We start from the raw sequence: 288,358 nt of genomic DNA on the forward strand, positions 1-288,358 counted from the left end.
TTATAACATACAAGAAGGTTTAATTATGTTGCTCGATACAGGATAAATATCTACAAATGAACCTTTCCCATAAACAAAAACATTTTAAAAAACATAACTTGTTTATAATATTCACAAATACATAAAATATCTAGGAATAATTCTAACAAAACTATCTTGGAACCTATAGGAAATCAAATAAAAATGCCTCCTGAAAGAGACAAAATCTTTGAATAATGAATAAAGGAAAGAAAGACTAAATATGAAAATTGTGACACCCCTCAAATGAATGTATATGACTAAAGTAACTTGGTTATAATCCCAACAGGATTTTGAGGGAGCGAACAATTCAGTACTAAAGAATAGCTTCAAAAAATGGGGTAAACATGTGAATATACATAAAACTTAACACCATTAGTCACTGGGAAACACAAACCCAAACCACAATGAGATGCCACTCACTACACATTCAGGAGAATGACTGAAATTAAAATAACTCAACGCCATATGCTCACAAGGTGATGAAACAACAAAAGCTCAGACACATTGGTGGTGAGAATGTACAGTGGTCTAACCACTTCGGAAAAAGGTATGGCATTTTTTTTCATAAAACTAAGCATATACCTACCTCATGAATTTTAGGAGGACACAGTTCAACCCACAACGAATGATATTATTGACTAAAATTGGGTGGAGAAAAGAGGAGAAAGAAAATTCAAGCTAATTCATTGATGTTTACAGTAGGAACCAATAGATACTGTCTGAGGAAAGAGGGTCCTAAGTATTGTATAAAAGTCTAATTATAAAGACAGCCATTAGAGTAAAATTATGACTATGATTTCCAAAATAACAGCCCCCATAGTGAAAGTTTATGTAAATATAATGTTCATATTTACATTTTATTTCGTAACCCTTATGTTAGGCCTTAATTTGGTCCTGGTTTGTTGTTAGACATAGTCAGTGTTCACCCCAGTTTTTTTGCTGAAGTTTCCCTCATCTTTTGGTTAAGTGAATTTTGTTCTCTGGCAGATGCTTCAGTAAGGCCTGATGTGGATAGTATTCTGAGTCCTTAAATTTGCAGAAATTTTTACCTGTAGCTTTGATGCTTGAAGGACAGCTTAAATAAATTTAAAATATTTGCAAATAGCCCCGGCAATCTCGAGAAAGAACAAAGTCGGAAGGATCACAATACCTGATATCAAGTTATACTACAAAGCCACTGTAATCAAAACAGCCTGATACTGGCACAAGAACAGACATAGAGATCAGTGGAACGGAACAGAGAACCCAGAAATTGACCCACGCCATTAGGGTCAATGAATATTTGATCAAGGAGGCAAGAACAAACAAGGGAGTAAAGATAGTCTTTCAATCAATGGTGTAGGGAAAATTGGACAGATACATGCCAAAAAAATGAAACTAGACCATGAACTTACACCATACACAAAAGTAAATTCAAAATGGATAAAAAACTTAAATGTAAGAAGTGAAACCATAAAAATCCTAGAGGAAAACATAGACAGCAAAATCTCAGACATCTCTCATAGCAATATGTTTGCTGATACATCTCCTAGGGCAAGAGAAACTAAGGAGAAAATAAACAAATGGGACTGCATCGAAATAAAAAGCTTCTGCACAGCAAAGGAAACCATCAACAAAACGAAAAGGGAGCCCCCTGTGTGGGAGAACGTATTTGCCAAGGAGGTATCACTTCACACCTGTCAGAATGGCTCCAACAAATTGTCTGTTTCTTCTATTTCTTTCCTAAATTTTACTAGTTACTATTTCACATCCTCCTGTTGACTGGCCATCACCTTCCCTTTGTTGGCCATGTGTCCCCTGAGTTCTTGTATTTATTTTTTTATTGTCTTCCTTCCTGACTGCAATTACATCATCAATTTATCCCCCTTTATGCATGTTGGAATGTGTGTTGCAGTTTCCCTCTGCTTCGGAGCAATATTTTTCTAGGAGTGTTCTTAGTCTTCAGGGAAGTTTTGTATCTATTTTTAGTTCCTTTTTTGCCCTTTTATCTTCCTTGAGTAGCATTCTTTGGCTGTTGTAGCTGCACCATTACTCTGCGAATCATATTTGAATGAGTTGGATTTTCCTCAAGTAGAAGGAGAATTTTTGTGAGGCAAACTGACCACATGTGCCAGGGAGCACAGTCTCAAATGCTCCAGGAGGAGCTTTTGAAGGGAAAGAAGGAGTAGGTTTCCCAGTTTCTCACCTCAAGAGCTCCCTCTTCTATTGCTATAATAAATGCCACTTCCAGTTCCAAACCTCACCTAAATTTTAGATCTTAACTTGGTTCACAAAGGCCCCTATCATCAATTTCAAACTTCTATGATATCTTCACCACCTCTTGTGAGGAAGTCACCTTCACAAAGAGATCTGCCACTAATTTTCACTTTCTAACTCCTCTCTCTTTTTGAAGTGCTTTTTCTTGAACCTGCCACCTCCCTGTGACTTCTCACCCAAACACATTCTAAACCTGTTTCCCAACCGTCCCTTAGCACTTGCCCTCTTTGATCTCAGCAGTTCTTACTGATAAGGGGGGCCCCATCGGTTTGCAAGTGATTACTGACTGTTGATTTCTAATACCTGGCACTCTAGGACTCTTCTGCATATCCTGTTCTTCTCAGAATCACCTGCAGCACTTTCCTGGCTTCCTGGACTACAAAGGCTGACTTCAGATGCCCGACACACTTATCATCCAGGTACACGAAGAAAGAGAGTGAAGGAAAGAGAACCCAATGCTAATGATATCATAAAGCACACACACTAAAATGTTTTCTTCCTAAATTGAGCAATATCTCTTTAGGGCAAAAGCCATATCCTTTGTCGGCTAAAGAGGATTCAAGAATAGGACTGGGCTGGTAGAATGCTCTCCAGGAACCATAAGGTCCATAAATGCAAAAAGGCAAGGCTTCATAAAGGGCCACAAAGACAAAGTAAATTGGAGGAAGTCAGTTGATTTCATGACTACAGAAAAGAAAGATATTGCATTAGAAAAAATTAAAATCACTTAGCCTGGATTGCTACCTTAGTCCCTTTTCCTCCATGGGAAACACTTGTGAATAAATTATCCAAAAATCCCCAACTCAAACAATGAGAAATACAAAAAAGAAGAGTGAAGGGAGAGAACTGCCCCAGCATTTGTATAGATGCCCTTAGAGAAAAAGGAGGGGAAATAAAGCACAATTATTAACATATGAAAAATACTTTGGTATGGAACAGTTGCAAACTGTAAACATTTTAATTTTAGCTATTCTAGTGAGAGTATAGTGCATCCTAGTTTTGATTTGCATTTTCCTGAGGTTATCAAAAGCAAATGTTTAAAATGGTTAGAAAAGCCCTGGCCAGGTGACTCAGTTGGTTGGTGTGTTGTCCTATATACCAAAAGTTGTGGGTTTGATTACTGGTCAAGGCACAGACCTTAGGTTAAGGTTTCTATCCCCAGTTAGGGCACATACAGGAGGCTACCAATCAATGTCTTTCTTTCTCTCTCTCTCTCCCTCCCCCTCTCCCTCTCTATCAATAAAAACATATTCTTGCTGAGGATTTAAAAAATAAAACTGTTAGAAAAGAATATAAGAGAATAACTTTATTCTCTGCCTTGGACCTCTGGGGGCAGACCTGAGCCTCATTAAGAGGACTGTCACAAATGCAATCTATTAAAACAGCAACACAGAGACATTAAGACCCTTCAGTATCCTGCCTCTTAGCATTAGAGATGTGACTACTGAGTTACCGCATGGAGGTTTGCTGGTGCTCACAGATATTATTGTTACCATGATCATTGCATTTACCTTAATTGTGAAAGATGCAACAGCAATTATGCCTTCACAAATAATTTCTGTCTCTGTTTAATTCCTAGCAATGAGGAATTAGCAGCAGAAAATACATTTCTTAAAAACACTGCAGAGAAATAGCTTCTTAAACATCAGAAAACAAAATTGCTAGATTTTTGTACCACTTCAGTCATACTAAATCAGCTCCATTAAACAAGTATTTATTGAATACCTTCTGTTTTTCATGGACTTAGATGCTAGGAATACAAAATTGAATGGGCCTTGCCATCAAGACATGCACAGTCTGGTAGAAAACATGAATATATGTAAATAATTAGAATTCAGTTTAGTAAATGCACCAATAAGAGCCCATATGAGGCAGAGAACAACACAGAGAAAGAATGACCATTTGTGCCAGGGTAGGGGGCACCTGGCATAAAAAAACTTCTGATCTGGACTTGGATAAATGACTCAGGAAGGAAGGAGGAATAGAGCATTTTAGGCTTAGCCAATGGTATAGGGTCAGATCATGAAGTGCCTTCTATGGCAAGTTAACATGCTCGGGTTTTGTTCTTCAGGGGATGGGAAAACGAGGAGTTTAGACAGAGATATGACTTGATCAGATTTGCAGTTTAGAACAATGTCCCTAGTAGCACAGCAGCTGATGGTGGTGTTCTTATTCTGACACTGCTATTTGTGTATATCATGTGATAAAACAAATAGGTAATTATGTTGGTGTTTTGAGAACTGGGATTTCCTGTGTGGGATAAAGGAGATATAAATGAAGGTTAAGTAAAAACCTTACAGATATTTAATTGTGAATATCAGAATAAGCTCATGATGTATTTATCTTCATTTTAAAAAAACCCACACAAAACAAACAAACAAACAAAAGCCCTAGCTATTCATTGAAAAGACCTGGAAACAAGTAGTAACGAGCACTCCCACACCCTCATTTTGGTCTCTAATTACCATTTGTGACTAAAAGGAACAAGGGCTCCTTTGAGAAATGGCTGCTTGTGGTTCAGAGTCAGGAAATATATTAAATAATCCTGAAACATGATCATATTAGAAAGCAAGGCTATCAAAAATAACTCAGAACCCACTTGAAGAGACTTCTTTTGGGTAAGGATAGCCACCTTAATGAGAAAAATAACAGCAATGGATTGAAATATACCAAATATGCTTGAATTTATGAGTAAAATATTAAATAATAGCAATAAACACTTATTAATGATAAACAGTTATTAAATAATGTTAATAACTATAATCAATAACTTTATAAAACAGTGGTCACCTTTGGAGGATGACCAGTAGTAGGGGGCTAACTCATAACTTTGAAAACTGATGAAGAAAAGAATCTAGGATTTAACCTGTCTTTCTTATATGAACTACTTTAGAATAATTAAATAGTTAATAACTTAATTTCTACAAAATAATAGCATGAAATTTACCATTTTGCTAATTAAAAAAAAAAAGTAGGCAATGATCATTAGTGACTACTATTAACAGAAAAAACCCCACACCAATCAGGCATGACAACCCACCATGACCTGCCCAGTAGGAATTTATGATCAGACCCCCCTGGGAGGTTACTTTTAGTCAGATATATTTCAGAGCCCCCTTTTCTGTCTACAGTGCTCTGTGCATACAGACCTTCGTAAAGAACAACCTGAGACCCAGCTGCAGCTGACTCACACTAACAGTTCATGTGGTCTCTCACTTAAAAGTAAACTGTCGGCTCCTGGAGAGAGCCAAGTAAGAGATTCAGAAAAATGACATTTAAGATTTAAGATTCCTGCCTGGCCGGGCATGGCTCAGCGGTTGAGCATCAACCTAGGATCCAGGAGATTGTGGCTCGATTCCCGGTCAGGGCACGTGCCCAGGTTGCAGGCTTGAGCCCCAGTCGGGTGTGCAGGAGGCAGCCGATCAATGACTCTCTCATCATTGATGTTTCTATCTCTCTCTCCCTCTCCCTTCCTCTCTCTGAAATCAATAAAGATACATTAAAAAATAAAAAATGATTTAAGATTCCTTGTGCAAGCGTTGTCTTGGAAAATGAGCAGCCAGAAATTTCCCTAAGGAAAGAAAGGAGGGAACTGTAATAAAGACAGGCAAGTACCCACAGCAGAAAGCAGAACTGGTTGGGACAGTTTGGGGATGTCCCCTGTGCTTCAGTGACAGGGAGGAGATATCCAAACCGTGTGCCCCACCAGGTTTTTCTAGATTGCCACCTTTTAGTCTTCTCTACTCAGACAGAGAGACAGACAACCCCTCATTGAGGTAATAAGTTAGACTGCCTATTTTCCAATATTTGCTTTTTCTTTTAAAGCAAATGAAGATCTATGACATAGTAAGCTGGGAGCCAAATAAGAGCCAAATAAGAATCCAAAAATAAATTTTATTTCCTTTTAGTGGAGTAACCAGTGCAAGTATTTACATAAGGATCAGAGCTATCATTTACTTAGAACTGACATTTATTAGTACAGGGTTCACTGCTATTTCTTGAGTATGTTTTTGTCTTCACAAAGGGTAGATAAGCTGAAGTCTCTCTTCTGTATGCACTCCATAAAATCTTATGGTGTTTTGTGGTCTGTCAGAAAGATTAAATTGATAATAGGTGACAAAGGTTAATGTCACAGAACAGTAAAAAGATAAAAATGATGCATGCAATAGAATCAAAGGATTTACATATAGAAAGAATATTGGCCACAATGGGAAGATCTGAAAGCCAAAATAAATTATGATTCCTTCTGTTCCAGAAATGAGGAAATGGAAAACTACAATGACGCAATCCAGGCAGGTCTACTAATGACCTGTGTACCCTTCAGGAATGAAAGTTTGGGTCACCCCGCCAGGTAAAGAACCATGACCAGCTGAGGTGCTTGCTGAAGGCAAAGGAGATACAGAATGGGTGTGGGAAAAGGTAGTTATACATGCCAGCTACGACTGCATGATCAGTCAGAAATAAACACTATAATGGTCACGAGTATTCCTCATTATTAAGCAGTATTAATAAAGAGTGTTTCCTCCTTATTGTTTTATTATGAATACATTTGTGTACATATATCTGTGTGTATACACACACACACATATGTATCTTCATTTTATTTTTTCTCTTATTCCCTAATGCAACGTAAGATGTTTTGACTTTAGGTCATAGCCAATTTTTGTTGATATGCATGAATAGTAGTTTTCATAATAGTATTTAAGTTACAAGATATGGAGGAAAATAATAAACATCAGTCAAGTACCTCCTCTTCTCGAGAAAGGGTTAGTGCACTTTTGGTTGTACACAGGATCGTTGCATCATGTTAGGTGGAATTATGATGATTTTATTGCTTTTACTTTGAGTTAGGTATCATTTAAGGAGATGGGTGTGCATGCCAACTTGATAAGGGGTGGATTTATGATGGTTAATTTTATTTTCAACTTGGCTGAGTCAAGCAACTCCCAGATACTTAGCTAATGTTTTTTTCTGTGTGTGTCTGTGAAGGTGTTTCTGATTAGATTAGCTTTAGAATTGGTGGACTCAGTAAAGCAAATCGCCCTTCTGCAGTGACACACATGGTAGATGATCGTCTCATGAACAAAACACTCAACTGGGGCACCTACTATGTACTTTGAAAATTTCAAGATAAGAATAAGATATTGTTTTAGCCTTCACTGCCACAATTTACTCTGAAGTTTTAATTTAAACTCCTTGGTGCCTAATGCAAAAATCACATTAATTTCCCTCTCCCTTTTTTTTCTTTCTTCTTTTTTAAAAAAACTAATTCTTATTTAAATATATAGAATGGATACAAGATGGTGGCGGATTGAGTGGAAGCTACATTGACACTCTCCCAGGACCAAACTGGAATTACAACTAAAATATAGAAAAACCATCCTGAATAATCAACTGCAACTGAAGACTAGCTGGGGAGCCACCCTCATAACCAAGAAGGTAAAGTGGACCGCATAGAGACTGGTAGGAAGTGTGGAGGTGCAAGAGGGCTGGCCAGGCTCCCACAGAGAGCAGCTGAAGGTCCGGAGGGATATCTCAGCTGTTGTGGGGTTCCCACTGAGGATTCTGGGGTCTAAACCCCAAGCTGGGCTTCCCAGCCCAGAGCACCAGGACTGAGATAGGTGCTCACATAACATCTGGCTGTGAAAAGCATCTAAGTTTCTGTCTGCCAGGGAGAGAGGGGTGGAAATACAGGCACCCTCTTAAAGGGCCAATGCACAGTTTCATGTGCAGCCATTCACCTTGGGCTCTGACGGAGGGAAAGCAGAGTGGACTAGAGCAGTGTGAGGAGAATCCAGGGGTGCTGGCTGGGGAATAGATATCAGAGGACACCCATCTGGGCCCTGGTGCTGTCATTCCCCCATATGGCAGAGGACATCTGAGGCACACATTTACCTTCCAAGCAGCTTTTGCCTGGATAAGAAGCAATTGCACTACCCTGCTGGAAAACCTATGGCCCCACCCTGTGGAGTTTCTACAATCTGAGGCTCATTAAGAAACTAAATAACGATCAGCCTCTGGGTGCTTTGAGTCTTTGCCTGATTTGCTTCTGGACCCAGGGCTTGGAAAAGCAGACCTTGGTGCACATCTTGATCCTGTCCAGATACACCCAGCCCCAGAAGAAGAAATCAGAAACTGTGGAGTATGGAAAACTTCAAGCAGGGTATTCAAGGCCAGTCACAAACAGCATCTGACATTGGCCTGCACCAGAAACCATCCAAAGACTGTGAGTTCTAGCAGATTCACCTAATACATAGAAACAAATCCAAACAAGGAGCCAAAATGGGGAGACAAAAAAAAAAAAAAGCCCCAAATGAAAGAACGAAAGAATTCTCCAGAAGAAGAGCTCAATGAAATGGTGATAAGCAATCTGTCAGATATAGAGTTCAGAATACTAATCATAAGGATACTCAATAGCATGAAAAAAGATATAGATACTATGGAGGAAATTAAGAATGACATAGTAGAAATAAAATTAAAAAAACATTTGAAGGAATGAACAGCAGATTAGGAGAAGCTGAGAACAGGATCAGCAAATTAGAAGACAGGGTAGAAAAAAATCAATCAGTGAACCAAAAAGAAAAAAACCATTAAAAAACAGGAGGACAGTTTAAGGGAGCTGTGGGACAATATGAAACATAACAATATTCACATTATAAGAGGGCCAGAAGAGGTCAAAAGGGTTAGAGAACCTGTTTGAAGAAATAATGGCAGAAAACTTACTTCCCTAACCTGGTCAAGGAAAAAGTCACACAAGTTCAGGAGGCACAGAGAGTCCCAAGCAAGAAGAACCCAAAGAGACCCAAGCTCAGACATATCATAATTAAAATGTCAAAAATTGAAGACAAAGAATATATATTTTTAAAATATATCTTTATTGATTTCAGAGAGAGGAAAGGAGAGGGAGAGAGAGAGATAGAAACATCAATGATGAGAGAGTCATTGATTGAGCCCACAACCCAGACATGTGCCCTGACTGGGAATCGAACCCCAATCACCTGGATCCTAGGTCGACGCTCAACCGCTGAGCCACACCTGACTGGGCGAAAGAGAGAATCTTAAAGGCAGCAAGAGAAAAGCAAGCTGTCACCTACAAAGGCGCTCCCATAAAGCTGTCAGCTGATCTTTCATCAGAAACTCTACAAGCCAGAAGGGAATGTCATGAAGTATTCAAGGTAATGCAAAACAAGGCTCTGAAACCAAGAATACTCTATTCAGGAAGGCTATCATTCAAAATAGATGGTGAAATAAAGAGCTTTCCAGAAAAAAAAAAAGGCTAAAGGAATTTATCACCACCAAACCAGCATTGCAAGAAATGTTAAAGGGACTGTTGTAATAAGAAATTGAAATAGAGAGAACAGGAAACATAGGCATAAAGGAATAAAATGGCAATAGATAAGTACCTATCAATAACAACCTTAAATATAAATGGATTAAATGTCACAATCAAAAGACATAGGGTGGCTGAACAGATAAGAAAACAAGACCCAAATATATGCTGTCTACAAGAGACCCACCTCAGAACAGAAGACTCACACAGGCTGGGGGAAAAAACAACTTCTGGAGGATTTTAAGGAGAGATCGACAGCACTATAATAGGGGATTTAACACCCCACTGACTTTACTGGATAGGTCTTCCAGACAAAAAATCAACAAGGAAACAGTGACTCTAAATGACACACTAGATCAGATGGATTTCATTGACATTTACAGAACATTCCACTCCAAAGCTGCAGAATAGGCATTCTCCTCAAGTGCACATGGGACATTCTCAAAGATAGACCACATGTTAGGACACAAAACAAGTCTCTACAAGTTCAAGAAGACTGAAATCATATGAAGCATCTTGTCGGACATGTACACCATGGAATACTATGCAGCTATAACAACAAAAGATCCCTTACATGGTGGGACCTGGAGGGTATTATGCTAAGGGAAATAAGCCACTCAAAAACAAGTGTCACATGATCCTACACATACGTGGAATCTAATGAACAAAATAAACCAATGAACAAAATAGATCCAGAGACAAAGAAGCATGGAACAGACTGACAAATCTCAGAGGGAAGGCAGGGGTAGGTGGGTGGGGAAAGATTAACATATGAATTTATATGCATATATGCATAACCCATGGACACAGACAATAGTGGGGTGAAGGCCTAGGGGGACGGATCAATGGGGGAAAAGGGGGACATCTGTAATACTTACAGCAATAAAAATAAATTTAAAAATATAAAAAATAAATACAAATAAATATATAGAATGAAGGTAACAGCCAAATAGCAAACATTGATGGGCATTTGTAGCAATGTTCAATATGATTTAGGAAATGGGTTGCTTATATTTTTAGTCTTCAGCATTGTGTTAGTTGCTTGGAGATGCTATAAACATCCTCATAACAACAAAGAGAAAGGGAACTGTATGTACGACACACAGAGGGAAAACCAGCAAGATATGTGTGACCTCCAAGATGTCAGTGGCATTAAAATTGATGCACTATTTCAAGCAACCTATAATAAGAACTCAAAATGAGCATAGCTTTTGTTTTAGTAATCCCACAATTGGGAATTTATCTTAATGAATCCAAGCTGCATGTACAAATCTTTGTAATACAGTGGAGTTTGTAAGAGCAGAGCCCTGGAAACAATCCAATTGTGCAATAGCTACGCAGTGGCTGATTGAGCAATGAAAGTGATGTGAAGGAGTCTGTGCAACCATTAGCAACACAAATACACAACTGGAGAATAGTAATTTCAAAACCATCTTAATACAAACAACCATAAAGTGATTATGACTATGTAAAGTCAATGCATGCATGTACTATATAACTAAAGAAGCTATGCAGAGATACAAATCACTTCAATATGAAAGTATACTTTTATTTTTCAGTTTAGTGAATTATAATTTACATAAGACATTTGTTTAAAGTATACAATTCAACGGTTTAAAGTACATTTATAGAGTGCTTATTTTTTATAATTACTAAAACTTTTCTTTTTTGTTAAGATGAGGCAAGAGATCAGTAGATCTAATTGCCTGGAACAAAGAAAGAGGAGTCACATTTTAATTTATTTAAGAACTATTGAAAAAATGTTGCTACTACACCCATGCAATGAACATAATTTCTGCCTAACATCCAAATAGATGTCTGAGGAGTCCAGTAAGACTTTTTGAAAATTCAAATCCATTGCTGGCAGTAAATTACCTCCTCATTTCCCAGCTCATATAAGGTTTGCATTCTCTACAAGTTCCCAGAAAGTTTAAATCTACCATTTCTCATGCAATTCCAGGACCATGGTCTATTAGTGCATTATGTTTGGTAAGAAGAAGAAGGGAATAGCATTGGCTTTGCTCTTACGAATAAATGAGGAAGCCCTAGTTGGTACGGCTCAGTGGCTAGCGCGTCGGCCCACATCTGCCTGTGAACTGAAGGGTACCGGGTTCGATTCTGGCCAAGGGCACGTACCTCAGTTACAGGCTTAATCTCTCTCACATCGATGTTTCCTTCTCTCTCTCCCCTCCTCCTTTCCACTCTCTCTGAAAAGCAATGGAAGAAATATCCTCAGGTGAGGGTTAAAAAAAAGAATAATTGAGGAATAACAGTAAACACAAAGCCTTTGGGTTTAGACTTGGATTTGAATCCCATCTCTGATATCTATTAATTATCCTCAGGCTTAGTTGCCCCTAGTTACCTCACTTGCAATGTGGGGCTAATAGCACCTACTTTTGGGGCAAAAACCGATACAAGGAATATAAACACTTAGCACAATAGCTGAAATGTTGGTGCGGTTCACTCCCTGGTGTAATTATTGTAATTACTGATCCTATTATATTAGCATTGACTCAAATATACAGTAGCCTTATTTCTCAGACCACATCAACCCTGAGAAAACCAACTAAGGTTATGAGTGACTCCTAAGGAATTATTTCAGTCCCCTCTCCATCCCCCCGCCCCATTTTCTAGGACCATTCTTGCACTATCACCAGGCCATGTGCCATTCAGGACAGAGGGGGGTCCCACCACCTCCTCCTCCTTTGTGTGCATGTGCACATCCAGGGAGCAATTCTGCATCCACGGCAGCTCCACCACTCGTCTTCCTCCAGTGCTGATGATCTGCCCCGCCAAGGTACCATCCCCATCCCAAGCATATGGCTCTGCTTTGCCCCAGCCATAGCTTTTGGAAGGATGATCTTGTTCCTTGGGAAAATACCAGCCACACCAGCCTGTGACTATAAGATAAACTACTGCCTTAGCAGGAGTGCCACCAACGTATTTGCTGGAAATTTTTATGCCAATACCCATACATACCTGCTTAAACTGTGTTCCAAACATTTGTGAGGTATTTCCAAGGTGCTGCCCAAAGTATTGTGGTTATAAATGCCTCAGGTTCTTCCAACAGCATTCCTGTAACTGTGTGTGTGCATGTGTGTGTGTTTCTTAGATGTGAAGTCTAAGAAACATTTTCTCTCTTCTTAAGAGGGTTGGCAAAGTTTGGGATATCGAGAGCCCGAGCTTCACTTTTTCCAAGAAAAAAGTTAAAGGCTTTTGTCAGAATGGCTATCATCAATAAGTCAACCAAGAGCAAGTGCTGGCGAGGATGTGGAGAAAAGGGAACCCTTGTGCACTGTTGGTGAGAATGCAGACTGGTGCAGCCACTGTGGAAGACAGTATGACATTACCTCAAAAAATTAAAAATGGGACTCCCTTATGACCCAGTGATTCCACTTCTGGGGATATATCCAAAGAACTCTGAAACACTAATTTGAAAGATTATATGCATCTCTAAGTTCATTGCAGCATTATTTACAATCGCCAAGATCTGGAAGTGCCCATCAATAGAAGAGTGGATGAAAAAGCTGTGGTACATTTACACAATGGAATATTACTTGGCCATAAAAAAGAATAAAATTTTACCATTTGCAACGGCATGGATGGACCTATTATTATGCTAAATGAAATAAGCCAGTCAGAGAAAGAAAAATGTCATAATGTTTTCACTTACATGTGGAATCTGAAGAACAAAATAAACAAACAAAATAGAAACAGACTCAGATACAGAGAACAGACTTATGGTTGCCAGAGGGCAAGAGGATAAGAGGACTGGATGAAAAGGGTGAAGTGATTGAGAAGTACAAGTTGGTAGTTACAAAACAGTCAAGGGAGTGTAAAGTACAGCATAGGAAATATAGTCAATAATATTGTAATAACTATGTATGGTACCAGGTGGGTACTAGAAATATCAAGGGGAACACTTTGTAAAGTATGTGATTGTCTAACCACTATGCTGTACACCTAAAACTAATACAAAATAATATTGAAACTGTAATTGAAAATAAAAATTTTAAAAGTATATAAAGCTAAAAAAAAAAGTCAAATTCTTTGCTTTCTAAAACTCTAGAATGGTGTCTAGGAGTTGAGCTGTCAGAAAAGGTCAAAGCTGAAAGAGACTGGAGTGGCCTGGACTCAAGGGAGGGGAGCGGTGGGAAAGAGTCCACAGTGGAGGGGCTGTCCAGTTCTCAAACAGGGGATACCTGCATGGTCGTGTAGCAGTGAGGTTCCTGACTATGAAGTTTGGTGTGGAAAATACTGCTCAGCTTGGACAATGAACATTTTGACAGTGACAATGACAGTCAAGTTCAGAGGTCCATCTCAAATTTCCAATAAGCCCCAGGATTTCTTACAGAATCCTGATATAAAAAAGGGGTTGTACCCACCCACTCCATGAATACAGTTAAATTTTCTACCAGATAAAAATTGGATTTTCTTCCAACCCTGACAGATGTGTGTAGGGAGAACAGATTGATTTGATGTAGAATAATTAAAATGAAAAAAGTTACACTTTACTTTGAGGGAATTGGGTTGGCTACTTTCCTATTTTAGCTGCATTCAACTTGTTGGGCTCCAACGTGTATTCCCAGGCTCATTACTGAGAAGTTCTGTTAACTTCTCTGTTACCTTGAGAAGTTGCATTCTCAACGGATTATCTGAAAATCAAAGACAGGTTTATATAAAATGAATTATCTTTTTTGTGTTTACATGACTAGATTCAACATCTAGATTATTCAAATGAGATGTTGTCTGACGAGGAAATTTGTGAACTCTGAAGCAAACTACAAGAGATGATATAAATTGTGAATGAAAAAGGGGCCACACACTAACCCTGACAAGCTCAGGGAGGCCTGCATGGTGGCCTTATAAACTCAGAGACAAAAAGTAACCACAGAAGATGGTTTGAAATTGAAAATTCCTAACTAAAGGCAGTAATGGCAGGTAGTCATGCCCTAGGCCAATATCTTGCTTGACAAAGGTCAATTTTTACCTTAAGTGAGCCTGTTGTCGTTTTTTCATCTAAGATGACATACCTTTGGAAGGTCAAGATAATTTTCTTCTTCTGAACCCCTCAGGGCACAATCACTGAGCCAGAGACACAGAACCCCTCATTGTTATTGTTATCATATTAATTGTTATTCGTTAACTATCCCATACCCACAGATGTAAAAGAAGCATGTGTCTATTGGTTTCACTTTTTATCCAATCCCAGAGGTTTCCCACCCTTTGCTTTCTTCCACCTCCCTAATCTATCACCCATGGATTTCACGCAACCCACTTAGACCTTCCCCTTTGATTCTGGTGTATAAAATAAGCTGCAAAAATGTCATTCTCTAGACCATTTTAGATCTTGCTCCCCAGCATATATTGTTAGTTTGGCTCAAAGAAACTGGTAAAAATACCCTATAGGTTTGGATGTTTCTTACATCAACAAAATATAGGGCAGAAAACAAAAGCTTTGGAGTCAGAAAAACAAGCTGTGAGACCTTGGGCAAGTTGCTTACTTCCCCTCAGGGTTGGTATTTTCATTTTTAAAACAGAGATACTGAATATATTTTCCATCAGGTTATGGTGAAGAAGAAAATGAATACATACTTATAGGGACAAGGTCTTCAATACATGCTCATTTCTTCCTCTATCATAACCACAGTTAGCTTCTTTTAATTTCCCTGATTTCACTTTCACTTTAAAAGATATTTTCAGTGAGTGTAGAAATCTAGTATAGGTTTTGTTTTTGTTTTTTCTAGCTCTGACATTAGATGACATTTTGATGTTTGTGGCTTACTAACAAAATCTAAGTCTTATTGTGGCTCTTTTGATGATCCCTGTAATTTAAGTGTCAAACAATTAGGTTTTTTTATTGTAATGTGAGTGCCTGACATTAAGGTTTTGATGGCTGAGGCATCTACTTCAAAGACATCCGTTTGGAACAAACACATTGGCAGCTACACAACTAGTTAAAGAGCCAGGCCACCCCACCCATAAAGTTCTCCTTTTAGGAAGCCCTGTTTGACCTCGATCACTGACCTTTTGAGTGACCCTGCTTTTCCTATCCCACACTTTAATTTCAGCTCCTATGTTTAAATTCCCCAATATAGAGTGAACCCAGAAAACCCTAGGCACCCCACCTTTGACCCTAATAAAGGCAGAACCCCAGGTCCATGCTTTCTCTCTCTCCCTCTCTCTACCGGTGATTTTGCTGTGTGGCCATGGACATGCTCTGTACCCTCCAAAACCTGTGGGTAATAAACCTTGTCTTTTCCAAGTTCTCTGGTGGTTGCTGCTGATGTGTGTCTTACAATAATAAGAACCACAAAGGTTGGTTTGGCCACAACACTGGCTCCAGACAGGACAATGTCTGTGTACTCCTGGCCCAGATGAGTGCCCCAGGCATTCTAGCAACAGCATCACTATTGATAGGCTGAGACAGGCCCCAAACAATCATACATCTTTTCCCTCTAGCTTGTATTAATATTTTCTTTTTGTCTTTGTTTTTCTAAACAATTTTACTATAATACACCTGTATGTTGTGCTCTCTATATTTCTTTTGCATGGAGTTTATGGCTTTCTGAATTCGTGGCTTGATATTTTGTAAAATTCTATCATTTTGATCTTCAAATTTTGTCTCTGTTTTATCTTTCTCTCTTTTTTGTAGAATTTCAGTTACATATATATTATTTTTACCATTTCCCATATATCTCTTATACATCTTTTTTTTTTAAATTTGTTTCTATTAACTATTCATTTTAGTTATATTTTTTCAGTTCTAGAATTTCCATTTGAAGAATTTTCCAATTTTATGCTATTTCCCTTTTTTTCATGTGATTCCTGAACATATTAATATCTCATTAAAGTCTGTGTATAATAATTTCAGTATTTGCATCTCCAGTGAGGGTATTTCTAAAATCTGTTTTCATTCTTGTTTTTCAGTCTCATCTGTGGGCTCATGAAAAGTGGTCTCATCTTCGGGTATGCCTACTAATTTTTGATTGGCAGCTATACAAAATATACGATATATTGTAGAGATCTTTTAACACTCTAGACAATGTTATCTTCCAGAGAGAATTCATTTTTGTTTGGCAATTACATAAGAGGAATATTAATTTTAATCTAATCAAGGGTTTAGTTGACTTGATGCCAGAGTTCCAAGTTAAAACTGGAGTATTTGCCTGGACCTCTCCTTCTTGGTAGGCCTGAAATCCAGTGTTTGCCCACCAGCACTGTAAGACTGCTGGAAACTACTTAGCTTCTCAGCCTCTTGACTTCTACTTAAAAATAGACAAGTGCCCAAAGGAAGAAAATAGAGCCAAATTGGACTCACTTCTCTAACCTCACATTCTGTCTCCTCCCCCCCCCCATTTATTTATTTATTTTTAATTTATCTTTATTGTTGAGAGTATTACAGGTGTCCCATTTTTCCCCCCAATTGACCCCCTCCACTTTGCTCCCACCCCCTCCCTAGGCCTTCACCCTGTTATTAACTGTGTCCATGGGTTATGCATATATGCATATAACTTCTTTGGTTAATCTCTTCCCACCCTCCACCCCCCTTCCCTCTTTCCTCTGAAATATCATCGTCTATTGCATGTGTCAATGTCTCTGGATCTATGTAGTTCATCAGATTCTTTTGTTCATTAGCTTCTTCTTAAAGAAGACCCTTCAACTTTTCCTGTAGTGCTGGTCTGGTGGTGATGAACTCCTTTAGCTTTTTCTTATCTGTGAAGCTCTTTATCTGACCTTCAATTCTAAATGATAGCTTTGCTGGGTAGGGCAATCTTGGTTGCAGTTCCATGTTTTTCATCACTTTGAATATTTCTTGCCACTCCCTTCTGGCCTGCAGTTTCTGTTGAGAAATCAGCTGACAATCATATGGGTGCTCCCTTGTAGGTAACTAATTGCTTTTCTCTTGCTGCTTTTAAGATTCTCTCTTTGTCTTTAACCTTTGGCATTTTAATTATGATGTGTCTTGCTGTGGGTCTCTTTGGGTTCCTCTTGTTTGGGACCCTCTGTGCTTCCTGGACTTTTAAGTCTATTTCTTTCCCCAGGTAGGGGAAGTTTTCTGTTATTATTTTTCAAATAGGTTTTCAATTTCTTGGTCTCTTTCTTCCCCTTCTGGCACCCCAATAATATGAATGTTGGGCCTCTTGAAGTTGTCCCAGAGGCTCCTTATACGATTTTCATATTTCTGGATTCTTTTTTCTTTTTGCTCTTCTGGTTGGGTGTTTTTTGTTTCCTCATGTTCCAAATTGCTGATTTGATTCTCAGCGTCCTCTACTCTACTGTTGATTCCATGTAAATTATTTTTCATTTCAGTTCCTGTAGCCTTCATTTCAAATTGGTACTTTATTATGTTATCGATTTTCTCAGTTATTTCCCTAACAGTCTGCTTAAACATCCTTATAAACAAAATTCTGAACTCTGCATCTATTAGATTGCTTGGATCTATTTCATTTAGTTCCTCTTCTAGAGATTTCTTCTGTTCTTTTCTTTGTGACATGTTTCTTTGCCTCCACATTTTGGCTGCTTCCAGGTGTTTGTTTCTATGTATTAGGTAGAGCTGCTATGTCTCCTGGAATTTGTAGAGTGGCTTTGTGTAGTAGGTGACCTGTAGGGTCCAGTGGCTCAGCCTCCCCAGTCACCTGAGCTGGGCCTTCTAGGTGCTCCCCTGTGTGGGCTGTGTGCACTGTCCTGTTATAGTTGAGCCTTGGTTGTTGTTGGCATCACTGGGAGGAACTGACCCCCAGACCAATCAGCTGTGAGGACCAGCTGCAACTACAGCCAAAGAGCTGCTGTGCTGGAGACACCCCTATGGAGCAGGATTTACTTCAGTGGAGCTTTGGTGTTCACCAAGTGCGCCCCTTGAGTGTCAATTGTGGATGTGGTAGGGTTGTAATCCAGCATGGTCAAGTCTGACCACCAGGTGCACTGTCTCTGGGGCCTCCCTGGAGGTGCAAAGTCAGCCTGTGCCAGTGCCTTGCCCAGGGCCACCCAGCATGAGCTACACAGCAAACTGCAGTTGGCTGCTACTTGTGCTGGGCTTGGAGGTGTCCAGGAGAGGCCAAGCTATGAGCCAGTGCAGGCTGCCACTAGTGCCAGGGTGGGGACACTTAGCAAGCCGTATGGGGCCCGCTGCTGCTTGTTTGAGAGATTTTAGGAAAGTCCCAAGCATGAAGCTCAAGAGGCCACTTGCACAGATAAGCCCTTGGAAATGGCCTGGATGAGCTGCAGGTGGGGAGGGGCGGGGCCTCCGGGAATCACGGGGCGGGGCCCACGGTGTGAGTCAGGTGCTGGCGATTCAAATATGGCGCCTGCCTGCCGGCTGTGTGCAGGGAGGACTCGCCACAGGAGCCGTGGCCTCCGCCAGCCCTTCTGCCCGGGAGGAAGCCGCCCCTCCACCTCTCGCCCGGATCTCAGGCAGGTTAGTTCCTCCCCGAGTGTCCCGGGTCCTTTCAGGCTGCTGCCCGGCGCTGGGCTCAGAGGGAGCGTCCGAGTGAGTCCGTGCCGGGCCCTTTAGAGGAGCTGCTGGGGCTCCCGCAGCCTCCGCGACCCTCAGGGACAGTCCCCGCTGGTTTCACAGCCCAAAGTTGTGGGGACGTCTCTGCCCAGCCCTGGATCCCTGGGCTGGGGGCCTGCTGGGGGCTGGGACCCCTCGCTCCTCCAGGAAACCCCCACCGCCGAGATTTTGTCCCGGGTTTACCCCGCGGCACCGGGTGTGGGCCAGCGGCTCCGATTCAGCCCCAATCTGTCTGCGTCTCTGCCCCTCCTCCCGGTCTTGGTGCTGCTTCAGCTCCCTGGTTGGGGGGCTTCTGTGCAGCCGGATCTCAGGAGGCTCTGAGGGATGGTGGTTCTGTATTTTAGTTGTCATTTTGATGTGGTTGTGGGAGGCGGCGGGTGCACCTGTTACCTGCCCTCCTTCTTGTTTCTCTGGGCTCGCATTCTGTCTTAGCCTAAGTTTCTCACAAAAGAAATAGTGAGGTAAAGGTTAAATGCTAATTATTTACTGGAGGTATAACCTGAGATAGTAAAAGTGAAGAAAAAGGGCAGGGCATAAAAGGAAAAGCAAATATAAGCTAGTGTGTTACTGCAGATGACCACAGCTTCATGAGGAGACACCGCTCACTGTATAGAAACACCCTGTCTTGAAATCGTCTATTGGAAGGAGAAAGGGAGAGGAATGTATGCAATGGCTCCTCCTGACTTGAATTTTATTGTCAAAATTTACTGTATAAGACATTAACTTCTATGCATTTGCAGATTTTTCACCTGGCCCAGTCAGACCCAGTAGGTTAACACCCCACACCCTGCAGCATGTTGCTTCATCCAACTCCAGAACCAATAGAAATCAGATTCTTGATGGTTACAGTCCAGCCTGGTGCCATAGCTGCAGTGGCTCATGTTATATCAGACACAATTCAGTCCATGGTGGAAACTAGCACTTACCTTGGGGAAGGCTCAGGCAGCCTGCTAAGCTTATTGATGAAATGGTGATGAGCTCATGTCCAAGATAAGTTTGAGGATCTGAGAGACAGGACATAGAAGATTTGAGGAGGTTCTTAAATTTATCCAGTGTACCTTCTCCCAGGAATCTTGACCTCTCAAAGCCCTTGGTGGCTTTATAGATCCCTAACTTTTTCAAACTGATGATTTTACGTATTGTCTAGCATTTCTAATTCTCAAGGGAAAGTTTGATCTACAACAAACTACTCCACAGTACTGGAAAAGATGAAAAACACTTCTATCTTTTAAAAATTGTATTACAGTAATATAAAAAGTTAACTCCTGCCCAGCTGGGTGTGGCTTAGCCGTTGAGAATCAACCTAGGATCCAGTTCGATTCCTGGTCAAGGCACATACCCAGGTTGTGAGCTCCATCCCCAGTAGGGGACATGCAGGAGGCAGCCGATCAATGACAACTCTCTCATAATTGATGTTTCTCTCTCTCTCTCTCTCTCTCTCTCCCTCTCCTTTCCTCTCTCTGAAATCAATAAAGATATATTTTTTAAAAAAAAGTTAACTTCTTGTACCACTGACACCCAAACATAGCTAAAAACCAGCTGACTTCAGCTTCACAGTAAAATTGGAGGGACAGTAGGTGCCAGGTTCTCAGCTATAGATACAAGTCACCCCTTAGATTGACTCTTCAAATAAGTTCAGTCAATATTTTCAGTCTAGTTGCCCTTGATTTCCTCAGAGTTATCATTGACTATATTACTCATCTAATGGAAATTCCCATTTCAACTAAAGCACTCATCCTGGGTGGGGCCATATAAGAAGGGCAAACAATTTACTAATTACATCATTCCCAAGACAAAGGGTTTGTTACACATCTACTATGTGTTTAATGCTATGGAAACTCAACTCAGACCAATCATTATCTCTCCTTCCATTTCCCAGTTACAATTCTACAACTGGTTTAACCTACAGTCTGTGATTCAACTCTTTGCAACATACACCAAAAATTTCCGAATCTTCCCACCTGTTGTTTCAAAGCATGACTTACCTATATGAACCCTGAAGTTTTTAGACTCTTCCAAGTTAGGCCAAATATATTAGTACTTATAGAAGTTTACCATAGTATCTGCTGTATATATATATATATATATTATTTTTTTTTTTAATTTTTAAATTTTATTTTTGTTTAAAATATTACAGGTATCCCTTTTTCTCCCCAATGACCCATTCCACCCCATCCCATCCCCCTTCCCAGTCCCTCTCCCCATCATTGTCCCTGTCCTTGGGCTGTGCATATATGCATATAAATTCTTTAGTTACTCTCTCCCCCTCCACCCACCTGCCCTCCTCCATCCCTCTGACATTCATCAGTCTGATCTATGCTTCCATGTCATTGAATCTATTCTGTTCATCAGTTTATTAAGTTATTTAGATTCCACGTATAAGCAAGACCATGTGATGTATATTTTTATGTAATATGAAACAGGAATTATTAGGAACTCTCAATAAGGTCTTCTCTTCCACTTGCTATCCTCAGAGCACTTGATATGCCTTTCTTCATAGAAAGATCACCCTTTGGAGAATGTTAATAGATGCATACTTAATGATACAGTTCATGGAGATCCAGAGATATTTCACTCGTTTCCTCCAAAATAGCAGCAAGTTCACCACAGAGATTTTAGGATAATGACCTTTGTCTATTTTCTGCCAAGCTGTCATTAGTCATCACCACAGGTCACTCTGATCACTATCACCATAATTTAAAAAGAAGACAGTAGGCAATAATGACCTTTCCAAAGGGAAGAGGACCTTTCTACAGTAAAGGAATGCACATGGCTGTGGTTCCCTGCCAGAACCCCATCTCAACATCTAAAACTACTGTTTTAGCACAAAATTGTGTATGAACTAAAATAAATGTATGTGTCATAAGATGTCAGTTATATGATATGTATATGTATAAAACATGTATGTATGTGTGAGGATGTATACTAAAATGTTAACTGATTATATCAGAATCTTAGAATTATGAGTGCATGCTAATTTCTAGGCACTTATTTGTATTTTCATAATTTTATTTAATGGGCATGTAAAATTTTTTCAAGAAACTCACCAAAAAACAAAAAAAAATTTAAAAGCTATTTTGTCAGATGTTGTGCTCTTCTAGGTTCTGAAGTGAGTTAATAAGCATGAAAGGTATAGAACAGGATCTGGGACATAGCCTGCATTCAGAAAAAAAGTTAGCTTTTATGTTTACTGCATAGATTAAATTCATCTTTTTCATGAATTGCAAATTTAAAATATCTGTATTTAAGGCATGAGTCCTAAAGAATATGTGGATCTACAAAGGCACCAAATGATCTACTAAGGATGCCTGCCTCCTTTTTAAAGTATTTTTTTTTTTTTTAATCTTGACCCAAGGATATGTTTTATTGAGGTTTTTAGGGAGAGGGAGAGAGAGAGAGAGATAAATGTGAGAGACATGGATTGGTTGCCTCCCATTTCCCATTACAGGCCCCAACTGGGAATCGAACCTGCAGCCTTTCAGTGTCCGGGACGATGCTCCAACCAGCTGAGCCACACCAGCCAGGGCACCTACTCCCTTTTTAAATGAAGTATAATAGAAACTGGAAGAAAAAAAAAATCCATGCTAACTATTAGGCAGAAGAATATGAAGGACCTGAAAACTCTGTTCAGCTGTGACTGCTGCCCCTGGTTGGCTAAGGTTATAATCTGGGCAGAAAATGAAAAAATACCTGGGGAGGAAAAGGAAGAGCAAAGGAAGAGCAGAAGAGGGACGTGGGGGCCAAACTGCAAGGAGAGAAAAAGCTGAAGGGGCTACAAAGGTTAATTGGAGGAACGAGGACAGAGGAAGGTAGAATGAAAGTGGCGATTGGAAGGGCGGCATCTACAAGGACCGGTCGATGTTCCTTGCATGCGCCTAGCTTTCCGCCAAGGGTCTCACAATAATGGGCTCATTTAACTTTTAGAACAACCTTCTGGAATTGACATTTTACTGTCCCTCTTTAACAGGCGAGGAAACTGGAGATCTCAGGGCTGAGGAGATTTTCCTGTCTATTGAGACATCCTGGGAGCCCGGTTCTCCTCGAGCCTCAAGTTGGCCTGATTTGTCATCTTGGGGGTGTGATGTCAGGTCTCCCCAGATTATAAAAGAAATGAAGAGAGTATCTGCCCCTTGTCTGGTGTCCTCCCTGACATTACTCATTACTCATTATTTTCTGTCATCCCCGGGAAGCAAGCAGGCTAACTAAGGCTCAGAATAACAATATGAAGAGAGATGCCAGGGCCCAACATTAATACTATGTCCATATTTTCCAAACTAAAACTTAAAGTATTCATTTCAAGATGTTACATTGCAGGTTCATCATATATAAAATTTTACTAAAGTATAAAAATAAAATCACAAAACACTTTTTTGAAAAGCATAGAATTAAATAAAATTTGTGTGGCCCCAGAATCTTAATATTGTCACCATTAATACCTGACATCTGTGTCACCCCTCATTTAATAAGAAAAATTTCCCCCAAAAAAAGCTCATCAGGAAAAGTGACTGCTGTGAGGTTTTATTCTTTCCTCAATATTTGGTGAAAACATTTCTGGGTTGGCAATCAGAGGGTCTGGGTTACAGCCCCTGCTCTGCCAGCTATCCAACCTGAGCCCCAGCCCCTAACTTCTCCGGGTCTTAGTTTTCAGATCTTTAAAAATGAGGGTTTGGGCAAGATATTTGCAAAGATCTTAGGCTTGTATAGCTTATGAAAGACAAGGCAGGGAGCTCTTGTGACCAAAATTAGATCATAAGGAACTTTAAAAATTAGGTTTCTAATACTGTGCTAGAAAAAAATTTCACGTGTTAATTAATCATGATTGTTGAGTTTACTTGGTGCCATAAATGACAGGAGACATATTAATGATAGGTGATTACACTGAGCAAAAGAAAACAAAACAGCCACCCATAAATGCCAAGTTAGTGAATGCTATTCATCTTTATCATGCAGTAACACTTTTGTGTAAGATATGCCATAGCCAACAGTTCGTTGAAAACTGAGATAATCAAGAGATAGGTGCATGCATTTTACTGATTCCCACGGAAACACTCACTGTGGTGACACAAAGTCCAAGTATTTTCAGGAGGGTCAGGGGTGGGGTATAGAGGGAAGACAGGAAAAGAATTATTCAGTAGCTCTTGAAAACCACCCTTCAATTAAGGTCAAATCACACCAATAATTTATTATGTTAAGATTCGATAGCTTGCCCTGGCCGGTGTGGCTTAGTGGGCTGAAGCATCTTCACGTACACAGAAATGTTGTCGGTTCAATCCCCGGTCAGAGCGCCTACGGAGGCAATCGATGGATGTTTCTCTCTCACATCAAAGTTTCTCTCTCACCCTTTCCCTCTCTCTAAAAAAATCAATAAAAAACATCCTTGGGTGAGGATTAAAAAAAAATTTCAATAGCTTACTATTTAAGATACTTTTTCCCAATTTAAAGATACAAAAATCTTCAAAAGTGGAAAATGTAATTAAAATTTAAAATAGCTTTATTTTTCATATCAGTTAGTGTGCATTCAGCTTCAAGTAACAGAATACACTAATAAAGGTGGCTTAAAAGAACATGTGTTTAGTACCTTACATTTAAGAAGTCTGGAGGAAATGTTTCCAGCTTTGTTAGAGCAGTTCAACAATTGCACCAGGTGCTGGGAGTATATTGGCTCCATATCTTCACATTTGCAGATGGCTCCCCCTGTTCCGGGCACCGCATGTAAATATGACAATATTTGGGTCCCCAAAATGGATGTTTCTGCCATGGGGCACTTTTGTTAGAGAGAAAACCCTTCTCCAGGCTTATTTTCCTCTGGCTGGAAATGAATCTCCTATCGGTGCCCAGCTGCCAGGTGTCTTCCAAAGCAGCACCTGCCATGTCCGGCCTGTGTCATAGGAGCCAAGCCAAGGAAGAGGCGGTAAGGGCTACGCAGCCAACACACTCCCTTCTGCATGTTGGTCTATGTTCTTCCAAACGTTTCTTTCTTATAAAGGTTTTTTTGGTCTGCTTTGTTTAAATCACGCTGCATAGCCACTTTTGTAACCTGGATTTATATTTAATATTTTACCATGAGCATATATTCCACAGTAATAGCCTTTGGAAATTTTAAATGGTGCCATAATATTCCATGTAAAAAACAAAACACGTCATAATTTACTTAACTTGTAATAAGCAGCATCCCTTTCATTTTTGGACTACCTACTGAGGTAGCCAGAGGCATTACACTGTTACCTCTGAACCTTAGAACAATGCTGCAAGGTAGCTATTATCATTCTGACTTTACAAATGAGGAAACTGAAACTCAGAGAGGTTAAAACTTACCCAATATTCCTGCTGGTTAATTGCAGGACAGGATATTCGAGCCAGGCCCATCTGATTCCCAAACCTATAAACATAATGATAATTATGCAACATTGTTGGGGGGGAAAGAAATCCAAATCCAAATGAATGGGCCAATTTATACATGTAAATAAGCTAAGTTTATTATTGAGCAAAACCAACCAAAACAAATCAAAAACCTAAATTCATGCTGGTAGCTAGCAAATGACTGCAAAGCTATAATGGACATTCAGCTCTATTTATACGGAGTTGAAGCTACAATTCATCATCTTCCTTTTTAGTAAACCTTCAGCAGATACTCAATTTGCATCAGGAGTGACACTGAGCTTACTCTGATATCCTGTTTTCCATGATTCTTGATCATAATTCTTGGTGTGGGTTGTTCCATTATTCTGGGACTTTGTTCTTAATTCTTTATCAGTACTTCCTACAGCTGCCTCCGACCGTTTATCTAGCACATATGATTAGTCACAGTCTTCAATATTCCTCAGTAAGGTTAAAGTAAGTTCAGTTTCTCCTAACACCAACAATAAAAAGCTCCCGATTTAACTCTCACATAGCAAAATAAATTCCATTAACCAATAGATACTTCTGTGAAACATATATATACATATATATATGTATATATATATTACTTTCTACAATAGGCTGGTCCATATCCTCACACAAGTGACAATCATTTTGCTCTGAAGACATTAGGAAGGCCATACGCTACTTATAGGTGTCAGCAGTTAAATGTTACACATAAATAAAAAAGGAAAAATAAGAGTGAGAAGTGCAACCACAGAACCAGCTCAAAATAGTTCTACCCTGTTTAAGGAGATATAGTGTTGCTCTTCGGAGACAACAGGCCAAAACCGCAAGTCATGCAGCAGAAGCCTGCTCAGCGGAGAGAACTCTGCTCTGCAGCTGCAACTGGAACTAAAGTTTTGAGCCCCCCCAACCCCCCCAGAACCAAAGGATGAGCGGGCCAGAACCAGAATTCAGAACCAGAACTCAGACACCTTTCAGAAGCAAAGGGTGCCCTGTCCAAGAAGACGCTGTGCTGACACCCCTTACCGTAAATGACGGAGCTCCAAACAAAACTCGCCTCACCAGCGCTTCTGCATCCCTGTTCCCCATATACCCTTCAAAACCCGCCCCACCTGGCCGCTGTGGCGCAGTTGGCGGGAGCACCATCGGCCCATGCACGAAACTGTGGCTGGTTCAATTACTGGTCAGGGCACATACCCAGGTTTTGGGTTCAATCCCCGGTTGGGGTGCACGCAGGAGGCAACCATCGATGTTTCTCCCTCTCTCACACATAGATGATTCTCTCATTTGGCCTTTTGAGCATTAGCTTCCCACTCTCCTGGGTGGGGCCACTCATAATAAAATAGCCAATCTTTCTCCATTGCAATTCTTGGTGCCTGGTGTTTTGGCTCTGCTAACGTCGGGTGGATGAACCCTTTCTTTTCTGTAAACAGGAGGAAAGCAGGGAAAGAAGAAAGAAATGTATATATAGGGCACAGGAGGAGAAAAGTGGGCAGAGCTGTAATTATTGTCAATTCTGCTGTGATGGAATACATTCTAGAGCAGACCAGAAAAAAAAGCACAGGGCAAATGTTTCTGGCCAGCCAATTGGACTAGCAGAGGCTGAGCAGAACCCAACTGCTGTCACCGATTGTATCACCACCGTTCACCTTCTCTGAGGACACATCCCCCTCCTCATCTCCTCCAAGGGTCTTGGGCTCTTGATTACAACAAACTCCCTGTCCAGTTTCAGGCACTTCGGGCCTACTCTAACTTATTTTCCTACCCACCTTTCAGAGCTTTCCCAAATACCACCTCCTTTCCATGCCTAGGGCCCAGCTCTTGCTTCCCCTCCCCCATGCCATTCTTGCCAGTGCTGTGGGTGGCTCCAGGAGAAAGGTGACATAATCAGGTTTCCTCTGGACTCCACTCAACAAAGCCAAATAGGAAATGACGCTGGCAGCTTTCCTTGTGAGGCCAGGCACTTATTGAAAAGTACTGACAATCTGGCAGATGGAAGTCAGTCCCTTAGAGAGCTAGGGACACCCACGCAGCCTCCCAGCCACCCTGCTTTGCCCTCTGGCCTAGTTATCAGGGCTGCTCTAGCATCAGTGAACCAGAAAGTCCTCCTCAGTCTGTTTGGCCAGACCAAGGTAATTGGTTAGATTCAGCTCTGTGCTGGTTCTTTGGCCCATTCTGATACAGGCCCCTGGGAGGGAGAAGGGAATTCTAATGAATTTATGGACCTTGCAAGATGATTTCCTGGCAAAATGTTGAAAGTATTGGTTGGTTTTATTTAATTGCTTAGGAAGAAAGAAAAGGCTAAAGAAAGAATTTAGAGAGAATATACAGACAAAAAAACCCAACAGCTTTTTACCCGTAATCCTGTAGCCAGTAAAAATCCTCCAAGTGAAAGAAGCCTGAAGCCAAAGTTTATACCAAGGTGTGGCTATTAAAATTTTATTAAGGCATTTGAAAGAAATAAGATGATGTCTAGTAGACTCTCTCAACTAAAAAAATGGGAGGGGGGTCTAAGAATTTTAAGAGTGTTGTCCCACAACAGCTTGACAGACCCACAAAACTCTCTCTTGAAAGAATTGTGGGTGTGGCTTTTCTTAAGCCAGTTAAACTCAAGTCAGACATAAGAAAACCACAGAGTTTTAGGATAGTTGTGAAATCACCACATACGTGGATTGCAGAGACTGGGATTGCTCATTGCTCAAATTACAAAATTGCCTCTGGAACCCTCACTTTTTACCTGTAGGAAGCACTTAGAGAAAGCTCTTTAGCGCTAAATATGGGTCTTTCCTCATGGAAAGGAGCAACCTCAGAAGATAGAGCCGAGAGCTCAGAAGGTAGAGCTAAGAGCCTTGAAGCAGGGAGATGAAACTAGACCCCAGCCAAGAAATAGTTCCTGCCCCCAGATGAGGAGACCTGGCAACAGATATCCAAATGATATCAGAGTTGCTACAGGCCAGTGGCTGCTATGTGTTCCACATTCTTCCCCTTTCTGGCGGTGTCTACTGTACTGATCCTGACCCTGCCTCATCATTGTATATTATGGGTATGTTGGGGGAAGATAATTAGTGTTTTTTTAGTTCATGGGTCTCTAGAACAAGAAAGAAGAGCCCATCTGAGGAGACTCAACTGGTGTGATTTAGATCACAAGATCCCACAATAGCCTGATGTCATAATTAGATGAGATTTGGGGAGTCTTACATGTGGAAGGAATGGTAATTATTTTGTCAAAGGATAGGCTGTACTAGGTTGCAAAAATGACCATAATGCTTTGTAGCTTCTTCCGTAAAGAGATGTCTATTTCTCAACCCCTGAATTTAGACTAGTCTTGTGACTTATTTCACTAGTAGTATGCAGCAGAAGTGATGTACCAATTCTAGGCCTAGACCGCTTTTGCTTTCTGTGATCACGTCAACCATCCCCATGTGAACATACACGGGCTATCTGCTGCATGATGAAAGATTTGTGGCCCAGTCAGACTTGTCACTCCAGCCAACACAGAAGATCAGCATAACTGATTTTTTTAGCTGCTCAGAGGTGCATGAGTGAGCTAAATGAGCCAGTTGAGAAAAGCACCCCATTGATCCCAGTCCAAATTGTTGACCTAAGAATTGTGAAATCAACAAATAGTTATTTTAAGCACAAAACTGGAGCCAGGAAAGATTGTCACATAGCCGTAGGTAAGTGATACAGACACCCAAATGTCACAGAACCGCTTATTGATATTCCATCCTTTCTCCTCTGGTCTTTGATTCTCTCTCTGCCATAAATCCATACAGTGGTGGGTCTGTTTGGGGCTCTGTAGTCTGTCCAGTAGGCTATTTGTCTGTCTGCACCAGTTCAACACTATGTTATTCAATGTAGCTTGATAACTGATGGGGCAAGTGTCTCTGACGCACCTTTTTCTTCTTCTGGAGAGCCTTGGCTATTCTTGACCTTTTGTTCAACTCTGTAAATTTTGAATGAGTTTATCAAGTACAATAGAAAAAAACCACTCTGTTGGAATTTTTTATTGAATTTTTATTAAATCTATAGATACATTTAGAAGAACTGACATATTTTGGATATTGACTCTTGCTATTCATAAACATTTCTCCATTACTTAACTGTTGTTTCATAATGTCTAATAACTTTTCATAATTTCCTACATAAATATTTTGTATATCTTTAAAAATTTTATTCATAAGTATTTTATATTTTTAATATAAATAACATTTTTAATTTTCTCAACTATCAAAGTACAGCTGACTCTTAAGTACTTCATATTTTTATTGTTAATACAAATTAAAATTTTTAATTTTCTCAACTGACAACTGACTATCAAAGTACAAATGATAAAAGAATCTGTTCGTATTTGAACTTTTCTATTTGACAATAACCTAGAGAAAATCTCTCTCCCCCTCATGCTTGACGATGGATGAGTACAAAGCAACAGCTGCAAATACAAGAAGAAACAGAGACAAGGAAGAGGGGAAAAAAGCCAAAAATGCCCCCATCTTCCATTGTAAGTTTACAAGTAGGAAGCAGACTAAGTGAGGGAAAAGGCCCAGCTGCTCGGATAAGAGCTCGTAGTTTCGATATTACACCTGCAGGAAATGGAGGTAGATTATTATTAGACCAGGCCAAGCTTTTTTCTGGCATAACAGAACACTTACTATCGTAAATGTCCCAATCAATAAAAACAATTCAAGCTTTATGAAAAAAAAAAAGATATAATTTAATGTTTCTTTGAGACCATAAGGAAACTAAGGTATCCATAAAAGCCAACATCAAAATAAAGTGGGAATTCTAAGAGCTAACTAAGAACCAAAGCCAGCATTTGCCTGAGAGTATCTCCAGACCCCTAGTGGCTTTTGTAACCACAACCCAAGTTCGACTGCCTACCACCACTAAAACCAAATTCGCACGAGACAGATGATGGTGAAAAAGGAAAGAGATTTTATTCAAGTGCCGGTCACCTGAGGAGATGGGGGACTCCTGTCACAAAGCCCATGTCAACATCTCAGTGCAGGCAGAGGTTTTTATAAGGAGGGAGAGACAAAGCAGGACAAAGAAATCAAGGGGAAGGTGCTAAAAAGCTCTCTACGTGCAGACCAGCACAGTCCATTCCAATAAAGACCTCAAAATTGGTCAAGTGATGGTCTAGTGCGTGTCATCCTGGTCTTTGTCATGCTGGTTCTACATTTGAAGGTCAGCAAATCTACCAGAACTGGGATGATTGATGGTCGGAGTCTGTATCTGCTGAAGTTAGTTCCTAGGATTCTTATACAAACATGTTGTTTATCTACAAGCCACATATTAGTCAGAGTCAGCATTTACAGAAACAATGTCAAAAGAATGATGGGGTGGATTACAATTTTCCACTGTTACACTTTGAGTTTCTGTTTTCGTTACTCTGCAGGAAATGGTGCCACTAGACTCCCAGCCTACTAGACCCTGAACTTTATCTGTCACCAGAATTAGGCAGTCCTTATCAAAGGGCTATTCCCAGAAGGTTTCAGTATAGGATTGTAGAGGAAAATTATGACTGTGTCGATGGTAGGATAATTTTTTATAATACATGTTAACATAAAAGACATACTCAAACCTGCTCAGGAGTTCAACGTTCAACAAACAGACACTTACTTATTGAATTGTATTTAATCAAATGAAAAGCATTATCTGCCTCTGGGAAAGGCAGGGCAGAGTTCCTTAACAACGGCACTTATGAAAAGGAATGAGCTGAGTCACTATGAACCTGGAACATGAAAATGACTTCAGCAGTCTACAGTGTTCAGAACTCCCATAAATAGATATAGATGCCCTTGTTTGCAGTCAGTTCCTTCCTTGTCTTTCACATGCTTTGATCCTTTGCCTCAAGTGAAAGAAGTGAGTTTTATAAGTGAAGTAAATGATTCCAAGTCTATGGTGTTCAAAATATGAGTCACGAGGGAACGTTTTACATGTAGGAAATGCAACAAGCCGTTTAAGTTCACAGAGTAAGAGTCCAGAACTCCTTCTGTCTCTTTTTCTAAAGTGCATACACAAGAAGTGTTTTTATCTTCTTTTAATTCCATTGGCGTTTACTATTATATTAGTGACCTCATAGTTTAATATTTTCCTTTCAGAACTAATGTCCTGTATGTAGGGAAACAGAAACACTTAGGCTTTCTCGCCAGCTTCTCCCAGCAGAAGGCCGCAGTTACATAAACATGATATAGCATAGTCATAACGGATGCGCTGTTAACTAATGTCTGACCCATGTTGGCTGACAGCCACTATTGTCCTGGCTCCTGTAGGACCGGCCCGGGACTTTCAGAGGTGTGGGTTTTGTTCCCCCTGGGTGCGGTTTGTCCCCCAGCTGGCTGCCACAGGGGGAAGAAGAGTGCGGGTTTGCGGATTGTCCCCCAGGGGTCCTGTTTGTCCCCCAGGGTGCAGGTTTGTCCCCCAGGGTGTAGTGTGTCCCCCGTGTGTATGCCCGCTGGCCGCCACCGGGAAGACGGTTTGTTTCTCTGTACGGCAGCCTGGCCGTCAGCTGAATACAGTAACTGTCCATCTTCCTTCGCTCCACGCTTTTCTGCAGACTGCCCCCGGATCTAGAGCGGACCTCCCTGGCCCTGAGTGGCCACCACGGTTGGCGTCGTCCTTGGCACTAGACTATGTTTTAGGACACTTTTGCTAAAGAAAAGGTTTTGTGGTGGGTACTGTAGTGACTTTGAAACATTTGAAGGAAAAGCAAGAGTTGGCCAAATGGTAACTAGGCTTAAAAGGACCCAGTGCTGGGGAGAAAGGAGCTAAAGATAAGCGTGTAACCCAAAGGAGGTAACATTGGCTTTATGCAGGGCTATGCCCCAGCACATTGTATTCGCCTTTAATGCCCTAATCCTTGACCTCTGACTCTTGCTAAACTCTCAGAATGAATACCGAGCGCTGGCAGCCTTATTTCCCCCCACAGCAGCTCTGAGCAGAGCCCTATCTGGATATAGCTTCTTTTTTCCATCCTTCCATCCCATCAAAACTCAGGGGTTACAATTTTCTCACTCTCCTCCCCTCATTGCTCACTGTTCTTATTAGGAAGGAGCTCATAAATTAATAATATGTGGTATTACATGTAAATGATCTGGGATTTTCTTCCCACACCAAAGTGAAGGGTGACTCAGGCAGCTTGGTTTCTCTTCCTGCAACATGCAGACACCCACCAGGCAGTGGCCTCTCTGTTAACTGCCTAATCAGTTCTCAGAATTTACATTGAAAAGTGGAAATAAAGATAGACTCTGAGATGTGGAAGGAGAAAAGAAAGAGGCTATTTTCAAAATAAAGAGATAAGAGAATTTTGGAAATTTAGGGAAAATAAGGAGCTGAAGTAGTGTGGGTCTAAGATAATTGGGGAAGTGGGAAAAAAGATAAAGGAGTTGTTGGGGTGGTTAAAGAATCAACTTTAATAAGTTTTTTTAAAGCCCTCAAATGAGAACTTAATTCCATTTTTATTACTAATAGATATTTGGTCTGGGCTTCTCTGAGTAAGACTTTATACACAGACTGGACCATATGGGCCAGGGGTTAAAGGGTGACCCACTAAGTTGAGGTGTCCAGCTCATCCTGGCTTGACCAAGGCTTCCCCAATTTTAGCACTAAAATTTCCACATCCTGGGAACTTTTTCAGTCTGTCAAAGGGGATGGTTGGTTACCCTAAGTCACTGGTGACTAATAATGGCTTCACGTGTTAACGTTTTCCGAGAGAATAGTGCGCTCATCTCGCCTGAGTCATTGCTGAGGGTAAAGCGGGAAGCACAATGGCCCTCGCTCAGAAAATGAAGGAAAAGAGGAAGAGTAGGAGGAAGGACAAAATGGTGTGTGTGTGTGAGGGAGGAGGCCTGACCTTAAAGCAGTAATTCTCAACCAGGTATGATTCTATTTGGCAGTGTCCGAAGATAGTTTTGTTTGCCACAGTTGACATCTACCGGCGTCTAGTGAGAGTAGAGGGCAAAGATGCTGCTAAATGTCCTACAAGGTACAGGACAGTCCTCCGCAGCAAAGAATTATCCAGCCCAAATGTCAGTAGCAGGGAGACTGAGAAGCCCTGACCTGAAGGAATGCGTCGTTAATAACGGACGGACACGCGTCAGGAAAGTGTACCAAAGGGGAGCTGGGGATGCAGCCTTCGCACCTGATCTTAAATCACACCATATAGAGAGTGACAATGAAAAACTAATTTTTTTCCCCCACATTGGGAAAATTGGACAGTCACATGCAAAAGAATGAACCTGGGCCACTATCTCACATCATACACAAAAATTAACTCAAAATGGATTAAGAATTTGAATGGAAGACCTGAAGCCATGAACCTTCTAGAAGAAAGCATAGGTGGTAAACTCCTTGACACACATCTTGGCTATGATTTTTTTAATCTGACGCCAAAAGTAAAAGCAACAAAAGCAAAAATAAGCAAGTGAGATTATATCAAACTAAAAAGCTTCTGCCCAGCAAAGAAAACCATCAACAAAATAAAAAGGCAACCTACTGAGTGGGAGAAAATATTTGCAAATCATATATCTGATAAGGGAATAATATCAGAAAAATATAAAGAACTCATACAACTCAACAGCAGAAAACACACACAAACAATCCAATTAGAAAATAGTCAGAAGATCTGAATAGACATTGTTTTCAAAGAAGACACACAGATGGCCAAAATATAACATGAACAGGTACTCAACATGACTAATCATTTAGAAAATGCAAATTAAAACCACAATGAGATATCACCTCACATCTGTTAGAACGACTATTATAAAAAAGACAAGAAATACCAATGTTGCAAAGATGTGGAGAAAAGAGAACCTTGTGCACTGTTGGTGAAAATATAAATTGGTGCATCCACTGTGGAAAACACTATGGAGGTTCTTCAAGGAATTAAAAAGAGAGCTAATACATAACCCAGTAATTCCACTTCTGGGTATTTATCCAAAGAAAATGAAAACACAAATTCAAAAAGATATATGCACCTTCATGTTCATTGCAGCATCATATACAATAGGCAAGATATGGAAATGAACTAAGTGTCCATAGATGGATGAATGGATAAAGAAATTGTGACATAAATATTATTCAACCATAAAAAAATAATGAAATCTTGCCATTTGCAACAACATGGAGGGTGTTACATTAAGTGAAATAAGTTAAACAGAGAAAAACAAATACAAATAATCAATCTTAATGTCAAATGTAAACAAAACAAAACCCAAGCTCAAAGATATCAACAGATTGGTGGTTGTAAGAAGTGGGGGATGGGAGGGTGAGAGAAATGGGTGAACTGTTTTGTTGTTGTTTGAATAAATTGAATAAAATTAAAAACAAAAATCATTGCCCGTATGCATAGGAATCACAGACATTTTTTCTCTGAAAAGTCTGGGAGGCGGCAGGTATTCAGGGATTGCTAGATTTCTCTCCAAAAACAATTTCAGTGACCTCAGAGTTCTGGCAATACTTTTCTACTTCCTGATTTTTAAAACCAGGATGTTTATAGGTGCTTGTTGCAAATGGATCTTAGTTACCATTTACACAGTGTTCCTAAGACTTAAAAAAAATCATAAAATGTCTAAAAATAGAGAGGGGGGGTAGGGAGGGAGGGAGGGAGGGAGGGAGGGAGGAAGGAAGGAAGGAAGGAAGGAAGGAAGGAAGGAAGGAAGGAAGGAAGGAAGGAAGGAAGGAAGGAAGGAAGCTTTGGGAAGTTAGAGGCTTGTCTTGATGGTCTGTAGTCTAATCGTAGACACAGGCAAGGATATGTACATCACTAAAGGGAAGTCTTCAAGGTCAAACACCTTTATGCTACTTAAATTATGTAAAGCAACGACTGGAATTCCCACACACTGACCAGCCATGAAAAATAGCTTGAAAAGTTTCCAAGACATTGAGTTTATTTCAGAAACCATTTGAAGATATTTAAATTTTAGAACTTCAGCAAAAAGCAAACAACTTTCCCAAAGTCACTTTCAAAAAGTGGACTTCTTTAAAGAATATAAAAATTTTCCAATTAGCCACTCTCATTGAAGTTAAAACTAATGTATTATTTATGATTTTAAAATTTACTGTATTAGAAAAACAGAGAAACATTTTAAATATTTACATTTATTTAGTAACATATTTAAAACATCAAAAATAAGTCCACTATAGGTTATCATAATATAGTTATGATTATATATATAGTTAAATAATTATTGTGGGGAGGAAAAAACTTTCCTCTGTCTTCCTCTGTTCTTTTGGCTTGTTTAATAATTAAACCTACATGACAAACTAACAAGAGAAAATAACCAAATTTGATTACATATGTACTCATGGGAACCCCACATGCATGAGAGTTGTAAACCCCACATATATGAGAGGTTCAGAGACAGAAAGGAAAAATTAGGTATATATAATATTCTGTGCTAAAGATGACCTAAGGCACCTTGGGGATCCCGGGGGTCATTACAAGATGATAGAAGAGCAGATATTCAGTAATTATTATCTCTGATTTTTATTGTGAGCAATAAAAATTTCTAATTTCTATAGGTAGTTAGGAGGGGAGTGGTGTCCCTGCGCTGACTCTCCCTCATCCTCACGGGCCATGCCGGTGGGTTCACCAGTTTCTTCAATGACACCCCCTCTTGTTTCTGTCCTCTCCTCTCTCAGCCCCCTCCCCGCCGGCCTTGTCCACCTGGTGAATAATGCTCACCTGAGTGCACCCTCACCCCAGAAACACCCCCTTCTCGCTTCAATATTGGGAACCTAATTTGTAACTCCCGGACCTGTAGAAGGAAGGTAGAGCTTAAAATAAATCTCGCCCATAAGGAACCGCCTGTTACACCCCCAGGCTCTGTGCCGCGGCCCCGGCCCCTAGGCCACAGGCCCGCACAGGGCGCCACCGTTCAACACAGCACACGGCCAAATGGAGCAGGAGAGAAGCCCTGCAGGGAAGAGACCCCGGGAACACCAGGGGTACGGGGCACCGGCCGTGGAACACACAATACGGTTTTCCAGCAAACTTTTTAGAAGTAGGAGTATGCTCTAAAATAATAATAAAATAGAGTAAATACATAAACCACTAACATAGTACAGTCATTTATATCATGATCAAGTATTGTGCACTGTCCATCGCTGTATGTGCTATACATTTTTTTATAAGACTGGTAGCGCAGATTTGTTTCTATCATCAGCACAAGTGTGTCCTGCTGACTTTACGAAAGCGGCTACCACTCGCTAGGTGACCGGGATTTTTCAGCTCCAGTGTAACCTTACGGGCCCATCCCTCCTTGCTTGACGTTATGAGATAGATGGCTACAGTTAAGGGGGGGGGGGTGTTGATACCACAGCCTCCCTCCCTCCTCAGGGTTTGTCAGACCAGTGGGAAGGGGGTAAGCTTGTCCACTGCTGGCAGCAGTTTTTGGGCCGCGTGTACTATTGCAGGGGTTTGAGTCGACCCGTTATTTCCCAGTCCTGACCTCCCGCTGCCAAACTAACTTCTCTGTGCTAACCTAAAAATAAAAGGGCCTTTCAAAGTGTCAGGCAAACAAGGATTTATTCTAGATCGAAGAATAACTATTCAGAAATCAGTAATTCAGGCAGAAGCCCAAATAATGTTCTGACTGGGAGACAAAGGCAATGGGCATTTACGGGAAAGGGAACAAGGACATCATTAGAAGGAAGACAGTTCGATGGCTGCAGATAACATAACACAATGATGTTAGTTCTAAACAACGGTTTAAAATTTAAGTCCAGTAGTCATAATAACTGACTTTTTTATTATCTTTGCCAACAGTTCTTGAGAAATAAGGTTGCTTAGGCCCCGTGCAAAGGTTACTTTACCTTGCTTTTAGCATTCCAATATTTGAGAGATAAGACGCGTCAGGCAGTTCCACCGGCACAGCAGCTCCAGCTCCACTTTAAAGTGGCTCCATTTCTATTACACCTGGATTCTCTCTTTTTGTAATTATTAAGTTTTAAAAAATATTTTTCAGTTATACTTGATATTCAGTATTATTTGGTGTTCCCTTCTTTAAACAAGATGACTTTCTATTTAGCCAAGGACTAGCCCGGGTCTCAGGGAGGGAATGACATTAAACAATTGGCGTGTGAACCGAGGAAGTACAAAAACAGAAAAGAAAAACAATGAAGAGGCTCAGCAGCTGCTTCCTACGAACCTGTGACAGCTTCGCAGCTGTTCACTGCTCTCCCTCCCCGGGGTGACTGGCGTCCGCCCAGCCCCGCCTGCAGCCTTTCCAGTCTCCCTCTCTTATCCCAACAGCTGCGACCTCGCCACTGTCGTTTCCCCGTCAGGTGAGACTCTGAGATAAGTTAGGTGAGCTCTGCGACATGGCTCAGTTCTTTACTCAGTTATGTCCAAGCTGCACTTTTCTTACAATAGCCGTAATAGATGACGCTTTACAAATACTATCTCATTTAACCCTCATAGTTACTCATTGAGGAAGACTTTGTTACCCTCATTCGACAGAGGAGGAAAGTGAGATTTAAGCCATGTGTCCAAGTCATCTTTCTGACTCCAAAGCCTCTTCTCTAAACCAGAGTATTCCAAAATTTCTTCCCCTCAGGACAGTGCTTGTTCAGCATAGATCTCCAGGCAGCCCACTCAGACATCCTGACTGAGTGTGGAGGGGAGCCCAGCAATCTGTTTCTCACACACGTCTCTGATGAAGGTAGGATTGAAATCTTCACAGCGCTACTCTACATTTTTATAGAGCGGGCTTGACACAGCCCTTGCACAACTCTCGGTTCTGACTAATTACCCCTTCCTCTGGGTTCCCAGAACACTGCTCTCAGTCTGGGGCAGCAGGAACCCCATTGTGCTACAATTAGCTGGGGTTTCCCCCCCCCCCCCATCTCCCTGACCAGCTGGGGAGCTACTTGATGTACAGGCTCCTGTTTCGTTAAGATTTCCTCTTCTTGGTGTTACTGAGCAAGGGCCTGCTTGCCCTATGCTCACAGAAGCTGAAACTCTGACACTGGCTTTTGAGATAAAGAAAGAGCCTTTATTATTTGTGGGTCACCAGTGTGAAGACAGGAGATGCTGCTCAAATGTCTCCCCCATCCAAAGTTTGGGGTGAGTTTAAGGGGTCAGAGGGAACAGGCTGGTATGTGAAAGTGCTGGCAGGGCAGGTTTTGATCGGAGAGCTTTGGAGTTTGGACATCTATGGTAAGAGGTGATAAGGCACTTCAGCACCGGATCTTCCTGGTCAATGGACTCTTTGCTTCTGAAGGGTTCCAGTGTTCAAGTTCCAGTCACGTCCTGGTCCTTTGGTTCCATGGGGGGGGGGGGGGGGCGCAAGGCTTTGGTTCCAGGTGCAGCTGGAGGTCAAAACACCCGCCTCTGCTCCTGTTTTGGCTGCATGGCTTGCAGCTGTGGTCTGATACATCTGAAAAGCAACACAGTATGTTGTAGAAACAGGACAGGGCCATTTGGAGCTGGTTCTGCAGTTAAACTGGATTGCTCCTTTCATTCATCGTTTCATAGCTTACTATTTTGGGCCTTAGTTTAAAAGGTCCCTCCTCTGAGAATCCTTTTCTGATGACCTAGTTCAGAAGCCCACCGCTCATTGCCATGCCACCCTATTGCATCATCCAGCATGAAGCACAGAGCTTCACACAGTAGGTGCTCAGCTACGGTCATTAGGTGCTGCATGCTCTGTTTGCAGTCCTCTTACTGTGCCCCTCAGTGCCAACAGTTACTGAACTCTATGTGCCAGTCAGTGTTCTCCTTTAATCTTCACAGGAACCCTGTGGATTCTGCCTTGAAAAAAAAAGAACCCTATGGAGCAGTTATAATTTTATCTCAATTTCATAGGTGACAAAATTGAGGCACAGAGAGATGAAGCAGTTTGCTAAGGTCACACAGGGAATAAATGATAAGGGAATAAATGATTCAAGACCAGATGACTAGATTCCGGAGTCCGGGCTCATAAGAATGACACTCCCCAGAGTTCTTATCTGTACACACACACACACCCTCCCGCGCCCAGTTCTCCTTGCCTGTTGCCTGGCACACGGTGAACACTTCACAAGTATTTAAGTGAACAAGTGACTGATTGGTAGTCATTCTTTTCTATACAACACTATCAATCAATCTCCTGCTGAAAATGTGATGTTCGGTATTGAAAAACACGACTCCAGGTGTTTTATTGTCCAGAACAAAATAAATGGCATATGTAGTAAGCCAAATAATGCCTCCCCCCAAAAAAGATGTCCACATCTGCACCCTAATCCCCAGAAACTGTGAATATGTTACTTTATGTGGCAAAAGAAACTTCGCAGATATGATGAAGTTAAGGATTTTGAGATGGGGAAATTATCCTGGGTTATCCAGGTTGGTTCAGACAATGTAATCACAAGGTCCTTATAAGAGGGAGCCCAGAGGGTCAGAGACAGGAAAAGACAAATAATGAGGGAAGCAGGTGTCACAGCCAGAGAGAGAGATCTGAAGATGCTGTGCTGCCGGCCTTCAGGGCGGAGGAAGCACCATGAGCCCAGGAACGCGGGCGGCCTCTGCGCTGGGAAAGGCGCGGGAACTAACTCTCCCCTGGGGCCTCCGGAGGAACGCAGTCTTGCGTAGATCTTCATTTTAGACTCCTGACCTCCAGAACTGTAAGGAAAATAATTTGTCTTGTTTTAAGCCAATAAATTATAATTTGCTGTAACAAAGTACAGCAGCAAGAGGAAAATAATACAGCATAGATACCTTTCTTGATGTGGTTATTATGTTTCTGTTAATAACAGAGTCTATCAGTGTAGTTCTCTTGATATTAGGAACATTGAGTTTTCAGACTACAGGTAGATTAATCTAAAAATGTTGATTTTTCTCTATTTTCATTTTGTTTTTCTTCTTTAAACCTCTTAGTTGACATCTCAGTAAACCTCCTGGTGCCCAGTCCTTTGGGTCGTTCCCACCATCAGATTGCCTGTTTGTTCTCATGGATGCTACCTTCCAAGAAGCTTGTTTCCCAACAGACCCATTCACAAGAAATAACAAATTTCCCTACATCCTTGGGACTACTTTCTCATCACATAATCTAACATTATACTACTTGTTTTTTTAAAACCTAAATTTCTAAAATCTCTATGGGGGAGAAAAAGAAGAGTTATTTCAAATCAAATCATAAAGTATCTCAACTCCCAAGTATTTTGAATCCTGATGATCAGTGTTAGGAGACTTCTGATTTCAAGCTAATATACATCTTTGTACTTAAATATGAATTATTTATTATTTTATTTAGTTTTGACTACTTACTTAAAACTTTGCATTTCTTAAATAACCTATGCCTTATTCCTCCTGTGAAACAGAGAAGAGACATTATCTGTCTCACAGCCCTTTCATAATAATTTTAACTTTAGAAATCAGTACATTTAGTCCCCTAAATCATGCTTCTTAAAGTGTGGTCCCTGGCCCAGCAGCATCAGCAATTTCTGGAAGCCTGTTAGAAATAAAAATTCTCAGGCCACACCTTACTCCGACAGAATGAGAAACCCTGGGGTAGGGCCAATAATCTCTATTAGGGCTTGGGGCTATGTTGGGTGTTAGACCCCTAAAGACTTATTTGGAAAAAATTCAAAATCAATGGCTCCCAATCCTTGGGTAGAAATTTCCTTATGGCAAATTCTGAGTACATGTATGTTTTATTTTAGTAAACCAGAATGTGGACCAGAATCCATTTTATTATGTCTGAAGTGTTGATGTAAGAAACATCGAAACCTGTAGAGAATCTTTATGAGTTTACTTGAGCCAAACTGTTGACATATACTGGGGAACAAGATCCCCAGTGCTCCAAGAATAACAGTTTTGCAGCTTCTTTTATGCATTTGAGATTAAGCAGGGAATATAAGGAAGATTACACGAGGGTGGAAGAAAGCAAGGTGGGGCTTGGATTACAAGGTTGTGTGCTTTCTTAAGGGTGGTTATACCTTTTGAGGGGTATTAGTTCTGGCATTTCAAAGGTGTATTAACCTAGATGCACAAGAACAATGGACAGGGACCTTTCACTAAAGAAGTTACAGGCCTGGAGCATGACTACCCACCCTGCCCTGCCCTCAGATAGGAATTTATGATTTATTACACCACCCCCTTTTACATCCAGAGAACCAATTCACATTCTTATGTACTATAATGTTTGAAATAATGATTGATCATATTAAGTACTTACATAATAAAATATTAAGAAATGCTGGTAACGGTATGGTTCCAAGAACAATATGGTGATGGTTTTATATTATAATCTGTCATTGCAAATTTGCCATGCATTTTTCCTCTGTAAATATATTTCTATTAACATAAGTGACATCTGTCTCCAACCTTTCATATTCATGGTCAATTTCATGAAATGATCCCAGCCCTTGGTTTTCTAATTGGATATGTAGAGAATTAAATCTACAGCAATTGTTTCTTGTTTTAGTTTGTTTGGGGAGATAGAGTAGATTACAACAGAATACTGAAAAGAGTGTTTCCCGGCCAAAACAAGCTTGTTAAATTTGTTTGAACATTAAGTAATGTTAAACACCTTTTTTATTACAGTTTTTATCTGATTCTTTAATATGCTAATATATACTGTATATGGCTTGGGGGTAGGGGTGGAAGAGTAGATCCCAATATTATTTGCCTAGGAATCTTTTGTTCTTGGAATGCAGATTAGCATCTCTCAAGGTACAATTTGGGAAAGGCTACTAAATTCCAAAAGCAGGTCTTTAGTCCATTATGAAATAACATTTATAAAGAGAGGAAATGGGCAAGCCCACAGGGCAATTGCAACAGACTCTGTTTTTACTAGTTAGGCTACTTCTAAATGAATTTTTTTTTTCCCCATCTGTTTTTATTGACTTTTGAGAGAGAGGTGAGAAAGAGAGAAACTTCTATGTGAGAGAGAAACATTGATCGTTTGCCTCCTGTACCAGCCCTGTCCGAGGACTGATCTCGCAACCTAGGTATGTGCCCTAGGGAATCCAGCTGGGAATTGAACCTGCAACCTGTTGGTGTATGGGACAGTGCTCCAACCGACTGAGCCACATGGCCAGAGCCTAAATGGATTTCTTAAGGACTGCAAAAAAAGCATAATTTGTGTTAGAAAAAAAAGAAAAAAAAAGAAATGCCAATGTAATAGAAAATTTGAAGCTTAGTTTAAAAATTGCTTTAAAAAATTAAAGACGTAAATGAATCGTTATTTTATCAAGATTCATAAACTTTTGAATTAAGTGTTATCTGTTCTCTGCAGTTAAATTTTTTTCTGTGTGTGTCAGAGTCACTGAGGGGTTTCTATCAAAAGCACTGGTCCTACTCCCTCTGCCAAATGAATGTAGGTGTCAGGGCCTTGGACTCACCCAGGCCTAAGTCTGAATGTGACTTTCTTCTCTTTTTAAATTTCCATATTATCTTGATAATATTTAATTCTCAGGTTTGTTACTATTAAATGTGATAATAATTGCAAAGCCCTTCCTCAATGCTCGGCAAACTTGACTTTCTTTCTGCTCTACCTGACCACTCACGTCTGCTCAGGGTTTTTATTCAGTTGGGGCTGCCACCCTCTGCCTGGTGTTGTGAGATGGCTGTAAATAAAAATTTGTCTTAAACTTCTTTGTGTTCTCCCATGTACCCCTGCTGTACATATTTAACACTCCCCCGTCTCAAGAAGGCACCGAGCTGTGGTGCTCTGCTGGCTCATGACTTTTCCGTTACGGGGTAAAGCACACGGGACCAGCTCTCCAGCAGATGACCCAAGTTACGCTGAGTTAGTTTTCAAAGCCTGGACTGACGGAGGCAGAGAAGGGGGAGTCTGCTGCTGTCCTTGTGTTGGTGGGGGGTGGGGTGCAGGGAAGCAGGGTGTTCTAGAAAGAAAGGGAAAGAAGCCTAAGCGGAGTTTGGGAGAGTTGCCCCAGAATGGGAAGTGAAAGAATGAGCCGGGGGTCCCAGGATATTATCACACAGAGAAGCAGTTCCAGGTCACGTCTAATGGGGTGGCTCGGGGAATCTGGGCCTGGGGTAGGCGGAATGAACTCTGTGTTCATGAGAGGGAAGCACGGGTGAAACGGAGATGAAGGGCTCAGCAGATGACTCCCGAGGACTCTTTTACGGTACTGTGAATTATTAGAAGCTAAGCTCCAGGAGAGCAAGGATGTTTGCCTGGTGTCCCACCGTCACACTGTTCCTAGCACCTGGAGCGGTGGCTGGCACATAGCAAGCACTTAGTACACTTGTACTTAAATTTCCATGTTATCTTGTTCCATAATAAAATATTAAGAAAGTGGGGCCGGCAGGCAGCAAGCACTTAGTACACTTGTACTTAATGAGTGAAAGCGGAGGGTGTTAATGACACAAAGGATGGAGGTTCTGGTGAGATGGGGAAAAGGAGAAAGTCAGGGATGATTCTGAGGTTTCCACGTGGGAAAAGACATCGTCAGAAATAAAAACAAGCAAGTGAAGAGAAAAGGCTGAGTACGGTGGAAGACGAAACATTGGGTTTGGGGTGTGTTGACTCTGCTTTTTGTAAAGTCCTGTGCATACCGTGGGTGCTGATACGTGAGGGCTGCACCGACCAGCAGCAGTTGGAGGCACAGGCCTGAGAACTGAGACTTCAACAATCCGGCTTGTCAAAGACACTCCCTCTACCTAAATGCGGAAGATGTCTCGAAACCACTTCACTTCTGTCCCCAGGGGAGATCCCAGGGAGGACACAGCCTTGCATCCTCGGGAGGGCAGGAGGGGCTGTGGGAACAGGGCCAGGCTGGTTACCTGTGGAGCACCCTCCCTGGGCAACATCAAGGGGAAACTGGACACGTCCCTCCGGGGGAAGCATCCCCCTTTTCCCAGGGAGGCATCCACGCCCCGGGCAGTTATTTCTGACACTTAGGATCTAGGGCTGGGTCAGGAAAGGTCTGTTGCTAGAGGCTTTCACTAAAATTCATCAGATGAGGGGTTTTTGTAGGACAACAGGTGAAAAACGGGCAAAAGCTGTGAAGTAGCAATTCTGTCATATGGACGCTTCTGTTTGTTTTTTTAAACCCTAGGCTTGTCTAGTTAGTGTTTCAGAAATTCCCAATTATGCTGATTGCCAACCTATGTGGTAAGTGAAACTCAAGCCGGAGCTATTAAAACGCCGTGCTGACTGGCTGTTTCAAGCCAGAACTCGCCCGTGCAGCCGGCTACTTTTCCCTTGTGACCGGTCAGCAAGGTGTTTAAAATTACTTAAACGAATGTAAGCGCAGACCCAAATGATCTCTTGATAGGTCAGCAATGTTCGGACATGGAAACACGTGTATACCCGCGACCGGTCAGCAAGGCGTTTAAGATGGCCATGTCGACGCTTAAAATGTGCCGAGCCAGGTGGCAGGTCAGTCTCCCCTCAGAAGGGGACATGACACCTGTCTCTTCTCTTGCCTGTTGTAGCGTCACTACGCCTGAATTTAGGAATTGCTCGGGAGCTGTCAGAGTGGTTGTGATTCTGCTTTCAGGTGAAGGTTACAACACTGCTGAGTGATTCATAAACACACCAACAAATGGCATTACCCCATTTTATTTCCTGGGCACGGCGCCTGGAGATGTTCCCCGGTTTTCCACGCAGGGCGAGCCAGCATGCCGAAATGCTTCTGTCAGCAACGGCACCTTGTGTGAAAAATAAACATGCTGCCACTGAGAGGGAGGGACTGAGAATTCAGAAAGTAGCCAGAAGTAGAGGACTCCCAAGTCCCTCTGTGGAAGTGGTGAGTGAATGCCTGAGAGATGTCAGAGACGGAGCGCGTGTGTGTGTGTGTGCGTGTGTGTCGGGGGGGAGGCTGAATTGTAAGGGGTGTGCACATTTTCTGAAGCAACGTATAAGTGAATTATATGGATCATCTGGGAGTGGAGTAAATTTTAGGGACAACTTCCAAGTATTTAGTATTTTAGTTTTATTGTTTTCCAGCCTGTGGATGGGAATTTTGTCTGGAAGATTAGATTCTCAGTGGTGGGGTTCAGCTTTAAAGGGCCCAAAAAGTCAGTGGTATTTAGCTTTTAAATCTATAGCCAATAAAACTCTTATCAGTTACACAAAATTTTGTGGATCCCAAGTCTAGGGACTTATTTGACTTGGTTCAGTTAATGTATCAAGTGATAGCCACAGAGGCATAGAGTTAAATTCTGCCTACTCCCCCCTCTCCAAGCGAAACAAAAATTATATTTGCTTCTTTTTAGTCCCTTAGGCAGGGATTCAGAAGGTCCTCAATTTTATGGAATAATACTAAAATGATGATCCAGGCAAAAGTTATCAGTATTTACCACCTTTGAAGCACTGCAGATAGCTGCTTGGATGGTCAGTATATAGTAATGTGGTTAATACACTTGTAATAATTAACAGTTATGTGCAGGATTTGGAAAAACTTCTGCCAATATGGCATCTGACTATAAAAAAATAAAAGCTTACTAAAATATATCGTAAAGACAAAAATTGTAGTAAAACAGATTACTAGTTTAAAGCACAGGGAAACAACGATCAGTTTCAAGCCTTCATTTTATTTCTACTTCAGCTGTTCATAAGTGGTTCCCGTGTCTGTAGCTCTTTATGACTGAGGCTGGTTCCCTTCCATTTACTGTGTCCTGCGGTGTAATAAACTGTTTGGTGAGGAGTAGAAATGAAATGGAAGTACTGGATTTGCATGCTCTTGGGGAGCCTCTGAACACGTTTTCTCTGTGATGACCCTGATGCCACCATAGTTCCTGCTTCTGCTGGAACCTTAAAAATGGCATCTATCCCCCAAAGTGATTTCAGGTGTAGGAGAGAGAGCAGAAACAGTGAGGAGAAATGATGACGGGGGTCCTGAAGGAAGGCTTCAGTAGTCTCCATTCCACACGTCCCTGGAGAAAACATTCTAGTTTGGGGGACGTGAAATGGGAGCGATGGGAGCTGGAACTTACTGCAATTCCACCTCAGTCAACGGCTTGATATGCACGCACAAAAGTCACACTCTAGCGATAATAGTCATTAATTTTCTCACATGCTTCATCTCTTGAATAGAAAGACACTGTGTCTTGGTGTGAAAACGGGGCTTTGGAGTTTAATCTGGGTTCTAATCCCAGCGCTGACACATAATAGTTCTGGGCCCTTGGACAAATTATGGAATTTCTCTGAGTCTTTAATTCCTCACCTTGAAAATGGGGATAATGCTATTTCTCATAGGGGTGCTGTGTGTAATAAACAATGTAATCTATATAAAATCAATTAGCATCGGGAGGAGTATAATAAATATGAGCTCACATTTAAGTGTATCCGGTGGCCTCCACATTGCCTTTCTTTCCCCCCCTACTCCCTGGGCTCCTCTCTGTTTACCTTCAGATACAACAGCACACGCAGGGAGAGGTTCCTAGGTATGCACGGGGGAGCGGGTCCTGGTGCACTCTCCAGAACCAATTTTGTATCCCTGTCTCTCTTGGCTTGACAAACCACCCTCTTATAAACATCCCTTGGTGATGTGAGAATTCCCTGCAAGTTTGGCAGCGGATGAGTTCCTTTAATTCTGAGGTTGAGGACAATTGAAACCAAAACCACTGCCACTATCAAGGTTGTGATGAAAATAGAGCACAATCGCCCCTCTACAATGTAGCTTTTGTCATTCCTTCTCAGGAAAACGATGGTCTGCCTACTCCCCAACAAGGAAAGCTCAATTTGGTATGTCTTTAAGCAATCCGTGTGAAAATTCCTAAAACCTAAAATGCTTTGAAAATTCTACCTGATTTTTCCAGTGACAAATAAATAGGTGCTCATTGTGCAAATCAAACATTCAGAAATGTATGATTTAGAAAGTCCTCTAGAGGTGGCTAATGTTCACAGCTTGTGTGTGTTCCTTCAAATACTTTCTGCTTGTGTGCTAACATAAGCTGTAGTATAACTATCATTATTGTTTCTATTGCTTTTTATACTTAACAGTAACAGGATCCTACTAGGCAATGCATTTTGCAACATACTGCTTACATTTAGTAGTATCTTGGAGGCTGTTCCAAGTCATCAGGTATAGAACCAAACAGAATTCTATAGTATACATGTGCCCTGCAATGCCAACCCCTTACTGGATTACATTTAGATTTAGTTTACCTTTAGATTATAAGCAATATCTAAATGGCAGTTCTTATGTACAACTTTGTATAATTGTGCAAGGAAATTGGTAACAGAAAGTTTCTACCAGAGGTATTTCTGCATCGAAGTATATAAATGTTTAAAGTTGTAATGGTTTTTGCTAAAATATCCTCCAAAAAGGCTGCACCAATTTGCACTCCCACCAACAGCACAGGAAAGTACTATATCTCCACAAAGAATTTTAATAGCCATTACTTTTACCAATAAGTGCAAATTATACATAATTTTAAATTTGATTAGTGAAGTCAAGACTCTTCGAATCCACTAGAATGTAAGCTCCTTAGGGGCAAGAATTACTATGTTTCCTTCCTTGCCTGCTACATACGTGTTTGGGACAGTGCCTAAAACAGAGTAGGCATACATATTTGTTTAATTCCATGTTTGGTTTATTTTTCTTTTCAGAAGTCTGCTTGTCCATCAAGAGAGACTTCACCACTATCCCTGAACACTAGAAGAATTTGGCCCATTTTTCTATTACGTTCTTCCCCCCACCCCCAAAGAGCACTCAGTATAATATGAAAATTAAACATTTACCATGTGTTGCAAATATTTTTTTCCAGCTTGTCGTTTTATTTCTTGGTGTGTTTTGTCATTTAGAAACTCAACATTTTTATGAAGTCAAATGTATTAACCTTTTTCTTGAAGCTTCTTTCATGACTACTTTTTTCCCATTGCAAAATAAAAACAAGATTCAACTAGGCTTTCTTGTTATTTTTTCAATGTTGTTGTAAGGGTTTTATTTTGTTTTGTTTTCACCCGATATTTCTATTTTGATCTCTATTGACTGGGAAAAATGCATTACATAGGATGATAAGCACACAGGCAGGGAGTAACCAAGTGAGTTCAAATTTGTGCCGGAACACCGATGCATTTTCATTTTGGGTTTTTTATTTTCTTTTCCCAAACACATCTTTCTAAAAAAATTACAAAAGTTATTCATGTACCTTATAAAAAGTTCAAGTTATTGGAAATACTTAGAGTAAAAAGCAAAAATTCTCCTCCGCTCCCTCTCTGTCTCTGTAATTCCACTCTTCTAGAAGAAATATTTGTCAACATTTTGGAGTGTAGCCTTCAGAACCTTTCCCTATGTTTTTACAAATATATTCACACATATCAGTGGTCCTTTATTTTTCTGCTTGATCTAAATGAATCACAAAGGAAATATTTTCTAAACGTAGAACTTCTAAAGCCACTATACCTTAGCTGTTGTCACATTATATGTATGTGCACATTTATAGTAGCTTTGCAATAGCTGCATTCAATAGTAGTTTATACCATAATCTAATTAGTCACTCTATTCCTAGGCACTATTTTCCTGTTTTTATTTTTATTTTTTAAAAATATATCTGTATTGATTTCACAGAGAGGAAGGGAGAGGGAAAGAGAGAGAGAAACATCAATGATGAGAGAGTCATTGATCAGCTGTCTCCTGCCCTCCCCCCCCCCCCCCCAAGGATCGAGCTCGCAACCCGGCATGTGCCCTGACTGAGAATCGAACCAGGATCTCCTGGATCTTAGGTCGACGCTCAACCACTGAGCCATGCCCAGCAAGGCTATTTTCCTGTTTTTAAACATTACAAATGAGTTACCCCAACATGTGTCTTTGTGCTTGGCAGATTGTATTGAGCTAAAGGCAATGTTAGCAGAAGGCTTAAGAGAGACTTCACCACTACCCCTTACTACTAGAAGAATTTGAATTAGAGGCCATAAGAGATGATCAGATATAACTTTTTTTAAAACCTATCTATAGGATAGGGCAAACTTCTATTTACTAAAGGTCTGCTCTCCTTGTCATCCTGCAATGACCTTTTGAAACCCCCAGGCACTTTACCTCATCCCTAGCTAGAGATGTCTTATCTACCCATGTTCCCTTCTATCCTGAACCTCTTGTGCATGTGTGTTCTCAGATGCTCCCTCACGTACGTGGGACTCCCATACATATGTATGTGTTAAATTTGTCTATTTTTTTCTTGCTGATTTGTTTCATGTCTATTTGATTCCTAGACGAGCCAGAAGAACCATGAGGATAGGGGAAAGTTTGTTCCTCCCACACATAAGCAATGCCACTGTGACCATCCCCATATATTTTTGTGTTTATATGTAATTATTTCTACAGGACAGAGTCCTAGAAAACTGAATTGCTGGCTGAAGGATACATGCATTCTTAGTGGTCTGGAGTTTGGAAAACGCAGAGAAGCCTTTATACCACTCAGAGCTCACTGTGGTGACTCCACTGTGCACCCTGCTTCAGCAGTGCTGTGGAAATAGTTTTCTTTAAAAGTGTGAATTCCTGAACATGAAAATACAAAGTGGGAAGTCATTCGAGTGTAGGTTCACATACGCTTTGCTCAGCAATCCCACTTTTAGAGAGCTAGCCTATAAAAACACTCGCATGAGGTGAAACAGTAAACCACCTAAGAAGAGAGACAAAGATAGATGTTAGCTAACGTGGTACTTACAATAATGAGCTGAATAGTGTTACCTGTAATGCTTTGATGGAACTGTCAGTCACAATACTGGAGTAGAAATTAGGAGAGCATCTCCACAGACAGGAGGGGAGGCTGGGACTTCTCCCTCGTCTCCTGGGAGTGGGGCCCATCAGCTGGGACAGAGATCCAAGCTTCTAACACCTCTCATGACTAAGAGAAAGAGCAAGCTGCTCCAAGGCAGGGCAGTTTTACAGACAGCCCCCCCCCCCCCAACTCCAGAGGAAGCCCTATCTGTGCATGTGTGTTCCGTGCTGGGAGTTACTATGAGATTTCCTGTCTTTTCCTTCCTTGCCCTTTTTCCTACCTGGCTTGTCAGATTGAGGCCAAACTGTCTTCAAAGGAGGAATACAAACCCCCAAACAACCTTGTAAATTCAATAGCAATCACCAAATTGTTCTCTAAAAAGGAAGTACCACTTTACACTTCCTCAAATAGTTTCCTTGACACCTTTGACGAAGCTCGTTAATCTCAATATTGTTGTTTTTTTAGTTTTTGCTAATCCAATTTCTCATGATTGTTTACATTTTCCTCAACAGTGTTATAAAAAGACACTCAAATCTTTGTATAAGTTTGTGGACTTTTTCTATTTCTTCTGTGGATTGCTTGCTTTATGGCCTGGGTCCTATTTTAAAACGGATTGTCCTTTTTTAAACGGGTCTGTAAGAATCCTTTCTATAGGGTGTCCCCCCAAAATGTATACACACACTTTGAATAATTATAAAGGCAGTGTTTATTAAAATGCATTTCATTTTCAAAATTGAGCTATCCGTTGTTAAAATGTACATACATCTTTTGGGGGGGGGGAACACCTGTATATTCCAGATAGTAATCCTTTTTAATAATACGCAGCAATTGTTTTCTTTCACTTGTCTTCATGTGGCTTCCACCACACAGATGTTTTACACGTTCATGGCCTAGGACACACTGGTCCCTAGCCCCACCCTGCCGCCTCCCCCATCTTACAGGCTGAGGAAATGCAGAGGAAACGCAGTTCCTGGCACTGGGCTGCTCGCACCTCTGAAACCCTGCCAGCATCAGGAGCCTCTGGAGATACTATCTTTTGTGCAGTTATGAAGAGGTTTCCCGGGAAGTCTGAACTCCCTTTTTCTTGCACGCATAATTCGGTACTGGGGAAATCAGCAGCATGATTATTTGCATTTGCCAGCACGCTGCTTGGAGAGAAGTGCCAGGCTGGCGAACCGGGGAGCGCGCGGGGCCGCCCCCAGGCCGGGCGCCCGCGGGGGGGGGGGGGGTGCGCTGCGCTCCGCGCGCGTCCCGACGCCCAGCGCCTCCTGCTCCGCGGCTGCTGCAACTCTGCGAATCACTAGCAAGAGAAGGGAGATAAGGAATTCAGGAGAAACTAAAAGAGCAAAGTAGCCTCAAGAAAAATGGGCCCAGCGGGATCAATTCCCTAAATGTTTTTCACTACCCTGATGTCTCCGGAGTCACCTTTAAAATGACAAAATCCGTGTGTGTCACTGCAAAGGCAATTTCAAGAGAGGGAAAGGCCCAGGGATTTTTCTGAACCCTCTCCGTTTTCGTGTGTGTGTGTGTGTGTGTGTGTGTGTGTGTGAAACCATAGGAAATAACAAGTGCTGAGCTAGGGCTGCTGTTAAAATTACGACAAACACAGAAGAAGGACTTTGTTTCGGTGCCTCGCACAGAGCCCGCTTTGAATCACACGCGTCTGCGGCTCTTCCCTCTGGGGTCATTTGCTGGCATGTGATGATGACGCTCGGTGTCTCAAGGCTGAGGCTATTAATTAAACGCAGTTAGACAATGAATTATTTCACAAGCAACTGGAATTTAACAAGTATTCAGAGCCATCCAAGTATGAGGACATCATACGCTTTTTCTCAAGGGAGAGCTGCTGGTTAAAACGCGCGTCCCACCTTCGTTAGCCTCCCTCAAAGAACATCTCCCAAAGATACAAAGCTCGAATAGGTTTGCCCTTGAAGAGTCGAGTCCCTGGATTCCGGAGCGCTCCACACCCCTCCCCTTCTCCCAGGGACCGCCCGCTCCGCCCCGGGTCACCGGAGTCTCCCGGTGCGCAGAGCAAATGTGTTTACTCCTGCCTCCCGCCAGCCCGGCGGGGAAGGGGGAGCGCCGGGCCTCCCCTCGAGTTCTCCCGGGCAGTCTTCCCAACACAGCAGGGCGGTGCGGGAGTGTCTCCTCGGCCGGGCAACTTGATCCTCCCAGCCCGCGCTGAAGCCGCGCCGCGTTCCCCGGCCTCCCCTTGGCGGTGACTTTCCCGGGAGCGCGCGCCGCCGGTGGCCGCCCAGCCCCAGAGCTCGGGCTCAGCTGCGCTCCCCCTCGCCGCTGCGGGGACCCGGAGCCCCACAGCCTCGCGCACCGCGTTGCACCTTCCCCCGCGAGCTTGGGGGCGGCCGAGGCCCCCGCCCCTCTGGCGCCAGCCCCGGAGCAGGAGGAGCTTCCCCGCGGCTCCGGAGGCGCTGGGCGCAGTCGCCTGGCATCTGGACCCAGGCGCGGAGGGCAGCGCGCGGGCTGGCGGGCGCCCGGCCTGCGGCCCGGCCTGCGGGCGGCACTGCGCCCTTCCCTGCTCCCCGGCCAGGTCCCGGGCACCGGATCGTGCCCACGCCGCCTCTGACCCGCGCCACCGTCCTCTGTTCCCACCGCCGGGCTTCGGCGGCCCGATGCTGCAGACGCCGCGGGAGAGGCACCAGCCGGCTTGGAGCTAGCGGCGGCGGCGGGGTGAGCGCAGGGGACCCCCTCCCCGGGCCGCGGAACCCCGCAAGGTTCTGCGGTCTAAGCGCCTGGGCCTCTGGCTGGCTCGCGGCGGGTTTGCATGGGGGTGAGGGTCGTGAGAGGTGCTGGGAGGCCGAGCTCCACCCCGGGTCCGGGTGGCCTGGGTCTGTGCCGCCCAGATCCTCGGGCTTTGCAGCCTGTGAAGCGCAGGGTCGGGGCGGGGGGCGCGCTGAGGCCACGGTCCCTCCGCGCACCCTCCCGGCCCTGCGCGTGGCGCGCGTTCCCCCCACCCCGGAGGGGCGCTCGGAGCCCGGTCCCAGCCCGGGGAGGGCGGAGGGGCGCGGGGGGCCGCGAGGACCCTGCCGTGGGACCCTGTTCTCTAACCTCAGGGGAGCTAGGGCGCCGGAGGGGTGGCGGCCCCTCGCTCGCCGCTCCCCTTTTGTGAGGGTCTGTGGGGGAGCAGCGGCGAGAGCGAGGTTCCCGTCTCCGACCTTAGCAAAACATTTCCGACGAACCCTTCCCGCCACAGAACCAGACCTAACAAAGCGAGCTCCGAGGCGTTTGGGGGAAAGGGCGGCGAAGAAAATTGCAGTGTGTAGGCGGCCGTTAGCTCCGAAGGTGAGGGAGGAGCAACTGGTCATTTCGAGGCCGAGACCTCAGCCCCCCGCCCTTGCGCGCTGTCATTTTGCCTTTAAAGAAAATGTATAAGAAGCGATTTCCAGAAACTAAAAGCAAACCCAAAGTTCCTTCTCTGACGCTCTTTCTGAGAAAGGCCAGGGGAGAGGTGACTGTGGCTGCGCGAAGGCAACGTTGGGAAACCGTGGGAGCGGGGCGCGGGTTCACGCGGCCGGAGCGTGGCGGGACGCGAGCCGCAGGTCCTGCTCGGAGTCCAGGAGCCTGAGTGCTGGGCTTGGGGGGCCAGGGGGGAAACTGCGGGTGGGCCAGACGCCCTTCGCCCTCGGTGGCCCCAGGCCTCCTGCCCGCCCTGACCTCCAGGTCTCTCCACGCAGGCCCGGGGATGGGACTTTCTGGTCACAGCCCCAGATTGTACCTCGTTTGCTTCTAATGGGGCCATAAAGGGAAACCGCTATTTTGACTACGTTTCAGTAGATTTTTTTGGGGGGGGGGTGGAGTGGGGAAATACTCAATTTGCTCTTAAACCCCACATCAATAAAAAAATCTTTGAGGCTCAGAAAGGAACAGACGTGTTGGCAGAATAGTGCCGTGAAGAGACGCCACTAAAAGCAGTCCGTCTGTGGTGAAAACTGTAACTCTCAGGTTTTCTCATTCCCCAACGGAGTGCCGGCTGTTTTCTTCTGTGGGAGATATTTGTGGGTTCCACATCACGTGGATCACTGTGGGAGAGATGAAATAATGCTGTTTCCCGTGTTTCTCTGGTAAGCGCCTTTGGCTAACCGTGGGGATTGCCACTTGACTGCCACGGAAGTTGATTCCGTTCAAGGTCGGGGACCTTAGACGTGTTGAACGTGAATTCTAGGCTGTGCTTATCCAGGAGGTGGAGGAAGCAGGGAACCCGTGTGGCACCCGCTGTGATCCCCAGCGTGGGAACATACGCTGTTTTATTAAATCTTCCGAGCGGCACTGTGAGACAGGAATGTGTAGCCCCTGAGACTGCCCCAGGGTAGGTGGTTTAGAGTGGGCCACGGGAAGGTCTGCCTCCCTCGCCTCTGCCCTGCACCACCCCAGGAAGCCCCCACGGGGTACATAGCTCACAAATCCTTTCCCCGGGTGCCTCTCCCGCTCCTTTGCCTCGCCCCAGTGCCCCAATCTGCATACACTTTCTTCATTACACTGTCAGCTGGGCTTCTTGAACAGGTGGTCTGCGTACTTTGCCTTTCCTTCTGGTAGCTTCAGACGTTCAGTCTTCTCCACGTTGTTGACAGGCCACTGAGGTGTGCTGTGTCCCTGGACAAGGTCAGGAGGATACGTCACCTCCAGTGGGTTGCGTTCCAAAAGTTCTTTTCATTCTGAATATAGTTTCACTGAAGTTCCTATCTATCCTTCTTGCCTGGAAGGAGGTCTTCCCAGGGCTCCATCCCCACCCTCACAGGTGAAATGAACCTCTCCTGTTTATCCCAACTACATCCATCGCCATTTCCAAGGGAGCCCTTCTGGGTTAAAAATAAGAAGGTATTTGATTTGGAGCGAGCTCCATGTGTAGGGTAGAATGCATGCTCTAGACCTGACAGGGCTTCGGTAGGAAACTGTCTTTGTGGTTCCACGTCCGGGCGTCAGAAGCACAGTTGCTCACCGTGGGGATCCGTAGGGCCTCAGAATTGGTCAGGAGCTTGGCTGTTGGGGTAAGAAGGGATGAGATTCTGGGAGTGAGGTTATGAGGGCAAGAGAGAGTAAGGAGAAGTAAGATCTGCGTCTGTTTCTGGTGTTTGCATTTTTTTTTTTTTCTCTTGGAGAGCTTTTGGTTATCCAGCGGGGAGCAGCCAGCTTAGTGCCACAACCTTCTGCGTCTGGCCAGGGGCTCTCCTCTTCCTGGACCATTGGGAAAGAAGGGAAGGAGAGCAGCCAACCTCTCGGAGGCCTTCTCCTCATAAACACTGGAAAGCTTAATGAAAGGTTCTCTTCTCCCCTATTCTCTCTGTCTCCCCCTTATGCCTCAGGCTTGGTGTGAAAATGGCATCGTTTTGTTCAGTAGCCTGTAACGATGGTCTTTGAAGGGTTCTTTAAACGGTGATTTCCTGCAACAGAAAGATCTGTGGGAGATACAGAAAGATCTGTGGGAGATACGGGAAATAAGGCCTCTAGATAAGGAGATGGCAAGGAAGCTGGAGAGCCTTCCAAGGGAAGCAGGGTCACCCTTGCTGTCCACTGGCTGCAGGAGCAGGTGCAGAGTGTTGGTATGGCTGGGGGTCACCGTCACTGCTGGGAGGTGGGGGTGACAGGGGAGCAGACAGTGGTTTTCCAGTGGATTATGGGTGACTGTCTGCATGGTCCTCCATTAGGTGAGACGTGAAATTCAACCAATATTTACTGAGTATCCACCGTGCAACAGGAAATGTTCTCAGCGCTGGCGGTGGGTGTGCAGTGTTGAACAAAACAAAGCCCCTGCTCTTACGGAGCTTATGTTTTTGTGGGAAATGGAGTCATTAAACAAGATGCAAATAAACGGAAGAAAAATCTTTCCGATAGAATGAGTGTTTTGAAGACCATACAGCACAGGGGTGTGCTAGCGAGGGGATGGGGGACAGCTGCTTTAGGGCAACCAGAAAGCTGCTCTGAGGGGGTGATATCTGATCTGAGATGGGAATGGTGAGAAGGAGCCAGCCAAGTAAAGAACAGAAGGAAGAGCCTTCTAGCAGAGGGAACAGCAACTACAAAGTGCCAGAGGCATGAATGAATTTGGGGTGTTTGAAGAACTAGATGAAGAAGAGTGCAGAAGGGGGAGACGAGGTCAGGGAGGGAGGGAGGGGACAGCTGCTGTGAAGCCTTCAGATCGTAGAAGGGAGTTTGACTTGTGTTTTGATTAGAGTGGGACGACACTGGGGATTTTTAATCAGAGGCTAACTCAGTCTTTACCCAGTGTGCTATGGGCTTTCCTGTTTCTCTCCCCCTCACACGCACATTTTCACTTTCAGTTGGTATTTCTTACCCCCCTTACTTGGCCACCACTGATTTCTCCTTCCCTGTCCTCTGCCGGGGCACAGGCATATCCACAGAGAGAAGCAGGCAGGGTTCGAGGACCCTCTGCAGTGTTCCTCTTATCCTCTGAAATAAATCCATATATTCAGTTTCATCTTCATGCATAACCCCCCCCCCCCCCCCCCCCGGCATCTCTAGCTTTGGTATCTCAACCTCTCTCCAGACTGAATGTCTAGTTGTCTCTAAGAAGTCTCTGGGTTGGCTGGTGATACCTGAAACTAGATATTTAAAATTAAGTTAATGATTTAGTCAAATATGTTACAGTTGATATCTTTTGCAAGACAATGATTGTTGCAAGAGGTGGTTATCTGAATAATCCTAAAGCCTTGCCTTTTCCTGAATCCCACCCTCTGTCTCCCAGGCCTCCCTCTGTGCAGGCTGTTAGGGGAGGTCCGTGCTCTTTTTAGAGTAGTTCCAGGGGTCATGTGCAAGACTCGCAATACTTCTCATGGGAATGGGCTGTGCCTGTGAAATTTCATTTCTATTGGTCTTTGTAGAGGATCTTGGCAATTTTATAGTAGCTCTTAAGTTATGAAAATTTATGTCCTAGTTAATAAACCCTAATAGTGCTGCTTTATCAGAAATGAAGAGAAGGCCCAGCATTTTTATCAGTTATCCTTTGATTCCAGGATAGTTCATCACCAGTATATTACTCTCTGGGGAAGCTTGGTACACTCTTTAGAGAGAAAATTGTTTTTTAAGATTCTTTAGCCAGATGCCCTGCTCATTTATTCACTTACATTCTTAGCATCACTAATATAACAACTCACTTTCAGCTTTCGTGTCTGTTTCTCACTGGTTGATGTAGTGGCATAAAATCTGGAACACATTTCTATTTGAGAGGGCAGCGATGTTGTCTGTTCTTCTTTACTCCTGTGTCCCCTGTATCTGGTGCAGTGCCCAGAACATTATATAGATTGAGCAAATATTGGCCAAGTGACTCATTCAGTGGCCATGGATAAACTCACAATCTTAATATAACAGCTCGGTTATAACAGCTTTATAACTACTAAGATGATCAATTTTTCATCTCAAAAGCTTTACCCATTGGAGAAAACAGGTGAAAAGTGAGGTAATCCCTGTGGATTTGAATGTGTTAATTAAAACACCTCGGATTTTGAGGTTTCTTTCTTTTTGAAAATATTATAGTGTGTTAATGCTGATAGGAAAGAAACTGGTAAGTAAATGTCATCAGATGGATCCTTCCAATACGTTTTTGTAATTTATGGTAATTTGAGTTGGGTTAATCAGGTTTGTGGTTACATTACTGAGGATATAGGTTTGCCAAGAATGTGGCAAAGTCATCCCCCCTTTAATAGCACCCGAACATCTCTACATGCACAATTTCATGCCCTTGAGTAGGCAGAGATTTGCTTTCCTCAAGTTCCAACGCTTATTATGATATGTTTTAGGTTCTAATAGGTATCCTTTAACCTAATTGGAGACAAAAACATGCCGTGGTGTAAGAAGCTCTCCTCAGCAAGATTAGAAGAGCCGGGAGGAGTGGGGGAGGGACACCTGACCTGGCGGAGGGACCTGAGAGAGGAGGTGGCACAGGAGGGGGGCCCAGCGGCCGGCTCTGGGTGAGACAGACGCCTGGTGACAGTTTCTCAGGAGGGACGCTGTCTTCAGAAGGCATCCTCCTGGTTATTAGAGATATTCTGTATTCATGTTTGAAAAATTCTAAATATTTAAAGGTGCTACCTCTTAGATTTGTTTTTTCCTGTCCCACATAAAGGAGTCCCTTCTCCCCCTCCCCACCCTCTCTGATTTTAGTTATCAGCCCACTGTTTCTGGCAGCTTGGTAGAGTTTTCTTCTTAGGAAGCATTCTACTGGAAATACTTAGTGGAGCACAGTAGAAGGTGCTGCTTTTATTATAATAATAAAATAACATAAATGTAAAATATAAATAATATAAAATACAATAAATGAAATAAAATTACATGGTTTTATTCAAATCTGGGCACCCATTTAGTAAGAGTCTTTCATGCATTAAAAGATAGAGGAGGCAGAGAAAAGGGAATATGTACATTTTCTCTGCTCAGCAGAGCCAAAGAATAAAAAGAGGTTAGAGACAATAGAATGTCATTAAACTGCATTGAAAAATTGGAAAATGGGTTATCCAGTTGCATTTAGATAAGAGCAATGAGATGATAATCTAGGGATTCAGCTAGAGTGTGAGTGGATTTTCAGTCACAGCAATTAATTTAATTTATAATTTTATTTTGATAGATTCTAAAAGTTAAAGGAACTCGCTTGTAAATGTAAGTGATCTTTGCACCATAAGGGACACTGCCGTCAAAATACTGTGGATATTTGGAAATTATATATTATAATTATTATATGTTATCTATATTTTATATGAACTCTATATTAATCATCAAAAGGAGTCGGGGAATTTAAAAAGAAATCTCTAATCTCTTTTTATTCTTTGGCTCTACTGAGCATAGAAAATGTACACATTCCCTTATCTCTGCCTCCTCCATCTCTTAATGCATGAAGGACTCTTGCTGAAGGGGTGCACGGGTTTGAATAAAAGTATTTAATTTAATTTATTATATATTTGATTGTATTATTTTATTTTTATTATTATTTTAATATATCTTTAATGATTTCAGAGAGAGGAAGGGAGAGGGAGAGAGAGAAACATCAACGATGAGAGAGTCATTGATCAGCTGCCTCCTGCATGCCCCCAACTGGGGATCGAGCCCACAACCTGTGCATGTGCCCCGATCGCCTGGATCCTAGGTTGATGTCCAACAGCTGAGCCATGTTCAGCTAGGCTTTATTATTTTAATAAAAACAGCACCTTCTATGGTGCTGGCCTAAATATTTCCATTAGAATATTTTAGGGAAATGTCAAAGTAAGTTAGCTAACCACTCTTGTTAGATCCCAACTATGCTACAAATAAATTAGAAATAATTGGATTTTTCACAAGCAGGATGTTAGGAGATATGTGTACTTTCTGATCCTGAGGTACCTATAAATGTTTTCCAGGTACTGAATTTCTTGGAGGACAAATCTGGACCATCTATAGCAAAAAAACAACTTTTTGCAGATTTAGTGGGCTCTTCTGCTTTAACCATAAAATAATATAATCATTCTTATAAAAATGTTCTACCTAAGCTCTTTACCTATAAACACCAATATTTCTGTCCAGGCACCTTTTATAATAACATCCCTCAAGTGTGGTTTTCATTAGGGAATTTTTTTTTTCCTGCTCAAAAATCCAGAGAATTTCTCCCGCTGGTCTTGGGTGTTTTTTTCTGCCATTTCATGTTGCTGACTTTTATTTTACTCTCCCGTTTGAACCTGTAGCCACTGCAAGCCTGTCAGTATTTTAGCTTGGGATGCCTTTTTAAAAAAATTAAATTAATCTGTTAATTGATTGATTGATTTGAGAGAGAGAGAAAGGCACTGATTTGCTGTTCCACTTACTTGTGCGCTCGTTGGCTGGCCCTTGCATGCGCCCTGAGCGGGCCACAGCCTGGCGTGTTGGGGTGGCCTTCTAACCAGCTGGCCACCCGGCCGGGCAGCCTGGGCTGTGCTTTCCACAGGCCCCTGCTCCTCCTCAGCTGAGCCAGGTTATCACTGCTGCTCATTTTCCACTTTCATGGCTTATAATGGGTGACTCTGAGCAAGTTGCCTAACTTTTGAGTATTGCTTTCTTTATCTGTACATTTGAGATAATGTCCACATCACAGTTATTCCTATAATTAAAAAGTGAGCACATATTGCCCCGGCTGGTGTGGCTCAGCTGTCGGGCGCCTCCTGTGCCCTGAGAGGCTGCCAGTTTGGTTCCTGGTCAGGGCACATGCGCTCGGTTGCGGGCCTGATCCCCGGGACGGGCGTGTGAGATCAGCTGATTTTGTTTCTCTGTCTCTCTCCCTTCCTCTCACTCTAAAATCAATTTAAAAATCTTTAAAAAAAAAAGAATGTGGTTTCCCTCTTAGGGCAGTGGTTGTGAGAAATTCAAGAGACCAAGCTGCTCTCTTAAAAATGAAAATAGTAAGCACACGTAAATAGTTTAGCATAGGTTCTGCCAAATATCAAACATTTAATCGATGTTACTTGCCATTATTGTTATTATAATTCTATTATTATAACTGTATTCTTCCTCAAATGTTAGAAATTAACGTTCTCCAGAATGTCTTTCTGTTTGACCTCATCTAGCTCTGATGTTTTTCAGGTCTGTTTTCTTTTGGCACCTGACTCCACTTTGGACTCTATTAATTTACTCATGTTGTGTTTTCTTAAATTATTCTTCAGTGAACAGCAACAAATATGTGGGCACCTATCCTGTGCTGGCTCCAGGGATCTATAAATGTAGATCCCTATGTTTATAATGTAGGGATCTGTGGGCACAGGGGAGGGATGCGGGTATGTGTGTATGTGTGTGTATATGTGTGTGTGTATGTATGTATGTGTGTGTATGTATGTATGTATGTGTGTGTGCATACAAGCGCACATGTGCACATGGGCTTTTAGTGAAGTTGGGGATGAAACCTATTGGTTGAATAGCACTATGACGTTTTAAAAATACACTAGGGTTAGAAGCAAACACTACTCAGATATCCATTAAAAAACAATATCTTTTTGAGTTTTTTAATAGTTTAAAAAATATGATTCAGAGTTTATTCTTGTTCTCGAAACAGCTTTATGTATGCTCGTTTTCTTAGACACTCCTCTGCCTTCATCCTAATGCAAGGTGGAGACGGAAAGGGTGGGAAGTCCTCCTTGAAAAGCAAGATCCCAGCAGGTGATTCTAATTTATGGCAAGGAGGGGGGAGGCTGGGAGGCGAGGGGGGGGGGAGAGCACTGCAGGTCGAAGGAAGAGCGAGGCCAAGGCTCTTAGGCATGACACAGCGCATGATTGAGAAATGCTCGAAGCTTGGTGCTCTCAGAGCATAACATTCAAAGGCGAGCATTTTAGGAGACGATGCAGGAGAGGATGTAGGAGTCTGCTCGATCAGACTCAGACCCCCATGGCCTATGCGTTTGCATCTCCCTGAGGCTATGTGCCTTATAGGACGTAGGTCTACAAAGACAACTTATAGCAGGCAAATCCTGCACATTGCTTCTGAAGCTGGACTTGGGTTTACACGTGGCACGGAATACATCTCTTCCATTTGATGAAAACATTAGCTACGGTAATGTATAATTGATGTTAGAGCTCTCATTTTTAATAACCCAGGTGTTTAATACCATTTGCGACTTCTGAAGCATGGGAGTCCGTATGAAATTCGAGAGTAGAGATGGGCATCAGCAGGACAGAGACATCCGAGAACAGTGAAGGGGATCACTGCGAATTCCTGGCCGCCTTTCAGTGCCTCCTGACACATTTTACAGAACAGAAAACCAAGCGCTTCCAGCCACAGCTTTATTTTTCTATAATTATGTGCTTGATCATTTAAATGTTAAATTTTGATCAATATTTGATTTTTCTTTGTTTGCTTTGACATTAAGCTTTGGCTTCCTTCCCCTCTCCCCTCTCATTTTTAAGCTGTCACTCAGTTTTTAATATATCAATATATTATTCCAAGTTTATGCAGTAACTGATATTAAAAGTCTGGATTATATTTAATTCTAGAAAATCTGATATGGTTTTACTCCAAAATATGTTTTCTGCTAAATCAGAGTGGTGTCCAGTACACTTTTAACTCTGTTTTTTTATGTTGATTTCTTTTGCTAAGAAATTAAGCAATAGGACCCAAAGCATCCTAACCACAAGAGCTTAAATTTCCCAGAGAAGTATTAGATGTGAAAGAAAAAAACACTGAGACGTAATTGAACTATAATTAGCTTGAACACGGAATGTGTGGGAGAGGTGTGCAAGGAGGCCAGGAAAACAGAGGGCAGAGCAAGAAGTGTCTTAGCACGTTTCCAGCACGGTTGAGGAGAGAAAGTGTCCTTAATGTGGTCTGTGCTTATCAAACAACTTGTTAATTATCACCCATGAATTTGCCCATAGAAGTTGCCAATCTACCAGTTCAAAGGTATAGACTCCTTGGCACTTACATTTTTCTTATTATAAATGAATTACTTTGGCATGTGCTGAACCAGCAGGACTGAGCAGCTATCTCTTTTGCTGTGGCCCCTCCCAGGTCATGCCCCTAGGTTGCCAGGACTCCTATTTCTTAGGCAGCTCATACCCTCTAATGCTTTTTAAAGTAATGTTTTTACAGGAGTATCAGACATATAGAGGAGTCCACAAACCATGTAAGTGTAGTTCATACATTACCTCCCAGGGAGCATACCCAGGTCAGCTGCCTCCAGATGAAGAAGTAGAACATTATCTGCCCTCTGGGAGTCGTCCCCCCCCCCCCCCCCCCGTCACAGCTCCCCTCTCTAGAGGTAACCACGATTCAGACTTCCACCACCATAGGGTAATTTTTCTCTGTGTCTCTTTGACTTGAATTAGCACCCAGGTGTCCTGGGTGGCTCCAGAACATCAGAGTCCTGGCTGAGGGCGAGGACTGGGCAGCCCAAGGATGGTGTTACAGGTTGAATTGTGTCCCCTCAAAAGACGTGATGAAGTCCTAACTCCAAGTACTTCAGAATGTGACCTCATTTGGAAATAGGGTTGTTGTAGATGTAAGTAGTTAAGATGAGGTCATGCTGGAGTAGGGTGGGCCCCTAGTCCAATGTAACTAGTGTCCATATAAGAAGCATCCATGTGAAGACAGACACGGGGAGAGCACTGGGTTGGAGTGACCCATCTGCAAGCCAAGGAACACCAAGGAGGGTCAGCGAACCACCAGAAGCTAGAAAGAGCCAAGGAAGGATTCTCCGTACAGGTTTCAGCAGGAGCATGGCCCTGCCAACACCTTGATTTTGGACTTTTAGGCTCCAGAGACAGGGTACTGTGTGACCAGTATATAGTGAGACGATAACACTTGTGTTGTCGTAAGCCACCCCATTTGTGGCACTTTGTTCTTGCAGCCCTAGGAGGGTGTGTGTGGGGGGCTGGTGCCCTGGTCCCTCTGTTCTGCTTCCCCCAGGGCACTCCTGTCCCCTGGTCCTGGAGTTGCCCTGGCTGTACCCTTTCCTGGCTGCTTCTGTCAGGACTGGCTCACGGAATGCCCTCTTGCCCCTGGGCACTCCCATGCCTGTGATGCACCCTGTAGGAAGCCAGAGGTTCCATCGCCATTCTTTCCTTCACTCTGCCCGTCATTAGCATTTTCAGACCCAGTTGGCTTCGTTTCCTGATTGCCCCAGAGCAGAGCTTGAGAATCTGCCTCCTGTGACTCCCATCGCTGCGGCCTTGCCCCACTCCCAGACCCAGGCTGGGCCACTGCTGCGTCCAGTTCTCCCCAGTTCCTCTGGGTCAGAATCACCTTTAATAGAAAAAAAATAAATCCAACTTTGTTTTTTAAATGAAATACCTACTTTGAAGTAGTTTGGCGGGTTGCAAATAAAGGTCTCATTCTGTGGTCCTTAGGGCATATCAAAGAGCAGTTCTCACCTGAGGAAATACGAAAGCCCATCAAAGAGCAGCCCAGTAATTAGGCTTTAGTAATAAGGAGCTCTGTGAGCGTGGTAGCAAAGGACTGCTTTTAGACTGCCTTACAACTTATCTTCTTTTCTGGGCTGAGTTTCTGGTTTTAGGGGAACCACAAGGACCAGTGTGTTGCAAAGTCCCCATGGTTACTCCACTGACCCAGGCCCCTTCCTGTGCTCTTCTTTTGTTTCCTCCCTTCTGGACCTAGGAACTTGCTCATGGCTTTTGTCTAAAATGCTCTCCGCACCGTTTCTGCCCCTTAGCTCATATGTCCATAGCCTGGCTCCATCACAGAGTGGACCTGCACCTCTAAACGCCCTGCTTCCTTTCACTGCAGAAGCTTTGGCTGACCACTAGGAGCTAGGGGGAAATCTTCAGAACATTTAAAAAAATCACAAGTTGCCCTGCTGGGCGTGGCTCAGCGGTTGAGCGTCCACCTAGGATCCAGGAGATCCCGGTTCGATTCCTGGTCAGGGCACATGCCTGGGTTGCGGGGCTCGATCCCCAGTCGGGGGCCTGCAGGAGGCAGCTGATCAGTGACAACTCTCTCATCATTGATGTTTCTCTCTCTCTCCCTCATTCTTCCTTCCTCTCTCTGAAATCAATAAAGACATATTTAAAAAATAAAATAAAATAAATAAAAAATAAATGAAAAAATCACAAGCATGGGAAGTTTCAAAATTTTAAATAGTCCTAGTTTTTGTTGCAGATCTATTTATGGTTCCTTATGCTTTTGCTAAGCTTCTCTCAACTTCTGGTTTCTGCTGTTTATGCAATATCTTAATATGTATATTTTGCCCTTTGAGGGGGAAATGGAAAAAAGCTGCATGTTTTATGTTAATCATGTATTCTGTCAAATATACTTATTATATAATTGAAAAATAATAAAACAGTGTGCTTTGAAGCTGTAGCTTAGATTGAGGCAAAAGACTGCGTTTGTATTTTTTTGTTTTGTTAATCTTCACCTGAGGATATTTTTTCCATTGAATTTTAGAGAGAGTGGAAGGGAGGGAGGGGAAGAGAGAGAGATCGATCGATGGGTTGCCTCCTGCACTCGGAGGGATTGTACCTGCAACCCAGGTATGTGCCCTTGGCAGGGAATCAAACCCAAGACCCTTTGGTACGTGGGCAGAAGCCCTAAGCATTTAGCACACCGACCAGGGCATGTTTGTATGTTTAATTGTGTTTAAATGTGTGGCTATATAGATTTGACTTTCGTATATACCTGGGTTCTCTCAACTCAGACAGTCCTTGCACCCTGAGATCTTGTGCTATGGATCTTGTGCTATGTGACAAATGGGTAATAAATATCTGTGTTGGATGGATGGATGGACAGATGGATAAATGGACGGTGGTGTTGCTCCACCTTCTTGGCCAGCAATTTCACTGATTTACTGGTAGGATACATTTCAGTTGAGTTCACGCCTTCCTCCTGAACCCTGGGAGGGTTTTCCTAAGCCCAGGAGGATTCCTTGGGCTGGAGGCCAGGGATCTAGAAGCCGTGATCTCTTTGGCTTGCCTATGGAATGTGCTAAAATATTTGGCTAGTTTCTTTTTTTTTTGGTTTTTTGAATTGTTTTTAATTCGCACCTAAGAATATTTTTTCCATTGCTTTTCAGAGAGAGTGGAAGGGAGAGAGAGAGCGATGTGAGAGAGAGACATCGGTTGGTTGCCTCCTGCACACACTCCGACCAGGGCCAGGGATCGAGCCTGCAACCGAGGCACATGCCCTTGGCCTGAATCAAACCCGGGACCCTTCAGTCTGTGGGCCGACGCTCTAGCCACTGAGCCAAACTGGCCAGGGCTGGCTAGTTGTTTTTGAAAATGGGGCTGAACAGTATGACTTCATTGTGACTCCCAGGGTACTGCAATTACTTCTTTCATTGGAAACCCAGATTTTTTTTTTTTTTAGCTTACCTTCTTGGGGATGTTGTACACTTTTTGGAAATCTACTAGAAGAGACTTGCCCTCCGTCCAAAGAGAAATGCCCGTTTGAATTGCCTTTGGCATTTTCCAGACTAGGTTATTTTAGAGTGTGAAGAACGCAGACGTTAATAAACAGTTATCCATATTTTAAAAACATCTGCCTTTTGAAGTTTCCTGAGATTCTTTTTTTTAATAGAAAATAATGTTAAAGGTATAGGAATTCCATATGGGTCTTCACATATTTATAGACTTGACTCAATTTGTGCACTCGATAATAAACCTTATTATGATTTCCTTGAGTTAAAACTTTTCATTAATGAAAACAGAACATTAGCTATAAACTAGTTAAACAGTTTAAAGGTGTGACCATTTCAAGATCAGGGCCCAGCATTGTATTGCTTTGGTTCATTGTCTGTCTTATCAAATATTGACTCTGGCATGTACTGTAGTAGGCACTTCCCAGTCCCTTGATTCCAAAAAAACCTTGGTGATCTTCCTGTGGGATTGTGCCTCGGGTTATTTTCTGGCCAGAACACAAAACAAAGCATTCTAGACAAACCTTTAGTTTACCTACTTGCTCCATCACTGGTTTTTTGCCCAGTCAGTGTGGTTATCAGGAAGAGAAAGCAGTCATAAGAAGACTTATTTTCTGCCTCTACTTTCTCTTCAATATGTTTTGTTTCAACAGGATTATTACAGATTTACCTTCACTAGAAATTCATTTTCTCATTTAAAGTACTATTTATGTTCCATTTTCAGAGATTCATAGTATTCCAAATATCTAGGTATTTTTATGTGACCTCAGTTATTAAAGGTTTTATTTTAGGGGGAAAAAGCCCCTCTTTAAAGTGAAGTTTCTCTTTGAGACTATTTCTAGCAGTTTGTAAGGTTCATTCACTTTGTAAACTGGCTTTTGTAGATTGGAAAATGGAAATTTGGCTTCAAGATAACACCCAGACAGACAATTCTTTGAAAACCACCCAAATGTCTACTTGTAGGGAATGGTTAGCTCTGTGGTAAAGCTGGTTCATAGAACGCAGAACTCAAAAAGTATGAACTAGACCTTTATTCATCAGTGTGGGTGGGCCTGCAAACCAGAAGTGTAGAGTGGAAAGCCCAAATTTCAGAATGCTATATATTTGTTATGTAAATGTTAAACATCACAGAAAGCAATATTGTACAGCATATAATGTTTATGAATGTGTGTGTTTGTACCTGTGTATGAATAAAAAGTGGACTGGCTATCTATTGAATTCATGATAGTGGTTGCATTTGACAGAAGAGTAGCTGCAGTAGGGAGAGGAACTTAAATCTACATTAGAAAATAATCCCTGAAAAGATACGGTTATTTTGGCTTGGGGGTTCATGGGCATTTGTAATATTGACATTTAGACTTCTATTAACATTTTCGTGATAAAAAAATTCTATGAAATATTTCCTAAGGAAATGAGTTCCAACTAGGAGCCGTACACTTACCAAGACTGGGAATGAGACTGAGGCCATTCTAATACATCTGTATTTTACGATGTGGCTCTGTGAAAATGAAAGTTGACAGAATGAATCTGAACATAGGGAAACCTCCCAGTTGACCTGGTTCTTGGGAAGCTATCATGGCACACAGGTTAAAAATAAAGACCCCAGCTGCAGACTTTGTAGGCCAAACCCTGGCTTGACATCTTCTAGCTCTGAGCTCTTGGACGAGTCAGTGTCTCTAAGCCTCAGCTTCCTCATCTGTAGAATGAGAGTAGCAGCGCCTGTCGCGGGGCCGTTGTGAGGGTGATACGAGTCTGTGCAGGTAATAGCTGTGCAGCAAAGATTAGTTATTTTCATCATCACTCCTGTCAGCAACCTCAGTTCTCAGTGTACTTTTTCATTTTCACGTCAGAATCTTTGCCAATGCTGTTTTTTCTGCCTAGATTGTTTTTTATTTCCACCCTAATTTCATCTGGTTAACTCTGTCTCAGAGGAGTTTTCTGAGAATTCTACTCAAACCACAATTGTCCTTTAAAAGTTACTTGTGAACCACCAGCTCACTTCTGCCTCTCTCCTGGATTATAAACTGCTTTTCTTCTTTGCTACTGTATCTTCAGTATCTAGAACACTCTTTGGCTTAGAGTAGGCCCTGGGAAATTACTTATTGACTAAATGAACAAAGTTACCCCAGGAGGTGAAAACTTTCAGAGTTAACATTTTCAGGAAATGAATTTGACTCAATGTGCTTTGACGAAAGGATTAACCTACTGGTGTATTAGGAAATTAATCTAGGATTTATAATTTTATAAAAAATATGTATCACTTGTGTTGATTTATTTGCGATAATAAATTATAAGGTAACCCAAATGATGATTTATGTCATTAGAGTAATTTTAGAGGCTTTAGAGGATCATCTGATGTTGGGTAGTAATGTAAGTTTATCACATATTTGCATTTGCTGTGGAAAGCAGGAAAATTTCCCACATTTTAATCTTAAGGTTTGATTTGTTTATCTGATTGTTTACCCTCAATTTAACTCACTCTTTTTTCTTTTAAAATTAGCAAAAGAGGAATTAACAAACAGGTCCTGATAGTTCCCAGGGAGCAGAATAAGCTAGGCTCAATCAGAATAAACTGATGTGATGAGCAGTGTGAAAAAAAGGGCTTTTGCAAGTCAAATGGAATGTTACGTACAACTTTTTAAAATTTTACTCATTTTTTTATTTGAGAGAGAGAGAGGAAGGGAGAGAGAAACATTGACTCATTGCTCCACCCATCCGTGCATTCATTGGTTGATTCTTGTATGTGCCCTGACCAGGATCTAACCCACAACTTTGGTGTATCGAGATGATGCTCTAAAATTTTTTTAATTTTACAGTTCTTTTCTTTTTTAAAAAATTTATCTCTGTTGTTGAAAGTATTACAGATGCCCCCCTTTCCCCCCCATTGATCCCCCCTCCCCCAGCCTTCCCCACACAACAGTAAACCCATTGGAAGGAGGATTTTCAGAGTCAGAGGAAAGGCTGGAAACTGGTTCCCCCTTCGTTGCGGGTTTATTTTCTCTGGGAGAGAAGCCTAAGAATGCTCTAAAATCTGAGGAAAGTCTTTGTGTTCAAATATTAGCATATTTATCCAGGAAAGATATCAGAAGGGACTTTGAACAGACTGCAAGCCCATATTTATTAACTAAGTAGGAGAGCAGAGCAAAAATATGAGCAAGCAAGAAATGGGGCTTTCTAAGCATCAAAGGAATTTTTTTGATTCAGATAGGTGGTAGGGAGGTGAATTCCAGGGTTAGAAAAATAATGCAGCACTCTACATTGATAAAGAGCCCTATGAATCATAGCCTCGGGACACTTTCCCCCTCCCCACCTTTGGAGATTTTACAACACAGATCACTGGGAGAAATTATTTTGTAGGATGATTTCCTTTCATCCTACTTCTCTGTTAACTGTAGTATACTAACATCATAAATAATTGCATTTTGAATGCATATATTTATTCCTTCTTTCATTCATCAGAAAATGCTTATTTATCTGCCAAACTTGGAATAAGAGCATTTTTTTTTTTTTTTTAATGGAAGTGAAACATTTCTTCCTTAGAATTGTGCAACATTAGTTATTGCTCAGAAGTATGATCTGGCGGGTACTGCAAGATACCAAGATACAAACTGTTTTTGGAGATTTGAATGTGTGGACTCGTAAAATCCTGCTTCTAACCACTTAACCTATTTATTAATCATCTGCCCCCAAATCATGGGTAAAGAGGACTTTTGAAGTCATCTGGTTAGAAGACTGTGCTTTGGGAAACACTGGTTACATAACATTCTAATGCTTGTAATCCAGCTGCGTCCTTGATAAGCCACAGTCTTCACCCACAGCACTGGCATCACCTGGGAGCTTGCTAGAAATGCACGTGCTCTGCCCCACCCAGACCTACTGAATCAGAATTTTAACAAGTTTAACAACATTAAACTTTAATGTTCACTGGCTCAGGTGATGCCAGTGAACATTAAAGTTTAGTTAGCACTGCAGTCCAAATCCCTCGCAAGTGTTTTGTTAATTCCTCACCCTAGGATATGTTTTACTGACTTTAGAGAGAGGGGGAGGGAGAGAAACATCAATTTATTAGAGAAACACTCTCACGCACCCCCCACCGGGGATGGAACCCACAACCTTTCAGTGCACCGACGTTGCTCCAACCACCTGAGTCACATTGGCCAGGGCCCAAGTGGTTTTTAGAGCAGAATATCTTTAGTAACGAGTGACTCATTACCCAGCAATGCAGCATGCAGTAGCTTTAGGCAACCTGAATAGGAGCAGGCTCTTCCTTACTGCACGCAAACCTAACTCCCTGAAGGCTGCGCGGCTCATCCGCCTTCAGAGCCTGGCCACGCCTCTTCTTCAAGAAGACCATCTAAACGGGAAAATGGGCTATCTTCTTTCCTCCCTCGATTTAAGCTTCTCCAGGTATAACTACATCTCCACCCCCTAGCTGTTCCTGGTGTAACATCGAGGTTTCTTTACTCACTTGTTTAGATTAGAAAATCTTCAAGGGCCCTTCCAACTTCAGTATTGTGATTGCACCTTTACATCAGCTGGTGATAAGTGGTAGTGGGTGGGAGGAGACAGAAACTCAGGAGCTGTATTTTTATGCATTCAGGGAGAATGCTGCCGAGACACAAACATCATTATCCACACTCTCCTTAGGTTCCCAATTCTGTCTCATGGTGGAGACTTCTGTTATAATAACAGCCACTAAAGAGCACTTCCGCCTGCCTTCTGATTTCTAAATGCGCCAACTTCTTAGCACTTCAAAAGTATATAGAAATGCATATAGGAATAGATGACAGTGAGCATTTTCTGTTTCTCTATACATTTTAAGATTTAAGATTTTAGTCTTAAGATTTGGATTTTAGGTTCAGATTAAGATTTTAAACTTTTAAGAAAAAAAGTTCTCTGTAGTCCACAACTCAGCACATCCCCTGATTTCGTTTTTCTCCAACGGCTCTCAGGAGCGTGGGGCACACGCTCTGAACACGCAGAAATAGCCTTAGTGTACTCAGCTTTAAAATTTTTCTTTCCTGGTAGAAGCTGAATTTTCATGTTACTATACGATTATCATAATAAAGCATCCCAATTACTGTAGGACATTAGGATTCCTGAGCGGCTTCTGAAATATTTGGCCTGATGTTGTTGGTTTTCATAATTGTTTCTCAAGAATTTAAAAAAAAAAATAACATTTTCTGCTGACACAGGAAGTACAGAGCTGCAGTTTTTTTGTTGCTGGTTTTGGTATCAGGGTTAGTCTTATGTAAGAAACGCTGTAACAGGAGCATTTTAAGATTTTGTTTCAAAACATTTTTGAGAAAGTGGCCACAGCACATTCTCAAGCCAGTTGCTGTTTTACTAATTTCACTTTGGCCTTGCTGCTTTACTGCCCCCCTTCCCCGCTCTCCTCCCTCTGCGCCCCCTTCCCTTCCCCTTCCGAGCGTCTGCGGAGCAGCCGCTCCTTCTCTCACCTCCGCTTGTAACAACAAAGCTGTGTGTGTGGAGAGAGGCTGAAACGGAAGACAGATGGTTCTTTCATTACCAGGCTGCTTTGGGCTCACTGAGCTCGAGATGGTATTTTTTTCGAGAAGACTGAGCTGGACCCCGTGGATAAGCCGTCATGAACTACACTAATACGTGCCGCCGGTTTTGCTGTCGGGTTTTTTGTTTTGCTTTTGGATTTAATTTCATCATCCTGTCAAGCACTTTGGGAGGGGTCGGGGGTGAGTTTACTAAAAGAGTGTTTTCATTAAAGTGTTCTGAATGGATTACATTTGTAATGGATTAAATCTTTGTGTTTCGTTTCAGTACCTGCAAGTGAAGCGGCAGGGCAGCCTTTGCTTGGATGAGTCCTTGGGGGGCGACCACTGAGCCGCCCGCCTCCTGAAGCTCAGGCAGCCTTACCACTTTCTTTACCTTCAGGGACAGAAGGCCTTTGGGAAACGGAGTCCTTAACGGTGCAGGTAGGCCCAGGCCACACGGCCTTCGGCTCACACTTTTTATTTATTTTATTCTTAAATATATCTTTATTGATTTCAGAGAGAGGAAGGGAGAGGGGGAGAGAGAGAGAAACATCAGTGATGAGTCACTGATCAGCTGCCTCCTGCACGCCCCCGACGGGGATCGAACCCTCAACCAGGGCCTGTGCCCTGACCCGGAATTGAACCGCCATCTCCTGGATCCCAGGCTGATGCTCAGCGGCTGAGCCAGGCTCGGCCGGGCTCGGCTCAGACTTTTTAGATGGAAGTTTGAACACGTGAAATGTTCTCATACATTGAATGATACAATGTTCCCATTTCTAGCAGGTGACTTTAAAATACCCTCTCCTTTGTATAGGGCTGCCTGTTAGTGGATCGCTTATGAATTTAATATGAAGCCAGAGGGCCTCTGAGACTATTCCTATAACCAATGACTCTTCAGCATACCTCAAGGTTGAGCTAGGGAAGTTTTAAATATTACTTTTATTCTCCATATGAATGGGCGTTTCTTGGGAATGTTTTAAACCAATCTGGAATTTAAAGAGTAAGAAAACTCTGGAGTTGAAACTAGAACATTACATGAATCACAACTATTGTAGAAATTGCTATTAACAAGCTGTGCTACTTTGGGCAAGATGCTTGCCCTTTCTGTGCCTTGTTTTCTCTATAGAATGAACTTGAATTCCCTCTGTCTTTAAATGCTACATCTAATAATAATTTTATTAAAGTACTTTAATAGAATTTTTAGGCATATTCTCCTTAGTATTCCTGGAATCTCAATTTATAAATTTATTCTGAGAAAGCTCTGGAGCTCAAATGTCCACCAGGAATTAGCTCGATGTTTTTACCCATGAATCCATAGTCTTTCTGGTTGTTAAGTTTCATCAGAGAACAATTATTCTGCTAGCAGATTTGTTTCATTACTGTTTTATTTGGAAATCGTTTTGTGGAGGGTGCTTACTGGCTGAGAACTGGATGCTTCAGTGGTCCTGGCTAATGTGGACATTTATAATGGTTTGGAGATTTAGTCCTTGAGATTCTCTTGGTCTCTTAGTTATTCAAACCAAAATTGTTCATGAGTTGTTTCAAAGCCCTTCCCCAGTGTCCTGAGCCCCTAGGCTTGCAGAACTCCTGAGACTGAACCTAGGTCGGAGGTAGGCCTGGGTCATCAGGTCACTGGAGGTAGGCTGGGTCACTGCCGGAAGCATCTTAATTTAGTGGAATTGGTGCTGTGATCATCTCGGAGATTTGTGGAAATGCCTTTCCTGTCCATCTTTACATCTCTTGGCATTAAAAACATGGAGCTAATTTGAATCTTTATAGCATAATAAAGGTTGAAGAGCACGAATTCTGGTGTGTGCCTGAAATCCCAGTCACTGCTGCTGGGGTGCTCATTAAAACTTCTCTGGGCTTTAGTGTCTTTATCCGTGTGATAGGGATGACAGTGCCTTTCCTCAAGGGTGGCTTTGAGGATTAAAATAATTACACACCTAAGGCATCTCACACAGCTCTGCCCTGTAGCGCTCAGAACATTTGGACTCTTTATTGCCACGCGTGGCAGTGACTACTCTTCTGCCCCCACTCTCTAATGAAGACTCAGCTCTTACCTTGTTGGACGTGGCTGACTGGCCCTGGGGTTTGCTCCTGAGCCTAGAACATGGTATTTGAACCCTGCTCAACATTATAGCGGGTCCAAATCAGAGTGAAAGATGAAACCTGTTCTCCAGCTCAGATCATTTGTAGAGACCTTGATTGTCTCGCTTCAGTTTGATATGCTGATTACAAATCTGGGTTATTATGCAGATTCAGAGCAGTTTTGAAGCACTTTTAAGATTCAGAGCAGCATGAAAAAAGGTGTGGCTCCTGCAGCCAGAAACAGGGTCTAATTCTGAGACGAGTTTTGGGGGTGAATGACTGCTCTCTCGGATGCCTTCCGTTTTATATTTAGAAGATGAGGGAGGCTTCCTATCAGAGACTCCGAGCTGTTGAAATGAACGTGCAGACATACCTGCGGGCACTGCCGCGGAAGCCTAGTTTCTTGGAGGCTGTTACTCACGCAATACGGTGAGTCCTGCAGGACCTTTCCCAGGATGCTGTGAAGTTAGTTTTTTAGGGAGGGTTTGGTGTATGGGCAGCTAATGCTTCATTTATTTTAAAAGAATTAAAACAAGATTAGGAGCATCCTTACCATGTGCCAGACATTTACCTAAGTGCCTTATGTTTACTACTTACCATAGCTCTATTAGGTGGCACCATCACTTCCATTTTACAGGAGGGGAAACTGAGGTGTAAAGAGGTTAAGCAACTCCCAGGGCCCAACAACGAGTCAGAGGTAGATCTGCGACCCAAACCCAGGAGGGCTGATAGCCAGGTGGGCAACCTTAACCCCTAATTACGCTGCTACCCACAAAGAATAAATTAAATAAAGAAGGAAAAATTGAAATTGCATGAAGAGAAGATAGAAGTCTTCAGTGCCAGGCTAAGGGACTTTGTTTGTTTGGCAGATAGCGAAAGCCACGTAAGCGTTTCCTGTGGGGCAGGTGACAAAGCGAGGGCTGGGCTTTGAAGGTTTTAGGGCAGGTGCAGCGCATGGGCTGGTTTAACAGGAAGAGAGATTAGAGATTATTGCTAGCCGCTGAGAAGCAGTGAGAACCTGGGTCTGGGAAACAGGATTAAGATAAAAGCTTGAGAACACTTGTGTTTGTGCTGCGTTGGAAGAGACGACCTGGGAGCAGAGGCAGGGACGGTGGAGGGCTGAGGCCCAGGCCCCGGCAGCGCCTCGCAGGGCAGGGGCTTCAGGAACTGAAACCCCCGAGCTCAGAGAGGCCTGGGGCGGAACAGAGATGAGGCCGGCATCGCCCTGGAGCAGAATCCACGTAAAAATGTTCTCCTGTGCGGCTGACGCTGCTGCTTTTCGCCAGGTAACCTTTGGCAGGGTTTTCAGTTCTTCTAAACCGTGGCTGTTTCTTGTGGAATATGAAGACTTAAGACCTTGCTCCGTTTCAATGGCCTGAGCCCTGCAGTCTTTCCAGCTCTGAGATCTGTCGTTCTTGGGTCCAGATCGTGAGTGCGGTCATTGGAAATGTTGGTGTCGAGGTGTGGCTGGTGACTCGGCTGGCACTTCTAGGCACATCGGCGGCCGTGCCGGAGGAAGCGTGAGTCCTGCAGGCCCAGGCTGAGGAGCCGCGTGCAGGGGTGGGCAGAAGGGGCTTCCCGCTGAAGCACAGTTTATTCTTCTATCCTTGTTTATTAATTTGTATTTTTCCATACTAGCAACTGTAAACCTAATTTTGCCCACGCCTCTGTTTCTTCTCAAAAATACCGGCAGTGTCATAGCGACACTGGTGGTAAGTGGGAGGGTGAGACTGAAAACTATAGAAACTAAGATGAGTGGGGCGTTTACAGAGGAACCACAGACGTTCCCTAGAATGGTGAAAGTTTTCTCCAAGCTACTTTCAGAAGGTCTCACTAGCTTCTTCGGAGAAAATTCTGTTGATTGGAAATTTTAAAAGATCAAGCCCCAAAGGACTTTGAAGGGAGAGAGCATGGCCTACAGAACAAGCTCCTAGTTCCTCTCAAAAACTATTTTTGGTGAAGCCCTGATCCTCTCAGTGGCCCATCATTCCCTCCCCAGTGGAGCTGGATCACCTGGGGATCTTGTTAACGTGAAATTTGACTCAGTGGATGGAGGGATGGAGCTGAGATTCGGCCTGTCTGTCAAGATCCCAGGTGATGCCAATGTTGCTGGTCAGTGGGCCGCTCTGAGTAGCAGAGTCTTAAAGTATTTAGCTTTTTCATCACAGATGATCACACTTAGTCTGAAACAACGTAACTTGGCTCCCTCACCAGACTGAACTCTGTTCCCCACATCCTGAAGTAGATGAGCGCACATGCATATGAGTGCCAGATGTTAATAAATCAATCATTTCTTACCTCTGTCAGTGGGTGTGGCTTCCAGTGGTGTCAATAATTTGAATTGTTGGGTAGGGGCTTTTTCCTTTCAACTGAGAGGCTGAAGCAAATCTGTTGATCAAAAATAGGCATCAGAATGCAATATAACATTTTCACATAAATTCAAGCATACATTTACTATATGACCCATGAAGACATATATATGCCCACCCAAAGACTTGTACTTAAATGTGTAGCTTTATTTACAGTAACCAAAAACTGAAAAGGAACCAAATATCTATTAGCTGGTGAATTGATAAACAAGTTATGGTATAGCCACACAATGGAATATTACTTAGCAGTAGAAAGGAGTGAATTCCTGGTAGAAGCAACAACTTGGACATTGTTTCAAAAGCATTATACTAATTGAAACAAGCCAGAAATATAGTTGAATCTAAAGGGAGAAATCTCAAAAACAGGAACTTCAGTTTGTTTATTTTTAGCATGCACAATAGCAAGCTATCAGTTGAATGATTTGGGAGTGTCCCACTGTGCTACTGAAAAACAAATTCTGCCAAAACATCATTCTTTGCAGTGAGCACATACAATTTTCAGGGGAAGATTCAGTTATCTGGTTTGGCAGTTACAGCTTAGCTTTAGGTGAAAATCTCTGTCTACACATGCTAAGGGTGAAGTCTAACAAAAGCACTGGCTTTCGTCAGAAACTGAAAGAGAAAGTGTGTTTGTGTGTAGACACTAGCTGCATGCCACTGTATTAGCAGGACTGGTGAGGAGAAACGTCAGCTGATTAGTTATACGTGTTCTTCTGCCTGCAGGAGGAAAACCAACGATGCATTTAAAATATGGTTTTATTGATTTTAGAGAGAGGGAAGGAGGGAGGGCAAGAGAAACATCGATCGGCTGCCTCCTGCATGCCCCCTACCGGGGATTGAGCCCAAAACCCAGGCATGTGCCCTGATCTGGAACCTAACTGGTGACCTTTTGGTGCATGGGAAGGCGCCCAACCACTGAGCCACACTGGCCAGGGCAAACCGATGATGTGTTTAGGAATCAGTCAAAATGTGTACAGTCGGTCTAATTTGTTGAAATTATACAAATAGGTATTTTTGGGGGCGGGCACATAAATCAACTTATAATTTTCTATTAATATACTCAGTAATGACAGAATCCCCCTCCCCATTAATTTGTATCAAATAACAGTAGCTCAACACTTCAGATTTAAATTTAGCCTTTTCAGGTGTAATGTTGCATATTAATTTTATATCCACAATTTCCTTCTTTACATCTAGCCTATTGAGCATTTTCAGGTCTTCCTAGCAAAGTCCTGTCAGCCAGACTACTGATTCATTAACACTTACCTCTTTCATTATAAAATGAATAGTTTTTCATATTATAATGTTTCTAAGTAAGTGTATTTTAATAAATGCATACATTTAATGTGTATCAGTCTCTTACTTTACTTTAAAAAGCTATTAAGTGAATATGTTCATGATGTTATAGTTTAAAAATATAGTAGTTATAGTTTCCTATAGTGTACAATTAAAAAACCCAGACAGATCTGAGTTTGAATTCTGGCCACTGATCTGGGAGTTAAGCATCTCCAGCCTGGGGATGATAGTATCCCTGCTTTCATCATCATGAGCGCAAAGGGGGTAGTGCAGAGCTGGGCATTTAGTAAGTACGTAATGACCTGTGCTATTACAGGGTCACCACTGCTAGAGGGCGGAGGTGCTTGGTATGGAAATGAGGCTGTGGACACATTTGGATCATCTAGTTAGTAATAAGGACCACACTTAAAAGGGGGGGGTAGTAAATAAATGAGTTAAGGAGGACTGAGGCCTTTCATCTGTCACGGTGGGTCCTTGGTGTCTCCGCTAAGGCCTGGGCTATATGAAAATGGCTAGGTCTAGGAGGCTTAGGGCAGCCATGGAGCTGGACCAGGATCTAGACGTTAATGCATAGCTAGAGCCGGAGCTCATGTTCCCACGGACGTGTGATTGCAGAGAATAGTCGTGAACTGAGTAATTAATACCAAGAGGAAGGAGGGCAGGATGTGAGATCTGTTGGTCAAGCTCTGACAGTCTCGGGTGGGACTCAGTGTGAGCTGAGGCGTGGTGGAGACCTGAATGGAGAGGGGCCTCTCCCGGGCTGAACGGACACAGGCTGTCCACAGGGCCACCTCACAAGGTGGTGGAGGTGAGCCGTGAACGGGGCACCTGGCTAAGGGAAAAGTTGTGGCTGAAATCCTGCCCATGCCACATAGGTGGCCCTGGGGTTATGTGAAAACAGAGGGAGTGTCCTTTTTAAATTTGCATAAAGATGCAAGTTATTGGGTATTTTTGTTAGGCAGCAGTGACCGGGTGTGATAGGAGACAGCCGCCAGAAGAGCAGGGCACCTGTCGCGGAGGAAGCAGAGAGCGTAAGGGCACAGAATGGCTGAGGACGTGGTTTAGGATCCTAGTTACTGACGAGTCTGAAGTCCAGCTGCAGAGCTGCTGGGGTGGCTGAAGGAGGAGGCAGGCGCTGAAGAGCGAGGCTCTCTTTCGGGGACTGACAACAGGAACCCAGGACCGGCAGATATGTCCAAGGTCAGTGTGGGATCAGCAGGAACTTGACTGAGCTGTTGAGCGGCTACTTGAGGGCTCCTCAGGCTACCTTTCCTTGGGCCGGGATCAGTCCAAGAGCTTGGAGTGGGGCCGAGGCTGCATGTGGGCATTGGGAAGCGCCTGCAGCCAGGTCTAGAGGAAACTGAGTGCAATGAAGCCAAGCAGCTGGGTCTGTGTGCACGTGCTCCGTGTCGGGAAAAGTGAGCTTGAAGGGTTTTTCTTCCCTGGTGGTGTGTGATATTGAGATACCCACAGGGTTTTATACTTGGTCAGTAGAACAATGCTTCCAGAATTATTGCTGAACATACTTCTTTTCTAGTAGGTTGCTGGAAAAAGCAATAGGAGAGAGTAAAAATAAAAATATGACCCTTTCCAAGTGACATTTTATAGGTTATTTTTGTGTTTGTTTTTATAAGCAATGCTATCATGGTTGCTCTGGGCTCGGGAGTGAATGAACCAAGCACCCTCTAACTTGCTTCTTACACACACTACAGTCTGAGGACCACTGCTCTAGGACACTCCACAGAACCATGGAGAAAAAAAATAATGGATTTACTAAAATCCAGAGGAATGGGATTGGGAAGAACAGGGTTGGGAGTAATAGGGTTTTATTTCAACACAGTTTGTGACTATAACCTTTCTCTCCATTTCAGCAACCACTAGAAGTGATTGCTTAAGGAGCTGGTGGGGGAGGCAAATTAGAGGAACATGCTGTGGTGTTAGTCTGGTGTCAGAAGGACGGGCCTGTGTGCATTTGTAATAGCTGCCATCAGGAGAGAGGCCCGGGCTCTGGTCTGGTAGACAGGGGGTTGAGTCCTGGTTCTGCTGCTTATCAGCTCAGGAAAGTGACAGCTGTTCTCAGAGCTTCATTTTCCTCCTCTGTGAGTGCGGGTTGTAAGGTGACCACACCTCTCACAGTTGTGAGGGTTACGTGAGACAATACACCCGAAGCACTTACCACAGGCCTTGGCACATGCTCGGCCCTCATATACCTTAATGGTTCTCCTCAGCCACTATTCACTGGGCATTTTCCATGTGCGAGGCATTTGGGATAAAAAAGGAACACAGACCATTTAGTTATGGGATCTGTAACTATCTTAACAACTGTCTACTTATCTTCTATGTGACAGGCGTTGTTAGAAGTGCTGGAAATGAAATGATAGGTAGTTCTGCTCTTGGAGCTTTCAGCGCAGTGGGATACCCTGTGGTGGTCTCCGTATCTCACTTGAACCCTCCCCCTCCTCCGTGGTTCTTTTCCTGCAGGCTCTAGTGTCCCAGAGCAGCGACCGTCACACTTCAGCATGCGTAAGAATCTAATTGCAAGGTGCTTGTTTCAGTGCACTCACCTGAGCCCCAGAGATTCAGATCCAGCGAGGAATGTTGAACAAACCTGAGCTGGTGCTGACCCCAGGGGCTGCCATGGCAGGCTGGACACTCCTGCCCCAGGGCCCCTGCCTTCTCACCAGGGTCTGAATTGGCCCTTTTGGAGCTGAGCTGCCCAGAGCACTGCGGGATGCCGCGGGCTAGGATCCTCTCCTTTGAGTTCCTCTTCTGCCTTTAATGTTGATAGACAGGGTGACACCAGAAATGGAACCCTGAGAATGAAGTGGTCAGAGTGCGAGTCTATTTCCGTCCTCGGGCTGGGTGACCTGGGGACAGCTCACCTCGGGCAGCTTTCAGTTCCCTGGGGCGCAGAGATCATGCCCGGGCACCCGCGGCTCCAGCTTGCTTTGGTGTTCAAGTGCAGTGGACATACTAGGGTTGTTGGAAGTGTTTTTGAAGCTCCACACAAATAAAATATACTTTTATTTTGAAAGAAAAGGAAACCCTGTTGCCAAGACTGAGCTCACTTTCACTTATGGAGGTTATTTATATATTCGGTTCTGTATAATTTAAGAAGAAATGAATGTGTGATCTCTGCCAGCGAGTCCTACTCTCCCATGAGGCCCTCTCCTCACACTTTAGATGAATAACTGCTTTTAGGATATAAATTTTGTAAAGGATGTCTTAGGGAACCCGGCCTTAGGAGAGCGGCAGCCAAGAAGCTGGTGTCTGTGATGTTTAGTGTCAAGAACTGGAAAACTTGTTTTGGTGAATGAAGCTATACTGAAGGGCATAATTGTTTTTTTAAAGATTTTTTTAATTGATTTTTAGAGAGGGAGAGAAACATCGATGTGAGAGAGAAACATCAATCGGCTGCCTCCTACACACCCCTACCGGGGATCGAGCCCGCAACCTGGGCATGTGCCCTGACGGGGAATCCAGCTCACAACCTTTGAGTGCACGACGCCCAACCAACAGCCACAGAGGCCAGGGCTATAATTTTTTTTAGAGCAGACATTCTAACTGGTTTTCCTTTGACTACTTTTGTTCAAAGCAAAATGATGATTCCATTTATAAAATATAATAGAAGAATTTGTTTACTTGTGGATTCTTTTTCCTGTGAGCAAGCAGAGGATCTATAGTTTAATCACAAGGATATCCTGGCTGGTCCAAGTCTATTTTGCAACTTGAATGTGGGCGCTTTGAATTGTCTGTGAAATATAAGAGAGTGGCTAAGCTTCCTAAATTTCCTCAAGTGTGCAGTGGCTCTTCAAGAGTAGGCTCGTTTTACTTTTTAAAAGGAAAAAGAACATTCTCTCACAGTTCTTTGTTTTCAGCTAAAACACATTTGTGAGTGAAAAACAATGAAAATGTCAGTTACCCATACTTGTGCTCTGTGAAATAATACATAAATTTCCCAAAGAATGTGTTTTGGGTGACAGATAAGCAAATTGAATTGTAAACTGAGTTTTTTCTCTCTGCATCACATGCTGTCTTATCTTAGATGTAAATACGTTTTTAAAAAATTGCTGATGCTGGTGTCATCCTCGTTGGGTGTTTGCATAAATGATGTTATTCTGGGAGGAGCATTAAATATTTAATTTGGGCATTTAGGTAGGTTGCTTGGTGACTGTTTGGCCCATGGTGAAATGCCTTCCAGGACAGTCTTAAACATATCCTGTATTTATGTCTGGGTGATACCTCCATGGGGGGGGATGAGCATTTTGCTGAGGTCAATTCAATGAAAGGGATGAGACAAGCCAAGTCCATATTGGCTCCGTCTGCACTGCCAGCCCTATCTTGTCATCATGAAGCGTGCCTCATGGCCTGTGGCCAAAGAGGTGACTAGTTTCACCTCTCTCACATATACGGTGAATTGCCTTTTAGAACCAGGCCGGAGTCCAGTTCCTTGGCCATTCGCAGCTCATCCAGCACAAGAGGAGGAAGGAAACCTAACATTTGTTGAACACATTATAAGGGCCAGACTCTGGGCTGGCTATCTTCTCTGTCTCTGAGTCATCCATTAGCTACTTGAGTGATGCATCTAACATCCCAAACATCTACTGTTTTGAACTTTGATAATTCCAAACGCTAGTCGTCTCCATCACTTAGATTTTACCAATGATTTCTCAGTAAACACAGAACCACACTATTATTTTTACCCACTAAATAGTATGCAATTTATTTTTTGCTTTTTACCCAAATAAATTTAAGGCGACTTTTATAATACTCCACAATACATCAAGACAGCATACATTACAGTGGGTGATGAAGACGGAAGGAAGGGGGAAGGGAGGCACAGGCCTGAGGGGATGGAGGCAGCAGACCTTTCTGTGCCTCACTCACACGCTTTGTTCCCTTTGCCATTACTAGATGCTGGACTTTCTGCCAAAACAACACCCAGTTGCATCTTCCTGTCAGGCCAATAAGAATACAGCACAGGCTGCACTAAGGATAAGCCAAGTCTCAGTCTGGCTTTCTCAAAACCCATGCATTTAACTGTGTAGCAAAAGAGAACAGCTGGCTTTGTTAGAGCACGCAGACCCAAGGAAAAACCCCGGGACTGAAAACCTACCAATGTGATTAGAGGGCAGGGAAAGACCAAAGAAACAGCTTGGTCACTCCAGGCTGCTAATTAATAGGGTTTATTAAGGGAAACTTACATATGAAGCATGTCTTAGGCTGTTGTAAGACAAACTGGATGCCACCAGAACAGCAGGAGTCTAGGATCAGAAAGAAAAATACAGGGACTTGAATTGGGAGATCTTCTCCTTCTATGAGAATTACGCTTGTAGCCTGGTTTTTAGAGGTTGATGTGGCCACAGTCTTTGGAAGCTGGTCAGGCCGTGTAAACCATGCATGTTGCCAGGCGAGGTGGTGCTTCCTGGCGTGAGGAGGTGAATACGGGGAGGAATGTACCAGACCAGGACCTCTATCTTCTTCCCTCTTTTACTAGTGTGTTTCTACAGGTCCTCATTGCAGTAGGATAACAGGATCCCACCAGAAACTGAGCACTTCCCATGCAGGGAAGTAATGGACTTATCCTGGTGGAACATCCCATTGCAGAAATGGTCCCTGATCCAGAGACCATAGTGCCTGGTGCCCTCTGTCATAGTTTGTTGGCCCATGGCAAGTGTTGGGATTATGGTTGTGTCCTTTGTTTTCCTCACCTTTACCTTACTGGGGGCCTCGGTCTCAGTTGCCAGCCTAGCGTAGGGTGCAGTAGGTCCCTCAGGTTAGTCATTTAAATGTTTTCATGCTTGGGAAGGCACCTTTGTCTACCAGCCAAAGTAGGTTTTCTAGTTAATAACTTTATCTGCAGTTTAAGGTGGCTATTTTTCCATTCCACCAACCCAGCTGCTATGGGTTATACAGGACAGCGATTTTCAACCAGTGTGCCACAAGAATTTTTAAGACTTGCAATACCTGACTATATAGTCAGGGGCACTGACCTCATTTCCCTTAGATTGTAAAAAAACAAAACCAAAAAAACAGCCAACACAACAATGCTCATCCGATGTGAGTGAATCAAAATTATGCCATTTTTTGGTCAGATCAGCAAAAAATATATTTTTGGTATGCCACAGAATTTTACTAGTTAGTTTATGTATGCCATCAGATGAAAAACATTGAAAATCACTGATATAGAAGGTAGAACCTCAATTCAATAACTAAATTGACAGGTCACTGTATTTTAAAGGCAGCCCTGCCACCTTTGCCATGCCCATGCTTCAGGTGCACCCAAATGGCAGTGCCAACTGATGGCTCATTTGCTAAAGCCTGTATTTTTGCCAAGACGTCTGCTTCCAGCTTATCTGGAGGTGTAGATGCCTTATGGGCAAGGACATGGAAGACAGGATCTGCCTCATGCTCTTGTGAGCCCAAATCTCTTGTCCCCATAAAAGTTTGTTCCTACTTATCCACACCTTTCGTTTACATTGTCTAAGCCGTGAAGTGACTCCATTTAAAACGGCCCACCTGTCAGTGTACAGGATCAGTGGTCAAGGCTGATGCTCGATTACCAGTCACGGCTCCTAATTCAGCCCATCGTTCCTGTTCCCACCCAGATAGTGTTGGTGGATGGTTGGATGGCAGCTGCCATCCAGGTAGATGGATGGTCCTGGCTAGAGCCATATTATACCAAGCTCCAGCCAGAACTTCCCATATTCCTTCTCTGCAGATTGCAGGGGCAGACTCGGGGATAGGAGTGGGAGCATTTGGAGGGTCTGTATATTCAACAGGCCTAATAATTGCTGCGTCTCTGAAAACAAGACTATTGGACAGAGTGTTCCTCTGTCGTGAGCATGCCGTTCAGTGAGGAGGAGTCTGGGCTGTGGGAGAGGCAGGCCGGTGGAACATGTCCATCCACTCCTTGGTGAGAAGGGAAGTTCTTACCGTCACTGGCTGCTCTTTGGTGACAGAACTGTGTTCATTGTCAATAATTGCTGTTCTGTTGGAGTCTATCTGATATCTGCTCCCTTCTATAATTGGGTCCAAAACCCAAGGGGCACTCTTTCCTTTTGCTGTTTGTGCCAGAATGCCCAGCCCATGCCTTCCAGGGTTACTGAAATGTCAAACTCAGATGGCAGCCCTGCCTGGGAGATTCCAAGGACTTGAATCTGTCTAAAGGTAGACTTTTTACCTTCTCAAAGGCAGCCTGTTGTTTGGCTCCCCAGTCCCACATACGTCCCTACTTGACTAGACAATATAATGGTTGAAGGCATGGTGCCAGGTGGGGCACAAATGTTTACCAGTACCCCAGAATTCCCACAAATCCTGTACCTCTTTCACATTTTTTGGATAGGTTAGGCTGGTACTTTGTGACAATGCAGGTCTTGTACAGCTCCAGAGGCCTTGAGTGCGGTGCCCAGACCTGGAATTCTCTGTGGACTCACTGCCCATCCTCTCTGTTGTAGGTGGTCCAGCAAAGCCTGCAAGGTTTTCTGCACAGAGGCCAGTCTTCACAGGTTAGCATTATGTCATCCACATAATGAGCCCCTTTCACAGAGGTCGGGAAGGAAAACAATGACAGGTTCAGAGCCACCATCCCATGGCACATAGTGGGGCTAGGTGAATAGCATTGAGGGAGCATCTGGCAGGTAAACCCGAGTGGCAAACACATTTCCTCACAGTCTCTTTGTCACTGTGAGGGCATCAGCCTTGCAGCAGAGGAAGGCTTCGGCCCATCCAGACGACAAACGTACAGCAGGGACACAATGGATAACCCACACCGTGTAGCAGCTGAATTAAGTCCAGCTTAAGAGCACTAGGATGGATGAGGGAATGCAAATACTGAGAGTGGGGTTTTCCAGGGAGCCTGGGGGAACCAAGCAGCTGTCTGGGGTTCCCGTAGCCCTGACTGTTCCTTTAATTGACAACCATTGTTTACCCATCTTAATTTCCCTGGTTCAGGAGCAGACTGTTGCCATATTACAAGGACATCAGGATGGCAAAAGTCTGGCAGTGAGGGGTCATTTCTGCAGAAGCAGGATGGACTTCAGCCACACGTGCCACGTCTCTAGATTCCGTTGCTGCTGCCTTCAGCCGCGGCATTTCAAATGCAGAAGGTTAGCTTTTATCATTGAGAAGATTTTTTCTTCAGTGATCAAAGACCTGGTTAAGACAACATAAAACACAGAAAATTATTTTGATAGAACATAGAATCTTTGTTTTCTAGGCAGAAAACTTGTTACAATATCTTATCAGGAGCAGACCTGTAGTCTAAGAAAACGTTTTAACAGAGAGAGAACCAAACTCATATTACAACAGCTTACTTTTAATATTTAAATCCACTTAGTTAAATTCATTTTAATCTTGGCCACCCTAACCACCCATTAAAATTTTCCCCCCAAAGATTTCTTTTCATAAACCTTCTACAGTTATTGTCAAAGCTTTCACCTAAAGCCCTTTCATTCTACTTAAATCTATTTATTTCATTGGTTCTTAACAGTTATGTTTAGGTGGCCCACAAAACTTCATGAGACTTTAGACAAAATCAGCCTTCATTCTAAGTTGTTATTTTTGCTGATAAATTTATAAGGTTAGGTAAAGTAAAGGTAAAGACATGTCTGTTTTAATTAAATCAACAAACTTAAACTAGTTTTACTGTCAGACATTTTCCAAAATCGCTTGATCCTGAAAAGTATTTGGATTGGTTTCTGTATTTCTGAAAATTTTAGAATACCCAATCCTTAATTTATATAAGTGCTTAATTCCTTTAAGCCAATTAAACGTAGCTCTTTTGCCAGTCAGCAGTGCCATCTGAGGTAGAATATACCACACAATTCCTACATATATAGACACGTGGACATATAAACAGAAGCACACGAAGACCTCAGGGCTTCCACGAAAGAAGCGTGCTCTGCTGAATGGACCTTTCCTCCCTCACCTCCGTCAGCCAGTCTGATGCTGACAGACCGTAGACATTCCAATGTCTTTTTCTAGTTTCAGTTCTTCCTCTACTTTTCTAACCCTGGCTTCTGCCTCTAGCTGAGTGTCAGTGGCCAGCAAACTGCTCATGACTGCGGTCAGAAATTTTCCTGCCCTGACACTGCAGTTCCTCAAACAAAGGCTTGAGACTAGCTGATAAATTTTGGGGGCATCCCTGTACTCACACATGTATCTAGCAGAGGGGCCACCTTTCCCCACATGGATGTAAATGGCCAGCCTCAGATTTCCCCTGAAGATGCTTTTTCCCTAAAGCCCATTTCTTTGGTCTCCTGCCTGGCTCGCCGGTTGCTGGTGCACAGGGACCCAGGGAAAGGCGCGGAGAATGAAAAGCTACCTCTGCAAGTAGAGGGCAAGAAAAGACCAAAGAAACAGGCTGCCCGCTGCAGTCTGGTAATTAGTAGAGTTTATTAAGGGAAACTTACACAGGAGACATGTCCCGGGCAGCTGCAAGGCAAAATAGACTCCTGCACCCACTTGGCAGGTGCCAAAGGATCACACAGGGTAAAAAGGAGGGGCGAGGGGATACTAGTGTGTGGATGCTACCAGGTGGGGGAAATTAGGTGCTTGACTAGGTCAGACAGCAGCGTGCTCGGGAAACCGCAGGTAGTGGGAGGCAGGGGAGGGGTGCTGATTTATGTCAGAACGTCGATTCCCATCACTCTCTGAGTGGGGTTCCCAGTAAACAGCCTTCCCCCCTCTGTCCTGGGTCCAGCTTGTGGATCTGGCAGCTGTCAAGTTATGGAACAGTCTCTCCTCCACACTTTAGGTTTAGAAAACAAACAACAATACAATACACAAACACGCTCAGCACATATTTTTGTGTTGTGCCAGATGCCTGTCCTTCTAGTTGTGTGCTCTCACTGGTAAACACGTGAGGGCACTCAGGTTGGAAGAGGCAAACTGTCTACCCGAGGTCCCCAAGCCGGGAATTATGTGGAGTTGGGCCATGAGACCCTGTCTTCTGGTTTCCAACCAGTGTTGACTCTTCATAGGGATTATGTACACTAAATTAGAAGGATGTGGAAACTAAAGTTTGCCCGCTTCGTTTATTTGCTTTCCCCTGACACAGCCTTCATTTTTGATTATCACAGTGGCATGTAGGGTGGTGGCTGTCTTAACAGCAGTGGGAGGCACCAGCTGCAGCAAGGGAGGCGAGATTAGCAGCCTTGACTGGCTGGTCACCCCGGGTGAGCAGACAGCCCACACCCTGCGCAGTTCCAGAAAGTGCCAACTCTAGCAGAGCCCAGCACAGCCAGGACATTTGTTAAGATGACCTTCATCATCAAGGAAAGTTTAATTCTGTTCAGTGTATTCTACTTATGAAGGCAGAGGAGTGCTTTATTTTAAGGTTTCTATTGACACTTATTTTACCTTGCAAAGGGGGCAGCGTTCCATCATTTGGAAATGCTTGCAGCCGGACTTGCACATTGCACAGCGCGTTGCCCTCACTGAGCTTAACAGATAAGGGGAGGAGTGAGAGGAGTGGTGCATGCAGTTATCTACACCAGACACTTGATAAGAGATATGGGGAAATAGTATATGTGTTTAAAAAATAAGTTTTTATTGATTTCAGAGAGAGGAAGGGAGAGGGAGAGAGAGAAACATCAATGATGAGAGAGTCATTGATCGGCTGCCTCCTGCACGCCCCTGACTGGGGATGGAGCCCGCAACCCGGGCATGTGCCCTGACCGGGAGTTGAACCTCGATCTCCTGGATCCTAGGTTGGTGCTCAACCGCTGAGCCACGCTGGCCGGGCCAGTAAATGTGTTTAAAGTTACAGGCATTGAAACAGAAGATCTACTGTGGAACCATATGTAATAAATTTGTCTTCTGCACTTAATTGCATGTGGAAATGAGAGTCTCTTCATTTTTGTTTTTGAAGTAAAAGTGGGAACTAAATAACCATGTTTTAGAAAACATTCTCTAAGGGTTTTTTGTTGTTGGTTTTTGAATTTATACTATAGAAAGGATTCTGTCAAGATTTTTCTGTCTACAAATGTACAATGAGCTATAATGTCATTTAATACAAAGCAAGCGAGTAATTAGCTGAATTTACCTTTGCTACGATATCGAAAAAGCAAATAAGTGCCTCTAAAGGTGTATTAAAATTGAGGATGTGGAAAATACTTTTAATAGCATTTTTCTTTTATTTTATAAAATTAGAAAAACATTGTAAAAATTGTAATGTGTAACACAAGTCATTTCAAGGACTAAAGAAATGAAATGTTTACGTCTCAAGGCATATATTCACTTTCTGTTGAGAGAGAAAAGCATTAAAAAATATTCTTTTATGCTTTTGAAAAAAGTTTCCAACACGGAGTGGATGTGTAAAATGTTGTTCCTCGTGAATGTTTCCCTTTCTCGCCTGACATGAGCAAGTAGCAGGGAAGCCGCTGGCTTTGGAACAAGGGAACCGATCACAGGTCTACATGCGCATTGTGTTGTGTTGATGAAAGAAGATGAGAGACGGAAAACAATTCTTTCTGCACATTTAGTGGGCATTTTGAAAATAATAGGCCCACATCGTTTCCTTCTACTGTTCCCTTTCTACACGTTTATTCACGAGCCGCTGGGTAAATGCATTTTCTAACACCCTTGCCTCCGGGCTGCATTCCTTGTGTTGCAGGGGGGCCAGCCATGAGAGGCTACCTCGTGGCCATATTCCTGAGTGCTGTTTTCCTCTACTATGTGCTGCATTGTATATTATGGGGAACAAATGTCTATTGGTAAGTTTCATTTTTGTTATTTAAAAATATCTTTCAAGCTAGTCTTTCACACGGATGCACAAATAATATTAGCCCTATTAAAAACCCCTGTAGCATTTTGAAACTTTTCTAGCTTTCTGTTATAAACTGGGTTTTTGCCATGCTAGTGTCCTGTGCATTTTATTTCTAGCAGTGTAAAAACTGATAAGCAACACCTTTTCCTTGACTTTTCAGTGAAGCCGTGGTGTTGACCACCTTTGGGATGAAACTTTTTTTTTTTACATAATAGTTCATCTCCTTGAATTGATGAGTGATTCTTGGACTCAGTGGTACTTGACTTTTAGAGCCTAAAATGCTTGGCTAAGAGATTGTTTGATTAAATGTAGATACTACATGTGGTTTCCTTTGTTTAGAAGTATTTGGTGAATGATGATATATGTATATTTTGAACAACTCTGACTTGAAATATCACCTGTAAAACTTTGAAGAAGTAAAGGTAGTTTTATTGCAGAGAAAACTTCTCTAATAAGATTTTTCCCCTTTCCCCATTGTCAGTCCTTTGTCTAGGAATAAAGTATTGATGACCTTTACATCCTGAATGCATGGTAGAATATGATTATATCAAAATAAATCACACAACTAGTTCTTTTTGCCAGGGTTTTAATAGTAGATCCTAGATGATGTTTCTAGCTGTGCTTACTAGATAAAAATGTAAATGTAAATTGGTACTTCTGCATTTGATGTCAATGCTGATTGATTGAGAAATAATTATAATGCTTTTCATGGAAGGAAGTTAGGCAAATGGTCACTGGGAAAGTCCCATTGCTAGGTGGGTGGGTTTAGCCATGTTTTAGGCTTTGGACTTTTAAATATTTAGAGAACTTAGTCTGATTACACACTACATGAAAATTGTACCACAGGGACTTCCCTCCATCTCTGCCACAGCCTGTCTCTGCCCCACGCTTAGTAATGGAAGACAGGAAAAGAAAAACAAGCTTGCTACATGGCTACCTCCCTGTAAGTCCATCATTGGTCATAGAAGAAATGGTGAAGATGATAAAAGGGGTCTGAATTCAGCACAGTCTTTTTTTTTTTTAATTTTTTTTATTGATTGAGAGAAACATCGATTTGTTGTTCCACTTAGTTATGCATTCATTGTTTGCTTCTTGTATGTCCCCTGACTGGGGATGGAACCTGCAACCTTGGCATATCTGGACGACGCTATAACCAGCTGAGCTACCCAGCCAGGGCCAGCACAGTCTTTTGTCATCAGGATTTGAGGAATGTTCATGTCACTCCTGAGCTAACGCATTACTCCAGTCAAAGAAAATACCATAGGGGATTACCTCAAATGGGTGTTGCTGTGAACTTACTTCCTTAAAAACTGAGTGGAACCTCGATTTTTGAACTTAATTCATTCTGGAAGGCTGTTTGAGAAGCAATTATTCAAAAACAAAATCATTTTTCCCCATTAGAAAGAATTTAAATTGGATTATTTCATTCCAGATCCCCAAATGATTCCGTTTTAACCTTTCTTATATACAGTATATGTCTAATGTATTATTTAATCTCTAAACAAATACTTCTTAAATTTATCGAGCCACCCACTACTAGCCTTAAATGGGTCATCTTCAGCACTTGTTCCAAGGGTGTCTTTCAGGAGGTGAGCATGCAGCATCTTTGCTTTTTCAGGTCATGGCCTCTGAAATGCTGTCACTTGCTAACTGTTTATCCAAATCAACAACAGTGTTCTGCCTCTTTAGTTGCCTGTGGTAGTTGTTTCTTTCACACCATTAGCAACATTGGCACTCTTGATGGCCTCTTTATGTTTTTAAATTGTGCTAATTGTCCATTTCGCCAGCAACAAAAGCAAAAACAAACACAAAAAATTTTCACAGCACAATTTCCTGAGATGTTAACGGCAGGAGGCTTAGTAGTAAACAAACTTATACTGCACATTCTCTCCTTTGTTTGTGGCCTGAGAGACACTTTTTGTCATAGTGAACAACTTGGTTGAGAACCGAATTGTTCGAGGTGGGAGACATTGAGACTGAGGTTTGAATGTGAGACAGTGGCTAGGGGCCAGTGTGGCCCCTTTGCCTCTTTGCCCTGCCCTGATACCGTGGAAGCCACCGGCACCATGAAGATCTTGACTACGGAACACGTCTTTGACCACCCGTGGGAAACTGTTACAACAGCTGCAGTGCAGAAATATGTAAACCATATCAACCAAGTGTGGCTGGAACTGATGTATGGGACAGACATAGAGATCCTTCTGGAAAGTTGTATAGCCGTGGACTTTGCAACACAGAGTGGGGACTACCTTCCATTGTGAAATCTCTTATTGGTGCAGCAGGAACCAAAACACGTGCAAGGACATTCTGGAGTTGATCCTGTAGAGAAAACCATGAAACTTAAATCTTCTAATATTTTATTTGCAAAAATGGTTTCAGTAGACAAGAGGCTGATATTCAAGCCACATCCTCAGGGCCTAGAAAAAACTGCTTTGGCTCGAGACCACAATCACTGAAAGTAGTTAGTAGTCATCTTGAAGGGGCTGATAGCAAGTATATCTTCAAACGCTAATTAAGACCGAGAAGCAGTGGAATGGGTAACATAAATTAAATGCTGAGACTGAAGAATTGATGGCTTTGGAAGCGGGAGCATATGTAGAGAAATGATGGAAGTTGGTATACAACACCCAGTCCCTGGGTCTCTACTAGCTGGCATTATTTGTTATTTAAAAAATACAATTATATTTTAGGTAGAATTTTTTTAATAAGCTGAAGAAAGTCTATGTGACTTGATCAAAACACAGAGGTATAGGGTTTCTAAATAAAAGGGAACATCTGAAACTATTAGTGTTGTTCGAAATGACTGCCTGGTTTTGAGGATTCCAGTATTTATGTGAAAATTTAACACTTTTTGAAAAGTACTTGGAAGTTGGTGTTAGCATATTAAACCTCTTCCAGGTAGAATTTTCAAGCTTGCCATGCGTTGGAACTCTACCTGGCTTGGACCAACCCCAGGACAAGGCAGGATTACCTCTAAATAGACACAGCCGCCCTGCTGCAGAAAACTTAAAAGAGGGAACTCACTTTTTTTTTTAAATATATCTTAATTGATTTCAGAGAAAAGAAAGGAGAGGGGGAGAGAGAGACAGAAACATCAATGATGAGAGAGTCATCGATCGAGCCCGCAACCCGGGCATGTGCCCTGACCGGGAATTGAACCCCAATCGCCTGGATCCCAGGTCGACGCTCAACCACTGAGCCACGCCTGGCTGGGCGGGAACTCACTTTAAAAGGAGAAATCATATAGCTTTAAAAGCTATATTAACTTATATAAAATAACTTGCTCTGCTATAAACCACCATTAAAAACCAGAGTGTTTTAATTTGGTACTTAAATGACATTTTTGGAGTGAAAATTATCACTCACTCAATATATCACTCCAACAAAATATGATTTTATTATAACTTAGTAAAGGTGTTACCTTCCTTGGACTTGTGCTTTATGACTTAGCATGCTGTCTCCTGGGCTGGTTGTGTTAACTGAAAAAAACAAGTCATTGCTGGAATTTTGCAGCACTCTAAACTGAAACAGAAGAGCGGCTGTTCCCATCTTTTAGCATTTCACGTTTGCCTAACCTATAAATTGCCGTGTGTCACAATCACGGTTCTGTTATTGCTAAAGCATGATATGCCAGGTTATTTTAAACAATCGCTTTTCGAAGTAATTGTGACCACAAAACATCTTTTTTACATGAGGAGCTGTGCATCATTTGAAATTGCTCAAATAATGTCTTTATCTGAGGCATAAATCCCATGTGGGAGTGGAGCAGGCGGGAAGAACAGAACAACTGGGGGGAGAAGAGCACTGCCCTGAACTGTCCGCCGCACGATTGCTTCGCGGCCGTGTTTATAGGGCGTCCTCATTTCGGGAGCCAAGGGTAGCTACGCTCTGAAAAACAACCCAGCAAATGTGTTTTGTTTCATATTTTGCCGCAGTTAATTAAAGAGTATCTTTGATATTTGCAATTGTTGCATATAGAGTATTTTCGTTAGAAGGTGATTAGCTCCTGCCTTTATTTTACAATGCTTATATGATAAACTTCCAGTCAGGTTTCCTGTAAAAGAAACCAGGTAATATATGTACATAAACCACAGAAACAGTACACGAAGCTATTTAAAAATTAGTGTTTTTCTACTTAAAATGTTGTTTAGCTTAAGATTTCTTAGGGCATTTGTAAAAGCAAGTGAAATTCAATAAGGTTTTTGATTAGTTTTTTGTAACCAGAGATGGTTTTTACAATTGAAATACCATTTCAGCAAAACAAAATATTGTTAAATACTGATATTTAATAAAAAGTTGCCTTGTGTAATTTCTGTAAATTATACTTTTTCTGAAAAAAGTGTAATGAATTAATGAATGCCCTAGTGATAAAAGGAATTCACCCCCCCCCCGCCATTAAGACAGATTATTTGTCTTTTATTAAAGCCACCCAAAGTCTGTCTTCACAATCTAAAATAGTTTGGTTTCTCTCTTAATAACCTTAGAAATCAAGTAATATACTTCATCTTGTCCTTTGAATATAGTTTTTATGTCCTGGTGTGGTGTTCCACCGTATTTATTTATCTTCCTTACATATAAATAAAGGAATTCCTGTCATTTATGGTGTTCACAAAAGATGCAACCCCCCACCCAGAGGTTGAGCATCGATCTAGGATCCAGGAGATTGTGGTTAGATTCCCAGTCAGGGCACATGCCTGGGTTCAGGCTCGATCTCCAGCAGGAGGTGTGCAGGAGGCAGCCGATCAATGACTCTCTCGTCATTGATGTCTCTCTCTCCCTCCCCCTCTCCCTTCCTCTCTCTGGCGTCAATAAAGACATACACACACACACACACACACACACACACACACACACACACACATTATTTATATATGTATATATAGATATAGATATAGATATATATGTATTTTTATAAAGATGCTTCTCTGCATAGGGACATGACTAGCCTCATAGTTCAGGAACCTCACAGTTCTATGAGGGCTTGATATTGCCTCAAAATTGAAAATTGAGTCTATCCATGAGTTTAGACTATTTAATTCTGAATCCTGTAAATTATAGGAGAAAATAGTTTTCTTTTTAAATGAATTACTCACATAGTGAATGACCATTATATGTTCTCCCATTAAGCTGTTTTCCTCTTTCCTGGCTACGTCTGGGTCCGGCCACCCTACCCCTTCATTTATTTTTGTTTTCTCTGCCTTTCACAATACCCTTTCAAACGGCGGAGACAAGTGCTCCATTCAGGAGACACACAGGCCTAACCTGTGCCAAGACCTGAGGAGAGTTGGATATGACTCCAAGCAGTGTGATCTGTGGAGTCACCAGATCACGAGGCGGGGTGGGTGCCACCTGCTCAGGTCAGTGTGTCCTCACTGTCTGCTGCAGGTCGGTGTCCCCAGGTGTGGCAGGGAGGGCCCAGACTGCCGTGTGCAGTTGGGGTCAGCTGGGTTTCTCAGGCTTTGGGGGGCCTTCTGAAAAGCCAGCGGGGTTGCGGCTTCCATAGCCCCCTTCTTGAGGGCCCTCGAGTCACTGCTCTTTGCACCACCGTGGGGCGCTCACCTTTCCCACCCCTCTTGCCTCCCATCCACGAATCCTCAGGTGCGCTGGACTTGGAGAAGGTGCTGAGGCCGCGGGTGGTGGCCCGAGCGGGGTCCCAGGGCCTTTGCTTCGCCCTGGGCTGCCCGGCCCTGCCTCTGACGGACTCTCTCTGTCTTGCAGGATGCCACCCGCCGAGATGAAGCGGAGACACCAGGTCCACCCGTGCCCTGCAAAGCCCGCGTTCGCCTCCCTCCTGAGGTAAACACACCAGAGACGCCTGGGCCTAGGAAATGTTCCCAGTGCCTTTGCAGCCGGCTCCCTCACAGGGTCACTTCCCCCTCGTGCAAACTGGAGCTGTGCAACGCGCTCACCCTGCATTTAAGGATCTCCTGACTCTTTCTGTGCTTTAGTCAGAGCCCTGCATACATTTTAAGAAAAGACATTGAGGAACTCAATCAGCCCAGTGTTGTTTTCACACAGGGGAGATTAGAGAGGTCTGTTTGTTTTGATCATTAAAAAAGTGAACTGTGTTTTAGGGTTTTAACCCCCCCCCCCCCCCCCGTTGTGTTCCGGTGTTATTTTCCATCCTTAGTTTGTGGCTTCTTCCTTGCCTCTAAGATAAACCTTACAGTTAGAAATTTTTCCTGACTTTCACTGACTTTTAAGGAACTACATATTCATCTATAGAGGATGTAAATAATGATTGTTCATTATGGTTGTAGGGAATTTACTCTTCCATCCACGAATGTTTTTCCCCTCTGTCGCCTCAACTTTAACAGGCTAGTCAAAATGATTCTAAACAAAGAGGAATAAAGGACGGGCTAGTCTTAGCATGTTTGATTGTGTAAAACAGGTACCAGGTTTGTTTTTAACGTTTTATCAAGGATCAAAAATCACATTTCCCGTTTTTATTTTGTTTTATTATATTATTGCACCTTTCCATTATTGGTTCTTTACCTTTTGGGGGCCACAGATCGCCTTAAAATCAGCCAACTCTCTGGAAACCTGCGGACACATGAACTATTTCTGTATATGGTTATAGGTGAGCCACGGCTGCTCGCCGTCTGTCCACTGGGGTGTGTCCGGTTAGGGCCACTGAAACACTCGGAGAGAGATCTTATACTTTTTTGACCATGAACCATACTAGGAAATACGTTTTACTTTGTAACTTAGTATATATGCATTGTTTATAATAAGAGAAAAAAGAATTTTTACCCTTCTTACTCCAGATGCCCTATATTCTGTTCTATTTACTTAGAAATATATGTTGACAGTGACTCACAAAATTTATGAACCGCCTGTGGGTTGCAGACTGCAAGTTAAAATGCTGCTCTAGAACCAAGGCATTCTTCATCGTTAGTGAAAAAAGGGTATTTCCTTTCTGAGAAAAGGGTTAAAGTATTTATGCAACATTGCCCAGCAGGCGCAGAGGGTCTGCAGTTTAATGGACTCGTAGATTTGCAGTTGTCCTGTGAATTGTAGTCACTGGGGCAGTGCTCTCTCCGCTGCCAGGAGGAACCAGGAGCAGCTCTACTGGGACAGCTGGAGGCGTTGCCTGCAGTGCTGCAAAGAGGAACCTTTCCTTAGAGCTAGGCCTGGGTGTGGACTTCAGCTTTGTCAGATACGGGTCAGTGACCCCCATATAATACTGTGTAGTTACTTCCCTTCTCCTGGCTTTAGTTTCTTTGTCTAAAGTGATTAATAGACTTTACCTGCCTTTCCAGATGTCTGTAGGTGCAACAGTAGCGGAAGTGTAATGTAATATGATCCATGATAGTACACAGGTAGCATAATGCAAGGTAATATACACTGGAGTGTGTAATTATTACAGATAAGGCTGATACTTACTGAGCCCCTACTGTGTGTGAGACGTGGTGCTAAACTGTTACGTCATTTAGAAATAAAATGTAAGTCATCTAGCACAAGGATTGACTGGCAATAGACACTAATCATTAGTCGTCATCGTCATCACCCCCAGCAGCTCCAGAGAACGAGGTCTTTATTGCCTTGCTCTCAAGGTGCAAAGTCACCTGTGGTTCAGGTTCCCCAGCTGGGAAGATCTTGTGTCTCCCCTCAGTCTTAAGTCAGGTGACCTGACACTTCATCTTCTCAGAGCAGATGCTGAACTTGGCCATTAATCCTGATACGCACACGACGCTTTGAGATTGTCTGGGCCTCCGAGGCTGCTCTTGCTGTACCAGCTGAATCAGGGAAGCGCATCCTGTCTAACGCAGGAAGGCCTGGTCTCTCACCGGTTTCCTTAGTCTAAGTGCATGTGAGCCTTTACTCAGCTCTGAAAAATGTTAGAGGCTCGTGAGTGGCAAAGCCAGGATGAAACTGAAGCTCGTTCACCCCTACTCTACTGCTGTGTATTTCCACTCTGTCACCGAGCCTCCGAAGCCTCGGGGTGCTCGGATCCCCACCTGCAGTTTTTAGACTAAGATAAAGCAAAAGTGATAAGTCTGGGAAGACAGGGCTCTGTGTGGGGTTTGGGAGAAGAATTAGCTTGATTTTCTTTGTAGCATTCAGTCCCTCTGGTAGGTAAAAATATGAGCATTACCTGTCCCTTATCTTTAATTAAAAAAATCTTTTATTTTTCTATTAGATAAGGGTTGCATAAAGAATTAGTTTGGAATTGGAATTCATTCAGTCATTAATTAAAGTGTGTTGTCTGCCTACTCTGTGCCAGGCACTAAAAGTGAGAAAAACCAGAGGCACCCCCTACTCTCATCAAACTTGGTCTCTTGTCTGAGAGAGCATCTGAGGGGGGGGGGTACCTTCAGGACAGACAGGCAATCAGAAGACAAAGGCCCGTGGTCCTTGTTCTTGAGTAACTCTTAATTTAATGGCATCAGGAGTTGGGTTTTAGCTACATCTAATTTTAATATAAATTTTATTTTCATAGCACAAACCTTCATACATATGGTGCCTTAACATTTGGGACTAGTTAGCGTCAATACTTTTATTTCCCCTTATTAGTTCCTTGGTTTCTTCCAGTGTATGGCTGTTTTATCTCTTGGTGTTGGTTGGTTTTAGAATTGGGTTCCCAGCATGAGCTGTTCCCTTTAGCTGTTCCCTAATTTTGGCTCCACCACCTGGAAAGTGTTTCCAGGCTGGTCATGCAGTTCCATTGCATATCCCATTTATGTAATATTTAAATACCATTTAAGATGATTTTAAAGAACTGAAAAAATAATTACACACTCATACAGTCAATATAACAGTATGAGCGATGTGCTACGGTTATTGTCAGCTGCGACTTTCAAAGCCTACAAGTGTTATGTGCATCTGGGGAAAATCATTCCTTACCCTTGTCTTCCAGGTCTCATCCGTTTCACCCCTTCCTTTGTGCATCTGATTTTAAAAAGCTTGCTTCCTTCTATGGTAGTGATAAGTTTGATTTGCCCTATGGGACAAGAACATCAGGTCAGTAACATTATTCTTACCCTGCCCTGTTACATACGAGTAGTGTTTGATGTGAGCCACATGTTTATATGATTTTAAGGCCTTTTAAATCTTTCTGCTTCATAATGATTCCTAAAGAAGCAATGGTTTTGGGATGGGAAGAAGGGAGTTCATTTTAGTATATAATTCCTTTTGAGGCAGTATAGAATAAAACAATAAAACAAAGATTTTTATTGCTGTTGTTAACACACTGTGTTTTACTTTGCTTTGCCACCGCAGAGTTAATGAATTATTCCAGTTTAGAATTAGCAGGATAACCCCGTGTGCTAACTTCCAGTCTCCCGTTTCACCTCTTGTCCTGTGGGTTTTACTTTATTTCATCATTTCATCAGCAAGGTCTAGCTCCTTGCCCAATTGTTAAAATTTAATCAGTGGATATTTGATTTTTGCTAAATTTAGAGAGAAATATTCCATCCGCTAATGATGGAACAATTTTCTCTCTGCTTGACGCCCGACTTGCCTTACACAGGTTTATTCTCGGTTTTTGAGAGACTCCAAAGGCCCAGCAGGTGGCAAGCCTACAGTTTTCTGAGTTAGATTTTGCTTAATTAACTGATCCTGTGTGTGTGTGCGTGCGTATTTTAAACGTATATTGCAGAGAATTTGGTAATTCCATAAGGTTAAACTTACTGTATATTGATTTCTATACTGATGTCAGTTTCAGAATCATCTGATACTGCTAATTTGGGGGTTACTTTTTTATTACTGTTTTCTCATTAGTCCTCCTATTTTTCTGGGGTTTTTGAAACGTGACCTTAGGGCATTTACCATTGTGAGTGTGCTGGCTAAATGCAGTCTTCGTATCAGGAATCTTCATCGCAGGAGAAATGAAATGTAGCCACACCAGTTGAAAATGGCTTTTGGGCAAGGGAGGGGTAAGGTTGCTTACTATGTGCCAAAGAAGCCACGATTCCTTTCACTCACAGTGCTCCATTTGTTTTCTAGCGGAATATTTTCGACTTGCTCTTTCAAAACTGCAGAGCTGTGACCTCTTTGATGAGTTCGACAGGTGAGTTCATTTCCTTGCCTCTGTTTCACTTTTAGTTTTAGCCAACTGCCCCCCCCCCACACACCCTCGATGTAAAATGTGGTCACTCGGGAAAATTCCGTAGCATTTGTACATAACTAAAACATCTAGCAGTTATTTCTAGGACACTTGGAACGAACAAACTACAAAATTAATTTAGAAGCTGCATAATTGGCTGGCTCAAAAGTTTGCAGAGTCTTATGATGGGTGATACTAGTGCAGAGTTGGGGCCTTTTTAACTCACGTCCACCTTTTCTAAGTTGTTACTGAAGAGGTCGTTCTCACCCCCTGTAAATCGGCTCCCAGCCTCCCTCCGCGGGCTGTTTCCCTCACCTTCCTGTCCACCTTCTAAACTGTTCAGAAGGATCCTTTCTGCTTCATTTGAATATTGGATTTCAGAGGCAGCTCTCTTTCTTTTATTTAAAATATATTTGAGGGAAGGAGACCGCTTGCTCTGATATACACCTTCTGACTACAAATGGTAATTTCGCTTTTAAAACATTTTGTTGTCAAGTTCACCCCCTGGAAACTGAGTTGCCGGTTGAGTTAGCAAGTAGACTCATTTTATAGAGGTAGACTTGTTTCACAAAGTTTTAAGCTACACTTTAGATTTTGGCCAGTGGCCCAGCAGGATCATATGGGGCAGTCTGTAGAGGTCAGACCTCCATTGAAAAGTAAAATGCAGAATTTCCCTTCTTGCTCAAGATAACAGAGGTGCTATTGGGGGGACGGGTGCAGAAATAGGCTAGTGGACAGAAGTGTGAAAATGAAAATAAGAGTTTCCATAACAGAGAGGGAGAACTGTGCTAGATTTTGTCCAGTTTCATCTCACTTTCCTCTGTTGGGGGCCCAGATTATTGACGTGTGGATTATGTTATATATGTTGATTCATTTCAGTTTTTACTTGTTATGATTTAAAACTATGCCATCAACCTGTCTCAATTTCAATTTTTGATTGCATATCAACAACAACCACATATATTCTCTTCTAACCTAAAGTTTATATAGCTCTCATTTGTAGAGTATTGTTTTGTGTAGACCTTTGGCACGTGTCTGTGCTTTATGTCAAGTCTAATTTTTTACAACCACCCTGCCAAGTATGCTTGATGAGCTCCATTTTTTGGCTGGAGAAACTGAGGCTAGACAAATGCATATGGTTACAGCTGGTAAGTGCCCGAGCCAGGATGTGACCTGCGTCGCTTGTCCAGTGCCTGGGTTTGTGACTTAAAAGTGATAATGGTTGTACCTCAGATATTTGCAACAAGGATCTGCGAATATTTGAAAAGATTCTTGGCCTGCAGTCAGGATACGTGAGGGGATGTGACTGAAAGTTTAGTTTTTGCTTTGTTTTTATCTTAGAGCTACACTGTGCTTTATTTAGTTGTTTTCAGAACCGCTTCTGGCACAGGTGTTCCTCAGCCTGTGCGGCCGGGCTGGGCCGCTTCCTCTTCTTGCTGACTTGGCCTTGCTGTTCCCGCCCTTCCTGCCTTTGTCACTGAGAGTGCCCCCTCCTTTGTGCCACCAACTCGTGCCAGGTTCTTAGCCTCTCCTGTATTGGGAGAGAGGTGGGTATGGTGGTAAGGGGAGATTGAAAATCAGGCTGATTGCCTAAGAGCTCTTCAGTCTGAAGTCGTTAAGAGACAGAGGTCGAGTGAATGCAGAGACTCTCCAGGCGGAGAGTGAGGGGAAGAGGTCCCCGTGGGATCCCCACACAGTGACAGCGATGCACTCGGACACTCAGCATGGCCGAGCCGCATGTTTGACATGTGCACACCTGTTCCCTGCAGACTTCAGGAAGAGTGTTTTGAAATTAGATAATGTTGACCTTGTTAAGAAACGTCCAAACCTGTAGAGAATTTTTATGAGTTTATTTGAGCCAAGCTGACAACATATGCTGGGGAGCAAGATTATAACTGGTCTGGAGAATGGCGCTTTTGCAGTTTATTGTATGCATTAGAATCAAAGGAGATCTGCCCTGGCTGGGTAGCTCAGTTGGTTAGAGCGTCATCTCCATCCGCCGAGGTGGTGGGTTTGACCCCTGGTCAGGGCACGTACAAGAGTCAACCAGTGAATGCATAGGTGAGTGGAATGGGTCGATGTTTCTCTCTCTCTAAAAAAGTCAATTAAAAATTTAAGAATCAAAGGAGATCGAAGGAAGACACATGAAATCCATTGGTGGTAGATTAAGGGGGTGGGAGAAAGCAAAGCAGAGAAATCTGCAGGATTGGATAAAAGGCAAAATGGGAAAACAGAGTTTTACACTGGGGGGTACAGGATAGTTAATAGTTAACATTTATAGCACAGAGACGATAGGCGGGGAACAAGAGCAATGAGGGGTTCTGTGGTCTGATGCGCTGGCTCCAGTGCTTGTGCCTTTGAGGGGTAGGAAAAGAAAATTACTCTGCTGGTTCGAAGGTATGTTCTCCCAGATGCACAAGAACAGGCGACAGGGCTCACTTGAGGTAAGGATTGAGCTTTGCTGAGGACGTTGTAGGCCTGGAGCAGGACTACCTGCTGGGACCTGCCCAGTTAGGAATTAGTGATCAGACCGTCCCGTGTGGGTACTTTTGGTCACTGGGCTGGTCAGGCCTGCCGTGTGGCCCCCTGGGCCTGGCAGGTCTATCGCGTAGCCCCTTTTTCACCCACCATAAGAATATACCCGTGACACTATTATCTTCTCTTTGCCTATTAACTTTTGGGAGGGGTTCACATGTAATAAATTTTACCCGTATTTTAAGTAAGTCATTCAGTGTTTGTCTGGAACCTACTGTATAACACAAACACAGTAACAGGCCAGCCTGTGCCTAAGCAAAACGTTTCAAATCCATGCCAGAAAGGCATGTATACTACCCTGCCTGCTGCTGCCCGAGGCAATTCCCGTTGTTCCCCTGCGTGACCTACATTTACTATTTCTCCAGACCTGGGAAAACCGCTCTGGAAGAGCGAGGTCTGAGAACAGCCTTTCTTTCTCAGGCAGAGGATCCGACTGCCCCTAGCGGGAGAGTCCTCCCTGATGCCCGGCCGTGGGTTCGGAAGCTGGCCCCTCGTGGGCAAGGGGGCAGCCTTGTTGGCGTGGGATGGCTCGCTCTTTGTTGTGGGTCTGTAGGTCAGAGGGGAGGGCCTGAGGTGGGAGAGGTGAGGTCCATCTTTCCCATGGCTGCTGTCTTCACCAACATGTGACGCCCCCTCTGTCCTCTTTGCCCCTTCCAGAAAGGTTCAGGCATTTCATGTGTTGTTGTTTCAAACCTGAATCCTTTATGAGCCTACCAGATACAATCCTAGTCTTGTTTAGTTACCTTGTTCAGCACGCATGATGCCCTCAGTGGTAGTAGGTTCCCCTGCGAATGGGAACACTCCAAAACCGCTTGCATTTACAAGATAGAAGTGTTTTTCTCTCTCACAAATGTTGCATAAGTGAAGTTGGCAGGTGAGCGTGCTGGGGCCAGCCCAGCAGCTGTGAGCATCGGGGACCAAGGCTTCTCCATTGTGATTCTGTGTTTCTGTATACACTGCTTCCTCCCGGTGTTCCACTCTGGCCTTCCAGCCACCACATGTACGTTCTGACCAGCGGGGGGGAGGAGGGGGGGAAGGGCATACCCCCATCCAGGAAGGCTGGCCGCCTTCTTTCAGGACATTTCCCAGAAACCACATATCACACTTCGTTACATTCACCCGAGAGCTGCAGCTCTTCCCAACTCCCTGTTCAGTGTCACCAGGGCGGAAGCCTGAAATTACCCACAGTGGGGTGATTTATACCATGGAAATTGGCAGACACAACAAACCCAAACACTACATACCCAGGCTTCCCCCATCACCCTCCTCCCTCCCAAATAGAACTGGTTTTTAAATATTTACTAGCAACCACTGATTATGTCCAGTTGGCTAGGAATATAATCACAAGGTCACACCTAGCTGTAAATATGACTGGTAATTGTAGCCTTTATTCCGCTTGGCAGTGTGCTCATCTTAAAAAAAAAAAGAGTCCTATTTTAATGGACAAAGGAAACATGATTATTGAAGGGCAGCTACAATAGCAGTTCATCAGCCTTCTCCAGTTGTCGTGGCGCCCACCTGCCTGTGCCTGGGAAACTCAGGATTCTGAAGGCAGTCAGTATGTTACTCTCAGCAGCCCACGGTGGTTTCTCTCTTGGAGAATTGATACACTGTGGAAACATACTGGTGGTGTACATCATTTTGAGGCGGCATCTCTTTTGGAGGTCTTATTTATGCCATATTTGTAAGGTAATGTTCGTAAAGTAACTCTGAGGCAGAGAGAGCCTTTTTCTAAAGTTAATACCGTGAAGAACTTGGGCCAGAATTAAAGAGGGAAGGAAACAGGAGTGTGTGTGTTTGGCCATAAAACTGTGTGAAAGAGCCTTGGAGTTGTAACAATTCCATGCTTGTTCTTTACCCTACCTCCACCCTTCCATAACCCCTCCCCTCTCCCCACTGAAAAAAACACACAAAAAAACCCTATAAAAACTACATCTGTTTTTTTTCAAAGTTTGTCACCTAGTAATAATTATAATAATTTGCCTCCCTTCTTATAATCACATCTGTTAGAAAAACATTTATATTTTAGAAAATTGCCCTTCCCCCTAATTTTTTGACAGTTCTGTCTGATCTCTGTGAAAAGGTTATACGATACAATAGGACGTATGCATTATCCATTTTATTTTATTATTTTATTTATCTTTAATGGTATGTGTTTGTAACAGAGGGTGTAATCTTGGGCTTTTCCCTTTACAGTTCTTTCTACATTTCTCTCCCGAGCAATGGCCCAGCAGGTTGGGGTAGGGTCCATACTGAGGCTGCTGACTTGTTTCCTAAAGAATCCTAATTTCCTAAGCTCACCTGTCCTTGATGTGTTGCATGGACTGAGCCAGACCCAAAAACAAAGTGGTGAAGTCATAGAGCTTGTCAGAGGCAGAACAGGTGGAGTTCATGTAGTCCAATCCCCTCATGTTAAAGATGAGAAAACTGAGGTCCAGAAAGGTGATGTAGGAGCTTGAGTGAAGAGGCTTCCAGACTCCCACTGTTCTCCAGGCCCTGCCCCTCCTTCACATTTCAATAAGCAGAGAAAAGACAGAAAAGACTCCACAATGGACTGTCTTATCCTGAGCATCATCTGAAGAGGGAAGGGATGAGAATTCTGGAATTGTGAATTCTTTTGGTCATATTCTTGAGCATTTCCAGGGCTATAAATCACTCCCATTGCTTAGTATAGCTTAGGCTTTCATGCTTAGTCTCAAACCATTTTTAATCAGATGATTGTTAGGAGTCTTACAGGGTTAAACGAAAACATCTTCAGAGTACACGTGTAAGCTCATTGAAAACACATATATGTTAAATAGGCTCTTTTTTTTCCCCCTCTTAGAGATAGCTGATCGTGATAGACTCTTCTCTGAACAGATACTACACAACATGTTTTCTTCCCTCAGCTCTCGCCCTGAAGATAAGATCATGCATAGGAAATGTGCCAGTTGGTCTTCTCTCTGTTTCTGCCTCTGAGCCAGCTGGTCTTACTGAGTATGGGAAAGAAAACAAGTCTCCCAGAAATGTTGACAAACCTTATTTTTAATTGAGGTAAAATCTGCATAACGTGAAACGAACCGTTGAAAGTGAACAATTCAGCGGCATTTAGCACACGCGCAATGTTGTGATACCACCACCTCAAGCTCGGGCCAGAAAATAAACCATTTTACAATGATTAGAGCAATCCTTTTACTTTTTGTTTTCTGTTCATGTTCCTCCTTTTATGGAAACATTCAGACTAGCTCTCAGACCAGGACTTTGGCAGCAGGGGATTGATAACAAACCTGCTAGAAAAGGATTGCCTGAAAAACAGGTGTTTGTTTTTGTGGCAGAGGGTGAAGGTGAGGAAGTGGTTGGGCATCGGCCATCGAAAGGGAGGGGGTCAACTCTTGTGGAAAAAAGCACTCACTGCTCTGTGACCTGGGGCAAGTGTTTGAGTTTCTGAACCTTGCTTGGTTTCACGTAGAAGCCGGGGGTGGAACTATATATGCCCGTTATACCAATGCCAATTTTAATCAGGAATAGTTAACAGTGTAACCATTGTACAGAGCGGAGTCACTGTAACCAGGGAAACTGGGTGAAGGGTGTGCAGGGCTTCTCAGTGCTACTCTGCAACTTTCTGTGAGTCTAGAATAATTTCAAAATAGAAAGTTTAAACTGAAGACATGACAACGTAAAACTTACACATCAGTGTTCAAAGCAGCATTATTCATAGTAGCCCCAAATGTCCAACAGCTGCAGAACAGAAATAAATGTATAGGCTTGTAATGGTAAATTATTCACTCATAAAAAGGACGGCAGTGCTGATGCATGCTGCAACCCTGATAAACCTGGAAAACATTATCTAAATGAGAGAAGCCAGGCACAAAAGACCACATATAAGATTCCATTTGTGCAAAATAGCCAGAATAGACAAATCTAGAGAGACAAAAAGTAGATTAGTGGTTGCCAGAGACGAGCGCCTGCTGCTGGCTCGGGGGTTTCTTTGCGGGGTGATGAATGTTCTGAATTTGATAGTGGTGATTGTTGCACAACTTTGTGAATATGCTAAAACCCACTGAATTTTATTTATAATGGTGAATTTTGTGGCATGCGAATTATATTTCAATGAAAATATTTTGAAAAAGAGGGCAGCCGTTGAGGTGACCTAGTTTCCTTTCTAGCCTCTGTAGTACTTTGCTTGGAGGGCACTATCAGGTGGTACATAGAACAAGCCATTTGGAGGGGCACAGCTTGAGTTCTCTTGACATTTTAGCTGTATCCTGCTGCTGCAAATGATTTATCAGGCTCGGGTTCCTCTCTTTATTCTCTAAAGCATAGTTCACACAAGGTGGCCACGTTTTACAAACCTCACTAAAGCCCTGGTTGGTGTGGCTTGCTTGGTTGGGCATCATCTGGTGCACTGAGGGGTTGCCGGTTCAATCCCCAGTGCGGGGCATACAGGAGGCAGCCAATCGATGTTTTGCTCTCACATCAGTGTTTCTCTCTCTCCCTCTCTCTCTAAAAATCAATACAAATGTATTTTTAAAAACCCTCACTAGAGATTGGGGATACTTTAAGGGACCTGCATCACAGAAAAGCAGTTCTTAAAATGTGCCCATGTTGCAAGGTCCTGATGCTCCCCGGCTGTCCGTGTGGCTCCTTAGCCCCCGCTCGCACCCTGGGCCCGGGATGCTGCTTTCTCCTCAGGGGGACGCATCCTCCCACAGCCGGAGCAGCAGCGACCCCGAAGCGCCGAATGTCAGCTCCTACTTCAAGGCAGGAGCCGGCTCCCTGGGCCGCCCGCCCTGGAAGCAGGCCAGGTCCCGGGAAGACCGGACCGAGCCCTGCCTCGGCGGTTACAGAGTAACTAGGCACAAACATCTGACCAAAGGAAGCACCTGCGCGGGGCGGGGCTGGCGAAAGCCGCCAGGTTGCTCACCCAGGCAGAATCCATTCTGTCAGTGTCAACAGAGCCTGGTTAGATTGGTAACCGCCCGAATGGGCACATGGCCCGTGGACAACTTAAAAAGAAGAGAACGACCGAGACGGCAGCAGTGTGTTTATGATAAAGAGCCGGGCCCTGCCGGAGGTATCCATAGCTTCATCAAACTCTGGACACCTGCTGGTTTGCAGGGTTTCTTTCCACGGCAGCGTTTTCAGCCAGGAGGGAGGCTTGGGGGTGAGGGGAAGCTGTGATCCTCCAGCAGCGGAGTGAGTCACTTGCGGTGCAGAGGCGGGAGCTGCCTGTTTTGTAGCAACTTCTGCAGGCAGCTGCTGCTAGAGCTACAGACAGGTGCGGGAGGGAGCCGTCCCGTGTAACAAAATGACAGGCAAGACCTCAGTGATTCGCTTACTTCACAAAGGGCAAACTGAGGTGAAAGGTCACTAGGCCAAGGTCCCAGAGGTGCTAAATAGAGTAACCAAAACTAGCAGCCAGGTCCCCACCCCCAGTCCATTGGGCAGGGTTTTGGGATCTTTGAGTTGCAAGTAGCAATCTTCCTGACTAAACGTGACTTACAGAGAGCAGACCGTTGTCTCCCATGTCACGTAGGCATGTGGTTCCTGGGTCTGCGGGCTTGTGGTTCCCCTGGCAGGGAGGGCTGTTTCAGGCTATGCAGACTGGACTGCACAGCTCCAGGGAGTAGCCGTTCACACGGGTGGCTGCCTGAATGGCGCACCCTCTAGCCGGGCTGTGTGCAGGCCGCACCTCTGGATGCGGGAGCTGCGGTTCTGAGGTGCAATGGGTGGCCGCGGCTCTGGCGCGCTCTGCCTTTCCCTGTTGCAAGGGAACAGCAGCTGCTCTAACCTGATGTCATCCCATGTGGACATCTGAGCCGAAAGGAAGGTGGGGATAAAAAGAAAGGGTTCTGCCCAAACCAGCCTCTCGCCGGGACTGCAATCTTTTCCAGAGCATTTAATAGACTTCCCTGTATCTTGTGGCCCAGGGGTGGGTCCTGTGGCCACTGCTAGACCACCTATTGGCAGAGTAATGTGGTCACCACTGTCAGGCTTGTGAAGGCAGGGCTCTCTGCTAGGGAGGCACAAGGGAGATGGCTGATGGGACCTGCCATAGGTCGTTGAAGGGGGAGTGATGTATGTTAATGCATAAGATGCCCCTGAGGGGAAAATGAATGTCAGGAAGCATTCAGAAAAGACGACCACAGATCACTTGAAATGGTCAACTCAGGTTTGCTTTCTCCACATTGATGGTGTTGGGGTTCCCTCTGCACGAGGTACTGACTTCTGGGTTGGCCTGACCTGCTGAGGAACGTGCCCCTCACCGGGGCGAGTGTAATCGCTTACCATTGTGGTTTCAGCCGCTTTCCAGATTTTCCATTAACAGGTTCAGGCACCCTGGAATGATTCTGTTTTCCAGATGAGCAGTCCGGGGCCTGTGCATTTCCCTGCCCTTTTCTAGGGTGGGGGAAGAGCAGATACCTGCTTCTCTGGACTCAAAGTGGGAAAATGACACCACACTTACTATAACCACCGAACCGGTTTCTAAGCGCAGAGCCCGTGAATCGGGACGTTTTAGGTTGGAGAATACAGAAAGACAGGTGATACCATTCTTCCCTCTGGAGACTCACCATTCACTGCAGCTATTTGTGCCTGAAAGGTGTCTTAATTAAATATGACGTTACCCAGTCACCCAAAGGACACTGGAGTTATTGTTTCATACCCAGGGAAGCAGGGAAAGCCAGGAGCCTGGGCCAGGCGGATGAGACCAGGGAGAGGATGGATCACTCCTTTAGTCGTATGTGGGCACCTGCTGGGAGAGAGGGAAGCAATGAGTTTCCAGGCGTGTGGCTCAGACCATGTATCGGGATCCTCATGTATTTCCTGGAGTCATGGTGGAACTGTGAACGAACACTAGCTGTAGATAAGAGATTATTGCCAGCCCTGGCCGGGTAGCTCAGTTGGTTGGAGCATCACCCCTACACCAAAAGGTTGTGGGTTCTATTCCTGGACAGGGCACATACCTAGGTTGTGGGTTTGATCTCTTGTTGGGGTGCATATGGGAGGCAACCGATCAATGTTTCTCTCTCACATCGATGTTTCCCCCGCCGCCCTCCTTCCTCTCTCTCTAAATTCAACTTAAAAATGTATATTATTGCCAAAGAGTAGTCCTAGGGGTACCCCCAAACTGTTCCTCGTGTTATGTATGATCCCCAGGAAGATGCGTGGGTCTTTGCAGTGTGCCTACCAGGAGGAAAAGTGGAGTTTCGTTGACAAGATTTCCTTTTGGAGGCAATGGCAAGCTTCTCCTATGGCAAAGGGCCTTCTCTCTGTCCATCTGCCCCTGTAAAACTGACAGGAAAGAAAATGGAAAGTGAAATTTCTGCAAATGTGGTGACTGTTGAACTGTAAAGCAGCTTTAATATTGGAGTTCTCGAGTTGACGCAGTGTTTGTAAGATTTCTTTGTTTTCCGCAAGTCCTTGAACCTGCTGGGACCGTAAGGAGCAGGAGGCTGGGTACAGGGAACACCCCGTCTCTGTAGCTAATCCTCGGGGCTCCTGTGGAAGAGATCTGCCTGTAGCCCTTGGCTCCCCCATTTTGTCTTGGCTGGAAGGTGTGGTGTCAGGCCTGTGAGAGGAGGTGCAGGGCCTTGGGTGTGCGTGGGCACCAGGGATGGGACTTATTAGTGTGACAGATGGTAGCATTTATTGCACATGCTCCAGGGCTTGATGACCAGCTGTAACCCAGTCAGATGACAGGTGACACTGAGGGGGCTCCTGCCAACACCGAGGCCCAGCTGGTCAGTGCATTGCTAAGCAGTGATTGTGTAGGTGGCTGTGTCTGGAAATGAGCTAAGTTAACCTTTTACTGGTGGTTTGCGGGTCAGAGTCCTTTGTTGAGACTCCAGGATAACCCAGAGGCCCGGGGGTGGCCCTGCTGTGCTCCTGGCCCTACCTTGGCGTGTTAGGTAGAGGGTCAGGCTGGGGGCCCCCAAGCCAGGATGGAAGCTCTAGCCCTGATGCCACCTGACCTTCAGGCAAGGCTGCCCTTTCCCTTGACAGGGAGGTGGCCTCCAGCCCTCATCAAAGGACAGGGCTAGTCTGGCTCCCATAACTGGAGCTATTCCTCCTCACCCCCATGAAGGTTATCTGTCAGGAGCAGAGCTGCTAGTTCAGTCCTCTCTGCTCCTAGCCGCTTCTCCTCGTTGCCCCGTCTGCTTAGCATTCCACTGGGGGGGGTGGTGGTGGAGCCAGCTTCAGTTTCAGCCTCTAATCTGCATTAAGCTGACCCCGAAGTTATGGAAGGAAAGGTCGCATAAGCTGTGAGTGTGGGAATTGCCCCCTGCTGCCGAGCACCCATCGGTGGCACTGGTGAGGACAATGGCAATACGCCTGGAGAGGGAGGGGCCCTGACGGTCGGTCACCAGGGCTTCCATCTTCCCCACCTGCTGCAGATAAAGTTGCCTTCCTGGAATTAGGATTAATGTCAAGCTTGCATATAAAAGCATCTAGAGATGTTACGTTCATATTAAAAACAAGCAGATTCAAAAATAAATGTCTCCAGAACACACTGTGACGTGTCCTTGGTAGAGGTTTGGGGCATGTCCTCAAGGTGCCTGTTGGGTGCTCCCTGCCCCGCCCACCAGACCCTGCCACCTGTGAAACTCTAGATGGTCTTGTTTTTGTAACAAAGTAGACACTGATCTGGACATGACTCTAATTTGAGGAGCTAAGAGTCTCAAACTAAAACATGTAAAAAAGTATTCTTAAAATATTTAGTGTTAAAAATGTCAAATAGATGAGCTACACAAATTCTAAGTAAAAACGGTCAGCTTATGCGTATAGGAATGTGCCCGGTGTCTCTTAACCTGACAGGGCCACTGCTTGGCTTTTTTCTTGCTTTAAAATTTTTTAAATCCTTACCCGAGGATATGTTTTTATTGATTTTAGAGAGGGAGGGAGGGAGGGAGAGAGAAACATTGATCAGTTGCCTCCCATACATACCCCTACCAGGGAATGAACCCAAAACCTAGGGATGTGCCCTGCCCGGGAATCGAACCCACCACCTTTTGGTGCACAGGATGACACTTCAACCAGCTGATCCACCGGACCAGGGAGGGCACTTGGCTCTTTCCAGTGGTTTCTGTACTTCTGCACCCTCTGTGTTTAAATACTCTACAGCATTTGTGCAATTTTCTACTCAGGAATTTCCTAAGGGCCTTACAGATTCAAGTTTGTCTGGTCTGCTGATTTCCTGGCTCTTAGAGGAAATTTTTTCTTTATGCCTCCATGCCACGAGGGCAGTCTGTGGCCTTCCCCTCTGCAGTTTCGCCCCTAGAGGAAAAGGCCTGGCTGGGCGGTGATGGGAGCCTGGACACACACGGGCCAGGCTGTGTTTGCTGTGAGCTGACGGTACACAATCCGTGGTCCTCGGCTGATCCCAGCCAGCAACACAAAGTCCCACTTTGTGTCCTACTTTACAGCCCTTTGCCAGGAACACAGTGACTTTTTAGTTTGTATTGGTTGAGCTCCAAGGACCAGTACATGCCTGAGAAATTTACGTGAGCATGGGCAGGTACAAGGAAGCTCCACTGTCCCCCCGATTCCCACCTGGCTCCACGTTTACAAGACAGAGCAGTAACCCAGAGCTAGAATCTCAGGGGAATGGGCCAGGCTGGTAAAAAATGTACACGCAGGTAACGTAAACACACTGTATCCATATTAACATGCAGAATCCTGTGTCCAAGGGTGTTTTTTGTAGTTCAAAGATCTAGATCCAATTGTATCCAAGTTCTCTCTCTCTCTTTGGAGTATGACTTTGAAATGTTACAGTTTTCTGCACCTCTCTTCATTTGTAAAATGGAATTGTCAGGCTTATCTATGGGTGGTGAGGAGAATCCAATGTGGGAACGAGTGGGCAGGTTAGAGTTAACAGTTGCTAATGACGATACACTTCCTACGGAATGTTATTCTTAAATCCTGCATCTTTCTAATGCACCCTTAGACCTATAAGTCACAATCAGTTCTTTTTCTGGTGCGACAGGTGAAATTTGACTTGGGTTCCTGCCAGTGTGAATGGGCTTTGGCATCGCCCAGTTCTGTCACAGATGGTTCAATCTCTCCCTTGTCTGTTTGCCCAACAGTGTGCCATGTAAAAGGTGCGTGGTGGTTGGTAATGGAGGAGTTTTGAAGAATAAGACATTAGGAGAAAAAATTGACTCCTATGATGTAATAATAAGGTAAGCGTACTTCTCATTTGCTAAACTGGAATTGTTTCAAAAGAATGTGGTTTCTTCTTTGAGTACAGCTGTGTTTTAAAAGGAGGAGGAGTGGCTTTGATATTTTTAAGTCCATTACACAACCTTGTCTCTCAGTTGTTGGCTGGAGTGAGCCAAGATTTCAGGTCATTCACTTAGCACATGTTTATTAAGTTTCCTTAATATGCCAGGCAGTTCTAGCCACAGGGGATAGAGCAGTAAACAATGCTCTCATTCTCTGTGGAGCTGGTGTTCTAATGAGGGGAAGAAAACGGTAATTAAATAAGGAAATATAATAATAAATGCTGGACACACAATTAAAAATAGATGGTAGGGAGTGATTGAGTGGCTACTTTAGGATGGGTGACCCCTCTGAGGGGGAGACACCTGCGCTGGACTAAGTGACGCCGGCCGTGTGAAGATTAGGGAAAGGCGGTGGGCGGAGAGGATGCTGACCGCAGGCCCCCAGGAGGATATGGTCCTGGGTTCGAGGAAAGTAGCGAGAAAACCGGTGAGGCGGAAGGGCAGCAGGCTGGGGGAGAGCTGCGTGGTCAGAAACTAGGGTGGGCAAGGGGCGGGCTGTGTACGCTGGGATTGGACTTTGTAAACTGGGATTAGTGCTGGGGTTTTACTTTAAGTACAAGAGGAAACATTTGAAAATTTTTAACCAGGAAAGCAATTCGATGTGGTTATCTTTACAGTAGTCCGGCTGTGGCCTGAACAACGGCATGTGAGGGACACGGGTGGAAAGGAAGAGGCCAGTTAGGTCGCTGTGTTCAGGTAGATGACCGTGACTCGGATCAGGGTTGTCACGGCCGGGGGGTAACGGGTAGACTGAGACATGTTTTAGAGGTAGGGTTTCCGGGGTTCGTTAATGTCTTAGATGTGAGCAGAGACCGGAATAAAGGACCCGGGATGCCTCCTCCTGGGTTTTCACCTTGAGAGACTGGCCCGATAGTGGTTCCATTTATTGAGCTGGGGGAAGACGGGTGGGAGCAGCTTTAGAGGAGAGTGGAGATGTCTGTGTTTCCGTGTTAGGCTTGAGGTGCCTATTAGATTTGCGGTGGGCAAGTCCAGTAGGCAGTTGGATGCACAGGTTAAAGTCCTGATGAGCCTATAAACTACTTAAACCACCGAGTGGGGGAGGTTTCCCAGGGAGAGCCTGAGAGAGAAAACAGGGCCCAGGGCTGAGCATAAGAGCACTCAACGGTTCAGAGGTTGCACAAAGAAAAAAGTGAGTCAAAGAGACGGAGAAGGTCCGCCAGCGAGGCAAGAGTCACAGAAGCCAAGGGGGCACAGTGATTTCAGACAGAGGGGAACCACCACGTCCTGCGCCGGTCACAGGCCATGAAGACGGGCAGACTTCTCCCTGGGCTGCCAACCTCACGCGCACTCACAGTGGGCAAGGCCGACTTGGGAGGGTGGTGTGGGGAGAAGCCGAGGCGGTGGGCTGAGGAGAGGGTGGCCGGCGAGAAAGCGGAGAAACCTGGCAACGCCAGGAATTTTGCTGTGAAACTGAGACATGAGATAGTTATGGAGTCAGAGGATTGTCTGTGTTGTTTTCTTTTATAAAGATAGGAGATTCTAGAGCATCTTGGTATACTGATGGGAACGAACAGAGACGGGTGTGGTCGAGAGAGGGGGTGGGGTCCAGAGCACAGGCGGTGTTGGTCATTCCTAATGGGAAGGAAGCAGCTACCAGGAGTCCCGTAGATGGAGTGGTGGGGAAATGAGGACGTTTGTTTTCTCATTGAAAGGTCGATGGAGGGTCATCTCTGGGGTCAGTTTGGGGGTGTGTCAGGATGGCTGTGAATATCTTTTGAAGAGCGGGAATGCTTCCCACGGGGGGGGGGGGGGCGTGCATTGGGATGGCCTGGCCGGGCCTGGGGGGGGGGTGCTGGGTCACACACTGCTCAGGGGTTCTGCAAGTGGTGTCACCGTATTTTCTGTTTGTTATCCGTTCTGAGGAAGTTGTGAAAAGTTATCCGCAAAACAATTTTGAAACACAAATTTCTTTACCTATAATTGTCTCAAATCTGATCACCTGGGACGACGGCAAGCCCTTGTGGGAAAATGCTACAGGCACAACATTACGAAAGTCACACAGTCAGTAGCAAAGGGTGAAATAGTATTTATTCTCCTAAAGAACCCTGTTTTGGAAACAGCATTCCTCTTAATAGCACGCCTTCACGGTGTGTGCATAACAGCGCACGTTTACCCTGGGCTTTGGGCAAACACAAACCCAACGGATCCGCTGTGGCTCCCAGTTCACTCCAGCAGCAGACATCCGTTTGGTTGAGGCTGGGAGTGATACCGCAACTTTATATTGTTACTTTATTTCAGAGCCTAACGGTTTTGATGGGTCTTTTTTTACCTTAAGTGTGATTCTTGCCTGTCAGCTGCTTAGACACACGTCCCCCTGCTACGTGACTGCAACCTTGGGCAAGTAACTTTCTCTGGACCTCAGGGCCCTCATCTGTAAATCCAAGGGGTTTGTTGGGATTTCTTTTCACTCTAGTATTGTGGTTCTGATGTTCCCATTTGTTTTATTTAGCCTTCAGCTTTCCCGGGGGCGACTGAATAACCAGTGACCCCACAGTTCATTTTCAAATACACACGCAAGTTGCTGCTTTGATCAAGCAGCTGTTTCACGAAGGGGAATTCTTTCCTTGGCTGTTACTTGTGTGAGACTGACCGATCGTCTCGTGGCCTGAGCGCCCTGGACCTGTGGCCGACGACGTCCGCGGGACGCGGAACTGGTGGAAACGGCTCACACTGCACTTGGTCTACATATCTTGTGTTTTACTGTCCACAGAATGAATAATGGTCCTGTTTTAGGACATGAAGAGGAAGTTGGGAGAAGGACAACCTTCCGACTATTTTATCCAGAATCTGTTTTTTCAGATCCCAAACACAACGATCCTAACACCACGGCGATTCTCACGGCTTTTAAGCCGCACGATTTAAAGTGGCTGTGGGAATTGCTGACAGGTGGCAAAATAGTAAGTTGGTAAAATCGATCTCCCTTCCGATTACTTTCATTTTTCCCCCCATAACAAAAGACAACCACAAATGTTTATTCTCTATGTTCTTGATTTATTTCAGAACACTAATGGTTTTTGGAAGAAACCAGCTTTAAACCTGATCTATAAACCCTATCAAATCAGAATATTAGATCCTTTCATCATCAGAACGGCAGCTTATGAACTGCTTAATTTCCCAAAAGTGTTTCCCAAAAACCAGGTACGTATTGTTCTTTGCACGCTTTCAAACGAGAGGTCTGGCTGGAGGAGCACGGGAACCCTGGGGGTCTCGCCTGAGTTAGTGAAATTAGATATCTGTGGATATTTTTGTGTGTTTCAGGTTGCAAGGAAGAGCCTTTAGTGAAGGCTTTGCTCTGCCCTTGTGGGGGCCCTTGTGGGGTCCCCATCTGCATGCCCAGTGCTCCTCTTGTAACCTCACCCCCCGCGGGGCTGGGGGTAGGGAGGCGGGGAGGGGCAGGCCGTGCTCTCGGCAGCCGGAGTTTCGGGGCAGCCTGGCTTCCCGGCTGAAAGGAGTGTCTGAGGCACCGCGACAGAAACGCCACAGGAAAACCAGAGGCCGGGCAGTCAGGTGGTCCAGAAGCATTTCTTCAGTCACGGAGGAGACACTGGCACTGAATTCTCAGGAAACGGTAGTTACAGCAGTTTGGACAGTTCTTGAAACTCCCACTCCTTTAATTAAAAGAAATCTCACTGACTATGATTTTTGCAGCCCTGTTTGTCTACAACCCCTAGGAGACAACAGTGTCTAGATCTGTAGGGTGGCAGATGTTTTCCACTTGAAATCTGAGTAACTGTGTAACATGCCCTCGCAGCTGAAATGAGGGCTTTTCTTTCTCTTTTTGTAATGAGGGAAAATCCCAAGAAACACGTATCATGTATATTTTCTTTAGCACGATAAAAATATTCTAAAGTACTACATACTTAAAATCAAATAAGTTACAAAGCAATATTTTAAAAAGGGCATCCTTCTCTTCCCTCAGTCAGTCACTCACATTATCTCCCAAGATTTTTTGCCTTTTATATCCTTTTAGACTTTCCCATGCATTTACACACACACACATTTTGTTTGTTCAGTATAACTGCAGTTATACCATAGAGAGTGTTCTGCTACTTCTCCCCTCCATCTAATTAATGATTCTCCTATTTAGAGACATTTAGGTTTGTATCCAGCTTTTTCTTCTATAAATAACAGACATGCATGTGCTAGCGGATTTTCTGCACACTTGTGTGATTTCTATAGGTTAGATGCCTGAAAGTGAGATTCCCAAGTCAAAAAACATAAATGTTTTAAGTTTAAACTGTTTCTTAGTATTGAAAGCACAGATTCGTAGTAATTCTGTGGTGAAAAGGACAGCTTCTGAAAAGTCAGTTATCTTCCTAAGAGACGTAAGATCAGATTTACCCCTTTTATATATATATGTGTATATATAAATATATATGTGTGTGTGTGTGTGTGTATATATATATAAATTTCTTGATTTCAGAGAGAAAGGGAGAGGGAGAGAGAGAAACATCAGTGATGAGAGTCATTGATCGGCTGCCTCCTGCAGGCCCCCCACTGGGGATCGAGCCTGCAACCCGGGCATGTGCCCTGACGGGGAATTGAACTGCGATCTCCTGGATCCTAGGTTGACACTCAACCACTGAGCCACACTGGCCGGGCTATCCCTTTTATAAAAACATTTTTAAAACTGATTTTTAGAGAGAAGGCAGAGGGAGAGCAAAACATCCATCTTCTGTCTCCTGCACACCCCCCACTGGGAATCCAGCCCACAACCAGGGCATGTGCCGACCGGAATTGAACTGGCAACCTTTCAGCGCGCAGGGCGATGCCCAACCAGCTAAGCCACGCCGGCCAGGGCGTTACCTTATTTTTTTGTTTTAGGGAGCATCTTAACTCCAAAAGCACAGGAAGACCCTGGTCTGCCTTCGAGATGGTGGTAGAACTAGTAACTAGATTGAACTTCTGGTAGGACGTGGGGTCCCAGAAGCCAGGTGAGGTTACAGGGTACTTCAGAGAGGTCCCCATGTCACGACACCATGCAAAGGGTGAGCACAAACAACAGACCCTGGCTCTGGAGACACGGAGGTCCTCTGAGTGAGAAAGGAAGAAAACCTGTTTGAAATGGATTAGAGAGAATGTGGGACGCAAGCCAGAGGCAGATCTGTAGCAGGGTTTTGCTAGAAAAGGCAGAAAAATGGCTGGGAGAGAACACAGGGTCAAGGGCCGTGGTTTTTAAAGATAGACATGCTTGTGTGCTGAAGGAAATGACTCAATAAAGAGAAATATTGATGATGAAGGGGAAAGGTAGACAACTGCAGAAGCAAAGCAGCTGAGAGGTGGGAAGTGTGGTGCCTCGGGGGGAAGCTGGCTGTAGGGAGAAACGGGTGCCTCGTCCCTGTAGGGGCGAGCACTGGACACCTGGGTCGAGAGGAAGGTAGAGCTGGAGTTGGGAAGGCGCTGTCGGTTCTACGTGGTTGTTTTCTGAGATGAGAACTGAAGTAGGGAGGCGGCTAGGGCTGTGGGAGGGTAGAGGCACAAAGGGATCACCTTGGAGCGGCCGGGTGGAAATTTACTGGGGGAATGTAACTGAAAGTCTACCTGAGACGTTGGTCAAACATGACATGGAACCAGGCAAGTATGTTTTCTCTTGCTCTGTAACTGCTACTTGGGTGTGGCTTTCGCCAGGATTGAGACTGTCAGACGGTCATACAGGTTCTGTGGGTGGCAGGTGCAGAACTGACGGTTTCTGTAAGGGAGTGATTATGGTGAGGCGCTGAGGTGTGATGAAAGCGAGTACAGGGCATGAACAGGTACAGGAGAGGGAAAGTGATGGGGTGACCCTTAGGTTTTATTATTTTTTATTTTTCTAATCACCCAAGTAGATGCTGAGAGAGAGGAAGGGAGAGGCAAAGGGAGAGAGAAACACTGCCCGGTTGCCTTCTGTACGCACCCCAACCAGGGACTGAACCTGACACCCAGGCCTGGGCCCTGACGGGAATCGGACCAGCAGCCTTTTGGTGCACAGGACGCTCAACTAGCCGAGCCACTCAGGCCAGGCTAACTGCTGGGTTTTACTCAAACCATTAACGTCCTTTTCCAGCATGTGGTGTGGGCTTGTGGAGTCACAATAGTGCAGGGGGTAAAGAAACACAAAAGGCTGCTCGGCTTTCTGTGCCTCCTGTTGTCTGCTGGTTTTATTGCGCTGCTTTGAATCCCCCCCCATCATACTTAATCACATGTAATTTCTATGGGATCTGTAAAAAAAACACATTTAACTCTAAGGAAATCTCGAATTGTTGTGATAAAACTTTGATATACTTTGTTCAGGCCTTTGAAGACCATCTTACTGAGAATTAAAACTTTGAATGCCAAGATCCTCCTGTCAAGCAGCTGTTACGGCATTTTTCTGAATATATGTATATGTGAAGGAGATATGATTTGTTCTTGTTATTAATAAGGATCCAGTTGAGACTGTATATATCTAGAATCCTTGTTTTCTAGTCAGATATTTAGTTGTACAATTTATCACTGAAGTTACCTGGTGTTAAAGTTAGTCTTTCCCTAAGCTAAGTAAGATTTTTTTAAGATTAGGCCACCCAAATAGGCTGTGGAAACAACTATTTCATTTGGATTTTTAAAAAAATTTTTTCTTTCCCCAGAAACCCAAACACCCGACGACGGGAATCATTGCCATCACGTTGGCCTTTCACATGTGCCACGAAGTCCACCTCGCTGGCTTTAGATACAACTTTTCTGACCTCAGGAGTCCTTTACACTACTATGGGAACGCCACCATGTCCTTGATGAGTAAGGTAACGTACACACTTGAGTTTTAGAGCTGGAAAACCTATTTTCTCTCCTCTGACCCTGTCATTTTACTGAGGGAAGAGCTTTTGAGAGACTGAGGGCGTGAGAGGGTGTTATAGCGCTACCAAGTGCCGAAATTAGGACTCCACAGCAGAGCTCTTCTTACTGCAGCAGCAAGTCCCACTGTGTGGGCCTCAGACCCTTGGGAGAATCTCCGTTACTGTCAAGTATTGACAAAGCCCTGTAGGGACCAAGCCTTAACTTAGATACTGTATCCTGTCTGCATGATTTAAACACACATATGGACAGCCTACTGCTGGAGATACTACACATTCACCAAAAAGCATTGCCATGTCCATAGTAATTATTTTCATGTATTCTTTCAGTTAAGTAGATAAGGTCTGTAACATTTTAACCCCACGAAAATCTTTATGGTCAGAAAGGCTGTCATCTTTTATACTGGCTCATGTTTCTCTGGAGTTTAGAGATCAATGGTAGTCAATTGAGTCAGATTTTTATTTTAATTGGGAAGGGGTTTTCTCTTTTCTGAATTCGAACTTAGATGAGTAGCACATCACAAATGATAAGATTAAAATGTTATCTAATACAAATGATTTGCTATAAAGTATCCCATGAAATCAGTCCCCTTTGCTATCCCAATGCTCTGTGAACTGAAGAGGCGGTGTTATTCAGGGTACATCTTAATACTAAATTGTGCCCTCCCCTCAACGTAAGGCAAACTCCTGCGTAGTTGAAGAGCTAGGTGCCTGGGGCAGACTTCATGCTCGTTTCTCCTCAGCCCTAATCTTTCCTGTAGCACATCTGGTATTTCTAGTCATCTAAAGAACACATTATAACACCTTCCTAAGGAAAATTAGGATACCCATCAACAGAGTAATTTTTTTAAACACGAGTTCCAGGTGACACTTTTATTAAAGTTTACAATTTTGGTTTCTAGACTTCCACCGAGATTCGGCAGACCAGGGATGATGTGAGTCACCCTCTTACCTATATGATGGTTTAAGTGGAAAGAGTGAGTTTTAGGGAAAGCTCTGGCACAAAAATGAGCAAGGGAAAATAAATTAGGTTCACACAAGTCAAATCCTCATTCCAAAGCTTTTTAGATACAGCCCATTCTGTTGCTACTTGAGCGGGGACTAAACGGTGGTTTTATTTTTATCTTCTAGAATGCGTACCACAATGTGACTGCAGAGCAGCTCTTTTTGAAGGACATTATAGAAAAGAACTTTGTAATCAACTTGACTCAAGATTGACCCTACAGAGAGAAGATAATGCTGACAGTATGAGGTTTATTTTTGTACTGCAATTTTTAGTTTATTTTTAAATGTTGGATGTCCGTGTCAAGAAATTATGTATATTAAGCTGCCTGGTGATTCATAACCACCAGCTTGTTTTCTGTGAATATTTAATTTATGAAAACCAAGATATATTTAGTTACCATGTCAGGGAAGTAAGTAAAGTTTTAATGGAATTGTTTTTTTAAAGTATCTTTTTAGTTATTTCATTTTAGACTTTTGAAGGGATGTGACTTCCTAATGACACATTTGGCTACTGTAAATTGGTGGGGATGTGGCAAACTGGCAGCACTTCAGGTCTGTGCCTGGCTGAGTTTTTAAGTTTCTTTTTGTTCTATTTAAAGAACCTGATTTGAATTTTAAACCAGCCCTGAACAGAGCAGCATGGATGGTTATGGAAATCTAAGATCATACTGGTATAATTAGGCTCCCCTGCAATTAAGTAAACCACGATTATGATCAATTAGGTAGAATGAAGATGGTATTTTTTAAGTTGAAGGAAATAGGCTAAACGTGAAATAACGAAAGAATATAATTACTGAAGTCTGATGACTGCATTATTTTAAAGAAATAAAGTTTATACAAAGCAGGTGAGTTAGGCAAGCTCAAGGAGAAAATTCTCAAACGTTGTGTTTTGCCTGCTTTAATTCATTAAATTTTAAAACTTCAGCATTTGAAGTAAGTTAGGAAAGAAATGAAATAGACACAAGTAAGTAAACCCTTAAGAGTCAAGGTGATTTTGGATCTAGATGGCATTTTCCTCTCACCTGCACATAGAAAGCTTACCTGGCTACTTGGAATCAATTCTACAGGATGCAAACAAGCCACTCCTACCGCTGTGGTGAGCTGGTCTCCCTTCCCAGTTTAGTTAAAGCCTATGGTGGGGTGGGGATAAGTGAAGGAGAAAGGAAGTTACAAGCATGATGGAATTAAAAGCTATCAGAAGAGGTATTCATTGAAAGAATCCTTTTGAATCATTACCACTGGGAGACACTGATGTTACTGACAACCAACCTGCCTCCCTAGAGAAAGTGTAGAAAGGGTGAAATGTTAGACCAGAAACAGGAATAAATGAAGTACTTAGAAAGCGGGGTAAGGGGAGAAAACTACTAGCTGATTTTATGCTGATCTAGAAATTGAATATGGATGACGTTCTGTTAATAGCATACGTTTGCACAGGACCAGTTTCCTCCGAGTCTCCTAATTGTGTTGAGGCGGAAAAGGCAGGGGCGAGGCTGGCGTCCACGTGTTCAGTGGCCTTTCCCTCCTACCACACAGCCGGCGGCTGCAGCTGGCTGCTGAAGTTGTTTGATGTAACTCTGCTTCAAAAGATACTGTGGCTACAGAAAGTCAAAACCAATGGTGGCATTTCCAAATGTTACTGTGAGTACTGTAATACTGGCCATCAAATTTTCTGACTGATGTTAAAATTCAGGAACCTGGCATTCTGTGTAGTATAAGAAAAGGCTACATACAAACCTCAAGGTGGTTATAGTTAAGCCAAAAAAAAAAAAAAAAAATCTGAGCAAGACACATATACAATTTATTAAAAACACATGAACACATTAAAATCTCACTATTTATACAATCTAGATTCTAGCAACATATACAAATACTGAGTGACTACAGTACATGCCGAGGTAAGAAAAGTACATTCTGGGAGAATATCATGGACACTTAAGCCATTTTTACTTCCAATATGTTCAATACGTGTTTTATTTCCACCCTTCCCAGTGCCAAAAAAAGAGAGGAAAGATGAAGAAACTAATCACAAGTTGGATTAAATGGGATATTGGTACCACACTTGACCTAAAAAGTATTTTTATAACCATCTAGCTCTTACTTAGATTTTGCAGTTTAGGGACTTCAAGTTCAGAACTGAAAGGTAGAGCTAAAAGGTAATTTGTCTTTCAGGTAGAGCTTCATTCATTTCTCTTAAAAAGGTCTGGAAAGCATAATCTATTAGTTCTTTCTAATTGTATCACCTGCCATGGTGTTTCTATACCCCTTCTGCTCTCCCAGCAACACTGTGGACAAGTAAGTTCATGCTTTACCACTTTCCATACAATTACAGCTGCATTCATGTTTAGATGAGCTCGTTTTCTGCTCCCCCTGTGGGAGGAAGGGCAAGTATATACATAATGTCATCATTTCAATCACTGTATCAATTCTCTATGAACCGTTTCATCAGCGAACTAAACCCATTGTTCAATGCAAAGTGCAAATAGTGAAACATGAACTTAAATAACTGGACTAGACCCTGCATACAATAGGATCTATTTAGATTTACAGCTTTTAATAAAATATAAGTCGGCATTCACAATATCTTATCTCTAACTGTGCTGGTTCCTAAGATCAAGTAACAGCGAAGTCAGTGTAATTTTAGGAAACGAGAAATGGCCACACTTGTTGCACCATTGTCTGGTTCTATTTTTATAATTGTATTTACAGGAAAGAAATTAATCCAATAAACCACAGTGACTTAAGTCTTTTACATGTTTCAAGCAAAGAATAAAAATTCAAGGAAATTTTGTAAAAAATGGTTATTTTCACATTTTCAGTTGTTACTTGATTGTCTCCAAAGCTGTATATATATATATATATATATATCAAACATATAAATGTTAAAAAAACAAACCCCAAACCCCAAAACTCTACTATGAAAACTAAAAGTACAAAACCAGAACAACCCTTTGTACCAGGCTCAGCTCTTCATTTGGAAAGTAAAATACATAAAAGTAGTAAAAACTAGATATTTGTAAAATCATTGGCAGTTCAAGGATAGCACAGTGGCAACAGGAATCAAGTCTTAAAACATGCGTCATGGAAGAAAACATTTGCTTCTCAAAACAGTTCCATGGGAAAGGTAGGTGTACAGTTACACAAAAACAGCGAGTGTCTTTGGGAAAACGAAATGGCTACTGAAAACATTTCTCTTAAAGCTTCAAACAGGTATATGGTATTAGGAAAAGTATATTCTCTCCGTACCAAGGATGAATAAAAAAATAAAGCGACTGGTTTACTCTCTTCCCACCTGAAAGGGGACGGCAGCGTTCACACCTGTGCTTTACACATTCATATGTTCTAATAAAAGCTCAACACCTGTGCTTTTTGTTTCAAATATTTCGAAACAAAATGTATCGGTGTTTCAATGGATAACATGCCTCATAGTGTGCCTGGAAAAGGAAAAGCAAATGAAAATAAAACCAACAAAAGCATCGAAGTAGAGGGCAGGGAGGCTGCAGAAAGAGTTCTATTTTGAAGCAATGTTTTACTGCTGTCCCTGTGGAAGCAGCAACATGACGACCATTCGCTTTTACTCACATTTAGCAAGTTCTGGCAACATCACAATCTGGTGGCCCAGGCCATCGAAAATGACTAGGACTTGATGGAAAAGTATGTTTCTATTAAGCCCACCAATTAAGGTTTATAGGAGAAGGGATGTCAGCTTTTACCCGGGCAGCTTACGTCGCGTTGCTGGTCCAAAGACTTAACCATGGTTCTTCCACTTGAGGCTGATAAACTGCAGATGGTTTGTAGTTCACCCATCTAAAACTAGCTCTGGGCCAGTGTGGACAAGTTAAGTTGCCCAGAGGAATCAAAAACTTCAAGAACAGTCCATGCTAGGATGTGGTAACGCCTCTTCCCTGGGTACGAGATAAAGCACTCACGCTCACCACACAGATGAGGGCACAATCACGCAGAGCTCAAGAATACGTGTTGGGTTCATAGTTTGCTACAGAAAACAGACTAAAAATAAAAAATACCTTGAGGTTCAAAGAAAAATATCTAAAACCAAAGAGGGCAAATTCCGGTTACTTTCTGTAAAGGTAATTTGCAGGACTTCTGAAGAATGATTTTGCCTTTCACTGTGACAAATACAAGTGGTCGAGTTTACAGCGTCTACTTGGAAGCCCTCAACTTTTCACCACCCTCCTAGGAAAATCCATTGCAAATAAGGTTGGAGGAGAGGGAGTGGATCTCTTTTATAGCTTTTCTAAATTGCAAAGTTCCTGTTTCCACATAGAGAAGTAAACTTAAACACATCAGAGGATCTGAATTCATGAGGTTTGACAGAGCAAGTATCACCCACTGAAAAAACTCAAAACATTTTACAAACACAAGAACGGGGCTGGGCCACCAAGGCCCCCTGGCGGAACGAGCAGGGATGAGACCAGGTCATGTACCGTGAGTGTCAAAGCACCTGAGCCAAAAAGTGACAATCACCCTGCTCACAAGCCAGAGTTTCTTACCTACAGCTCTTACCAAGGGAAAATGGACTGCGTATGACTGCAATCAAAACAATGATTATGTATCACTTACTTTTTTAAAAATCCAGAAAGCAATATAGGAATAGAAGGGGAGGAAATCATGATAGTACCCACCTTCCACACAGAGCAGTTCAAGCTATTAGAAATTTTAAGAACAGTACCATGCGTTATTGCGTCAGGCTTACAAAGCCATCCCGAGTTCATCAAATGTACCTGCAGCATTGGTAATAAATACTCTCAGTGACTTAATTTCTTTGAAGTGCATAGTAGGGAGCTTTTTCTGTATTAAAAATAGTGTTTTACAGTAGTAACAAACAGGATGTTCGAAATTTAACAGGCAAGCAGTAACTGCCACAGTAACACTCTTAAAGCAAGATGGCAAGATTAGTAGTTTCCTGTACCTCGGTCATCAACTTCCCCCGACTACATCTGTGACAGATAGGCAATACATTCTATATATTACTACCACTAATAGAAAAAAAAAAAGCCATGTGCTTTAAAACGATGCTTTGTAAAAAGCAGCATTACCTTCAAAGGATTTCTTTAAAAACATCGCTGTCACCATCCCTCCCTGTTCCCGACACCTCCTGTGTGCTCTGTGGCACCTGGTACACCAACTCCTCAGGGGCACCTGGACCTGGCTTCCCCCCTTTTGGGGTATCATACTGGGCCCGGGCTGAGGAGCAGCTGTCAGTCCTGGAGAGGAGACTGTTGTATGTTCCCACTAGAGGAGGAGGTTGGTTCCCTGTAGCTTTGAAAGTGGACGTTGAGGGCAGACCCACTGAAGCTGTGGTGTGGCCCGATATATCCATGACGATTGGGGTGGCATATTCGGGCCCCGTGATTGGGAGTGGCTCGGCGTAGGCGTGATAAACTTCTTGCACTGGGGAGTTGTAAGGATCTAGGTCAGCGTAGCCGGTTTCTTTCCCTTCTTCTGGTTTGAAGGTAGACCTCTGATGAAGTGTGCCAACAATTCCTCCCACAAGCGGCTGGGCATACTCTGTGGGTATTGCAAAAGGCAAACAACAGGAAAGTTACCTCATTGATACAGGGCTCCTAAAAGTTAGGGTGGAAGCTGCAGGCTTACACCAAAAGCAAACACTTTTCCATGGAACTGTTGGTGCTACCAACACAGACCCTGCAAGAACCAAGTTCAAAAATTAAAAGATGTTATCTTGTATATTGTGGTAATAAGTTACTATGCCAGAAAGCCTCAATCATGTGATTTTGCATAAAGAGTGTGTGTATATGTTTTCCAGATATATTCAGCCTTTCACTGGAAAAGAAATTTTCCATTGTTAGAATAATAGTAGAAAAAATTTGAGATTTTTTTCTTTCCAAATATGAGGAAACGTTTATAATAAATACGTGCCAAGTTAATGTAATAAATACTGTAAGGCTCACTATGTCTTTCCTGCTCTTAACACCCCTATATCCCCAATAAAACCAAACAAATTTTCGGGTAGAGAGAAAATGCCCAGTTTTTAGAAATGAATGGCTCAATTTTATGGATAGAACATCTGAGGCACAGAAATGACTCTCAAGGTGATCTTTTAAAAAGTGGTCTACCTTTGGAAAATAGCTCATCTCTCACACATGGAAAAGATAAAAGATACTGTAAATCCCTGAGCACCTCACAGCAAGCAGAGTGGTTCCTCCCTCAGCCTTGAGGCGGAAGGTGGCCACACAGTTACCTGCAGAGTCCGTCTGCAGCACTGTGGTGACCTCTCTCGGACTCAGGTGATTGACTTCACTGCTGCTGTAGCGAACTGGGGTTTCCTCGTGCTCCACGGACTTCGCAGGGAGAAACTGCTTCATTCCTTTCCACCAACCTTCATTGTGGCGGTAAGCAAGAGAGACCATTAAATAAAAACCTGTGTCTGAAATTGTAACAGTGTAGTAAGAGAAATCCGGTTGCATTTAAGCCATGTCTATAACAAATATCTATATGAATTAGCCTTTACGTTCAAGCTTCCTTTTCTATTGTGGTAAAATACACAAAACATAAAATTTTTCATTCTAACCATTTTCAAGTATACAGCTCAGTGGTATCTGATAGTCATAATGTCATGTGACCACCACCACCACCCGTTTCTGTAACTTCATCTTGTGCAAGTGGAACTCTGTACCTATTAAACAGTAACTCCCTAAGTCTCCCCTCCCCCAATCCTGGCAACCACCATTCTATTCCTGTCTTGATGAGTTAACTACTCTAAGTACCTCAGGAGGGGAATCATACAGCATTTGTCTTTTGTGGACTGGTGTATTTCTCTTAGCACAAGGTCTTTAAGGTTCATCCATGTTGTGGCATACCACAGAATTTCCTTTTGATGGATGAATAATATTCCACTGCATGTATGTATGTTACATATCCGTTCATGTTTCTACGTTTTAGCTGCTGCAACATTGCTAATGAACATGGGTGTAGGAATATTTCTTTGAGACCCTGCTTTTAATTATTTTGTCCATATACCCAGAAGCTGAACTGCTGGATCATGTGGTAATTCTTTTAATTTTTTGAGGAACCACCATACTGTTTTCCACAGCAGTGGTAACATTTTACATACCCACCCAACAGTACACAGGGTTCCAGTTTCTCCACATCTTCACCACCGCTCATTTTTGATAGGCACTGTCCTGATGGGTGTGAGATGGATCTCATTGTAGTTTTGATTTTCATTTCCCTAGAGATTAGTGATGTTGAACATCATTTCATGTGTTTAATGGCCTTTTGTAGATGGTTCTTTGGAAAAATGTCCATTCAAGTCCTTTGTCCATCTTTGAATCTAGTTTTGTTGTTGAGTTTTAGAAATTCCCCACATATTCTAAATATTAATCCTTCATCAGATATATGATTTGCAAATATTTTTTCCTGTGAGTTGCCTTCTTACTCTGTGGATAGTGTCTTTTGCTTCACATAATTTAAAAATTTTCTTTAAGTCCAATTTTTCTATTTTTTCTGTTATATGGGCATTTGATGTCATAGCAAAGGAATCACTGCCAAATCCAATGTCGTGTAGCTTTTGTCCTAGTTATTTTAAAAAAATAAGTTTTATTGCTTTTAGGTCTTACATTTTGGTCCTTGATCCATTTCAAGTTGATTTTTGTATATGGTATTAGGTTAGGGTCTAAATTCATTCTTTTGCATGTGGATATCCAGTTTTCTCAGAGTCATTTGTTGAAGAGACTGTCCTTTTTCCAATGACTGGTCTGGGCACCCTTGTCAAAATCATTTGTATTTGTGAGGGCTTATTTGTATTTGTATTTCTGTGTTCTTTATTCTATTCCATTGGTCTGTATGTCCCTTTATGACAATACCACACTGTTTTGATTACTGTTGCTTTGTAGTAAGTTTGAAATCAGAAAGTATGAGCCTTCCAGTTTTCTTCTTTTTCAAGACTGTTTTGGCTATTAGGGGTCCCTGAATTTTAGGATGGATTTTTCTATTTCTGCAAAAATATCACCGGGATTTTGAATCTGTACATAGGATGTGTTCTCATTTATGTTTTTTATATTTTATTTTAGCAATGTTTTCACTGTATAAGTCTTTTACTTCCTTGGTTAATTCCTAAATATTTTACTGTTTTTGATGCTATTATAAATGGAAATGTTTTATAATTTCCTTTTCAGATTGTTTGTGTATAGAAATGCAACTGATTTTTTTTCTCAAGTTTTTTTGAAATGATTTTATTTTTGTTTAAAATAGTACAGATGTCTTTTTTCTCCCCAATGACCCATTCCATCCTTTCCCCACCATAGTCCGTGTCTTTGGGTTGTGCATATATGCATATAAATTCTTTGGTTAATCTCTCCCCCTCCACCCACCCGCCCTCTTCCATCCCTCTGACATTCGTCAGTCTGATCCATGCTTCCATGTCATTGAATCTATTCTGTTCATCAGTTTAAGTACATTAGATGCCATGTTTAAGCGAGATCATGTGATGTTTGTCTTTCTCTGCCTGGCTTATTTCACTTAGCATAATATTCTTCAGGTCTGTCCCAAAGGGTACGAGATCCTTCTTCTTTACAGCTGCATAGTATTCCATGGTGTAAATGTCCCACAGCTTTTTTATCCACTCATCTACTGATGGGCACTTGGGCTGTTTCCAGATCTTAGCTATTGTAAATTACGCTGCTATGAACATAGGGGTGCATATATTGTTTCTGATTAGTGTTTCAGGATTCTTAGGATATATTCCTAGAAGTGGGATCACTGAGTCAAACGGCAGCTCCATTTTTAATTTTCTGAGGAACCTCCATACTGTTTTCCATAGTGGCTGCACCAGTCTGCATTCCCACCAGCCCTTTTCTCCACACCCTTGCCAGCACCTGTTGTTTGTTGATTTGTTGATGGAGCCATTTAGACAGGTGTGAAGTGATACCTCATTGTGGTTTTAATTTGTATCACTCTGATGATTAGGAACGTTGAGCATTTTCTCATGTGTCTCTTGGCCATCTGTGTGTCCTCTTTGGAGAAGGGTCTATTCAGGACCTCTGCCCATTTCTTAATTGGGTTGTCTGTCTTCCTCTTGCTGAGTAGTTTGAGTTCTTTGTACACTTTGGAAATTAGCCCCTTATCAGATACATCCGTGGCAAATGTTTTCCCAGATCATGAGGTTCTTTTGTATTTTGAGGCTATTTTCTTTTGCTGCACAGAAGTTTTTTAGTTTGATGTAGTCCCATATGTTTATTTTTTCTTTTGTTTCTCTTTCCCTAGGAGATGTATCAGTGAAAATTCCACTTCGTGGGATGTCTGTGACTTTACTGCCTATGTTTTCTTCCAGGATTTTTATGGTTTCGTGACTTACATTTAAGTCTTTTATCCACTTTGAGTTTATTTTTGTGTATGGTGACAGTTGGTGGTCTACTTTCATTTTTTTGCATGTAGCTGTCCAATTTTCCCTGCACCACTTATTGAAGAGACTGTCATTACTCCATGGTATGCTCTTGCCTCTTCTGTCAAATATTAACTGGCCATAATGGCATGGGTCTATTTCTGGGGTCTCTGTTCTGTTCCATTGATCTATATGTCTGTTGTTGTACCAATACCAGGCTGTTTTGATGACAGTGGCTTTGTAGTGCAGTTTGATGTCCAGCAAAGTGAACCCTCCCACTCTGTTCGTTTTTTCTCAAGATGGCTGCAGCTATTCCGGGTCTTTTTTGGTTCCATATAAATTTTTGAAATGTTTGTTCTAGATCTGTGAAATATGCTGTTGGTATTTTATTAGGAATTGCAATGAATTTATAGATTGCTTTGGGTAGTATTGACATTTTAATGATATTAATTCTTCCAATCCATGAGCATGGTATATTCTTCCACTTGTTTAAATCTTCCTCTATTTCTTTTTTCAGTGTCCCGTAGTTTTCCGAATACAGGTCTTTTACATCTAGGTTAAGTTTATACCTAGATATCTTATTTTTTTAGTTGCAATGGTAAATGGTATTGTTTTTTGTGTCTCTCTCTGAAAGTTCATTGTTCGTGTATAAGAATGCCATTGATTTCCGGATGTTGATTTTGTATCCAGCTACCTTGCCAAATTCGTTTGACAAATCTAGCAGTACTTTGATGGAGTCGTTAGGGTTTTCTATGTACAATATCATGTCATCTGTAAATTACGACAGTTTTACTTCCTCCTTTCCAATTTGGATACCTTTTATGTTTTCTTTCTGTCTGATGGGCGTGGCAAGGACTTCTAGTACTATGTTGACTAAAAGTGGTGAAAGTAGACATCCCTGTCTTGTTCCTGTTTTTAAGGGAAATGATTTTAGTTTTTGACCATTGAGTATGATGTTGGCTGTAAGTTTGTCACATATGGCCTTTATTATGCAACTGATTTTTGTGTTGACTTTGTATCCTGCTACTTTGCTGAATTAATTTATTAATTCTACTGGTTTTTTTTGGTGGAATCTTTAAGATTAGTTCTTTAAATGTTTGGTAGAGCTTACTAGTCAAGCCATCAGGTCCAGGACTTTTCTCTGTTGGTAGATTTTTTATTACAAACTCAGATCCTTTACTAGTTATAGGTCTATTCAGGTTTCCCATTTCTTCATGATTCAATCTTGGCAGGTTTTGTGTTTCTAAGAATTTATCCGTTTCATCTAGGTTACTCAATTTTTGGTGTACAATTGTTCATAGTACTGTCTTATAATCCTTTGCATTTCCACATAATTGGTCATGTCCCCATTTTCACTTCTGATTTTAGTACTCTGAATCTTCTCTCCTTTCTTTAAGTTCTTCCAGCTAAAGGTTTGTTACTTTTGTCGATTTTTTTTAAGAACCAACTTTTGGTTTCACTGATTTTCTCTATTGTTTTCCTTTTCTCTATTTTGTTTATCTCTGCTCTAAATCTTTAGTATTTCCCTCCTTATGGAAGCTTTGGGTTTACTTTGTTCTTCTTTTACTAGTCCTTAAGTTGTTCAAGATTTATTTTTTGCTTTGATAGACTATACAGTACAAAGCAGAATGTGGCAGAAATCACGATCAAAAGCACAGACAAAAGCAGATCACTAGCCAGATACAGTAATTTTTTTCTTTCAAAAAATACTTTCCACGATCCATCCTAGCAGCAGGTGATCAGCTCCCACAATTGCTCTTTTCTACCCTGCTCACAGTGGTGAATGCTTTTGGCTCCTAACAGCTGTTTGGTAGTGAGACAGGGAAGTAGCAGACCTGTAGGGGGCCTCTGGTGTAACTTGCAGCAATCTACCTGCCACACAGAGCTGGAATTCAGAAGATGGCAACCTATCATGGGCAGAGATGGCATACTTCACAGATTCCTAAACTGCGGGACTCTACTTGGTAAATACTCAGAGCAGAGTGACAAACACACACTGTTACTAGGATTAAAATCCTTTGCTTCTTACACAGTGTTCACAGAGGCCTCAAAGAAAGCTGGTCTCAAGAGAAATAGATACCTGATAAAAACCAGACAAGTTTTCCAGAAAAAAAAGAATTCCTTTCCTTTTCACTACTTATTGACTAGAAGAGATTGGACAGAAGAGTAAAAATGATCAGAAGAGAGGAGGAATGCCATTTTCCTGACAGTGCTGGGGAGTTTACGTGGACCCGAAAACAACTTCCCTTTTGCTACTGCCACCTGGAGGGGGCAGCTTCCCCCAATGGAAAGAGATGCAATGTCATGAGTTACCTGCCCGGTCCCAGTAAGGTAAATCATAGGTGCCTTCAGTTTTTTTCTTTCTGGAAAAATACAGGGGAAAAAGTTAGCAAATAGAGTGAATTCACTAGTAAGACAGCTCTGAAATTGCAGGATAAACACCAAAGTTAATAATTAGTCAAGAGTACACATTTCCACTGGCTGATCTACCTGGGAGAGGCCTCTATTTCATTCTCAATAAATATTAACTGCCTCCTGAGACAGATATCTTGTTTCCCAACTATTTCAAAAGGAATAAAGAAATAAAAAAGGCTCATTCTATAGATAAAAATACTGAATCAAATCAAAGATCCAGCCCTGAAATGTGGGGTTTCTATGGGGAAATCATGTCAGGTCTAATTTGGTTTCAAATACAAATTTCACAGAACAACAAAAACCCCACATTTTCTTCTGTATTGTTGTTTCAAATTTCCTCCTTTTCTTCTATCGTCCCTGTCCCAGAGAAGTTCCAAGTGTCACATACCTTTCGTTGCACAGAATGAATTCCCCCAACCATCCCAGGTTAAGTAAACAGTGACAAATGGCCAAGGGGAGAAAACAGGATTCTCCAGGCCTGGGTGGTGAGACTCACCTGTACAACAAAGAAGGCTCTGCCCAGTCCACCCCTCACAATTCTGACATGTCCCCCCCAGGAGAGGTCTCCCATCCCTCCGTTAAGAATTACTATCTACCTAGAGGCTTTTACAAAGGGCCGTTTCCGATTCAAGTATGTAAGTCCAATTAATTAATGCTTTGCAAGCTAGAGAAAAAGCACACACGTGTACTAGTGCATAAATGTGGACAAGGTGGTTATGTTACATGATTTGCTCCAGATCACAAATGTGTACTTCCTACTTGGAAACATGCTACTCCCATATTAGACTATGTTTTTATTACAGACATTAAAATGTCACCATTTTAGAGTCTGGCTGTATTTAAAATAAAACATTTCATTATTCCAAAGTAAAGTACAATGTAAAATGTGTGGAAGAGATGGTAGAGGTGCTGAAGCTATTAATCAAAAACTGGAATGTGAGAGAAATAATAAAATCCTGGTTTAATAATTAGTGCTTTTCTCCTTGCAAATCCTCTACCAAAAGACTTCTAAATAAGAGGACATCAATAATCTTTTCTAAATGGAAGTCAGGTGCCCTATATGGCTGGGACAATTAATTGAATGGTATGATCATTAGCCAAGGGTTGTACTATACTTTGTGTAATCTCAAGGGGAAAAGCTTCAGGTTATTCATTCATTACATGTCAAGTGCTGACAGCAGCCTGGCATGGGTTAGGTTTCAGTGGGTTGCGGCTGACTTCATCATGCTCCTCTCCGCAGCCCTTTAAGAGCATCTCCTTCTTTGCTCCTTGTTGTGAAGCCAGCCGTCAGCAATTTCAACCACCAGGCTTAGAAGTAACTTCAGTTCTGCAGCTCAGACCTTGTGTCCTAAACAGACGTGTTCCACCTGTCTCTCGGGAGTCCGCATGTCCACACGGTTCTTTAAGCACCGTCCCAAACTCGACTCGTCTCCCTCTCAACAGTTCTCCTGTGGCCTCAACCCCACACCCTGTGCTTCAACCATGGTGGATTCGACTTTATTGCCTGGTTGGTTCAGAGGGAGCAGTGGTTAAGAGCCTGGGATCTGCAGCCAGGTACAAAACTTCACTCTGCCATGTACTGGCCAGTGACCTCGGGCAAGTAATTGATGCTCCCTTCTCACTTTCTTCTTCTGTGAAATGGGATTTATGACAGGATCTTTTTCATAGGCTGTTTTGAGGATTAGTTAAAACATGCAAAGCATTTAGAGTAACGCCTGAAATCATTTAACTTTCTATAAAAATTAGCTGTTGCTGCTGTTCTCATCACTACTACTGCTGCTGTCCAGTTCCCTGGAAGTATCACGAATTTTCTTTTTCCTGGACTTCCCTAAAGCCTTTTCCCCCTCCTCCTTTACCTACTGCCCTCATACTAACTTGGGTCTATGGATAACCTCCTGAACACCATGAATCTGGGGCCCCCTGGGATCCACGTCAGTACCATGGCCTGTATTTTCTGCATTGTATCTTCTCCCGTTCCATAAGCTTTGGGGTCATCATAGGCCTCCTAGCACAAGGCTCAATACTTGGCACAGGGTAGGAGCTCAAATGTTTGCTGAATGGCTGAACAAAAGTCATTCTCTTGCTCCACCAAACCTGTCCCTCCTGCTCTGTTACCTCACCTTATGACGTCCCTACTGGTCTAACTGCACAAGCCATAAACTTCAGATCACCTTGGATCCCTCCCACTTCCTTGACATGACAGCCAGTCATGCATCCCATTGATGCCACTGGGACATATCCCACCCCCGCCCAAGCAGTTTCCTAATTCATCTTTCTGCCTCTTCTGGTCTCTCCTTTTCAATCCACTCTGCAAAACTCCTGCCACTATCTTTGTCCAGTCATCTGGTAATACCAACTATGTGCTTAACACACTCCAATGATTTCCCCTTCTACAGAATGAAATCCAGACTTTTCTCTCCCAGAACGCTCTCCCTGGCCCTGGCCCAGGCTGCATTTCGTGGTTCTCTCTCGGTGCTCTCCCAAGCCAAGCCCCCGGCAATGACTCCCTATGCCGCCCACATCCCACATCTCCGTGCCTTTGCTCAAGCAGTTCCCTCAGTCTGGGCGTTCTCTACCTTCCACCATCTAGCCAAATCCAATTCCTTCTTTCTTAGTAAAACATGTGAATCTTAAGGATGACTTTCAGAAAAGATTTCAAAAACTCTGATGGTTCTCGCATTTGCCCTCTCTAGCACTTCTTAAATAGCTCTCCAAATTACAGAGTTCCTCACTTTGCCTCACACCTTGAAGATCACAATGGTGTTTCATCCCTTTGGTAAATATTGCTAAGCACCTACTATGTGTTAGACATTTTTCTTATTAATATGTGTATCCCAGTATCCAGTGCAAAATTTGATACAATAAAGTTACCCAGTGACTGACTGTATAAATGAACACACTCATGTTTTATAATAAAGGAGGAAACATGTATTTTTTTTTAATGACTATCTTAGCTCTCTCCAAAAGATGAATTATATAGTTCACCCTGGGTATTTAGTTTCTATTTCACATTTGGAAACATCCCGTCTAGGACTGATTAGGTGAACCGCTTATATACTAACCTGTTTCTCCAATGCCAGGCACACACTGATGTGAGAATGAGAGTGGTGAGGACCATGACGAGCACCGGGACAAGTACTGCAGCCAAGGCTACGTCTGAAATGTACCAAAGGCAGCAATTATGACGGGGAAGAGTGAAGATTACCCACATCAGCTTTCAAAGGTTTCTATCTCAAAAAATACCATAAACATTATTTAAGAAGTGAGGCTGGGCATGAGTTGATAACCTCAGAAGTTTTCATGGATATGTGGAAGTTCGTCGCACTATTTGATTCACTCTGTATTACACTTAAACTTTTTCATAGTAGCTTCACCAGGACAATGATTGAGAATGATTGATAAACTGAGACAATATATTCTGCATGTGATAAAGGGTTATTCTAGTTAATACATTACAGAATATACAAGTAAAAAATAACAGAAAAGTTGGCGGAGAGGAACGAACAACCCATTAAAAAAACAAGTGACCATTCAACATGTTAGCCTCACTGGTAATCAGAGAAATGGAAGTTAAAACAGTAAGATCCTATTTCTGCTTATCAAATTGGTAAACATTTAAAAGAACTAATTGTTCAAGAGGGTATTAGGAAAAAGGTATTTTTATGGGACTATAAATTGATACTTCCTGTATCACTTGGGGGCAATACGAATAAACAATGATGATTTGGCAAGTCCATATCTAGAATTTATTCCTGGGAAAAAATTAAGATGACATTCAAGGATGAATCTTTAAAGAGGTTGCTTCTGTATCTGTGGAAGAGTGAAAAACTGGAGACAATCCAAATGCCCAACAATGAAAGGGAGTAAGTACATTGTGGTATCCTCCTTATAGTAAAATATCACCCAGAAAAAGGAAATGATGTTGCAACATGAGGGCACAATATTTATAGATACAGGAAGGAGACAATGTCCGGTTAAGCACATAAAGCCAATGTGTGTATCAACAGGGCAGAAACAGACACTGCTGGATCCTGCAGGGAGGAGGAGGTCATTTGATCCCCTTATCTCACTCCACAGATAAAGAATCCTGGGCCCAGGTATAGAAAAGTCTGCCTAAGGTCATCTGGGACATTAGTTTCTTCCTTCATCTGTCAGCCCCTCCTGACTCCGAGGACAGCAGCAACTACTGATATCCACCAGGGATACCAGGGGCTAAGTACCAGACACTGTGTCAGGCCTCATTCACTTTTAATTGTGTCCAAAGAACAGAAAGAGGCTGATAACAGGAGAGGGTGAGGATGACCAATAACATGAGGCCTCTGAGAGGCTGGGAGGATGGGAACTTGGGCACAGGTGGTGATCGGTCTTGGGCTGTACAAAGAACCCCCTTTTTTAGTGCAGTAGACAAGAGGGTACACGTGAGTTTTGTAGGTTCCACAAAAAGGGATTTTCCTTCTAATGGCTTCTTCTTTCTTCGTGAAGTTGAAGAGGGTACCGGGGGTGAGTGAAGATCTTAGGGTTAAGGTTTTATAGAATATGGAGGCAACTGTTGAGAACAAACAGAAGAGCTAACCCGGGAACCAGAAAGGCAGCCTGCTGGTGCTGAGGCCCCCCTGGAGGAGGGGCTGGAAGTTACAGCGGCACAATCTGTCCATGACACGCTTCCTCCAGCATCACTCTCACCCTGAATGTAAAAATGGAGAAGTGCATACAACAGAAATCCTGACTCAGGCTAGAAAGCACTAAGAATCAGGAAAGTCAACGTGCTTTATCTCTAAAATTTGTGAAATTGGAGGGCGAACAATCAGGGTTCAGATGGATGCAATCAGAGGCATTAAAACGCCTGCTTGGGTTTGGGTCTACACAGCACTGGTCCCAGAGGCTAGACCCTTTCGATTAAAAACACCTGCACATTCTTTGTTCTTTTTAATCTTGCAGGGATCCTGGCTCTGGAAGAAAATGCTTTAAGGGCACTTCTAGTTTTAGATTTTAAGGTTCTACAATCAGATTTCAAGATGGGCAATGCATGTGGTCTGGGTTCTGCCCAAACACTTGCCTCCTGCAAACTGGAAAGAAACTCTCTGTGGAGATACTAAGATCCCTCGGCTCTGAGAACTAAACGCTTCTTGCTAGATTTCCCTGCAGCATGAGAAAAGAAATTTGTTTGGAAGATAGGAAAGAAATTGACAAGTTGAAAGTTATCTGAATCCAGACAAATTTTCAGAAAATGAGGATGATTAAAGTTCTGGGTGGCACAAGTTACGATGAATGAGCTGCAATCTCCCCTCTGCGCTGTCCTGAGAACGCGTGTGCTTTATTTATCTGCCAGCACTGAAACATTCCTCTAGGACACAGGCGCTTCTTTTCCTGTAGTCAGCTGAAACTTTGTTTTTCAACAACTTATAAAATCAAAGAACTATTATGTTTTGTATGTTAATACCTTATCATTAATAAAATTTGAAAGTAAACCCTACTAATATATTTATACTTACAATCTGAAAAATTATAATTGCAAACATTTTAAAAAGAGATTAGTTTTTTTATGTGTTAACTCAGAGTATTTTTTAAAAAGTATTAATTTTCACCAAAACATTTTTCTCTTCTTTTTGCCACCAAATTCCCTATCCAACCAATTAATATATAATAAAGAGAAAAGGTTTGTTTCCTGCTATGCTTTTCATTTCTAGAAATATTTCTAGGCATGAGACTCCACAATGTTTAGCTGCATAGAGACAAAAACTGCAAGAGGAGGTCTACAATAGAGCAGCCACCTCTCTTTTTTTTTTGGTTAATCCTTACCCAAGGATATTTTTTCCATTGCTTTTTAGAGGGAGTGGAAGGTGGGGAGAGAGAGACATCGATGTGAGACAGTCACATCGATTGGTTGCCTCCCACACACGCCCCAACCAGGGCCAGGGATCAAACCTGCAACCCAGGTACATGGGCTTGACCGGAATCAAACCCGTGACCCTTCCGTAAGTGGACACTCTTACCACTGAGCCACACCGGCAAGGGCCAGCCGTCTCTAAATATTTAAAGAACAATTCTACATGGCTCCAGAGAACAGAACTTAGAGCAAAAAAGCCAGTCTTCCCCCAAGAGAGGGAATCAATTTTCTTGCTACACTTAAAAAACTCCAGTCCAAGGACAAGAAACAGAGTTTAAAAGCTAGAAATGTTCTTAGAAACTTAAATTGCAAACAGTAAAACAAGTCTACAGACAGGTATGAACGTTGGGTTGCCCACCTTTGGTGACATCTGGAGTTACAGTTGTGTTCCTGATATCAGGAGCGGCAGTGGTTTGTTCTGTCTGTGCAGGAAATTCATTGCTCCTGCGAGGTTGTAGCGGCTGAGTGAATTTTGGGCGATGACCTAGAAAAACAAAAAGGTTTAAAAACTCTTTATTCTTTTATCTACGTCAACTTGATTAAAATAAAGTTACTTTACAATGCTTTTAACATACTTATGGAAAGTTATACCACAAATCCAGGGGCTATGAAATTCTCATGTTTAAAGGAGGCGTACCTCTGGCTATTTTTGGAGGGGCTGTAGTGTTTCTGAGGTCATTGCTGTTCCGAGGAGGTGGAGGTGGAGGTGGAGTGAGTTTTGGAGGACGACCTTGAAAAATGGTTTAGAAAATAGTAATTTAAATGTCTTTACCATTTCCTAGAATACTTAATTCTGCACAGTCATTTTAAACCTCAGAGAGAAACATGTCAGAAGGACAAATATATTCTGCATTAAATGCACAAATATATTGGGACTTCACCGTTTTTAAATAATTAAATTGTCTGAGAGTAGGGAGGCGAATGATGCTGAACTCTAAAGCTATAAAAATTTTACTGTGATGTGATCTACTCAGCAATTCATTTAATAAATATGTATGGAGGGCCCACTATGTGTTAGGCACTGTGGCAGTTCTTAGGGATACAACGGTAAACAGGGCATTAAAATATTATATAATGTTGAAGGAAGTTACTCCCACTTTTAACTTATTCAAAGTGAAAGTCATTTAGAGGTTACTACTGTGTAATCAATCATCAGTGCTTATGTGATACAAGGATTATATACATGAAACCTGATTAAAAACTGTTAAGGTTGAGACTAGATTTGGAAAGCAATCTCGTGACTTCTCATCCCGGGTGCCCTCTCTTCTACTTGTAATTCTGGAAATTGTTTTGATGTCTAACTTTTTAAGAGGATAACTATTTCTTTTTAAAAATTCCTTTAGGAAGATAATGTAATTTAGAGGTTACACACTGTTATTAATTACTTTCTCTGAGAATAGCACTTAGCATTCTTAATCAATCCAGTGAAAAAAACACGTTTGAAACATACTGTTGCTTTACCTTTAGGAATAAACTGACATCCAAGCAGTTCCACTTTCATGGCAATTTTCTGCTGCCATTGGGTAGGATTCACTCTAATAAAACGTGCAATAATTGGTGGCAAAAAGTTATTACGCACATCCTGGTGATAATCTTTGTTTCCTTGAAATATCTTTAAAAAACAAAAAATTGGTACTTTACATCAACAGAGGCCAGGGCTAAATTGCTCCACTGAAACATGTTTTTGGGTGTGTTTTTTTTTGTTGTGGGCCTTAAATGAGATCTGCAAAGTACGACAATAAGAATTAATTTTTAAGAAAGTAAATCACAATTTGGAAAATTATTAAGAGGCTGCACATTCTTCATCAAAAATTTATAAAAGAAAAATACAGAATATAAAAATGATGTTAAGATGATACAAACAAGAATGCTAACTTGGCTATTTGAGAAGAGAGCTTCAACTGCAATGAGATGGTATATTGTTATTAATGAATCAGTAACTCTAGTCCTGTAGAATTCCCAACTATATAAATATGTTGATTTTATTTTCAAAGCAAAGCATAACTGATCATATGAGATCTCAGAGGAAATGCTTTACTGTTCACTTTTCATAATTTTTCTCTCAATAAATAGACTGAAAATGAACATATACTAACACACACACAACAGTTATATAGCTCCACCTACTGGATAAACTACATAAACACAGTTCCCATATTCTGTTGTTCTCTGAGCCAGAAAAGGGACACTGTTCCCTGCCTAATGTAACCATCGTCACTAAACAGCAACGGATGCATTACGTGAATAATCCTTAGGTAAAAATATGATTTCAAGGACTATCTTATTCCCTCAGCTACTTCAACCAAATAACGATAGTACCTTACACTGGAAGAGCCCTTAATCACAGAGCATTTCCTATGATTAAGTCAGTTCCTCTCTATGACAGCCCTACGAAAGGGGCAGAACCCAGGAAACTGCAGCTCAGAATCGGATCCCACAGTCTGTCAGTGACAGAACAGCGACTTGAATGTGTGTCTTCAGACCTATGGTTAGGGCTCTACGAAGCAAAAAAGGCCCTCCCTGTTCCTACAGGCCAGATCATCTACAGGTAGATTCTAAAGACCATTAATAAATGAACACCTTCCTAAAATCAAAGTGGCTTATTTTTATCTGTTAAGGTAGGAACAAGTAAATGTTTACTTCCTCAATCATGTCATTTCCAAATATTATAGCTATTTTTTTCCTGGCCGAGTCACCATGACATTAGATTGTAAACTTCTAAGATGTGTTAATATCCTTCATTTTCTAAGAAGTTTAATTTGAAATTACAATAATTTCCACACGAGTAATCTTCCATTATTTCCTCAGATATTACTCTGAAATAAAATGAAGGCAATTATTTACAGTTTATCACTTTAGTGGAATAAAAATAATAAATAAACATCATTTTGGGACATAAAAACTATATCCCTGAGATCTTACTCCATACTGCAGTCTCATTTTTATAAAAAACTTAAAGGAGAAAGATTTTATAAAAGCCAAGTAAAAAAGACTTGCTATATTTAACCTGTAAGCATTTATTACAAATCCCTATGTAGAGGTTGGTTTGCAAGGTGTCATGAGGGTAATATGGAAATGGAAATCAAAGTTCCCATTCTCTGGGAACTTAAATTTACTGGATGTTAGCACACAAAAAGTGGCATACTATTAAAAGCAATATATTATAAAAACAAGGTGTACATACAGTTCCACTTCAAAACCAAACCAAAAGCTCTCTCAATTGGTCTGTATGTGCTCATGCATGGATGTATGCTTAGAAAGGGTGTGAAATTAAATATGCCAATTACCCTTGAGTTGGGGGTAGATGAGGGAGCAGATGGGCTAACATAAGTGAGGCAAAAAATTATTTCATATAATTCCATGAAGGACTTCTATTTCTATCCACGATAGATTTACAGTGACTTGATTTAATCTTCTGCCTTAAATTTCTGAGAAATCAAATAAAATATATGAAACAATGGACTTTCAGACATTGGCCAACAGGCAGCATAGGGCAACAACCCCTGAGAAAAGGGAAACAAATAAGGTGAGGCCTTTACTGCCCCAATATTGCCTAGAAAAAGCCTAGTGTTTCACTGAATCAAGGAGACAGAGCTCAGAGATGGAGGGCGAAGGCAGCTAGAATTTGCAGAGTATAGTATAGAAGAAAACTGCAGAGAAACTTCTAGGATCTGTAGGAAGATTCCCCTCAAATCTTCAGCTACATATGAAGAAACTATCTGTGGATGGGTAAAAAACACCAGAAAGGAGCCAGTAGAAAAATTCTGAGAACTGCACAGAGCTGGGAACAGCTCGCACTGCCAACAGCCAGAGTGAAGAAACCTCCCAATACATGGGATATTGGGCTGAGGACTTATAACACTTTTCTCAGTGGTAGGGAAAAATTAGAACAAAAGGCTGCTCAAGTCCTGCCTAATAAAGCTAAAATGCAAGCACTGAAAAGATAATGATTTTCAAGTACTGTGTGTCCCAGAATAAAGCTCAAACAGAATTAAAGGAATAATAAAAAATGAAATCTAGCACCAAACAATGTCATGTTTATGTCTGGCAACTCAGTCAGAAATTACCAGATGTGTAAAATATGACCCGTAATATCAATCAACATAAAAAGATCTAAATATGACATATTAGTAGATAGAATTATTAGGCAAGGGCATTAAGAGTTGTTATTATATAACCATATGTTTCAGAGGTAATGAAAAGTATGAGCATGTTAAGGACATGGAAGAAATTTTAAAAGCTCCAAACTGAAAATCTAGAGGTGAAAAACACAGTATTAAAGATAAATACACAGGATAGGATTAATAGCAGATCAGACATTGCAGAAGAGATTACTGAACTTGAAGACAAAACAATAGAAATTTTTGAAACTAGAACACAGAGAAAGATTAAAACAATGAACAGCATCAGTGAATTGTAAGACATCTTCAAGAGTCATAATATTCATGTAATTAGAAATGAGGAGGAGACACATTTGAAGAAAAAAAATGACATACAATTTTCCAAATTCAATGCAAATTATAACCCAGGGATCCAAGAAGCTCAAAGAAGCCCAAGCAGGAGAAACATGAAGCCAGCTACACAAAACACATCATAATCCAATTACTTAAAACAAATGATAAAAAGAAAATCTTGAAGGTAGCCAAGGAAAAAAAGACATTACATATTGAGCAACAATGATTAAGAATGTAGCAGAATTTGTGCTGAAAACAATGCAAACCAGAAAACAATGTACCAGCATATTTAAAGTATTGAAACAAAAAACTGGCAACCCAGACTCTCAATTCAGTGAAATTATCTTTCAAAATGAAACAACAAAAAATCTTTTTCAGAAATTCAATGTTCTTAGATGTTTTTATAATGTAAACATGGTTAATTCTTATAATTTCAAAAAATTAACTACATCTCACAAATATAATAAAAGTTATACAAATAAATATAGATGTGCTAAGTAAGAGTAAAAGGTAGTCAAGTTTGGGGGCATTAGAAGATAGAAATGAGACAATATTGTTATTTGCTCAATGGGCAGAGGCTCACCAAAGATGGAGTTCATGTGATATCAAGTAGAAGAGAGGAAAGAAGGCCTTGAATAACAGCAGAAGAGTTTAGATCCATATGAAAGACTATAGGAAGCCCCTGCAGTTTTTGAACAGAGAGATGAGAAAAGTGGTAATTGAAGATATATTAGTAAGTCTTATATATGATAGAGAACTGATAGTATCAGTATCATATAACTAAAATAAAATTCATACGGAAGTGTCACTAAAAATATGTGCTCATATTTCTAGATGAGAGGAATCTACCTTCCTCAGGGACATGGACTCTTGCAGTTACAAGATCCTTGTGGTAGATCAAGGGCCCGGAGCCAGGTGTGGGGAGCCACCTGTGCCTGCTCTCCACCCCTTTCTCACGCAGTCTGGCCCATTTCAGCACAGTCATGTTAACTAAGACAACAGTTTCGTAATGACCGCAGAAGCTAAGGGAATTCTTCAGGTAGGAAAATATAGATGTTTTCTAAGACAAAGTTGCTGAGGTGATCTTGAAATGACCTTTCAAGTCTACAGTGGCCTATAAATTAATGCTCTTTTGCCCTTAGCTCTTTTGTCCCCGTTGCCTACCGAGTAGAAATCTGGGAACAAATTAGTTAGGCTTCTCCATCATTTTGTGTATTGAAAAGAAAAGCTTTTTAAAGACAAGAAATTATAAGTTCCTTTCTAGAATTTCCTAATAAAGTCTCTAAAAATTTGAGTTAAAATGTAGTGAAAAAAATAATTAGTAAAGTACTTAACCCTTACAATCATCAAAAGTGACCTAGAACCACTGAGAATTTCCTAAACATGGCTTAGAAGGATAAGGTCAATAACTAACACTACCTAAAATAACCAGAAGAGGGCAGACTTACACCAAATAGTATTTAACTTTTAGATCACACAGGAGGAGCTCCTGTGACTTTGGCAAAGGCTCATTTAAAAAAATGTTTTAAAAAATAACTTGTTAATCATTTTACCTTATCCTGCTCCACACCAGGCTCTCTGTACACAGACCACCTCTGCCCATCGTCACTGTATAGAATTCTGTAGGCAGACACGTAGTAGTTATGCTCCACCATGGTGGAGCCAGTGGTCACAATACCTGGGGAAGGGAGGGATGCTTTTATTACTGCACATGGTCTAATCTTCGAAGTCTGTTCACCAATGAAATGTAAACACCTAACATACACTGCTCCAACATTTTTGCCTATGACACATTACCACATCTAAGCGCAAGGTTTCATCATAACAGTGCTGAAATCCTTGGCTTTGCTCCTGTGTAGAGACAGGAAGAACTAAGTGCACACATAAGGAAAGGACCATTCCATTTTAGCAGCCTGTGTTCATATCACAGTGAAATATACTGCACCTACCAAGTAAGAATGGCTTCCTGAGAATGAACAGATTAAAGATGATTACTGGTATAATTTTCGGTACCGAAATAAATCTTTAACAAAACCAATCCCAGGCAATTATTCTGACCACTTGCTAAATTGCACTAAATAATTAAATTTATACTCAGCACATGTGGAATATTATTTACAGCACTTAAGAGTAAACTCCTTGAACATAAATTTCTCTTAATGACTATAATAGATGGTTATTTCAGATGTCTCAAGATCACCTTACTGAAACACTACCTTAAAAGAATCTTATTACAATAACAAAAAAGCTAATAAGACTCATACCAACTCCTCTCCTCTGTCATGTTTTTTATAAAACTGTCTTCAGTAACATTAACACCAGTAAGGAAAACGTAAAACCACATAATCAAATTTGCAGTGACTTAATTTTCTATAAAAATCTTAGATGTCACCAGGTTTTCAAATAAAATCAGTATAAGTTCTAAAACATCATGTCTCTTAACCTGTTATCTTCTTTTCCTTGTTCAGATCTATCTGTAACCACTGATACTCATCAGTGGCAAAAGCAGCCCAGGGTGGCCCTGGTCTCCTCAGCCGGGCCTTTTCGGGTTTCCAACTGTTCTCCTGCCCGGTGTGGTCAGTCCACTCCAGCACAGACGAGGCCGTTATCTGAGGATCGGCAATCACACCAGATTCCATGCCCAGGGTTCCGTAACAACCTGAAACAAAGAAGAAAGTAACTGGGTTTCCAGATATAAACTTAAAATCTACATAAACTTGCTCATTGCAAACTTTCTATTATACCTTTAATTAACTTACACTATGCAAATAGTACGCTTTAACAGTGAAATTTCAAAACTAGGCAAGTGTTTCTTGGGTCTATGCTTTGTGTCTTGTCAGGAACTGTACATATTTATTCACGAGCAACAACCGTTAGTTTAATGGAGATATATTACAGTCTCCCTGGGACAAACTCCCGGGTCAGTGGGTGACTCACTCCTCTCCCTCCTTCAGGTGTTAGCTCAAATGTCACATTCTCCGTGAGGCTTGCCCTGATCCCCCACCAGTCCCTCCTGCATTGCCTATCTTTTCTTGATTTTCTACATCTAATATTATAAACAATACATTATAAATAATTGGTGTATTCACTGTTCATTGTTGCTCTCTCACTATCAGAATGTAAGCTCCAGGAAAGCAGAATTTTGTTTATTCTGCTCACTGCTGTTCTCCTAGACCAGAACAGTACCTGACAATTAAAGGCTGGCACTCAATAAATATTTTCAGTCAAATGAATGAATTACGTCTTCAGACAAGTTCAAAAATCACCTTTCCTAGAAATTTTCCGTGCTTACACGATCATTTCCCTATTCATATAAAACTTTAATTATATTATTAAACACCATCTAACCTCATAGTGTTATTGTGACAACTAAATAAGAAAGTACAAGAAAAGTGACTGGCACAATTCCTGACATTCAGTGTTCAAAACTATTAGCTACTACACAAATTATAAAGTCCACAAAAGGCTTACCACTTGTCTTAAATGTAAAAAGACTTGTAGATAAGTGTCCCCTGAAAGAGAGAAAGGTGTTTTTGGTGACACATCACATAACACATGAATTCCCCATATTTGTCTTAGTAAAACTTCTGTTTTTATTTTACTGTATAAAGAACTAAGACTATTCTCTGGCTATATATTAGACAACTGATAATGTCCCTAGTTAAAAAGAGAGTCTCATTTCTAAGCAAAACTTCTGACATCAGTATAAATAACTTTCTCTACAAGTACCTAGTTCCTTGTTTCATACGTGATTGTGCAAATATGTCCTTGTAACCTTGAATATATGTTATTTTATCTTTCTCATGGAATAAGTTGACTCCTGAGCCTTTCCTCTGGCAACTGCCTGTGGTGAAGGTGTATGGAAAGGGGTAATTCTCCGACAAGGAGGCTCCAGTTTCCTGGGGTAAACAGAAGCAAGCCGGATACTGCTGAGAGAGACTGCATTTGTTACAGGAAAGCAGTGTGTCTAAGAACAAGAAGTTCCAGTGTTGCAGGGGATGAGAGGGGGATTCATAATACTACCACCTCTGATTAATGTCAAAATTTAATTCTCATTCAAACTGTTTCAATTATCCTCAATTCATCCTGGGTCACACAAGGCTGTAAAGAACAGTAGTTATACCTTCTGATCTTTAAAATGAAATAAGGATTTGCGAACATACTTCTAGACTCTTCAACACTTAGAAAAGAACAAACAAACATGCTTCCAAATGACCTTTTTGACAGAGAACTAACCAAGTAGTATGACCCTGCCTGTCCTCTTCAGTACACTCAGGCGCTGGGCACATACATGAGTGCCACTGACTATTACACTGCTGAGGTCTTACGAGTCCCTGTCCCACCCCTGCCCAGCATGCTTATTATAATCGGCATATATACTTACACCACAGATGTGACGTTGTTAGCCAAAGAGCTTTCATAGTACGGGATGCCTTTACTAATTACAACACTGATCTGGCCACCCAGGACGTTTGACACCACTCCTGCGTGCACGCCAGCCAAGCACAGTGGCGAGGACTGCAGGAAGGAGGGAAAGAAAAGGGTCAGTGTTTGATTTCCTTTTGATAATTCATAAATAAGACTTACACTTCCTCAATAAACTAGTTTATCTAGGCAGTTTTCTCAATAAACATGAGACATATTACTAATGCAGTAACACAGATTTTTAGAAGAAAAATAAAACATTACACATTACTAAAAAGAAACAATTCCTAGAAAAATACCCAAACAAAGATATACAATAGGTACACATCTACCTATTCTGAAGTTTAAAAAAAATAAAGTCCCATCACAACTTTAACCTAAGTCTTAGAGCCTACTTACATCTCTGTATCCATGAGGGATTGTTCCAGATATTTCAGCAAAAGGAAGCAGACAACCAGCCGGACAGTATTTACTGTGAAATAAAAACAAGCTAAAGGGCACATACCACTGTACTTTTGGGGGAAAAAGACCAAAAAACCCCACATATCCATTTTTCATTTCAACGTAAATACCATAATCTCACCACTCTGAGAGGACCACCACCTGAAAAGCCCTTTCAGACTTTCTCCTATCCATCCACACACGCCTTTACCCACAAATGTATAAAAAGTGTCTCTTATTTTACATACAGCTTTATTTTATTTCAGAATGAATAAAGGCATATTTCTACTCTAAGCTCTCTTCACCTACATGAAATTCTATTTGTAGATAAACTATAATTTATTTTAGCAACCCTCTATTGATCAAATTTATGTTGATCTAAAAAAAAGTTTAGTATTCATTCATTCATTTACTCACTCACTCACTCCTAACCCACCCACCTACCCACTTGACACATTTACTTGACTATGTGGTCCAAGTGCTGGGTTGTGCTGGTACTGGACTTACAAATGTCAATCAAACAAACACAGCCCCCTGTCCTCACTGAGTTTATATCAGTGGTGGGGGAAGACATTAAACTGATACTTACACAAACAATTAGATTATGATTCTGCTATGAAGGAAAGAGACTCTATGAAAGAACTTGGAAGAATCTGACTTAATAAAAGTAATAAAAATGTTCAATAAGCTTACTATATGACAGGCAGCATTCTAAGAGCTTCAGGTAGTCCACGTAAGAACCCTACGTGGCAGGAACTATTACCCTCCTCATTTTACAGATGAGGACCCTGAGGAACTGCGTGACTGGGTCACGTGGTTGGCAGGTGGCAGATGTCTGCTCACACACAGGCTCTGCACTGTCTGGGTCAAGGAACTGGGCCCTGAGGACATGACGCTTCAGCAGAACTAACAGTCACTGGAGCAAGTGCAGGGAGATGCATCTTGATAGAAAGGAACATCATGCCTGTGAGGCAGGTGCTGGGTGTGTCTGGAACAACCAGTGCAGGTAGACTGCAGTCAGCAAAGGTGGGTTAGTGTGAGAAAAAGCTAAAGTGAGGGCAGGGGCCAGATCATGCAGGGGCCTTGTGGGCTACGGCAAGGAGTCTGGAATATGTTACTAAGTAAAAATAGAAAGTCAATAAAGGATTTTGACAGTGCATATACATAATCTGATTTGTATTTTTAAAAGAGTACTGTGGCTCCCAGGAAGAAAAAACTGTAAGGATCCATGAGTGGAAGCTGGGACAGAGTGAGGCAGAGAGGGCAGTAGTCCAGACGAGAGATGACAGCAGCTTGCATTTGGGCGGTGACAATGGAGCTAGAGAGTAGAGGACACAAGACAGTGGACCCTCTGCAGGGCTGTGAGCCATACACCGATGCCAGGGTTACCTCTGCAGACCAGGATCCCCCACAAGTGCTGAAGAGTGCACCCACCCCATAGAGACAGAACCATTTTTGAAGACAGAGGAAGGTTCTCTGTGAAGAGGTAGCAAGTGGCAGGGGGGTTAGTGAGATGGTCTTAGAGGATGAGAATGATTCTGCCAAGCAGAGAGGAGTAAAGCGATTCTAGGCGAAAGTCCTGAGAGCTCAGAGCAGTGTAAGCGATCCAGACGCCCTTTCAACATGAATGCACAAGACGAAACTAGGAAAATGGCCCAAGAAACTGGGACAGGATCCTGAACACCAAGCTAAGGAATCCGGATGACTCCACCTTGATTAGGAGTGCTTGAAATCTGCAAGCAGGGGGTGAGGAGATACGTATTTTAGAAAGTAACCTGGCAGCCATGTTAACGGCAGAGTAAGGCCGGCAAAAATTAGGACTGGGAGGGGAATCGATGCAGGGTTCATCTAGTTTGGGCAAGAGACAAGGGCACAAAGCAGGGAAATCGCAGAAATACTCCTTGGGTAGGAACACTGAAATTTCACAATAGCCTAAACCCATCTCTTGTCTTTTTACAGAAAAGATAAATAGTTCTACTTTTATTAGCAGTTCTGCCAGATTTTGAAGAGCAACTGGTTTTACTTTTAAAGTACATTAAAATTATATTTTCATTGTGGAGAAGATCCAAATGCTACAATTAATGCAAAATTTAAACATGGCAATGCAATGGCTTTAAATAAAACTCTGGTTTACAGAGTGAGGTGTTACAACAATGACCACGTGTCACCATGGATGTTAATCTTCGGTGTGTGAAGAATCAGGCTGAAGGCAATGAGGGTAAATTTAGGGGAAAAAGGGCATAAATATGCTCCTACCTGAACTCAGGTTCCAAAAAGCTGGGTGCAGTGTCTAAACAAGTAATTAGATCTAGGGAAAAAACACACACAAACGGATTCAATAATACACAGGTTTACTCTTGCCGAAACACTGTTTCCAAATCCCAAATCATATTGTTCTAAATTTCAAAATCTCAATGGCTGTCAAAGTATTGTTGACAAATTTTTGTTAATCAAAATTTCTTTCTGATTTTAAGTATCTTGATTTCTGGGCTATGTCTCCCCAAAGCTGTTTACTGCATCACCTCACAGTCACATAAACAGGATGGGGCACAAGTAGGTTTACAGTAGTGAGTATGTGAAAGCTCATTCTTGTATTATTACTGGATTAGTTTCCATACAAACAACTGTTAGCCTACTTTTGCCCCACCCTATATAGAAAAGGTACACAGGTAAGTGTAATTTATAGCCTTTAAATGGCATCTATAAAATACAGCTCCCAAAAAAAAAAATTTAGTTATTGTGTAACTAAAAATGATCCTCTGCTGATTACACACCAGGAAAATAATGACAAAAGAGGGGTAAGTTAATTCTAAATAACTGCAACTCAAAATCTGGTCCACGTCAGGACCAGCAGCATCAGCATCTTCTGGGAACTTATTACAAATTCAAATTCTTGAACACCATCCAGACTTACAGAATCTCTGGGAGTGGGGCCCAAAAATCTGTTTTAACAAGCCCTCCAGGTAATTCCTAAACACACTACAGTTGGAGCACTGCTCTAAATATGACAAAATTTTAAAATTCTAACCTTTTTCTACCTAGAAATCAACAACTCTGAATAAGAGCTAAGCTGGCTAATTGAGACCCAGTTTACAGGCTATGTAAAGGCGGCTTTCGGTTTAAACATTTCAATGTCTTCTTTCTGCTCTTAGGACAGAGGGAAAACCTTCAACATGACCCAGGAGGTCTTCAAGTGCTTCAGTCTCATCTTGTTTCCCTCTCGGCTTCTTGCCACACTAGTCTTCTCTAGAACATGCCATTCTCTTGGTCTAGGAGGCTTTTCAACTACCCTTTGATAAGCTGACTCCTCTCTAAGGTCTCAGCTTAATTGACATTTCTTTAGGGAAGCTGCCCCTCACCTTGGCAATCAAACACCTTTAGCACACAGTAGGCACCTACGTTTGTCTGTTTTAGTGAATGGATGACTATCATAGGCTCTCACAGTAGCATGTGTTATATATGAATGATTTGTTGATGCATTAGAGTTACAGCAACATCATTAGGTGAGGCCGGGTCTACACACAGAGACTGAGGCCATTTTGTGTCACCAGCAGCAATCACAGCACTTGGCACAACAGAAGGCTTTCAATCAGAGTGAGTATCTGATTGTTAGCATGTTTCAATAAGTCCAACAATGCACTAACCAGTTGGGAGGAAAACCTGGAAGGTGGCCCTAAGGCAACCATGAAGTAAGTGACTTCACATATAAACACTTGGCCAAACAACTTTGCTGAAGGTGACCAGCACACTGATGGAGACAGCGCCTCACATGTGTCCTAGTATACTGATGGCACACAAATATATATATATTTTAAATATATCTTTATTGATTTCGGAGAGAAAAGGAGAGGGAGAGAGAGAGACAGAAACATCAATGATGAGAGAGTCATTGATCGGCTGCAGCCCGCAACCCGGGCATGTGCCCTGACTGGGAATCGAACCCTGATCGCCTGGATCCTAGGTAGACGCTTAACCACTGAGCCACGCCCGGCCAGGCCACACAAATATTTTTAAATCAATGTCCACTATAGCAACAATGGGATAACTGATTCTATTCTACAACTCTGAAGAAACCATGTGTTTGTCACCCAACTGAAATGTGTCTTGAAAGAACTAGAGCATAACAAAATTATACCAATAGAAAAGTTGTATTTTGAGAGTGATTATATGTATTAATATACCACAGCATTAGGTTAAATGATTAGGTTGAACCTGTGTTTTAGCAGTTTAAGAGGACACATGCCTGGAAAGGGTTCACTACTATCAGGTTTACTGACTGGGAAAAGCAGATGAACTGAATTACCTACACTCTAGTTATTCCTGGCAATCTTTACATTGCATCAATAAGAATTAATTTTCCACTTTCCTGCTCTACCAAAAGTGTTTCCAGCTTCTAGGATTAAAAATTGAAGTTCTAAGATTAATAGCCCGGGATAAAAAGGTGCCTGTGTGGTCTAACATGGTATTTAAGCCACAAGGAGATTGCCAGCTGGCCTCATTACCTTCAGGCCAGGTGCCAGAATGCTGGTCGGCCACGGATATACTTGATCAGAACAGGGCTTTATTATATGTCCACACAGTGCTGAAACTCCAGATCGTGCCATACGAATGTCTGCAACTCATGTGACCTTGTTCTTGAATGCCATGGGGGCTCAACCGGGAAGGGCCACGCTGCCACCATCTGAACTAGGATGTCCTGACATGAAAGTGTCAGCTGTGATGCAGGTTTAAAAGGAAATTTCTGAGGTCGAAGATTTGTTTAATTTGCTGCTTATGATCTTTGTGTGTCTTGTTATGAAAGTGGTGCAAGAAGGCATAAAACTGACCTCCAATACAGTGCCTATTAACAAGAGTAGGTTTTGATTTGTACTATGGTGGGGAAGCTTTCCCTGTAGAGCAGCCACAGTCTTACTTTTCCCTATTGTGGAAAAATGGGCTATACAAGAACATGTTAGTGTGAACACGCAGAAACATCCACAGAAGTTATCTGTCCTGTATGTGCAGCATTACCTGGAGGAGACTACTCATGTCACCGATGACTGCAGCTCACCTTGCACTTCAGCACAAAGCCCCTAGAGACTCAGATGGGTCGAGTGGTTTTCGACATGTACACAGGATGTCTTACCCTGGCCGGGGATTAGGAGGCCCTCGTGCTCATAGACCAAGCATGCACTGTACTAGCAGTTCTACTGGTGGACTTGCTTCTTCTGAGTTCATCTTCCCCATGAGTCCTATAGCTTCTATCCCAGTTATCAGGAGTGAGATGTTCTGCAGGAGGACAGCGTTACTCCTCTGGCCCTTGCGCTTCTCAGTTAGAACAACTGCAGCTGCAGCTAGGAGGGCCGCATGCCCAGGCGGTGCGGCAGCAAAGGGAGACCGCAGTGCAAGCCGGTGCACTAACACAAACACGGTCACCACCAGTCACGTGGCAACAACCAACACAGAAAGCAGTCGGCAGACTATGCAGAATTCCCAACTTCTTTTAACAAGGCGGAATGATCCTAACGTGTCTGAAACAGCGCCAGACCATGCAAAGTGCAGACCGCAGCCAGTCTGTACGATGACGACTGGAGGGAGACGGCAGACTTTGGCACTATGGGCTCCACAGATATTACGCCTTTAGATGTTGCTTTAGAACACCTAAATTTAAAAGACAGTGATAAAGTAAATGAGCCTCCACCACGTGCTCTTTGATGACATCCCAGTTCACAGACAATGTCCTCCGTGCTGTATTTGCCAATGAAAGAACAACAACAGCTACCTTGGGTTTGTTTGGTGACTAATTTCAGGCCTGCCACTCTTGCTACATTGTGTCCAGTCAAAAGGGAGAGATAAAATATGTATGATAATCGCTTCCACTTAACTAATTTTTACTTCTAGCAGGTAAATGCAGGTAGCAGTGCAGGCTGATCTCTGCTTCCTGTACCTTGACATGCAAAAGGCTCCCCTAGTACTCCACATGCAAACTGAGAGGGCAACTGCAATCTCTAATGAGAATGCTGTGTGTAGTCATGAATATTAATGAATAAAAACTGCCTGGATGGTTCACCTTAAAAAAAAATTTCATGGGGACTCAAAAGAGCTCCCCTAAATGGAAATAGGAATTCAAAATGGACAGCTACAGATAGAGCCAAGATGACTAAAGACAGAGAAAGAAAGTCATGATTACAGGCTTTGACCTTTACAACTCCTTAAAGGCAAAGAAAACATCAATTACGCTGTGGATTTTAGAAGCCTTAAGATGTGTCTTTCCTGAAATCTTTTCCCAAGTAAACAGCCTGCTAGAAAGCCAGTTACTACAACACTCCCAGCTAATAAGAAACAGTCTAGGCAAGACAAGTAGAGCTCAAAGGAAACCATACGCTCAGAGGCTTCTGATAGCAACGTATAATGAATGGAAAAGAACTGAGAGTCCAGAAATAAATCCTCGCATTTGCAGTGAATTGATTCTGATAAGGGTGCCAAGAGAATTCGATGGCGGGCAGGGCAATAGCCTTTTTAAGACATGGTGCTGAGCAATCACATAAAAATACTTAAGTTGAATTTCATCAAAATTAAAAACTTTTGTGCTTCAAAGGTACTATCATGAAAGAAAAAGATAACCCACAGAACAGGAGAAAACATTTGTAGGTCATTTATCTGATAAGGATCTCGTATCCGGAATACATAAAGAATTATTACACCTTGACATTAAAAAGAGAAATAATCTCACTTAAAAATGGGCAAAGGATCTGAATAGACGTTTCTCCAGATAAGATACACATGGCCAATAAGCACATAAAAAGATGCTCAATATCATAAGTTATCAGGAAAATGTAAATTCAAATCACAGTGAGATACACTTTATACCCATGAGGATGGCTATAATAAAAAAGATAAGTGCTGGCAACAATATGGAGAAATTGGAACACATACACTGCTAGTGGGAATGTAAGATGATGAAGCTGCTCCGGAAAATGGTCTTGCAGTTCCTTAAAAGGGTAGACATAGAGTTACCATATGACCCAGAAATTCCTAGTAGGTATATACCCAAGAGAATTAAAAATGTATGTCCACACAATACTTGCGCACAAATGTTCATCAACTGATGAATGAAAAAAATATAAATAAAATGTGTTATATCCATACAGTGAACTATTTGGTCACAAAAAGAAATGAAGTACTCAATGCAAGCTACAACATGGATACATTTTGAAAACGTGCTAAGTGAAAGAAACAAGTTACAGAAGACCACGTCCTATGTGATTTCTACGAAATGTCCAGAATAGGCAAATCTATAAGGAAAAAAGTAGATCAGCTGTTGCCTAGTACTGGAAGGGTTCAGGGGTAGGGAATGGGGAGTGACTGCCATTGGGGTTTCTTTTGGGGCGATGAAAACGTTCTAAAACTGATTATGGCATTGACTGCAGAACTCTGAGTATACTGAAAATCAGTGAATTGTATATTTTAATTAGGTGCATTGTGTGGTGTGTGAATTATATTTTAGTAAAGCTATTTTAAAAACTATTATCAGCCCGGCCGGGCGTGGCTCAGTGGTTAAGCATCGACCTAGGATCCAGGCGATCAGGGTTAGATTCCCGGTCGGGCACATGCCCGGGTTGCGGGCTGCAGCCGATCAATGACTCTCTCATCATTGATGTTTCTCTCTCTCTCCCCCTCTCCCTGAAATCAATAAAGATATATTTAAAAACTATTATCAAAGCTATTATAAAAAGTTTGTTAGTGGGTAACAAATACGTTAGTACAATAAAGAAAGGAAGTTAAGGGGTTGCAATTTTAAGTAGGGAGGTCAGGGTAGGCCTTACTGAGGTGGTGGCATTTGAATAAAACTCTAAAACGGGTGAGGGGGTGAGGTATGTGGACAACTGGGAACAGGCAGAGGAAACCACACAGGCTCTGAGGGGGGAGCAGGCCAAGCATGTTTAAGGCCATAGTGAACAAGGGTAAGAAAAGATATGAACGCAGACGAGTAATGAGAAGCCGTATCTTACAGGGTCTTGGAGGCAAGGACACTGGGCAAAGTAAGGAGAGACCTTCATTTTAATAAGATCATCATGCCACTGGGTTGAGAGTAGGCTGAAGGGGAGAAAGGGCAGAAACAAAGGTCAGGAAGGAATCTATTGTCATAACTGAGGTAAGAGTTGATGGCAACTTGAGCTCATGGTGGTCCTGGAGCTGTTGAAAGGCAGTAAGATTCTGATGTATGGACATATATGGTCTGAGAAGAAGCTAACGGACATGCAGTTTCAGAGAAAGAGAAGAGTCGAAGATAACTGAAGTTTCTAACCTGAGCAACTTAAAAAAAAGATGAACTTATTCTGTGTGAAGTGCTCAGGGCAGTGATTTTAACAATAGCAATAAAGCTCTCATTTGTCAACTCAATCATCATGCTGGATCCACTTCAATAACCAGAACATGGGTGATATGTTCAAAGTGCAGGGCAGTGTAAAATTTACTCCATCCTTAACTGAGTGCCTCTGCATGGGAGTTTTTATTTATTTTAATATATCATTATTGATTTCAGAGAGAGGAAGGGGGAGGAAGAGAGAGACAGAAACATCAATGATGAGAGAGTCACTGATTGGCTGCCTGCTGCACACCCCGCACTGGGGATCAAGCCCACAACCCGGGCATGTGCCTTGACTGGGATTCGAACAGCAATCTCCTGGGTCATAGGTTGATGCTCAACCGCTGAGCCATGCCTGGCCGGGCTACATGAGAGTTTAAAAAAAATAATTTAAATCAAACATTTACACATACAAAAAATATTTACAACCCATATTTTACTACAAAGTGCTTCACCTGGGTGCTCTGGAAAAGCCAGTGGCACGGCAGGGGCTCTGCTAGGGCAGCCTGGCATGCTAGTTGCTTTTTCCCTTGTGCAGCCCAAAGGAGAGTTAGCTCCTATAGCACAGATTTCACACTAATCTTAGCAGCGGAGTCTAACCCAAAGTGAGTGCAATCTTAATCCCTATAAAAAGAGCTTCTATCCTTGCTAACACCAGCCTTAACCTTAGTTATGGTTGCTTTCTAGAGGCAGGCAGGCCTCCAAACAGATGGGGTTTTGGAGGCAGCACACTGTGACTGAGGAAGAGCATGGGAAACACAAAAACAGAGGCAATCCAAATAATCAACAGGATGAAAGAGTCCAGGGTTTTCTTAATGAAGACACTGACATCAGATTTTCTAAGACAGCTCCAAACTTAGTTATCGATATTACCATCAGCCATAACTGGCATCCTATACACAGTTTGTTTGTTTGTTTTTTAAAGTGAAATACAACTCAAAAATTTTCCAATAACTGCAAAGGCTGGGGAACTTTATAATTGTTCCATGCAGTATTTATTTAAACATGGCATCTGACATTAACCCATACATAATACCATGGAAAAATGTAAGTTCACAGATCAATAAAAAATATCAGCATATTGGTTACTTAGTATATTTTACTGACAGCATTGACTATTTCTGAGATTGCAGGGCTGTGAAACAGGTTTAGATTTTCCCAGTTAATACTCTTAGTTTTGTGTGCTTGACTGAACTGAAGAAAAGACTCAGCACTGTCAGCACCCACCACTTACAACAGTACAGCACCAACTACATTAGCTGCAGGGTATACTTTTTGTCCAGTTGAAGCCATTTACTCTTCAAGAAAGGGATGCTGGTGTGCCTGTATTTATTATAAATCAAGAAAGCAAGTACTGCAACTAAGTTACTATATTTATTTACCAGAAAGGAAAAAAGCAGCAGCAGCAAGATAATGTTCCTACAAATTCTTCTCCTTTATTTGCTCTAAAATGCTTTAAATAACCATTTTCCCAGAGCCTGAAGGAGTATGAAGTCTTGCTGTCCGAATTCAAACCTTGTCAGGAAGCTTGCACTGAGTATGTGGACAGCTGATCTGCTAAATGTTACAGGATGCTGGACGAGGCTCACATGGTGCACTAAGCTCTCCTGCCAACAGGACCGCTGTTTCCATGATAGGGACCTGGCATGTGCCTGACATTTTGTGAAGAGAAATTTACACACATAAAATAATTTACCGTGATTCAGTCAACTAACATTTACTAAGTCCCAGATACTATGAGATATGTTTCATCTTATCTCCTTTTATATACTGAGCGTAGGACTAAATCTTACGTTTCTCTTAGAAATATTACAATGCCATCTATGGGAGCTGAGTCCACAGTAGGAGATCAGGAAAAATTTTCTCAGATGAAAATACTCAATGCTTTCTTATGTATGATGTAGGCAGGGCTCAGCTGCCTAAGCAACAGTGTAGTCAGATAGGCTGTAATCTACATATGGGTAAATCAAACCCTTTCAACACTAAATGCTACATACTGAAAAGGCAATGTAAGACATTAGAAGATCACACAATTCTTTTGTGACCTAGGCAATATCTATGACATTAATAAGTACAGAAGTCAGAGCAGCAGTAAACAAATATATCTACTGGTTAGCACAAACATGTGCCTAGTCCCATCACAGCATTCCTAATGTACTAAACTAGTGAAATACACAGAAAGCATTAAAATTATTAAAGTGCTCTCAGGTTACCTGTCAGCTTGGAATAAACTCTATCCTATAAGTTGGATTGTCTTAACAGATTCTGTTTATAAATGCTTTCTCTGCAAAACTTTGCTCATCAGAACCTTGGTTGTACAAACTGACACCAAAATACAGATATATTTCTACATGTGTACTATATTATGCATACAAACACAATACACATTCATTTTTTGTGTAAGCAAAGATAAATCTAAAGATATGCATGTAAGCTAGACAGCTTAAAAGTTTTAACATGTTTGCCAGATACAACATAAAAAATTAGGAACACAACAGAAAAACTAAAATTAGAAACCTAGCTAAGTGTAGCACTCAAAACAGAAAGGATTCTATGAAATTACGATTAAGGTAGCAAACAATCTAAGGAATTCATGATCTCTTTTCAAAACCAAAAACATTCCAAGAAGGAAAAAATAACCATCCAGTTACAGAAATCTGGACTCTATTAGAAAGAAATTCTCTATTTCACCCTATGTTTCATTTACAAGTTGATATAATCTGATATAAGATGGAAGAAAATGAAAAATATTTGCAAAAAATGTGGTTAAAGAATGTGGCAATCAGAAAACTGCTACACTATGGGTGTTAACTCTAAAAATAATCTAACATATAGCAACAATAACACTGTCAAATGGAAACATTTCCTGGGCCCAGCTGTTCACAAGTCTTAAGCACACTGTCCTTGTGGGTCAGTGGGCTTGAGTGAACAAGTGTTTATGAGTTCCAATTAGGAAGTACGGTAATATCTACACTGGATCATTTATTTCACACAAAATTGTAAAGCATTTATGATTTCTCCTCACAAAAATAAAGGCAAACTCTAGACTGACTACTACACAATTCTGGATTGGTGAAATCTAAAGTAAAGAGATTTAAAATTACCTTTTAAGTTATGATTTCATGTTCCACAAAAGAAACATCACACTACTACTTTTCAACTGTGCACACATACACCACCCAATTTACAGCACCTAATAGGAGCTGCCTTGAAATTCTTTCTTTTTAAATATATTTTTATTGATTTCAGAGAGAGAAAGGGAGGGGGAGAGAGAGAGCTGAAACATCAATGATGAGATTCATTGATCAGCTGCTTCCTGCACCCCCCTACTAGGGATAGAGCCCACAACCAGTGCACGTACCCCAATCATAGGTCGATGCTCAACCACTGAGCCACGCCAACTGGGCAAGACTTGAAGCTTTCAATGCAAATGCAGGTATGTCTGCTGAGCTCCCTGTCCTAAAACTAAAATAACTTAAAAAATCATTGCCCGGAATAATTCTAGAAATGTTGAGCTTTTCCTAGAAACTGGCCAATGATGAAAAGCTTCAAAACTAGAAATTTAGATCACTCACTTATAAAATTTATTTTAGTTTTCCAGTCCAGTGGTAAATGCTATGTTTTTAAGTTTACGTTTTAGAATGGAAATGCCGGTAGCATTTATTAGCATATAGATTAAAGATCTGAGCTACTGAGTCTGGACCTCTGGGTAACCAGCTGGTTCTGCCTCTCAGTAAGATGGGCAGTAACTTAGGAGTTTCTCTCTACAGAACTTCTAAATAGTGGTTGTTAATATAACATCCAGACTATCTTTGAGGTCCACATACATCTTCAATTTTCAGTTGAAAATTTCAATTTCAGAGAGTCCAGTTTGAATTTGATGGAATTATACCACCTCCAAATAGAAATCCTAGTCTTCTCATAATTACTGAAAGTGTTGATTCATATTTATGTCTCTGCCTGCTACCCAATGGGGAAATGAGGAAACTTTTCCTTTCACTGGTAGATATCTCTCAAAATGAGGTTCACAGGTGAAAATTTTTTTAAAAAACTGGTAATAACTGGACATTACTGCTCAAAGATCATTAAAAATAACAGAGAACACTAAAAACATAAAAGTTATAAAAAAACATAAATCCAGTCAAGCTTCAACCCCTACATTTTCTACAAAGTCCTGAATAATGTGACCTACTCCCCATGCACTCACTTCACCCCAGCTGTGTCGGCTTCTTTAATGGTTCCCCCAAAACTCCTTCTCACCATGAGGCCTTTGCACCTGCTGTCCTCTCCCCTAGAATGTTCTTAATTCCTTGTCTGTCTGGAACCTCCAATTAATCCTTCAGTTCTCAGCTTAAAAGTGACTTCCTCAGGAGAGCTTTGCTCTTTATCAATTTTCTGCTCATTTACTCCAGCCTCCTATCTGTTGAATGTGGCCTTCATTGCACTTACTGGACTTAATTATACACTGTATTATAACTACAATTAAGTAACCATATGTTTGATATCTTTTTTCCAACTCTGTACTGTAAGCCCCATGTATGATTGTGTCTGTATTATTTACTGCGATTTTCTCAATGCCAAGCATATGACAGGAAATAAGGCATTAAAAGCAATATAATTTTGCAATGGGCTCTTGTACAAGGTAATGAAAATTAATCTATTTCACACAAAATCAGGACTCCTACCACACATTTATTACATTAACAAGTCTTATGAGTGTGAAAATTTAACAAATGAAAAAGCTATTAAAGCAAGATTTTTCATAATCTTTATTCCCAAATACTCTAAACCTTCAACTAGGTTGCTAAGCTGGGGACATGTAGTGATGTTCCCTGGAAATATTCACGGAATTCAGTGTGGCAGCTAAGTTTCCTAGATGGAAATAAACTGAGGCTCTCACCAAAGCCAACCAGCCTTCAAGTGAATGAGTCATTATAAGAAATTGTGACTAAATGGCCACCCAAGAAGAGGAAATAAGAAATTCAACCCATGTTCTCTTGAATTTAGACAATTCACTTAACTTCAAATAAAAAAATAAATGCTCGATGGATGGGACAAGGGTATGCAAAACACAAAAAAGGTAAAAACTCAGGAGAGAGAGACCTGTGAAATGAGGATTTCCCAAGATGATTATGAGTTTTCAAAGTGCTACTATAAAAAACTTCCAGGTTTTGGTGGAAAATTTTTTAGAAACTTTGGAAGTGGAGATTCATATAAAATAATGTCACAGCCATTGGAATTTGGCAATGATTCTGCCCTTTGAAATCACTGTCGCTTCCTAAGAAACATTAGTACAGGACACCTATGGACAAAAAGGGCTATCATTTAAATACCCCCATATAGGAACTCTTTTTTTTAAGAGAGAATACTAATTTTTCAAAAACCTTCAATTCGATAAATAACAGAGAGAGAAAGGGGACAATATGAAGGTCATTGAACATTGTATTTGGCCCAATGAACTTAAGAGTAAGAAGCAAACTGTTCATTTTCTAGCCTCTCACCTATCAACCCAAGACACCCAGGAAATAAAATGCAAGGATGGAAATCTATCATCATCTCACTGTTCTTTACCTCACTGTTCTGATGGTGGGGTGGGGGTCAGGGAGAAGGGGGGTGGGGGTGTGTGTGTGTGTGTGTGTGTGTGTGTGTGTGTGTGTGTGTGTGTGTGTGTGTGTGTGTGTTCGCGCGCCTGCAGCAGTGAAGGGGGAACATTTGTCTGTGCCTACTATGCTGCGTGCCTACAGACACCGTGCATGCATTATAACGCATACTCCTCACAGCTAATCCATGTGCAGATGAAGTTCACAGAGGCCAAGTGACTGGCTAGAGGTCACCTGGTTTTAATTCCAGGGCTACCTAGTGCCCCTTCTACAACACTTCATTCCCTTAGTTTTCCTGGTTCTGTCAAAAATATTAGTTGCTCATTAACATAATTTCCCAGTTCTTTTCTTTCCATTATTCCACCCAATAAGTGCTCTCTCCCACTCTAAGATGTCAGCCTTCGCACCTGTTCCATAGCTTAGACACACAGGGAAGCAGATTCCTCACAAGAAACAGCTCCCTTCTCTATCTGATTCTACATGAAATTTTTAATGAGCTGTACAGTGTTTATCTCAGACCTACCACAGCTGAGAAGGAACAGTGTGTATTTCCCTCGGTCATTTCCAGTGCCTAACACTCTCACACCTGGGAGGTTCTTGCCAATTTTCTGATTAATATAATTAAAAAATCCAATTTAAAATTTTAAATGGTCAACTAGATAAATTATTGTTGAATAATGAAATAATTTAAATGATGGTTTTGACATTATCCTTGTACTAGCAACATCTCCTAACTTTTTTCACCACAGTACCCCTAACAGAAGAGGGAATGAATACATGCCAAGCAGCCAAAACACAAGAGAGATTTCATTCAAATCTTGCATTTTACCTTAGAAATTCAGATAAACAGTTCATTCTATGCCACTTAATAGCCTTGATTTTACAACCCCCCCCCCCAATTCTAAACATTAACAATCTGGAAAACATCTCATGTTTATTTTAGAGTGTCTCAGCACCCAGGGTACTCCTGGTGGTATGAGACTTTGTTCTTTGAGAAAAATGGTAATATGGTCTTTAACACAGTACTATGAAATGGTAAAATGTGGAGAGTAAAGCTTTAAATTGATATATCACATTTCAGTAATTGACAAATTATTAAAAGTTATTATTGTTAGTGTTCCAATATTATAAAAGTAAAAATCAGTATTTCCTCTAAGGAAAGGGAAGTAGATGGGCTTTATATAAAAGTTAATACATTTCCCTGGAATCTAAAACTGATCTCATTTTGTCAAATATATGTACTTGTTATTAACTGTTCAGTGTTTCTACCCTACCTTAAGCTTAGATAACAGGTACTCAAAGAAACAGGTAATTTTTGCTTTTAGGAACTATAAAATGCAGGAGACATGGTATAGAGTGAAAATTACCTTGTTTATCTATAACCGAGTATGAGGCCAGAAATCCTCGTCCAGAAACATGGATCCCACTCATGAACAGCACTGTAATTTCATTGCTTTTTGATTCAATTGAATGGTTCATTTGTAACCCCAGACCACAGTATTTGCCTAGGAATGAAAGAAAAGCAGATATTCGTTGTGACTCTCATGAAGTTAGTACTTGCAATGCAGATAACAGAATCAGAATAATATACCAAACTGTGTGTTAAATAGTTTAAAATGATAACTAGGGTGTTTAGTGATTAAAATCCCATTACTCTGAGGGAAAAAGAAGAAAAGAAAACAGCCAAGTAATAACTGTTCAAGTGATTCAAAAGAAAAAGTAGCACAAGCATCACTGACCTGTTGAAGTTTCAATTTGCTGTGAAACACAGTCTTTAAAATAATGAGGAATTTTTAAGAAATTAGAACATTTCATGCAGGCAGGTGGCCCACAAATAAACTGACAACCAGTAACCCCACAGGGTGCCCCTAGACTCCTGGCCTCAGGGCACCTCTCAAACCTTCTATGAACCTTCTTAATTTTTCTTCCAAGGACTGTTGGACTTTTGGTCAATCCCTTTAGGTGATCATTTATATTGAAAAAAACAAACAAAACCTCAATTCAGTCTGTAACTTCTCAATTTATTTAGCCTTTAATAAATGAATACCAAACATCGAGGTAAACACACACATTTGTCTTAGGTGCTATGGTTTTAATATAAAATATATATCTTGCTCATCTATGCAAAAGAAACAAAACCATCTACTTCTAAATAAGGAATGTAATTTTAGCTATCAATATATATATATTTAATTATATCTTTATTGATTTCAGAGAGAGGAAAGGAGAGGGAGAGAGAGACAGACAGAAACATCAATGATGAGAGGGTCATTGGGGATGGAGCCCGCAACCTGGGCACGTGCCCCAGCCAGGAATCGAACTGCGATCTCCTGGATCCTAGGTCCATGCTCAGCCGATAAGCCACATCTGGCCAGGCACTATCAGTATTTTTCACATTCACGCAAAATGACACGTTATGAAAGAACACTACAAGTTCTGTTTGAATACACAAGAAAGGAAGGTAAAGTCTTCAGACTTGATTTTAATACCAAGTTACTCACAAACAGTCCAGGAGAGAGGACAAATATTAAATAACGTATTACTTTTGAACATAAAATATTTAAAAACAGAGTAATATATTTCACAGTATTCCAAATATTATCTCAAATATTAACATCAAAAGCTATATAATTTGTTAGCAAACCCAAATATATGCAGAGCCAGTGCCCACCACATTAAATCTTACAGCCCAATAGGAACAGTAAAGACAAGAGAAACTACGTCAACTAGCATCTCTACACAAGACTGGCTTTTGTAAAAGTGAGCAACAGTTTCATCTGGGCTCATCAGTATGAGCTGTTCTTTGCTATGAAGGATCTATGTATGTGTGATTTTATTACAAGGCTGATTAAGGCTCTCAGTACAAATACTGACTTTTCAGATCCTTTCAGGTACAAAGGAAAAAGATCGCAGAATACCTATCATGCCATACAAAGATACCTTTATTAAAAATATATTATTAATGTGAAACAATGTTTAAAAAACCTTTTAACCCTTTCGAAATGGACAGAACCATAAAAGTATTTTTTATTAGCAGGGCAGTTTCACCTTTTGCTTATTTGTTTATCTGGAGTTATCTTATCCTCCAAAATGTGAACAAATTAATCTGTGGTAGAAACAAAACATTTTTTTAAACCACACATGTTCTGTGAAACTCAAAAGGCAGTGCTAAAGAATGGATAACAACATCCAGCAGGTGTGACTCAGTGGTTGAGCATCGACCCATGAACCAAGAAGTCACCAATTTGATTCCCAGTCAGGGCACATGCCTGAGTTGTGGGCTTGATCCCCAGTAGGGGGCGTTCAGGAGGCAGCCAATTGATGTTTCTCAGCTATGTTTCTATCTCTATCACTCTCCTTTCCTATCTCTACAATCAGTAATTAATATACTTAAAAAGAAAGAGCACCAGGAACAAATGGGTTCACTGGTAAATTCTACCAAACATTTAAGGAGAAAATTTCACAAATACTCTATAATCTTAGAAGCAGAGGGAATATTTCCTGACTTATTCTATGAGACCAGCATCACCCTAAAACCAAAACCAAATACATCACAAGAAAACTGCAGACCAATGTTTCTCATGAAAATAGATGCAAAAATCCTTAATGATTAGCAAATCAAACCCAATAAGGGAGAAAAAGAATTATACACTACAATCAGTTATGATTCATCCTATATGCAGGTTGGTTCAACATTTGAAAATCAATTAATGTAATCCATCATATTAACAGACTAACGAAGAAAAATCATGATAAATCAATAGGTGCAGAAAAAGCATTTGACAAAATCAACACCTATTCACAATAAAAACTCTCAATAAACTAGGAATAAAGGGAACTTCCTCAACTTTGTTTATAAAAACAAAACAAAAAAACTACAGTTAACATCATACTTAACAGTGAGAAATATAATGCTTTCCTAATAAGATCAGGAACAAAGCAAGGTCTGCTCTCACCATTCTTTTAAAATCATACTGTATTAGTTAACACAATGAGACAAAGCGGAAAAAAAGTATACAGATTGGGAAGGAAGAAATAAAAGTCTTTATTCACAAATGACATGATCATCTATGTAGAAAATCCAAGAGAATTGACAAAAAAGCTCCTGTAACTAACAAGTGATTGTAGCAAGGTTGAAGAATACAAGGTTAGTAGCAAAAGTCAATTGCTTTTCTATATAAACAATGAACAGGTGAAATTTAAAATACAATATCACTTACATTAGCATCCCCAAAATGAAATACTTAGGCATAAATCTAACAAAATATGCATAAGACCTGTATGAGAACTATAAAACTCTGAAGAACAAAATCAAAGGACTAATAGAGATGTTCCATGTTCATGGATAGGAAGACTAAACTTGAACAAGAAGTCAGTTCTTCCCAACTTGATTTATAGATTCATGAAATCTGAATCAAAATCCAAGCAAGATATTTTGTGGATATTGATGAAGTTAAAGTTTATACGGACAAAAGACCCAGAATAGCCAACACAATACTGAAGAACAAAGTTGGAGTTGTGATACTATCTTCAAGACTTACTATATAAAGATACAGTAATCAACACAGTGTGGTATTGGTGAAAGAACTGACAAACAGATCAACCTAACAGAGAAACCAAAAATAGGTTCACATAAATATAGTTAACTGATCTTTCACAAGGGAGCAAAGGTACTACAATGGAGCATAGTCTTTTCAACAACTGGACATCCACATGCAAAAAAAATAAATCTAGACAGACCTTACACCATCCACAAACATTAACTCAAAATGGGTCATAGACTTAAAGGTAAAATGCAAAACTATAAAACTCCTAAAAGATAACATAGGAAAAAAATCTGATGACTTTGTTATTGTATCTAAAAAGTCATAATCATACCCAAAGGCACAATCCATGAAATAAAGAACTGATCAGCTGAACTTCATTCAAATAAAAAATTTCTGCCCAGCCGGGCGTGGCTCAGTGGTTGAGCGTCGACCTAGGATCCAGGCTATTGGGGTTTGATTCCTGGTCAGGGCACATGTCCAGGTTGCAGGCTTGATCCCCAGTTGGGGGCGTGCATGAGGCAGCCAATCAATGACTCTCTCATCATTGATGTTTCTATCTCTCTATCCCTCTCCTGTCCTCTCTCTGAAATCAATAAAGATATACTTAAAAAGAAAAAAAAATTCTGCTCTGCAAAAGACAATGCAAAAGAGAATGAGAAGACATGCCACAGACTGGGGAAAAAAACATCTGCAAAAGACACATCTGATAAACAACACATCTGATAAAGGACACATTTGATGAAAGACTCTTATCTAAACTATACAAAGAACTTAGATCTTAACAGACTTCAGCAAAGAAGATATACAGATGTCACATAAGCATATAAAGATGCTCTACACCATATGTCACCAGGGAAATGCCAATTAAAACAATGATATATCACTATACACCTATTAGAATAGCCAAAATCCAGAACAATCACCACCACCAAATGCTGGCAAAAATGTGGATTAACAGGAACTCTTATTCATTGCTGGTGGGAAAGCAAAATGGTACAGACACTATGGAAGACAGTTTGGGGATTTCTTTAAAAACTAAACAGTCTTGCCCAGCATGCGTGGCTCAGCATGCGTGGTTGAACATCGACCTATGATCCAGGCAGTCGAGGTTCGATTCCCAGTCAGGGAACATGCCGGGTTGTGGGCTCGATCCCCAGCAGGGGGCGTGCAGAAGGCAGCCGATCAATGACTCTCTCTCATCATTGATGTTTCTCTCTCCCCGCCACCTTCTCTCTCTGAAATCAATTTAAAAAAAGAAGAAAAAAAACCTAAACAGTCTTACCACACAATCCAGCAATCACACTCCTAGGTATTTACCCAAAGGAGCTGAAATTTATGTCTACACAAAAACCTGCATGCAGATTTTTATAGCAGCTTTATACCTAATTGCCAAAACTTGGAAGCAACCAAGATGTCCTTTATTAGGTGAATGGATAAACTGTGGTACACCCAGAAAATGGAGTATTATTCAGTACTAAAAAGAAATGAGCTACCAAGCCACAAAAAGACAAGAAAAGAACTTTATATGCATATTATAAGTGAAAGAAGACAATTTAAAAAGGCTACAGATTGTTTGATTCCTGGAAAGGTAAAACTATGAAGATAGGTAGAATGTGCGGAGCACAGAGGACTTTTAGGGCAGTGAAAATACTCTGTATGTTACCACAATGATGTCCTTATAATTTGCTCAAATGCATGGAATGTGCAAAAATAAAAAAATAAAAAATAAATTAGCCACCAAAGAAATGCAAATCAAACCCATAATGAGTTATCACTTCATGCTCACTAGGATGGCTAGAATAAAAAAGACACATAACAACAAGTGTTGGCAAGGATGTTGAAAACTAGAAACCCTCATACAATGCTTGTGGGACTGCAAAATGGTGCAGTCACTTTCAAGAACAGTCTGGCAGTTCTTCAAAAGGTTAAACACAGACTTACCATATGACCCAGCAATTCTACTCCTAGGTATACACCTGAGAGAAATGCAAACATATGTCCACACAGAGTTGTACATTATCATCTCACAGAAGCATTATTCATAATAGCTGAAATGTACAAACCATCTAACCAACATCCTGCGGTCCCTAGAATAAACTGGCACGGAGAGGTGGTGATAAATCTCAAAGAACAATGTGATCTTTTAGAAACAAAAGGAGCCCTGAACTATCATTCTAGGCAGCCTCTAGGAACTGAAAGCAGTCCCTGGCCAACAAGTAGCAAGAAAATAGGGACCCCAGTTTTACAACTACAAGGAAGTGAATTCTGCCAACAACCAGTGAGCTTGGAAGAGAACCCTCATCTCCAAGCTGGTCTCTTGACTTTAGCCAGGCAAGACCCTGAGAATCCAGTCATGCCATGTGCAGATTTCTGAGCTACAGAAACTGAGATAGTAAACTGTGTTGTTTTAAGCTGCCAAGTCTGTGGTAATGTTATGAAACAGAAAACCAATACAACCAGAAAATTACTTTGGAGTATAGTAAGAACACACTGCTTTTGGATAATCAAATCTAAAAGAAGTATAGTGCACAAGCTGGAATCTATGGCTCAGGGTGTGAAGCAGTAGACAGATGTATTTTACTTGGCCTCTTGGCCAGTAGTTTTGGGCCATGCACTATTTCAAAAATGTTTGAATTAGTTGCCAAAATTTAAAAAATCTGGAAACTTCGTATCAATTCTGAATTTCTGACTTCTCTTAAAAAATCACAAGGGGAGAAAAAAGGAAACCTGGGCCAGTTTTCTAAATAGTTGTACCTAAGTAATGGCTGTCCTTTGAAAGAGAAAGTCACACTCCAGTTTGCCACAGCCCCCAGCCCTCCCTAATGTCCCTAGTCCTTAAGCTCAATTATCAATTATCATTATGGCAATGCTGTTATCACACCTAGTCCATTTCAGTCATTTATTTTACCTGTTGGTAGTAAGTTTGTATCCACTTGCATAGACCTCAGAGATCTTAAGGTTATCACGCCTCTTTTCTATTCCGTATCAAAAATACTTTTGGTAGTTGATGAAAAGTAACATATTAAATTCTGGAAGATGTTAAATGGAAATGTTCTGTATTCAAAATAAAGGAGAGATGCATCTGATTTCGGATCAACTACCACATGCAGTCAATATTGTCATGAAAACACAAAACGTAGTTTATGTTTTTGACTAAATGGAAGATCATTTGACCTATCAACAGGTGTGGCATGGGACAATGCTCCTCTTAGCAACTTGCAAGTTAGAAAGATAAGGTGGGAAGCTATTTGTTAGAGCAAAAGCACATCAACCCTGTCTACCTCCCACAGATGGAAATGTAGCTTATGTAGAGAACATCAATTTACAAACAGCTTTAGGGAATTTTTTACTGCCCAAGTAGAGTAACTTTAATCTAAAAAACAAAATGTGGAATTCTCAAAGGAATTTTTATTGAATAAATGTTATTAAGCCTCTGAATTCCAGTCACTGAGCTAGGTAAGTGCTGAGGATTCAATGAAACTTGTGTTGCCCTCAGAGAGCTGTGTAGTGGGGCAGGGCAAACACACAGCTGAAGCCCCTACAGTACAAAAGAGGCCATTATAATATCAAGAAAATGTATAGAGGAGATGTTGTCATTAAATAACATCCATCAGTACAGTTTCTTCAAAAAGCCAGGCTTCAAAGATCACTGCCTTGTGCTTGGTGGGCCAGAGCAAGTTGGAGTTGTAATTTAGCCCCCAGACTAAATTATGTGGAGTGATTTTGTGTTCTCTTTTTGAATGACTAAGATGTCTTCACATGATGATTTCTCTTATGCTGTTACTAACAAGTTGTTTTTGACTAGATTTAGCATTAGCTTTAGTGCTTCAAGGACGATTCACCTGCACAGGATACTAGAAGGATACAGATCTAAAATCCTTTTAAACAATTAAACTATTTGGTTATAAATATTTAAAAGGACAAGTAACAAACACATATTTCCTATGTTTAAAAGAAATTTAGCAATATTGCTAAGAATGGATTTGCCTTTCCTTCTAAAAGACAGTAGTGGATACTTAAAAGTATGTTTTTCTACATCATAAAGTCACTGTCCATTTAGATTTCTGGGAAGGTAGATACTTCAGTATTTTCTTCATGAACAAATGACAGATCCAGTATTTGCACATTTTAAAATGAACAAGGTGCACATGAGAAAACATACCCTTGGCACTTCACACATCATGAACAAAAATCAATTCTAGATTGACTGAGCATAATACAGGGGTGGGCAAAAGTAGGTTAAATTACCAGCCATCAATTCCTAAAAGATAAATCATAAGTAAGGATACAAAATAGTAACAATAATAATACAATTAATAAATTAAAATACAAGAATAAACTGTTTCACATACTCACAACTGTAAACCTACTTCTGCCCACCCCCATATGTGTAGAAGGGAAAACAATAAAGCTTTCACAGAACATCTTCATGGACTAGGAGTGGGCAAAGATTTTAAAAGAAAACACAAAAAGTACTAACCATAAAAGAAAAAAATTAACAAATGTGAATAACATTAATAAGCTAAAATTAATGTCTGTTTATCAAAAGATACCAATAATAGAGCAAAACGGAATGTCATAAAAGGGAGAAGGTATCTAATAAATATATCTAAAAAGAACCCATATACAGAATATATAGAGAACTATAAATAAGAGGGGGGGGAAAAATCAACTAATAGAAATGCACAAAAACCTTAAACAGACTTTTGACAAAAGATATTCAAATGGAAAATTAACATATGAAAAGAGCACAGTGTATCGGCCATCAGTGAAATGCCAGGCAAAGCTACAATTTGGTCCCAAGTACACACACACAAGAATGGTTAAAATGGGGAAAAGTGGAGAGCAGCAACTGAACTCATATACTGATGGTGGGTATAAACTGCTACAGTCACAAAAGCATTTGGCAATATCTGCTAAAGCTGAACATATGCACACCCAGTGACCAGCAATTCCTCGTCTAGACAGACATGGGAACTTATGTTCACCAAAAACCAGGAAGTAGAATGTTCATAGCAGACAATTAGTGATAGCCAAAAACTGGTTATGTGGTAGGTCGAACTTAATTTTGTTACTAATTTCCTTACTGTTAGAAATTTAGATTGCTTCTGGTTTTTCATACAGTGAATAATATTACAATAAACATCTTCCTAGCACAACCTCTTTTGTCTTCCTGAACTATTTCCTTAGTGATTCTTAACATATACTTTCAGGCTGCTGCTTTCCAAGTGAGCTATACCAATAACTACATCCCCAATATAAAAGAAGTACCAATTTCACCACTCGTGTCAAGCATATTAAAATTTTATATTTTTTACTAATCCAAAAGACAGGGAGGGGACATATTTAGTTTATTAATAGTGCATTTCTTTGATTATAAGCACAGTTGTCCCCTCCAATTCCTCTTCCAAAATGGTAGTGTGGACAAAAGAGCACACAGATATATATATATTTTTAATATATCTTTATTGATTTCAGAGAGAGGAAGGAAGAGGGAGATAGATAGAAACATCAATGATGAGAGAGTCATTGATCAGCTGCCTCCTGCACGCCCCCAACTGGGGATCGAGCCTGCAACCCGGGCATGTGCCCCGACCGGGAATCGAACCATGATCTCCTGGATCCTAGGGTGACACTCAACCACTGAGCCACGCCCAGCCAGGTAGCACACAGATTTTTATTCCCATCCACGATGATGAACAAAGCGTCTCAACAGAAAATTTTACGGCATTCATGACACCAAAATATGCACGAGGTAATACCAATCATTCCCATCAATTTTTCTGAGTGGGATTTCCTTCTTTCTTGTGAAATTCTACTTCAAGGGCCTTAAGACTTATCTTCTAAAAAGCCAGCAAACTTCTGGACAGAAGAGAGCTTCATATTGTTTGTATTTTTTAATAAAAACTCTTCAAAAGATGGTAACTCAAGGCCCTGGCTCTTTATTAAGTTGACGACTTCTTTTAGGATAGCTGGCAGAGTTTCTCATGCCAAGTATAGTAACGTAAAAACAATGAGTCATAATAATGTGCAGACTTCAGCAAAACCAGATGCGTTGCCAAGCATCACAGGTGAGACATATACAGCATACCAAGAAATTTCTCTCAAAGCTTTTCTGGAAAAATAAACTTTTCACCACTTAGGAGATGTCAAAGGCTTTTAACATTTTCTAGAAGAGCTCACAAACAGGAAATCTTGGATGGGGTCAGCATCAACTAGTGGATTAAATTTCATCCCTTTAAATACTGATGAGAAATGGGACAGGTGTCAATTCGTCATTGATCTGCCTCCTAACACTAGAGGTAACATTCTGAAGTGATGGCATCATTTACAGAGACAAAGCTTCAATACTGCTTCTCTGTTCCAGTACACAAACCAGCCTGACTATTTCAGGGCACAAAGATTCGCCATGGTGTTTTGAACTGCATATGGCTTCTGTATATAGCAATGCAACCAACAACTTAGTATGATGCTTCTGCTTTAGGGGCAAATCCAAGTTAAGTTCAAGTTCTCATCAAGTCCTCTCATGAAAAACATCCAGAGTAACCACTGTATTTCATGATGAACAGAAATGATGAGATGCCTTTATCCCCTTGACTTCATGTTTTCCTAGGCTAGGGCTGTCTCTCACATGAATGTGTGGCTCTTGTATCTCCCATGCAAGATACCTATAAAGATATCACTTCTTTAATTTTTGCTCGTGGGAAACTACTCTAAATGTAAAATGTTAACAATGACGATCACATTGCGAAACCCCTCGCTTCTTTCAAATGAAACAATGCTGAACACTGTAATCTGACATTAAATACTTTTAAAAAAAAATAAGTTTGAAAGAAACTAAAGACCAAAAAGTATTTTTTTATTAGGTTCATAGATCCCTGAAGTATATCAACAGATTTCATGGAATCTAAGAATAACTTTTGTGGCAAAGTTAATGAAAGACTCATCAAGCTATCCCATGCACAACCAGAAAATATATATATTTTTAAATCCACCGGTAGATGAGAATACTGACTTCAGGGAAGAACTCAAGAATGCAGAAATCCTGATTAGGCAATATTGTAAAGGAAACACTTTGGTGGGAGAAGTAGGTTAAAAGTAACAGAGACAAATACTTTGAAAACTGCACAGTGAACAGGTTAAAAACAAAGCAAGAAGAGGAGACAAGATCCTGCCAGACACAGACACACACACACACAGGATATAGAATTCCTTCCCCACTATAATCTCTTTTCCAAAAAATATTTAAAAATTTACAACACTGACAGAAAGAGGGCTATCACATTAACCAATGTCACTCCAACAAATTCAATAAAAAAGAATATGCAAAAAAAGAGGCTTATCATAAACTATACAGCATGTACAACACTGGAAACCACCAGTCCTGTGCACAGAAAGGCTTTGTTGCTTAAAAACATAGAAAAAGAGAGCAGAAAATGAGAATCCCAACAATTCAGTTTATGAACATGAAGCCCCCCAAACCACCAATAGTAAAGCAGAAGGAATTTGGAACACAACACTTCAAATTTAATTAAATGTCCTCAAACAAGCAACTGGGAATATGATGAAATACCTTGAAACAGAAACTCAAAAACTAAGAACAGAAATGGACAAAGAAAAACATAAAATTAGTTGATCTCAGAAAATATAAAATAATGACAAAATTACACCAGGAATAAAGACCACATTACAAGGTGCACAAGGAATAGATTCTAATGAAAACATGATAATGAATGTTGGAGAAAAGAAAACAAATAGGATGTAAAGAAAATAAAAATGTAAAAAGAATCAGTGAGGATGGTTGAAATGGCAAAGATCCAATTTTTTAATAATTAAGGTGTCTAAAAAGTTACACAGGATAATGAAACAGGAATAATATTAAAACTATTATCCAAAAAAATGTTCTAGAATTAGAGATCTGAACCTGCATATTGAAAGAGCTCATTGGATACCAATGAAAATTAGCCCACAATGAACCACCTCAACACATATTCTTGTAAAACTATTAGACTTTAAAGGTAAATGAAGAATTCTCACAGCCTCTATATAAAAGATCAAATACTTTTAAGGGCAAAAGAACTTAATTGTTATTAGACTTCTCAAAAAACAAAAAGCAAAACACCAAACCAAAACAATATAAGAAGCAAGACAATAATGAAAGAGTATTTTTTTAAAACACAAAGAAAGAACATGTGGATCAAGGGGATATATAATCAAGCTGTCTCTCAAGGTCATAAAAATTTAAAAACAAGCAATTTTAAACATGCAAGAGATTTTGCACTCATAAGACCATAAGGATGCAATCTATCCAAAGTAGAACTTCATCCACTCAACGTATGACTGGGACAACTTAAGCAAAAAGATAGTGAGCATTTAATATGTTTCACTCTAGATTTAGAAAAGTTAGAGACGGGTTGAAGAATAAGACACAAGAATGGTTCAACATCTGTGAAAAAATCGATGTCATAAAGTTACTAATTCATACTGTGACAAGTAAAAATGGGGGGAAAGGGAGAGAGAAAAGTAGGATATGTGAACAATAGGGAGGAGTTACAGGCAACTGGTCACAGTTAAAAGACACCATTAAAATAGAAAAATTAGGTAGTATAAGATTAAGAAAACAGCCATTTTAAAAGGTATAAATTGAAAGGTAACATATAGAATAAAGCTATAAAATTTATTAAAATCCAAAAGAAATTTAAAAAATAGATGGAAACAATGTAAAGACATAAACAGAGCAAATATAATACACATGATTATAACTTAAAATAATATGACAGACTTGAGACAAACATTTCAGTTTTATAAATAAATCCAAATGGGATTAATTTAGCTATTGAAAAAAAGATTTTCAATTTGGTTCATAAAATAAGACCCAGTAATATGCTATATGCAAGAAATACACCCAAAACAAAATGACTCAGAAGAGCTAAAAATAAAGGGATGATCAAAAACAGGTATGTAAGGCAAAATAAGGAGGGTGTGTGTGTGTGCATGACCTTGATGCCAAAGAATTCAAATTCAAGTCTGAGCTGCCTTTATAGAGGAGTTTCTGGAACCCTATTTCAAGCAATAGGACTGAGACTTGCCCTGTTCAGCTGCAGCTGCAGAGCTATAACCCTATCATCTTCAGCAACCAATCAGAGCTTTGTTCTGACCAGTCAGGACTGTGCCTTTTGGATCAATCAAGCTGTGAGGATTTGGAGTCCCCTTACATGAGGATGGACCACTCAGGAACCAGGGCGGGGGAGGGGGCTTCTGTCTGTGTGCACCAGCTCCCCTCTGGCTCAGGGAGTGTGCTTTACTTTCCACCAAAGACTGGAGAAGACTGCCTTGCCCTGGATGGAGCTGAAACACCAAAGACGTCCTGCCAGAGCAGAGTGAAGCAGACCTGTGCAGGAACAGAGTGGGGCAGATAGAGCAGGTCGGAGCAGAAGGTTTCCCTGAAGAGGGCCCTGGCCTCAGAGCTGCCTTGCCTCAGGGCTGCCTAAAAGCCCTGCTGTTTTCACAGCCGTATTTTACTTCAGTTGAGCTGTGTGCACTAAATAAAGTTTCCTGCTTCACTGCATCCCAAACTGGGGTGTCCTGTTGGCACTAAACTGGCATGAATGACCAGTGGTTGATACCAGTTAGAGGACATATGGCAAAACAAACCAAAACCACCACTTACTATAGTAACAAAGAAGATATTTCAAAATAATTTTAACCAAAAAAATGTGTAAAACCTACATGAGAAAAAGTTTAAACAGCCCTGAAAGACAAAATTAGATGTGAACAAATGGGAAAAAGCAGCTCTTATTCTTGAACAGGATGACTCAACATCATAAAAATAATTTATAAAAAACATAATCCTAATAAAAATACCAACAAATTTTTTATGAAGTTGGACAGGTTGATATTAAATTTCATATGGATAAATAAACAGGCAAGAATAGCCAGGAAAACATTAAAAACGAACATCCATGATTAGAGAGTAGCCTGATCAGACATTAAAACAGTAAAAAGTCTCTATAATTAAAACTGAAGTTCTGATACCTGAATAGATAGGCCAGTGGAATACAATAGAAAGTCTAGAAATAGACCCATGTACATAAAAAACTTAAGTATATGATAAAGGTAGTCTTTCAAACTATTGGGGCAAAGATAGACTGTTAAGTGCATGATGCTAGGACAAGTGATCGGTCATCTGGAAAAGGTACTATTAGATCTACACTTCATATGGTACAAAAGAATATCTCCAAATGGACCAGGATCTAAATGCACCACATAAATACTAAAGGAAAACATGGGTACATTTATTCTTAACCATGATGTAGAAAAAGGCTTTCCAATTTCCAATTATGACTCAGAATATAGATGCAATAAAAGACTGATAAATTTACTACATGACTAAAAGACAATGAGAGTTCCGAATACGTGAGAGATAAATGACAAAAAAAAACCCAACTTGAAGAAAAAGGGGAAATGATATGGACAGATAAAAAGATGAAAAAGAAATGGACCTTTAACATAGTTTTTAAAAAGTCCAACCTGACTCATAGTAAGAGAAATGTAACTATACTGGGATATCATTTTTTACCTATCAATTGGCAAAACATGACCATATACTGTTGGCAAGGTTGTGGGAAACAGACATTTTAATGTATCATGGTGGAAATGCAAGTCGGCATAACCCTTGTATAGGGGAATTTGGCAATATGTAATAAAGATATATATATATATACACACACACACACACACACACACACACACACACATATATACACACACACACACACACACACATACATACATACATACATACATACATACATACATATATATTTACCTTTTGAACCAGTAATTGTACTTCAGGAATTAACTCTGAAGACACACCTCCAAGAATACAAAAACACATACATATAAAGTTCTTTATTGCAGAACTGCTTATAACTATAAAGTACTGGAATCAACCCATAGATAAAAGAGAGGTTAAATAAACTGTAGTACATCTAGGCTATGAAGTCCTATGCAGCTGGAAAAGAATGAGGGCTATCTGTATGAATTGATGTGTATTGATTTCTAGTAGATACACTGTTGAAGCGTCGGGGAAAGTTGCAAAGAATACCAATAGTACGTTAGATTTTTGTATAAGAAGAGAAAATAAAACAAATATATTATTTGTACAGATAAATGCAGAAAAGAAAAGACAAAGACGAATGCAACTGGTTAGCTACAAGGGTTGGATGGACGTGGGAAAGAAGGGTAAAAGGAATGCAGGGTAGTGATGCCACTGTCTTTTTGAACAGTTCTAACTTTGGGAACCATGTTAATGCGAAACTCAACAAAGGAGAAAGAAAACCAACAAGAATGGAGAAAACCCCCTAAAATGGAATATGAACAGAAGTAAATGAACCAAACCTTATTAGAAATGGAAAACATAACCACACTGGAGGGTAGGAGGTGGTGGTGGGAAAACTAGCCCAGGCAATTTTGAACACAGTATTTAGACTGTATGTCCTCAGGTTAAGACTAAACAAACATGAATTCGAGGTAGCAGGCTTCTTTGATTCAGAAGCATGGGCAAGCAATCCTGAAACTATTTTCTGTGCATTATAGAACTAAACAAATAAATAAGCACCTATACTGTAGATAACAGGCATTAGGTATCTCATTGTTAGAGTGGGACACGATAGAATGAACCCTGTGATGTTGGATTAGGATTAAAGGTATCAGTATGAATGCATGCTTTTAAAAAACATCAGATAATTATAAAATATATACTATGTGTAATGTACATATGTAAGTTTGTACATACACACATCTATTTACTAAATCTATCTGCTGACAGGGCATGGAAGCTCACTGGTCTAAACTTAGAGATCAGATATTGATTTCTAATACAGTGGTACCTCGGTTTTCAAATGCAATTTGTTCCAGAAGACCGTTCGAGTTCTGAAACGTTCGAAAACTGAGGGATCCACAGCCAATAGTTAGGCCTCAGGATCTTGCCCTTGGCGGAAGCTGTGTGGCACGTTCGACTTCCAAGGCATGTTCAAAAACCGAAGCACTTACTTCCAGGTTTACGGCGTTCGTAAACCGAAATGTTCATCAACAGAGACGTTTGAAGACCGAAGTATCACTGTACTATTTTCCACAAAAAAGAACCAGGGTTCCTTGAAGAAATGGCTGATTTCAGGGCTGGGGCAGGGGAAGTAAGTACAAGGTAAATCTAGAATATCCTGAGCCAGACCAGAGGGGAGTCTCATCACTCAAAGAATGATGAGGACATCACAAAAGAACACAGGAGTTGGCTTGAAGAGGCTCCCACTGGAAATTTGGGACAATCTGAGCATCGAAATAAATAATAAGGATTATAAACCACGGACTAACATAAGAATCCATGAATCCACACTGACACATAAAAAGGAAAAGCTCACCCTTTCAGTAGGAAAAAACTAATAAACATAGAAGGAATGATGAAATTAGAAAATCACCACTTGATGACAATTGCCATAACAACAGCAGCTGATTCAGACAAGAATCATAAATGGACGCCAAGACTAATGGGTACAAGCTTGATGAGTAACACGGTATTTACATCATTTCAAAGAGTCTTCCCACAAAATAAGCTACAGTGTAGAAATCTGGGAGATACCAACTTAGGCAAGAGATCAAAGTTAATGTCTCCAGTAAATGGGACAAATTGACATTGTGTGCCTCCTGAAACAATGCACTGAGAACATCACTTTTGGGGCTGTCCTGCCAAAAATCTGAAATCAAATCACGTGGAAACATCAGACAAACCAAATTAGGAATTTATAAAATAAATGGCCCATAAACTTAAAAAAAGTCAACATCATGAAATACAAGGAGAAACTGAGAAACTGCCCTTGCCTTTAATCTCCAAAATAATGGAGACTAATAAGACATGACATGCAATACATACTCTGAGAATTAGTTTTGCTGTAAAGGGCACTGCAGAAATTTGAATAAGGTCTGTAGGTTAGTATAATATCAAAGTTAAATTTCTTCTATTTTGATAACTCTTCTGTGGTCATGTAAAAAGAATGTTCTAAATTTCTAGGGAAAACTTTAGTATATGGGGGGGAGGGTTGTCAGAGACATTGTGTTTGAAACTTATTCTTAAACAGTTTAGAAAAAAAATGGGGGAGATGTAAAAAATATGGTAACATTTGAAAACTCTGAGTGAAAGGATATGAAATTATCCAATTCTTGCAACTCTTCTATAAGCCTGAAATTATGTCAAAATAATAGGTAAAAGGAAAAAGTTGCTAATTTCAGTAGTCATACAGTATAAGATTAAGAAATAATAGCTGGTATCTATTACTCTAAAAGGCTTAGTGGTTGAGATTATGGACTTTGCTATCAGCCAGATCTCAGTTCAAGTCCCAACTCTGCCTATGTGACTTTGGACAAGTTGCCTATCTTCTCTGATCTTCTGTTGTATGGGAATAATGTAAAGAATTCTTATAGGATTTCATAAATCAAGCATGTTAAAAACTTGTACAAAGAGACACCAATTTTGGAGCCACACCGTGAAGGTTTGAATCCTGCTTAGCAATTTACTAGCTATGTGACTTTGAACAAGTTATTTAACCTCTGTGCCTCAATTTTCCCATCAGTAAATGGGGGGCAGAGCATAACAGTATCAAGGGTTCCTGTGAAGACTAAATAAGTAAATTGATACAAGTGATTTGAATAGTGCCTGACACAGCAAGCATTGCATGCACTGCAGTTATTTGCATTATCAGCCTAGGCCTCTACAGAATAAAAATTCAGATGTTAGCTATCATCATTGTTAAGTGTGTAATATTATCAACAATATAGCTTTTTTCAAGAGGTTTGGTGGTAAAGAGAAAGAAAATTTACTTTTTCCTCTTGAAATAAGAAAACCTAAGCACATTATAGAGACAGGGGGAAAACAACACAGAAAGAGAAACTGAAAATGCAAGAGACACAGAATCATTTATGAAATGAAGCTGAAGGACCTCAGTTTTCCTCTTTATAAATATCATCTAAGGATTTAAGAGACATGATGAAGGTATAAGACTGAATGTACACCTTTAAACTTTGAATACACAGACACACATACTTATATATTTCTTCTTCTACAGAATGCATTTTCCTTTAATACCTACTAGGCTTTAAAATATTTAGTTTCTCATTTAGAGATACACCTACAATCTTTCTCCTCCCGCCAAAAGTTCATTTGGAATGAAAACTTTACCTAGTCGGTTTGGCTCAGTGGATAGAGCATCAGCCTGCAGACTGAAGGGTCCTGGGTTCGAGTCCGACCAAGGGCACATACCTCAGGGTTGCAGACCTGATCCCTGGCCCTGGTCAGGGTACATGCAGGAGGCAACCAATTGATGTGTCTCTCTCACATCTATGTCTCTGTCTGTCTGTCTGTCTCTCTCTCTCTCTCTTCCACTCTCTCTGAAAAGCAATGGAAAAAATATCCTCAGGTGAGGATTATAAAAACACACACCAAAAAACCAAAAAACAAATAAAATGAAAACTTTAAGCAAAATACAGGAAAAAAATACAGAGAGTAAGAAAAGATTACAAATAAGCAAAGGCTTTTCTTTTTAATACTATGTTTTTAAATTTCATCTTTGGACTGTCAATAATATCCACGGGGAAATGATACTAGCAGACAGATGTCTATGGATCAATAAGAAAAGATGCCTAGATATTGAGATAAAACAAACATGTTGTAAAATAGTTTGTATATATTTGTATATAGAGAGAAAAGGTTAATATTAATGGCAAATGGATTTTTTACTTCAATTGCCATCTTTATAGAGCAACTATTATGTCTCAGATACCAGGAATTAAAGAATAATCAAAAAGGAAAATAATATTCCAGGTGCAACGGGATGTTCTCATTTCAATACAATCTGCCTTAAAAAGGTGACAGAATTCAGACCTACAGAGCCAATCTTAACTATCATTAAGCACATCCTGTCTGTCGGTGAAATGCGCACCACTACACTGAGTTCATTTCACAAAGGTTTCTGGAAATTTTAGCAATTTAGAATGTAGTTATACAAAATCATAATAAACTCACTTATTTAAAGAATATTACACATTTCTAAGAAAACAGAAAATAACTGTCCAACTGCCAAGTAACCAAAAGTGCCTCATCAGTTAAAAGACATTCTAACGAATTTAGGACTGAAGGAACAATTCCTTGAGAAATCATTCTCCTTTCTGTTTGCTTCATTATTCCATAATGCCATCTCTCAGGGGGGAAACCCTAAAATTAACAATTACAGACAAAAGAAACTCCCCAAACCTCAGTTTTATACCAAACTGGGAACAACTTTTATAGGGCTATAGCTGGGCCAGCCTTTTTGAAAGGGGCATTGAGAAATGATGATACAGGAAAAAGATTCACTGCCATTATCACTGGAATCTCAGTGCCCACTAAGTATCTGATTCTACCCTGTAATTTTCTGCATATCTGCAATGATCTGAACAAAGTATTCTTAAATGTCCTTTATTTTTCTGCAGCGTCAAGATAGTTACCTTTCTCCCACCAACCACAGATTGCTACCCAAATGGGGGACCAGGGATATGTGGGAGGAAGTGATGGGGAGGGCAAACTAAATTCCAACAGAAACCATCATCGCTCAGCACCCTTCACCTTTCTGCAGCTTTTAATTCACCCAGGTGAAGAGAGACAATGGAAAAACAAAGGAAATAAGGGAGAGCTGAGATTCACTGTAAACCTAGTATATCACAAGCACTGTGAAGTATTATTATATTTAATCTTCCTACAGTACAGGTGACGACTTGTAGAAAAGACTTTCTGCAAGTAAGTCCTGGAGCTGTGATGAGAACCCAGTGCGCGATTTAAAACCTGTGCTCAAAATTTTTCTCATTTCACTCAACCTAATAACAGTAACAGTAGTTATTATCCAAAATATAATCCTCTTATCTTCTTTTAAAGAAAAACCTTTTCATTATGGAAATTTCAAAAACATATGAAAGTAGAGAGAGTGTAACAACTGTGTGGCCATGGCTCTGCTTCACCTATGTGTCCTTCTTATTTCACCTACCCTTCGTCCCACCTTTTTTTCTCCCTGAAATATTTAAAACAAATGCAAGACACTTCATTTGACCTCAGAATGTCTCTAACAAATTAGATCTTAAAAAAAATAACATTACCACATCAAAAGCAATCATTCCTATTACTGAATGCGCAATTCTTCTTAAAATTTCTCTAATTACCTTAAAAATGTTTTCTTGCAGTTGGTTAGCTTAAATCAAAGATACTAATAAGGTTCACACATTAGTTCTGGAAGATGTATCTCAATATATGACAGTTCCCTCCCCTTTCCTTTTTTAAAATGCCATTTACATACAGGCATACCTCAGAGATATTGTGCAATGTTCAGTGCACCGCAATGAAGCAACTATCGCAATAAAGCGAGTCAGAATCTTTCTGCTAGTAGAGGTTCTTGCCTTCAGTTTGTAAAAAGAAATGCAAGCTCCGTGAAGTGCAGTAAAACAGGGTATGCCTATATAGGTTTTAGGGTTGATACAATGTGTCTCTCTAGCTCCTTTATTTCCTGTAAACTGCTATGGGCTTGATCACATTGTGGTTCACCTTTTTTCATTGTTGTTGCAAGACTGCTCAGGTGGTGCTGTTTATTCTCCACTGCATCACCTCAGGAGGCATTGGATATCCACTTGTCTTCTATTAGCGTTATAGTGTTTCTAGATCCTCAGATTTGAGATCCTAAAAGCTTATCTGATACCACATAGCACCATGTGCAAGTGGTGATCGAGCTACAAGGTTAATCCAGAGCTGACTGAGAGACAACAGAGGTTATCAATCAGCAGTCAGGGAAGCAGGGCAGGAACTGTTCCTCTGATAAGAGGCCAAAACGTACAGAGAAGAGATGAAGGATTTAACCACAGATGGAGAGAAGGCCAGAGGATAAACAAGATGCTTAAAGAACAAGATACTGGGTTCCAAAGACATTTTACACACTTGTACCAATAAATGTTTCCAAATAAACTCAGAGAACCCAAAAGTTCTTTATTTTATGATGTTAGTTTACCCAAACAGCCTTACAAAATTTTCCACCTTTCTTGCTTAAGAGAAAGGTGGCTGATCTCTAAGTCAAAGGTTCCCAGCTTAACTACAAAGAAGATTCTCCTGGGAACTTTAAAAATACTGGAGCATGGGTCCCACCCAAACAATTCTGATTCAAATGGTCTAAGGTGAGGACCAGGTTATTATTTAAATAGTATTATTTAAGTCTTTCTGGGTGACTCTAATATGTAGCCATAATTGAGAAGCCACAGCTCTTAGCTAAGGGTAAGAATAGCAGCTAGTATTTATTAAGCATGTGTTGCACGTAATGTACTGTTCTAAGTGCTTTACATATGAGTTTATTTTCTATTTTACAAATGAGGAAACAGAGAAGTAAGGTAACTTGCCTAGGGTCACAGAGCAAGCCAACAGCAGTGTTAGGATTATATACCAAGAAGTTTGGATCAAAAGTCCATGCCCTTAATGACCATGATATACTGCCTAAGCATGAATTATACTTGTATTCTTCAACCACAAATAAAACGGTAAAAGAAAACAAAACAATGAGATAACTTTCTCCTTTTTAGAAATATTACAGCAGCATTTTGTTGCAAAGGTACGAGCAAAGGCTTGTTAGGAAAGTAAATAAACAAATAGGGAAGAATCTTCTTTTTCCAAAAGATTCAAATTTGAGATTTGCACACATGTTTTCAATCATTTCCCACACATCACCCATACAGCACAGTTATTCAATGTTAAGTATCAAAAATTGCTTTAGCTTTAAAACTCAGGGTAATAATGTATTACATGTACGTTTACAAGAAAATTTCCTACCTATTTCAGTTCTGCTAACTCCAATTCCATTATAAATTCTCAAGTAATTTAAATGACAAGAATCAGAATCTTCAATGTCAAAGTCACCAAATTTGATGCGCACTCTCTCTCCCATCTTTACACGGATCTCCCATTCACAAACGGTGCTGTTGGGATAGGTCTGTGGGTAGTTTATGGACGTAAGGGTTCCACTTTCAGGGCCTAGTACAGTGTGTCCACATCCATCACCTTTAAAAAAAAAAGTTAAAAGAACAATAAATTATTCTGATATCTTTAACTTATACTATAAATAATTAGGATTTTTGTGAAGATTTTTAAATACGTATGATATTAGATATTTTATACCACCAATACTTTCCTTATACAAGATCAAACAGATATCTAAATGCAGGAGCCAAAAGAAGCCAGGTTAGGTAAAAATAACCAATGACTACCTTTATAATTTATGTGTTCAAAGAACCTTCCAATCTGAATTCGAAGTAAGCACAATTTGGCAAAAAATATATGTACATGTCATAAATTCAAACTTTAAGAGTATCAATTCATAGTAATTGTTTAAAGTAAATGTAAACTATAAAAATGAAAGTATGTGACTAGCTTCATCTATTTACAAACATCACAAACCCCTTCTATAAAATCTGCGAGGTGAATGATCTCTTAAAACACTTACTATATACTAAAGATTATGCAATTACCAACCATATTACACACCGCAAGGCACTCCTTCTTGAAGGCATTAAAACAATATTTATTGAAGTTTAATTTTATATTCTACTGAAATTTGACTTTTTAGTAATCCCTATCCAAAAGCCTCAATGTTTCCCTACAAAATGATGAGAAAAATGCTTATTTAAAGATTAGGAAAAATATCCTTCATATCTTGGTAGCAGCATTATTTGCTCTAGAAATTTCTTCAGTAACTGTATATGAATGAAAATGAAAACTTAGGTAACTTAACATACTGTCTGTAAAAATCAAATATGTGTATCTTTCCCTTTCTTACGAAACGTGTTATTTTACTGAGCAGGAGGCATGTGCTGCTGCTCCAATTGTACAGTTGAGCATTTCTTAATGACAGGATTCAAATACATTCTTTCTAATAGGAAGATTAATACAACTTTTCAAAATGATAGTATTTTTCCCTTCAAAAGAGCTATTGATAATCATTGTTTGGAATAGTTTGGTGCTTACACAAAAAACAATATTGAAAGTGACACTGCTGGGTTTTAACCTTAATATGGATATAGATGGCTGTAACAGAATGTTCTATTATCTTGCTATTGTCGTGAATTATTATTTTTAAGAACAATGTAGTGCTGGTATCATTTACTAGAACAGATAAAAGCTTTAAAGGCCTATGAATAAGAACTTAACATAGTATCCAGCAAGCAGTAATTGCAAAATAAATGTTAATTAATGTTTATTAACCTATGAAAAAAATAATTTCCAACTAGTCTCAAAATGAACTTTAATGAAGAAACAACTCTGGATCTAGATTCTGATGACAGTGCTTCAAATCCTCTGTTGATAAAGAACTTTATTCTCAAATCCATACAAGTACTGTTACTTTTTCTACTTTCAAAGGTCAGTCCATAGGCTAGCAATCTGGTTTCCTAAACAAACCTCTCCCCTAGAAAGCTTAGCTTTTAATCAATGTGAAACTTTACCTGTCTTCTACACCTGCTTTCATCCCACACACAAGAACTAGGCCTATCAGCTCAATAATATAATGTATAAGGGTGCCATAAAATAAACGTGAGTCTTTGTGTGATACACTCATATTTTGAAAACATAAAACTTAGAATGTGATGCAACTCAGAGGGAAAAAAATAACCACAAATTTTCCCTGAAACTATCACGAAAATACCTTGAACATCTCTGTTGGATATCCTCTAAATTGAAAACATAGGGATATAAAACCCTCACTGTGAAAATAATCAAATTGTAATATAAATAACTTTTGAACAATCATTAACATTTTTCCTTAGAGAAAAAAACAACTATCCTATGGTAGTTTCTAACATGAAACTAGTCTGAAATATTCTCTTATCATTGAAAAGATAAATACATGCTTTGTGGAAGTGTTTCGATCTTTAAAAAGTAGCCACTGAATAAATGAAACAGCTCAAAATATAAATGTATTTTCTTTGGTAAACAGAAACTAAGGCAGCTTCTCCCGTGATTGGAAGTGTTGATGGATTTCAGAAAGCCAAGAATTTCCTACGAACAGCTGAATTCTTGACTTAGTAATGGCAGACTGCTGCATTTAATGTATTCCCCATGGGCTGTTACTTAAGGTTGTGATTTTAATATGAATTTCAAAGAAAGTATAAGCAGAGTGTTAGTAGTTATCTTTTATGTCTTTATGTTCATATTTATGTTTGAGTCTCAATAAATACACAAAACGTTTCTTGCCCTTTCCTCCATAAAGCTTAATTTCTACACAAATTAATACAATACATACTAACTGATGAAAAACAGGACTTTAGTGCACATGCTGATGAAGAAAACAATTAAAATGGAGCTGTCCTTTTTCAGTATCTTGTGCAGGGGGAGGGCACGAACAGTCCACAAGTAATGTGCCAAGAATGTTTTAAAATATGTGACGGAGTTCAGAGCTTCCTCCTCTCGCAAACAGGATGATATGCACCAGAAATCAAAGTTAGAAGAAAGTCTCAAATCTACTGCAGTGAACAAGTCTGAATGTTGCATATTTCAAAGACTATTTGATAAGTTTAACCTGACTAGATAAATAGCTTAGCTGGCCTAGCTAAACACCTACTGCTATGAGGTATATGTTTAGAATATTCTGGTTTGAAAGGGAAAGCTGGGCTTATACATATTCACTAGGTCAGCTTTCAAATGCTTTTCTCTGTTATTTCACATTGTGACCCTATACACTCTAGCATGTACAGGGTCTTTACTCTGTATTCCTGAGTCACTTAAGGGTTAAGGGGTCCCTACCTCGTAGTCTGAAAAACACTGTACTAGGCACCAGAAGGTCATAAGGCTGAATTCTCAAATCAAAGAAAGACCTGTTCTCACTTTTACCTCCAAATTAAAAAATGTGCTCCCAGGTTATTTTACAGCTCTTAAAAGTAAAGCCTATTCTACACCAAAATACTTAAAAAAACGACAAAATCACCTAATATACAGAGCGTGGCAAAAGTAGGTTAACATTTGTGAGTACAGAAAAGTTTATTCTTGAATTACTTTCCATAGGAACAACTGTAAACCTACTTTTGCCATACCCTATACTTAGGGCAATGGTTCTTAACTGGAGTAGGGGGAGGCCACCACAGGAGCAATTGTACCTCCCACTTGGGAACGTCTAAGGACATTTTTGTTGTCACAACTAGAGGGGTGGGGTGCTACTGGCATCTAGTGGGAAGAAACCAGGGATGCTGCTAAATCATCTTACAATGCACAGGACAGCCTCGCGGAATAAAGACTGATCCATCGTAAATGCCAACAGTGCCAAGGTTGAGAAGTGCTGACTTAGAGCAAAGGCTAGGCTATCTCAGATAAGAAGACCCAGGTTAGTTTTTGGATAGTTTTCACTTCGACAAAGGGTAATACTGTTCTATTTGCTACGGGTAAAACCCAGGAAATAGTTTCCCCTCAAAGGTCAGCAGTTACATACACTGAAGAGTTTTACGTTCCCACTTCCCAATTTTTAAAACAAATAAATGGAATGCTTTATTTTTCTTTAAGTTAGAGGGGAAAAAAATCCTTTTCATTAGTCTTCAGACCTCAAATGATTTTTTTCTGGCTCAGGAACTCTTAACATTAAGGGGCAAATGCTGCTAATAGGGTCATGAGTAATAGTCTCTAAATGTTCTGCTTAGCTTTGTATACTGGAAAGAACAATGACCTGTGGCCAGGCTGTATTACCTACTATTATTCATTTTCACAAGGTAGAATTGACAAAAAGAGCATAACTACTACTGGAAGCATAGCTTTCAAAATGGGTATCATAGGAGCAATCCATAAACTCGTCAACAATCCCAACATCACCAACTCTTTATCCAGCTCCATCACCACCACCACCACCACTGTCAGCTTCTCCTCCTCCCCTAGATGGTCTCCATGAGACTATAACTGACCATAAAAGGTAGAAGCCTGATAATGTAATCTCTGAGTTTTATTTCAGAGGAGGAACAAACACTGGAATTTGATCTCACTGCTCCTTTGCTTGGCTGCAGATTTATCTCGGGGATTACTCACAGAACATGTGTTCACTTCCTCTGAAGAGTGTAGGGTCAGATGTGTTAAGCCAGATACAAATTTTGATATTGTTCCAGGAAAATAAATGAATAATTTTAACTCCTCATCCCCAGAGAAAACAAAAGGAACATTAAACACATTTAAATGACAATGAATTAATACAACAAAAATCATCTGGGGTTTTTTTGATAAGTATGTGCTTGTGATGCTGATTTCATGTGACCACCCCCACATATTAGTCACATTACTACTAATAAATAATACAAATTCTTACTTGTTGAATTATGTTAATATGAACACCATGCACCTTCTAAAAATATTTTAACAATAGCAAAGCTTGCACAAATATGTCAAAACTGCAGAGCAAGTAACTTTCATTACAGTCACTGTAAGCTATGAAAGGTTTATACTTTTCCAGTGAGCTTTCAAGGATTTCTTTATAACTGAACTGGTGCTCTGACTACACTTCCTCTAAGTGTGACTTCTGTAACGTCTTATAATTTCATCTGTGAGATCTTATAATCAACTGAAAAGAGACAGAGAGTAGAAAAGTGTTCAAAGGAATAAACTTCCAAGTCTTATCTAATATATCCTATTTCAGTTGGCTACAATGAAGATTTTTAATGCATTATTTAGCACTGAATTTTTAGACCAGAAGTATTGTATCAGTACTATTACTGTAAGATTTTTAAAGTTGCATCACTACAAATCTTAAATGGACAATTCAGGGTACTACTTTAATTTCACTCAGTATTTTTTTTAATACCACATAGGATGGATATGCATTGGGAGCCTAAAGAGGGTCACTGTGGATATTTTTAGGAAAAGAAATAGCTCCCAGCTTCATTCTTTTTTAAGCCCAACTTCACCTCTGCATTAGTGATAATTTACAAAACTGAGTAACATAAAGGAATGTAAGATGTATAAATTCTCTTCAACCCCCACCAAGCACATCTCTGCTTAGAACATAAGGTGGGCTCTGGTGTCATACAATGAACTTAAATGCCCTGTCTATCACTCACTGAGACCCTGAGAAGGTAATTTATTGTTGCTAAACCTCAGTTTTATAAAATGGGGATACTAACAACTCAAACCACATAGGGTAAGAATTAAATGAGACACTGTATAAAAAGACCTAGTAACGAGGGCCTAACCCATATTCAAGTGCTCAATAAATGTTTGAGGGTACTAGTATCATCATAAAAGACCAGAAAGGCTTTGCTCATCATATGCAGATCCAGTGCACTTGGCCATAACCTAACTAAAGTATAGGAACAATGGCCCATTAGTTTAGAAACTTTATAGCAGCTTTAAAGCTTCAAGTGCGTTTTGTGAGAAGTATAAATTCATTAGGAAGTAGTTCTCACTTATCTGCTCCCCTATGACCTTACTCCACTTTAGTTACTCACTCTCAGGACCACAACCTGGACTTTGTTTGTGCCATTATCAAAGACTGCTCCCATCTCTGAAACCTCAAAAACTTTCCCGTTCTACTCTACTGGTCAGTGTCCCGATGTTTCTGCTCTCTTACACGGCATACTTTCTGTGAACCTGACATCTCTCTTTTCTCCCTACCTATTAATTGTGTCCTGGCCTCCTTTCTTTCCCTACCCAGCCTGGACCTCACGCCCACTGGATTAACTATACTCTTCTGGTACATTCACTTCCTAGCTACTGCGTCCTTCTTCAATATTCTGGCAAACCCCCCACCCTGAATCAAATGATTTCTTTGCAAAGGAGCTGAGCACTACTGGAAAAAAAGGAATCACAATATCCAGGGGATATGTGTCATTAGAGTAATGAGTTCCAATCTCAGATGTGTACCCGAAGCCACTCAGCAGTCTCTTATTCACTGGTTCTCAAAACTCAGTCTCCATTAGAAACACCTAGGGTTCTCAGACCCTCATCCCCACAGATTCTAATAAATGTAAAAAAAAAAAAAAAAATTACCTGGAACTTGAAAATAGGAAAAAGCAAAAGGTAAGCAACGCATCTTCTAAATGTCATAGAGGCCAAAAGCCACCCAAGAATTATAGGGCAAAACACTTAGCTGGACTTGCTATTTATCACTGATTAAAGATACTAATCTTGGTTACATGTTAATTTGTAGTTTGTTGCCTGGTAGAGACGCATATAATTTCTATGTTGTTGCAAAGATAATCCCAAAGGTTACAGTTTATGGCCCTGATGACCATTAACCAAATTTAGCCACCTAACCTAGCAATCATGTCCTAAGATTGTCTATAAACACCAACTTCTCAAATACTCTTTGGATGGGTTATGATATCCACTGGTTCCCTCATTAATGAATGAGTTAAGTAAAATCTTTGATATGTGTTTATTTTGTATTTGCATGACAGTTATGATTTGACTTTTCTACAAATCATACATTGTAAGATAGTTCTTCAGTGGGGGCCTAGGATCTACACTTTAACAAATCTTAAAACATAGCAATAACAACAAAACACACAAAAAACCCTCCTTCGACCCAGTGTCCCTTGACATTTACCATCTTTTTTCTCACTTTTCCCTTCTTTTGCAGAGATTTTTTCAGTTCTCTATTCTTCATGTCTTGCTTCTTTGCCTCCCACTCTAGCTTCCAGGCAGCCGCAGGTTGGACTGTGCCTCCCAAAAAGATATGTTCAAGTCTAAATACCTGATACCTGTGAATGTACCTTATTTGGAAACAAGGTCTTTGCAAATGTACTCAGGTTAAGTAAGATACAGCCATACTGAATCAGGGTAGACCCTAATCCAATGACTGGCATCCTTATAAGAAGAGGAAAACTTGGACACAGATCCAGACAAGGAGAGTACCATGCAACTACAGAGGCAGAGAGTGGAGTGATGCAAAAGAACACCAGGTGGCAACCGCCAGAAGCTAGGAAGAGTCAGGGATCCTAGCCTAGGGTCTTTCGAGAGAGCATGGCCCTGTCGACACCCTAATTTTACAATTCTAGCCTCCAGATCGATGAGACAATACATTTCTGTTGTTTTAAGCCATGTAAGTTTGTGGTAATTTCTTATGGAGCCCTAGGAAATGCAGACCTACCTCTCCAATGAAACTATTCACTACAGCAGCCCGTTTCTGAGCTGCCAAAACCCACTGGATACTTTTCTATGCTTATCATTTGTGATCTTTCTATAGCACTGGCACTGCTGGTGCTTCCTGCTCTCCCAAATTTCTTCCTTCCTTTATATCCTCCCTCCTGCATTCTTAAAACTTTCCTACCATGTCTTAGCTCTTCTATCTCTGTAATTGCAACTTCTCTGGCATCCCAGCTGACCTGGCCTCTTACTGCTGACGCTGCTGTTCTTCAGAGCTCTTTCTCCACTCTTTGTATTCTACCAAAGCAATCTCACCTACTCCTAGGATTTCAGTTACCACTGAAGTAGAGAAAACTCCAAAGCCTCCAACTTTCTCCTAATCTTCAAACTTGTCACTTATTATACATATCAAGTACCTCTGCATTCAAACTCAACGTGTCCCAAGTATTCAAGGAACATCTCCCACATGCCACACACTATACTAGGTGTTCCAAACAACAAAAATGACAGTAAAGGCCTCTGTCCTTATAGTTCACAATATAGTAAGACAGACATAGCAAGTAATTTCATGGAGGATGAGTACTACAGGGAAGTGTGTGCGTGTAGGATAAACAGCAGTAAACAAGATAGAAATCCTGGTGGATGAGGGATGGCAAGCAGAACAGGATTCCAGAAATGAATGAATGAATGAATGAATGAGAGAGAGAGAGAGAGAAAGAAAGAAAGAAAGAAAGAAAGAAAGAAAGAAAGAAAGAGAGAGAGAGAGAGAGAGAGAGAGAGAGAGAGAGAGAGGGAGGGAGGGAGGGGGGAGGGGGGGAGAAGAAAGAAAGAAAGAAAGAAAGAAAGAAAGAAAGAAAGAAAGAAAGAAAGAAAGAAAGAAAGAAAGAAAGAAAGAAAGAAAGAAAGAAAGAAAGAAAGAAAGAGGGAGGGAGGGAGGGAGGGAGGGAGGGAGGGAGGGAGGGAAAGAGAGAAAGAGAGAGAGAGAGAGGGGGGGGGAGGGAGGGAGGGAGGGAAAGAAAGAAAGCATTTTAACCTTTGCTCTCTCAAATTTACCTGGTCACTATGTTTTATACCTTCTATCTCCTCAATATCTTTAAATTTGGTTTCCCTGAACAAGTGCAGACTCTTGTTTCCACGCTTGCTAATATTTCCTCCCTCTAATCCACTGTCAACACTCCTGCCATGAAGGTCCCTTAAAAATCCTTCCACTATATTCCACTGATGATACAATAAGTCAAATTCTTCATCAAGGATACAAAGTCAGTTATAATCTTTCCCCGATTCCCCTTCCGGTCTCATTTTCTGACTTTCCCCACAGCCTCTTTGCTCCAGCTGTGGGACGGTGGGTGACTCCTGTGCACTCTATGTTCTCTCCTCTGTGCCACTGCACATGCTATTCCACTCTGCCAAGAACAGCATGAGTCCTCCTCTCATGCACCTAACAAATTTAATGTTACCTCTTTTGTAAAACATGCTGAAAGTCCTGGTCTCTCCAATTCTATTATCAAAATATCTTTACTGTATTTAATATGCTTAATTACGTATGTATTTTTATGTCAGTTTACCATACCAGCTGTAAAACTGTTAGGCAGGCATACACACAGAAATAGGACATACTTGGTTCTTAACACATGCTGTTGAATTTAGAAAAATAAACCCAAACACATCAGTGGCAGGCACTTGACAGGCAAGTGATTTAGTAGAAAGTACATAGGCTTTGGAGTCAGACAGACTTGGATTTAAATTCTAGCCATGCCAACTTTTGAGTCCTGGGCACTTACCCTCTAAAAGCCTCCATATCGTCATTGTACATGGGGATAACACCTTCCATCTCCTAAGATACCTGTGAGGGTTTGGTAGCAACTTCTGTAAAATACAGTGGACTCTATAAATGTGAAACTCTTTCTCCTTGATAACGATGCCTGTGTCTCCTTATTCTTCTGGGATCTGCCCTGCATATCCAACAGTTTTTCTACACCTTATGCCCCATGCTAGCTGACTGGTCTAAGAGGAGGTACTGTCTTACACTGGGCCAAAGTGATGCCAGCTCACCCTTCCCTCCAATTGCTGGACCTGTTACATTAGGGAAAATCCCAGAATCTCTCCAGTGTTGAAGCTATCAGCCTGGAGGATTGCCAAAGCCATGAATGAATCTGTGCATCCACAGAAAGCCAGACTGAAGAGACAAAAATGAAGCTGAATCCCTGGTGCCTGAGGTCCAGCTGCATTCCTGCTTTCCCCTTGGCTTAGCATAGTTCAGCTCTTCCCCAGACTCCACAAGTAACCTTAGAATCCTCCTAATACTTTTTTCCCTTCTATAGTAAGCAGATTTAGACTTCTGTTCCTTACGACCAAGAGTCTAAACTAAAACACTTTTCCTCCACCCATGCAACAGAAGAATGTCTCTCAGACCTACAAAGTTAGCTTCTAGGATCCAAAGAATAACTAGAAACAACTTATTCCAGAAAGAAAGAGATAAACCATGAACCTGACAACGATCTGAGAGGAGGGAGATCAAAGACAGTTGAAACACATCAACAGAAGTTGAGAGACAAAGCGGAGGTCAAAGGGGAAGGTGAAAGTCAGCATTCAGGTCTGGGTGGGTTAGAGGACAGGAAGAAATATGTCACGTGAACAATCCCGCTTTGCTGTCATGTTCCTCTACTGCATAGTCTGACCCTTTTCACTGAACTAGAGGTGGAACTTCCCTAAACAATAACTGGGATGGGGATAAGGGGTATGGATGGAAAGCATTGGGTGTCAGCAGAAAGCAAACATCTGAAGATGAAGATTTTAAGTGCAGAGTAGGAAAAAGGGAAACAACTTCATCCACACATCGATTCACTCATTGAACAAAAACTTACCAGCTACCCCAACAGGTTTGACCCCACCCTTATACATTCTAGAAAGAGAGATGCATTATATATTTAATAACACTGAGAGTGGGAAGTGAACCCCCAAATTGACATGGTTAGTATTTAAATCCAAGTGTGTTTGATTCCAAAGTCTCCATACTTTCAAAGCCCACCAGATAAAAAATAGTGAAGACAGACAAAGCTCTCAGGTTTTGGAGAGTAAAACAAAGAACCAAGCCAAAACAAAACAAAACTGATCATTTAAATGAGTTTCAGTACAGCAGATCTGTGGCAGATCTCATCACAACTGACACATGGCTGTCTCCAGTAATCTTGAGATATTCAGAACCTGAGAGAGCAGACATTGGGGATCTGTCAAGGATCAGGGAAAAGGGTAACTGAGATGATAGACTGGGGTGCCAAGGCTTGGTAAGAGACAACTGAACCTGCAGATGCACAAATGGACTAGGTGAAGACGGAGGAACCTACGGCTGATACCATGCAGCTGATACCACGCCTAATATCTCACATACAAACTCCTCAGCCCGTCCGGCAAGGGAAGGTCCTTCAAACTAGTGTTCCCACTGACCTTTCCAGCTTTTGTTTCTCATTATTTTCCTGATACCATATTACTAAAGCTACCTGAGTGTTTTTCTAGCATTTCAGCTGGTGACTAAAAAGAAAGCAGGCAACTACTAGAACCCAAACTAGGGGACTCTTATAATGGTGGAGGTGACTCTTCAAATGAGAACTTGAAAGAGAAAAAAGGAGTGCACCCAACTTGCTGATGTTGATTTAGGCTGTTACTGTTCTTAAGGAAGATGACCGGTGGGCACAGAAGTGCTCTCTAAGAAGGAGCCATGGCTATGTACAGAGTTCCAGGCAAACGAGGCCTCCTCTCTCAAGGGAGTGCAGCAGACGTCTAGCACCTGGGAAGAGGATGGCTGGGAAACGCTGAGCAGATGTTAAGACTCTGAGCAAGTAGGCTCAAGAAATGGCTCTATTCCCACGGGACTGAGAAGCCCAGGCTCTTGGATGGACCACTAACTGTGGGGATTAGACAAAGGACAATGGCGTGAAGGGCATGCAGACGTTCAGTGACTAACACCAGAAATGGGCCCTTAATATACATTTTTTTGAATGACAGACATCATGCTAATTATTAAAAATAAGAAAATGAATAAAACTCTCTGCCAGGAACAAATATTTTAAATAGTGTCATTAATGAATGAACAGAAAAAACTGGAAAGTACTATCTGGAAATGAGTATTTGGTGATGGTTAGAAAACGCTTCACAGAGGGGATGAGACCCAAGAAGGGTCTTTGAAGGATGATTAAGAGTCTACCAACTAGACAAGGAAAGAAAGGGCATTCCAAGTAGAGAAAACGGCAGATGTTAAGAGGTCAGTATAGGAAACAAGGCAAAAAAGCCTAAAATTATGTAAGAATAAAAAGCAGCCCAGTCTTACACCTGTACTAAAGCATGAGGGGTGCTGGCATAAGGTTAGCAAGTCACAGAGGTAGAGAGGGTCTGGAATGTGAAAAAATTATACTGGTGTAGGCAAAAGTAGATTTACAGTTGTGAGTACACCAAAGTTTATTCTTATAATATTTGCCACACAAACTGTAAGCCTACTTTTGCCTACCCCATATATATAATACGCAAAGGAGTTTGGATTTTATCTTACAGGTGATAAAGGGGCTGCTGGCCACACTATGGGAGTATTAACTTAGCTCCAAGAGGGCAGACAGTACCCCAGTGCGTAGAACCATAGCCCACAAATACTTGCTCAATGATTGGGCAGAGGTGCAGAGACTGGAGCGCAAGGAAAAAGCAGTGGGCCAAGACCAGAGGCCTGCTACTCACTGCAACAGGGCAGGCTTTAAACTCCCATGGTTTCCTGACTCCTTGCTGTTCTGATGCTGTGATCTTTACTCTTCAAGTGTCTGCCATCACTGTGGACTAGAAATCTAGCAATTCTTTAAAACTCACCCACTTAAAACCACTTTATTGGCAAAGCTTCTCCTAATTTCCTAGGCGTTGTGAGTTCTCCTTCTCTCATAAACCCACAGCGGGGTGCAATCTTCCTTGGTTATTTCTATATATATTCCAACTTGGAGATTATTTCTCAAACTATAGGTTCTCTGAGGACAATGAAAATGTTTACTGTTCTTCTCTGAATGTCCCTGGACTGGACTAACATATGTGAATACTCTCCTGGGAGCTCATTACTGATACTCCTTCATGCTGACAGTTCTTAATGAGAGAATGATAGAGTACCAGCATCTTTTCTTCAATCCCAGGCAATTCCATTTTGATTGCAAAATCGCACGTACCCTACTCAGAAAAAGCCGTGCAGGGAACTATTGGGCCACTCCTATCCTAAGGAGTGGAGGGAGCTTGTACCTTGGGGTCTTCCCTCCAATTCAAGTAGCTAATTAAAGTTTTTCTTCCAACTACATATCCTTCAAAGTACAGGTTGACTTAATAGGTGATGTTTTAGCCTTTTAACATCAACCCATTATCCCATCTGCTTCACAGACATTGGCATTAATTAAATACTAGTTCACTTAAATATCTACAGGTATTTTCTGTCTTCATGGATTATACTCATTTAATCCACATAATCTGGAAAATTAGCATGATATGTTACTAAACTATTATTTTGAACTGACATACAGTAGGTCCTCCAACAACGTCTTTTCATTAAACAGCGTTTTGACATTGATGAGCTGCTATATGAACTTAACACTTTATATCAATTAGCCTGTGGTAAAACTGGTTTTGTTAACAAGTCATTTCACTGTAAGTCTCAGAATCTATCAATGTCATTGAGGACTTACTGCACTTTCTCAAGGATCCTATCCTCAGTGAAGAATTTAATCCAATGGAATAAAGAAAATAATGTAATAGCAGTTCTGAACAATATAGTAATTACATAATAAATAATAAATATCTTCTGAGGAATTTTTACATTTTGAAGTTTTTGACTTGTATTTTGTAAGTAAGCTTATGTGTTAGCTTACAAATTTTTACAAGACATCTCTACAGAACATAACACAAAAATTACATCCATGTAAGATTATGTAGGTGTGTAAATATGGACTAGAAAGGAACATAAAAATTATAAGTTGATAGATTAGGGGGTAGAACTGTGGATAATTATCATTTAAGTTTTTGGTTTTGAGTAACGATCACTGTTATCTGTTCAATATTTTAAAAATAAATAAAGTACTAAGGCCATAACGTTCTAAAATAAAGTGAATTTATGAGCCACACAAGAAAAATTATCAAGGTGTCTACTTCATACTTCAACAATCACATTTAGCAAATATCATTCTCTATAGAGCTTTTCCTAATTCCCTTAATTTTGTCATCATTCCACACTCTTCCAACTCATCAAAAAGTAGAAATAGAAACTATCTATTTGCATGCATTCAATTAATGCTCAATATTATTACCACCTGAGCTTTCACATTCCAGGTTCATTTTATTAAGTATAGTCCGAAATTTAAAATCTACCTCTGTAAATTTAGCTTTTCCTCATCATACTGAAATCCCAATATGCTTTCTGGACATTAATTCATTTGTCATTTTAATTCTAGTACTGGTATTTTCATTTATACCAATTCAATACTTTAAGATTTTTTTATGTTGATCTTCTATAACCTGAAATTTTACAATTAATTTTAACTTATACATTTTTAAAATGTGGATTTTAATCTGCTCACTAGCATATGTAGAATATGTGCTATATTTCTAATTTCCATTGTGCAAAATTAATTGGAAATATAGTAGAAAAAGATGTTTTGATTTTTGCCTCTAAACAAAACTATATAAAGAATCTTACTGCTTTATCACACCAAGAAAGGCAATGGAAAATTCTAAATTTAATTAACCTAATGTTAATACTAGAAATAATTACAAATATTCTTTGCAGAGAGAAAAGTGCTCTTCAATTCTGACAATTCACAAATATTGTTCAAAAATATTTCCCTGCATCATTGGGGAAAAAAGCATTACCTGACAGAATATAATTCTCCCCCCCCCCCCCCCCCCGCCACACATTAGTTCCATAAACCATTGTGGAACTGAAATTTTTAGAAAAGAACCCGATTTGTTTCATAGGTTTATTAAACTAGCAAACAAAAATCAGTATCTTCACAAACATTTCACATTAACAGTCATAAACAGGTCAGTCTTAACGGATTTTAAAATTCACTCCACATTCAAATAATATTCTAACCCAGAAGGTAGGCAAGCCTTCCAAAATACAAATGAGGAACCTGACCTCCTGAGATGAGGTGATACGAATTCCTATAGTCATAATGTAAATCAGAGACATAATTCATTCACTGGAGACCCTTGACTTCCTATTAAATTTATTACAGTAGCTAATATGCAATCAGCATAAGCTTCACCAATTTAAGTTTTCTAGAAAGACATACATTTTATAGGAAAAAATGTTTTCAATAAGAAAATTATTTTGAAGGTGAACTTAATGTGAAATTTATAAATCAAAAATACAAAAATATAAGCGGTACCTAAAACACGATAGTAAAATAGATGTGAATAAATAGAATCAACTTATAAATAGATTAATGATATGAGACTAATCAAAAAACATCTCTGCTATGAAAGGCTGGTAAGTTTTCAGACCAGTGATAAACTTTACTCTGAGCCAAATTAAAAGAAAAAGCACTCTTGTCAGCAAAAACCTGCTGAGGAATAGCTATGCATGGCATCACTGAAATAAAGGTAATATCCCCTACTACATCAAAATGATGTCCGAAAGAAAAAAAAAGAGCCCGAAGCACCATTCTACCTCAACATCTACAGGCTGGGGCAAAAGTAGGTTACACTTATGAGTACGCAAAACAGAGTTTATTCTTGTATTATTTATTAATGATTGTATTATTTTCCATACGAACAACTATAAACCTACTTTGGCCCCACTCTGTATATTACATGCATTTTACCTAGGCTGGCTGGGAAAAAAATCTATTACAAAACATTTTACATAGCGTATTTTTAATTCTGACTATATGCAAACTGCAGGAAATCTGAAGCAGAAAGAAGAAATTATCCACAACCATACTAGCAAAAGAAAACTTATCATTTCATTTCTTTCCAGTCTTTCTCCTAATACTGTAAAGTAAAAACTCCAGCTTGTAATTCAACGTTACAACACGTAGACATTCCCATTATTAAAAATTCTATAGTATTTTAAAGCAATGCTTCTCATTCTGAAATTACACTTCTTTTCAGGTTATACAAGGAACACAAGTGCACCCTTCAAGCACATCTGTTAGACTAGGAAGACTAGTTTAAAAGCAATTCCATCACAGTCCATATTGGGGTCCTTTGGATAAGAAAAAACAATTTTTAAAAATCAAGGAATTCAAATCCCACACAATTCCTGAATTTTCAGGTGAAATATATCTCACTGGTCCTTACTCTGTCAGATAGTTTAGTAAGCTCAAGATTAGCTTTCCCCTTTGCAAAACTCCAGTGTACTATCAGTTATGATATAGGTATGAAGGGATTAAGAAGTACAAATCGGTAGTTATAAAATAGTCACGGGGATGTACAGTACAGCACAGCATCGGGAATGGAGTCAATAACATTTTAATGACTATGTATGGTGCCAGGTGGGTACTTGAAATATGGGGGAATGGGAGGGCAGGATAATCACTTTGTAAAGGACACGGCTATCCAATCATTATGCTGTACACCTGAAACTAATACAAAATAATGAATGTAAACTGTAATCGAAAAACAAAATTTTTAAAAAAAGCAAACAAAACAACAAAAAAACAGGTATTCTTGTATCACCCACGTAGAAAACTGAGATATGAAGAATTTAAATGACTTAATATTTACCCAATCAATTTAGAAGAACTAGAAATTACGTCTTTTAAATTACCAACATCTTTCCTATTTGTGTTTAATCTGCATTGGTGTTTATATAACACTGTGAAAGACAAACATGTATTTGTTAAAACACTCTGGTAAAAACTTAAATCTTTTAAAAAATGTAACATTGCATGTTTAATTAGGTCAGGCTTGAGAAATTCTATAAACAAGGTAATTGTCTTATATGGGGGGAGACATATAACTGATTCTATACTGTTCAAAGATTTTTTTAAAAAAAGATATAAATACTTTCAGATCTGGAAATAAGCAAAACAGAGCATTCTGCTTATGTAGTTATTTTCCTTTCTGTATCAAGAGACCTTAGATTTTTTTGGTCTGTTTCCTATGTTTGAAATAGGATAACAACGTCTATCTCAAACGGTTGTGGTGAGGATTGAGTTAATCCATGTAAACCACTTGGTACTGTGCCTGCTACAAAGCAAGCCCCAGTAAATGTAAGCCTGTGTATGTGTTTATGTTTTCTTTTGTTTTTTTCCTACTAGGAGGAAAAGACAAGCATAGGTTCTAAGACTTCAATGGAGAGAAGGATTTCACACTAATTCCTTAAGGGCTGATGTACAAAAATTTACCGAAGATTATCTAACTAAAACCTGACTGCTAACCATCTACATTGAATAAATCTGTCCCTACATCTAAAAGAGGTCAGTTTACCAAATATGGTTTATCCTTGTTAATGATATTATATTTCCATGTGCCTGTCAGTTTCAGCATCGTCATAATGATAGGCTTATGGCCATGATTCCATACTTTACCGAAAACCACATGAGAGCAACATATGGTTGCTGGACTTAAACGTGTTGATCGATTAAAAAAGAATCTTCCAAGAAATAAGTAACAACACTTCTCACTGCAATGAAATGGGAAATGTGTTGATCGATTAAAAAAGAATCTTCCCAGAAATAAGTAACAACACTTCTCACTGCAATGAAATGGGAAATGCAATGGAAGATGTGTTCAATAACTGATGACAAACTGATTCAAAAACTGTGGTTCACTGCCTGAAAAATAGTACTAAAAGGGGGGAGCGTGAATAAGCTCCGCATTCTCTTTCCATCAGAGTGAGTATTCAATAAACAATTTTGCTTGCTTCTGGAATAGGTTTTCCAAGGACTGTAGATGGAAAAAAAGTTTTGTCCCTTTGTGGATGGACTTATCCTTTTAACGTGGAACGTTCCATTTAGGCAACATAGAGGCTGCACCGGGTCAGAGCCAGCGTCTGACCCTGGCCATCTAGACCATCATCCTAATAGGCAGGGATTGTCCAGGATACTGTCTGAATTCAAGGTTCAGAGGTAACCAGAATCAATTTCATTCGCTTTGGAACCTGAGCATTTCCACAAAAGATAGCAATTATCGTCACTTGCCTTTAATAGGTTTAAAATGCTATTTAATTACCTTGCCTTTCTACAGTCCATCCTTCCACTTAGCTTAACTTTAGGCGTCACACATCCAAGACTTTTTTTTCCTCCCAAAGGTTCCCCCCCCCCCAAAAAAAGAATCCAATACCAAAAAGGAGGCCTTGATAGCAAGATCTCATTCCCTCTTTTCAGGAAAATGAATGGCCCTGCCAAGAAAGTAAAGTCGCGCCAAGTTGGGGGACAACAGGCTGATCCCACCTTTGCCGCTTAACCTTTCGAGCGCCCGGCCAGGTCTGCCCACGCACGGAAGCGCCCCGCACGCCCCCGGCGCGTCGCAGATTCGGCGAAAGGCCCGGGGACCTGGCGCCCCGCAGACTCTCCCCGCGCCCCCGCCGTCCCGGGGTTCCACGCGCCGCGCGTTCCCCGGGGACCACTCACCTTGCTGGGCTCCAGCGTCCTCAAGCAGCAGGAGCAGGATAAGTAGGAACAGGAGGAACAGAGGCATAGGAGAGGAGGAGTCGCAGCGGGGAGGGTGGAGGCTGGAGTGAGAGTGGGGGAGCGCGGCCCGGGCGGGGGCGGCGGCCGCGGCCCGGGCTCGGGGACTGTGAGGGCTGCGCCCTGCTCTCACCACGGTCCGGCTCGCCATCGCGGCGGCGGGCAGTCCGCCTGCATAGTGCGGGCGCCCCGGGAGTCCCGCGCGCCCCGGGGCCGCGGCACCGGGCTGAGAGGCGGCGGCTGCGGCGAGAGAGCGAGAGGCAGCGCGCGCCTCGCCCGGCGCCGGGACCCCCTCGGCTCCTCACTCCGCTTTCGCCTCCTCTTTCGTCCCTTCCCTCCGTTCCCCGCTGGAGACCCCAGGCCGGACTGCAGGGGAGGGGAGGGAAGGAAACGGGGCCCCTCGAGGCGCCGAGGACGGCTGCGCGGAGCTGGGGAACGAGCCTCCCGCTCCGCGTCCCTCAAGCCGACCCTGCTCGCCGCGCTCTCCCGCCGCTCAGGCTAGCTGGCAGGCGGGCGGGCAGGCCGCCGGATCCCTCGCGCTCCCTATCGCGCGCTCTGGCCACGCCTCCTCAGCCGCCACCGCCAATCCGCGGTCGGCTCTGGTCCGTCTCCCCCCGCGCCACCCAATCAACACGCTCTCCCCTCAATCGACCAGTTAGCTCCGCTGCCCACTAATCGAGCTCCACCGCCTCTCATCCTGCTCCTCCAATCCCCTGAGGCCCTGGAAAGCGTCCCACCCGCCTCCCCCAATCTGGGTCCCGCCCCCAGGCTTGGGCCCCCGGCGGCCCCCGCCCGGCCCCGAGATTTGTTATTGTTGGGCCCTCAGCCCGAGCTGATCCAGCTGAGGAGGCCGCCCGCTCGGGTCCTCGACTTCCGGGACGCCCCCCTCCCGCGCTCCGGGCTCCGCGGGCTGCTCGCGCTCCCTGCTCCTCCCCCGCCGCACATCAGGCCCCTGGAAGGGGTGGGAAGCCTTGATCCTGGATGGCTTTAGCCGGGAGCCGAGTCCAAAGGACTTTTTAATTTCTTGTTAAAAAAAATAGAGCGGATTTAAAAAAAAAAAAAAAAAAGCTACTGCCAATTGTCGCGGCCACTCCGAGTGACAATAACAGATCAGTGACATATACATATACATATAAAAGGGGGGAAACAAACAAAGGGTATAACAAGATCCATGTCCCCAAAGTAATTGAAACCTGGCATCCTAACATCCGTTCAGCGCACCTGCAAACCCTGCCTTGTGAGTTGCAGGAGTTTCAGCCTAATACACAGACGGGTTCTAGGATGTAGTGTTGGGACAGAGATGGAAACACATCGTGAAAGAATCAAATAAATGCTTGTTAGAGTCACAAACAATTTAATGGAGACTGTCAAAAGATAGAGTGACAAAAAGAACTGGGTTTTGGGAAAGCGGAATCCATAGATTTAGGAGGCAGACTGGCTTTCGGGAGGAGACAGGTGCCCTCCTGCGTGTCTTCCACATGGGCTCCTAAGGAGGGTGGTGTCATTAATAAATGCAGGAAGCTGTAAAGGTGGAGCAGGTTGCCAGGGAACGTGGGTTAATTTTGGACATACTGAATTTAAGATGCCCACTCAGCTAATATGCGAAGCTATATAGCAGGCAGGTGGACGTTTTGGTCCAAAGCTTCGGATGAGGAGTGCCCTGAAGGGGTGGGTGGAAGTCATGAACAGATGTAATATTCAAAACCACGGAAGGGACTGATATCCTCAAATGAAAATCAGAAAGTTGTAAAGGACTTTGGAGGTCATCTTTTTCAACTCCCCTGCAGACCCCTCATGCTTTAAACCTGTCTACCAAATGTCTTTAAAAAGCACTTACTAGATGCCTATTAAATCCTACTATGCTTTAGGCCTAATGTGGGCATAGAAAATTCAATCAGAGGAGGTTACATTCTGTGGGGACGGCGACCGTGTGAACAGATCCATCGGCTATCAGCAGCATGTTGGAGGTATGGACTGATACTACAATACCACATTGGAAGGATTTTAAGAAACCCATTACGGCAGGTATAAAATTCCACCTGTCTTGAATCTCAGGCCAGCGGCAAAGGAGAATGGATTACAGGTGAATGGTGTTGACGGAGCTGCATGGGGTAGGACCTGTAGCAGCCAGGGTTGACTACGTTCCTTGACTGGTAAATGAATTAATGCTGTGGATCAAGGCTTTAGGGGAGACTAGAGCTTCAGGAAAGGAACACACTGGATGGTTATGCATGAAATGCCAGGAAATTAAACTGTGTATCATTTGAATGTGTTTGTTTATTTACTCCATGTTAAACATAAATATAGATTTTCAATCTAAATTTCAGTTCACCAGAGCTTTCTCCCCTTTTCCTCTTCTCAGTCTTCTTTTTGTCTCATTTTCTTTCTTCTTTTTTCATCGATAAAGAGTGGAGGAACAGAGAAAATGGAATTGACCTGTAGAGAAAAGGAGAAATATGAAAAGAATGGTTACATCCCATTCCCACTATTTCTGCTTGTAAATGAACCTCAGCTCAGCCACTGCTAAGAAAATGAGAATGGAGAAGAACCTGGAGGCCTTTGCTTCATACAGAAACACCTGTGTTTTAATGGTAAGATTCAGTAAGAATCACTGGCAGCATCATCACTATTAAATGTCTGTTAAGCATTAATAAAACAGAAGAGGCTCATTTAATATGGCATTTATACTGGAAACCTTGGGATGATGGTGTGTAATGAATCACTGGTAGACTTTATCAGTGAGGGTATATTTTTGGCAGGATAACAAAAAGAGGGAACAAATGAGAATTTGCTTTTGTGATCTTCCATTGGTGTGGCAGAGAAAGAAGAATGCGGCATTTCTGGGGAAATATTTCAAACTTCAAAGCTCAGGACCCTAAGGTCTGATTACTGTTCTCACAGGCACATTTTGCTTTGTCCTGTTGACTGTTTGGACACATGTTTACAGACAAGTTTGCTGCTAAATGTCTGAATTATGCTGAGACTTTCTTCTTTCCAGTGAACAGAACTGGTTTGGATACATTTTTCTCTTTATCTTGTAAGCTTCTTTCAGTTAGTCATTTCAGTCAAATCTAGCTCTCAGGTTTATTACTTATATTTTCTTAACATTTATAAATTATTTCTTTGGGTGTCTGTTACAACAAACTTAAGATAGAAGTGTTAGGAACCTAATTTATTTTAGAAGGTATTTCATTTCTGCTAGTGGATAATGACATTCCATATATTTTCTTGGCATATTGCAGCAACATGAATGGTTTTGATCACTTTGCATTTGCCTTATTCTACAACCATTTTTCTTTTTCATTTCCTCCCTCCCCCTTTTTTTTCTAGTAACATAATAGAATAAGTTTAATTCACTGTCTTGTGGGTCAGAACAAGAAGGCTTCAGCTTGGTATTTTATCTCTGATGGTGGCTACAAAAGATTTTGTAAAAACATGAAAACCGCCCTCTATAACATCAACATCATGCCTAGACATGAGAGAATTAATTATACATGAGAACTAAAAAATGAATAGTGAACATGCCAGAGTATCTGAGATAATATGATTTAGGTGTGCAGTGACTATGTGCCTCTCCCGCTATATACTGTATTCTTTCCTGTGGGGCCTATGCTGGCAACATAGTAAAGAATTAAATATACAGAGTTGAAATGCTGTTGAGAAACTGAGGTGTTTCATGAGGTCATGGAAACAGCCTTCTACCAGACTCTTGTATCCAACTTCCACTCGAAAGTGCTGTGTAACCTACAGTAAGTTTCCTAGGCCTCAGTTTCTTTTGTTTACAATAGAAGATGGATGGATCTTGTTATAGGTTTTCATTTTTGATAGTTCGTCCAGATTCTCATCCACTGTCCCCTTTCATGTCACAGTCAAATTCTAAGTCCTTAATTCCTAAACTACTACCTAATGGAGGGAAAGGACGCAAAAGCTGATGGCTACAGAATTCCTGCCTGGGAGAACGCTGTGCTGAACAGGAGTGCACCTTGAAGGGTGTGCTTCGCATCCCGTGACCCCAGCCCAGCAATGCCTTTATGAGCTGGAGCTAGACAAAGAGCCCAGTTCTCTTCTGTGAAAGAAGCAAGCAGGGCCTTAGAGCAGGAGGGTAACCTTATCAGGAAGGAGATGGGGGAGGCCAGAGGAGATAAAGCTGGCCAGCACTGTGGCCAGAAGCTGGAGCAGAGGAGAGGTGAGAAAGGGTGAAAATTCCCCAGTGGCTGGAATGCTAAGATGCTCTGAGAGAGAGATGGCTGATAAAGAAACTCTAGCTGGTGCTGTATATGCTATGTTGTAACCTCCCCCTGCCTTCCTCCCAGACTCTATTAAGTTTACTGTTGTCATAGCCTGGATCCAGTGAAACTCTGGGCAGAAGGGGCACGCAAGTAGAGGAGGGACAATCAGCTTGGTGTCCAGCTTCTTGATTCTACGTGGAAAGGGCAGCGTCCTCAGGAAGTGAAATGAAAGCGGACATCAAACACTCGGAGAGAGCAGGAGGCTCCTGAACCAGAGGTTTTGACACGTGGAAGCTGCCATCACTCCCCTTCTTCTTGACAAGAAACTCGGTTTCCATCCCCGGCTTTAGAATCATCGAGGCAGCTGCCCTCTATTACTCTAGGACAAGCAAACAATAGTTCTACTTTTTATTTTTCAAGAACCAAGAGAATGGGAATAGAAATTGGGATTTTTAAAATATGTAGATCACCTTTTTCAAGTATTCCTTTTGAATCTTTTAATTAAAGGTTAATTTAGAGCCTTTACATCTAATAAGTCAATAAAATAGGAACTAATATTTTAAGCAATAGCAAGCCTTTGAAAATTCAGTGTTTAAAAGGAATACCTAAGATTTTTAAAACAAAGAATATCATCTCCTTCATATTACATTCACAGACTAGCAGGTATTAGCCTGCCTTTTAACACAGTAAGATAGAAATGAGATGCAGAATATATTATATATTTTTATTTAAACAGATCTTTTTATTTTTGGCATCCTATTAACCATGGTTTGCAAAATGACAGACCATGGACTAAAAGGAAATAATATGTTGTTCAGATTAATGTGACTTTCCATGAGCTTCTGCATTAATAATCAGGTTTTAATGTCAATATAAATAATACTTTACATTTGACTGACACACGCTATCATTTTGTTCATAGTTAACATACTGCACTGAAGTGAAAATGTGAGAGATTTTTTCTGAAGGATTGATTGCAGAGCAAGATAGCTCCCAGGAGAAAAACAAAGGAGAATATAATTTCACTGACCTAGCTATTTCTTTTTTTAATCTTGAAGGAGTGACTGTACATGCCGAGTGCTCATAGAATTTTGAATTAATAGGACAATCTTCTCACCACATATCTAGCATTGTTTACTGGCGATCTCTATAAATCAATGCTTAGTTCTCATTTGTAGATCCATTGTCCATTCATTTTTTGGTGAATATAATCAGTATATTTATTTGATACTACTGACTTGACTAAAATGGGGGGTGAGAGCAGACCTTGATAAAAGACATAAATTATTGAGTCAAAAAATTTATGGATTTCCTATTTATTTAGGACTCATTTGGAAGACAGCCAGATATTAACAGCCCCATCTAATGTCAAAATTTAACCATTTGTTTAGCTGTTTGATTTGGAACAGTAACAGTGGTTTTATTTCCCCAAAATCAATTACCGGACATAAGGTAATTCAGTATTTACTTTAGCCTTTCTCTCATTTGCTATTCTCATTTTGACAAATAACTAATACTAAGAAAGTACTTCATTATCACAACATAAATATAGCCTCTCGCTCTAGATACAGTTAGTCACATATGCATGCAACTACTTAAATCACCTACAAAATGATACCCCACCAGAGAGCCATGCTGAGTTAGCCCCTAGATTTTATTTTAATAATAACTACAACAGTATGTATAAGTAAATTGAAATTCTCTCCAAGTGAACAAATACACAGCCATTCATGCATGCTTAAGGCAGCCATCCATTTAAGGAATTATAGTTATACATGGCCCAGGATGAAATTTTTAGCACCATCTGTGCCCTAATAGAAAACAAAATGCAACAAATAAGCCATGTTTGAAGATATGTTAAAATATTGTACTCAAATCCCGTCTGTAATCATATTCTTGCTTCTAAAAGTTATTTCCCAAACTTTATGTCTGTATATTCTGCGTGTAGAGAAATTAAGTTCCTCTTGGCCTATCAATTTTTCCTGGTCCTGGCATCATTTTCATAATCGTGGGTCTCATTCCACTCTATCGCATTAAATAACCCTCACCTTAATTTTCCAACCCAAATGAATATGAGGTACCTAACATTTATGAAAGGTAGAGTGTGTACCTTCAAAATAGCTTTCTTTAAAAATTGTCTTCATGGACTTAATATAGCTAAGAAATGATAAGAAAACTGTATTTAGGAGAAGACAGTATGAATTGTCACTGAAAATATCTTGAGAATGTAAAATGTCCTTGGGAAAAAAAATTCAAAAAAGCTCAGAAATCCACATCTTAGCCAATTAATGCTATTGTTTCCCTATCAGGTTTCCAAATTGATTTAAAAACAAGCTGCATAAAAATCATGACACATGATTTTATGGATATGGAATAAAATGAGCTACTCTACTTACATGGTAATTACCAACAGAATTTCCTGATGGGGCTTTAGAAGGTCTGAGAGCCCCTTATGGAAACCTGTGACCTACTTTTAGTAGTGGAGGGAAAAATACTGAGAATCATTGAGTTAGAAGATTTAATTCTGATGTCCAGACTGTGTGAGTTCATTAGTGTCTTTGGCATTTTCAGATTTATATTTTAAAATCCTTATGTATCTGTTTCTGCCAAGTTTATACCCATCCTAAGCTGTATATCTCCCACATTGCTTCTCTTTTGCTGTAAGAGTCTAAATGAAACACTTTGATCTATTAATGGAATGTAGTTGACCCAGTGCCCTCTCTGTCACAATGTTGATTCACGGCCACAAGGAGCAACGGGCAGCAAGCCAGGCGACAGAGAGCGTCCAAACCCGGCAACAGGTCAAATGTGGTGCTTGCTTAATGGGCCCCTCTGTCTTCAACAAGCAGATCGCCTGTCACAGGGGGTACAGCTTTCTCATTGTAGGAATTAGTTGCACACAATTTCCTGTCACGGAGATTCCTCAGAAGGCTGTTTGTGACCAGCATGAGGTACTCTCCTATAACAACTGAAGAATCATGGGCCCTATTACTGGGTCACCTCCCATGCTCAGGGACCCTGGCCAGAAGAGAGGGGACAGGGGATTCATGGTTAGCGAGTATCTGCCTCTGCTGGGCATTGTGTACATGTCAGTTATTGATGGCTCATGGCATCTTAGTGAGGTAAGTATAATTATTCACATATGGGCACACACATGGGCACACTGGTCCACTGATTTGGCCAGAACTCAGCTGGGTTGAGACTCCAGGCCTGTCTAATTGTGAGAGCTTGTGTCTTTTCCACTTGACCACACTGCCTCAATGTTATTCTAGGAATTTTGCTTATATTACTCAGTGACCTTGATTCTTTCCAAAGCCTGCTACCAGCAGGTAACAAGTATACCTAATAAAAGTGCTTTATTTTTTGGTCATAAAATTTTTATTTGGTACAAATGGCAATTTTGAAAACTGTGCTAGTAAATGTCCAACTTATCTCTTGTATTTTCTGAAATTCATCAAAAAATTCAAGCCTTGAATATTTTGAAAGGTGCACAGGCCCAGGTCTTAGAGTTGTATAGGATCAAATTTAGTGTATAGAGAATGTATTGGTATTCCTCATTTTTGCCTAATGCAGTCACACAAAGGCTTAAAAATCGGAGAGGTTAATTTCCAATTAAAAATATGTGGATTGACCACAAATGTTTATTCCCTCCTCCCACCTTGAAGATGATGTTAAAATGACATTAGAAGAATTAAGATGGTATGGTATGTACCAATAATGACAAGGGCTGGAGTCTTATAAATTAAGGTAGAAGGGCTGGAATTTAAGAATCAGAGCTGAAAATAGAAATGGGGGATGCAAGTAAGTGAATGCCTGTATATTGAACTATAGGACTCTAGTGCCCTTTTACCATCCAGCTCTCACAATTTCAAAGACCAGCTCAAATAAATGGAATGTTCTGAAACTTCACTGAAATTCTGGAACATCCTGCCATCCACTATCCATGCTGCTTAGATTTTGTCTTGGGCCTGCTGTGGGTCGAAGTGTACCGGACTTGGTCAGTGGATACTTTCATCCCACATCCCTGGAGTCCCAAAGACCTGTTTGCATTTTAACATCTACTTAGTAGGTGGGCAAGAGCACGTTTTGACTTGGTACCACACTAACCTGAGAAGCAGCAAGCTAATTTCTACTGAGCCAGTTCGGCAACATAAAAACACGAAATTTTCATAATAAAATATACAAAAGTTGTGACAAAATTAACTGAGTCCTGATGACATTTTTTTCTTTTTTCAACCACTGGTGGATCTTAGAATAACCTGTCACTACCATAACCCCAAAAGGGACAATGTCTCTGTCAAAAGTCATGCTTGTGTCTCTACTTTGCCCCACCTCCTCCCTGCTTCCAACATGGTTCGCTACATCCACCTGCAGTAAGTCTGCATACACTTCCCCACAGTGTGAGTGAATGGCATGGCATAAACTACAAACAGTTACTAGAAATCACAGATATCGCTTTACACCATTGGGTTGTCTTAGCATATGCGTAAGGCTTTAGAGAATCCCTTCCAGGAGCTTGATTTTTTTTAAAAAAGTCTCGTTGTGAAGTGATTCATAGACCATTCGTTTAAGATCATGGGGCTCTTAAGATCCAAGCTTATCTTAACTGCAGATGTTATCGTACATACGTGCTTACATCCTAAGTTACTAAATTATTTTCTGGTTAGACAGCATGGACTATTTTGGTGTCTCTTGACAGTAGATAGCACAATAGTAGGTTTACAATAAACATCTGATGAATGAATAACATATGGATGAAAGAATTGTGAGTCTTTAGGACTCAGAAAAATTATCTTATTGTTTAGATTCCAGGTATCATCCTTCTATTTCTGAGTTTTGACACTAGCTTATGTCCTAAGACACATGTTATAGGATAAAAATAAATCTATGTTTGGTTAATTTACATACTTAGGTTTCTTTTATTTTGAGCCAAATGCAATCCTGATGTGTATTAATGAAGGAGTGAGGTACCACAATCCTGCGGAAACAAAATATAAGGCATATCCACATTCAACAAATCCTAAGAGGACTTTGTATTGAAAAGACTTTGTTATAAGTTGGTATAACAGTCCTTTTCATGAATGCTGAGTATAGACTTATATAGTGAGACTGCTATTCCCTATTCCCTAATCCAGTTAGATAAATACTAATTTCTAACATGTCAAACATATTGTCCTCAATACCATAGATATAAATATGAATTAGGAGTGGTTTTATAACAATCCCAAGAAGCTTGTTGGGATGACTGGATAAGCACACATATATATATGATAAGCTCAAACCATGAAATAGGCGTAGGTGTAATGAATGGAGACATTGCATTTTGTTGGAGGAATCTGGAAAGCTTCATAGAGAAGGCCTTTTGGAGAATAGACAGGATTTCAGTAGGTTGAGAGGTTAGGACACTATCAGAGAAGAGAATGGCATAGAAAAGGGCATGAAGGTGGGAACATGCAAGGTATGATCTTCAGAGTTACTAGCTACTGTATAAACTATTTTTTTCACCTCCTGACAACTGTCAAAATATTACTTAGATCATTGAGATCCCTCACTTATATTTTAATTCAGCCTCTCTGGCCCTTTTATCAGAGAAAATTTTATTTCTCCATTTAGTTCTAGCAATGAAAGTAGAGACTTGAAGACATTGCAATTTGAAGGTATTAATGTAAATGAATTCTTTATTTATACCCACAGTCTGTGCAAGAGTTTGGAATATATTAGTACATCTTTATTCTCCATTATTTGAAAGATGCCTATTTTAATGATACCGGGATTATAATAAAAGCAATCTCCTTGACTATCCTTGCCCACAGTATAATGTGTGATGCCCTTGAACTGCACTCCTTGTCAAGAAAATAATATTACAAAAGGAAGTGACAGAGCCTGTGCACTGATAAGAGTGTGCACTTGTGAACTGTTCCACAGGGTGAGAGAATCCCTAATGAGTCTTTGTTTGCAACTTTATCTCCCTATTTTTTAAATGCAGTCTATGACTTTGTTCCTTGATGGTGGGGTGGAGAGATTACCCTTCTTCAACGTTGCCAAGTATTGAATACCATGGAGTTGTGTGCACATAACCTAAAGATAGCATCCAAGGGGCTGAGCAGACTCTAAGGGTTTCAGCAAAGAAATTTAATTAAATAAATGTATATATATATATAAAATTAGGCCAATGTCTGGGCACAGAGAAGCTAGAATAATGCTATTTTTGAGACAGCCACATGTAGACTGTGCACTGTTCCACCCTAGAGAGTGGCATTCGCATCACAGCCTATGGAATGTCACCCTTGTAGTAGCTGGGTGGTGCATAACCTCCAAGGCCATGCAAGGCAGCCCAAGCCATTCTTTGGATTGTCTTTGGTTTTGCTTACAGTGGCCGAAGGGGTCTCCATTGCCAAGTGTCCCTGTGTATTCTGCCTTTCCTCCAGCTCCAGCTTTTTCTAGAGGCTTGGCAATGGCACCTGTTATCCTGGGCTGTCTTTGGCTATGTCCTTGACTCCCTAGATTACCCTGAAAACTGGCATTCACATACAGTCTTCACTGGCCAATTGATGGGGATGTTTTCTTTGTGTTACCATTGTTTTCCTCCTTCCTGATGCCAAGGCCTTCACCTGCCTATGGCTTTTTGTTTGAAACAGCCTTATATCTTATTTTTGTGCCCTTTTATTAGGGTGACTGTATCATATATTGTTCAATCAGGGATACATTAAGATGTATTATGTGGTCATCCTAAGACAAGGGCACAATGACCTAAGATGATTACATAAGATGGAGCTGCTGATAACGGCACCGGAGTAACAGGTATAAACTAGGACTGCCGTGGGCCCCCGGGGGTGTCTGATCGCCTGCCCTTCTCTTTCTCCAAGTGCTATGCTGAAGGTTCACACTTTTAAAGATAGAAGCCATAGTCTGAAATGTTTCCATTCAGCAAGTAAGTAGCCATTGTCCTAATGCCCCTGAATGTATCCCCACCACCATGGCACTGCCCAGGACTCTACAGACCTCCCTACCCTCCAGCGTCTACTAAACTGGTAGCCCTGGAGGCCTCTAGGGCTCTGCTCTGGTAGAGGCCTGTGACATACTAGTTGCTAAACACTTTTCCTATTCATCACAAAGTCCCCCCCCACTTTTTTTTCTTTCTTTGTCATTACATCAGAGTCCTGTTCCAGGACTGTGAAGATACTCAAGTTTCAGTTTTTTATTTCATCCCTACATACATTGTGTGACATTCAATTCTGTGGATGTCATTTCTGCACGTCATAAATAGCAAGACATTTTTCTGCTTCAAGGAGAGGAAGGTATTTGGTCTTGTTATCAACATCACAGAACCACAGTGTGATTATGATTACTTTACACAGAGGCTTTGAAAGGAGAGCTCTGTCTCTCTTCATAATCACAGCACTGTAGAAAGATTGTTTCTGTCTGTGAATCCACTCCCCTGACTGGAATGTGGAGAAGACGACTGGTCTGCATGAGTAAGAACAGAAAAACTAAAGGAGACTTTCAAAGAGACTTACAACTAAAAAAAGGGTAGAAAACTATTGTATCTTTTGCTTAAAAATCGCATGCCAAATAGTTCAGATTAAGTAAATAAAAAGAAATTAAAATTTTGTGATTGATGAAAAAGAAATCTTCCCTTTTTTTGAGGCCATCAAATACTAAACTAGGGTGAAATTTCTCCCTCCCATACAGTAATTATGAATTCAAGGGTGAACTCTGGATAAAGAGCCAATATTTTCATGACTTTATATAAATGTGAAATCCTAAATATTTAAAATGCCAGGAGGTATTAACAAAGACTTCTTTGCGAAGATGCTGTCTTTTCTTGTTATGCCCAGAACTGAGATTGAGAAAGGCATAATGGGGGCACAGCAAGCCTAGGGACTTGGTGGGGCTATGGAAAGAGTCACTCTTGAGTGAAATGAAAACCTGGGTTCAAATCCCAACTCTGCCCCTTGCTAACTCAGCTCTCTGTATAGTGACTTTCATCTTAGAACAAGGCAAATAATACTTTCCCTCTGAAATTATTGTCAATATTTAAAAATTTAATGTATACAAAACACGTACCAGCGGTAAATGCTTAACACATTTTTACCGCAGAATCTGGAATATTTTGATGCAGAGTGTAGGAAATAATAAATAATTCTTACAATTATGACAGGATGAATCTGACACTATCAAAGGAAGAGCAGAGTCCTCATGGCATTGTTGAGCCACTGGTTCAACAATGTCATGAGCCTGGCCTACATCTGGACTTCCTCTCCTGTAACTGATAAATGTTTTTATTCAAAGGAGCTTGAATCAATTTTTTTTTGGTTACTTTTAACCAATCATATCTGAACACATATAGTGACCCCCAGAGTTTGAGAGCCAGTGCTTTATACTATATTAAAAGGAGAGGAATTGCCCAGTTTTGCTCAGTGGTTAGAGCATCAGCCCATGTACATGAAGGGTCTTGGGTTCAATTCCCACCAAGGGTATGTACCTCAGTTGCAAGTTTGATCCCTGGCCCCGGTTAGAGCATGTGTGGGAGGCAACCAATCATTCTGTCTCTCTTACATCAATGTTTCTCTCTCTCTCTTGCTCTCTCCCTCTCTCTCTCTCTCTGCTCCTTCCATTCTCTCTGAAAAGCAGTGGAAAAAATATCCTCTGGTGAGGGTAAAAAAAAAATAAATAAATAAAAGGGGAGGAATCATAGGCAATACTTAAATGAACTATTTAATGTTTTAAAGCCATTTCAGTATAACTCGATAACATGATGTATTTTTGTACCTTATCTACAGTGGTTAAATAATCTGTGTTTTTTCACTCTGATACAATTGTAGGAGTGCCCTTGAACCTTTTTATAGTGGTAATGGGATAAAAGAGCACTATCATATTAAAAAGAGGTAATGCATAGGGAGTGTGTGTGTGAGGTCTTTAATTATGCAGTGTATTAATTTTATGGAATTGCAATAGTTCAGAAAAACGCAGGTGTACAAGAAATATGATTGGGAGGGTCTATTAGTGCAACTGCCTTGAGGCATCACTGGGAGGGAGCTGATTGCTTTTAGGTTTTGATCTACAGTCCTTCTTGGTAGCCTTTTGCTCCAGAGGTAACTCTTCTCGTTTGGTGCTTGGCGTGATGATTATAGTACTTTCACTTCATTGATAATTAGGTGGTCTGTAGGCATCAAACCAGCTTGTGCTCTGCCCCAGCCTTTGCAATCTGCAAAGACACAGCTAAGTCCTAATCCAAACTTTAGTGGTGGACTATCACCTTCATCTTTCTGATGTGCATGCCCTCGTCTAGACTGCAGGATTGTGGATAGGCACATCTTGCTTTCTCTCTAGAGCACTGTCACCAAAGCCTCACATTCTGCTCAGAGCCCTCGAGACTTGGGAGGAAGAGGAGGGAAATCTATGGCCCTCTTGTGGCTAGATCTGATGTGGTGCTATCCCTATGGACCTCCACATTACTTTGTGAAACTGCTTCTTCCAAAATTCCAGGCAAATGTCCAGGCAAAAGCTAGGCAAGTGTCCACTCTATTCTTGGAACTGAAACTTAAAGTGAAATCTGAGGGAAATTCTGTGGGTCTGTCCTTGCTAGTAACCTCGTTGCATTTTTATCAATGACTTGGGTTAATGAACAGAAATCATGATATTCTAGTCTTTAGATGACCCAATGCTGAGAGAAACAGCTGAACATAATAGCTACAAACATTTACCTAGTGCTTACTATATCTGTTCTTCTATGTACTTTACATATAGTAGCTCATTTAATTATTATTGCATAGGTGGGGAACTTGGGGCATAGAGACATCAAGTAACTTGCCTCGGGCCACACAGCAAGTTAAGCAAGATAAGGTTTGAACCCAAGTAGACTGGCTCTTAAATACATGTTTTGATGCCCTCAGAATGGTAAATAGTTAAGCCAATAGAATGGAGTCTTCAGCTTTGCTAAAACAAGAAGTAGAAAAGAACAGATAGGGAAAGGACTGGCTTTATAATAGTTTATATAACAAAGGTTTTTAGTTGGTCATAATCTGGATTTGAACAGGAACAAACTGCTTCTAGAAGGGTTAACACAAACCCAGACTCTGACAAAGAAAAACATGATTCAGCAGAGAGGAGGTAAATGTTCCACTGAAGTATAATTACTCTGACCAATGGATTTTGCTGGAATATTTCATCTAAGCTTGATGTCAGAGTTCACCAACAACATTGTCAGACCTAAGATGTCTAGGATATTAGCCAAAATGGTGTTTAGTCCAGTGACCACTTCTTATGAAATGAAACAGGAGCTTGTCAAAAAGGGCAATGTGGTAGCAGTTTCCAGATATTCTAAGGAAGAGGTATGGCCTGTGAGGTTACCAGGTTAATATCTCAGCTCAAGACCAAGAAGAACCATCTAAATATTCAAAGTCTTCTATAATAGTCAGGCCTGCCTTATTATGCATTGAACTCCTGGCAATGGAAGTTACAGGAAGTTTCTGAATGACCATTTGTTGAACATCTCATTTGTTGAGAAATAATATTAACTGAAATACCATTCCAACATAGCTGTTTTAGGAATCTGGCTTTTCAAATGTAGCTTTTAGCCAAAACACAGTTTCCCACACCATTGTTAACTAGAAAGTATCAAATTAGTATAGGTTTGTTAAAACGCATATTACCACATAAGGATGGGCAATATTAACGTGAAATTTGAAAGAATGCTACTTAAAATGAAACTTCCAAACTGCTTATCATGTGTTTTCAAAAATGTGAAAGCCCAATTTAAAGTGGCTGTTTTCCAGCCACTTTAGTATTTTGAAGTGCTCTGTCTTCAGGAAGATGCTGCAATAAATAAAAGTGTGAAAGTTAAGTGGATGAACACCCTGTCAAGATGTCCTGTACAGCTAGTGCACATGTGATGAGTGAGGAAGGGAGAAAAGGTCAATGCAATTAGAGAAAGGAATTCTGGGTAGCTCCAAAGAACATGTCTGTGAGTCATCTATGCTCACATTTCTTTGAACTTTGTCTATCCTAAGGGAGATGAAGCAATTACATAGACATAATGTGTTACCCTTTCAGTGCAATGCATCCCACATTCCTCCATTCATTCATCATCATCAGTGGTATTTGTGTTCAATGCTGTCATGCAGAGCTAGTTGCCAACAATTATTAAAAAAGAAAACCAAAAGGTTATGCATTTGGGAGACAAAGCAAAACCAATTTTTACAATGTGTGCTGCAAATACATCAATCCATTAAGGGGAAAAATCACTGCGGAGCTCCTCAAAGGTACTCCTGCTTCGCGAGGACTGTCTCTAGAGACCGGAGAAGTAAATGAAGTGATTATCTGTCACTCACGATTTCGCTTCTCTGAAACAGAAACCACGCTGGCTATGGCATTGCTACACAGCAGCCTTCCCCTCTCCTTTTGCTCTCCAATTTACCTACATTCTCACTCATTGATTGTGAGCGCCTTTTTCTCTGGGCTTTCCTCATTACCTGCTACTTTTCTTCAAAAACAAACAGTAAAAATACTCTAAGATTTCATCACCAGAGGCATGTAATGTAGCAGGCATCCTGTCTAGTACAGTGTTAGTATTATTCTCCCAATGTTTTAGGAAAAGAAAGGGAATGTCTTAAAATATTTTTCACTTTTACCTTCCCCCTTTCCTCCTCTCCCCTCTCCTCCCTTCCATTCCCCTGCCTTCCCTTCTCTTCCTTTCTCCCCTCCTGTCTCCCCTCTCTTTCTGTCCTTCCCTCTCCCCACTTCTCCTTTTCCTTGTTTCTCCAACTCTGGAACTTATATTTCCCTTTAAAATAAAATTTTCTTCAATCCCAATCCATTTTCTCATACTAGTAATAAAATACCATGTATATAGTGCTTGCTATAGCCCAGGCAGTGTTCTAAGCACATTACCTGCATTGGCTCATTTAATTTTCTCAGCAACCCTAGGATGTACACAGTACTGTTCCACCCTTCCACAGAAAGAAAACTGAGGCATGGAGGGGTTATATAATTTGCCAACAGTCTCAATGGCTAATGAGGTCTGAACACAGGCACTGTGGCTCCAAAGTCCATGCTTGAACCAGAGACATATGCCCCTCCGCTAACACTAGGGTTTTCCAAAGCAGTGACTTCCTGAGAGCTAAAATATAATGGGCCCCTAATTGTGCCAGGTATCAACATATGTTATCTACTTAGATCTCTGTAGCAACACTACAGTTTAGGCCTTACTATCCCTACTTTACAGACAGGTTAAAAAGAAACTTGCCTAATGTTATACTCTAAGCCACAGAAATGGATTGATCTGTAACTGGAGATGGAGTAAATAGCCTTTAACTGAGGCCTCATTTTAAAATATATATATATCTTTATTGATTTTAGAGAGAGGAAAGGAGAGGGAGGGAGAGATAGAAACATCAATGATGAGAGAAAGTCGTTGATCGGCTGCCTCCTGCACGCCCCCCACTGGGGATCGAGCCAGCAACCCGGGCCTGTGCCCTGACCGGGGATTGAACCGCCATCTCCTGGATCCCAGGTTGATGCTCAACTGCTGAGCCACGCCCGGCCAGGCAAGGCCTCATTTTTACATTGTCTAGTCGTTCATTCGGACACCATAACCTTCTGAACACTAGAAAAATTGGCCAGTCAAGGCTTCATTTTTCTCCTTTTACTCATGCTCAAAAATTTATTCTCTTTTCTGGGAGACTTAGGGGACCTATGACCTCATTTGGTCGTGAGTCATATGGCTGACTCTGATCTTCATCACAATTTTTTCCCTTTCTTTGTTATCCTAAATCCTGAAATGGAATATTGAATGTCAGTTGTTAAAGGAGAACTACATGTATCATAAGAATGATTAGGTTGAACCATATGACATTAGTGTTTTTGTAGGTTAAATAAGTCAAATGCTGCAATTTAATATGGGTCAACATAATTAAGTTATATAATCCCCATCTTTATTTTCATGATTTATATGGAAATAATTATATAAGATGACTAAATTTTAAAGAAAACATAATTTTATTACCAAGCAATAATTATTAGTAGGTTTTACATAATTTTATTTCTTGTATAAATCATTATAAGCGTAGACTAAGCAGCCCTGGAAGCTAACATCTTCCATGCTGCTAAATCTCAAAGGAAATTGAAAAAGTATATTGAGCCCGGCTGGGCGTGGCTCAGCGGTTGAGCATCGACCTAGGATCCAGGCGATCGGGGCTCGATTCCCGGTCAGGGCACGTGCCCAGGGTGCAGGCTAGGCAGCCAATCAATGACTCTCTCATCATTGATGTTTCTATCTCTCTCTCTTCCCCTCCATTCCTCTCTCTGAAATCAATAAAGATATGTTGTGGGTTGTTTTTTTTTAAAAAAAAGTACATTGAGCTCCATGAAAATGAAAATACAGCAAATGTAAATTGGTAGGATGCAGCTAAAGCAGAGCTGAGAGAAAATTTATAGCACTAAATACTAATCTTAGGAGAGAAGAAAAATTTCAAATAAAAATCTGACCTCCTATCTTCAGGTAGAAAAAACAATAGCAGGATAACCTGAAAGCAAGCAGAGGGAGGAAATAAAAAGAAAAGAAATCTTGAAAACAGAAAAACAAAAGAGAAAGTCAGTGAAACAGAGAGCCGGTTCCCTGAGGAGATCAATAAAATTAATGAACCTCTAATACAACTAACAGTACAAAAAAGAGAGAAAAACAAATTACCTATACAGTTTTAGGAATGAAACAGGGTGTATCACTATAGATCCCACAGACATCAAAGGATAATAGAGAACTGCTACAAACAACTCTACACACATAAATTTCACAGCTTAATTGAACTGGGCCAATTCTTTAAAAAGCACAAACCACAACTCACCAAGTATGAAAGAGATACTTGAATAATCCCATAACTGTTAAAGAAATTGAATTCATAATTTAAACCCCCTTCCCCCTCCCCAAAAATGTCCAGGTCCAGAGAGTTTCATTGGTAAATTCTTCCAAATAGTTAAAAAAGAATGATTGCCAATTCTATACAACCTTTTCCAAAAAAAGTAGAAGAGGAAACACTTTCCAATTCATTTTATGTGGTCAATACTAACCTGATACCAAAACCCAGTAAAGACATTACAAGATTTTTAAAAAACCACAACTAATGACCTTTATGAACATATACACAAAAATACTTACTAAAATATTAGCAAGTCCAGCAATATTCAAAAGGGGAAAATAAACAACAGTCAAGTGAGATTAATTACAATAATGCCATTTTGGTTCAATTTTTGAAAATCAGTCAATGAATTCCATTATATTCACAGACTAACGAAGGAAAATCACACAATCATATCAATTGATGCAGAAAAAGCACTTGATAAATTTAACATTGATTTATTATAAAACTCATCAAACTCAGAATAGAAGGTAACTTCCTTACCCACCAGATAAGAGGCATCCATAAAAATGCCACAATAATGTAACACTTAATAGTGAAAAAACAGGTAAGAATGTTTACTCTCTGTTCTTCTATTCAACATTGTACTAAAAGTTCTGGCCAGTGTCATAAGACAAGTAAAAGCAATAAAAAGCATATAGATTGGAAATAAAGAAATAAAAATCACCCCATTTATAGATGACATGATTATCAGTGCAGAAAATTCCAAGGAAATTACAAGGAAAAAACAAACAAAAAAACCCCTGGGATATAAAGTGACTTTAACAAGTTTACAGGTTAAAAAGACAATATAAACAGATCAACTGTATTTCTATATACTAGCTATTAATAATTGGAAATAACATGACAGCCCTATAAATAAAGAACTGCTTGTGTATAAATCTAACAAGATGAGTAGGATCTTTATACTGAAAACTAAAAAATGATGAAAAAAACGATTTTAAAAAACTAAATAAATGGAAATACATTGTATTTGTAGATTAGAAGAAAATATAGTTAAGACATCTGTTCTCCCCAAATTGACCTCTAGCGTTAGCACAATTACAATAAAAATTCTAACATGATTTTTATAGACGTCAAAAAGCTGATTTTTAACCCTAGTAGGTTTTGCTCAGTGGTTGGAGCATCAGCCCGTGGACTGAAGGGTCACGGGTTCGATTCTGATCAGTGAAGGCACCAATCGATTGATGTTTCTTTCTTTATCTCTCCCCCTCCTTTCCACTCTTTCTCTAAAAATCAGTGGGAAAAAAACCCCTGACTTTAAGATTTATATGAAAAGGCAAAGAAAGTAAAATAGCTCAAACAACTTAAAAAAAAAAGTGGAAGACTCATACTACCTAATTTTAAGACATAATAAACTTATAGTAATAAAAATAGTGTGATATTAACAAAGGGATAGACACATAGATTATGAAGAGGCCAGAAATTATGGTTGATTGATTTTTAATAAAGGTGCAAAAGTAACTCAAAGGAGTAAGCATAGTCTTTTCAACAACTGGTACTATAGCCATCAGACAGCTATAGGCAAATTGGACTTTGACCTAGATCTCATACTTTATGCAAGAATTAACTCAAAAAGGATCATATATCTAAATATACAATAAACAATTCTAAAACTTTCAGAAGAAAACATTAGAGAAAAATGTTCATGACCTTGGATTAGGACAAGAATTTTTATTTTTTATTTTCATTTTTATTTATTTTTATTTTATTTTAAAGTGTATCTTTATTGATTTCAGAGAGAGGAAAGGAGAAGGAGAGAGAGATAGAAACATCAATGATGAGAGAGTCATTGATAGAGCCCTGACTGGGAATCGAACCCCGACGCCTGGATCCTAGGTCGACACTCAACCTCTGAGCCACGCCCGGCCGGGCGGTCAAGAATTTTTAGATATGATACAAAAAGCATGATCCCTAAAAGAAAATATTGATAAATTAAACTTCACAAATTTAAGGACTTTTGCTTTGTGAAAGTCACTGTTAAGAGAATGAAAAAACAAGCCACAGTCTGGGAGAAAATACTTGCAAATCACATCCAACATTGAGACTATACAAAGAAATCTCAAAACTCAACAGTAAGAAAACAACCCAATTAAAAATAGGCAAAATATTTGAACAGACAATTTAACAAAGAGCCCAAAAGGTGAAAGCAACCCAAGTGACCATCAATAGTTGAATGGATAAAGAAAATGTGGTGTATACATACAGTGGAATGGTATTCAGTCTTAAAAAGAAAGGAAATTCTGACATACTAGAACATTATGCTAGGTGAAATAAGTCAGACACAAAAGGACAAATATTATATGATTCCATTTATATGAGGTGCCTAGAGTAATCAAACTCCTAGAGACAGAAAGTAGAATGATGGTTGCCAGGGACTGGCGATGGAGGGGGTGGGTAGATGCAGGGAATGAATAGTTGTTGTTTAACAGGTATAGAGTTTTAGTTTTGTAAAATGAAAAGCATTCTGGAGATGGCTTGCAGAACAATGTGAAATTATTAACAGGACTAAACTGCACACTTAAAATGAAGATGGGAAATTTTATGTGCATTTTACCACAACTAATAAAAGCACTGTAGTAAATATTATAGTAATACATATTTTAGGACAACTTCCTTAAAGTGTTGGGGTCAAGCTTAAAGTGTTTGATGCATATTGCCAAATTATTCATAGAAACAGTGTACCAATTTACACTCCTACCAGCAATGTGAAAAAACAACAGCAACCCATTTCCCGACGCCTTTGCAGCATTGGTTTTGATCATTTGTGGTGCAGTCACAAGGCTGGAATAATGATTTCTTCTTCCACCATCCCTCACAGCTAGATGTGGCAATATAACTAAGTTCTAAAAATGAAGTCTAAAAATAATGATATGTATAAATAAAAATAATGGGCTCTCAAAGTAATGGTATATGCAGTTTCTGGAATGTTCTCTCTAAGTGAAACATGCCCCTCCCCCCACCTTCATACCTGCTGTTCAGAATGTAGATGTGGCAGGTGGTTCTTTGTGCATTTTGGACCCTGATTTCCACAGTTTGAAAGCCAGACATAGTGTAGCAACAAGATAGAAAGGGCCCGAGTCCCTGACACCAGGACCTGCACTACGAACTCTGGACGGCCTGCCTCTAGACTGTTACATGGGAAACAAATACATTTCTAACTTGTTTAATAAATTTGAAGCTGAATTTATTTTTACTGATGCATCATTCTTTTTAATCTTTACCATATAGGTGAAAATATATTATTTCTGTATACATAGCTCTTTTTACACTGTCTAGTAGTTTAAATTTCTGGAGAATTATTGCTTCTTTTAGATAAGCCAAGGAAAGAACACAGGGAGGTTTTTTTCCTTCCTTTCACATCTGGGATGGCTCATTGCTAAGGTTCTTCTCAGTAGGAAAGAATAAATTCATTATCATTACCTTTCTCTTTAACTCAAAAATTGTCTGGAAGATAAAGTTGCTAAAATCAACAGATACTTATTGAAGTATTCGATTGGAAAGAATGATTTTAATAGTGATATTTTCAAGGATTTTAATAATGATTTGAAAACCAAGGTGTCATATCTTTTTTGTGATTCTTTTAATAAAATAGAACCAACTGAAATGAGAAACTGGATCTAATATCTCTAGTCAATTTAAGCCTTGCTACCCTTGTGGGGTGGAGGGGGCTGGGCAGGAGCATGGAGAAACTCTCACATCTCCATGTTGTGGTTTTCAAACTTGAGTGTACATTACAATCACATGAGAGCCTTTTTTTAAAACACGGATTTCTGGGCTCCACACCTCCAGGACTGGCTGAGCACAGTCTCTTTGGACAGAGAGAATGGCAGAATTCGGGTGTTCAACTGTCCCACTGACTCAGGCATTGTGGCACCATTTTGGGTGGAATGGCAAAAAGCAGTTCAGTGCATATCTTCCAGGTCACTGCTTACTTTTCTTTAGGCCCTTGGAGTGATTTTCACCAACCACATGGGTTTCTGCCAAATTTAAACTTTTACTTACTCCCATGGTAGCAGCATGTGTAAGACCCAGTTTCTACTTCAAAGTATCCAGAGAATTCTCTCCTTTCAGCATCGGGGAGCAGAGCCACGTGCCCTCCTCTAATCTCTTTACAGATTAAATAATGGGACTGAACTGATGTCAGCTTTCCTGGACAACTCTCAACCACTCTTACAGATATTCTTCTTGGCTACATTTCAGCTACATGAGAATTGCTTTAACTACTATTCCTAACTCCATCAATCTCTTCCCCTTTACTGTATTCAGCATTCACTCTGAATCAGAATGTATATGGTTGAAAATTAATGTTCAGCTACAGGACAAATTAATAGATGAGGTTTCATAATAGTTCAGTTGCCTTGAAAGAAGGCATGGCATAGTGTTAATATCTAACTTTGTGCTTATCCATTCTGAGTATTTTATTTGAAATTATCAAGTTGTTATACTGGTTGTCATTTCTATGAAGCAAGTTTTTATCAAATAAAACATATCTGCGTAGAAAGTTTTTATTTTCCCCCTTCAAACTCTACAGGAAGGGCAACAGCGAAAGGATAGATGAGGCACAATTGCAATTTACAGATGTGATGTATTTTCTTATATGAGTTGGAGATCTTATATATCCTATCAAAAAGATAGGGAAACAGAAGGCAGTTAAAAACATTGTTCGAGTTAGCCCAGCCGGGTGTGGCTCAGCGTTGAGGATTGACCTAGGATCCAGGAGATTGTGGTTCAATCCCCGGTCAGGGCACATGCCCAGGTTGCAAGCTCGATCCCCAGTCGGGGGCACTGATCAATGATGATGTTCTCATCATTGACATTTCTATCTCTTCTCTCCCTCTCCCTTCTCTCTGAAATCAATAAAGATATGTTTTTAAAAAACAAAACAAAAGAGAAAAAATTGTTTGAGTTATCCACTTGGTTTTGCAGATTAAAAAATAAAACACATCTGGGATCCAATGAGATTAACTTGCTCAAGTTCACACAACTAAGGTAGTGACTGAGCCAGTTCTAGAAATGAATCTCCTAGCGTTTTGTAAAGTCAATATTAAATGATGTTAACTGAATCCTAGAATTTCAAAGGATATTTAAATTATTATAATTATTTTAGATCTATTTGATGAGGCTTTTAAAAACCTCACAATTCAGATACCTTTTGGGGGGAAAAAGCACTGCAGGGTTTAGATACTTATATTCTTCCAAATGGCTTATTAAAATGTTTGGTTTAAACCAAATAAAACTGATCATTAATGATGTATTCCTACTGACTTACGAGGATCTATAAGTAATGGTATGAAGATGCTAAAGGGAAGCCATAAGGGAAATAAATGGCCCAGTTGGAATAAACGTTTTCTTTAATAATTTTCTCAACATTTAATAGTCTCAGTATCTCAACATTTACATTTGTTGTTCAGAATTTTATTTTCTTCATTCTGTATTGTTTCCACTGTGGCTTAAGACATGGATGGATATATGCTAGCACTGATGACAATACATTTTCACGGCAAATTAATATTACTTTAATTGAATGTAATTAATAATGAGTCTGATTTCAAAAACATTTAAATATTGATCCTTATTTCTTGAGCTGAGTTATAAAGAATAATTGGGTTGCTAAAACACGGGAAATTTTGCGTGTAATTTGGCTTTAAGTGACCAGTTTTCATTTTGACAGGTTCTGTGGCCATACTGATTTATGGTTCATTGAACTCAGGGCAAAAACAAGCTTTCAGTTGTGCTAACTTCATTAAATTCAGCTAACCAACATGCCAGGTTAGTTAGATAAAGCCCAATCAAATCAGAGGGCTGAAGTATGAACTACTGATGTTTTATTTACTCAATGCTCTACTGTGGAGGCTTCAACACATCACTGGGAGGGGTACCTTCAGAAAATGCCAGAAAACCACCTTCTCTGCTCTCACCCTGTTTTTTGGCTTTTCCCCCTTGTCTCTGTGCTTTGGAGTCATGTGGACAAGGAGAATTGATTTCTTTGTCTTTCCGTGACTAAGGGAAGAATCAGGCTTGTTATATTTAATCTGCTCCAAAATTGTGCATCAGATCTGACTATGAAAAATACTGATAGCACTTTCTGTTCCAGAAAAAGAATTACATCAAGGTGTGTATGTTGCCTCCATGTCTGATTCTCAGCCTATAATGAAACGATTAATAACAATAGGCTCTAATATGTATTTTGTGTTTACTATATATGACTGCAGCTTAAGGTATATGTCATTTAATCCTTAACACCACCTAATAAGGTAGTTCCATTTATTAATTTTTCCATTTTACAGATGAAGAAATGAAAGCAGAGCAAGCTTAAGGTACTTGCTTAAGATATGCAACTTATAGTTGGTAGACAAATTTAGCAGATACATTGAGATGTTAGTCCATCCGGTTGTTTGCAAGCAAGAATTGTAATTATAGCTTCCAGAAACAAAAACCCAAGAGGCTAGTATCTGAGAAATACAGGGAGAGAAAACATTTTATAAGATAATCTAGTCCATTCTTTGTCTTAAACCAAGGATGACTAGAACAATAATCCTGAGAGTCATTTGGATTTCTGAGTTCCTTTTCAACCAGTATTTACTTGTTAGTATTAGGAACAGTTTAACTAACTTTAAGATATAGTTCTTATCTTAATGGAACCTCTGTTTGGAAAACTGGTCATTCACATTACACATTAGATAACCATATATAACAGCATAGGGAAAGTCTATGTAGTTAAGTGTTGCAATGAATACTACAGACAACATACCCTTTTCATCCCTTTGTTAGATGTACTCAAGCAGGTGTAGAAAAATGTGGGCCATCTCTGAGAAGTTTCATGAGGGACGTAAGCTTGAGCTGGGACCTGAATGCTGGGTAAGATTAAGAGAGTGGGGGTGCGGGCATACTAAGTGGGAGCATTTGGTATGTTCTGGAGGGAGTGAGGGGACAGCCGTGTCTGGAACAAAGGAGCATAGAGAACAGGTAGGTGGGGAGTGGGGTACCTTTAGGCTTAGAAGTTTAGACTATATCTTAAGGCAACATGGAATTATGAGAGACTTTAGGATATGTTCAGGTGTTCTAGGATGATAACAGCAAAGACATGGAGAATGGATTGAGAAGGAGAAATTTAGGAGAACGGTGCAGAGGCTGGAGCACGCATCCTGGCGTGGAGCGGATATAAAACAGGGTGGGTTGTTTCTGCCTCCCGAAGGGGTGTCAGTCGAGCTGACTGATGTCAGCGCTGTTCCCTTGGGCAGTAAGATAAGACGGAGCCAAAACAAACATATCGAAGAGATAAGAGTTCCAGAGCTCCACATTCAAGAAACCAAATCTATTTTCAGGCTATAGGAGAGAGTATGAGGCTGAGAACTGGAGATAAAGTTTGAAAAAGCTGGGGAAAGACAAGGCCTACCCAGGAGGTGAGGAGACAGTGCAGGGGCAAAGTGAGAAGGTTGTGATAAGGGCTATAGTTTCTCTCTGGAAAGGGCTAGGTTGTCTAAAGCTCCTTTTAAGGGATGCCAGTCCCATGTCCATCAGTTAGTCATTCTAAGCAGAGGATGGACAGACAACCATCACCCTGGCTTATAAAGCATTAGGAAGTCTATTGCAGTTGACGGTAGTCCTGTTGGGCACTGACCAGGCACAGCGCTGAGGACCTCGGGAAACCTAGATTAATTAGTTTTAGGGGTTTTCTCAGGAGTTTGCTTTTCCCTGAAATGATAGAATATTGTGGATGACCACAGTTGTTCATGATCTGAATTTTGAAACTTGGGGAAGATTGCAAGATGAGAATGAATTTAAGAAACTTGCAAAGCTGAATCAAGATTAAAAAAAAAAAAAAAGGCATAAAACCCTAAAATTAGAATCATATAATTTTAGAGCAAAAAGGGACCTTAGCAATTTTTTATAGTTCCTCATCTAAAGGCTAAGCTGGGTTCTCAGAAAACAATGTTCACTATTGTCTTGAAAGTATTTTTATATATTCAAGAACATTTTTATATATTTTATAGTAGGTAAGTTCCTCTCCATATTTAACAATAGATTGGACTTATAGAAAAACATTAAAGTTTACAAGAATAACCTGCCATGAACTTTATTATAAACTCTGTAATCACATTTATTAAGAGACAAAATAAATTGGAACATTTAGACATAGATGACAATATTTTTATAAATAGATCTATGCCCCAAAATATGAAAAGTTGTTTTAAATTATGTCTTTGAGGACTCCAATGGGAAATTTCTAGCCTAGCTAATAATAATATTCTACAGTTGTACCCTACATGTAAGTAGCCGTGAGAAATTTAAAGAGTAAAATATCATCTATTGTGGCCCAGGATAGTAGCTGGCAGGGCTACTAGAAGTCACATAGAGCCAGTGATGTCTGCATCATTTGGGAGACTTTTTCAGAAGGCATAGAAAAACACTCCCCCCCCACACCCCACTTCACATCTGAGCATTGCCCATGTACAGAGAAGAACAAGGGTGTTCTGCTATTAGATTTTCAGTCTAGCATGAGAAAATAAACATAAAAATTAAGATGGTAAGAGAGATCCATAAAGGATTGGGATATACTTTCTTTAGCTACACCTGGCTAACCTTTTATCAGATCTCTGGAGAGGAAGTGACACTAACACCGGGACCAAATAAACCTACTGAATATTTGCATACACACACACACACACACACACACACACACACATGCAAATAAATAAATAAGAATAAATATATGTACATATATTTATCCTGACCCAAGGATATACTTACTGATTTTAGAGAGAGAGGAAGGGGGGGAGAGAGAGAGAGAGAGAGAAACATCGTGAGAAAGAAACATTGGTTGGTTGCCTCCTCTAAGCACCCGACCAGGGATGGAACCCGCAGCCTGGGTATGTGACCTGCCGGGGAATCGAACCTGCAGTTGTTTGGTGTACAGGCTGATGCTCCCACCAACTGAGCCAGTTGGCCAGGGAAAACCTATTGAATATTATTTTTAGCTTGTATATATGTATTTGTTCAAAAATTAATAGAATTATAATCTTATTCTTCTATCATAATTTTAATTGAGAGAGGTAGGAGTTTGAGCTGAAGACAATGAATTGATTTGTAACAGACTTTTATTCAGCAAGTGGAGTACCTCCTGGCTCATTTGCCTCACTGTTTTCTCTTGTTAACTCGAGCATGAGGAATATTCTTAAAATCACAATACAGAATCAATCATAGAGACACCATCTGAAATAAAATAATATTTTTCTTTACATGAAAAAGACTAAAACAATATCAACATATCCTAACCAATTTGTTTTCCTTGAAGAATACATTTTCTGCTCACAGAATAGCTGTACATCCCATCTTGTTCGTATTATACTTTAAGTCACATAATGAACTGTGAAAAGAATGTTATATGCCAGTGTACCCTGTCATCATACTCAACAGCTTTGGAGCGCACGGCAGTAAGTGTCAGTTTGTCATTCCTTGTTTAAAATGTGATTCTTTCGGTACTTTTGGAGATAGCCAACCACAACTTTCATGCCATTAAGTCATTCTTTGTTTTCTTTTTTAGATACTGTTGGGCAACTTCAAATGTGCATTACTTGTTCATATGACCCTCATATATTGTAGATTTATAGTAGGGTTGTTTGCTTTTTATAATAAAAATATGGAAGTAAATTTATGAATCTCAGTGTGCAAAGCAGCATGACACATTTAAACTGTGCTGACATCACTGACCGACCTGTTAGTTAGGATGGTGCAAAGCTTATGTAAGAAATTTTCTAAAAAAATAAAAAAGTCTTGACCTGGATGTGTCTATCTCGATGAATTAGCTAATCTAGGGAAATGTCGCCAAGAAAGTCAGATGAGTAACATGCATACGCAAGATGACAGAAGTATGTGGATCATTTTGGCAAAAGTGGAGCCTGTCCCTCCTATCTTGCAGATCTCCAAGGCTGATTTTACATGGGATGCATGAAAACATTTGTGCCTTGATGGTCAGAGTGGGAGCTGCATATCACAGTGGGCGGTTGGCTACTACAAGGTTTTCTCATTAGAAATTTTCATTTATTCAACAATTTAGCCACACATCCAGGCTTGTATTGAACTCCTGGGGGCTGAGTCACATGAAATAATTAGTCAAGATGAACTCTAATAGGAAATGTCTATGGATCATTTGGATTTTTAGGAAGAGAAAAAATGACCCAGGTTAAAGATTAGTGGTGAATAGGGGATATGCAATGGAGGGTATCTTCTGGTGAATGACAGGCACACTGGGAACATTTGGTCTTCTTGCTCGGCAATTTATTAAAATTGGTAAAAGGGGAGCTACCTCCAATATAAGTCAAACTTCTATGAGGAAAACATATTAAGCTTTGAAATAAATTATTCCCCATTTTCAATGAAGTGGACTGAATTAGTTGACATCAACTGTGTTCACACTTGTCCACTAGCAAATCCTTGAACTTGGGTGCATCCATCTGATTATAATGACCGAGATGAGAAAAACTGGTGCCTGAAACAATATACCCACAACTTAAATGCACAGAAAAAGAGGAAAGGGAAATTTGAAACATTACAATCTGAATGAATGGCACTTTATCCAATGATTATTTTTCTAATAAATAATCTGTAAATGTCCTGAAAATCCCACACTGCCTTGACTATCTTTCTTTACTGTCCACCTGGCAAAAGTTTTGAGTTTATGAAAGTTCTATTTTTGATTTAATGCCAAATGGAGATTGCGCAGAAGAAAGTATGATTCTATATTAAAAAAACACACAAAAAACGTTAATAAATACTTTGAAAACGAATCAGTGACCAGCAGCTAACTCTAGAATGAGGCATTCCTTAATGAGTCTACAGAGTATGATATAAATAATTTGTTCTGCAGCGGAAATAGTTTAGTAAAATAGCCCCACATGAAGTCATGGTCTCATTATTATGATTCCCAAATGAAAGATTAGAAAGGAACTGCCTTCTGGGGAAATCCAGGTGTAGCAAGTAGTTTTTTATTAATTTAAAAAATTTTAATAATACGCATCATTTATGAAATGTTTTCTATGTGCCAGACACTGTGCTAAGTGTTTGACATGCATTATACCAGGCTCTGTGCTAAATGTTTCTCGTTGAATGATCAGTGATACTCTGAGGTAGGTGCATAAATGTCTAAGTCACTTGCCTAAAGTTGCATAGCAATGATTTGCATCTACATTTCCCTAGCTCCAAAACATGTACATGCATGCAACATTATAGAAATTGGAGCAATATAACTCCTTATTTATTGAAAGCAAATGAGACTTTTAAATAGAATTATTTAAACTGAGCAAAATTTGGTTCTAGTTCAATGCTGTCATATCACTGCTCAAGATCACTATTCCTGGGGATAATACCCAGCACAGAGTATAGTTACTCATTAAGAACTATAAAAATATTTTTTGTTTTTCCACTTTTTTCTCCTCCTCACACTTATGTCATCATATTATCCATTCTTGGCTATAAGAATCATTTAGTACAATGATTTCTTCAGTTTAAATTCTCCTATCAATGTTCCCACCAGTGCTTGAATACCTCCAATAAGGAAAAATTTCTCCGTACTGGTGCTATCGATTCTGTTTTTGGGCTGTTCTGACAATGAGAAAGTTTATCTTTGCTAAGGCTAAGATTGTCTTTCTGTGAGTTTCACCCACTATTTCTAGGATAGCCCCACGACCTCACAGAATAAGCCATTCTCAAAATGCATTTACTGAGCAGACCAAGTGTACCTCATGTAGAGTAAAGAGCTTGTTAAGTAAATATGGTAAAAATCTCATGGTTTTGTACTATTGGTAAGTGGGGAAAGGATATGAGGGAAAGAGGGGAGAGGAGAGCAAAGGAGAAAGAATTTTAAAGGCTTTGACACAGACTGTTTTGCAATGAATGCAATACTATTCTTTTAAGAAGGTTCAGCAAGCAAGTGGCTCAAAATAGAAGCCCACAAAATTCCTCAGGTACATCAAGAAGTCTAAAATCTTAAACTAGTTTTTTGCAAATGACACCACCATGTGCTTGCTTAAAGACAACTTTCTTAAGAGGCTGCTGCTTTTATATATTGGTTCTGTTGACATGAATTTGCTTGGCAAACTTTTTTCCATAGGTGTTAAACATAAAACATTGGTCAATTTTAGGACATCAAAATTACAACTATACTACAGAAGAATCATCATTCAGAACAGCCTAAAATCTGGCTGAATGGAAGTCCTACAACTAAAGAAATAAAGAAGCCACACTGAGACTGGTAGGAGGGGTAAAGATACAGAATGGACTGTTCCCACACCCACATGTGGCAGATAAAAATTGGAAGGGATATCGAGGCCATGGAGGTCTCCCCTAAGGAGTGAGGGGTTCCATCCCCACACCACTGCCACCACCCCCATCCCAAAGTTCCAGTGCCAGGAAGAGAAGTCCTCATAACCTCTGGCTATAAAAACCAATGGGGATTGAGGCTGTGGGAGACAGAGGGCTGCTGTCTTTAAGAGGCAGTTCCTCTTCAAAAGCCTGGGCACAAACTTACTCTACTTACTCCCTCTGAGTTCTAGTACTGGGGCAGCAGCTTGAAAGGCAACAGAAACATATGGGGAGGAACCGAATTATCCAGCATCAGGGCAAAAGCTAGGGGGTAGCTTTCTCTCAGGCAGAAGTGCTGGCATATGCCATTGTTTTATGATGAGCCCTCCCCCCACGGGCGGGCACCATATCTGAGTCTCCATCAACCTGGCTATCACTGTTTGCCCAACCCTGGTGATTCCCTAAGATCCTGCCCCACCCAACTTTCAGGCCCACCCAAGCTGTTTCCAGCAGCTTTTCTATATAAATGGCTTGTCTTGGCTCAAGATTCATATTCTCCTAAAATCTCTCAAATAAGCAGCATCTGGCCTTAACATGCACAATACCACTAATTAAGTGGCCCCAGCCCTGGCACTAGTGGCAGCCAGCCTTGATTCGCAGCTTGGCCTCACCTAGGCACCTCCAAGCCCAGCACAAGTAGCAGACATTTGCAGATTGTTCTGTAGTTCATGTTGGATGGCCCTGGGCTGAATGCAGGCAGTGGCTGACCTTGGCCTGTACATCCTGGGAGGCCTCAGAGCCAGTGCACCAGTGGACAGCTTCAGACCACGTCAAAGCATTACCACCCAACCATTTCTACAAGCAACACACTCAAGGGGTGGACTAGCAGGCTTCAGAGCCCCACTGAAGTAAGTCTTGCTCTATGGGGTCAGTCCCTGCACAGCTGATCCTCCATTGTGGCTGGAGGCCAGAGGTCAGAGGTCAGTGGTCGAAGCCAGCCTTTGCAGCTGATTGGCCTGGGGGTAAATCCCTCTCACTGATGTGCCAACAGCAATCAAGGCTAAACTACAACAGGACAGTGTACACAGCCCACACAAGAGGTGTGTGGGGGTGGCCCATCTGGAGCGCTCAGCTCGGGTGAACAGAAAGGCTGTGACACTGAACCCTATAGGACACTTACTATATTAGGCCACTCTACTAAGCCTAGGAGACATAGAAGCTCTACCTAATATGTAGAAACAAACACAGGGAGGCTGCCAAAGTGAGGAGACAAAGAAACATGTCCCAAATGAAAAAAATGAGGAGACAAAGAAGCATGTCCCAAATGAAAGAACAGAACAAAACTCCTGAAAAAGAGCTAAATAAAATGGAGACAATCTACTAGATGCAGAGCTCAAAACACTGGATATGCCCAGCTGGTGTGGCTCAGTGGTTGAGTGCAAACCCATGAACCAAGAGGTCTCTGGTTCAATTCCTAGTCAGGGCACATGACCAGGTTGTGGGCTAGGTCCCCAGGAAGGGGCATGCAGGAGGCAGCCCATCAATGGCTCTCTCTCATCAATGTTTCTATTTCTCTATCACTATCCCTTCCTCTCTCTCTAAAATCAATAACAACATATAAAAACAAATAAACACTGGGTTATAAGAGTGCTCAATGAACTTAGTGAGAAATTCAACAGCATAAAAAAAAAATCCCAGTCAGAAACAAAGGATATACTAACTGAAATGAAGAATCATTTACAGGGAATCAACAGTAGAGTAGATGAAGCCTAGAACCAAATCAGTGATTTGGAATATAAGGAAGCAAAAAGCACCCAAACAGAACAGCAAAAAGAAAAAAGAATTTTAAAAAATGAGGATAGTGTAAGGAGCCTCTGGGTCAACTCCAAGCATACCAACATTCACATCATGGGAGTAACAGAAGGAGAAGAGAGAGTGAGATATTGAAGACTTATTTGAAAAAATAATTTCAGAAAACTTCCCTAACTTGGTGAATGAAATAGACTTACAAGCCAGGAAGCACAGAGAGTCCCAAACAAGATGAACCCAAAGAGGCCCACACCAAGACACATCATAATTAAAATGCAAAAGCTTAAAAACAGAGAATATTAAAAGCAGCAAGAAAAAAGCAGTTAGTTACCTACAAGGGAGTTCCCATAACACTGGGAGCTGATTTCTCAACAGAAACCTTGAAGGCCAGAAGGGAGTGGCAAGAAATATTCAAAGTGATGGAAAGCAAGGACCTACAACCAAGATTACTCTACCCAGCAAAACTATCATTTAGAATTGAAGGTCAGATAAAGAGCTTCCCAGGCAACAAAAAGCTAAAAGAGTTCATCACCACCAAACCAGTACTACATGAAATGTTGAAGTGTCTTCTGGAAAGAGGAGGAGGAGGAGAAAAGGAGAAGAAGAGATTAAAAATATGAACAAGAAAATGGCAGTAAATACATATCAGCTGTTGAGTCTAAAAAACAAAATAAACTAACAAGCAGGGCAGAAACAGACTCAAAGATACAGAGAACATTTTGACAGTTGCCAGGTGGGAGGGGGTTTTGAGAATGGGTGGAAAAGGTGAAGAAATTAAGACGTACAAATTGGTTATTACAGAATGTCATGCACAGGGAATATAGACAATAATATAACTGTATGTTGTCAGATGGGTTTAAGATTTATTGGGATGATCAGTTAGTAAGTTATGTAATGTCTAAACACTGGTATATACACCTGAAACTAATATAATAATGTATATCAATTGTCATTGAAAAATCAAAATGATTTAAATGGAAAAAAAGAACATTGGTCAATTTTAAGATTGACTATTACCAAAATCTGAATTAATGGGATGTGTTTTACAGAAAAGTTAAAAAATATTCTTATTCTGTTATTATTCTTTCTGAGGTGTATTGTCTATACAGTCCAACTTCAGTTATATTGCGTCAGTTTTTAAAACATGGTAGTAATGCCTACATTACAGTAACAGTATCTAATAGAGACTGAAGTACACATTAAGCATTCAAAAAGTACTTGTTGAATGCTATTAAGTTGAGTTAAATCAGGAAATAGATTAATTTTTATGTGGAGTTGACCTTATAGAGTTGAAAAACAATATTTCAAAGTCTGAATTAGGTCTTAAGGTTAGCTGGACACCACACAAGGACCTAAAGGGAATACAGATATGACTGGAATAGTTCATTAAATTCTATGGCCTTAACAAAAAACACATCATGTAAATAGGTAGTATGAAAATAACATTAACTTTTTAAACCTACAGCAAGTTACTACACTTTCAGTTTCTTCATCTGTAAGATAGGATAATTATAATGTACCTACTATGATGGTTTATTGAAAACATTAACTATATTAATACATGTAAAGTGCTTAAATTAGTGCCTGAGTATTATCAGCATTAGTTATTAGTAAGAATAAAATATTTCAATAAACTGCACATATCAGAATTTTCCTCTTCTTAAGAGTCTGACCATTAGAGTAATAATCATTAATTACCCTAGAAAGCACTTAGCCTCTAAACCACAGAATTCTCACTTTCATATAATAAACTGGAAATCCTACTATTACGTTTTTATGCTCCATAAAGAGATTTGCTTTTGTTTTCAAATAAAAATCATCAAAAGATTTGCTCCCTACATAACCATCAAAAGCCCTCCGGATGTAATTATTTTTATATTCTCTGTGAATTAAACCCCATTTTTATTGTTTAAGTTCTGGAGGATGCCTTATCCCCAATATTGCAATTCCTTTTGTCTCAATGACACAACACTTGTGTCCTAGTCAAATAGTAATTTGGATAAATCAATACCAGGGAAAAGAACATGCTCTGATGCCCCCAAATTGGGGTGGACTTAAAAAGGTAATGGCCAGGTGTCATGGAACTCACCCCAGAGAGGTCATTCATGCCTTCTCTTTAGGACTCATTCAGTTCATTCTTACTGCAATTCTGGTGTTATAATTCCTGAAAATCCACTGTGCAAATATACTGAGAAGAGGTGGAATTTGTGCATCAACACGTACACTGTAGGCTTCCAGAAAATTTCAATGCCGAAGTGCTATCATTAGGTTAGGAAGCAGTGGCAAATGATGGAAGAACAGGTTTGCTTCTCTTTAGAAAGAGTTTCATGGTAGAACTTGAGTTTTTAAGCTTGTTTAGCTTGGTTTCATCTGCTAAACTGTAATGTCCTTCAAGGTGAATTTCCTAGTAAAACTGCTCATGTTGGTCATTACAGCATTAAGATGGTTTTTATCCCATCTTATTACATTTGTAAGAAACCCCTCTCTGACAGCCTGCCATTGCCAGGCTAATGGAACTGCCCGAGTTTATGGTTACAAATGGTCCATGGTTAGCCCAGTTGGTTTTGGCATATAATATCCTTCTATAAAAAAACCATCTTACTTTTTCTAACTCTTAATTAGTGGTTTTGGAAGACTTGGTTTTATGATTCTATCCCAAACACCTATCCCGTGCCTGGCACTTAGAGGTTTTCAGTGAGTTATTTATTATTCTTATTCTTATTATTAATTATTACCATCATTATTTTATAATGCAGTACTACTGTGAGAAAGTGTTATATTTTTTTCTTTACTTGAGAAAAAGACATTTCCTCCAACTGTAAAGTATACCTGAAACGCCATCATTTTGAATGTTACAAAGCAAAACAACAATGAATTTCTGGGAATTCATTCACGTGCTAGGATAACGCACACTGCAAAGAGACAACCATGACCTTTACATTTTTTCTTAATCTTTGTTCCTAAATATATTTCCAGCTATTTATTGGGCTGTTCCGTTTGGTTACTGAAAACATCTGAGTGAAACTCAATGTCCCACGTGCTGAATCTGAATTCTCTGCAGTTTTTAATGATCCATCCTTCTCCTGGTCAGCCATATTTGAAGACTTAAAAATATCTTGGATCTAGTTCTCAGTTTTGACTTAAATTATCCCCAAATTAGGTGATAGCTACTTATTCATTCTTTGAAATAACGCATGTCTACCCGTTATGCCCATTTCTGCCTTTCCTTTGCTAGATCACAATCCTGGGCCAGGCTTATCCCACTTCACACCTTTTCACCTCTCTATCGCTTTCCTGCCACTAACTCCCATTCATCTTAAGCTTCCATTTTCAGATACATTTTCCTTAACTCATTTATTGTATTATTTTTTTCCCTACCTGCCTTCAGCGATGTATCCTTGAGACATCAAGCAAGCCTCCGGAACTGAGGAATTACCATGTTTCCATAAGTCTGAGGGCTCATTATTTAATAACATTTGTTCACGAAAAAGAAGATATAGCTGAAAAGTCAAGATAAATTCTAATTTCAGAAATTAAAATTTGGGAGAAAACATGCATCTAAGGACCAATAGAAACTAGCCCAGTGCCTATTACTATTTGCTTCATTATTACTTTTTGATTGTAAATATTGATGACAAACACTATTATTTCCAAATTGATATTCAAAATCTTTAGTTCAACTGTAAACCTTCATGCTCTTTAGTGTCTTTAGTTTGGTTACTCTCCTCCAAGCCTTTTGCTTTGTGTGAGGTGATCTCTGCGTTCAGACTGGAATAACGTCCTGCCCATCTAGCCTTCTTTCCTCTCCGCTCTGAAATCTTCCATTTGATTATCGCTGGTCTGCCACTGGTGCTGCTTATTAAAATGTAACCAGACAAACACAACGATCATCTTAACATCTGGTACCAGACCTTCACTTATTGAAGATAACTGTGCATGTTTAAGAAAATATCCTCATGCATGCGAAAAGAGAGGCCGCTGAACAGAGTCTGGAAGAAAAAGACAACAAAGAGAAGGTAGAAATGCCTCGTTACTGTTTATATGGTAACAATATAAACCCGAATTTTCCTTCCTTCCTTCCTTCCTTCCTTCCTTCCTTCCTTCCTTCCTTCCTTCCTTCCTTCCTTCCTTCCTTCCTTCCTTCCTTCCTTCCTTTCTTTCTTCTTTCTTTCTCTTTCTCCCTCCCTCCCTCCCTCCCTCCCTCCCTCCCTCCCTCCCTCCCTCCCTCCCTCCCTCTCTCTCTCTCTCCCCTTTCTGTTTTTGCCGTTGAAAAAGGAGTAAAGGTAGAGCAGCTAAGCAAGAGGCCGATGGGAAGGCTCGTCAGAGACCGAAGCAAAGTGGATGGAAATGCCAAGGGACTTTAAAACACTAGTGTACCTGATACTCAATTATGTATTTTTTAGCATCAGCGTCAGCTTAATTCATTAGTATACTCTACAACGTGCACAAACACATTGTGTGAGTGGGGTTAATTTGATAAAAGTCACGTAGATAGGATGTGTGGGTTACCTGGTGTGGGATAGAGACAACATATATAAAACCCCAAGATGGCTCCTAAGTTGAAACAGTAAAAATAGGAGCTTGAAGCAGATGTAACCAGGAAAGCCACCCCACCCTTACGCCTGCTGCCGCTGGTATGAGTTATATCTGTTTGCTGTGTCCCTATAAGATCCTTTTTAGTAGAGATTATGACTTTTGTTCCTTTTGTACTTCCTGCTTTGCCAATAGAGTATGAAGCTCATAACACATATTCAAAAAAATATCTATTTGAATAATAAGGATGTTTTCATTGATGCAGAAAGACAGTTCTGATACACAGAGTGATTGGGGCTCAGTTTGATTTTACATATCTGTCCTAACCTCTATCACTAGAGATCTGTCTTTCAGGTACCTGATCTCCTAATATGTATATAAAGCGTTGTTCACCATTAACATTTCCTGCCACTTATTGGGGGAAACTAATAGGATTGCTATGAGCAACTGAATAAGAACATAGTTGAAAGGATAGAGTGAGTAATGGTCTTGGTGACTTATATGGGCAGGAGAAAACACTTACCTTGAGAAAAACCTAGGTGGGTGTTCTTGCTTAACACTCATTCATATCTTGTTTACAGTAGTTCAGTATTTTTTTCACTACTTTGATACCATCTAGTCTCTAGTTACTGTTTTGTTTTGTTTTGTTTTCTTAAGGCATGTGGGTGTTATTTTGCTAAGTTTCTCCAAGGAGTGGTTTATAAATAAAAAACTATAAGATTAATGAATATAAACTTCCTTCAGTAATGTGAGTAGATAGAAACTGTGGGAAACAGATCTGTAAAGAATGCAGTACTGGCTAATTTAAGCCCAGACTCTCCCAATGCCTACAGCTAGGAGAATTCAAGGGACACTTATAAATCCAGTGGAGCAATTTAGACTACAGTTTCATAATTCACTAAGTAAATAATATTCATTATCTGCTACATGGAAATTATGGTTTGGGCACTGAGTTGAAAGCAAATATGAAGAAAACAGGGTCCTGTATTTAAGAATTTTATAATCTAGAATTAAAATCTAGTTTCTAATCTAGGCATTGAATTAACAATGCCACAAAGTGCCCCAAGAGAAGCTGAAATAATGATTTACAGGGCTCAGAGGAAGACATGTTTGTTTGTTTTTTCCTGTGGCTTGATTTGGGGACATGAAATTTGAGCTGAACCTTGAGGTTGAGTTGGATTTAATAGTAGGTGAACATAGGGAGAAAGAGAAAGTGGAGGGGAATCACAGGTAGAATAAATGCCATCTATTAGCCTCCAAAAATCTCTCTTTAGTTTGCCTCCTAACATCACTGCCACTGTATTCATCAATACTGTTCCCTCCTGCTTGCCTATGACAATCACCTCCTTAATAAGTCTCCTTGTCTCCAGTCTCACCTCTTCTAATTTATCCTCTGAAATACACTGCCACATATGTTACTCTACTACTAAAAAACATTAAATGATTTTCATTGCATACCTAAAACATAAAGTCTACATACAAGGTCTTTTATAACCTGGCCCAATTCTACCAGTCATAATTTTGCACCGTCCAGGGGACATGTAACAATGTGTGGAGACATTTTGGGTTATCACAATTCAAGGGAGCATGTTCCTAATATCTGATGGGAGAAGTCAAGGATGCTGCCAAATATCCTACAAAGCACAGGATAGCTTCCCCTAACAAAGAATTATCGGGTCCAAAATGTCAATAGTGCCGAAGTTGAAAAACTGGTTCACATAACACTTAATTCAGTTGTGTAAGAGACCACTTACTCTTAATAAATGTAAAACTCAACCAGCAGTTATAGAATTCCACAGGTAAATAGGAGACTATAAGTATAACATAAACCTATTAGCTTAGAAGCATTTAGCATGCCCTATGCACCAGCTAGTGTTAACAAAGCCAATACAGTGCGCCGTTTAATCTCCAGTGTTGTTTTAGCAGATGTTAATTAAGGAAGCTTTTACTTGTATTTTCCAGAACAAGCTATGTCTCTTCCTGTTGCTAGACTCTTGCACACAATTCTACCTCTGCCTGAATTCCCTTTCTTACTCCCTCACCCGGCAGACTGATACCTGTCTTTCAAGCCCCAGCTTAAATATCATATTCAAGGGGAAAGTTTTCCTAGTTTTCCACATAGTCAGTTGGTTTAGCAATTTCCTCACACCTCACCTACAACATGCTTCACAGAATTATAATTATTTATAATGTATGTTTCTTCAACAGTTAGAGTGAGTTCTTTGAAGACAGGGTTCGTGTTTCATTCATCTTTGCAACCTTGGTACTTATCACAGTACCTGGCACATAAAAAAAGAAACCAATATGTGTTAATTTAGTAAATGAATGGGGAGGGATGAAAAAATTATACGTGCGCTAGAAGCGGAATAATCTGCTTTGGATGGAAAGGCAGGCATGAGCGAAAGGGTAGTAAAAGGTCATACTGCAAAGGTATTTGGGGCTTAGATTATAGCTTTGAGGCCTGGGGTTAGTGGTTTATTTGGGAGAATTTAGGGAAACTATAATTGTTTCTTAAATCAAGGAGGTGGCAAGTGGCACTGAGGAACATTAATCTGGTGGGGGTATTAGCAAGTGTTTGGCGATTGTAAAGCACTTAACCTTTTAATCATAATGTATATGAGACTTACGTAAACATTACCGTTTTTGGTGCTGCAGAGAGCATGTGAACTTAATCTGGGGTCACTGCCCCGCCTGTAAGAAGAATGAGGAGGCAGTGGAGCGTCGCCGTAGTCACACTCCGTGTCCCCGGGGGCGCGTTTACTGCACAGAGGGGTGGGAGCTGGCCAGAGTCAGGCATCCATGGGTGACAGTGGCTGTGCGCTTCCTCAGGGCGTTCCATGGGGACATTGCAGGAGAACCCTCTCGGCCATCATAGAGGAATCCGGTAGCTCGTGTTTCTGCTCTCTTAGCTCTCCCACCTTCCTTTCCCAGCTACAGCATTTCCTTCCCTTGGGGGAATTCTCTTCTTTATATGGTGCTGGTACATATATTGCTCATTGCCCTCCTGCCCTCTGCCTTCCGAGGCACATGTCTGAACACCTGCCAGGCTGGGCCAGTCATAGTGCCACATCCGCCTGGACAGTTATTCACGGGGTGTGCTGATCGACCAAATTGGGCCAATTGGAATTCTTCCCCAGACCGTCACTGTTGGAGGTGGAGAGGAATCTTTTTCTTTTACTTAGTAAACTATAAAGATATGGAGCAAGACTGTCAGTGGCCATTGTCTCTGATACATGGAGAGACCATTCATGGAGTTTTTAAATTTGAGCAAACCTATGAGACAGATTTACTTGATTGCTGACGGTATTGGTTTCTACACTTGTCTTTTCTAAAGAATGTTTGACACAATCAGCCAGGAAGAAACCTTGTTAAGGCAACATTTTTTGAGAATAGCCCTTTACTTGCCAATTGGGGGTAAAAACTATTGATTGCAATTTAATGGTGGAATTTACTCAATCCAGATTTATATACCCAGAGAGGTTTTAGCTTTCGAACTTTATATAGCAACAAAAAGATTACAGGTTTCCCCTGCTATTTGAAAGTAGAGCATTCCTTTGAAACCTTTTGTAAGGTGAAATGGCATAAAGCAAAGAAGCAATTACCATTAATTTATATGGAAAACATTTTGAGCTTTCCCAGACCCCCAACATAACCTACAAAATCATAACAAATATGCTTAATTATGTCCAGTTTTACACTAAGCATAACACCCTTATGTGCTCTCTTAGGCTTTTCTGATACCTTAGGACACATCCTAAGAGATGCACAAAATAAATTGAGAGAAAGCACAGTTGCTCACAGACACAGTTCAAACACTAATGGTGGCTCGATGCTCAGATGCTGAGTGTGGTTCCTGGGAAGGAGCTTGGTACCAAGCGCTACTCTTGCTGCTCAAGGTGTGTTCTGCCTCTGTATCCACTCACAGCAAAACTAGTGTTGAACGCTATTTTAGCTCCCCCCTCCTTTTCTTTTTTCATAAAAGCAAAAACCCTCTTCAAATTTCTTTCAGTCAGTGAAAACAAGTACTAATGCAGGCCTTCCATAACAGTGAAGTGGTGTAACTCGAACTTTCAAAAAATGGATACCTGTATATGGAAAGGATTGAATCTGCATAAAGTTATGAGAACGTTATGTAGTTTACCAAACAATTTCAGCAAAATTATATTTACAAGTAGTTTTGATATTGACTTTCAATTCCTCTCACTAGGGGATTGATAAAACTTGTAGGCAATTATGCTTAAAGGAAATGTGGCCAACAGTTCCTACCTGTTGCTTTCCAGATTCTTTCTCTTTCAGCGGTACAGTACTCCTTTGTACAGCTTTAAACCTCCAATGACTTCTGTGTCCTTTGATGTTGATCACCCAGCTAATGGTACTGGAATAGTTGATTTTTTTTTTCAATTAAAATTTTTTTCTCTTTCTGAAATTTTCTCAAAGATTTTAAATAGACATCCTTATTGATAGTTATTTTTACAGAGCTAAACATCACTCTTCTCAATTTCATATATTTAAAGTAGATAGGCCAGATCTCTTCCATCAACCCCACTCCCACCTCTCCGTTTACCCTCAACCTTTTTATAGCTGGCTTTCTGCCTAGGCTGACTCATGTAGACTACATTAGTGGGTTCCTGTGCCCCCTGTTTTCTGGTTGAGTTTTGCCCGTGGGAAGCCCTGGCAGTAGATTGGAGAGAGGGAAGGAAGTGAGGCTCTGGCATCCTTTCTGCAAGGTCTGCTCCAGCTGGCTGTGTCTCTCCAGCAGTCATTGATTCTCTCAAGGCAGCAGGCATGACTGTCTCTCTGGATTCCTATACTACTTTCTCAACTCATAATAGCTTAGGTATTGCGCTATTATTAACTTTTGGAGGTATGGTTACCATAATCTACTCAGGGCAAATGTTGCTTTTCGTATATAAAAACCCTCACTAAATTATTCAGTTTTGACACACCATCTGTTTCCTCTTGGGACACCAAGTAATTCAGTGGATGACTCTGAATCTATTCTCCACATTTCTACTTTCCCTTTTATGTTGCTGTTGTTGTTGGCACTTTATCTGTGTGTGATATCTGCTATGCATGCCCGTTCTGTGTATTTTTTCTATTTTGTATTGTATATCTCTCTAAACTGCCTTTATATTTTCTACCAAATGAGGGCTGTAATTTTCAAATCTGTAGTATGTTTCTTCTCTTACTTTGAAATAAAAACCTACAAAAATAATTTGAAGAGGTTTTTTTTTTTTTTTTCTTCATTCTGAACCATTTAAACAAGTGGTTGATAAGATGCCCCATAACCTCCAAATACTCTAGTATGCATTCTCTAGAAATAAGTATAATCTTCTCCATAACCGCAGTAACACTATCATAGTCAGGAAATTAACATTAACACATTGCTACCACCTAAGTCACAGATATCAATCAAGTTTTGTCATTTGTCCCAATAATGACCCTTATAGTAGAAAGAATTTAATCCTGAATCACATGATGCACTTAGCTGTCATATCTCTGCAGTCCCCTTTTAATTAGGAACAGTTCCTCAGTCAGTCTTTTTTAAATTTCATTCCTTGACAATATGTCAAGTAAGTTAATAAAATGTCTCTAAAGTTGGGTTTATCTAATATTTCCTTATTATTAGACTCAACTTGTGCCTCTTTTAGTGCTAGAATACCCTGGAAGTTTCTTATTACATCCAACTAGGTGGTACATGTTTTCAGTTTGTCCCCTTACAAGGTGATGTTAATTTTAATGATTTGTTTAAGTGGTGTGTGCCAGATTTCTCCTCTGAAAAACTGTTCTTGTCTTCTTTGCAATTAATAAGCATTTTGTGGATAGCTGAGACTGTGTAAACATTCCATTCCTCATCAAACTTGCACTCACTAATTTTAGCATCTCTTAATATTTCTTGGCTGAATTAATTATTACTTTGATAGTTGCCAAATGGTTATGTTCTAATTTAACCATTCCTCCTGCATTTATTAGTTGGCCTTCTACCATAAGGAATTTATTCCTCCAAATTTACTTTTTTCACTTATTTATTTATATCAGTGTGGACTTATGAATTTCTGTTCTATTCAATGGGTTATAATTTTTTACTGACATTACCCATTCTGATTGTCAGATTGACCCAGATTTGCCAGTGAGAGCCCTTTCAAGATAGCTTCCATAATTGTTTGAAAATTTCCTTGTTATTTTGAATACAATGTTCAGGCTGTTCTTAAATTTTTCTGTTCTAGCCCTGTAGTCAGCCATTTCTCCAAGGAGCCCTGGTTCCTTTTAGGGGAGAATTGTATTTAAAAACCAATATCTGGACATTTGGTATGCTCATTGGTTTTGAAGTGTCATTGCACCCAGACCCTGTCAATGGATAGAGCTAGGGCATATATGTAAGTGTGTGCTCTGAACACATACTCATGTTCACAAGAGTATTAGTTCTCTATTGCTACATAAAACTTAGTAGCTTAACACAATGGATATTTATTACTTCACAGTTTAGTCCAGAATTCAGAAGTGGTTTAGCTGGGTGGTTCTGGCTCAGAGCCTCTCATGAGGTTACAGTCAAGATGTTGGCCAGGACTGCGATCTTCTTCAGGCCTGACTGGGCTGGCGGATCCACCTTTGAGGCGGCTCCCTCCCGTGTCCGGCGAGCTGGGACTGGTTATCGGAAGGCGGCCTCATTTCCTCCTGCCACAGGGCTGCCTGAGTGCCATCATAACGTGGCGGCTGGCCTCCCCCACGTGCCATTTCCACAGTGTCCTATTGCGTTACAGGCGAGCCCCACTTAGCATGGGAGGGACTTGCTTACACAGGTGAGCCCCATTTAGCATGGGAGGGGACTTCACAAAGGCCTGAATACCTGGAGGCAGGGGAACCTGAGGCCATTTTAGAGGCTACACTCACAGCTCATGCTCTATCTCTGTGTTTCTGTCTGTCCTCTCTTTATACCAACACCTCCAGATTCCACCCAGTGCCACAGGGTTCATTCTAGTTTTTGGCCTTCCTATAACAGTGAGAAAGTTGACTCCCACTGCTCATATATTCACAATATATTTACTTATTTAATCAGCTCCCCTGTGTGTAATCAATCCCCGGGCCCTCTGCCCAGGCACTACCACCCCGTGGAAACGCTCCCCCCACTGCCTTGAGCTCTCGCTGCAGCCCCTCCTCCCAGCCCCAGCAGGAGCTACTAGCTCACCCAGGCCCCACACAATGGGTTTTGAACTGAGTTATGCAGGAAGTTATTCCTTCCTATGCAGGAAGGAAGATAAGTATGTATGACTGTGTGTATGTCTGAATTGTAATGTGACAGTGGAAAAAATTTATGTACTTAGATCTGGCCTATGGAAACAAACCTCTAGACTTAATCTAAACTGAAAACTAACCCCACGTCTAGAGGCCAGAGCACTGTCGTGTGTCCTGTGCAAGGGGCCAGGCCCTCCCTCGCTCCGCGAACAGCTGCCTGTTTAAACTGTCAAGGACACTTTTATGTGGGCTACATTTACGCCCTTGCACCTCCTCGCCCCCTCCCTTTCTTCCTTTGCTTTCATTCTCTCTTTTCCTTCCCTTCTCTTTCCTCTTCATGTCCCACAGCCTTCATCTTCTTCCATTTTTTTGGTGCCTTTGCCTCCAGCTTGTCCCTGATCTCTCTCCGCGCGTTCAAAGACACCGCTTTTCGCACAGCAGCCCTGAGGTTATTAATTGTGTGGTGCTGAGAAAGCAAACCTCCGTTGCCGCTTCGTTTAGAAAGAGTGAATGCTTATATTAGAATGACTTTTCACAAGTAAGCTCTCTGTCTCAAATGCGAATGCTTACTTTGAGAACGTGGCAACAGATTTTTCAAAAATCAGCATTATTCCTGTGTTTGTATCTGAAGAGCTTGCTATTGACCTGAGAACCTCAGTTTCTGCAAAAGAAATATGAAGAGGCAAGCAGGATTCCCAGCACAGCATTAACGATTACCCTGACGATTTACTTTCTCTAAATTACATGCTGGTGAACCACACAAAACATCATTTCTACTCTGGTCCTTTCATCCCCCCAGAAAACTAAGGTGATTTTCTAGATGAGACATTTGCTGAAGGTTCTGAAACAGAGTTCCAGGTGCATCAGAGGGACAAAACTGTGGCTGAGCAAGTGGTTAAGCCATTACACCCTCAACAAAAGGAGGGGTAATGGATAATGGACCTTGGGGGGAGGGGGCGGGCAGGATTTGGAATTGCAGGTTGGGCTTGGTTAAACCACCCACAGAATTGCACGAGGTTGGGGAATTTGGATGAGTTTTTTTCTCTATTCATAGAAAAATGTCAACATATTTATTATGCTCTACTGTGGAAAGATGTACAGCAAGGGGTATACCGCACATACACACACACACGTGAGCGACACATCAGAGCCAGGGACCAACACCTCTGTGCTCAACAGTTCTTACACCTCACTTGAGAACAAGACACGGAGGAGGTCAGAGGCAGGCCTACCTCCCGAGTGTGCACAGGGGAATACGTGTTCATCAGGAGGCTCAGCAGAGAGCCAGGGAAGTGTGAGCAGGTTAATATTTAGTACACTTCACAGGCTCCGAGGTCATTGTTGCACAAAGCCAATGTGTCATGTTGGTTTTGTGCTGTGAAGAATTCATCACGGCTTGTAAAATGCCCTACACTCTTTGAAATAAGGTCAATGCCAAGTTTTATCTAAAGTAACTCTTTAGAAATATCATTTCAGTGACTTATGAATAGGATGAGGTAGACAACTGTAGAAGATAAACATTTTGAAATGTGACGATTGACTTTGGAGAGGAGTATAGAAAAGTTCCTAGATAAGACCGCATGACAGTAACCACGTTATGGAATACAGGGAATTCACAAATGCCACTTTCATCTTGTGCTTCTGTTTCACTATACTGAGATTTCACTGCATGAAACTAAAGCTGGCTTTTAAAGATTGTTCTTTTTGATTTTAAGAAGATAAATTAGCAACATTTCTCTTACATGATTTCTGACATTAAAGTTTTACTTATTCATCCTAACTCCAATTTTTGTGAATGTATTTAATGTATTTATTTGAGTGGAAAGAAAGGCATTAATATAAAGAAAATGCACAGGAACAGAATAAGTTATGATCTCACTTTCGGGAGGGAAGGATTGGAAAGAAATGTAAATCCCAGTGGTTCTTTTCAAGGAGTCATCATGGAAAAATTAAAACAAAACAAAACAAAAAACTTATTGCACTTTCAACAAGTCTTGGTCTTCCATGCTTTCCCTGAGTTTATCTTTCATTTGTCTTTATAAGAGAACTAAAAGGAACAAGGTTAATGGAGTTTCCAAGTAAGATTTGCAAATGGTTAACAAAATTAACATGTGAAAAAATATTTTTAAAATTTCTGTTTATGAAAGGCATCTTTCCTTTCAGCAGGGGGAGAATTGCACAGGAACAAAAACATGAGAGTTTCTTAACGTTGGCATAAGTGTGTGTCGTTGTATTTATTTATTTATTTATTTATTATACTAAATTGATTTTTAAATTGATTTTTAGAGAGGAAGAGGGGAGAAAGAGAGAGAGGAACATCAATGTGAGAGCAGAACATCAATCAGCTGCTTCCTGCATGTCCCCTACCAGGGATCAAGCCTGCAACCTGGGCACGTGCCTTGACCAGGAATTGAACCGGCCAATGCTTCAGTGCACAGAATGATGCCCAACCAACTGAGCCACACCAGCCAGGGCTGTCATTATTTTTCAAAATATGTAAATAAGTTTTCTATTTCTCAATGCAAGTTTTTTGGGTTTTTTTGTGGCGCAAAAAATATTATTGGTCATTGTGGTAGAGATTTATTATCTCACCTCTGTAGCATCAGTTACCCCATCTTCTCACCACAGCACCTTTATTTACTGAAGATATAATCTTCCTCTCACTCTCCATTTATGTGGTGTGGGTGAGGGGGACTCTACCTCTTGGCTGAGTAACTCAGGCCTGACCAATCAGCACATTCCATTTCTTGGCCACAGTGTTTGGTTCTAGGGTCATCAAGTGACTCAACTCAGATCAAGGAGAATCAGTTCTGGGACTTGGCTATCAGACTGGTTGGTAAGAACCTTCTTCCATTGGGATTTTTAGCCGAGGAAGGATGAAGGAGACCTGTAGGTGCTGGAAACCACCACGCAGGCAGAACCAGCCTGAGAACAGAGGCAACAGAGGAGGAAGTGAAAGGAGGAAAAGAACGGAGTGCTGATGACCATATTTGAGATCCTTTACAGAGGTTTTTTAAGAAGAAGTTGGGTTTTTAGATCAAATTTCTGGTTAAAAAATTAGCAGAGGCCAATGTGGGCTATTGAGAGAGTCAGTATCGGTAGTTAAGCAGCAAGCAGTCAGTTGGTACTGAAGTGTAAATATCTTTTAGCCTTCCCCTATTCAGATTTTTAAAACTTACTTAACTAAAATGTCTTGGTACTTATGTGCCAGCCACTGCTTTAACCACTTTACCAACACTTACTCAATTCTCATAATAAACCCATGGTGTAGGAATTATTGACATCCTCATTTTACCGTGGAGAGGCACAGAGAGGTTATGTAACTTGCCCAAGGTCACACAGATAGCAAGGAGCAGACCAGACCTAGGAACTGGACACTGTCATTCTCACTTCAGATCTACCCTAACCACCATGTGACACTGCCTTTCAGAAAAGTGCTCCACCCTGTCCAAGCTCATAAACAAACACAAAGAATGTATTATCCTGCATTTTTAAAAGAAAATTGAAGTATATGGGTATGGTCACATAGCTTGCTAGTAAAATACGGGAGACTCTGAAACGATGTAGTGTTGTGATTGAGAGTGTGGAGTCTGTACTCAGCCTGGGTTTGAATCACAGCTACACTAACTCCCAGCAATATGGGCAAATCACTTTACCTCTGTATGTCTTTATTCCCTCACTTATAAAATGGAGCCAATAGTAACACCTACCTCTCCAGGTTGTTATAAAGGTTAAAAGTGACAGTGCCTGTATAGCATTTAGCAGAGTACACTAACTTAACTATTGTTATTATTAATAAATCACACCCTTTTGTTATACCATTCTCACACATAATTTTTTTTCCTCTTTTTCATTTATATTCTTCATTACATATGCAATTCTGCTCTCACGGCATCAGTGCTTTTATGATTTTCTCACAAGTCCATTCTTTTTATTAAGTCCTGCCTTTAATCCTCTCTGATCTTGTCCTAATGAGGAAAATGGTAGGATACAGAAAAAGTCAAGTCCTGACCTTACCTTTCTGCCTCTGTCTTTAGAGAAGCTGGAAGGTGCTCAGTCATTTCCTGTTCCTGTTAAACTTGAGAGACATTGGTGTCATTTGTTTGTTCAGCCCTTCAAATCATTTTCTTTGGATAGGGGACATTAACTACTTGTTACAGAGCTGCCTCCCATCCCCATGATTCCATACAGGAAGCCAGTGTGCATGTTAGCTCAGTTTTTAAGGGTTAAGGCCAAGAATCAATCAGTGGGTGAGTTTTAAAATTTTGTTACACTCTCTGAATGACCAGTATAAAGGTATTTAAAAATATGTAATGATATGATACTATTGGCAAATCTGTACAAAGCATTATAAATTGTGGTTGTTTAGTTCCTGTGCTTTGTGGGTCATGAGCAGCCACAGTTAAATGCTTCAGAATAGTCCCTCAGTCCAGCCCAGTGACAGACACCTCACAGTCACAGAAAAAGGTATTACCTCCTTCAGAAGGAAGCATTATGGCAATTAAAAGCAATCAAATGACTATTGCACCACATCCATCTTTCTCCCCATATGACTTGCTATATTAATCAGCTACGAAGATAAATTTAAATATAATTATCATATTTTACTGTCATCGTATGTGAACTCACTAGTTTACTTCCCCTGGACTTTAAATCAAGATGCTGCCAAAGGCTGACCTAACCCAAATCACCCAGTTCTAACATTTTGTGACCCAGTTCGATTTTGAAGTTAAAGAGGAGAAAATTGTTATAATATTCTTTTATCCTTAAACATTAAATTTAATCTCTTATATTTTCTCATGGGGTGAAGAAATGTTAGAAAAAATATTTTCACTTCAGTGTTTTATTTCCTTGTTAACAAGAAATGTTATGAAACGAACATCACCCTTTTCTCTGAGGGATTCTCTCCTTGGCCATTGCAGCAGCAGGATGCGGTGTTAGGTGGACAAACATGACCTCGTGATCCTTCTGCTGATGTGAACCTTTGAGGAAGATTAAGCCCATTTTCCAAACAACCGGAGCATTGGGATAGATACATGGAAGCAATGCCCTACCTCGCCTTGGCACCAACTTGTCCGCAAAACCATGAGTCAGCTTCCTCTTATCAAGTAAAAATGCTCTTAAAACAGCTCATTACTCAGTGACTCAGAAAGAAATTTGAAAAACTGATGACAATGTTGTCCATTATTTTGTGAAGGTGACAAATTCCTGGTTTTTCTCAAGTTCCAGGGGACTTCTCTAAGTATTTGTCTTGTTGTTTATAGTTGGTAAACTCGAAGAGGTTGTTTATTGGATTGGTTTTTCTTGGAGGTGAGTTTCTATGGTCATGGCCGAGACACTTGGATTTACAGATTCCTTAATGAATTGAGCCATTGGTGAATTAAAATAAAGGAACTTTCCAAACTGATTTGCATTAGGTTGTTTGACTCTATGTGAAATAAAATGAAGCAAGAGCTTAAGGTTAAAACTTTCAATATAAGGTAATTTGTTCAATGACCTGTTGTTGTTTAAACTGGAAAGGAATGTAGAGGGTAGAGACACTTGTTTAACTCACTCAAACAAAAACCAAACACACACACTAACATGCATGCACACACACGTTCACACAAACAACTTTACTGAGGAAAATGAGACGTTTTTAGGTGACTTAATTGTTCTGCTTTGATAAATAAAATTTATTTTGCTTATCTCTTTTCTACATTTGACAGATTACTGATAGAGTTTGGATAGTCACAGGTTTTATGAATAAATGGAATGGGCCTGTGGTGAGATGTAAGTCATTTTATTTTTTTTAAAAAAAGTAATTTTGCTTATCAACTGTCATGTATAATTGATAAGCAAAGGAAACCTAGTAGTACACCTTACACTCACCAAAGTGGTAGCCTAGGTCAAGAGCCCTCTTGTGATCTCACTGAGGCTGATGCAATGTCCTGGGAAGTCAGAAGGTCAGAGTGATATCGAAGTCAAGAAGAGATGACGTTTGGAGATCCAACAAGGTAGGCAAATTGTACCTTTGTAAAAAATGTGTCACTGTGATGCTCAAGGATAGAAATTAAGGTCTGTGAGTGAATTTCCAGGAGTAAAAAAAGGCCATGAGTCTTGGAAGAGCTAGAATACTAAGAAGGTAACAAACGGGGATTGAGTCATAAACTGGCAATGACTGAGTTTCGCCAATAAGACAGAAGCTCAGTCCAATCTGTCAGTCGGTCAGCAAACAGATATTGAATGACTGCTCTGTGTCATCAATATACTAGGGCCTGAGTACAAAAATAAATAAATAAATAAAACATGTTGGCTGCCTTAAAATTGCTTACAATTAGAGACTGGAACACATGTTTATTACTCAACTAGGAACAAATATCACAGGATAATAAGTGCTAGAATAGAGAGCTGGCATTACTTATGGCTTTTCTGCTAAATGTCAGGATTGGTCTCCTGGACTGAGGGTAGGAGGTGGAATCTGCAGGTGGGGATCAGGTAATTCTATCTATGAGGAAAACAAGGCTCTATAAGTCAGGAAAAGTCAGGGCCTGGCTTTCCTGAAACAGTGTATACAGGAGCCTATAGACAGCTCTTTTTTTTTTTTTAGACAGCTCTTTAATGTCTTAGCACATATTTCCTTGCTCTAGATCCTGTCATAGCTTCAAAAAAGCAGATGAAGAATTGTGCACAGAGTTGGAATTCTCCTTTACTCTCAGCAAACACACATTTGTGTGGCATCACACATTTTAGTTAATCTGAATATCAAAGAATTTCATGACAGAAAATACATAAGAAGTAAAATCATCTGAGGTAGAGGGGAAACCATCCAAGGAAAGACAGACAGGTAAGCCATGTTTTTCCTGTTTGCTCATTTCTCTAGAAAGGGAAATCTTGACAATTTACTTTCTCATCTAAAGTGATCTTTTAATTAATATCCACATGTGATTTCTTTGTGTATTTCTTCATGATACCTGTTGACATCTATTGTTTATACTAAACCCAAGGATGCCACCAAAACAAATTTGTCATTTTGCATGCCACAGAACTATATAACAAAACAACATAACAAATATAAGAAAATCTTTCTATTCTAGTCTGCCAAATATTGAACTAGTTCACTGGAAAGAAATCTGTTAGGTTACGAGGGATGGTAGGAATCAATCCTGGCCTAGGAATCAGGAAACTCAGTGCCAACCCTGCCTTCCCTTTTCTTGCAGGATAAATCTGGCCAAGTCCCTTAACAGTTATCTACTTTGCTTTCCTCATCTCTAAAATGCTTAGGTTGTATGTTATGTGTTTTAAATGAAATGATGATGGCATAAATACAAATATTTCAGCTTGGAATCTACAGTCTTTGCCAAGCCTCATTTCTATATCATCCCTCTATGTACTCTCACCTTCAACAAAATCAAATAACATTTAATCTGGAATTTATCTTTTCTATTTTACAAAATACCCCTTCTATTTTTATTCAGAAACACTTAGGTTATCTCCTACCATCTAAAAAACAATGATTGAGGATATAAGGAAATTCTTCTTACTTGTTTCCTTAATAAGGGTGGTGCAAGCTGGTTGAACTGATTGCCTATTTCTGGCTTTAGCCAAAATTCAACTGTGTGTGAGATTTTTTCCCCCCTAGAAGTTTGGATTGATCAGAGGGAGGTGGTTCTGGTGGGATACCTTATTTTAGAGTTAGTAACCTATTTTGGGAGCTTGTATGCTAAAATTAGTGCTTCTGTCAGAAATAGATAAAACAAAATGTAAAGATCTGGAATGATTTCAGTTTATTACAAGTATCTGAGGGACTAATGGGCTATTTTTCATCAAAGTTCCTCAGAGGCATACTGCTCTGATCAGATAAGCTAATTATTCTATTTTCTATGTGCTCTTAAAGTAGTAACAATTTTTTTCAGAATATTGTTTTGTTATTATGCTAAATTTTTAATTAATATATGTTACTAACAAGAAAGGCAAATAATATTTATTGAGAATCACAATGATCTTCTAGGGATTTTAAATGTTATTAATCTTATTATCCTTGTTATAGATAAGTAATCAGAACTCAAAAAGGTTATATGAATTAACCAGATCAAACCATTAATATATATTTTTGTCATGATTCAAGGCTAGGTCCTTTTTAGTCTAAAATGCAACCTCTTTACATAATCCCTTGAAGCAAACATGAAGTTATAACTTCAAGATACTACTTGTCAGATTGAAATTTTAAACTTTTTCATTTTAAATGAAGAGATAATTTTAATCTCCTGGCTTTGGCACTTGCTTGGTGTTTGATAAATACAAAACAAGTGAGGAACTGGGTCACAGTGACACTAGGCAGGAGCTTTGTGCATACATTTCAGAAAGACACTGGAGAACTCTTTCGGAGCATGTGTGCGGTTGTGGCAGCTCCAGAGCTCACTGCTTATGACTCCTCTGTGGAAGAAGGAGGTGGTTTCCTACAGGAAGGTGGCTGCACAATAAAGCCACAGAGGTTTGCTAATATGTTTGCTAGACACAACTTCTAGTCATTGAGGAAGCCATTTTGTGGCTCCTTTAATAAGTGTTTCCCAGCATGTCACTGTTGCCTACTGTTATCTCTTCTACAGGAGTCGATGGCTCCTGGTCTGCAGCAAGGGCAATTATTCTCTACCTACCAACCCTGATCTCCACATCATTGACTCTAGTAATCAGCAGAGGAAATAAATAATACCTAGGAATTAATTTTTGCAAGACTTGGGTTATCATCAATCTTTTGATCCTGAAATGTTGTCAGTATGTAAGATTATCTGAGCATTCTCAGGAGTAACTGCAATACTGTTTGAAGAATTAACAGATGGAAGCTAAAGTACTCTCTTTGCATGGAAGTCATATGTGTTTTTTTTATAAATAGTGTGTTATTTTCAGAAGGGGGTCAAGATGGCGAAGTAGAAAGATCCTGGGCTTACCTCCTCCAACAGAAACACCAAAACCAACTACATATAGAGCAACAATCTTTGAGAATGACTTGAAGACTAGCAGAGCAGATTCAATACAATGGAGGGTATGAAGAGAAAGCCACATTGACACCGGTAAGAGTAGCAGTGGTGCACGAGGGTTATCACAACTGTGGAGCCCCCACCTGAAGAGCAAGGGGCTGAGACCCACATTGGGTTCCCCGGCCTAGGGGACCTGCACCTGGAAGGAAAGCCCCCATAACATCTGGTATTGAAAACTAGTGAGGCTTACATCTTGGCGAGCTAAAGACTGGAGAGTATGCAACTGAGACTCCTCCCTTAAAGGGCCTCACAAACTCACTCACTCTGCCTCCCAGCATAGAGAAAGCACCTTGAAAAGTACCTGGGTCAAAGTGTATACTGACTAATTTTAGAGCATGGAAGCACTGGAAGACATCATTTTTTTTTCTTTGTTTGTTTTACTCTCCTTATACCCGGCAGACTAACTGGGGAGGGGTGAGGTTCTAAGTTTGACACTCTCCATTACCTGTTAACTGTTTGCCCCACCTGACATTCCCCTGATGACCCAGCCAGCCCAATCTCCCCACCCTGGCCAGCAAGCGCCCTCTAAAGTAGCACCCCACTCTGGGGGTTTATCTTATTTATTTCCTGGCAGGCTGACCAGAGCTTCACAAAACAGAGTCAAAAGGCCAGCCTTCTCACACATCAATGCATCCTCAATAGTAGAGGGCAGCCTTGCAGTCACCCACACTGATGGTCTATCTCACACAGCAGAGCACCAGCAATAGTTGAAGCTAAACCCTGAGACGGCTAGGCCAGGGGTCTGCCACATACAACAGTGTGCTCACAGCAGTAGTGGGCAGGTGTCACTGCCAGCCAGTCTGTAGGCCAGCCCAGCCCCACCAATGCACTTGCAGCAATAGAAGCCGGGCTAGGGGAAAGCCTCACACATCAATGTGCCCACAACAGTCATGGCCCAACCACAACAGGAGGGTGCCCACAGCCCACACAGGGTAACCCCTAGAGCACCTGGCACTTGTGGCCGGGGGGATTGCATTACTGTACCCCACGGGACACCTTCTATATATGGCCACTCTTTCAATATCATGAGAGGTAGCTGACCTATCTAATACATAGAAACAAGAAAAAGACTTAGGCAAACTGAGGTACAGAAAATATGTTCCAAATGAAAAAACAAAATAAAAACCCTGAAAAAGAACTAAATGAAATGGAGATAAGCAGTTGACCAGTTAAAGTGTTCAAAGTAATTGTCATAAGGTACTCACTGAACTCAAGAGAAGTATAGATAAACACAGTGAGAACTTCAACAAGGAGATAGAAAATATGGGCTGGGGGGGGGCAGGGTGCATGGTAGAGAGAGTTAATGGGTAAAAAAGGGGAACATCTGTAATACTTTCAACAATAAAGATTTTTAAAAAAAGAACCAATCATAACTAGAGAATACAATAAATTAAATGAAAAATACACTAGAGAGAATTAACAGCAGTTTAGATGATATAGAAGAATGTGTCAGCAATATGGAAGACAAGGTCATGAAAATTGCCCAAATGGAATTTCAAAAAGAAAAAAGAATTAAAATAAGGAGAGTTTTAGTGGCTTCTGGGACAACATGAAGCATACTAATATTTATAGTATATGGGTCCCAGCAGAGGAGAGAGATAAAGGGACATAAAACCTGTTTGAAGAAATACTGGCTGAAAACTTTCCTAACTCAGGGAAGGAAACAGACATTAAAGTCCAGAATTCATAGAGATTTCAGAACAACATGAACACAAAGATATCCACCAAGACACATTGATTGAAATATCAGAACTTAAAGACAAAGAAAGAGTCTTATAAGTAACTATTTATGGACAAAGGAAACCTCACAACACCGTGAGCTAATTTTTCAGCAGAAAGATTGTAGGCCAGAAGGGAGTGGTATGACATATTCAAAACAATGAAAGGAAAACCTACAACCAAGAATATTCTTCCCAGAAGATTATCATTCAGAATTAAAAAAAAGAAGAAAGAGTTTCCCAGATAAGCAAAGCTAAAATGTTTATTGCCACTAAACCAGCCTTACAAGAAATGTTGAAGGGAAGTGTTAAAGCAGAAAAGGCCTGAACTATAAATAAGAGAATATATGAAAGAGAAAATATCACTGGTACAGGCAAACATATAGTAAACGTAATGAATCAACCATTTATAAAGCTACTATGAAGGTTAAAAGACAAAAGTAATAAAATTATTAATATCTACAATAATAAGGTAATGTATACACACACAAAATATGTAAAATATGACATTGAAAACATAAAAAATGAGGTGTGTAAAATGTAATGCTTTAAGAATGCATTTGAACTTAATAATCAGCAACTTAACATTAACTGTTATATACAAAAGATGTTGCATATAAATCTCAGACTACCCAAAAACCAAGAACCTATAACAAATATACAAAAAATAGAAATAAGTCCCAAAATAGCACCACTTCTATTGGAGAAACTATTGGAAGTCCTGGCCACAGCAATCAGAGAAGGGAAAGGAGTAAAAATCATCCAAATTGAAAAGGAAGAAGTAAAACCGTCACTATAAGCAGATGACATAATACTACGCATAAAAAAACTTAGAAACTACACCAAAAAACCACTAGAACTGATAAATAAATTTAGTAAAGTTGTAGGAAACAAAATTAATATACAGAAATTGGTTGCATTTCTATACATTATTTAAAAAATGATCGAAGAAGAGAAATCCAGGAAATCCTTCCATTTAAATTGCATCAAAAAGAATAAAATTACATGGGAGTAAATTTAACGAAGGAGATGAAAGACTTGTCTCTGAAAACTTTAAAACATTAAAGAAATAAATGGACTAGGACATAAATAAATGGGAAGATATATTGTGCTCATGGATTGGAAGGATTAATAGTATTAAACTGCCCATTCTACCCAAAACAATTTACAGATTTAATGTAATCCCTATCAAAATACCAATAGCATTTTTCACATAACTAGGACAAATAATCCTAAAATTTGTATAGAACCACAAAAACCTCAAATAGCCAAAGCAATCTTGAGAAAGAAGAACAAAGCTGGAGGTATCATGATCCTTGATTCCAAAGTATACTGCACATCTACAGTAATCAAAACAGTAAGGTACTGGCACAATACCAGACACATGTATGAATGAAACAGAATAGAAAGCCCAGAAATTAACCCATATTTTACATGGCCAACTACTCTATGACAAAGGAGGAAAGAATATACAGTGGTACCTTGGTTTTCTAATGTAATCCATTCTGGAAAACCGTTCAAGTTCAGAAACGTTCAAAAACCGAGGGATCAGTAGCTGACAGCCAGGCCTCAGGATCTTGCCCTCAGCGGAAGCCATGTGGCATGTTCGACTTCCGAGGCGTGTTTGAAAACCGAAGCATTTACTTCTGGGTTTACGGCATTCGTAAACCAAAATGCTCATCAATGAAGACATTCGAAAACTGAGGTACCACTGTACAATTGGAAAGACAGTCTTTTCAATAAGTAGTGTTGACAACAGGGTGGCTGCGTGCAAAAATATTAAATTGGACTACTTTCTTACATCATATAAAAATAAATTAAAAATAAATTAAAAACTGAAATGTAAAATTGGAAATCATAAACTCCTAAAAGAAAACATAGGCAGTAAACTTTCTGATATTGCTCTTAGAAATATATTTTTAGATATGTCTCCCAGGCAAGGGAAACAAAAGCAAAAATAAACAAATGGAACTACATCAAGCTGAAGAGCAATAGCACAGTAAATGAAAACATCAGGGAAATGAAAAGGCAATTCACTGAATGGGAGAAGATATTTACAAATGATGTATCTTATAAGGGATTAATAGCAAAAAGATATAAAGAACTTGTATGTCCACATTAAAAAAGCAAACAATTTGATTAAAAAATGGGTAAAGGTTTTAAATAGCTAATTCTCCAGAGAAGATATACAGATGGCAAATGGACACATGAAAATATACTCAACATCACTAATCATCAGGGGAATGCAAATCAAAACCATAATGAAATACCACCCATACCTGCCAGATTGGCTATTTTAAAAAAGTCAGTGAATAACAAGTGTTAGTGAAGATGTGTAAAAAAGGGAAAACTTGTGTACTGTTGATGGGACTGTAAATTGGTGCAACCACTATGGAAAACAGTGTGGAGACTCCTCAAAAAATTTAAAATAGAACTACCATATGACTAAGCAATTCCACTTTGGGGTATCTATCGGAAGAAAACAAAAACACCCACTGGAAGAGATTTATGCATTGCTAATTTCACTGTGGCATTATTTATAATAGCCAAAGTATGGAAGAAACCTAGGTGTCCAATGATTGATGAATAGGTAAAAAAGGTGGTATATATATATATATATACAGACAATGAAATATTACTCAGCCATTAAAAGAATGAAATTTTGCCATTTGTGACAACATGAATGGACCTATGTTGAATCTAAAACACAAAGAAGACTTGTTGGTGTGGCTCAGTGGTTGAGCATCAACCTATGAACCAGGAGGTCACAGTTTGATTCCCAGTCAGGGCACAAGCCTAGGTTGCAGGCTCGATTCCCAGTAGGGGCCGTGCAGGAGGCAGCCGATGAATGACTCTCACCATTGATGTTTCTCTCTCTCTCTCTTTCCCTCTCCCTTCCTCTTTCTGAAATCAAGAAAAACATATTTTAAATAAATAAATAAATAAATAAATAAATAAATAAATAAATAAATAAAACACAAAGCAAATAAATAAACAAACCCAAACCCAAATAGGTACAGATATAGAGAACAAACTGATGGTTGCTAGACCAGTGGGGGTGGGGGTGGGGGTGCGGGTTAGAGTGTAAAAGGTGAAGGGGAATGAGAGGGACACATTTCCAGTTATAAAATAAATAAGTCATGGAGATATAATAGACAGCAAGGGGAATATAGTCAATAATAAATTATAATAAATTTGTACAGTGACAAGTGATCATTAGACTATTGTAGTGATCACTACAATATTAGGTATATAAATGGCATAACAATGTTGTACTTGAAAATAATATAATATTGTATATTAACTATATTTTAATAGAAATTGTTTGTTATTTTCTATTTATAAGATAATGTATGGGTATTAGAGAATATTATAATGGGGAGAAAAGGGAAGAGAAAACATCATTTACAATTCCACTGTAATAAATAAAACAATTACTGCTAATATTTTGGTGAATTTTCTTCTAGTGTTGGCATTTTTAGTTTTGGCAGATGAGATCATACTAAACATATCATTTGTATCCCTTCTTTACCTCTTCACTTAGTATTCTGTGAATACTTTCCTAAGTTATTAACAATGCAAAAAATGTGTTCAAGGATTCTTAACTTACTGTTGTAATTATTCTCGATGTTTTTACAAAGCCTACTAAATATATATACATAAAGATTATATAATTTTTTTCCTATAAATCAGCATAATTGTCCAAGTTCACATAGCTGGTTATGCACAGAACTTGGATTAAGAACAATTTTCTCTTATTCAGTTAAGAGCATAACCCAAGTAAGTTTTTTCCACATTTTCGGATGAAGGGTAATATTAAAGGTATAATTTGGGTTTGGATTAAAACTAAACTTACTCGCTCTTAAAGAAGCGCTTCACATCCTGTGTATGCAGTCACTTTTTTCATGCTTCCCACAAGATCGTTCTGTTTCGAAGGAGTTAACAGAATGCAGGGAAAGAACAGTGTCAGCGGCGCACTCTAGTTGGATTTATTTTGCCGGCGAAAGAACAGACCACCTTTTTGTCTGAACCAGATGGAATATAAGCAGATAATTAGTGACAAATGATATAATATTATGGCATCTACTGTGGGTTTGTGGGACTGGATAATGTTGTGGTTTTAATTATAATATTTGATCTATAGTTTGAATATGAACATTGAGATCCGCCCCCCGCCCACCAAACTTCTCTTGTCATATTTTATAGATGAAGAAATAGGAATGTGGAAGTGCAATCAATTGTCTGAGGTCACAGAGGGAGATGATTGCACAGCTGGAATGTAAGCCTCGTACTTGACTGAAACCTTGGCTTTGTCCACCGCCCAGCTAGGCGCATAAAGCTTTTCTCTTCCCCAGCAGTGACTTTGAGTAGCAGCTTTCAGAGATTCATTTGACATTGAATCTAAGCTTTGTGATCAGCGTTTATCTGGAGAAGAAGGGGAGGAATTACTTATCCTTTGGCATACATTAGCATGCAAATAAATCCTTTCTCTGCATTGTGGAAGGGCCTGAAATGATCACGTCTACAATATATCTTTTATAAATAGGCCTGAATATAAATGCTGCTTCGAAGAATTCACATTTAGAGGCCTTCTCCAAACATTTACAGTGCTTCTTTTTCTTAGGATTAGGACTTCTATCTACTGTCAGTTTTAACAAAAGGAGACTTACTAATTAGTTAATTTATTCATTATGTACACCCTTCCAGTCTCCCCCATGTTTTAATATGGCCTGCATTGATATATATGTGTATGATAAAGCTTTAGACTTAAGTAGAAAATTAAAATTACAAAAAGAGAGTATCTGCAACTATCTGACAGACCTGGAACAGTTACTGTCTGCTGCCAAAGTTTCTACTACAGATGCAAGAACAAAGTGTCCTTGCACTTTCTGTCTGACTATGGCAGCCAAGATTGAATGGTGGAAAAGAAGGGGACAGGGCAAAACATGGAAAGAATTTATGCGACTCAGAAACAACCTCATATACAGTCACGAGCCTGTTTTACTTGAGTCTAAAATTTGAGTTTAAAAAACAAGCCAACAAACCAAAAAGATAATATCATTATAACTCTCACATTCTCTTCACATGGGTATAAGTTTTTTAGTTCTGTTTTTTTTGCAGTCCAAGCTAAATCAGGAAGTCACTCAAATCTTATTTGATGAATGGAAACATAAGATTATTTCTAGTGTAATACAAAAGAAATTCATTCCAAGTGATTTTACCTAAGGGTCCTTAGCATTGTTTAATGACTGTGGCTACTATTGTTCAAATGCTGGGAAAGATGTGATGCTACCAGATGTTTACTGGCTGAGAAATGATCAGCTGCTATTGATATTCTGTATACTTTAGGGAATGATATCTGAGAACTTTTGCCTAACACACTAAACAGTGAAGGGGACCAAGTGTGGAAGAAATCTAAATTTTAAAACTCTTTACTGGTGGTAAATTGGGAATTTTAAAAATTATTATTGATCTTATGTTTCTCTCCTTAGCTGTACATTTTTACTGATTTGCAAAAAGTTCTTTGTATATAAAGGATATTGAACAAATATTTCTAAATTCACTGTTTGCTTCTTTATAATTTCTGAATTTGTACCACATATGACAGAATCTAATGCAATGGTTCTTAATCAGGGGTGATTTTGTACCCCAAGGGACATGTGGCAATCTCTGGAGACATTTTTGGTTGTTACAGCTGGGGAAAAGGTGTTAGTGGTTAGAGGACAGGATGCGGATAAACATTTTATAATGCACAGATTACGTTCACAAGAAAAAATTATCCAGCCTCAAATGTCATTAATGCTAAAGTTGAGAAACTCTGCTCTACACAGCCATCCTGGGGTATTGTTTTTGCCCTTTGTATAAAAGAGAATGTGAAGATTTCCCTAGAATTTTCCATGATTGTGGTATCTGTTTATTTCCCGATCCTTTAAGACTTACTTGCTAAGTAGCCATAAATGAGATGAAGTCATCCATATTTACTTTTCTCTGATGAAATGAAATCACAGTTATGATTTTAAAGACTTTTGCAGAGAAAATTGGTCAAAGGGTAAGACCTCATATTAAATTCCCCAAGCTAGTAATCCTTTCCTAGAAGACTTACCTATTGAAACTATTGAAATATTGACCTCGAAAAACCAAATTCCTCCTCTACAGGCAGCCCTCCCCATCAAGGGTCCCATTTTAACTGCCAAGCCTATCACTGGGCAGAGTTATCTTTTTTGCCCTTTGTTGGCTTTAGTGTCAGAGACCTGATTGCCGGTCCTAGTTCTTCCATGACCTAGGCCTTTTGTTTTCCATGCCTACTTTCATTAATAAATTTAGCACCTTTATTGAGATATAATTGACATACAATAAACTGCAAGTACTTAAAGTGTATGATTTGGTAAGTTCTGACATATGCATACCCTTACAAGTATACACCACAATCAAGATAATGACCATATCCTTCACCAGGGAGTTTCCTTTGCGCCTTTATAATCTCTCCCTCTTGTCCCTCCCCGCCTCCTCCCCTCATCCTCAGGCAGCCACTGAAACGCTTCCTGTCAGTACACATTAGTTTGCATTTTCGAAGAATTTTATATAACAGGAAGAGTCATACAGAATGCATTCTCTTTTGGGTCTGGTTTCTTTCACTCAGCTTAATTATTTTGAAATATATTCATGTTGTTGAGTGTATCAATAGCTTAGTCCTTTGTATGCAGAGTAGTATTCCATTGCATGGATAAACCACAATTTATTTACCCATTCATCCCATCAGGTTATAAACCCAATAAACTCTAAAGAGGGAGGTGGGTGGAAAGACATTAAGGTATAATAATACCTTTAGACTTCTTTTTCTGAAATAAAGTTTTATGCTATCTCTTTATGCTTACTTCTGTAATTATTCAAAAATGGATTTATAATATGTAAAGTAAAAGGGTCCGTTGGACCCAGATGATAAATTGTAGTGACTATTTCTTTCTGGTGTACTGAGGGAAAATCAAGGAAAACTCTAAAATTCTAATCTCTACTTAAGAAAACTAATGTTGAATATAAGTGCTTTTTTGAAATTTGACTGCTCACTTTGAATAGGATTTTATCAAATAGAAACATATTGGACAAATATTAAAATCACCACCCCCAGCACGACAAAACCAGTAAAATGGAAGGAAAAATTACAATGCTAACCTCCTAACTCAGCTGCTTTTCTCTCATCTTTTAAAGCAATTGGTCTTCTCAGGTTGTCAGTTTGAGGGAATGAGATACATTCCACTTGGACAGTGGGAAGCAGTTGGTAAGATAAAAAATCATTCAGGAAATATAAAGGACTTGGCCCGTTAATTTGGGCAACTGCCCAGCTTAAAATTACAGTAATGAACTGCCTTTTTTTACCTGGGAGGAATCTCTCTCATGTTTCAGATTTCAGCATCCTTTTGGATGGCTTCCATCTCTCCAATTAGTTGCAAGTGAAACACAGAAAACCCGCTTCTCACAGGCTGTATGATTTAGGAGATATTGATTAACGATTATCAGCCAGGAGACGGAAACAATCTTTTTTAAACTAGTTCACCCTTCTTTTAAGCTGACTTTAAGAGCTTCCAATCATGGTGCCCATGAGTGCTACATCAAGGAGAAAATGTCAAAAATCCTAAAGTATTAAGCAATTTCTGGTTATTAAGGAGTTCTTGAACAAAACAAAAAACAAAACCTGTAACATTGGAAGCTACTCTGTCTCTGAGTTCAGTGGAAGTAAGCAGAACAGGGGAAGAATACTCAATAGACAACTTCCCCCACTGACCTCCCTCCCACTTCTGGGCTCATGTGAGTGCCCAGGCTCTTGTGGAAATTCACAATCACTGAAACAGTTAAAAAATTTAGCTGAAGAGTATGTCATAATTTTTTTTTTTAAACTAGGCAATTAATCTATTCGTAATTGATTTGATTAGGTCTAAGATATTCTCTCGAAAGCTGATTACAATGACAATTTAAATTCTACCATGCCTTTATGGAAAATTGGTAAAAGCATCATTTTGTAAAAGGCTCATTTCTTATCTTTTATTACTGGAAAATGAAAAATATATTTTTCTAGTATTACCAAGAAACGCCAAAGGACCCACCCAATTCCCAGGCTACTCATTGTTCTTTCTCTTAATGGCTTTTACATCATGTCCAAGTCTGAGCGTTCGCACTCAACACATGCTTGATAAACTCTGCCAGGCTGAAGGGTGCTTGTCTGTTTTACATTCCTCAGCCCGTGAAGCACTTTTTTTCTGCCTCAAATGCCTGAAGGGGCAAAGGTCAAACCTCCTCAGCTGCAGATGAGGTCATCCTTGCTGATAGTCTGCAGCTGATCACAATAAAACCAGGGTCTCCCAAGTGACCGGTCCTCCCCATTTAGGAGCAGTGATGTCATCTCTGGTGAGACTGGTTGAGACATGCAACTTGTTTTAAATTGGACTACATAAATTTTTCTTCTGACTTCACTGCAACTTTTTATTTATTTTAGCAGAAAGATTAGTTTGGTTACCATTTGAAAAAAAAAAAAAATAACTGAAATAAAAGGAGCCAGATGAAAAAGCCGTTTTTCTATGTCAAAATGACTGAATATTGGCAATGTCATATGGCTCATCCTAACACTTCCAAATCACCTGTCTTCAAGTAGAGTAAGTCTTCTTTCATGAGTCCCAAAGTCAGGCAGACCTTAGTTTGAATTCCAGCTCTGTCATTTGCTAGCTTGGAGATCTTAAGAACTTTAAGATAACTTTCTGAACTTTACTATATGCAAATTTCTAAAATGTAGAAAATACCTCATGGGGTTATATTTAACATGTATAAAGTGCTTAGAAACTCACTTGCCTACAGAGGGCACTCAATCCGTGGTGTTAGTGTGAATAGCAGTAATACTGGTAGTGTGGCGTTGGTCCCTTAACCAAAGCCCTTAGGGTCAGATGTTTTAAAATTCGTAACTTTTCAGATTTTAGGAAGATACTATAGTGCTTATATTTAGGACTAGCTATATATGCAGGGACCTGTGCATAGTGAAAAATGCAAAACCTAGTTCAAAAATTATTAAAGATTTGACAGCAGAGCTTCAATCCAAGTGCAGTATCTTTCTAGGAATGGGCCCTTGTGGGACTGCCCTGCTTACACAGTGTCTCAGCATATGCCCATGGCAAAGGGCAGGGACAGTGATGAAACACATGAACATTTCTCTAGGGAAATGTATGAATATTCACATAAAGTGGGATAAATTAAGATCATAGATACTGTTTTATCAGTTCAGGTCAGACCTACCACCAACTGAATTTACCAAACACTATGAAAAACTTTCTTTGGTTTTTAAAGCTTTTTGGATTTTGGAGCTCCAGATAAGGGATTGAGGTGGTACTTGCCTTGTATTTTCCAGGCCAGACACACATTGGGCATTTATGTGATAGACCTAACGGCCAGTCAAAGAACACCGAGGCCAAGGAGGACTGGGTTCAGATCTTGTTTTGACACATACTAGATGTGAGACGTTAAGCAAGACAAATTGGAGGCAATGGTACAGCGTGGCTCTCACTTTGGGGCAAGGAATCTAGGTTGTGGGAGAGGAGGGATGGGAAGGAAAACAAAACCTTTATTGATTGGTAGTTGGATGGGCAGCAAGCTTCTAAAATTGACAACAAGAAAACAACAATAAAAAAGACACTCTACAATTTGACTTCCTCTCCTACTTATTTGGAGTCCTGCTTCCACACGCTTTTCTCTGATGCCCTTTCATTACGGTGCTAACAACTGTCATGCTAACATGTTTTCTTTACAAATGTACTCAAAATGCAGAATGTGCTCAGGGAGTTATTGTGCCTCCTGTGGGAGCACCCACCCTACCCCTGCCTTTGGCTAGAGTTTGAGTCTATGGAATAACAATAGGTACCATTTATTAAAATTTACCATTTTGGTGAACAAAGGGCAGCTGAATCCATGAATAATAGGGGCTTGGATTTGGATTTCTTATTAGTATCTGTGACTTATTTATCAGGGGCTATGTATACATGTAATATCCTTTAATGACCCAATAGAATTGTCCCTGAGGTAAGCTGTTTTAATAAACAAAATTAAATATAATTGTACATTTATATTTCCTTCACAATGCAGAAAGATGATTATTTTAATATGTATAATGTGCATTGCTAATATATAATCTTCTTAGGATATAAAATAAGTGGGCAGAATTTTAAAAAGTTTAAAAGAATGGAATTTTAGTGGAAAAATTGAAAAATAGAAATGAACAAAAATAGAGGCACAGACATGCACCAGAAGGAAAAGAATCATTTTTAATATCTTTATAGAATAAAGAGTAAAATGTTTGATGGAATTGTCCTAGTAGAACGCAAGGCTATACAATCATTTCAAGCATGCTGGATTGAGAAAATTAAGGGCAGGACCTATATTCCACTCATTTGCTTCCTAGAAAATGAGACTGCCTAAGAAAGAAAGCATGACTAACCCCAATTACTTTTCACAAGCAGTGTGTGCAATTGTGTTATTCAATAGAAGTTCCAAGTAGGAAAATATCTTATTATAGTTGGGGACACACCATGAAATTTCCAACTGAAACAGCTGAATTATTGGAGTGAATGGAAATATTCGGAAATGAGTATGTTTGCCTTCAAATATCTAAATGCTAGATGCAAAATGTTGGAACATAAGTAATTCATTTAATAAGCAGAAATGAACACAAATGATATGCTCACTGAGGTCAAGAAAGGAGAAGATGTATTTAGTAAGAACTGCAGATGACTACTTTTCCTGTGTGAGAGAAGTTCAGGTGAATCACAAATTCTAAACCAACAATATGAACCCCAGCAAGAAGCCTTGGATATAGTATTAACAATTAAATATGGGCTTTAAAAAATACCTAATAGGCCTTAGAATAGAATAGTTTTGTTCTGTTTTTTTTTTTTACAAAATGCCCATGATGAGGGTAGCAGGAGACTCTGACCCTACTATGTCCATTCCATTTCTCTCTTCACTCATATTCGAGGCTAGTTTGCCATTTCCTGTGACTGCCTGCCCACCTCGGGCTGCACCTGTTCACCTATTCTGATATTTATGTCCAGTAATGTTAGAGGCTTTCAAAAGCCATCAGGAGCCAATATAGTAAAACCAACCAACCAACCGCATCAGAAAGCCCATAAATGCAAATAATCTGTGTTGTAAAGTTCCTCCTTCAAACTCGACTACATCCCATTCCACGTGGCCCTGCCCTTGCCCAGGCACCACTGACGCCTCCTCTCCCAGCTTCCCGAGAGAATGCAGCCTAACGCCTGCCGAAGCGCTTTCCTATTTTGTGGGAATGTGGGATGCTGTGCCTTCCTCAAAATTCTGTGCTCATCTGTATGGGAGGAGACTCATGCTTCGCACTGTCCCGAGGTGTGGAATTCGAAACATTTTCATTTTTGTCAGTTTCCCTCTTTCCAATTTCTAAAGAGGATCTTAATTTCACCCCTCAAAACCCTTCTCTCAATTTTGCTGGCCTCTTCTGCTGTACAAAGTAGATCATAGGAGTTGCCGCACTTCTAAAGCACTGGCTCTGTGCCAGGCACTGTTCTCAGTATTTCATATTCATTTGCTCATTTATTTTCCCAACATCTCTCTAAAGAGGCATCATGATGATCACCTCCATCCTACCGGTGAGATAACGGAGTTTGAGACAAGTTAGGATACTGTGCTCAAGCCTGTGTCATTGATAAGTGGCAGAACCTTGATTTCAACCTCAGCAGTCTGCTTCCAAACCCGCGCTCGCCCTTTCCTATAGCGACAGTGCTCTCACCTGACCAAACTTCCCTCTGTTGGTTACGGTGTTTTCCTCTGTGCCTTTAATCTGGGTCATTCTATCCTCTCCTGTTTATTTATTTTTATTTTTAAAAATATATCTTTATTGATTTCAGAGAGAGGAAGGGAGAGGGAGAGAGAGAGAAACATCAATGATGAGAGAGACATCGATCGGTTGCCTCCTGCAGGCCTCTGACTGAGGATCGAGCCCACAACCTGGGCATGTGCCCTGACTGGGAATCGAACCCCGATCGCCTGGATCCTAGGTGATGCTCAACCGCTGAGCCACGCCTGGCCAGGTTGTCCTCTCCTGTTTAGAAGGTCTTCAGTTAGTCTAACAAACTGGAAATTAATGCTAAAAGTATTTCAAAGCCCTTTTAACTTGTTCTCAATGAGACGTTTTCTAGCCCTATCATCATAGAATTTACTCTCCCAGAGCCCCAGTCGCCTCCCTTGTGTGCAATATAGGGATTTTAATAACTGATCAGAGGGTTATTATGACATTGGATATTATAAAATCACAATGGAGCTCACTCATGCGGATGGCTGTGATGGGATTTCTTACTTGGCACTCTAGACTTCAGAATCTTAGTTTAAATGGTCACTTAGGGTCCTTCCAGTCCAAGAGTCTATTTAACAATACCTGGAGGAGTCCTTGCTTTCAGAACTTTAGGAATTAAAAAATTGTATTTGTATTTAGGAAAAGAAAAATATTTTTTGAGGGTATGGACGAAAAGGGGCCACATACTAAATCTGAAAAGCTCAGGGCAGGCGGACGTGGAGGACTTGCAAACTCAGAAACCTAAAGTAGCCACAAAAGATGGTCTGAAATGAAAACTTTTTAAACATAAGCAGTTTATGGTTGGTAGCCATGTCCTGGGGCAGTATTTTTCCCTAACAAAGGTCAATTTTTCACCTTAAGTAAACCAGTCGGTTGTCTTTAGCTTCTGAGATAACATACCTGATTAAACACACGCCTTTGTAAAACAAAGTAATTTCCCCCTTTTCAGGGCCCTCACACACCAGGGCAGAGACCAGGAATTCTCTCATTGTCATTGATATCTTGGTAATGGGTGACTGACTGTTAACTATCCTGTACCCATCTATGTAAAAGAAATACAGTGTGTGTCTATCATTTTACTTTGTATCCAATCCCAGAGGTTTCCATGCTTTGCTTTCTCCCACCTCCCTAATCTATCACCAATGGTTTTCATGTAACCCACTTATGTTTCCCCCTTTGATTGTAATCTATAAAGCAAGGTGCAAAACTGCCAGTCTCCAGAGTAGTATCTCAGTCCTTTGAGGTTTTGACTTCCTCGCAATTGTTGACAGTTTGGCTCAAATAAGCTCACAAAAATTCTTCACAGGTTTGAATGATTTCTTCTGTTACCCAGGGTCATCACACTCACATTCTGCATTTAATTACATACAGCTTCTTCATATGTGCCACTTATCCACGTATTGCCCCTCAGCTCCAAACTTACCTTCCAATATCTGCTGTGCTATAAACAAAGGATGGAATTCTTGGAAACATCTCTTCTTCACAGTGAGCAGTGTTGATGTTCAGCTCCCTCAGTAGAGGGCGGTGGAAGGACCTGGCAGGGGGAAGGGGACCTCCTGTTAGTGTTCGCAGTGAGTTAGAGTGGAGGGCGTGAGAACACAGGACTGTCCTCTGCCCCAGACAAGAACCCAGATAGATGTGTGACTGTCCACACCTCTGCAGTTCCAGCCCAGCTTGGTGATCATTTCCTGCTTCCTTCTTGACATAGACCCGTGCAGTCCAGGCCTCCTGCCCTCATAGCCACCTCCATTCCTCAGCACGGTCACATCCAGGCCACTAGCTGTGGCTCACCTGCGTTCCGGCTGTGCCAGGAAGGCTGTCTCTGGGTGCCAGTGCGCGCTGGCCACGACTGCAGCAAGCCAGTGCCCCAGGTTGCTTCCTTACTTGCCCAGCAACTGCAGAACAGATCTGGTCCACACAAACCAGCAAACTTCTCTGTCTCCAGGGGGCTGCAATCTAATCTCCGATGAGATCAGAACCCCGCCTTCGGGACTTCCAAATTTGGCCTTCCTTAGGTATTCTCTCAGCCCTAGGGTTCCACATATGGTTTAAAAAACATCTTACAGCTACTCTTTGGTTATAGTTTAATAATTCTTTATATTAATCTTTCTTTGTTTAAAACACTGTGTGGTTTCTGCCTCTTGATTGGGCCTGAATTGCTACATGATATTTACGTGCAACAAAATGTAAAGAATATACAATGGGTTCTGTTTTTCTAACCAGAAAGCTCTTTGTGGTTTTTTTCTTTTTCTTTTCTCTCCCTCCTTCCTTGCTCTTTCCTTCCTTCCCTCCTTACCTGCCTCCCTCCCTCCTTTCCTTCCTTCCTTCCTTCCTTCCTTCCTTCCTTCCTTCCTTCCTTCCTTCCTTCCTTCCTTCCTTCCTTCCTTCCTTCCTTCCTCCCTCCCTCCCTCCCTCCCTCCCTCCCTTCCTTCGACCCCCCCCCCCACCCCGTCTCTCAGCTCTGAAGGGGGCTGGCTGGGCCACGTGGCACTGGCCTGTCTGCAGCCTGAGGCGCTGTCCTATGCTCTGCGAGACACTGGCCTCCCTTCCTCACTAGCAGGGGCCCCTGCGCCCCGTGACTGGGGGGGCTCACAGCTGGCTGGGCCAGGCGCTTTCTGGGTCCCAGCATCTCACAGAAAGTGGATCCTCCGCTCACTCAGCACCTCGGGCAACCCTTGCAACCCCACTGGGGAACAGCTTCCCTCCTGAAATTCGTTTCTTTATCTCTCGCAATGTCAGAAATGCTGGAAAAGGAAGCCATTAGCTCATGGTGATATTAGGTGGAAAACAGCTAGAGATTTTAAAATCCAAAGTTCTTGGAGGAAAAATTAGGAATTCCTGTGCATTAGAGGCCTCCGTTGACTGTGAAGAGCTAACAGACTCCCACAGGGAGGAGCTAAGTAGGAACTATGGAGGTTTTGGAATAAATTTGGGATTGGGGGTTGGAGGAAGGAGCGAGCGGTGAGTGTGTACGGAAATCCCTCCCATGCTGACAGCTCCCGAGGACTCCCCTCTCCACAGCTTCCCGCATCTCCCTCCTGCTCCCGCAGAACAATTACGCTCTGGGCACCGAGCAGCAGATTTCCTGCTGTTAAAATGCTATAAATGAGAAAAGCAAGGAAGAAACATTTGTCTCCTACACCACAGGAAAATTCCAGTGAAAGAGATGGGCATGCAAGAGTGTGCCTTTTCCTAGGGTAGTATCCCCTCTGCTGGTGAAAGCCTGTAACGGTTTCCCCACTAACGCAGCCTTAGAAAGAAGTAATCAACCAGAATTATTGCTTCTGCATTCTAGGGAAACAGCTGGTGTTTTCTTGCACATAATGTGTTGTTCTTAGAGCCTGACAAAACCTCCAAGGAAATCATGTGTTATCTCTTCTTTTATTTTCTGAATATTGAATTCTGAAATTTTCTTCCCCAAACAATGCTCTAGTGTCTGGGGAGAGACTGCATTTATTTACCAAATGAGCATTTCTTTTCCAGTGGGAATTTTATTTTCCACAGAGCCCAACTAATTATAATTTAGAGGAAGCTCTTGCAATGTTTATCCCTGGAGAATCTCTTCTTAGTCTCCCAGGAGAATTAACAGTGCAGTCCTTTGTATTCCAGAGTTGAGAAATGATAGATATTTTGTATCAAATTCTGTCGACTCAATAAGATCCTGGAGACCTAAACTTGAGGCTATCCTATTGATTTCTACCTTCTGAAGAAGATTAAGTCAGACAGTCCTGGAGGAAGTGGGCTGTTCTAATGACTCACCTGGGAAAGGCCAGAGGAGAAGACTTATTAGATTCAAATTGTATAACTGAGCCCTATTACATCTACACATTTTAACACTAGTGTGCTATTTGCACTGATATTTAACACACAAAGGATGTAGGAAATAAATGTAAATAGAGGGAGAAATAGAAAATTGTCTTTTGAATTAGATACATCTCCACATTCATCTTGACATTTTGATGAAGGCAGTGGGGTAAATAATTTTTAAAAAATGTATCAACAGGCAGTTTTCAGAGTATTACCTGAATATTGTTGCTATCCCAGTGGGCTGGCATCATCTACGTGCATAAATGTTTAAATGCGTCCTTAGAGCACACTAATAATTATTCCAAATGCCACTCCCAAGTAACTGTGACAGTTTGGTATCCCCTTTCCACTCCCTGTTTTTTTTCTCTCCCCCTCCTCCTGTTTTGAATTGAACAATCACTTTCTCCTAAAACTATTTTGGAGAGTGTTAAAAGATAATTTTCAGAAAGAGGTTAAAATCATGACTCTCATAAGGATAAAAATGAACAGGTGTAAAACTTTTATTCTACTCATTAACCAACTAAAATATTGGGCAGATGTTAGAACTGGTTCAAAAGAGATTCTTGCCCTGGCCGGTGTCACTCAGTTGGTTGGGCATCACTCCATGCACCAAAAGGTCAAAGGTTCCATTCCCAGTAGGGGCACATGCCCGGGTTGTGGGCTCCATCCCCAGTAGGGGGCGTGCAGGAGGCAGCCAGTCAATGACTCTCATCATCGATGTTTCTATCTCTCTCTCCCTCTCCCTGCCTCTCTCTCTAAAAATCAATAAAAACATGTATTAAAAAAAGAGAATCTGAAAAAACACCCATTTATAAATCAGGAATATTGAAATGAATGCAAATGGAGGCAAAATTGGTTTTTCTCCAGGAGGGGAAGGGAAATCAGTTGAAACTCTACAGGGCAGAACACAACTTTCAAGTCAATAGACAAGAATTATTTTGCACTGTTACTTCTTAGCTCCAATTTACATAGCTCCAGGGCAAAAAAAGACTAGAATCAGATAATCCTAAAAGTGTTCTGGAGAGCCCAGATAACATATCATTTTCCAGCGAAGCACAATTTTTTTTTTCTATAAGAGAAAATAATTTTCTGTTTGAGACTCTTTTCTCCATCAGTTTTCTTAGAAAACAGGTAGATCTAAGGCTCACTCTGCCACCTGTTGGTTTCCATATCAGATTCTTCTTGATATTTATTTCTCTTGCTCAGGACACAGTGAATCTAGGTCAGAATTTGTGTAGTACACATGTGAGATCATTCATAGTTTGAGGTGTCCCTCAACTCAAAGTTGAAGTTTTATTTAACTATGTGAAATAACCAATTTTCTCTTCTTCCTTAGCATTCATTCTATTTACTTAGCAAATATATTCCAATCACCTATTAATCTATTGTCAAGTCTAAGAAAACAGAAACAGATTAGACAAGGCCTGGGTCAAGTAACTTGAATACAACAGATGAATTTTTTTTTTTTTTTAATATATCTTTATTGATTTTAGAGAGAGGAAAGGAGGGGGAGAGAGAGAGACAGAAACATCAATGATGAGAGAGTCATTGATCGAGCCCGCAACCTGGGCATGTGCCCTGACCGGGAATCGAACCCCGATTGCCTGGATCCTAGCTTGACGCTCAACCGCTGAGCCACGCCCGGCTGGGCCAACAGATGAATTTTATTCCCGGAATTCAGAAATACAAGAAATACCAATATACTCTATTTTCTTTAAATCAAATTTATTCTGAATTTGAGACCAAAACACCTGCTTGGATAATTTAATCTCAGTCATTATACAGCTTCCTTAGGGTCATATGAATGTTCCAAGTGTTATAAAAAAGCAAAATATTTTGGGGTTTGTCTGTGCTCTTAGGTCTTGTAGGGGAAAAGTATGCAACATTTTGCAATTTACTAGGAATCCTGGTTAGCTCACCCATGTGGTTCTTTTGCTTTTGGTTATCTTCAACTAGGTTATCTTACAATTCTGTAGAGAAAAAAGTTGACTTGTAGAACACTAATATTCATGCACATGTTTTCTGTGCATAATTAAGCAAATGATTCCTGTTCATGGCAATCAAATTAATTTTATCAGATAGAGAATATAAATCTCTGGAAGTAAAATTTCCATTTGAACTGGTTTTTATATATCTTACCAGTCTCCTCATTATTGGGTTAAATAAAATCCTTGATGTGTTCATTTTATATTTGTATGAGAATCATGATTTTTATCCCTTTTTAAAATGCATCCTGTCATATGAAGTGGTTCCTGCCTCATAGCAATGCTAGTCTTTGCCAGGTATCTGTAGTTTCAGGGCAGCTGTGTATTTCTGCAGGTATTGAAACTCTCCACTGCAGGGGGTGCCACTCACATAGGCCAGGAGTAAAATTGTTCAGATAGTAAATATGTCATAGGCCACAGACTTCTGCCATAACTACTCCATTCAATGGTTGCAAATATAGCTGCTGCCCTAGGCAATATATTAATGAGTAGACATGGCTGTGTCCCTCTAGATTTTATTTATTAAAATAAGCACCAGCCCATGGGCTGTAGTTTGCCAACTCCTGACATACACCATGGTAGCTTGTCAGTAATCCCCCCTGAAAACTGTAAGAGAATGAGAAGTAGGGCCTCCCCATGTACCTCCCTCTTTCTTCTGTTCTCCTACTTGCTCCTCAGAAGACATTTGATTTATCTCATTACCCTCTAGTATAATTTTCTCAGAAGCTCAGTATTTTGAAAATAAAAGACAGGAGGGAAAATATTGGTCTCTCAATGTCTCTGAATCAAAGGACTGGAATACTGGCCACCTCGACGGAAAAGGAGAGAAAAAATACAAGATCAAAAGGCAAATTGAGATCTCAGTGAGCAATCCTGTCACAGAGATGAAACCTATATTTTCTATAATAACCACTTCTTAAATTTTTCTTACTTTTGTGAAATACTTTACTGTTTTTAAAGGCACTTTTCAATAAATAGACAGAGAAAGCAAAGCATGAGGAGCTAAGTAAGTAGTGTTCTGCCAATGTTTAACAACTGGTTAACAACTTAAGCTAGGTCAGAAAAGACCATTTGGCTTCTGTGTGGTGCTTCTGGTGTGTCTGCTCAGAAGGAAACCGGGTACAATATAGGAAATCTCACTACCCTGCGTCCACCTTGCTGGAGAGGACTCATGTAGATGTTTTGGTAGGTGGCCACTATCAAACGCCAGCTATGTGGGTGAGCTGTCTTGGACCTGAAAAGTCATTTTTCCAAAGATGGCCAACAGACATATGAAAAGACACTCAACATCACTAATCTCAGGCAAAGGCCAATCAAAACCATAATGGGATATCTCCTCACACCTGTCAGAATGACTGTTATCAAAAAGACAACAAATAACAAATGTGGTGAGGGTGTGGAAAAAAGGAAATCCTCATGTACAGTGAGATTGCAAATTGGCACAACTACAATGATAAACAGTATGGAGGTTCCTCAAAAAATCTAAAACAGAATTATCATGCAACCCAACAATTTCCACTTCTGGGTATTCATTTCAAGGAAATGAAAACACTAATTTGAAAAACAAAATACTCCTATGTTCATTGTAATTTTCAATGGCCAAGATATGGAAGCAACCTAGGTATCTATTAATAGATAAAATGGATTAATAAGAGAGAATGGAATCCTGCCACTTGTGACCATATGGATGGACTTAAAGGTTATTATCCCAAGTGAAATAAGTTAGACAGAAAAAGACCAGTACTGTATGATTTCACTTATATGTGGAATCTAACAAAACAAAACAAATGAATAAATAAAACAAAACGGAAATAGACTCATCTATAAAGAGAACAACCTGATGATAGCCAGAGTAGAAGGGGGTGGGGGAGATGGGTGGAAAAGGTGACTATGAGTAAGAGGTACAAACTTCCAGTTATAAAATAAATAAGGCACAGGGATACAATGTACAGCACAGAGAAAGTAGTCGATGATATAATAACTTTGTATGGTGACAGATGGTGCTAAACTTATTGTGGTGATCACATCGTAAGGTATATAAATGTCTAACCACTATGTGTACACCTCAAACTAATCTAATATTATATATCAACTATGCCATTTTAAATAATAAATTTAAAAAAGATATAAACAATGTGAAAACATTTTCTTTCTAAGTGATTGAGCAAAGAAGGTGTCTTTTGTTATTTAAAACAGTCCCCTTTCAACCACACCTCAGTTCACATCAAGGAAGTGACTTTTGGAAAGCCCCTAAGTTTGGGGGCTGGTTGCCAGGGGAACCAGTCAGGTAATCGATCAGAGGTTTGGAACTTTCAGCTCCACCCTCCAACCTCAAGGGAGGGGAGAGGAGCTAGAGTTTGGGATAATCCCCAAAGGCCAGTGGTTTCACCAATCATGCCTACCTAGTGAGGCCTCCACCAAAACGCCTAAAGTACAGGGTTCAGAGAAGCTCTGGATTGGTGCACACATGGAGGTGCTGGGAGGACGGTGTGCTCAGAGAGCAAAGGGAAGCTCTGCTCCTGTTTCCACATGCCTTCCCTATGCACTTCTTCCATTTGGCGGCTTCTGAGTTATACATTTTATAATAAACCAGTAATCTAATATGTTAAATGTCTTCCCGAGTTCTGTATGCCATTTAGCAAATTAATCAAATCCAAGGAGGGAGTTGTGTGAACCTCTGATTTCAGTCAGAAGCCTGGTAATAACCTATGTGTTGGTGTCTGAAGTAGGGGCAATTTTGTGGGAATGAGCCCTTAATCTGTTTGATCTGACACTATCTCCAGGCAGCATTAGAATTTAGTTAAGTTGTAGGACACCCAGTCGATGTCTGTTAGAGAACTGAAGAACTGCTTGGCGTGGGAAAACCCCCATACATGGTCACAGAAGTGTTCAGTATGAGTAATAGAGAAGAAACGCGAGTGTTTTTCCCCTTTCAGGCACTGATCCCATTTATGAGGACCCTACCCTCATGACCTAATCACCTTTCAAAGACCCTCCCTCCTAATACCATGGCTTTGGAGGGTAGGATTTCAATATACGAACCTTAGGGGGAGACATATACATTCAATCCATAACAGGATGTGTAGAAAATATTGCACATGCTCACAAAAATATTTGTTCAAGAATATTCATAGCATTTTAATAAGGTTATTTCCAAACTGGAAGCAACCCAAATATCCATTAACAGGAACATGTCTAAATATCTATAATATTAAAGGAAATAATTTTCTTTAATATTAAAATGAACAATGTTGATGTAATATCCTCTCTTTATTAAATGTTAATTTTTTTAAAGAAAAGAGAGTACATGAATAAAAAATAGAACAATTTTGAATCAACAGGCTTTTAAAAAACATTAAAAGTCACTAACAATATATTTGTATTGAGCTGCTTTTCAAAGAGAAGAGATTGCCCCTGCAAGACACAAAGCTTGGCAGATGAGAAACTGACTTGCAAGAGAGACCTTTCAATTAATGAGTAACTCCCGAATGACACCCAGTGGACCAGGCTTCATTTGAAAACTTTTGATCATTTGAATGTAGATTTTGACCTATTGTTTTATTTGGGCTATGGGTGATCTAATCACATGTAACCATTATAAAATCACTAGTTTTCAGACATTTTATTTTTAGTATTAAAAAAACCCCTATTAATAAAAAAAGGTAACTTTCTTGTTTTTAACATATTTTCAAGGCTCTTTGTGTACCGGGGACTATTAATTATGATGCACTCAGTTATAAATTAGTATGTTGTCTAGCAAAGGAGTGTGGGCCAATGGAAGGCACATTCTTGCAATCTTAGCAGTTGGGGATGAGTGAATAATGCACGGTGATAATTAAGTCAGAGCTCTCTTCCCAATAATTCTAAAATGGTCAGGATTTCCTGTTTAGGGGCTTTCAGTTCTAAAAGAAGCCTATATTGGACTATACTTATTATAAACACACTGTGCTGCATGAATAATAATGAAATGGCATATATTTTATTTAAAGGTCAATGTAACAAGGACACAGAGCATTCTTAGATTTACAAGACCTTAGGTCTGGCCCTTAAAGTAGTGAGTGAGCGGGATCTGTGCCATAAGACTCATCTTAGTCTTAAGTAATTGCTCCCATCACTCCATTTCTAAAATAAATGAGCAGAGATGCAATGTTTCAACATTTAGGTAATTTTGGAGCTTAAAATGAAATGATGTATTTGTTTCTGATACAGCCTTTGTTCTATCAGAAAGAGCTATTTTTCTTAGGTTGAGATCAAAGTTTGCAGGTCTGCAGAGCATCCCAGAGACCCAAGATTTAATTTTCCCTTACTAGGGGTGTTAAAAGTGGGATTTAGTGTTCTTTGTTCAAATAAGGACAAAAGGCTGAGAAGCGGAGCTACCAGCAACCCTTACAGAAGTCAGCAAGTATGCATGTGCTGCCCAAGGAACACAGTGAGGTTATAAATTGAATTCTCCTCTCGTCACGAGTGGCCAGTGCCCAGCAGGCCTTGCAGTCCAGCAAGGAAAGAAACATTCTCTCTGTGACTGCAGCTGCCACTGTCATTTTGTACTGACCTCCAGGTGGCTGAGTTCCTGCACAGCTTCTGTGCTGTACCAGGCATGACCAGAGACCCTATGCTATGCTCTCAGGCTCCAGGTGCTACCTCGTATCTCCTTACTTCAGAGGCTTAGCAGAAGTCATAATTTAGAGGCCAGTTGCTAGATCAGTGCAGAGACTGAAAATGTTAGCCAGTAACCGAATCACAGGCTGTTGGGTACCAGATGCTTATAATCCACTACTCAACGGAGGCTTTATGCTTGACAGAGGCCTGGTAGTTTAAAAGATATGAGGTTTAGTCTCCAGATAAAATCTCCTACTAATATTCATGTTGCTATCTGCTTTTATCCAAATTCTGAGGAAGTATAAAAGTGTGGAGCATATTTAAAATATAAAAATGGTCAGCAAATAGATTGAATGAGATGATAGATCGGAGGTCCTTAAGATAGGACGGGGCGAGTGGTGCAAGGAGAAGAGTTATTCAATGCTATGTACTGGGTGTGGGGTGTCTGCTAACCCAGAAGGAGACAGCTGAGATTTTTGCTGCAGTTCTAAATATCCAAGTTGACATGATACATATGGTAGCACCTCTGGTTTACATCTGTAGCAGGAATGTCACAGAAGTGATGCAGTTTTCTCGCAAGCCCTGTTAGGTGGCATACAAGTTCAGCTCATTGCATTATTAATGAAGTTTACTTTGGTCATGTCATTAAAGTTGTATCTGCCATGCTTCTCCACTGGAACGTTACACTCGTCTCCTTTGTAATTTGAATGTATTCTGTGGGAAGATTTAAATCTATGTACTGTAAATATCTTCTTCCTCCTTATTTTCAATTTATTTATTTAGATTTAATTTTCCTACTTAGTTTAATGGGTAATAACTTGCTACTATCATTATGTATTTTGATACTCAAATTCTCCCAGAGTTGGTTAATAGGGGCCCTTTCATTTTTTATCCAAATGGCTATGGCATTTTATATATTCCTACCAGCTTCTTTGTCCTTTTGACATAGCCCGTTGTTCGCTAATCACTTCCTGAGTTTCTACCACAAGATATTCTATGTTCACTTTGTGTTTTCTCTGCCTCACCCTGAAATTGGCCGCTTTGCCAAGGTGCCTTTTAATGAAGAATTATAGTTAAAGCACCACGATCCTGGTACTAGGTGTGCTTGTTGACTTTGTGGTGTTCACAGTTTTTTTCAGTAGTCACATATAAATAGATATATGTATATGTACCTTTACACATTTCCTTCTCTATATTTTAAAAATCTATGTTATTGAAGTATAATTTACATTCAATAAAACACACTCATTTAAAATATACAGTTAAATGAGTTTTGACAAATGTACACAGCTTTGTAACTACCTCCCCAGTCAAGATATGGTACATTTACACTGTCCCGAAAATCTCCCCTGTGCTCTTTTGCATTCATTCCTCTTAACCCCACCGCAGGAAGACACTAATTCTATCACCATAGGCTTGTTTTATCTGTTCTGAAATTGTATCATAGAAGCACACAGCATGTGTTTCTTTTGTGTCTGGCTTTCTTCACTCAGCAGGTCAATGAGACTCACTCACGTTGTTGTATCAGTAGTTTGTTTCTCCTTACTGCTGGATAGTATTTCGTTGAATGAATAAACTATATGTTTAAGTCATCATCTTTTCATGAACATTTGGGTTGCGTTGTTTTTGCTATTGTAAATCAAATTTCTAGGAGTACACGTATGAGTGTTTTTGTGGACATATGTTTTCATCCCTTTTTGAGTAAATTCCCCAAAATGGATGTGCTCGTAACATGAGAAGTGTATGGTTAACTTTATGAGAAAGTGCCAAACTCTTCTCCAAAACGGCTGTGCCATTTTATACATCCCAACTAACAATGTGTGAGTTTCGGTTGCTGCATACCTCCACACTTGCTGATACCTGGAACTGTCAATCTTTTAAATTTTAGCTATTTTACTAAGTGTGTACTGGTATCTCATTATAGTTTTAATTTTCATCTTGTTGATGACTAATGCTGTTGAGAATTTTTATGTGTTTTTTGTCATTACCTTCTTTTTTCATGTTCAAAATTCTGGATATTTTTTGGAAGCTGTTTGCTTTTTCTTATTGAGTTATAGGAGTTCTTTTATATTCTGGATGCAAATCCTTTGTCAGAAGCATCTATTTTCTTCTAGTCTCAAGTGCTTTACCCTTCAGTTTTATTAATAATCCTTTCAAAGAGCAAAACTTAAAAAATGTTTTTGGAATTTAATTAATCATTTCTTTATTATACGTTTGGTGGTTTTGTGTCCTAAATAAGAACACAATTGAATAAGAACTTTGCCTAAGTGAGGGTCACAGGATTTTTCTCCTATGTATTTTTCTAGAAGTTTTATAGCTTAACCTTTTTTTTTTTTTTTTTTTTTAATATATCTTTATTGATTTCAGAGAGAGGAAGGTAGAAGGAGAGAGGGGAGAAACATCAATGATGAGAGAGTCATTAATAGGCTGCTCCTGCACGCCCCCCACTGGGGATCGAGCCCACAGCCCAGGCATGTGCCCTGACCAGGAATCGAACCCCGATCTCCTGGATCATAGGTTGATGCTCAACTGCCGAGCCATGCTGGCCGGGGTATTGTTTAACTTTTAGAGGTATCTTTACAATCCATTTTGAGTTTGCTTTCATGCCAACAAAGAGAACAATTATATTGTATCACACATTTGAACTTTCATGAAAGCTCTAATAAAAATATTGGATCAAGGAAGATGCCTTCCTCCTTAAGCCAAGGAAAGTAACTTTGGGACTAAGCCATGGCTGGGGTTCCTCAGTCGGCTGGGTGAAAATGCTTTCAGCAAATGCATGTAGAAATGAAATTCTTGGATGTTTCAAAATCGGTTTTATTAAAAAACACACACAGAGAAATAAAAACATACTTAGCCCCAAATCACACTCATTTAATTTTTTTAATTGCCTTTTCAGTGACTTTATAGTCCAGAAGAGAGAATGTTAACTGCACTGGCCCATCAGCACATAAAGTCAAGAGAATGATTTTCTCCACTGAGTAATTTTTAAAAAATTTTTATGGGGAGGCAAATCTATTTCCCCTCTTTCCTTCTGTTTGCCATTTTAATGGTGGCCATTAGCCAGGTTTTCTTTCATTCTCATAAATGCTTTTCTCAGGACTGTTTTTGTATATCATAAACCAGAGTTTTTCAACCTTGGCATTACTAACATTTGGGGCTGGATGACTGCATTAGTCTGCTAGGGCTGGCATGACAAAACACCACAGGCCGGGTGGCTTAGACAGCAGGAGTTTATTTTCTCGGAGTTCTGGAGTTTGGAAGTCTGAGGTCAGGTATGGGCAGGTGTGGCTTCCTCTAAGGCCTCTCCCCTTGGCTTGCGGATCGATGCATTCTTTCTGTGTCCTCACAGGGCCTTTCCTCTGTGCAAGCACAGCCCTGGTCTCCTTTTGTGTGTCCAGATTTCCTCTTTTCATAAGGACACCAGTCAACTTGAATTAGGACCTACGCCAAAAGCCTTATTTTAACTTAACCACCTTGTGAAAGGCCCTCTCCCCAAATGCAGTCCTCTTCTGAGGTGCTGGGGTTTGGGCTTCAGGAGGTGGATTTTGGAGGGACACGACCCAATCCATTCCCGGCACTTTTTGTTGCGTGGCTGGCTGTGCGCTGTCAGATGTTTAACAGCATCCCTCACCGTTCTCCACTTGACGCCGTTAGCGCTCCTCAGTTGTGACAACCAAAACTGTCTCCAGACACTGCCAAATGTCTCTCGGGGGTGCAAATCACCCTTGGTTGAGAACTACTGTCTTAAAAAAACTTAAAGATATTTTTCAGTTTGCTTACTTCCTGTCCCAAAGGTGTTATCATGATTACATAAGATCACTCAATGACTGACATCATTTTGAATCCAGATAGTACTTGAACCTGAATTTAAAAACCATATCCTTTCTATTACATCATGTTCTTCTGACAACCTATACATTAAAAATGTTTAAGTAAATTTGGGAACTTAAATTACTGAGTACTTATTAAAAGCCATATCCTCAATACCCCTCCCCTTGCTCCACCATCTATCATAATTTTCAATTCTCATCAACCACACAGAATTTTATTCTAGTTTTTTCTTTCCGTATTTGTATTGACCTCTTTTTTTGACAGTGAGAAGCCTCCATATGTAAAAATATATATACACTTTGAATAATTATTAATTCCAATGGGTTAAATCCGAAAAGAAAGAAACATCAGTTGAGCTATCAGCTCTTAAAGTGTATATACATTTTTTGGGGACACCGTATATACATGAATGTGTTTGTGTAAATACATATATACATGTAACCTCCCTATATGTGTCTAATCTGTCATTGCCACTGTCACCTCTGATGCTCTATCCCAGATGTGCTGGGCTCTATACCTCTGGGCTGCTCCCTTGCGGAGCCGCCTCTCGCCGCCTTATGCCCTGTGCTGGGGTGCCCCTGCGTAGGTGTCCTCCTCGCCCCGCTTGGTGATGACCTGGACTGGGCTGCCCTCCCGCCAGGATGACCCCCTCACTCTGCTTAAGCTCTGACACCTCAAGCTGGGCTCCCCCTCGCACAAACACCCTCTTCACGCTCAAGCTCTGACATTCTACCTTGAGCACCCTCCCCATCTGTACTTGGACTCTGGTCCCTATGCGGGCCCCACTCCCCACCTCGCCTGGATGCTCTCCTCACCTGCACGGGCTCTGTAGCTCCCGCTGGCCTGATACCATGTGTGAACACCATTTCTGCCCTCTCAGACTGGGCCCCTTGGCTCCCCACCCTCTTACACAAACATCTACTTTGTTCAGCCCCATCTAATGGCTTTGGATTAATTTTTTTCTTCAGGAAGGGAAGACCATAGAGGCAAAAAGACTTTTAAAGAGGGCAAATGGAATGAAAAGAAGCTGATCAGGAGAGACCTTGTTCAAAACGAGAGTCATAATCTTTTCCCCACGCTAGCCTTTCCTCTTTCCTCTTATTTCTATATGGGGGGCATTCTCCTAACCAGCCGTAAGCTCTTTTGTGAAAACAGAAAATTGTAGTCAGTGAGCATCTGCTAAACACTAGTTAGAAAAGATTTTTTTCCCAAGCCATGGGGGTTTCTTTATTATCTTAAGTACCTTGAAACCATTTTTTTTTTTTTTTTTTCTGGAACAGTAAAAGTATGGGATCATAATGAAAAAGAAAGACTGTCATAAGAAATTTCATAAGGATGCCAGTTCTTAAAATGTCACAAGAATGCCGTTCTCTAGTGTCTTTGGCCCCTGGGGCGGGAAGACTAGCTTCATGTTGGACAGGAATTATATCCTGGCATTAAAAGTCCATTTAAACATTGGAAATCAAATGTACTGATTCCTCTTCAAATAACTGTCATTAATTCATTGTCTCATTAGACAAATCTTGGACTTTGGCTTCTCTTTTGGTAAAATGAGAATAGCATTTATATTGGCCAAGATAAGCAGAGATCAGTGCAATAAAGAATTTAAAGCCAAGGCATGCAGCACTTCTCAGGTGAAAACTTTTATGTAAGTACGAAGTATTGATTTATTTCTCAAATATTATTATCTTTATTAGAAACACTCCAGAGGGCAAAATACTTTCATTGCTTTGGAAATCCAATAGAAGTACCAGGAAACGTTGGCTTTAAAATGTAACTAACTGGGCCATTTCAAAGACTATCATTCATGTCACTGACATTTAAAATAAAATAATCATGCAAAAAAGTGAATGTTTGGTTATTTGTGATGGGAAAGTACAGAGGCTGGCTTCTTGGTCATGGAGTTTAATATAGTCAATAGGAATTTGTGGATGCTTGGAGACAGATTGACCAAACTACTTCTGGAATACTTCTACTTGATAATTTTTTCCACAACTATTTTGTTCTCTCTTTCATCAAACAAAATATCAGGATATTTAAACTTTAAGTTTATGACCTGTGGCTTTAATTTTTAAAACATTAATTTTACTCCTAAGAAGTTGCTTGGCTGAGTTCTCTCTGTGTCATATTGGCTTAAATGACTTTAGCCGAATTACATTCAGATGAAGTTATCAATGTTTATAGTTGGCCTGGAAGGCCAGGTGATCAGGTGGGAAACATACCAGACAAGGAGTCCTGAGAACTGGGTTCATGCTCTAGGTCTGGGGAATCTTAGCTAAGTTATTTTCCTCTTTGGGCCTCAGTCTCATTGGTTAAATAGGAGATGGATATATTGCATCAACACACCTCAGGTAGCTTTGTGTGACACTAAATAAGGGTGAAAGCAATTTTGGAAATTCTACAGTGCTATACCCGAGAAGACTCTAATTTATATTTAATTGCCTCTATGGTGACCTACATTCATCAATTGAATGTAGATCACCATAGATCTACATTCAATCTACTCTACTCATCAATTCTACTCTACTTTACTCATCTACTCTACTTTTCAATTACTCCTTTTCTGTCATCAGCGATACTGCTCTTTCTCTAATCATATAGGCTGCAGATTTCATAGACCCATTCTATTTTTCTGTTACTCTCTCTGCTTTCTCCAATTTTTCATCAAGACTCGTCATTTCATCCTTTGGTTTACATTTTGGTTTACTGTTTTGCTCTATCGTTGCTGCTATCAATTTATGGTGAAGGGTTTCTTCGTGAGTGGTAAGTCAGGCGATAGTGTAGCAAGAACCATTTTTAGCTTCACTCTTACTTGGAAGTCTTACTTCACAAAAGAGCCCTTCACTGGCCACATTTTGACTAAATCTCCCCAATAGAAAGCAGATAATGGCTTTTATGCCTTTTACATGGAAACCTGTTTTAATGCAGGCATTTTGGGGACACCTGAACTTGTGTAAAAGGAGAACATGATATCAGATGCTATGGCTACAGACTGTATGTGAAAAAGATACAGGGGAAAAGTTGGTACTTATGATTGAGGAAGAAGTTGTCCAAAGAATTGGTATGTCCCACTCATGAACAAGGTTAGAGACTCTAGAACTGGGTGCTAGTTGGAAATCTGGAGTGGGAAATAGTCAGCACCTAGGAAATCTGTTATCAGGGTACAGAGGCTCAGGCAGTGAGTGGGAGTCTAGACCCTGGGAGAGGGACTGTTAGGAACTGATCATGTCTCCAGCTGTGGATGAGGGACTGCGTGTATGAGAGTTTGCCAGCTATTAAGAAACAACCAGATTAGAGGTAGGGATCAAGCTGTTGGGTCAAAAAAGAAGCCAGGTTATCAGAATGAGGGAAATAATCTAGCACTTTCTTTAATTCAGAGTGAATGATGCTGAGTTCCCTGAGTTTGAGTTAAAGCTCATTAAATCCTTTTAACCTAAAGTCACATTGAGATGTTGCTGAGGCTAATGTATCTATGGAAAAGGGAGTTCTCCAGAAGCTGGGAATAGGTAAGGCTGGGTGACAGCTGCATTGTCAGGGAAAGAAAACTGGCTTTGAAATCAATATACCTACATTCTAGTCCAATCTTCTACAACCTTGTGACTGAGCAAATTACTGATTTTTCTGAGAGTCAGTTTTCTTATCTATAAAGTGGGGATAATATTGTTTTTGTGATAAGTTTATTGTAAGGCTTAAGTAGAATGATAGTTTTGGGACTATATATTTACTGATATTCTCATTGATTTTAATAATATTTCTACTCCTTTCATTGTGAGAAAAGCAAAGAGGCTTAGAGAAACTTTTAAACTCTGGGCAAAGCTGGCTTTGTTTCTTGGTTCAACTTACTCCCTTGGGAGTCAGTTTCTTAGACAAAATGTAGGCTATTTATTTATTTCTTTATTTAGCAAATGCTAACAAGTCATTTTTTTCATTCAACAAATATTTATTGAGCATCTATTATATGTAAGGTGCTGTTCTAAGTGCTTGGCATATTTCATATGTGAATCAAACAAAAACCTCTGTTATAATGGAGTTTACATTTTGGTGGGAGGAGGTAGAGTATAAACACTGAGTACAATAGTATATTAGAATGTGTTATTAAGTGTGATGGAAAAGTAAAGCAGGAGAAATTGAGAGCAAGAATTTTAAAAGGAGTAGTTAGGGTAGGCCTCATTGAAAAGATGATGCTTGAGCGAGGACTTATGGAGATGAGTAAGCCCTGTGGGTACTGAAGGAAGGGTGCTCCCAGCCGAGGGAACAGCCAGCACAAAGGCCTTGAAGGGAGGCTTGCCTGCCATGTCCTAGGGCAGATATTGGAAAGCTATAGCCCACGGGCCAAATCTGACCCACCAACTGCTATTGTCAACAAGTTTCATTGTTGACAAAACACAGCGTGCTCATTGTTTGCATATAATGCATGGTTTCTTTTGTGCAAGGCAACAGCAACCAAGTTTAGTTGCAATAGAAACCTTATAACCTTCAAAGTTTTAACTATTTAATATTTGAAAAACTTGACAAAACGAGTTTGCCAAGTCCTCCTCTAAAGACTAGAGCTGGAGTGCAGTGAAAAAAGAATAAATTTCAATTTTTCTCTTTTTTGTAAGGGAAGGGATTTAAAAAAAATGTATTTATTCATTATGTTTCTTTATGAGTTTCTTTTCAGCTTAGACTATATGTAGAGAAAACTAATTATTAATACATAGATGCATTTTTTTAAACAGAACAAGTGAGGGACTCTACTGCCTTATTACCTTTTTTTCCCTAATAGTGGCAATCATGCTTTTAATTATTTTTAAATTTTGTTTATGAAAGAAAAACACTGAGCCTTTTTGCAAAGAACATTCAAAAACAAAGGGTGACCAGAAGTGCTATACCAGACAAAGTCCAACAGGTGGCTGTATTTCTCAAAGTTTCAAAACCAAGCAGCCTGTTGAATGCAAATTTTCATCTGAGTTTGCAGTTACTACACATTAGTTCTGTAATTCCAGGATCATTAATTTTATGACAAAGGGCTAAGCACTGGGAAAACAGGAGAAATTGTCACATAACCAGAGATTATTTAATTGACTTTATCCAGATTAGTGTTTCTATTGCTCATTCAACAGACTCATAACCAGTATTTGTCCATATCTTCAGTCTGGTTAAGCACTATGTGCTAACCTTCTTACATTAAATAGAAAATATGCAGAAGAGTTGAGAATCTGTAGCTAGATATGTTGAGTAGAGTCTGGATGCATCATAATGCTGCTTAGTGAAGTTTGGAAGTAATTTAGTCTCTTGGAATAATTTAATCAGTAAAAGACATTAATAGTAATTCCTATTTCATAGTATTTGAGAAGGTTTTTATACAGGATGTTGGTAAGAATCCTTAATTTTGATCAGGAGGTTTTATACTAAATATTACTATTCATTTATCTTCTCCAAACATTTTCCACATTCTATTTTATTCTATCAGAAATGTCTACAATCTTATCTTACCAGTTTTGAATGCTCTCTACATGATTGCACTGAGCTTGTTGTTTAAAAGATTTTGAATTCATTCCTATTCTCTTAGCACTGGCATATGGACATCTGGAGTCATGTCATTCCCCAACATTTCTCCCGGTATTTTCTCCTGAATGTTCCTGTACTAGTGTTTGTCTCCTACAATGCCATTGTCCAAAATGGAATCTAGTTTTACTTTAGATTCCTGACTTAAAATCTTTTGTTCAGGTTAGCATGTCCCCCCCCCCCCCCCGACATTGTCTTTTCAGTCCTTATAAGATAATGCTATCCCCAGGACAATATTTTGATATTATAAGCTAATGTGCAAAAAGGAAATTCAGCAATTTATATATTATATACAAGACATTGTGCTAAAAGTTTTAGTATATAAAATTCTCACCCAGGAAGGTTATAACCAAATGTGAGATACAATAAGACAATTTCTATGCTACAGGTCAGAACAATCTTCTTTTCCCTACTTACTTCATTACCAGATATCCACTTCCATTTTGCTTCCTCTCTCACTCTCTACAGAAACAGTAAAGAGCCAATAGTGGGCATGAAAAATGTTTTGCAGGCTCTGTATCTACCTCAGATACACATCTCTGCCTCCAGATTAGCCACGTCAAGTCACTGTAGAGTCCTCATGCTCTTCCATACCCCTGGGCCTGAAGGATTCATTCTGAAAGAGTTATCCATTCTATGGGGAAGAGATTTCTACATTTTTTTAGTCTTCAGAAAACTATAGTCCATTCTTACCATTTTGCTTAACACACAACTTGAAAAAGTACAAAGAGTAAAATAATTAAGAGCTTGTATTATTTAGAGAAGGTCAGTGGAAAAGATTACAATTTCTTCTCAGTATTAAAAGGCACTGGCTGAGTTGGAATAGAAGTTTCTATATTTATAGCAAATACAAAAAGCAAATGGGACCTCTATTATTTACTAAAGGTTTACTCATTAAAGCCTGGAAGAGTTATAGTCATGCAATAATTCAACAAACATTTACTTAATGCTTTTTATGTGTCAGGTGCTCTGGCAAATCATATAATGATAAACAGAGCAGATATAATCTCTGTCTTCATGGAGTGTATTCATTTTCTATA

The 288,358-nt window shown here is 40.6% G+C and overlaps 2 protein-coding genes and 1 pseudogene across 8 annotated transcripts; 2 read left to right on the forward strand and 1 right to left on the reverse strand.

Annotated features, from left to right (window-relative positions):
- The first annotated feature begins 52,123 nt into the window (after positions 1–52,123).
- Positions 52,124–122,126, forward strand: ST3GAL6 (ST3 beta-galactoside alpha-2,3-sialyltransferase 6). Of its 4 annotated transcripts, XM_081138696.1 has the most exons (11): positions 52,124–52,800; positions 71,730–71,884; positions 88,817–88,916; positions 94,688–94,765; positions 97,830–97,933; positions 98,918–98,981; positions 111,617–111,712; positions 114,546–114,732; positions 114,836–114,973; positions 118,438–118,590; positions 119,773–122,126. In XM_081138696.1, exons 3-11 carry the CDS (start codon positions 88,828–88,830, stop codon positions 119,857–119,859), a joined length of 996 nt encoding a protein of 331 aa, XP_080994822.1. In that variant the 5' UTR covers positions 52,124–52,800; positions 71,730–71,884; positions 88,817–88,827; the 3' UTR covers positions 119,860–122,126. The 4 variants fall into 4 exon arrangements, with proteins under 4 accessions (XP_080994822.1, XP_080994824.1, XP_080994823.1 ...); XM_081138698.1 differs by lacking the exon at positions 111,617–111,712 and having other exon boundaries at positions 52,167–52,800; positions 119,773–120,077; XM_081138697.1 differs by lacking the exons at positions 52,124–52,800; positions 71,730–71,884 and adding an exon at positions 78,179–78,399 and having other exon boundaries at positions 119,773–120,077.
- On the forward strand, positions 91,018–91,576 carry LOC308557902 (PRELI domain containing protein 3B pseudogene; annotated as a pseudogene). The gene has a single exon. The product of its transcript is annotated as a PRELI domain containing protein 3B pseudogene (transcript).
- On the reverse strand, positions 121,422–201,466 carry DCBLD2 (discoidin, CUB and LCCL domain containing 2). 3 transcript variants are annotated; one of them, XM_081138693.1, is made up of 16 exons: positions 200,872–201,466; positions 183,008–183,235; positions 161,944–162,081; positions 148,886–148,937; positions 146,588–146,660; positions 146,148–146,281; positions 145,235–145,275; positions 144,207–144,422; positions 143,317–143,441; positions 138,771–138,921; positions 137,947–138,039; positions 137,668–137,793; positions 134,485–134,578; positions 131,321–131,370; positions 125,867–126,004; positions 121,422–125,172 (listed from the first exon to the last, which is right to left on the reverse strand). In XM_081138693.1, the coding sequence occupies exons 1-16, from the start codon at positions 201,077–201,079 to the stop codon at positions 124,703–124,705; spliced, it is 2,337 nt and encodes a 778-aa protein (XP_080994819.1). In that variant the 5' UTR covers positions 201,080–201,466; the 3' UTR covers positions 121,422–124,702. The 3 variants fall into 3 exon arrangements, with proteins under 3 accessions (XP_080994819.1, XP_080994820.1, XP_080994821.1); XM_081138694.1 differs by lacking the exon at positions 183,008–183,235; XM_081138695.1 differs by lacking the exons at positions 183,008–183,235; positions 200,872–201,466 and adding an exon at positions 168,032–168,131.
- Positions 201,467–288,358: the final 86,892 nt, after the last annotated feature.

This window comes from Miniopterus schreibersii (assembly GCF_964146895.1).
Source record: "Miniopterus schreibersii genome assembly, chromosome: 5".
In the NCBI taxonomy this organism is placed as follows: Eukaryota; Metazoa; Chordata; class Mammalia; order Chiroptera; family Miniopteridae; genus Miniopterus; species Miniopterus schreibersii.

Excerpts from the sequence above, each read along its gene's own strand:
- DCBLD2 (XM_081138693.1), bottom strand. The coding sequence starts at position 201,079 with ATGGCGAGCCGGACCGTGGTGAGAGCAGGGCGCAGCCCTCACAGTCCC. Across the intron at positions 131,371-134,484 it reads GCCTGGCATTGGAGAAACAG|AAAGAAAAAAACTGAAGGCA; the intron begins GTTAGTATATAA and ends GTATTTTTCCAG. Across the intron at positions 126,005-131,320 it reads ACCTTACTGGGACCGGGCAG|GTTGGTGGAAAGGAATGAAG; the intron begins GTAACTCATGAC and ends GCCACAATGAAG.
- ST3GAL6 (XM_081138696.1), top strand. The coding sequence starts at position 88,828 with ATGAGAGGCTACCTCGTGGCCATATTCCTGAGTGCTGTTTTCCTCTAC. Across the intron at positions 97,934-98,917 it reads CTATGGGACAAGAACATCAG|CGGAATATTTTCGACTTGCT; the intron begins GTCAGTAACATT and ends TTTGTTTTCTAG. Across the intron at positions 114,974-118,437 it reads AAGTGTTTCCCAAAAACCAG|AAACCCAAACACCCGACGAC; the intron begins GTACGTATTGTT and ends TTCTTTCCCCAG.